This window comes from Amblyomma mixtum, chromosome 2 (assembly GCF_055824585.1).
Source record: "Amblyomma mixtum isolate Tamu chromosome 2, ASM5582458v1, whole genome shotgun sequence".
Lineage (NCBI taxonomy): Eukaryota > Metazoa > Arthropoda > Arachnida > Ixodida > Ixodidae > Amblyomma > Amblyomma mixtum.
The window spans coordinates 149274476-149562833 of record NC_143013.1 but is presented as its reverse complement, the minus strand read 5'-3'; the positions used below and the strand labels follow the sequence as shown (position 1 = coordinate 149562833).

The following is a 288358-nucleotide window of genomic DNA, read 5'->3' as shown; positions in this document are numbered from 1 at the left end:
TGGGGACTTCTCACTTGCTGAGTGGAAAATTAGGATTTCCGAATACGGTTTTGACGGCGCCTTCATGTGTTTTATAAAACATGCGTGCTTAGCCATCGCATTTAGCAGGACAGTACTCTCAAGAGTATTGCAATGATGGTAACTCTTTTAAACTGAAGTGGTTTTGCTTGCGGCACTGTGGAAGAAACCAAATTTATAGAGCTGCATGAGTGGCAATCAGAAGCTCTACAACATGGCTGTATTTCTCTTTTTCTGGGACTCGGGTCGCACTGTTACTACCAGAAAGTCTTCTCTCTAGCGTATATCAACATATCAGGGCTGTGTAAGCGCCCGCTAAATTCACTCCCTTTAACCGAAAAACTCGTTCTCTCTCTACTCCCTCTCCATCTCTCCCTGTAAGCTAACATGCGCAGCTTTGAGTGGGTTCGCAGCTAGTCTTGTTAGCACGGGTGTATGCTTCCACTATATTCTTGGATGCAGAGCTTAATTACGTTTTACAAGTCATCCAGTGCGCTAAAAGATGACTGAGGTGATGCATAAAATTCCTATCTGTTTTTGTGGCGCTTCGAATGGGACCTGATGCTTTCAGGTAATTTCTTTCGCCCTCTAAAGGCTGATTGAATTGGCCTCACAGCTTGTTTCTCTCGAACGTTTTGAACAGTTTTTCGTGTACAAAACGACCACCCACAACCTTGTAGTTGTTCATTTAACTAGCGATTATACGTTCATCCATAAAAAAATGTTACTAAATAAGAAAAGCGACGGCAAGCACTTAAAAACCTACATTCCAAAAACATACTGTCTGTGGTCTATAAGGTATTTACTAAGAACTGCTGTAGACATCATCAGTTAACCAAATGATCAGGCAGGCTTTCGCAAAGAGTACTCGACAATGGACAATATTCATACTATCAACCACGTTGCAGAGAAATGCGCAGATTATAACCAACTCCTATATATAGCCTTCTTAGATTAAAAGCATTTCACTTAGTCGGAACCCAAGTAGTTATGCAGGCATTGCGGGCACAGGGTGCAGAAGAGCCTTATGTAAAAATATTGGAAGATATCTATAGCGGGTGCACAGCTACTGTAGCCCGACATGAAGTCAGCAAAAAAAGTTCTAAGAAAGGGTGTTTCTTCAGAGACACGATATCACCAATGCTATTGAAATGCGGTATTCAAAGGCCTGGATTGCGAACATCTGGCGATAAGAGTTAATAGAGAATACCTTAATAATCTGCGATTTGTTGATGACATTGCTTTGATATTCCACTCAGGAGATAACGACAAATCATAATGAATGAGATAGGCAGAGCTGTACTGAGGCTGTAGATATTATTATTCCCAAAACCAAAGTAATCCTCAACAGTCTTGGAAGGAAACAGCAAATTATAATTGGCGGCGCGGTGCTGGATGTGAAAACGGAATACATCTACTTATTGCCCGTATTGACCGCAGTACCGAATCACGGGAGTAAAATAACTTGAAGAATAAGAATGGGATGGAGCGTGTTTGGCAGATTCTCTCAGGATATAAATCGCACTTTACCAATATTCTTTAAGAGAAAGGTAAACAGCTGTAACTTACCGGGGCTCAATTGTCGGACAGAAACGTGGGGGCTATCGGAAAGGGTTCACATTAAGTTAATGAAAGCGCCGCGAGCTATGTGAAGACAATTGATAGGCGAAACGTTAAGAGACAGCAAGAGGGCAGAGTGGACCAAATTTACACGCGGGTTATTCACACCTTAGTTGAAATCAAGAGAGAGAAATGGGCTTGGCTAAGGCATGCAATGTGAAAGCAGCATAACCAGTGGTTCTTAAGGGTAACGGGCGGGATTCCAAGGGAAGGAAGGTGTACCCAAGGACGGCAGAAAGTTAGGTGGGCGGAGGAGATTAACATTGCGGGGATAGCGTGGCCGCAGCTTGCATACGACAGGGTTAATGGGAGATATATGGAAAATTTTTAATCTGCTGGACGTAGTCAGTCTGATAATGATAATGATACTCTCATCTGCTGTTTTTGTTTGCACCGATGGTACATGGTGCAGAAATCTTTTGGGGGCTTATTCATAGAACTGTTAACGCACTAAATAAAGTTCTAGGTTGTGAATGCTCCCTGAGAATGGCGATGTGAACTCTTCAGAAGGTTCTAATCGAGTTTATGTAGTCACCAAGGACACGAGGAGATGTATGCATTTTCCTAGCGACAGAAAGATGTTTAGATGTTTTGGATGATGCCAGCGATATGTGCACAATCATCGCCATATTTCTCCCAACTGTCCCTTGTGGGCGAAATTGCTTAATTTTAATACTGCTGCGTTACAGCCCCAATTGTCTAATGCGACACTTTCCTTAACGTAATGGTCGTCTCCAAAAATTTAAGCAGCCAAGTAAGGCCGCTCTATTCTCGTGAATGTGTTAGAAAAACAGGTGGAATGACTTAGTGAGTCGTTTGACAATACTTGTTAAAATAAAGAGATGGAACGGTACCTGCGAATTCCATACTGGAAGAAGTATTGTATTGATGCTAACTTCTTACCGGATTCAGCACGTAGCTCGCCTCAAACAGTTTGGCGATGCAGTGCATGTACGACCGCCTGAACTCTTCCAGTGTCTGTAAAAAAATTTTAGTCTTTTCAATGGGAAGGACATTACCATGCTTTAATACTACTTCACGAAATGGCACTTGAGATTGCATTTTACAAAATGCGCAAATGAAGTGTTATACCACCTGACTGGACTCTCACTCACGTTGTTGGTGTAGCTGCCGTAGGCGAAGCAAGACTTGAATAGGATGCACAATCGCTTAGTTTCCTGAAACAAGGAACCTGGATTCAGAAAACTGCACAGACGAAACTAGCTGTTACTGCAAGATTTGCTATTGGCTGTGTTGAAGGGGCATTTTTTTTTGCATGGTGAGAGTGGTAAAGAGAAAGGAGTCGAATATAGCTTGCGCAGTAGAACGCGTCGAGTAATGGTACGAATTATGAGCACGCTGAAACCCGTTATGGTTCGCCTCATTTTTTATGCGTGTGCCCATAGGAGAGAAACCAACATTTTTTCGCGCTCGGTTCGGGTTCAAGTTTTTTTTTCGGGTTCGGCTGCACAGAGACATTCTGTTGCAGATCGGGCCGGTTCCACTGCGTTCAAACGCGATCACACTAAGAAAAAAATATTTTTTGAACTTTGATGGGCTTTAATCAACCTTATTATGCAATTTCCTTTTTTGTGTGGCATCCGATTGTAAAATTTTAATTTCCTGAATTCCAGATGTTTTACCCGCTTTAATTTACAGTCCGCAGCGAATGGATAGAAATTTACGGCAACAGCCGCAAAATCAAATCATCTGAAAATTACTGTAAATCGGCTTTGTATGGGGTAGAATTCATAGATGAGGCACATAAGGAGAAAGATGGACGGACGGACGGACGGACGGATGGACGGATGGACGGATGGATGGATGGATGGATGGATGGATGGATGGATGGATGGATGGATGGATGGATGGATGGATGGATGGATGGGTGGGTGGGTGGGTGGGTGGGTGGGTGGGTGGGTGGATGGGTGGATGGGTGGATGGGTGGATGGATGGATGGCTGGATGGATGGATGGGTGGATGGATGGCTGGATGGATGGATGGATGGATGGATGGATGGATGGATGGATGGATGGATGGATGGATGGATGGATGGATGGATGGATGGATGGATGGATGGATGGGTGGGTGGGTGGGTGGATGGGTGGATGGATGGGTGGATGGATGGATGGATGGATGGATGGATGGATGGATGGATGGATGGATGGATGGATGGATGGATGGGTGGGTGGGTGGGTGGGTGGGTGGGTGGATGGATGGATGATGGATGGATGGATGGATGGATGGACGGACGGACGGACGGACGGACGGACGGACGGACGGATGGGTGGGTGGGTGGGTGGGTGGGTGGGTGGGTGGGTGGGTGTGTGGTTGGGTGGATGGATGGATGGATGGATGGGAGCGCCCCCTTTGAAACGGGGTGGCGGCAATTGCCACCATGCTCAGCTTTTCTTTATTTATTTTTGTTCAACTGTGTTGTCAATTCTCATTAAGATTCGCCATCTTCTTTAGCTACGGTTTCCTACACTTCTAACCTTATGCCACATCTCTGCTTTTCAGCCACCAATCCTCCAGTCGCTTTTTCTAACTTCTACTGCAGATTTATTTACATGACCATTGTTATCTTTAAACCCTAGGGCCTCCGGAAGAGTGACTGTGCCTGCATCGACATCCGGATGGATACCATCACATTTGAGCTTGAGGTGTACAATTGTTTCCACAGATCGACTGTACATGTGGCATGTTCGTCGTTAGATTTTTTTGTAACGGCGCGTTCTAAGGCACCCTGACCTAGCTTCAAAAAGTAGGGCACTGGCTCTTCAGTTATCATACAAAAATTTTTTCCTGATCGGCCTTTTCCAGTATCGATATAGTCCTGCACTATGTTTATTTTCTATTGCATTAATTCAATTTTTAACTTGCCCGTTTTTAACCTGTCGTTTAATGCTCTTTCTTTCTCCGTCCTCATGACCGGCATACTTACTGGTTAGTTTTCTAGTTCTCTTCCGCCACTGTGAGTCAACGCTCTTCCTGTATAAATATTTAAATACCTTAGCTGCCCACCTTTTGTCATCCAATTTCCTCAGGCGTTCTTCATATAGTATTTGACTGTTCGATCATGACTGCCGCGTGCGTCCTCTACGTTACCACACACTATTCAGAAAGGAAGCTGTCCTGTGTCGGGAGCTGTATGTAGGCAATACACCTTTCTGTCACCTCAAAACTTACTTGCCAGTCAACACCTTCCACCCCGCACGCCCCGAACATGTATGTATATATTTATTTATTTATATATTTATTTATTTATATATTTATGTATTTATTTATTTCGAAATACTGCAGGCCTATGGGGCCCAAGCAGGAGGGGCAAACAACCTAACAACACACAAAAGAAACGAAAAAACAACACACAGCATCATTCGGCGATAACAAATGGAAGATAAAAAGAACAGCATTAAAAAATACACACTGAGACACCTTAACTAAGGAAATGTTCTTCCAGTGCGTTGCTAAACTTGCTATTTTGAAAAAGGGATTCTGGGAGCTGGTTCCAATCGGAGATGGTCCAGGGGGGAAGAAGCTATACTTAAATGAATTTGTTCGCGCAAAGATAGGCTGCAGTGTGTGTTCCTTAGTGTGTCGTGTACATCTGGTGGTAGAAGGTTGAACATAGTTAGGTATCGGAATGTTTACCTCGCGTGAAAGAATCTTACGAAGGAACAAAATTCGGTTTATTTTGCGGCGGTCTGAAAGAAATGGGAGATTATTTTCTGCCATTAGCTTTGTGGGAGAATCAAATCTGCTGTATTTGTTTAATATAAACCTGACTACTTTCCTCTGAATGATTTCAAGGGAGTTAATGTTCTTTTTCGTATGCGGATCCCAAATAATAGATGCGTATTCGAGTTTCGCCCGAAGAAAAGTGTTATATGCCAAAAGCCTAATATTAGAGGGTACAGAACTGAAATTTCGTTTTAGGAAACACAATGTTGAGAATGCTGAAGAGCAAATTTGGGATATGTGCGCTGACCAGTTTAACTAATTGGTAAGTATCAGTCCTAAACACCTATTGCTGGCAGCTTCTTGAATGTTGGAGCCTTGAAGAGAATAAGTGAAAGTGCTAATATGTTTTTTCTTATTACACGTAGCAGTGCAGTTTTCTTGATGTTAAGACCCATGCTACAATCCACACACCATCGATCGATAGCTGCCAGGGAATCTTGGAGAACACCATGATCTGAGGATTCCCTTATCTCTTTGAACAATACGCAATCATCAGCAAATGATCGTATGGATACAGAATTTGGAACAACACCAGGCAAATCATTCATGTACAGCAGAAACAATAAAGGACCCAATACAATTCCCTGCGGTATACCTGAAGAGACGCCCAGGGAACCAGAAACTGCACCATTTACCTCAACAAACTGACTCCTGTTTTCCAAATATGCATCAATCCATTGAATCACGTAAAGAGGAAGACCGATGAGCTCTAATTTATAAATAAGCTTATTGTGTGGGACCGTATCGAAGGCCTTGGCAAAGTCTAGGAACAGTATGTCAACCTGTCCCAAATTTTTAAGAACGCAAGACAAGTCATGAACGGTAGTCACAAGTTGCGTAACTGTTGACATTCCCTTTCGGAATCCGTGTTGAAAAGGTGAAAGTATATCTTTGGTACTGAGAAAATCCCTTATAACACCAGCCAGTATATGTTATAAAAGTTTGCAGCAACTGTTAATTTTGATATAGGACGATAATTGGATAAATTTGATCGATCTTCCGATTTATGAATTGGTACTACCCGTGCGACTTTCCAGTCAGAAGGTAAATCACTTGAACGCAAGGAAGCTACGAGCATGTTGGCTAAGTATTCCGCTTTTTGTGAAGCATAGCGTTTCAAGAATGTGTTTGGAATACCGTCAGCTACGCAACCTTTCTTAATATCAAGTCTACGTAGAAATGATAAGACACCGTCTGCTGAGATAAAAGGAATATCAGAAGGAGTTGCGCAGTCTTTTGGCTTCCTAAGGCCGGGGTATCCAGTGAAAACGCATTAAAAGTAATGATTAAAAGATTCCGCGATTTTCTGGCCCTAAGTTAACGTAGTTTCATTAACTTTTATTTTATCTATCGCTTCCTTTCTCTGACTGAGGTGACGTCTGCAAGGAGTAGTAACTAAAAATGACGGCTAAAATTCTCAAGAGCTTTCGAAAAATAATTACCAAAGTTTATTCAAATCACCTACAACTGGCCATATATATCTCGGCCCCCTACGGCTCAGTATCTTCAAAAACACAGCTGATCGTGGCTTCTCGCTAGTTGAGTGTAAAATTGTAAAAAAAAAGTGTAAAAGTTTAAAAAGATTTCGGGGTATGCAGATGACATCGCCATTTTTGTTCTGACGAAAAGAGTAAGAGAAAAAAAGCACGCTTGGATGGGTCGGGAAGACTCCGTGTCTGTAGGGAAATAAATTTACAATATCTTCATTGCGACGATGCGTTGTAAAACTGTAAGAAGTACTGCATTGTGCGAAGAAGAACGTAAATGCACCACGTAGAATCTTTGTAACTTTTCTGGGGTGATATTTAAGGGAGCCTACGAGTGATACAATTTTTTGCTACCTTGGTAGAGTCACGTGAATCAGTTGTGCATTTTTGCTCCACCAACTTGTTTCAAGGATTTTATTTTTCAAATTTTTAAAACCTCAAACCACCCCTCTATAGCTGCTGTGTTTATTAGAGACTATGTGCTTATCTGTCTTTTCTGGACATGGTCATGGGAGAAATTTATTCTGATACATAGGATTCTTCGCTCTTACTTTTTCTTAGAACAACTTTTGGGTCTCTCCAGAATGCAGAAAAAAAGGTTCTGATCGGTCATTACTTCATCTGCCCATATATGTGCAGCCTTATTTAAACTTTCTTGATACTTGTGTATTAAATGGAGTTCAGTGGATGGCATTCAATAGGCCACGAAAGCCTTTTTTTAGACTTCAAACGCGGGCATTACTCGTTAGGGCGCGCCTTCGCGCCAAGGGGGCGTTTGTCGCGGGCTCATTGAACTCCCACCTGTGCGAGCAATGAGAAAGTTTTCAAAAGTGAAATTTTTGTGTTGGTTTGTGATGCTATGGTCCTTGGGTACATACTTCAGAATAATCTTGAAAAGTGCACTATTATTACGCCTTAAACTATTAGAGATCGCCAGAGACTCTGGGATTCCGTGTGGACGTTTCATGTTAATAGGACTGCCAGCCGTGGGAAAAAGCCGCATGATGGATAAACACGCCGAGCCGCACGTTCTACGAGGAACAGTGCATATTGGTTCAGGAGGCATATGCTGTGCAAGTTCAACCTCCTTACCGGTTGCCCTTTGTTGACTTGTGCGCCTTCCGGACTCTTTATGTGCGGGCGGAGTAAGGCAGTGGAGTGAAGCCGTATGTCCCGATCGCTGAATTCAACTCGGTCAAGTAAAGCACGTGGAGGGTCAGGGGTTCCGGATATTACGCGTGACGACAGTAAAAAGAAGCTTCGGAGATGGCCGAGTATCCGAAGACCTCACGACGAACTGCAGCAGCGACGTTCGGAGAAGCGCCATTGCCCGGACGGCGCTACACGATGATAGCCACCTGCACCTGCTGCACCTGATGGCGGCAAGTGGACGGCGGCGGGGCGTCGCCCGAGACTAAAGGAGTTAGTGCTGGTGTCGCGCAGTTCCGTAACACCCCCTCCCCCCCCCACCCCTCCCCCCGTGTGCCGGACGGGGGTGCGGATTGGAGCCTCACGCGGGAAGGCCACTGGCTTGGTAGATGCGCCTCTCCCGGATGGCGCCGGGCAGCGAGTTCAGCGAAGTCAACAGCACTATTGTCCTTCGCGGGGCCCACGGCGCTGGTGAGAGCAGCGACGACAAAAGGAATTCTTCCAATAATCGGATGACGCGCAGATGGGCCCCAGGTGTGCGACGGTGTAACCAAGCCAGCGAGTGTGTGTGTTCTATGGTGATACGGGGCTGTCTCTGGGGGAGAGAAGGAACATTACGAAAGGGGCGGACGGGGCCGCCCCGGGGCTGAACCTCGGACCCGATTTGTGCTCTTTGTTTCGCAACGATATTTAAAAGTGTATTTTGGGGGATTTGATGATCGCAGCTTTGAATGGGATCACGTCAATGATTAAATTTTTAACCTGTAACTTCTATGCTTGTCCGGGAAGCTTCTTCCACGTGCCGAGGGGCAGAGAGAACCTATGGAGAATTATAACTCTGATCCTTCTGTATTGCATGCGCAGTATGCACGCAATGGTGCACTGAAAATGTCAGCTGCGTCATCTTAACACCTCTATGCGTCTATACAGATTCTCTGTATTTTGCAGAATGCTTTTACGTAAACATATAGTGAATATTGAGAAATTTCTCTTATATACTGAAAGAGACAGAAAAGGCATTTGTTCCAATAAAACCATGGAAAATATGATCTCTGTTCTCCGTACATTGGCTCTGCGCTGCAATCACTATTGTTGACCATCAGCGTAAGCGATTTGAACATCCCACAACAGAAAAGAAAGGGAGCACGAAAACCCAACTAAACCGCTGCTAGCGGTCGCGCGCAGAGTAGGCGGACAACAACAAATCCACCTGCCTCCGTTAGCGGGCCCTATTTTGGACCATGCGGGCGTGAAGCAGATGCCATGCGAACGCACCAGCGTGTTTCAGTCGTTCGTTGTCGTGTAGATAATTCACCGTAACTGCGCCGCCAACCGTTAGGAACGTTACTCAAGGCAGAATTGGCGCGACCGTCTGTAATTCATGGCCGCTAGACGGTATACCAAGTTCCAACCCCCTAGCTAGAGTGCGGTAGTTGTCCGTTAGCAGTATAGACCATTTACAGCACACAGTTCTTCATCTCAGACCAGATGGCGCCAAAGGCGCGCGTGCAACGCAGCACAATTACGGGTCACGGGTCCGGCGTGAACGCAGCGATCGAGCAAGAACCATAGCGGGTTGCTACTGATTGCGCTCTTCCTACGAAGATGTGGAAAGGCAGAGGATATATGTGCTGTGTTGTGGATTGCAAGAACTGCGACACAGAGTTAAAGATGTGATATCAGATCGTTTGCGAGATTCACGACCACTACCTTACAAAAATATTTTAGACAGTCTATAGGCTGTTCATAGACGTCCGTCTATAAAGTCTATAGACCCTCTATAGACTAATCATAGAGAACAGTCTGTAGGAAATACAAATGCTATAAAAAGTCTGAAGACAAACTATAGATTTATGGCCATACACTTTCAATTGACTTTTGTCTATAATAGTCTATAGACTATGAATAGACGAAACGAAATATGTATAGGAAGGCAGTATAGTCTCCAAGAAGTCTATAGACTGTCTCTAGAACATTTTTATAAGGGCTAACTAAACAACGACGTACAGCCGGCCAAATCTTTAGCTGGCGTGCGCGACGGCCGCTTTTTCAGCGCTCGTGCGCTTTGTGACGAAGCAAACTTCGAGAAAGCTCAATATTAAGCAGGGGTTTAGTGAGCCTCTGCTTAAATTTAATATCTTAGCAAGTTTGCGCCGTCATAAGCTGCAGGAGCACGAAAAACGCGGCCGTCGCGCACGCCAGCTAAACATTTGGCCGGCTGTACTGCCCCTGTTCGAGCTCGTTCGTCATGCACCCTTTCCGAACGGCCAAACGCAACGAACACAACCACCAGCGCTAGATACTTCATGTGGAAAGAGAGGTTTCGATCTTCGAAAATTTGGGAGTATAAGTGCACAACATAGCCCCATGAACAGATGTTGAGCCGCTGAAACCGTGACGGCGTGCAGTGAGGTGGCGGCGGGTGTGTCTCCGTCTCCAGCGAGGCCGCATTGCTCATAAGTTAAGGTATGTGGCGATAAGTAGCTGACGCGCCCGAGGCCGAATCAGGAATGGAAAAGAAGAACCACTCTTGCCTGCCGTTACAATAAGTTATGTAGTGCACAGCCGTACGAGCTGACAATTACGCTTACCGTCGGTCCTTGTACTACATGTCGTCTGGCGGTATTGTTGAAGCGCGGTTTTTATGGGCCATATTCGGAAAACGTTGGAGATGACTGCATCTACCAGCATCGGAGAAAAGCGAAAGCACTGACGCCTCCTCGGCACTCGTCGCCCCTCTTTGCCTCTCTTCGATTCTCATTGCCCCTCTTTCCCTCAGTTTTATTGCTCGATTAACCGATTATTGATTCAATGATCAATCAAGTATGACCGAATTGGTCACCGATCGACTCTTTAATTACTGATTCGTATTTGTTTTTATGGACCAATAGTTAACTAATTGATTAATTTCCAATTAATCATTGATTTATTGTGATTACAGCCTCGTTTCATCTAACCCTTCTTGAGTTTTGAGATTTGGCGCCACAGCGTGTTCAGGCCCACTTACTATTGTAGTGCCGGAGCTCCCATTTCGCTGGCTGGCCCCCCTGGAAACAAGCGCTGCGCGCTCGCCGACGCTCAAAGCAGGCCCAGACTTTCTCGGACAAGTCGCGACATGCAGCGTGACTCACCCCGCCGCCGCGGCGCCGACACGGACCCTTCCTCCTCTCCTCCTCTCCGTCGGTGCGAACTCCTCAGACGCTCGCCGGCTCTCGACCATTGGTCTAATTTGAACGGTGGCCAGTGATTGGAGGATTTGAACGGCTGGCTGCCGTAACCGTTTCCAGCGGCTTTAAAAGCGGAGCCGCGCTGAACCCGAGCAGCAGACGGGCAGCAGAAGAGCCATCACGCCGGAGCTACGCTCGCCGCCGGGGCCGCCCTTCTTCTGTGTGTCTGTCCGTGGTGCTCATGACCCTTGTATCATGTAAAAGCCCTTGTACATACTGTACATAAACGTCCTTTTACTCACCGTCGCCTCGACCGTTTCCTGGCTCGGACTCCCAGTCCCAACAGTGGTGACAACGGTGGGATGCCTCAGTCCCAACAGTGGTGGCAGCGGTGGGATGTCTCAGTCCCAACAGTGGATGGCAGCTGCGGGATCGACCGGCGTCAGCTTCCTCGGCGCGGTGAGGGCCTGATGTTTTCCCCTCAATTCGCCAGACTGCTCTAGCACACGTGATTGTAGTTTAGAGTAGGGCTGTGTGTTGCACTGGAGAGAGCTTTGCTGTTTCGAGCCAAGTCGGAGCGCTTTGAAACGAAAGCTGGTGCAGAGGGCGTAAACGAGGCGTTGTTGGAAAGAATTACTTGCGCGTGTCGTACTAGTAGCGCTATAGTAGTGAACGGCAAGGGAATTCTAAGAAAAGGGCAAACTACAAGAGGTTATTGTGCGCGATGGAGAACTTCAAAGTGAAGGAACTCATCGAAATTTGTGAAGAGTTGGGAATTGATTTGGGCCCCGCAAAACGAAAGCATGCGATTCTTGAGATCATGCGGAAAGAGGAGGTAACGGCTGAGGAAGCCAATGAGGCCTGGGAAGAGATCACAGAACGCCGTGAGCACGAAGAGGCTGAAAAACAGAAGCAGCTTGAGCGCGAAGAGGCAGAAAAACGGAGGCAGCTTGAAATAAAACGGCATGCTCGCGCTAAGAAACTGATGGACCTGGAGCTTGAAGCACACGAGATCTTTTATGAGAGAGATAGAACATTGTTCGCTCTGCGTAAGACCAACGGTCATCAGCTGAGAGACAGGCCGCAGCCCTTCGTGATCGCCGAAGATATGGCGAAATATCTAGCGGAGTTCGAGCGCGTCTGCGAGAGAAAGCGCGTTGAGCGGAATGGTTGGGCACAGAAGTTGGTAGCCCTGCTTTCCAGCGAAGCGTATGACGTTGTCAAGCGCCTGTTGGACGACGGCTTGGCGGACTACGATGAGCTGAAAAGCTTCTTACTGGCGAGATATAACGTGTCACCGCTGGACCTTCGCCAAAGGTACCTGCGAGAGAATAGCACCCCATCGTTTAACGATTTTCCGTACCAGTTTAAAGCCGACATTTTAGAGTGGCTCGAAAATGCTGAAGGGTCGGATGATCGTGACACAGAGGTAGAGTGCGTAGCTGTAGAGCAGAGCTGCCAGTGCGGCACAGAGGAACGTAGTCCGTACGTGGCAGATGTAACTGCTGCTGTAACAGTGGGAATTGCCTCGCATTCGCCAACTGAGAAAACCTCTCTACCTTCGGATAAGGTAGTCACAGCATCGGACGATGCACTAACAGAGGTCTCGCCCATTGAGATTGTGGCGGAGTTACCGGAAAGCGAATCTCCTAGCGTGTCGAAAGCAGGAGAAGTTGCCGAACGGGGCAGAGAGGACGTCCGTCTGGATATTAGTGAAAACGCCTGCGCCGACGCAAGCGAAGTAAACGAGGACGGCACACCGGGTTGTGCAGCGCGTTCGGCAGAAATGCAGAAACCCGACACTTACGATCAACGGAAGCGGGCGCATGGAGAGTTTGCGGACGCTGAGTTGTGCGTTAGTGTCTCTGGTGAGGAATGCAAAACTAGTCCCGTGCTTTCGCACTGCTCTGAGCTTTACGACATTCCAGAAAGCAGCTGCAGTAGCGGGAACATCGCGACTGAGTGCACAGCCGACCCTCATCCGAAATTGGCTGAAACGCGTCAGGAGCATGACGAGAGCTGCGTCTCAGCAGTAAAGTCAGGAGAAAACACTGGTTCGTCAGTGCCTGAAGAAGCTAAGGCGCTGGACGACAGTGGAGAACAGAACGTTCCAGACAACATAGCGGCGGTAGACGTCAACCCGTCCGAGAAAGATGAGGACGAATGCGCACTCAGAGACGCTGAGCAGGAAGAGCGCAGCTTTGAGAAACTTAGTGAAGGCGCCAAAGACAGGTCTGATCTAGGTAGCGCACGTGAATCGGCTGAGAATCATAGTGACATTGTCAGAGAACAGGAACCTAGACGACGGAAGCAGCATGTGCTTCCTCAGGAGAAAATGATAGGAAAGCACGAGAAAGAAAGCTGCAACCAGAAGGAAAGTAACAGCCAGTTCCGAAAAGTGAGCTATCACCACAAGGTGACCGACAAACAGTGCTGCCGCCGAATGGACAGTAAAGGCAAGCTCAAGAGAGAGAGCTGCCACCGTAAGACGATGAAAGGTAGGCAAAAGAAAGAGTGGTGCCGCCGAAAGATGAAAGGCAGGCAGAAGAAAGACGGGCGCCGCCGAAAAGAGAGAAAGGGCAAACGCGCGAAAACGGGTTTCCACCATCGGAAGCGCCAGCGTCGCCGGCAAATTGACTTCAGTAAAGTCAGTCACGTTGTCAGCCCTGAAACTAGCGTCAGAACCAGAGCTAAAGAAATGTGCGAGGCATTACTATCGCGCAATGCGAAGCGCATAAGTGTGTCGGGGCACATAGGTCTGGGCAGTAGAATAAACTGCAAAAAGAAATCGTGCAAACATTCGCGCGGAAAAGTGCACCGAGGCACCAAACCGAGATTCAAGAGAGCGCTGCCCGGGAGGCGAAAAATTCAGCACAGAGAGAGCGAGACGCGCAAAGGCACGTGCTCTCATGCGGGCTCTCGCTTTCCGCTGCATTCACGGGAGAAACCGCGCTCCCACAGAGAGCGGCACGCGCGCGGAAGGAAAGCGCGTGTACGGCTCAAAGAACGAAAGATTGTACGAGGCCGCAGTGACAGGGGCAAGAAAATTGCCAAGAAGAAACCGTCTAAGCGCTCAGCCAAGCACAGTTATCGCGATAGAAAGCAGTGATTCGAAATGACGCCACTTAGTAGGCGTAAAATCAAAAGGCCGTGTAGAGGCGAACTACACACCGAGCGGAAAGGCAAACGGATGCGCGAGAAAGTCAAGACTCGTGCAAGGTCTGACTTGCCCCCACGAACAGAGAGAAAGAAAGAACGGTCCCATCGGAAGCGTTGCGCACTCGCTATGGGACGTCGCGACTGGCGCGCGAAGCGCAAAGAAAGGGACAAGTTGCCAGTCTATGAAAGCGAATCGCTCTTGTACTGTAGCTCCCGTAGAAACTGGAAAGACAAGTACAGAGAGAAAGAAAAACGCGTATACCGCGAAAGAGGCAGAGACATTAGCTACCGCTGTAGTAGAGAGAGAAAGAAAAGCGCGTCTACCGTAAAAGAGGCAGAGACGTTAGCTACCACGGTAGTAGAGAGAGAGAGAGAAAAGCGCATCACAGCGAAAGAGGCAGAGTCACTAGTTTCCGCTGTAGCGGGTGTCGTTTACCGTCCGTTAGAAGCGAGGAAAACGCGAACGTAGACGCACTAAGCCGTGTGTTCTAAGCAAGGCTGGCTTCGCCTCCTCGTGACCTACATTTTGTCTCTTCGCGAACAGCTGTTTTAAGTTCGCTCGTAGATCGGGAAAAAAATTGATATCCTCATTTGTGGCCTCAGCTGAGTGTCTTCAGGCCGAGTGATCTCAAGAGAGCGAATTTATTTTGCATTCATTTTATTCCGAGTGTTTCATGTGTTTGACACTTTGTTTGAGTTAATTACTTTCAAGTTCTCGTATCCCACATGCGTCTCTTGTTGGAGAGGGAACAAAAAGGGGACAGAAATGTAGCCAACAGATTTGAGACTTTAAGTCTGGTGTATTGACGGGTGACAGAAGGCACTTGCTCGTGTTGGGTGTTGCCTGTTGTCGGTCGGTTCTTTGCAACCTGCAGAACGATCAACGACCGATGCTGTGAAGCAAGCTCTTCCGAAGGACCGAGCGAAGCTGATCCAGTCACCTGGGCGACAAAGCTGCGGAGCAGTGATCCTGTCCTGACGAGCGGGACCTGTTCATGGAAAGGAGCCTGGAGCTACCTGCGGCTGAACACCGGACGAGAACTTGGAGGAGCCTGGCGTACGAGCGCGCCCCGCATCCGAGCCACGCGGAAGTAGCTCGTCTTCGTGGCGCATTGTCTGGCGGCGGTGGTGCTGTAGTGCCGGAGCTCCCATTTCGCTGGCTGGCCCCCCTGGAAACAAGCGCTGCGCGCTCGCCGACGCTCAAAGCAGGCCCAGACTTTCTCGGACAAGTCGCGACATGCAGCGTGACTCACCCGGCCGCCGCGGCGCCGACACGGACCCTTCCTCCTCTCCTCCTCTCCGTCGGTGCGAACTCCTCAGACGCTCGCCGGCTCTCGACCATTGGTCTAATTTGAACGGTGGCCAGTGATTGGAGGATTTGAACGGCTGGCTGCCATAACCGTTTCCAGCGGCTTTGAAAGCGGAGCCGCGCTGAACCCGAGCAGCAGACGGGCAGCAGAAGAGCCATCACGCCGGAGCTACGCTCGCCGCCGGGGCCGCCCTTCTTCTGTGTGCCTGCCCGTGGTGCTCATGACCCTTGTATCATGTAAAAGCCCTTGTACATACTGTACATAAACGTCCTTTTACTCACCGTCGCCTCGACCGTTTCCTGGCTCGGACTCCCAGTCCCAACAGTGGTGACGACGGTGGGATGCCTCAGTCCCAACACTATATACCGGTCCAGCCAATTGAACCATCCGTTGACTTTTGCTTATAATTGATTCGCTGATTAATCCACGTGAGTCAAACTTCTTTAATTTAAAACTTTTCATTCATCAAACACTTTTCACTTCATTTCAAACTTTTATTTCGCTGTTCTGCACAGTTTTCTACTGTTTTACCGTCCACTGCTATTTTTCCGTCCAGCGTCTCCATAGCCTTAGTCGCTTTGGGACGTTAAACCCCACAAAACTAAACTAAACTATTTTTCCGTCCACTCACTATATCGACGACGGCGCTATTTCAAAGGTTTTTTTTACATTTTTGGCTCTACTTAACTAATCACCCTATTTACATAATTTTTTCTTCGGAGTCATCCTCACGTCTTCCTCTTTCGATTGCGCGCCGCCGCGGTGGCTCAGTGGTTATGGTGCACGGCTACTGACCCGAAAGATCCCGGCAGCGGTGGTTGAATTTCTTTAGAGGGGAAATTCTAGAGACCCGTGTGCTCTGCGATGTCAGTGCACGTTAAAGAACCCCAGGTGGTCGAAATTTCCGGAGCCGTCCACAACGGCGTCTCTCATAGCATTAGTAGCTTTGGGACGTTAAACTCCATAAACCAACCAAACCTCTTTCGATTACAGCCACTCGTCTGAGGCTACCTCCTCTGAGGACGTCATAACTGCTGCGGACACGTTTCGGTGACACGACCCCGCCGACATAGCCTAGGAATGTTTTCGCATGAACAAAGCATGTGCGTTACGGCTGCTGTGCTGGCTGCTCTGCTGGGTGCACCACTGCGCCAGGAGCGGTATGAGCACTTCTTAGAGATAAACCTTAATGCGATGTTGTGATTACTTAGTAGGCGGTATGAAGTCATATCTGATTTCCAGCTGAAACATTTTGCTCAGCTTGAAGGCTGACTTCCGCATGAACAACATAGTTCTCGAAGTATGCACAGGCCAGGCGAGGTAATCAGTGCATTGCAACCAAGTGGCCAGCGAGCCAGGGTCAGGACGGAGTACCAAAACGGAGGCTCTGGCGTAGAACGCTGGCATAGAGTAGAGCCGGCTAGTGGGAGTGTGGAAATATGCAATATATAAATACTGCTTGAGGATAAACGCGTGGAACTTATCTTGGATGAACAAGACAAAACTTTGCCTCCTGGTTTTCGCGGGATGCAGCCTTAAGGCCCGTTCACACTTGCCCAAAAATTCGGCGAGCGAAGCGGATTCGCTCGCCGCAAAAACAAGGACCTGTTCTCACTTGTTCACGCGCGGGCGAGGCGGATCTGCCGCGCAGCTGCTGTTTCTCGCTTTTCCACACCACGTCGCTGCAAGCGGCATACACAGATATAGTGAGAAAAGAGCATAAATTTACGCTGTCTACGTACCATAAGCGTATGCATGCTTACGCACGTTAAATGCAGGCACATTCTCACTTTTAGTTCAGCGTATGCTAGCACATACTGATCAATTCGCGCAAAAAGGCACACACACACGAAAACACAAACGGACGACGCGCTTCGTCCGTTTGTGTTTTCGTGTGTGTGTGCCTTGTAGCGCGAATTGATCAGTATGAAGCACCAACTAGCCCCCCCCGCTCTTGCACTGTTAGCACAGAGGCAAAAATAATCTCAGCGTGTAGTGGCGACATTTGGTTGTCAGGGCGGGAACCATTACTGTCAACAAACCGACTCTGCTGTTACGCCTAGAAGCGGCGGAATCGTCACTCTGAATAAAAAAAGAAGGCAAATTTAACACTTTTACGTTTTCTTGGAGGCGAGATGGGAGGAAGCGAAAGACCTGTGCCGCATTTCTGGCCAGTGAGCGCGCTGAAAAAGGCCGCAACAACGAGGATTCAATCCGAAGCGGGGGGTCCGGCTCCGAAGGGCGCTGCCGTGTTTGTCGCCGCGCGGTGGAAATGGGTCCAGCCCGATCGCCCTCGCCGCGCCGCTTTCCGCGTCGCTCGGCGTCAAAAGCGGCCGAATCCGCTTCGCTCGCCGGATTTTTGGGCAAGTGTGAACCGGCCTTTAGCGAAGAGAACAAATTAATTAAAAGCAGCTAGGTAAAATTGGCTACAAAAAAATTACACTATACCCATACCCCATAGCTTTTCATAATGTAGATATCGTACATCAAATGCACCAGTGTTTTTCAGAATCCACCATTCTTCAATGGGCCTTTAATTAAGCAGTTGTGTTATTCGTTTCGCTTTGCTGCTACTTTTGGTATAAAACATTGTAGAGTGCTTCAGAAAGCAGCATTAATACGTAGTTGTTCTTGCCACAGTTATAATTATTTGATTATACGTCATTTAATAGAATAATCGGCATACCTGCGTAATATTAGCATTTGGTTTATTAATATAACTTTACCATTTTGCGAAGAAATGGGAAGTACTCAATTTTATTGTGCTGAGTTCTGCATACGAATTTAAATATTACGCATTATGTGCACTCGTTCGTATATTATCCCCTCTTCATACGTGGGAAAAAAAATCCACGCATGAAGTTTGAAATATAAAGTGGCTCACTAAGTCTGATGCTGGGTTAGTCGGTGCCTGTCAATGTTGCGAGATAAGCAAAACCATTAGAAGATATTCTTCTTTCATTTGGAACGGTTTTACTCAGGAAAATAGTATGTCTAAAAAAGAATAGGAACCAGACCTAATTGCGAACCATGGCATATTCATTCATTAACTTGACACATGCGAAGCTGAAATCAGCGGTGTGGAAGCAACCTTCAAGAGAAGGCATACAACATGTCGGGCCACGTGTAACTTCTCTTTGTATGTGGTTTGATGAATAAACATTTCAGTGCTGACATTATCATGCCTTAGGCTACAGAATCAGTCTGGAAGTTGATAAGCGTAGATGTTTTGAGCATGGTAGAATTTTCTGTATCTGTTAAATACTCACACACCATCAGTATGAACGGACTGATATTAAGGCGTATCATGTCATCCTTGCAGGATCGCATCGAGTCAGTCGCCAGTCTCATTGCCTTTGCCTGCTCCAGTGGGTCTGGAATTCAAAAGGTCAAGCCTGTTCAAAGTGGCCTCCAGTTTTGCTTAGAGATTTATTGCGTTTATTGTGCGGTATTCTTAATGAGCGCAAGGAACTAGAATAAAATTTGCTATCTGACTTCTGTTTTGATTTAAACCGTTCCGTCAGTGTTTTGCGATTTCTTACAAAATTAATAATGACACAAGAAAAAGCCCTTTCTTTTTCGTATCCGCTGTGGTTACTGTTTGGCTTCAGCCTTTAATAACCTTAGTGTGCTTATGCAAAACAACAAAAAGGCCTAATAGTTTCATAATTGCTTGGTGCGGTTACCTTTTGAAATATAGCTGCCCTTACATGGACATGCGCCTTGCTAACTCAATAAATGACATTCAACCCAACTGGCTACTGAAAGCATTAAACCGCCGAGACCCCACTGCATCTGTTTTCTGTCAAATAACGACAGCTGAAAAGGACGTGAATGTTCATATATGGTGGCGCCCATCAAGTACAGTGCCGTCTTCTTAAGTTTGTATGTACTCTTATAAGAGCTATTCTAAATCCTGGAGCGCTTGAACGAAGCTCTGAAATTTCTGCTTACATTAAGAATCCCCAGGCAGAGCAAAAATTTGCGCACCGTCTTTAACTTGCTGCACGTTCGCGACCTCCTTTCGGAGATCCCGTCATTCGAGACGTGCTGCGGGTGCCCGGCGTGAGCGAGATACTGCAACTAATTGTATGGCGTTTATTTTCCACCGGTTAGAGAGCACCCGTTACATAATGCCTTTGTTTCCTTGAGTGTCGCCCTTTCTTAGCGTGCGTCCTTTTCGTGTTGACATGTGTTGCATCGGCGCATGGTGATTGTGCACGCGTTCTGCACCACGCTGATGATCGTGCCATGCAACGCCGTTAACTTTCACTGCAATGCTACGTTTGATGTCTTGTTGTTGGCGGCTTTGGCTGACGCGCTTTTCCTCCTCCGGTGCGTATATAAAGGCCCTGCACAACGCCTTCCTAGGTGGTTCCCTGATTGTACGCCTTCATGGCACGTAATTAAAGCCACCGGCGGGTCGCACGAGTTTCGTTCCGAGCAGCCGCTGAGCGGCTAATATTGTACATTCGGCGATATATTCGGAATGCATTTTAGCAGATTCTTTTTTTTCGCGAAGGGGGAACAAATCCACTATAGTGTCTTCCTCCAAATGACACGTTAGCGTAAAGACCCCAGTCAAACAATTTCTAGCGGATATGTAGCACAAAACTACAGTTTCATTCCGAAACTGTAGTTTTGTGCTACATATCCGCTATGTACTTCTGCGACTGGAGGGTAAGGGGATGTAGGAAACAAAGGCCTACTAAGTGTCTGACCCTACCTGTACTTCCCAGGCAGGGATGCGAGATGTGATAACAGAGCGGGAGGAATGAGTGCACGAGTATGGTTGGTCCAGCAATTGCTGGTAAATGATCGTGTCTTTGTCTAGCCAACTTGTGCTAGTGCCACAGAGTGGCAACTCACTATGACTCTCTCAACAAACACAAATACGCAAAACGCTCGTGCCGGTGCATTTCCACAGACGCGATTCAAATCACAGCTTTCGCCCATAACTGTATTCAGCGAACATATTCTATGAATTAAAGAAATAGTTCCTGAGCATCGTCCATGACGCGTCGGGGTTAATGCCAGCATTAAACTAACTCGAACCTCGCTTTCAGGTTACGGCTCACTTACAACAGGACAACCACATGCGTCTCCTACATGCCTAGTTCCAGCGTAAACATGCTAGCGCATAGTTCCCAGCTCTACCCACCGCCTAGTTCCAACGCATGCTTCCTTCTCGCTACAAACAAAACCAACAAACACTGGCCGTTATTACGCAATAAGCCGCCGTTGTTGCTCCAGACGTAAAGTGCAGAAGATGGTGTTCCATGAACGCGGTTTCATGATTAGTTCAATAGAGCCCTCAGGGTAGTTTCCATCCAAAATTAGCCCAGCCATTAAAAAAAAAAACGCCGAAAAAAATGCGCATACGAAGGCGACGAATGATCGGTCATTCCTAATATAAGGGCAGGCATCTGGGAAATACAAAACCCGTATCATATAACCGTGCAGGCACTTAGCTTGCGCTTAGTGTAAGTGAAGTGCTTCTTAAAATGCCTCCAAAATGTGCCTTGTGCTGCGCTCAAGAGCTACTCAAGACTCTTCGTAACCAACTGATCACACGTGACATATTGCTTACTACAGGTGAGCTTCGCAGAACGATTTGGGAAGTGATATGGTTTAACCGTAATCATGTCTACGAAGCAGCACCCCCCTGATACGGCAGCGCTGCACGAATGGAACGTGTGAAACAGAGGATGTCTTAAAAGTCCTTGTGGACACGCACAAAAAACGCACCACAATATCCAATCCAGAAACGTTAGTGTAGTGTTTCTACGATATTCAAAGAGCGGAACTTTGTCATCCTGCTTTTACTGGAATTGCTTTGCTTCGAGAACCCGCCGAAAGTTCTGAAAAGAAATGAAGGCAAGTTGTACGCTATTGACGCCCCGTCGTGACGTCCTTTATTCCGCATATCTGATCTTGTTCGCCTCTGTGAGCTAGAAACCCGTGCCTATTTATAAAGTTCTCTCTTTATATGAGACTTTGCCCAGGGGCAGCTTTATTATTTCATCGTAAACAGCATCAGAACAGATTTCTGGCAACCTCTCAGCTCTAGTGTGCTGGTAGCCCAGGTTTCAGAACATAAAGGCTGGCCTCGAGCTCTTCACAGCAGTGCTGAACACTATCAGCCTGGTGAAGCCTATAAACGCATAAGTGGTGAAACGCATAAGTACATAGCGAGAGTTTGTAACGGCTTACTACAATACCAGCTCATTGCCTCCGCGATGAATCTGTTTATGAAGAAGCTCGCCGAACGTAAAATCTCTGACTTACTGCGGGGTCTATCAAGGGTGGAGGCATGAAGAGAACCTGACGTAAAGCTATATAAGTTCCCTCCTCTCCACCTACTAACTTACATCACCTCCTAGTAAATGTTTTAAGAGGTTGGCGTTCCCAACTGGACAACAGTAAATAACCACCCTCTACAGCTACACTCTCGGACGTGTGCCGTTAGGCACTTCAGCGTAGCAAGCGCATGCTGACCTCACCAGTGACCACACCCATAAGCCTCATACAACAGCGCACACTGACTCATCCTTAGGTTCTCAACAAGCTCTGGTGTGAACCTTTTCGACCTAAAACACACACACAGTACAGGCGCATGCTGACCTGTAATTTCGCGACATGCATCAGGCAAGCAAATATTTCTCGCACTTAGCTTTTATCCGCACCAACGAAAATACTCCTCCTCGTGACGCCCTCCTTCAGACAGCACAAAAAATCCAAGAACAATGCAGGCAAGATACATTCCTACAACCAATAGGTTCATCTTTCAGGCACCTTTAATGCCTGACCTCACAACGCGTTATTTTCTCGCCACACATAGTCGTTCCGAACTCGAAGCAGCGCAGAGATCAAGGCAGGAGCCATGAGCGCAAATATTAGCACCTACATAGCGGCAACCGAGCGGACCCTTCCTCCGCATGTCCGTGCCGGATTGATGGATGGCAACAGCGTGAGGTCGGGCACAGCTATTGAAGTCGTTTGGTTTGTCCAGCTCCGTACACAGCTGACCTACCGCGTTATTCAGCTTGACCCAAATAATAATATTGCGCGCCAGGGAGCTGCAGTGTGTGAAATAAACTTTGAAATTACAGGCATAAAGAAAACGTTAGCATGCATGCGCAACGGTAATGCGTTCTTTCAATCTTAGCCAATATTTTTTCATACGAAGTGGTTCGAATTGAACCGCTGCTTTATTCCAGAGGTGCGTGGTGAACGAATACAAAGAAAGATGAAATAACCGATAGATTACTTAAATCCGAGAGGTTTCGTTTACGTAAGAAATGGTACAGATAAATTAAGAAATCTTGCTGTGCGGCTATGTAATGCGCATCTCACTAACCATTCCTAGTAAGCGAAGCGAAAAATTTCACTTGCTCAACTTTTTTATTTTTCGATCATATGCACTACTATTGTCAGCAGAACAACCGCGGAAATCACTTATTTACTTTAGCCAGTTCAAAAATAAATAAAAGCGACTACGATTACGATGTTAAATAACAGGAAAGGACACAGCAGCTTCTCTGAGATATTGCTCGCATAAAGTGCAACTGGTTGAATCGCCCGGCAGCTACGTTTGGCGCTAGCGTTCTCAATAGCGGTTGCTGTCGATGGATAAAGCCATTTATCGTGACGCCAAAGCTACTGCCTTGCCGCCATCATTACTGTTACAACAAGCACGTGAGTTGCGCGCTAGAAGCAAGCTTCACTCTCACTTACTCTCTGCCGTGCAATCTTCGCGCTGTGATGTGCGAAGAAATAAGCTTCCCCAAGCTTACAGGTGTCAAACGGCAGCTCCTGGGACGCACTGAAAAGTTTAAGCGAAAGTTAAAATTCTGTTAAAACATAAAATATCAAACGTCTTGGTACGGCGCCCTGTATAGGGTGATTTATTATACTGCAGATTTTAATTTCAAAAGTGTAAGTGAAACGTCGACGCAGTCTGTTGAGCTGGATTGTACATCAAGGCGGACATTATGTGCCTCATATGAAGCATAAATGAAACATTAAGCGACTAAAATCAACTAATAAACTTGTCTGTTTTTTCGTTAGGGGGAAGGTTACATTGCAAATTTTAGGGCCCTCAACATCGAAGTTGACCTTGGTTTTTAAATTTTCTTATTCGCCCAAAAGGTTTGATATACCCAATTTCAAAAATACGAATTTTAAAACTAACTGACTTGGCTTTCGCATATTGCATATATATATATATATATATATATATATATATATATATATATATATATATATATATATATATATATATATATATATATATATAATGGAGGCTCTTATGCTTGTTATGCGCAAATGGTCGGTCCTCTTGAGCAAACCTCTCGCGACAAATCATTAGTTTAACTGCTACCTGTTTTGCCTGCAATGCCATGGGCAGGTCGAGACGACACAGGCCGCACACGGTCGCTTTACCTAAATGGCAGGCGGGCCACCTGATATTTGGTTCACAACACTGACTACGCCGACGATGGGTTTTCTACACAACCAGAGGCATAACGCTATAGCGTTGTGCTTTCTTCGGTATTAAGACACATAGGTTAACAAAGGCCTCCAGTTTGCCAAGCCTACGTTATAGAGAAATATATGTGCAGTTTTATAGAAATGTGAAAAATCATCGGTGCTGCATACAGCCTAAAACGTTAGTACTACCTAGTGGTGACAAAAGAAAACAGTTTTAGAAATGGCTACTAATAAAAATAGTAAAGAGCTTCGGGTAACCTCAGCTGCCATATGTGGCTGGGAAAGGCACTCGAGGCTTTCAACCAACTAAATAATGGCCACAGTCGTTGTCGCAATTATGACAGGGTCCAAGCCTCATCGCAAGTATCCACATGCATCTTGACTTGCGGTGGTCTGTGTACCACTCACCGCCCTCGATTGGGAATTTCGCAGGGCGATGCCCTCATCGGCCTCAGTCTGTCTTCTCCATGTTTCTTTTGCTGTCTCTCGAACGTCTGCTTCTGCCTTTTGGGCTTCTGCTACTGCCAGTTCGGCTGGTACCTCCATTTATCTAATCTTCACCTCGTACTCGAGCGCACCAATTTTCACCAGTTTCCTTTATCCTTACCCCACCCATGGCTGCTGTTGTGCTACTCGTCTAAACCACGCACCTCCTGCTTCTAATGCCTGAGGCACGCACGCCAACGGACGCAAGAAATCCCGCTCACCTGAGCAACCGTTGCTCTTTTCTCGCCGAGTCTTTCCTCAGTGTGGGGCCACCACATGACGTTGCTGCCTCGGGCCGTCTCCACTTGCGGTCCCTGGGTCCCTTACGCGCGTCCAAGGTTATGTTCCCGCCTTGAATGACCGGGAGTCCCGATTAGCCCAGCAATACGTTGCACCGGCATGCCTAATGGACTGGCTCTTGCGGAGTGTCAATGGTCACCAAATCCTGTCGTGTCTGCGCCAGTAAAGACGTCAGGTTCTCCTTCCTCACACGTCGCTTTCTTCGAGGTGCTTGTTTATTTGGCGATGGGCTCGTAGCAGACAGGCAGACGATGGACGAACGATGACGCACAGACGAACAGAGGAACTGGACTTTTATAACACTAAAAGAAAAAATGTACGCAAGCAAACACAAACAGAGACTAACACAGAAGCTACGCACTCAGCTACCAAAGCTGACAAAAAAGTACGCTCGATCTCCAAGCTCGCTCTGCACGCTTTGCCGAAAGCCAGGGCGTGTCTAAATCGCTGCGCGAAGTTCGACGAAAAACTGCATAACATGATGCAACACGCCCTTAGATAACCTAGTTAGAAATTTGCAGAAAAGGGGGAGGGCTTTGGGAGAGAAAGGAGGCGTCACAGAACGCGTTAGGCTACGTCTCCATCTCCCTTTCTTCTCCAGGGCGCTAGAATTCTCTCGAACGTCTGACCGCGCGCGCCCCGCTCTCCATCTCCATGGACACATCCGAGGAGCACGAGCGCAGCGCCTACGCGCCCAGCGCCGCGTCGCGCCGCGACAAGGGTCGGGAAACACGCTCAACTCGATGGCTTGTAGTCGTTTTCGCTGCTGCTCGCGCTCAGCTCGCGTTGCTGCATTGTTGCGGGACTCCTTAGACTGAAACTAAAACAATTCGACTGCTATTTGATGTCTCAATCTTTAGAAAGAAAAAATACAAGTCACTGAATCAGTGAACTGAATGTTAGTTCGCGTATTAGTTTTTGATGCAAGCAAAAACATCCTCCGTCAGGTATTTTCAAGTATTCGTCATAATCTGCAGCGCCATCGACATTACACTATGCGGAAAAGCTTCCCCACGAATGTCGCGCTCGTCTGTGTTTCTGCTAGATCTTCTCTGTCCATCACTATCAATCATGCCGGCAGTGTCCCCAGAGAGACAAGTTTTGCTGCTCATGATAAGACCAGCAGTTCTTCTGATTATGGGGAAGAGGCAGAAGCGGCTCCAGCGAAGGCGACCACGCTGGTGGGTGCGGCCGGTGTTTGCGGGGCACAACCAAGAAGGCCTCTATCACACATCGGTAAGTATACCTTCATTCCTTTGAAAGGAAACCCTAAATGCAGAATATTAGAAAAACTCGGATTGAGGGCTGCGGCTAAAGTGATTCCGCCTGGTGGGAACAAGAACTACTGCATTTCCGACCAGACTTAATAAAAATGGCTTTAGTTGCGCCAGCATAGAACACTTTAACCAGCTGGAAAAAGAATACCACGAAGCAGTAAATATCGGCATGTTTAGGGATGGTGTGTATCTTTACGTGTGGACTGAATTTTATCAGCAGTTACATTGTTACCTCTTGGCACAGTGCTCAAAGGTAAAGAAAAAATCACAGGCGATGAATACAGTTTATGAGATGAGACAAAGTTGTGATTGTGTAAGTCTCTATGAGTGTGATTCCTCTCTCCTCATTCTGTCACCTGTCAGCCATTGCAGGTAGGGGTTCCATGTAGCAACTATGGTAGGTTGCAGGCAGCTCTTGTGATTTGGAGACATGTGGCGCGCAGGGGCTTCAGAGACAAGGCACTTTTTTTTCGTGGGAGCGTGCCTCTTATTGGTGTGAATGAAATCCACCGCACAAAGAAGCCTAAAAAAATTAGCAGCATTTGGGCCCTATTATTAATTAGCATTTCTTTCCTCTGTATGGAACCGTGCTGATACAGTAGACTCCAAAGTTCTCTATTGCCGAAATAGGTTTTCTAAATGCAACTAGAATTTTGTATCACAGCCAATCATTGGTAAGAGGCAAGGTGGTCGAAATTTCGGGAGCCCTTCACTACGGCGTCTCTGATAGTCTGAGTCGCTCTAGGATGTTAAACCCCCATAAACCTAAAACAAACCAAGCAAATAGTATTACATAAAAGTGCCAGAGAATGAAAGGCTGTGCAAAACCAAGTGTTTCTGCGCTACTCACAGAGAACCACAGAACCATTGCTGTCGAGATCAAACTACTAAGTAATAAAGCTGGCACCACAGCAACAACGTCCACACGATCCAGCTGTGAAAGGCACTGGGACACATCCACTGACATATGTAATATACAAAAACAAATGCTTCCTTCAGAATTCGTAGCCACCTACAACAGCTAATTTAATAACATATCACTAGGTGTTCTAATCGCGCTCTCAGTTGTTTGCTTGTTGGCCTAACAGAGAACATATTTTTTCCCAAACAGATGCGTCGCATGCGTGACGACGACCGCGATCTTTATGTCAAGTTCTTTAGAATGACGCCACAGCTGTTCGATGGGGTGCTCAGCTTTGTTTCTCCGGACCTGACACGGCAGCACGTTGTAAGAGAGGCACTGGAGCCAGCGGAGCGACGGGCAATAGCATTAAGGTTTGTACAGCTTCAATTCTGCTTTCCAAGAAGCGGTGTCTTCCAGTGTAGCGGCAGGTTGGTATGGATAGCATAGCCATATAACCCTTCTGACGGTTGCAGGCCACAATGAGTCCCTCATTTTTCCTTATTTCATTTGCTGGTTTTTAGTAGCCCCTAGAAAGAATAAAAAAAAGAGAAAGGCCAGGGAGATTGGACAAGTAGAGTTGTGTCACATAAAAACCAATAAGACAAAAGAAGTGCATGCCTCCCTAAAAAATAGTTCGAGTGCAGCTCCGAGTGCCCATTCCTGGCTTAAGTGGCGTTGCCATCGCCATAAACTGTGGGTTATCGATTTGCCCACTCACAATCCCTCCGGGTTACCCACCAGCATTCAGTGGGTAACCGGTAAACCTGGTGTGAAAGATTCAGCTCAGCCTCCCACAATGCACCGTGGTCATCGGGAACACAGGCGTCATCGGTGATCTGGTGAATGGTAGCATTGGGTTCTCCATTAACCCTTAAAGTGTAGCACGCAAATGCGTCCTGCACTCAGAGCCATATGAAGGATGGATATATGTGTAGGAAAATATAGACTAGGCTCTAAGTGCATGTATACAGACACATTTCTGCCTCAAATACTTTATGTAATACTATCACAAAACTAAGATACCTGAAGAGCAGCGCTCAAACCTTCCATTACCGAGCATCGTGATCGTCGGTCAGTTTTCTTTTTTGCAAAAAAATGTGTCGCCACCAAGCATAAGCACCAACCTGCAATTTGAGTGAACAGAATAAAAACAAAATGACTAAGACAGAGTAGTAAGGGTAAAGAACCCTTAGCACTGTCCTGTCATGGTGGTCACACAGGAAAGATGCGCGTGCGTGAGTATGCTAACCATGCCATCTAGCATTTCACACCATGAAATTACTTGGTCTCCCATATATACAAAAGCTGCATAAAATCTAGGACACCATGGTTCAACGATCAAACTCGAGTGAAACAAGGGTTGCTGGTTCAAGTTTCCGTACTGATTGATTCTCCTGCTTCATCTTGTATCTGCCTGGTTTCGGGGCAAGACATCTGCAATGTAGTACTGGCGCACCGTGTCGGTACTGAGACTGCAAGGCGCTGCATTCACGCAACCTGTCGGGCCATCTGGGAGCGGCTTAAAGATCTATTCATGCCGGTGAGTTGATCCAATGCAAAAAAATTTGCCACTCATTGCGTCTCCTTTAATGCGCTCTATTTTGAAAGAAATGCTTCACTGTTTCATTAATGCGTTCCCTCTTTAGTGCGATAGTCATGGTTGGCGATCTCAGAGATCTTGTAGGACAGTTTCCCATGCTGTTAGCTTCATAGCGCCTTTTCAGCTGTACCTAGTACTGAAGCACTGTTTGGTACAATTATCAGTGGTTATGTTGCACTCTACCATTTCAGAGGCAGCAAAAAGGCGTCCTTAAACTTATATGCCACTATCTCCTACTGATAGCATTTCCACCATTTCGTACACATATCATAGGAATAGGTGTTTGCATGTTTGCCAGGCCGACGACACAAGAGCATAAACAAATCGACAGGGAGAAATGTGGAAACAAAATTGCGTACCCCTTATCTGTCACTTCACGGGGTCTTTTTGTCATGTGGTAGTTAGCAATCGCCACAGTCCATCCTAAAAAGAGCGTTGCTGACTCCTTCCAGACGCCTACACGGTCACAGTGGATACAAATCGCCAAGCATTTCAGCTCGCGGTGGCAGTTCCCAAACTGCTTGGGAGCAGTCGACGGCAAGCATGTGGCCATCCCTTGCCCTCCGAATTCTGGTAGCAGATACTACAACTGTAAGGTAAGGTTACACATGTTCAATACGTTATTCAAGTTGAAATGAACATATGTAAATTTATTAACAGCGACTAGATGACGCTTAAATACATCTTTGGAGTGACACTGTAAAGGATCGCAAGAGGCATGGGGAGGCGTTTAGGACGATTAAGCCATGAAGCATGAAGTCAGGCCTTGGTCATTGCTGCATTTAGCATTTCAGATTGAGTGTACTGACCTCTGTGCTGATTCTCTGTGTTTTGCTTTTTATTTCAGGGCACGCACTCTCCAGCGCTGACGGCCGTCGTGGACAGTCAGTGAAAATACATCCTCGTAGGTGTGGGTGCCGAAGGCCGGCTGAGCGACGTGGGAACATTCGGAAAGTGTGACTTCGGCCGTGACCTAAGTGAGGGAAACCTTGATATTCCAAGGCTGGGAAGACTACCTGGGATGGCCACACTTGCACCCTACACACTTGTTGGTGATGAGGCATTCCAGCTCAGAACACACTTTATGCGCCCTTACCGACCGAGGCAGCTGGATGACCAGAAGAGAGTGTTCAATTGCAGACTGAGTAGAACAGGGTATAGTCTCACATTATTTAATTAGGCTTGATAAGCTAGCAGTGAAAAAGCTGGCAAAATAAGACCTCTTTCGAAAAACGTGAATTGAAAATACCCGTACTCTTCCTTGATTTATCGATGGGTGGGATTATCCAAAGCATTTTCAGTAAACTTCTTACTGACTGGAGGGAAGTGTTGGTTGCGAATGCACATAATTTCAGAGCCAACTAGTTTGAACAGGTGCATTTCCACTTAATATTTTTAGCCTCTTGTTACTGTATTGGTGTCCCCCTGAATGTGTTTGTTAAAAAAAATAAATTCACTTAATGCGGCACATTTATTTGCCTCTTGTTATTACTTTAAATGCTGAGCATTCTTTTTAAGTTTTCTTTCCAGCCGGTGGGCTGAAAATGCCTTTGGTATCACCGCTGCAAGGTGGCGCATCCTACTGCGCACATTGCCCCTCCGCCCTGAGAATGTTGACTTCGTTGTAAAGGCTGCCTGTGCCGTCCACAACTTTCTCACTGAGCGAAATCCACGGTCACAGACCTTCATGTTCAGAGAAGGCATGCTTGGGAATGTTTGGGAAGGACGCTGGCGGCAAGGAATCCAAGGGGTGTTGGGGACAACTCTGAGCCCAGGTACTTTTCCCTCGTTCCAACCCATGCAAGGAACCACCGCGCTGATGCTGCATCGAGGGACCAGTTCGCTGCATACTTCTGAAGCACGGTTGGAGAAGTTCTCTGGCAGTGGCAGCAGCCAGGAATTCCAAAGGAGGCAGCAATGAGGGCGATGCAGCAACAGCAGCATCATTCTTGCCACTTAAAGTACGTTGCTGTAGTGCTCAATAGTAATGCATAAGAACTTTTTTACTGCATTACCTGTGGCTGCTAAGAGTGCTTGAAGCTGCCTGCCGCCCTAACCTATACCTTACACCTTCAGGCAAAAAGGGGCGAGCACGTGGTAGCACTGCACTGAAATAAAATGAAGTATCCAAAACATACCAGCATTGCAGTGGTCCAGTTTTTATGAATGCATAGTTGAAAGAAAAGCAAAGCAATGTTTGATACAAACAAGATCGGAGACTGTGTGGACTAGCACCAAATAAGGTTTATGCAATTTAAAGTGACCTCCTTGCTTTTGTGCTTAATCTCGGCAAAAAAAAATGGCTGAGGCTTAGCTAAGGTTAAGCCTAGTCAGATGCGAAGCATATTGGTGGCTAGGCTTGGTAATACATGGCTTTCCTTGGTTGAATACTTGGTCATTTTAAAACAACCACTAGAAGCCTTCGTCGTGGGGGAAGACAACGGCATGGCTACAGCAGAACGCCGACTAACCCCGAGACGGAGACGCGCGTTGGGTGAGCGCCTGGATTGCCACGGAAGCCGCGTCTGCCTGCCCGGTGGAGCGAGCGTTTCGCCTACACCGAGTGTGAACGCGCGTTCGAAATGCGCGGGAATGCCTCTCGAGGACATTCCTGCGTCTGTGCGATGGCATCGTTCTCCCTCTCTCAGCGCGTAACGGCGATCTGTCGTGACATCATGTGTCACGTGGCATGTCACGTGGTGTGACGTCACTGTACCACGTGGTCTGCACGGCGTGCAACCACAGCGACGGCGCGAGGTGGACCCCCGTCTTCCTCTGTTGTGACGACATGTGTCACGTGGTATGTCACGTGTGTGACGTCACTGTAACACGTGGTCTGCACGGCGTGCAACCACAGCGACGGCGCGAGGTGGACCCCCATCTTCCTCTGTCGTGACGTCATGTGTCACGTGGTATGTCACGTGGTGTGACGTCACTGTACCACGTGGTGTGCACGGCGTGTAACCACGGCGAAGGGTTGTAGTGTACCTCTAGTAATATGCTTCGCATAAAAAAGATCAAAGCAGCAAGGACTGAACATTGAGTCTGCATGAGTTCTTACGGGTGTAGTGTGCCAACTGTGACGGGTTCCGCTACCGCCATGCGCCGACACTGCGCTGCGCCTGACGACGACGATCTTATGCGCCGACACTACGCTGCGTCTGACGACGACGAAGTTGCCCCGCTCTCTTGGTGCTGGCTACGCCCGTCTACGCTGCCAGATCCTGCACGGCGGTTCGGTCTCTTGAGGACGCCTAATAAACGCACCCCTACAATTGGTGGAGGTGCTGGGTGCGTCCCCTACCAACCTGGAACTCCGGAGCCGTACGCTGCCGCCTGTGTCAACCATGCCAGATGAGACTGCCCCAACACCGGCGGCCAGTTCAACCACCGTCATTTGTTCTGGCGTCATCCGGCAGCGTGACCCTGCCCTCTTCAGTGGCACTGCCGACCAAGATGTTGACGACTGGTTGTCATCGTATGAGCGAGTGAGCAGCTATAACAAGTGGGATGACACTATCAAGCTGAGTAACGTCATCTTTTATCTCACGGACGTGGCGAACCTCTGGTTTCGAAATCATGAGGCGGACCTACCCACTTGGCCCGTATTTAAGAAGAGCTTTGCGGAAGTGTTCGGCCGCCCTGCGGTGCGCAAGCTCCGTGCCGAACAGCGCTTACGGGACCGCGCTCAACACACCGACGAGACCTTCACAAGTTACATTGAGGACATCGTTGACCTGTGCAAACGTGTCAACGCCGCCATGCCAGAAGCGGACAAGATCCACCATATCCTCAAAGGCATCGCTGACGACGCATTTCAGATGCTCCTCGCGAAAAATACCACCACCGTCAGTGAGGTTATTAAGCTTTGCCAGAGCTACGACGAGCTCCGCAAGCAGCGCGCTTCTACACGGCGCGCCGGTGTCTGCGACGAAGCCCTCTCCACACTGGCCCTGGGCGGTACTACTCCTGAGGACTCCCCTCTTCTCAACCAAATCAAAGCCTTCGTTCATGGAGAGGTCGCTCGCCAGCTGTCCCTCATATCCCATTTTCAAGACCCCGCCCGCCAAGTTCCTGACTCGACCCCGTCTTTGGCTCCTACCATTCGCCGTGTCGTGCAAGACCAAGTCGCTGATCTGCTACCGTCCAGCCCTGTGCTTCCGCCTGTGACAGCAACCCTGACGTACGCCCAAGCGGTGGCCAGGCCACGACATACGCCGGCAACCGATTCCTACCAGGCCGCCCCTTCTTTCCGTCCTCCGCCGCCGTCTGAGCCCCCGTCTGAAGCTCCGTTCTCAAGGGTTCGTCCACATCCTACGAATCCCTGGCGTACTGCGGACAACCGACCCATCTGTTACGCCTGTGGTCTGCCCGGCCATGTCGCGCGGCTTTGCCGCCAGCGCCTTCCGCCTTCTCGACCTGATCTGCGCTCCTACCCGTACGATGCCGAACTATCCTCGCCGAGAAGGCCACCTGGCCCCCCTTTGTTTCCCCTGATCGCTAAATTTACACCACTCGCCGATCGCCTTCCCCTCGACGCCGTTCCCCTCCTCCGATGCTGCGACGTTCTAGCTCCGCGCTTGAGGGAAACTAACAGCCGCAGTTCCGGGGGCAAGAACTGCGCTTCTTCGAACTCCTCAAGTCCTCCGTGTCGTCCCGCTAATGTAATCGTAGTGTTCGTGGAAGGTGCCAAGGTTCTCGCCCTCGTCGACACGGGCGCTGCAGTATCTATCATAAGTGAAGCCCTCTGCCGCCGACTCCGCAAAGTGGCTACCCCACTTTCTGATTTTTCGCTTCGCACCGCCTCATCACAGCGCATTCATCCCTCAGCCGCATGTACGGCCCGTGTCCTCATTCAAGATGTTTTGTACACCATCGAGTTTGTTGTGCTGTCTCACTGCTCACACGACATCATCCTGGGATGTGATTTCCTTTCGACTCATCGTGCCGTTATTGACTGCGCCCGAGCTGAAATCGCCTTTTCTCCGCTGTGTGACGCTCCCTTTTGCGACGTACCTACGCAGTCTGCCAAACTTGTGGTCGCGACTGATACCGACATTCCTCCGTTTTCTCCTGCCCTCGTGCCGCTCTCCTGTGTCGGCGTCCCTCATTCAACTGTTTTCTTCACGCCTTCCGAAACCGCTTCCCGCCATCCCTGCCTCCTGCTTCCCTTTGCTGTTCATACGATCGACCATGGACAAAGTGCAATTTACGTCTCGAACCCATCTTCATGCCCGTCAGCAGTGCTCCGAGGTGAATGCCTCGGGCGTATTGAAGAACTTGATTCCTGCCTTCCCTACCCTATTCTTGATACCACCGCTTCCTTCGATGTCGATGTGCTCAGCTCTTGTGATGTTAAGAATGATCCACCGCCCTCCGACGTCTTCCACCGTGCCATTGACACCGACCTTCCACCCGCGCTACGTGATCAACTCGTCGCCCTCCTCCAGCGCTTCAGTTCTTCTTTCCATCTTCCTCAGACTGCCTTGGGCCGTACGTCTGTCGTTGCGCACACCATCGACACCAATACACACGCCCCTCTTCGCCAGCGCCCCTATCGTGTCTCGGCTTCTGAGCGCCGCGTCATTTCTGATCACGTGGACGACATGCTCCGTCGGGGTGTCATACAGCCCTCCCACAGTCCCTGGGCGTCTCCTGTTGTGTTGGTAAAAAAGATGGTTCCATCAGGTTCTGTGTTGATTACCGCCGGCTCAACAACATCACACGCAAGGACGTCTATCCCCTGCCACGAATCGATGACGCCCTGGACTGCTTGCAGGGAGCTGAGTATTTCTCCTCGCTGGATTTGAGGTCAGGCTACTGGCAGGTGCCCATGGCTGACGCTGATCGCTCAAAAACTGCCTTCATAACACCTGACGGCTTATATGAGTTCGTCATGCCGTTTGGCCATTGCAACGCCCCGGCAACTTTCGAACGCCTGATGGACACTATCCTTAGTGGACTCAAGTGGGAGAGTTGTCTTTGCTATCTCGATGACATCGTCGTCTTTTCTGCGGACTTTTCTTCTCATCTCATCCGCGTCGAGCGCGTTCTGACTTGTCTTACTGACGCTGGGCTCCAGATGAATTTGAAAAAAGTGCCGCTTTGCTCCCCGACAACTCACCATTTTAGGACATGCAGTCTCTAAAGACGGCATTCTTCCGGACCCCGCCAAACTTCGTGCAGTTGCCGAATTTCCGAAGCCCACCTCAATGAAGCAGCTCCGTAGCTTCGTTGGCCTTTGCTCTTACTTCCGTCGCTTCATCTTGAATTTCGCCACGATCATCGCTCCTCTGACCCAGCTACTCGCAGGACGCTCCAACCTCTCCGCTTGGACGCCTGCTTGCGATGACGCCTTCGACACCTTGCGCCGCCTTTTGGTTTCGCCTCCCATCCTGCGCCACTTTGACCCGACTGCGCCTACTGAGATCCACACTGACGCCAGCGGTATTGGACTGGGTGCCGTTCTCACTCACCGCAAACCTGTCTTCCGTGAATATGTGGTCGCCTACGCCAGTCGGACCTTGAGCAAAGCGGAGGCCAACTATTCTGTTACCGAACGAGAATGTTTGGCCATCATTTGGGCCATTGGAAAATTTCGTCCCTATGTCTACGGTCGCCCGTTCTGTATAGTAACCGACCACCATGCCCTGTGCTGGCTGGCCTCTCTCAAAGACCCGTCAGGCCGCCTAGCTCGCTGGGCTCGGCGATTGCAGGAGTATGACATTCATGTCATTTACCGCTCTGACCTCAAGCATAATGACGCGGACGCTCTTTCCCGCTCGCCGCTACCTAGTGCTTCATCGCCTGCTCCTGTGTCTGCTTACGACTTGTCCTCGCTTGCCACTGCCGACATGTCCACCGAGCAGCGGAAAGACTCTTGGATCGCCACTCTTATTAACTTCCTTTCGAGTCCTACGACTGGTAATTCGTCCCGTTCCCTCTTACGTCAAGCCCGTCACTTTTCTATTCGGGACGGTCTCCTCTATCGTCGCAATTACCTGTTCGACGGACGCAAATGGCTCCTAGTGATCCCCCGCCATCTACGCACCGACATTTGCGCCGCTTTCCATGCGGACCCTCAGTGTGCCCACGGCGGCGTGTTGAAAACCTATACGCGTCTGCGTCTCCGATTCTACTGGCGTGGCATGCACCGCTTTGTTCGCCAATTTGTGCGATCTTGCCCATCCTGTCAACGGCGTAAATGTCCGCCTCACACCTCGCCTGCTCCACTGCAGCCGTTACCCTGCCCTGGCCGCCCGTTTGACCGCGTTGGCATAGACCTCTACGGCCCCCTCCCTCCCACTCCCGCTGGTCACCGCTGGATTATCGTGGCCGTGGATCATCTAACACGTTATGCTGAAACGTCTCCATTACCATCTGCCTCCGCCCGCGACGTGGCTTCCTTTCTTCTAAAGAACCTGATTCTTCGCCATGGTGCTCCTCAAGAACTGCTCAGCGACCGTGGACGCGTATTCCTGTCTGACGCTCTTGAGGCCCTCCCCAAGGAATGCCGCATTATCCATCGAACCGCTTCGTCTTACCACCCTCAGACCAACGGCCTGACCAAGCATTTCAACCGAACCCTCAGTGACATGCTGTCCATGTACGTCGACGCCAACCACTCCAACTGGGACCAAGTTCTTCCCTTCGTCACCTACGCATATAACACTGCGACACAAACCACCACTGGATTCTCTCCCTTCTTTCTTCTGTACGGCCGCGAGCCCCCCTGCACGATGGATACTCTTCTTCGCTACCGATCCGACATTTCCGAGTCCACGCCACTGTCCGACGCTGCCAGGTACGCCGAAGAATGCCGCCAGCTTGCTCGATCGTTTACCACGCAGACCCAGTGGCAGCAAAAACATGACCGCGACACTTCCGCGGCCTCTACCTCCTACCCTGCCGACTCCCTTGTGTGGCTCTGGGTGCCTCCCACAACTCCCGGCCTTTCGCGGAAACTGCTGCATCGGTATCATGGTCCCTACCGGGTTCTCAAGCAAACATCTCCGGTCAATTATATTGTTGAGCCTGTTGCACCCGCTGCGGACTTGCGTCGCCGTGGCCGCGAAACCGTCCACGTCGACCGACTGAAGCCGTACTACGACCCCTCTGTTCTTCCTTCCCCTTAAGACGCCAGGATGGCTCCTTTTCACCCTGGGGAAACTGTAGTGTGCCAGCTGTGACGGGTTCCTCTACCGCCATGCGCCGACACTGTGCTGCGCCTGACGACGACGATGTTATGCGCCGACACTACGCTGCGCCTGACGATGACGAAATTGCCCCGCTCTCTTGGTGCTGGCTACGCCCGTCTACGCTGGCAGATCCTGCACGGCGGTTCGGTCTCTTGAGGACGCCTAATAAACGCACCCCTACACGGGTAACAAATTGATGCCAATATGTTCAGCAGTCCCGCATGTACGCAGTATATTCACATACCTCCTCCGCATGAATTCACCTGGAGTCCTCATAGAGATTGTGGGAGATCTTGCGGGAATTGTGCAACATACAAGCTGCTTTATCAAGAATGTGCTCGGGCCATTGACAACACTACCTTTGTGGTGCATGTGACAAATTGTGTTTCATGGAGGCAAAGGAATCATCTTTACTTTTGTATGTCGATTTGGTGTCAGGCACATCGCCAAGCTAATGTACCCAGGAAGAATCTTGTCAGTCACATCATTTAATTTATAATTAATGTGACACCAATGAGGTGGCACATTTTAAGCATATTTTAGAATAAAAAATGGCGCAGAACAATGCAGCTATAAGCAATATTTATTTACTACATTTCCATTTGACATAACTGAGGAGGTGAGACAAAAACTGTGGACACAGCATGACTAAAGCCTTATTTATTTATTTATTTATTTTGGAATGAAGAAGATGATCCAGCACCGCCACCAACGACGACGAAGCGCTAGCGCCGCCCGTGAAAGGCTCGTGCTGGAGAACTGCCGCTTGTGTGCCGGTCTCTCGCCTCGCTGGTTCCTAGACGACTTGCGCCCGGGTCTTCGTTGCCGGCGCTTCAACGTGCCAATAAACCACTCTTCATTTGGTGGAGGTTGCTGCCTTCGTCGTTCCCCATCACCGTGGACCTTCGCAGCCGCACCATCCCGATGTCCAAGACCAGTCAACAGCCCGCACCCCCGCCGCAGCCCGTCATCTGCTCCGGTGCCGTCCGGTAGCGCGACCCCGCTGTTTTCAGCGGCCACAGCGACCAGGATGTAGAAGATTGGCTGGAATCATACGAACGGGTGAGCCGCCATAACAATTGGGATGACAGCGTCAAACTGAACAACGTTATATTCTACCTGAGCGACGTAGCGAACCTGTGGTTCCGAAACCACGAGGCCGACATCCCCACCTGGGCCGTTTTCAAGAGCACACTTGCGGAGGTTTTCGGCCGTCCCGCTTTCCGGAAACTGCGCGCTGAGCATAGCCTGCGTGTCCGAGCTCAGCACAAGGACGAGACTTTCACGAGCTACACTGAAGATGTAGTTGACCTATGCAAGCGTGTTGATCCGGCTATGTCCGAAGCTGACAAGATTAAGCACGTCCTGAAAGGCATCGACGACGACGCTTTTCAGATGTTGCTGGCGAAGAGCCCCACCACCGTCGCCTCGGTTTATACACTGTGCCAAAGTTTTCACGAGTTGCGCAAGCAACGTCTTTGCGCTCGTCGCCCTTCCCCGCCTGCCGACTCCATCTGCGGCCTGGGCATCAACCACGACTTGCTAGCCACAATCAAAGACTTCGTGCGGGAAGAGGTCGCCCGGCAGCTATCGCTCATATCTAACCCACACCCGTCACCGCCCCTCCTCAGTCCTGAGATCCGGAATGCCATCACTCAGGAGGTCGCCGATGCACTTCCTAGTGTTCGGCAACCGGCACCTTTGGCTCCCCAGGCCGGTCTACTCCCGATCCAGCCCACCCCAGTTGCCGCCCCGTTAAGCTACGACCCTCCAGTAAGCGTGCCGCCTGCGCCCGCACCCGTGCCTCTCACGTATGCCGAGGCTGTCAGAAGACCACCGCGGCCGCAGGCCTATGCCTATGCTCCTCCTGCGGTGCCTGCGCCTGTTGTTTCCCGACAGCGTTTCGCGCCCGCTGCCTACAATCCTTGGCGCACGGCTGACAACCGACCGATCTGCTACGCCTGCGGTTTTCCAGGCCACGTCGCCCGCCTATGTCGACGTACTCTGCCTGCGCCTCTCCAACCCCTGCCGGACTACCGCGATACAGATCGCACCTTTCCCGCACATTTCGAACCACCGCATCAGGGGACCTCACCTGACCGCGCGCTTGGTCGCCAGCCCTCCGTTTCCCACCGCTCGCCCTTCCCTCGCCGCCGCTCCTTGTCGCCCATGAGGCGTCGCCCCGTCCCCGCCGATTCGGAAAACTACCAGCCGCAGTTCCTGGGGCACGAACTGCGCTATCATCGCCCTGCTTAAGTCCTCGCCTTTCACCGCCGAATCTTCTTGACGTGTTTGTAGACGGCGTCAAAACACTTGCGCTTGTGGACACTGGGGCCTCCGTTTCTGTCATTAACGAAAACTTCTGCCGTTCGCTTCGAAAAGTTACCACCCCATCTTCTGGACTCTCCCTCCGTACAGCTAGCGCCGAGCCCGTTCATCCGTCTGCCGCTTGCACAGCACGCGTAGTCATCGCCGATGTTTTATATGTTGTCGAGTTTTTAGTTCTCCGTGCAAGCTCCCATGACGTCATCCTTGGCTGGGATTTTCTATCCCGCCACAGCGCCGTCATTGGCTGCGCCCGTGCGCATGTCATCTTTTCTCCGCTCTGTGATGCACTCTTCGACGAACCTCCGATTCGCTGTGATGATAAGCTTGTTGTTGCCGAGGACACCGATATTCCCCCTGAGAGTGCTGTGCTCGTCCCTGTGTGCACCTCCTCTGTTTCTGACGCCACTGTTCTCTTCAAGCCCCTCCTTGCCTCTCGCCGACGTCTCTCTCTTCCCTTCGCCGTCATCGACATTCACCACGGTGCTGCCGCAATCCTCGTCTCCAACACCTCATTCTCTGCGTTTCCCCTGCTTCGTGGCGAGTGCCTTGGTCATTTTGAAACCGCTGACTTCATCTCTTCCTTGGATACCGATGCGCCCTCCTCCAGTCGCGACCTCGCTGCCCTCACCCCACGTGGCGCTCCTCCCGATCACCCACTGCCTTCGGACATTTTCGACCGCTCTATTGATCCCGCCCTCGACACAGCTCAACACGCGCAGCTTCTTGTCCTGCTCAATCAGTTTCGCTCATAGTTTGACCACCAGGCCTCTTCTTTGGGCCGTGCGACCACTGTCGAGTACCACATTGAAACCGGTACACATACTCCTCTCCGCCAGCGCCCCTACCGTGTGTCACTTCCCGAGCGCCGCCTCATCGCTGAGCAAGTGGACGACATGCTACAACGCGGCATTATTCAGCCATCTGCCAGTCCTTGGTCATCCCCAGTGGTGCTGTTGAAGAAGAAGGATGGCTCGATACGATTTTGCGTGGACTATCGCCGGCTCAACAAAATTACGCGCAAAGACGTCTACCCGCTACCCCGTATTGACGACGCCCTAGACTGCTTGCAAGGCGCCGAATTCTTCTCCTCTCTGGATTTCCGTTCCGGCTATTGGCAAGTGCCGATGTCTGCGTCCGACCGTCCTAAAACGGCATTCGTTACCCCTGACGGCCTATATTAATTCACCGTAATGCCATTCGGTCTGTGTAACGCTCCCGCCACGTTCGAACGAATGATGGACAATGTATTGCGCGGGCTCAAGTGGAACATTTGTCTCTGCTACTTGGATAATGTTGTTGTGTTTTCGCCCGATTTTCCGACGCATCTCCAGCGCTTGCGCCAGATATTGAGCTGCCTCACCCGTGCTGGCCTTCAGCTTAACCTCAAGAAATGTCACTTTGGCGCCCGGCAACTGACAATACTCGGCCACCTCGTATCCAAAGATGGCGTCCTACCTGATCCTGACAAACTCCGGGCTGTGGCTGTATTCCCTAAACCGACCTCTACGAAACAGGTGCGCCGATTTGTGGGCCTCTGCTCCTATTTTCGGCGCTTTGTCCCTAATTTCGCCTCTATCGTCGCGCCCCTTACGAAACTCCTCAATGGTCCCGCCGACCTGTCTACGTGGGACTCTGCCTGCGATGAAGCTTTTGCTGCGCTCCGTCGTCGTCTTACGTCACCCCCTATTCTTCGGCACTATGACCCCAGTGCTCCTACTGAGGTGCACACCGACGCAAGCGGAATTGGCCTCGGTGCTGTCCTGGCCCAGCGCAAGCCCGAATTTTCTGAATACGTTGTTGCGTATGCCAGCCGTGCTCTCACCAAAGCAGAGTCGAACTACAGCGTGAATGAAAAGGAGTGTCTGGCCGTAGTGTGGGCTCTCACAAAATTCCGCCCTGACTTATATGGGCGCCCGTTCACCGTCGTTACTGATCACCACGCTTTGTGTTGGTTGGCCTCCCTCAAAGATCCCTCAGGACGCCTTGGCCGCTGGGCACTCCGTCTTCAGGAATTCGATGTTACCGTTGTCTACCGGTCGGGCCGCAAGCACTCTGACGCCGACGCCTTGTAACGCTCGCCACTGCCCTCTCCTGCGCCCTCTTCCCTCGTATCTGATTCCCCACTCACAGCGCTCACTGCTATCGACATGCCCAATCAACAACGCCAGGATCCATGGATTTCTTCCTTGCTGGATGCCCTTCGTGAGCACTCTACGTCCTCCTTCCCTCGGGCCCTTCGTCGCCAAGCTTCCCATTTCGCCATCCGCGACGATCTCCTATACCGCCGCAACTATCGTCCGGACGGCCGCAAGTGGCTCCTCGTGATTCCCCGCCATCTTCGGTCTGAGATCTGTGCGCCCTACCACGCCGACCCTCAAAGCGCTCACGCTGGATCGCTAAAAACCTACGAGCGGCTACGCCAGAGGTACTACTGGCGGGGCATGTACAACTTTGTTCGTCGATACGTTCGCTCCTGCACAGCCTGTCAGCAGCGGAAGTCGTCACCTCGACCCTCGACTGCCCCGTTACAGCCATTACCGTGCCCGGCTCGCCCTTTCGATCGTGTGGGCATCGACCTATATGGGCCGCTCCCCTTCACGACCGCCGGGAATCGATGGATTATAGTCGCCGTGGACCACCTCACTCGGTATAGGCTAGTAGCGAACGTCGTTCCCGCGCCGACTAGGGCGCCCCTCACGGCGGCGAGCGCACACTCGGAAGGATACGATCGGCCCGCTGGCGTTCGGAAAAGCCTGTTTGGGCTCTGTTTCGTGCGTAGCTGTTGCCTTTTCGGAACAATGCCGAAATGCAACACGAATTGCTGCGTCGTAGGCTGCAACAGCACGTACACCAACTCACCAGGAACGAAGTTTTATAGGTTTCCGAGCCAACCATATGAAAGTGAACGGCGTCACCGCTGGATCGCGCTCGTCCGACGGCAGAAGTAAGGCTCTCTTAGAGAAGAAAAATACGAATACATAAGTACTGTACACGGATACAAACCTCTCTAGGAAGTTAACTCGTTTAAGAAGTATTTTGTTTCCATACTGCATGACAGTAAAGCTGTGGAACTCTTTCTCGATCCTCTCCCATTCAGAAAGCACCAGGGCTTGGGGAAAGCTATGAGGAGGGGTTGCAGCGGGCTCAGCTGGCATACACTCTTCTGCGCTCAACATATCTATTAAGGGGCAGTTGAGATCACCGAAATATTGTGTGACATGCTTCAGTGGAACCTCCTTTGCACGCACTGAAAAATCGCAACATAAAGAGACTCGAACTTTCAGCAACTTGTGCGAAAATATTTTTCCGGAGTAAACACAGCTGGTAAGTTCCTCACCTTTATCTTTTTTTGGGGACAGCAACGTTAGAGTGCCTCGGGTATGCCTTACGAGACGCCGGTACGCCCCACGATCGTGGATGAGAGGTTTTCGAGTCGCACTTGCGTATTGCATGTACAGGGCAACTGCCGCGGCGTGCTTGCACTTCTCTGCGATGCCAGCACGGCAATCGCATCTCCCCGCGAAGATTCGTCTTCTGCCGTCGATCTTCAAGCATTATGTCACCTATAATTCCATACGTCCATACGGTACACGCTGAGCTTCACGCATCTCGCCGGTGCGTTGATTTTCGTCTGCGGAATACACCTAGCTGTCACCTCCGATCCGTGCGAGTCGAGCAGTTCCCTCACCTCGTAGACGTGCCCCGCTTCAAATAGAAAACTTCCTTTCTCCAAATTTTTTCCACGAAAAAAGCTGTCAAGGTCGAGTAGCTCCCGAAACCCGGCTAAAATTAATATCGGCGCGTTGTTTGCCGCCATCACTGGGTGTCAAACACGCAGCGCGAGCCGCTGACTGCGGGAGTAATCCTGCCGCATTTGAGCAGCTACTCCCCAGATGGCGCTAGAGGTCCGAAAGACGGGGCGCCTCCTAGCACTTGCAACTTGCCTATGCTGAGACCGCTGCCCTACCTGCGGCTACTGCTCGCGACGTCGCCTTCTTCCTTCTTCATCACTTCGTCCTGTGTCACGGCGCTCCGCGAGAACTTCTCAGTGACCGCGGCCGTGTTTTCTTCTCTGAAGTTGTTCGCGAGCTTCTCGATACGTGCCACTCAGTCCACCGTACCACAACCGCTTACCACCCCCAAACCAACGGCCTCACCGAACGATTCAACCGTACTCTTGGGGACATGATCGCCATGTACATTAGCTCCGACAGCTCTAATTGGGATCAAGTCCTTCCGTTCGTGACCTATGCATATAACACCGCATACCAGGCAACCACCGGCTTTTCCCCATTCTTTCTTTTATTTGGGCGCGAGCCTTCCTGTCTGCTGGACACAATCCTTCCCTACAACCCCGACAGCTCAGAATATACTTCCATTTCTGACATTACTCGAAAAGCTGAGCAGTGCCGCCAGTTGGCTCGCTCCTTCACCGCCGAACGTCAAGGGCTCCGGACACATGAGTCGGGCCAAGACACGCCCGCTACACACTTCTCCACTGGATCATTGGTCTGGCTCTCTGTTCCAGCTGCGTCCAAATTTTCGGCCAAGCAGATTGGTCCTTACCGCATCTTAGAGCGTACGTCATCAGTGAACTATATCATCGAACCGGTGACACCTTCTTTGGGCCATCGCCGCCGTGGTCGCGACGTCGTTCATGTCAGCCGCTTGAAGCGTTATTACAGCCCTCTCGTCGTCTCCTCGCCTTGAGTCGCCAGGATGGCTCCCTCTTTCCGCCGGGGCAGTTGGAATGAAGAAGATGATCCAGCACCGCCACCAACGACGACGAAGCGCTAGCGCCGCCCGTGAAAGGCTCGTGCTGGAGAACTGCCGCTTGTGTGCCGGTCTCTCGCCTCGCTGGTTCCTAGACGACTTGCGCCCGGGTCTTCGTTGCCGGCGCTTCAACGTGCCAATAAACCACTCTTCAATTTATTTATTTACAAGTACTGCGGTCTCAAGGAGACCAAGCAGGTGGGCATGTGTACAACATTTTCATTTCATTAACATCAAGTGATAAGTTATTCTCTTGTTTTTGACATGGGGGGGAGCAGCAAAAAGTGAACAAAAATTAACAAGTTCGCATTTCAATTTTGCACAATAACGACCTTCGCATAATCAGAAAAAAAAAATGCACTTGCATGCGTCACTGCGCAGAAAAACGCATAAAGAACACAACTGAATGAAAAGACGGGAAAATGGCGCAGAAAGAATATTACGTTACAAAATACATCAGTAGCGCGTGGTCAAAATTGTCAGTGGAAAAAGTTTCAGCCGGCAGATCGTTCCACTGACTAACTGTACGAGGAAAAAAGGAATTTTTAAATAAATTAGAGCGTGCGTGGACAGGCAGCAAATTGTGAGCGTGACGGTGTCTTGTTGCGCGTGGCAGGTATGGTTGAATGTACGGCCGTCCGTTGAATTTCAGTGACTTATGATACATCGTGAAAAGAAATTTAAGTCGTGCTATAGATCTTCGTGACTCTAAGGTAGGTATGTGGTTGACAGCCATGAGTTGTGACGGGGAATCTGTGGACCTGAACTTGTTGAAGATGAACCTGACTGCTCGTCTCTGAACCATTTCAAGTTTACGTTTATCCTTTAAGTGAAAGGGATCCCATACTATTGCTGCCTATTCTAATTTTGGCAATATGTAAGTTCTGTAGGCTAGGAGTTTTAAATCAGGAGGTGCTGTTTTCAGTTTGTGACGCAGAAAGCCGAGTTTTCGAGAGGCGGCTGCGCAAATGTTCTCAAAGTGTTTTGACCATGATAGAGTGTTTGTAAACGTTACGCCTAGGTATTTGTATTCTGTGACTTCCCTTATTTGGGTATTATTGATGCAATACGAAAATGAAAGTGGTTGTTTTTTGTTCGTAACGCGAAGTAAGACCGTTTTTTCTGTGTTTAGGGTCATGGACCAAGCCGAACACCATTCATTAAGTGCGGTTAAACTATTGTTTAATTGAAGTTGATCACAGGGCATGTAACCTGTTTAAAGAGCAGACAATCGTCCGCAAACAGTGTGATGTTCACATGAGGATGGATATCACTAGTTATATCATTAACATAGATTAGGAAAAGAATCGGTCTAGTACACTTCCCTGAGGCACTCCGGATGAAACCGGTAATGCCTTGGAGACATGGCCATTAACATCCACGAACTGAGTGCGGTTTGAAAGGTACGCTCTTATCCAGTTTATAATAAATGCAGGAAAAGCGAGATTAGTAAGTTTTTCAAGAAGTTTGCCATGAGGAACGCGATCGAACGCTTTGCTGAGATCGAGGAAGATAAGATCAGCCTGCCCAGAAGAATCAAGTGTTCGAGCGATTTCGTGAACAGTTGTTAAAAGCTGCGTACATGTTGACAAGCTCTTCCGAAATCCATGCTGGAATGGAGAGAGTAAGTTGTTATCTTCAAGAAAATTCGTAATGTAGTGAGCAATAATGTGCTCGAGTATTTTGCAGCTCGTAGATGTGAGCGAAATGGGGCGGTAGTTTTCCACAAGCTGACGGTCACCCTTTTTGTGGACTGCTATGACACGGGCCCCTTAAACGCAAACCGCATGAACACAGATTTTCTCAACCAACAGCAAACAGCTAAAAACAATAGCTTACAAATGTACTACGTTCAAGCACAAATGAAAAAGGCAGAAAAATAAAAAAATAATAATTTCGCTGACAAGAAAAGACAAAAATGGACAGAAAAACATTGGATTTGCCAGTGTATACAAAGAACATAACGTGTATACAAAAAGCAACATGAATAGCATAGTATACAAGGACCGGCAGCAGTAAAGGTACGTACAGAGGGTAAAACGCATGTCTAGAACACGCTCTGAGCGTGTTTCGGGCGTAACACGCAATAACTAGCCATAAGATTTGGTCAAAAATGGTCTGGACGTAAACATGTGCTACTAAACTCATATAATTTCATCGTCATTTTTTGCTTTCTTGGTCGCAGCGGCTTTGGGAGCCCCGGAACACACAGTTTGGCTGTTCTAGGCATGCGTTTTGCCCTCTGTACAAATGACATGCACGTCATTTTATCAAAAGAAAACTGATTGAAATTTCCTGACAATTTCAAATAATGATAAAAAAGGCCAATATAAGTAAGCTGCGCATTCACCGAAGCATAAAACTAATGCAGGGCATTGCAAAAAAAATTCTGTAACACAAAACAAAAACGCTTCTTTCGTATGTCTAGGACAAATATTAAATATCTCAAACATATTCTTGAAACAAATTAAGGAACTTTATCCTGAGCTGAATTTGTTGGTGCGAGTGAACCCTTCTCATCATTTTGCCCAATGAAGGGGCAAAGAGGTCAAATTCTTCATTTCCCTCGCATGTGTGTAGTGCCTCAGTAAGCTTCCATAGGTGGTCAGCTATAGCAATATCATAGGCACTTACCTCCTGTTTTCTCTTTGTTTTGCCCTGCAGAGGAGGTGTCACTGAAACAGCCGCTGGAGACAGAGTCCAGGGATGCCTGGGCAGACGGTAGTGATTCGCTTGTGGCAGGTGACTATCGCCGTGTTGCCAACGGCTAAATCCACCACTGGTGCTACATGCAGGAGTGAGACCTGCGATGATTCACAGTTGAGGTCCCACTCCTGCAGTTCAATGGCATCTTGCTCCAATTCTTCAGGGGCAGGGCTTTCTTGGAAGCCTGGCTGGCTGGTCTCCGGCTGAATGGCCTGTGGCCGGATGGCCTGTGGTCTGTAGTTGCCCGAGGTCCTGTATAAAAGAGTGTGCTGACTGGCCTGTGGTGTGTAGTTGCCCGAGGTCCTGTATAAAGGAGTGTACATGTATATGCAGCATAAAGTCGTGTTTATATACATCAATTAAAGTTCATTATTAGTCACCATGCATAGTGATAATTCTAAGGACTGTGTGGGGGGGCGGGCTAGGTTTATGTTGTGATGGCACATGGCTGTCTCACACACTAAGCATATTGTGCAGTTGATCGCCTTGTCGATACAGTAGCTGTAGAGCTGCACCAAACCTGTTTTATCACATAGCATTCCAGTCGCCACTTAATGATCAATATGTTGTATTTCATAATGAGTTGGATGGTAGCATTGCTTCCATCACTTCGCAGGTGATAGCTATCGCTGCGCAGGTGATACAAGAACACATACTAAGAACACTAAGAACACATACAAGAACACATACTAAGCTTGGTTTGCTTTATGAGGTTTAAAGTGCCAAATAACTCGTGCTCCGAGGAACACCATGGTGAAGGGCTGCACATAATTTCGGCCGCCTGGAGTTAATGTGCACTAATATCACACAGTATGTCAGCGGCTTGCCTCCATCAAAAACATTGCCACTATGGCCAGGATCTAACCCTGTTTTCCCGGCTCACTGGTCAACTGTTCTCACCTCACAATCACCGTGACGCGACATACATGCATACCAAAGAACAAACCTTACCTAGGCAATGTGTGAAAGCTTGAGACCCTCAATGCGCTTTTCTAGCAAACAAGTTGCAGAGAGCAGGGCCTGTTATATTTCCGTCACATGCAATGTTTTTCTATCAAGAAGAGCTAGACCAGAAAGTGAAACTGAATCCTGCATGGTCATTCAGAATGCATTGTCAAGGGTTTTAAGCCCAGCAAGTGAGATTTAAGTTTTTCAAGTATGTTGTACAGTTGCACACATATAGAGAAAAACCTCAGTGATAGGTTTTTTTTCTATTGCGGGGAAAACTTATTAACCGAGAAAACGTATGATCCAAATTACCTAATTTTGAGAAATGTAACTGTTTAATAAGGTAAAGAAATATTTATTGACTACTTCGCTGTATAATAATGTTGATTGGCATTTCTTGGCCCAAGAGCAGCACAGATCTTATTCCCGTGCTCGCTGAGTTCAGTCCGCGTTCGTGCTGTCTTTAGCGCGGAAGGAAATTCGTAACGCATCCGCTTCGTCGTCGGCAATGACGAAAGTAACCGAAATCTCATCCGTGTCAATTTCAGACGCTTCGTCCCTTTGCACCTTCGTGTCGTGGGGAAGCCACCGCGGCGGCTGATTGTCCCAGTGTTTATGCTTTTTTAAGCTGCGTTTTCCAGACCAAGAAAAACTTTCTCCCCCTTGCCCTTATGCACCGCGAAGAAACTTCAGCGTTTTTCCTTTTCACATCGCGTCCTCGCAGAAACAGCTGTCGCGAATGCTAGCGCACCGTAATTTCCTTGCTCTTGGTGGTAATTATAATTCTTCGCTTCGTTGCATTTAGGCACTGCAGAGAAGCCACCACAACGAGTGATTGCCAAAAAAACCATGTCCCGTGTTCTCTCATTCGGCCCACTTGAAACACACATGGCGGTTGGTCAGTAAGCGTATTATACGAACACAAACTGTCGAAATTTCAAACGCTGTAGCCATTGAATACAAGCAATGTTCAGTTTCGTATTTGTCGCATTTATTTATTGCTAATCGAGCTCATACGCCCTTCACAACACATATTTTGAATATGTCTCTCTGTCCAAATATACGTGCAAGGCCTGGCTCATGCACGTCATAGGAAGGATGTGGTTTCAGTGCAGTGCTAGCATTCCGCTGGTTGCCTGATCATTCCGAAGCCTTGAAGGAGGCCTTCATGTGCAGGTCTGCAAGCCTGTCGAACACATTGCCTGACTATTGCCAATGTCTTTCTATAGTCTGTCATTTCTTGCTTGCCTTAATCCCGAAAGGTAATCATGTAGCGCATTGAATTGAATTGAATTTTATTTCGGATTATCGAAAATCCTGGAGCCCGGAGCTAAAGGCAGATAAATTCTGCCTGTCGGGGCCCCGGGCCCCAAGCAAAAAAAAAGAACATAAATACAGATATAAGCTTGTCGCAGCAACACTGTGGAGCAATGTTTAAAAAGAAACATAAACACCAAATAGGAAACGAATGCATCCACTGAAGCATGAGGCGCGCATTGCATGAAACACTACACAGCGGACATGGCCTTAAACATAACGTATCGAACAAATAGGGAATAAGAAAACCGTATTTAATACAAACAGTTGAAAGAAGGCAAAGTTTAACAACACTTTTAAATGAACGAGCAGTTTTCAAATCCTCAGGCAAGGTATAAATGAATGGGAGTTTATTAATTAAGACTTAAACAGCGTACGAGGTCATCTGCATGCCTTAATTAGTTATAATGGGAGGAGTGACGTATCGTGTATATCTAAGGGAGTGTGGGTCATGTTTAATGAATGTTGTATTGAAAGAATTCAGATTCAGTTTTATTTCTTTGTTAACATACAAAGCAGTTTGAAGTAAAATAATGTCTTCTAAACGAAGTATTTTGGATTTCAGAAAATAAGGCAATGTGTGGTCTTGTGCTCCTGAACAATAAATGGCTCGAATCGCCTTTTTTGTACATTGAACAATGAGGTAAGATTTTGTTTTGAGGTGGTACACCAGACTAGCAAACAATACTTTAGTCGAGATTCAATTAGGGAATAATACAGTAATGTTTTAAGCCCGACGGGTAAAAGATTTCTGTTATTGCGAAAGCAATACTCCTAGCACTTTTCTGCCGTCGGTGGAGGTCGTTCCTTCGCTCCGGCGCAGCTGCGGCGCACGACCACGTGACAGCGTGACGTCACGAACAGAGGAGAGAAGGGGCCCCAACTCGTCTGTTCGGCCGTAGTCGTTCCTTCGCTCGGCGCGGCGGCTACCACGTGACGGCCTCCTCGGCCCGCCGCGTGAGGGCGCTCGCTAGGAGAGGATAAACGGGGCGCCGCAGGCGCGCTCTGCTTAGTCATGTCTGAGGAGTTGTACAAGGCGTCGCTGGAGCGAGGTGCTGCGTGCAAACGCCGGCGCCGTGCCGAGGAGACAGATGAAGAAAGGCAAGAGTGGTTAGCTAAGCAACGCGCCTATGCCGTAGAATGGCGAGCCCGGCGGCGTTCTACAAGTTCAGTGAGCGAGAGTAGTTTCATGGACTCTCTGAATGCCGAAGAATCATCTATGAGTAGTGCAGAGCGATATAATGATGACTATGTAATTACCAGTTTTCAGACCAAGAGTCACTACTTTACGGACCACCAAAGCGTGTTCATTGGAATAAACAAACAGTATAAACCATGTTATGTCCAGAGTAAATCATTTAGTTGCACAAAAGGCCAAGCCATGCCAAACCACCAGCAGAGCCAAGCGTAGCCAGGAAGCTATTGCTTTCGCAATCACTTAGGCTTAACCAGAGCTAAGCCACGGCTAATTTTATTTGTTGATGATGCCTAAGAACCTTGAAAGACTTGCTTTTAAGTTTGCTATGCGGGAATTCCAGCATAATTGCTCATGAAAAATGACACCCAGAAATTTTTGCGATTCTTCTCTTTCTAAGGAATACCCTGCAAAGCTAAGGTTGAAACTATGCTGAATTGGTTTGATTCGCGTGCGAAACAATACGTACAGTCGGGGACAAAAGTCTCCGGACCACGTGCTACTCAAACGAAGCTTATAGCTCTACTATCAGACAGCGGCTGGAGACCGCACTTGTGGAGATGAAAGAACAAAAATTTAACTTTTACGTCCACAAGTGTGGTCTCCAGCCGCAGACTAATAGTAGAGCTATCGGCTTCGTTAGAGGAACACGTTGTCCGGAGACTTTTGTCCCCGACTGCACTTACTTCTTAACACATTTAGCTGTAGCTGATTAGTGTTTAACCATTGTCCCAGTTTTACTAGCCAGTTATTGCATTTTGTGTCTAGATGTCCAGAATTTTCGTCAGAAAAGAATACATTAGTATCGTCCGCATATAATGCAACCTCTTGTGTCAGTGGGATGTTAACGAAATCATTAATATATAACAAAAAAAGGAGCGGACCTAGTATAGAGCCTTGTGGAACTCCGTACTTCTTCATTCCCGAAGATGAGCGCACACCATTATTTCTATAAATTGAGGGTGGTTGTGCAGGTATGCACTAATAAGTTGTAGTGGAGTGCCTATAATACCATAAATTTCCATTTTTTTCAGCAGGATATGGTGCTTAACTGAATTGAAAGCCTTTCTAAAGTCCAAAAAAATGCCTACGGTTAATTTCTGTTCCTCTAAGGTCTTCTCAGTGGTATCTCTGATCGACAAAAGCGCGTCTTCAGTTGATTTGTGTTTTTGAAAACCATACTGCTTGTCAGTAATTATGTTATGTTTGAAAAAAAAATTTTATGGCATGGTGAGAATACCTTGCTCAGCCACCTTACAGAAAACGGAGAAAAGTGAGATTGGGTGGTAATTATTGAAATCATTTCTTGGCCCACCTTTATGAAGGACGATGACTCGTGCTTTTGTCATATATTCTTGAAAAGCACCAGTTACAAGCATGCGAATGCATATATGTGCTAATGGGCCACAAAGAGCTCTTGAAACAGCCTTAATTAACCTAACATCTATTTTGTCGTAGCCAAATGAATGATAAGATTTAAGGGACGCGATTACCTTCAGTACCTCGTCAGCATCACAAGGTTCCAGATATATTGACGAACTTGTTGCATATAGCATAGAAATCCAGCGTTGCTGCTCCCCCGGAAAGGGAAGTCCCCGAGGAAAGGAAGTTAGAGTTAAACTTATCTGCCAAGTCAGTGCCGCTATATTCGAAACCATTAACGTTCACGGAAACTATGGTACGTTGCGCATTTGGAGAGTTAAGTGTTCTGAAAGCCTCCCATATCTTCGCTGTGTCATGCATATGCGCAGCATCAGAAAATTTCGGTCTAAAATACTGTAACGTGGCCTTTCGTGGGTCAGAATTTAGTTTGTTTCTCGTTTTTTTGTACTATTCGAAATCCTCTTTTATTCGTGTTTGCAGAAAGCATACAAACATTTTATCCTTTTGTTTTATTCTTTATACAAATCTTTTGACACCCATGGTTTCCTGGATTTTTTGTGAGGGGTGCAATTAGTTTCCGGAAAAGCTGCATAGCAGCAGTCTTGAACTGTGGCATAAGCCACAGAAGATAGCATAAGCTTTTTTGGGATCGTTCTCCTCATAAACATTTAAAAACTTCGAGTTATGATTAAATCGCAGAACTTGGTAATATTGACACCATTCACCCTCCGGCATGGCTGCTTTACTACATTGCCTCGTTTACGCTTTACGGTAGCGTTCAGCACAAAACAGAACGTAGGTAGATGATCACTAAGATCGCAGGAAAAAACACCACTGGTTACGTTATCTGCCTCATAATTTGTTACACAAAGGTCTGGAAGTGTATGGGAACTGTCAAAGTATCTAGTAGGCAATGTTATAACGTTTTGGAAGCAATGCACATGAAACAAGTCACATAGATTCCTACTATATGTACTAGAAGAGAGAAGATCGACATTGAAATCACCTTGGAGTACACAATGGTGACCTGTAATGGTTGCGAAGTCTAATAAAGCATCTATAAAAAGCGAAAAATCAAACAGCTGCCGATGTAGGGCGATACACAACTGCGAAAAGCACATTCATTGTTTTGGCTACTAAACACTCAACATGAGGCAAGCTAACAGTGAATTCATCAAGTACTGAATAGGCCATATGCTGCGCAAAATAGACTACCACACCACCACCTCGGGCCTTGTCACGATGAATGGAGACGTACTGATAACCAGGTGTACAATTTATGTCGCTATCAGCGTTGAACCACGTTTCCGAAAAGGCAACGACGTTGAAACTGATATTCAGACTATTTAAGAACTCTGCCACTGCCTCATGCTTGTTTCCCAAACTTCTGACATTTAGGCGAAAAAAGGATAATTTGTTGCGGAAAGCCGAAATATTTCGTTCTAGGAGCAAGCGAAAAGAGTAAGGACTGTAGTAGTTTTGTTCAGCGATCGGAGCAGCCATGCTTTGTGTGCTTTAGGCTACGTAGGTATCAGACGATTTGTGCTAGGGCATCCTCGCATGCTATTTTGATTACGGCAAAACCAGGTCCTTTGCGAACAAAAAGTTTTCCGGTCTTGAACCACGTGAAGCGATAGTCATGCTGCTTAGCCGCACACTTTGCCTGCCAGTAGAGCTGCCGGTATGACGCCGTGATGTTCTCGAGAAAGAACAGCTCCGACTTTTCTCACGCATTTCACTTTTCTTAGCCATCCACTGGTCAGTGATTCAATTCAATTTCAATTCGTTTATTTCACCATATGCATGGTAGGAACTCTTGGGCAAAAAGCTGCTCGAGGCAGCTTGACAGGGCCCAAGAGACCACAACAAGGCAGGCCAGCGTGTAAATACAATCACCAAAGGAGAAAAAACAAATATAAAATCGAAGCTGGCATGTTCATACATGAGGACACGCAATACAAATCAAGTAGGTAGACAAGCAGTTAGTATTGCAATAGTGCAGTCAGTCATCAATGAGTGTATTACATTAGATGTTCAGTGTACATTCTAGATGCAGGACAGACAATATTTCAAAGTTCATTATTATACTAATTTTAATATGAAGTAAGACATTTTCTAATGGGGCATATAAAGGAAAACATACTGCATGTATAAGTGGAAACAACAAAAAAGAAAAACAAGCTTACACATCTTTAATTTCAAAAGCAACAACTACATTAGACATAACAAAACCAACATTTTTGAAGTGAAAAAAATTCAAGGCAGTGTTTAACACTTTCTCATAATGTGTTAAGAAATTGCTGCCTCAACTGGTTTATCGTAGGCTTAGTAGGAAATAGGTACGTGTTTAGAACCGAAGGTGACTGATGTTTATAATTAGTTCGAAAGCGCGGAATCTACCAGTTATCAATGCTTCTAGTAGAAAGAATATGTTCGTGGCGCTGTAATTATGCGGCTGCAATTACAAAGTCATGAAATGGGCCGTTTGAAGAATAAAACGTGCGCAAAATTCTGAAGTCGTACAAAGAAGTCACGGGGTTTATTTTATAGGTTGCGAACAAGCGACCAGTTGCGAGAGGTATGGGTGATTTCCGATGTATCGCATGATCCTTTTTTGTAGTGTAAGAATTTTATGCTTATTTGAACCTGTAGTGGTGCCCCAGACAAAATTACACTAGTGGTTCTGGGATGCAAATAATGCGTGATAGAGCTGGATCTCTATCTGCGTACGCAGGAATGTTCGACAGCGTGAGATCGCCCCGGCTGCTGTGGATATTTTTTGCACATGTTCTCAACATGCAAGTCCCAGTTCAAGTTACTACTAAACGTGACTCCAAGTATTTTGTGGGATTCTACAATTTCATTATTTTGGGCTTCATAATTTATTGGGTGATTAACCTGAAATCTTTTATTTTTCGCTCTGAAAACAATAATTTTGGTTTTGGATGGACTTAGTTTCAGTCTATTGGATTGTGTCCAGAAGGATAATTTTAAAAGAAAGTCATCGCATTGCTTTACCAACATACCTACATCTGGCCCCGGCATAAGTATTGAACAGTCATCGGCGTATATGATAAGCTTCACTGATCTGTCAATGAGGACAATGTCGTTAATAAAGACATAAAACAGGAGAGGCCCTAAGAGGCTTCCTAGTGGGACGCCTTTATTAATGGGTAGAAAACTTTATCGGTGATTTCCCAGGCATACCATCTGTGTTCTACTGCTTAAGTACGATTTTATCAATTCTAGAGGAATACCACGAACTCCATACCGGGACAGTTTATCTATGAGGATTTTATGACTCAATCGAAAGCCTTTGTGAAATCCACAAAAAGACCTAAAGTAAAATAGTTCTGATCGATGTTATGTAGTACATACTCTTTCAGTGTTACGAGAGCAGTTTCGGTTGATCTCCCGGCTCTGAAGCCATGCAAGTCTTCACTGAAGACATTTTGTACCGAAAAAAATTTCATTAGACGAGAAAACATGATTTCTTCCAGTCCTTTGGAGAAGATTGGAATAATGCTTATTGGTCTATAACTTGACACCGGGTTTTTATCACCACCTTTGTAGATGACGGAAACTCTGGAACGCTTCAGTTCACTTGGAAATACGCCAGTTTCAAAGATCAGGTTGTATACGTGCACCAGCACGGGACGAAGAAAGTCTAACGGATGTTTTATCGGCTTAATCTGTAAGTTATCGCAGTCCAATGCAGCACTATTCTTTAGGTTATTGAAAGTTCTGTGCACTTCTATTTCGTATATTGGTTCCATAAAAAACTATTTGTGGGGCTAAACTCTACATCTTGTCCTGGTTCTTGGTCTAGCGGCACCATCTTATTGTTGCAGCAATGGTGGCGAAATGCCTGTTGAAATATTCAGCAAGGGACTTGCCGGTGAATTCGTGGCCGTCCACAGTGATCTTATCAGGGTGAAAGTCTGAGCGGTTGCGGCCCAAGACTTCGTTTAATATTTTCCAGGCTACGTCTGGCTGTTTGCCTGAAGCATTAGCAAATAACTGGTGATAATATGCAAGCTTAGCCCGTTTTAGTTCGGCATTCAGTTTATTCCGGGTCTTTTCAAATTCTTCAAGTGATGCTGGTGTACACGTACGCAGAAATAAATGGTACAGATGGTTTTTAAGCCTTATCATTTTAGCATGCCACGGCGTTAGCCACTGCTTTCTGATATTCTTCGATGACTTAGCTGTTTTGAAGGTAAAGTGCTTTGTGTAGACACATGTAAAAGTTTTGATAAACGCGCTATATGCTTCATCCGCACTGGTCTTTTCAAATACAGAAGACAAGTTTACTGCACTTAGTTCATTTCTGAATGATTCTAAGGCATCTGTTGTTACGCACTGAAAGGAAAACGGATCGCGGGATATGCTCTTTGTCTTGTCTGGGTCTCTTGAATAAAACATATGATGAAGTGCTGATGATGAAGTGCTGGCCAAAATGCAGCTTGAGTCGACTGAGATTGTCACTTTATCAAAAAGGGTTGAAAAGATTGAGGCACAGATTCAGTCAGAGAACACTAACCCGGAAATCTGCGAACTACGACAGCAAATAAACAGTCTCGAACAGTACAGCAGGCGGAATAACTTGGAAGTACATGGACTTGCGCAAACCAAAAATTAAAACTTGTTCCAAGAAATCAATGCTATAGCCCAGGACCTAGAGCTTCCTCAGTTGACTGAGCACGACGTTGAAGGCCTTCATAGACTGCCCGCTAAACGTGGCAAAACCCCGGCAGTTCTGGTTCGCTTTTCCTCACGTGTAACGAAGGACCAATGGATGGCAAAGGAGCAAAGTATGCGGGAAGCTGAATCCACAGAGTACTTTCTTGACAATTTAACAGCGCAGAACACAAAAGCTCATGTGGATGATGAGGACAAGGGCCACAGAAAAGCAGTACGAATATGCTTGGCACAGTAATGGAAAGTGTTTTGTGCGCAAGTGCCAGGGTGAAACGGCAATACGGATCGCGTGTGTTGCTGACCTGGAAAATATCATCTGAGCAGCCACCGCCTCTACTTCGCCTTACTGATTAGTTTTTTTTTCATCATTTTTCTTTTATGGCATCACAAACAAAGCCTCTTTACTACGATGCTTTATCTTTTAACTCTGCGATGCGCAGTTGTCTTGTTCACGAAAATTACAGGATGTCAGCCTTTCATGTGAATATTAGAAGTCTAAAAAATAAGCACTTTGAAATGCAATCAGCTTTGGATTCCCTGAATCACAGATTTGATATACTAGCGTACACTGAAACATGGTTCACAAATCAAAATGATCTTATCTTCTTTCGTGGCTACAAGTTTGAAGGCGTGTTCAGAGAAAACCGTAGAGGAGGTGGCGTCGCATTGTATGTTAAAGAAAACCTTGACTATGAAGTTTTATCAGATTTTTCTCTTGTCGGTACCCACTACGAATCGGTTGCTATAAAATGTCATGGAACACTGATCGCTTGCATTTATCGACCCCCATCTAGTGAAAGTGGCGAATTTATCAAGTTTGTGCGTGATCTTCTTGAATATGCTTGTATCATAAATATCCCTGTTGTTTCGGTTGGAGACTTTATCATTGATCTTTTGACAAACAGCTCCCCGCGACGTCTTTTTTGTGAAGCCATTGATGCATTTCTCTGCACCAATGTTATTCAGTCACCAAAAAGAATAACCTTAGAGAGGGACTCATTATTAGATTTATGTGTTACAAATCATGAGTTAACGAGAGTGCTATCAGGTGTGCTTACATTTGGTTTGTGCGACCATCTGCCTATATTCTGTTTCTTTCCTCGGGTGATAGAAAAAAGGAAGCAAGTACCAACTCCCCAGATAGTATATCGCAGTTTCAATCAAGAAAACATAGCTAGGTTTAGATCCATGATGGAAAGCACTGCCTGGAGCGAAGTTTACAATGAGTTAAATCCTAGTATAGCATACAATATCTTTCTTCAGTTAGTAAAAAGCAAATATAATACCGCATTTCCTTTGACAGTGGGATAAACTCACAAAAAGTCTCGAAAGCCGTGGGTTACGAGAGAGTTATATCGACGAATTCAAACCCGTGACAGGCTTTTTGACAAATTCATCCAATCAAAAGATCCAGTCATACTTAAGGAATACAAAAAACTTGGAAATAAGTTAGGCTCTGATATTAAAAAAGCTAAGAAACAGTATTATCAGAATAAATTTTCAGCAGTCTCCAATTGCCCTAAGAAAATATGGGATTGTTTGAGCGACCTCATGGGAAGGGCGACAACCCATATTACCAGCACATTAACTTTCAATGGTGTTGAATACAGTGGCGCTGCTTTGGCAGACAAGTTTAATGCTCATTTCCTATCCTCTGGCGAATCATCTCAGAAGCAGGATAGAAGTCATGAAATTGCTCAGTATATTGCTTCTCCAATTGGTAGTTCCATATTCTTGAATCCTTGCAGTGAACATGAAGTATTCACATTCCTTAGAAGCCTAGACAAATCCACGGCGGCAGGCGCAGATGAAATTAAGGCCGAGCCTATTATTGCTGTTGCCGATTTAATTAGCTTGCCCTTGCAGCATATATGTAACAACGCGTTAGTTCAAGGTATTTCTCCAGATGATATGAAAGTTGCCAGAGTGGTTGTTTTACACAAAGGTGGCCCTTATGACAATATAAACAACTACAGACCTATATCTGTACTCCCTTTGTTTTCTAAACTGCTGGAATATTTGATCAAAATCAGACTGTGTAAGTTCTTTGACGACAGGCAAATTTTTGTTAACGAACAGTTCGGATTTCGTGAGAAGAAGTCAACAGAAATGGCATTGCTTAGTAAAAAGGAAAAAATATTTTCTAATATGGATGACAAACAATTTACAGTTGGACTTTTTTTAGATTTCAGGAAGGCATTTGATTCAGTTAAACATGATATTTTATTTTATAAGCTACCGTTTTATGGCATTTGAGGAGTTGCCTTAAATCTGATCCGTACTTATCTTTCCTGTCGCGTGCAGTATACATGTTTGAATGGCCATCAATCACAACCTGGCCAATTAATATACGGTGTTCCACAAGGGTTTATTTTGGGTCCAATATTTTTCATTCTTTATATCAATGATATAATAGCCATCCCTCGAACTCCCACAATAATTTTATAAGCAGATGATACCAGTGTATTTTTTTCTGGCATGCATCTTAGTAATATTCAGGCTGAGGCAAATGCATGGTTACAAGAATTGTCTTTATGGTTGAATATAAATATAAGAGTTAAATGTTAATGAAACAAAGCTTATTGTATTTAAGGCACGTAACAAGCCTGATAACAGTGAAATAAAGCTTACATTTAAAAATAGCGTAATTGAGCGTGTTTCTTCCTACAAATTTTTAGGCATAATCTTTGAAGAACACTTGAGTTGGACCCTGCATATTAATAAGATTCATGCCAGCATATCAAGGACATTATGTGTATTATATAAACTTCGAGACCTTGTTCCGAAATGGCTGAAGTGGCAATTGTATTATACCCTAATTCAATAACATCTTCATTCATATTTGTTTACTTGTTTGGGGATCTACAACGAAAACTAACCTCAAGAGGCTGATAACATTACAGAAAAAAGCAATACGATATGTCCAACAGCTTGCATACAATGATCATACACGTTTGTACTTCTCTAAGCATTCTATTCTAAAAGTCAATGAATTATTTGAGTTGAAACTGCTTTCTTAAGTGTTTAACGATTTCAAACATCATCCCACTAAATATGTCCAATTAAACTCTAGTAGTGACACGCCGTACAAATTAAGACACGTCAGTTGCAGAGTACCATTCGTAAGGACTAACTATGGAACCGAAATGCTTTCATATTTAATTCGCAGTCTTCTAAATAAACATACACAGGCCATAAAAATTATTCAGAAATCTGTTTCCCAAAAGTCTTTCAATAGAAATGCTAAAGCTTACCTCCTTTCTCACCCGAATGATTAAAGGGTTGTTCGCGCAGAAATTCTTGGTGTCCCTGTTTTTCCCTCAACTGTGTGAATTCTCGTGTTTTTCTTGTTGTGATGTGCCTTGTAAATATTTACTTTAATTATTTCATTGCAAAAGTATGCACCTTCCTCCTACTTTTACCTTGTATAATTATGTGTTGTTTTTTGTTAATGAGAATGTATGAAGTTCTTGCTTCTTTTGCCGCTTGTCCTGAGCATTGTGTCGGGTGCTTGGGCCCCGTCAGGTAGAGTGCATCTGCCTTTTTCCCCTGTATCCGAGACCTTGTTGTCTGAAACAAAGACCTATCCATCTATCTATCTATAATACAGGACAACGGTCACTGACATCGGACGTGATTCTACCAGCATGGTGAACAGTCGTTTCAATGTTTGTAATAATTAGATCCAATGCTGATGAGCTCGATAGCGTGATACGAGAGGGTGTGGTTGGGTGTGTGGGTGATACCTAGTGCAGGTGTAGACGGGAGGTAAAGCGACCAGAACTGCGGGAACCTTATCTTTTGCAGCTGGCAATCTATTTATAGCTTGGACGTCGGTTTCACTTAGCTCCGGAAACGCAACCCAGGTTGTCATTTCTGAAATGCTCTTATGCATGTCAGTACCCTGGAAAAGCAGTGTGTACCTGGGGCGGCTGGCAAACCCAGCTCCTCCTGAAGGCTAGGTAGATGCTCTACCAGAAGGTCAGAGCTCGTTGTGATATTTGGTTAATGAGTGCGCACTCGCTTCATACTTCCTGAAAGCCATTCAATGGCGACAAATCACAAATGAAAGGTCTGGCTTAATTTCAGCCACCTCGCTATCTAGGTGTAAGGGTATTCTAGCAAAGAGATTGGCATTGGTAGCAGTCACTTCAAGCACTTCCTTTCTCAAGGCCAGCTATAGCACTAGGTATTCTTCACACAATACAAACTGGGACACAGTGCAGTGAAATTCACATAAATTGTAACAGATTAGCACAGATTCCTGTGTGTCACATTTAGAACTCCTCACACTGTTGATCTTGCAAAGCAAAAGAAACTTCTCTGCTCAATAATACATCGACAACAAGGGTGCATATACAAACCGACTGCACTGAACAATTTTTTGATCAATTATCACATGGAGTCAGACAGAGTCAGACAGCACATTGAAATGTAGAAAGGGACCAATTGACAAAAACGTAACCAAATTCTTGACATACCTTAACAATCGATAATATGACATCAGTACCAAAAACTTATTATGAAAGAGACTTATGAAACTTATGAAAAAACTTATGAAAGAAACCATCAAACAACGTAATATATGGCAGATAATTTCGCCGCCTGTTTGGTTTATAATTAGGACAAAGTAGCCAGCAATTAACGAGGCACCTGAACTTTACATGCATTTACAGTTCTTGATTTTCATAGACATCTCATTGCCTCATAGCCGTGGCTCAGCGCCTTACAATCAACCCCTGTCCTAATTCTTTAAATTGGCTTTAACGCATTAGGTACTGCCCTAATCATCGTGCAACACAAGACCTACGTCGAATTTATAACAAGGAGTAATCGATAACAGCAAGCCCAACTGTTACTTGGTCAAGAGAGAAGAGCAGGCTTTTAGTGCGCACCGTTAAATTCGAAATACCATCACGTTCACTTTTTGTACATAACTTGAAAGCGCCTCGCGTCAAACAGCGCTTCCGACACATGCACATGGATCGTTGCCACGGCGAAACCGCGGCATTGTACACGTTCACCTTCTAGAAAAGTTCATTACGGCAAGAAGTATTATATCAATGAACTTACGCCCTGGTGTTCATGGCATCCCTCAAAAAGCGCAGCTGCTCATAGTGTGGCCACACTACCTCGGAGGCCTCTACTTTTTCTGTGCCGGCGCCGCTTTTTTTCGCGTTCTTCTCGGCGGTAAATAGGAGGCGGAATTTGTCCCGAAAAGATTTCCGGATATGTGACTCTAAATCTGCAATAATCAACGATGTCAGCGCCTACATATCCCGCACCGCTGCTCGCTTACTCCCCTTCTCGCAGACCCTGCTCCACATAGCCCTTACTTGGCCGATAGCACATGCTAGCCTCCCTGGCAACGAGGAAGCTCATTTTCTTGCCCGAGGTCTCCCATTTCCTGGCGGAAGGAGTAGAGTCACTTCCACGGGCAGGGGAATGTCTGTTCTCTCTCCGTGATATTTCTCGTACTACCGGGATAACGAAGGGAGTACGCACCCTTAGCCCCATTTCTCACCATAGCGCTGGCCGCACCCCAACAAACACAAAACCTCCTCAAAATCTCCCAAAAATAACCCATCGGGACATTTGGAATCTCCCCAGGAGGTGCTCTTTTTTCCCGAACACATCCAAAAAACGTCCCCACAACTAGCGATGTCCAAAAAGTTGTGCGTCCCATGGAAAGCCCCAAAAGGTTAATGCTCGATTTCTCGGCTCTGGTTCAATAAAATTATTCCTCCTTTTTCATGCAGCCTGCAGGCATCCAAGCGCACATATCTGCCAAATTTCAGGTGCATACTTACTTTACAGGTGATGTAATTCACCTGTCCACTTGTGTGAATGCGTGCTGGCTCGGCCGTTTCGCACTGTGAAATGTCCTAGCATTTTACACACAAAGGAAATATGAATTCAAAAAGTCACCCCATCTTGCCCATATATAAGAACAAATAGCAGCACTACACAGAAGTCATTTCAGTTTACTAGCCGTACTCTTAGCACGGACTTGTAGCCTATTGTCCATACCGGCGACAGCACTATACACCACCGCAATCAAAATGCAAGTCAAAGAAAAACAATACAGACGAATTGAAAGTCCGTGCTGAACAAAACTTCCGGTCAACGGCGCAAATTTGAATTAATACAAACAGCAGACGCAAACGTAGGCACCTTTTAATACACAATTTGTACATAGCACTACGGCGCCATGCCGTAGTGCTATGATGGCCGCTTTTTCTCTAGCTCTGAGAAATCTGCAAACTGAAGAAAGTAAAACAGAACATGGGCTGGAAGTTGATGCACCTTAAACAAGTATTTTAAGGGCTACAAAAGCAGGTATGCACACGCAAAAGCAAACGTACGTAAAGAGCAACTTGGATGACAAAACAAAAGGCGAGATGAGCGTACGCTGCAGACACGCAGTTTCAGGTCATGGATTTTCTTCAAGTTGAAACCCCCCTCTCTCGGAACAAGCTTCAGCGACATGTTATCAAAACAGAAAAAAAATAGTTCTACCAGGCGAAAATAAAAAAGTGCGAAAAGACCCTGCAGTATGTTTAAATAAATAAATAAAATAAACCAACATACCTTGACAACTTTGTCTACGGAAACCCAGGGATGAAATAGGAGGCTGCAACAGCTGAAACCATGAATTAAACGCAGCCTTCTGTCCTGCGCCTTCTCATAGCACAGCGAACGCTCAAACATACGCGTTACACCCTCGTAACGATCCTGGGAGTTTTATTTTCTTGTGACTAAGTGTGGGGATAAGACTGCTTGAAGCTAGGCGGGAGGGGCGACGTCTCGAGGCTGGTGCAGTGGCGCGCTGCATCCATGGTGCGGCAGACCGCGCATGCGGCACAGTCCGGCGTGAGAGTCGAGATCAAGGCACGATTAATCCGGAACGGGAGAGTCAGTATAGCCACGCGAACACTGCACAAACTACACCGCTGCGACAGGATGGCTGGGCGGTGGCGAAGTAGGTAGAGCAGGCTAATTCATGGGCACTCGCAGAAAGAGAGTGGTGGGTCTCCGAAGGTCCTTCCCGCCTATGACCGTAGTTGAGAGCCACGCTTCCACCACCAACGCGCTGCAGTCGTCGGAGGCGCTGAGGAATGCAGGTGCGTATGAGGAGTCGCCTATTGCCACGAACTCCGCCGCCTCGAACAGCGGCATCAGTAGGGCCGTGAAGCTGCGCAAAGGACTTGCGATGCGCTGCCGCTGCATCAGTTCCAAAAGGAATGGTATGGGCACGCCGAGATGCGCGGGAAAACTGCCGTGAATCCGTAGCTACGAAGTCCACGACAGCCCAGTTGCCGTAGTGATAAGAGCAAGAACTGCCGCGCGCTGGGGCTTGTGCTCGAACGGCTGAGGCAGCGCGAATAACAGCGCGCAAAATGGCTTCCGTCCAGCGAGGAAGCCGGGCGAGCGACGGGAGGCCATTACTGCACTTCTGCTAGACAGCGGCGCAGGCGCCGATAGCCGGAGATGCCTGGAGGGGCCACCACACAATGTTGCAGTTGGACGGCAGCAGGGGAAACGCTAGAAGACGGGAAAGTTGGTGACCGCCGCTTACGGCGGCGCGATGAAAATGGAGACCGCCGCCACCTGCCTGCAGCATGGAGCCGACGGCCCACGTGCAAGAAACGCATGCACCGAGAGAGACGCGGGGCTAACTGCTTCCTTCGGCTGTTCGAATGAAACTGCCTTTTCATCTCTCAAAACGACGCGTGCAAGAGCAAAACCTCCTCTCGCCGCAGCTTGTGGCGCGAGGGAAAGAGAAAAGAACGCGAGCAGTCGATTTTTGTTTCTTGTTGAAAATCATTGGTCCCAAAACGTTATGCCCAGTTACCCTTCTGGGACCAAAATCCATTAACTCGCTCTTGTTGCTGCTTAAAACTGCAGAAAAAACGTTTCTAGACCTTTAGTGGGAGCACTGCCTTTTTGCTTGTGTTTCTATGTCTTGCCTCTATGGTCTGGAAACGTTTGAGAAACATCGTACTGGGACTGGGACATTCCATCCTTTCTAGGCGCGCATGGGGAGGTCTTGTGCTTGTTGGGACCCTGGCGATGACTACATACCTGGACTATTTCATACCCAATATTACTACATGTCCTATACTCAGACCAATTTCCCTCCTCATGCAAATATTGCAGCAAACCAGGAGACTCCATTCACAACCTCCTAAGGTGCCACATCTTCTCTCATCTTCCATCACTATCCGTGGCGGAGTCGTACTGAGAGACTCTTCTGACCAGCACTTCCACTCAAAATCAGCACCGAATCATCTCTAAAGCTATGAGAAGGATTGCGCTCCAAGGGCTACCATTCGCTTTGTAAAAGGGCCTCCTCACATTCAGGGACCGTGAAAGTGCCATGAAGGGGGCTTCGCCAGTACTAATTATGTCGTTCGCAATAAGAGTTTGTACTAATGTGACTTTAGTTTGTACCACAGGCGACACACGGTCCCTCGCTTGGCGCGCATTCTTTTACTTTCTTCCTCCCACTCATATCTCCTCTTTCTCCACTCCAGTTCTCCGACGAGCACCCTCACGTCGGCTGATTCCCAAGAGCTCACACCACCTCTCCGCCCCCTTCATGGTTTTCCTCTTGGCTTCTTCTGTCGTTCTCGCGCTTTTATCCTTCCGTGCATCACACTTGCACCACGTTTTCTCGCCACATTTTCTTCACAAAAATTAAGCGAGGTGGCACAACAGCGATCGATTATAGCACCATTTAGCAAGGACCATGTGGGTTCATAGATTTGCTTCTTTCACTGTTCACGAAATTTTATCTCCATTCATTGACCTTCTTGCAAATTACACCCTGAACGTGATGGCTCGGTGGTAAGAGCACTCGGCTGCTGAGCTCGAGCGCTTGAGGTTTTCTCACCCGAAGCGGCCGCTTTTCTACTGAGGCAAAACGTAAGCCGCCCTTTGAATTGGCGGCGTCAGCCCATGTTAACGAATCTCGGGTGATAGAAATCAATCCGGAGGTTTCCACTAGCCGTCCCTCACAGCCAAGGTTGCATTGGGACGTTACACCCCATAAATCAAAACAACCAAACAAAGAAATTACACAGTTTTTCCGCAACTTAGGCTCAGTTTTGCTGTCAAGTGCTAGTCACTGCTCTTTCTTGTGTGGGCCGTGCGCCACTTCTTTTATTGCACTTCCTTGTGCACATTATGTGTGTTTCGCCGCAAACGTTCAGTCATGGTGCTCACGTGATGGCAATTTTAAAGCAGAAAATCCTTAGGGGCTATGTATGCAAAGCGCACCCACGGATCAGGAGCGGTGAATGATGCTCTAGCCTGTGCCACGGTGGTTTCATCTCAGGGCCTTTGAAATCAAGCGCGGTGGCCCAATTCCTCTCTGAATTCTTGTGCGCTGTAGTTCTATCGAGAAGAAGTATATTTATTTTTGCGTTTAAGACAACCACAACATGAATTTTGGGCGCTGTTGTGAACAACCAACAATACAGTTATTGCACTGCATCTGAATTAATTTATTCCTCTAGAACATAAGGATTTTGAGCGTTACCCTGCAGAAATGCCTAAGTGAAGTGAAGTTTATTTTTGACATCGATTTGCCAGAGGTGACGGGACAAAAGGCAATTCATTTTTTGCCTGACGTAGCCCCGTCACTCGTTACATTGCTCAGGGGGGTGACAAATTACACAGCAAAGTACACAAAGCAAAACAAGAAAAGTAACAACATCGCATACGTACTACATGAATTATATGTAACGATCAATGAGTTACACATAATTAACACAGATGCACTGAAAAATGAAGGAAACAACAACGCATAGCTAAAATGTCGATAGGACAAAACAAAAAAATTGAAATAGCAAACAATGAGATACACACAATTAACATACAGGCAAGGGGAGAAATAGCACGCTAACCAAAAACAATGAAAACCGCATCGCATACCTCCTACGTCTCTAGGACAACAAGACCAAAAATAGACCAAAAATAGCGAACCTGGACATACACCCAGCGAGTAAAAGAAAATAAGCATAATAATAATAAAAAACTAGAAACTGGACACTTTATGGGGGAGACAGGGAGAGAAGGTACATTTTAACATTGTTTTTGAAGTTACGGGGGGAACGAGGCTGCTGCAAAAGTTCCATAATACGTGGGTTATGGTTAAATAAATCAGGAATTAAGTAATCAATGTGCTGCATACCATAATTCGTTCTCATCAGAGGCATTTGAAAATGGCTATACCTGAAATCATAAGGTTTCTTGTTAGGAAAGTATAAAGCATAAAAGGAAACTGGGTCACGGGTGACTTCATGATAAATATGATATGCAAGCTTTAGCTGAAACAGTCCGTTTATCTTCAGTAAATTATGTTTTAAGAATTATGGGTATGTATGTTCTAGCGGACCTACATCTTCTATGCAACGCAGAGCTCGTTTTTGCAATATCTCAAGCCTGCGCAAGTTTGCCTTGGTAGTGGTGCCCCAGATTAACAGACGGTAATGTAAATGATACTGTACTAAAGCAAAATACGACTGACGTTTAATAGAGCTGGGAACCAAAATTCTCACTTTATACAAAATGCCTAGAGATCTAGATATAGTATTTGTGTGAACCTTATTTATATGAGAAGTCCAGCTTAACTTTTCCTCAAATAGGACACCTTATAAATGGAAACGCGTTCAAGGGCTGAGTCTTGGTACTTGACCTGGATATTAAAATTTTCAGGTTTATTTCGCGGCTTAAACATTACGTACTTTGTTTTCCGAACGTTCAATTGCATTTCGTTTATACGGAGCCAACATGAAAGCTCATGTAGCCATGTGTTCGCCAAGGTTTCTAGTGTAGATAACTGTTTTCCTGAAAAAAACACGGGTGTCATCTGCATAAAGTATAATATCGGGTGTATTTGGTATGAGGACAATATCATTAATATAAATTATAAACAACAAGGGTCCCAGGATTGAACCTTGTGGAACACCCTATGTAATCTGTTCTAGAATAGAAGAATGTCCATTAAGGCTTGTAAATTGGTATCTGTCCGTCAGGTAGCTACGAATCAGTTTGAGAGCAACGCCACGGATTCCATAAAAAGGAAGTTTATAAAATAATATTTGATGTTTAATAGAATCAAACGCTTTTCTGAAATGAAGGAACAGACCTAGCGTGAATCGGTTATTTTCAAAATTATTGATAGCCTTGTTTTTAATATTCAGAAGGGCTATTTCAGTATTTGGACGGAAACCATACTGCTGCCTCACAAGAAACTCTCTTTCAATACAAAACTTACTTAGGCGTGATTTTATCACTTTCTCAAGCACTTTAGAAAATAATAGCAGTACTGAAATAGGTCTGTAATTGTTAATATCATCATGCGCACCACCTTTATGCAAAACCACCACCTTTGCAATTTTCATGCTGTTTGGAAAGATTCCTGTAGCTAACGAGCTATTGCATATATGCTCCAGAGGAAGAGATATGAGGTCAACAACAGATGCTATAGGCAGAGCCTTGATATCATCGTTCCCTGGGGCAGCATTTTTGCTTAAAGAGCTAAGACAGCAAATAATTTCAAGCTCACTGCATGGAGTCAGGAACAATGGATCAACCCCACTAGGAGATATGTATTTGTCAAGTGCATCAATATCTACCACCTGTTGTGTCGTAGCCCCGGAGTTTACAAAATGAATGTTAAATTTATTGGCCAAACAAGTCTCCTTATACTCAACGCCATCAATTTTAAGAACGTTAGGTATCTTGTTGCTAGTTTTTCCAATAATGTTTTTGAGGCAGTTCCATACCTTTTTAGTATTACTGGAGATGGCTTCAAACTTTTGCGTGTAGTATTGTAACCGGGCCTTCTTAAGATCTGAACTGAGCTTGTTCCTGGTTTGTTTATATTCAGCTAAGAGATCAAGGTTCTTTGACCGAACAAACTTGTCGCACAGTTTATCGCGTGCCTTTATTCTTTTATATAACTGTTTGGTTACCAGGGTTTTCTGGATTTCTTGCAAACTTTGACCGGCTGCAAATGAAATGCTATATTATAAGTTTCCTTTACCTTAAGTAGGAAAATATCATAGGATAAACTTGGGTTTTCTTCCGAGTAAACGTCATCCCAGTTTGTCGCTTCTAACCCAGTACGGAACGCAGCTAGCGCCTCAGCACTATAATTACGATGAAAGATTGGAGCGAACCGGTTATGACCTCCCCTTCTTTTTGCCCATGGAAAACAACAGAATATGGGTAGATGATCGCTTAGTGGCAGTGTTAAAATTCCTGAAATAGTTTCCTCCTTACTATGGCTAGTTAAGCACAGGTCAAGCAGTGTTTCTGTGTTAGGTGTTATCCTGGTTGGTGCATTTATAACGTTACAACAGCCAAACGGCTCGATGGTATCCCGGAAACGTAGGAAAAGAGGGCTTTCATATGACAGATCAATGTTGAAGTCACCAACGCAAACAATAGGTACATTGAGAAGTAAAGCATGTTCGAAAATACTAGAAGCAAAATTCAAGAAGTCATTCATATCACCAGAAGGTGGATGATAAACTGAAGCAATTAGGGTCCCATGAACTATTACGGCGACAGACTCATAGTGGTCGCAAACAACAAAAAACTCAGGCAAGACTTCATACAAATGTTTATATCTTTAATGTAGAGGGAAGTTCCACCCCCTTTTCGAGTTCTTCTGTACACGCCTACTTCTTTATAGCCTGGGACCCCGACAACCTCAGTTTCGTCTAAAAACCGCGTTTCAGTGAAGGCCAAAATATCAAACTCGTGGTTAAGAGAACTCAAAGATAACTCAGTATCGTTCCATTTGTTTTTTAAACTTCTGATATTAACAAGAAACAATGAAATCTTTCCACTTTCAGTCTGTGCAATGCGTGTAAAAGACGAGTAGTCATGGTAAGTATTTACTCGGGGCTGTGACATCAGAATTTTGAATGAACAACACAGCAGGAAAGAGAAAACATTTAAATACATGCCTCCTGTATGTGACAACCACGAATACGAGGACGACGACGAAGATGACCTTAGAAGAGGAAGGAGACCTGTTCCTGGCTTACAGCCTGCCTCACGGTTTAGATGCCAGAGGACCTATTAGTACTTGCCTTCTTCACTACTTTGGCCGCCGTTCGCGCTGCACTGTGTAGTTTCCACTCCCCTGGCCTTCTCCCATGTGCCGTCAAGAGCGACCTCAAGGACGGCGAGGCTTGGGTGAGGAGCGCTTGCCGTGGCTGGTCAGCGCTTCCCACGCCGAGCTTCACTACCGCCTCTGTCGGAGCATCGACAGCTTGAAGGCGTAATAATACATCCGTACGGGCACAGAATCGCACCACCAGCTGTCGCTGGTCGAAGGCACTGGCATACGCTCCCTGGAATTGGGCTTTTTGGACAACTGAATGGCATACCCTTTGTTCCAGCTTACAAAGAGCCGGTGGGAAGTTAGACAGGCGCGAACGTGCCTGCAACCAGTGGTATGCGCGCTGCTCGCGACTCACTGACGCTGGACAAGTTGTATTTTTACGACTTTGCTATTGCCCGCTGGGACTTCAGGAACGAAGAGCTGTGGCAGCAGCAGCGGAAGTTCCACATTAAGCCTGCTCCGTGTCCTGTTAACGTGCCACTCATGAACCTGCCCGCTCTTGCGGACGCCTTCCTTTGCGTGTGTCACAAAATTCGGCGCACATTCGCAAAAAGGCGCGGCTGGGAAACAATTCCGCCAATGCGAGACCGCTACCCCCCCCCCCCCCCCCCCCCCCCCCGCTGTGGGTCTTTGCGATTGCAGGCGTAATTGCGCGACAAGTGACAGCGTGCAACCTGGCTCCCGTATGAGCCCGGCTAAACGGTGCAACGAGTGGAAGTAACAGAACCGCCGTCTCGTTTGACGTTCACTGTACTAGTGCAGGCGCGTCGTTTACGTAAAATAAAATTATAGGACTGACTGAGATGTTCCGCATACGGCGTGGACAGGCGATAACTTTGGCTACCTGCTGCTGTCTCGTGGTACACGAAATCCATTAGAAACAAGAGGTGCATGGCAAGAATGATTCTTTGACCACACGCGGAGCCACGCTACTAATTTCTCTGCGGAATCCATAAGCAATTTGATTTTGCACCTTGCATCATGCGAATGTTCGGAATAAATAGAAATTTTTCTCGCGAAGATATTAAAAAAAAACTGTCCCCTTAAGCGTGCACTAAATATGAATATGAACTCGTCGTTTTACCGCGGGAACTCGATCTACACGTTCCGAGCATTCGCAGAAACTTGGAATAATTGTTCTGTGCAGCCGATGTCAATAAATTAAATCGGATTAAAGGTCCCAGCTTCCGCCTTTTTTTGAACTCACCTCTAACGGTAAGAGGAACCACCGAACTTTCAGCCAGTCCCCTGGCGGCTTGCCGCTCTGTCATCGGCGGAGTGATATGTAGCGATTGGCGAAAGCAAAGAGTCCACTTATATATTTATTTGCGGGGGCCTAATTTGCAGGAGTGTAGTCTCTGACTGGATTTATTTATTCACGGAAGACTAAAAGACAAAATAAAATCAAAAGCGAAGCCGCCGCGCGACTGCCTGAGAGGCAGTCCACACGTTAGTTGACTCCTAACTTCAGCGGTGAGTTCAGAAAAAGGCGGGAGCCAGGGAGGTTTAATTCGATTTAAATTTTGTTAATCAGCTGCACAGGACAATAATTCGAAGTTTCTAAGAATGTTTGAAACGTGTAGATTGAATTCCCGCGGTAATAAGACGAGTTCAGATTCCTCTGAAGTGTACGTTTAATATTCAACTTTCTTGCTTGTTTTGCGATTGCCTGGGCTCGCGGTTTCCACGTTATGCTATTCAATCCTCAGCGGTCAATATTTAGCCCGATATGGCAGGTTTTTTTGGGAGCCGGACAGTAATTGTTAGCAACAGGTTTATTCTTTTCACGTAAAAAAGACGCTTCTCTAGGATGAGTAATATCAAGGCTGGCGCACGTCAAAAAACAGCCCTATCATATCAACTAGTAAAGTGATTAATTAACTACATAAAATTAGTAAATGTTTCAACTATTACAGGTAGGCGCCTAACTGCAATTAGAGATTTGCAGTCGGCTGTTACTAATAGCCATAACAGTGTTTACAAGTTCGAAAGTCTGTGAAACAGGCAAGCGCGCACGCAAGACCGGCGCCGGCGGCGCGTTCGCCTTTTCAAGGGAACGGAGTCATGTGGCTAGTCACCGGACCACATCTGGCAAGACCACGGTCCGCGCAGTGGGCACGCGGCTAGTGCTGCGGTGAACCACGTGGTTAGTCACGTGACAGACCTCCCTCCCCTCCTCATCGGCTTGAAGATCAAATGTAGCCTCCCGGTTACCTTGGCTCCTGCTGGACAGTAAAGCTGTCGCTTTAAAGATATAGCACAGTATGTGGCAATAAACCGGAAACTAAAGTGTACAAAACAAGCGGCAAAACTGGAGAGGAAGAAAAATAGGTGATGACGTTATACTACAAGAAAATCAGATTACTAGGAGGGGAGCGTAAGGAAAAGCGGCTATTTGAGGTTCAAGTTGTCAGTCAGTAGCTGCCTCAATTTGCAGGGATTAGACTCTGTAACAGTGGTTCCGGGGAGATTGTTCTATTCTTTGCTCCAAAGGCGTTGGCGAAGTGAACAAAAAAAGCGTTAATTTCTTGTTTGTTATTAACTGCAACAAAAAAATCATGGCAAGTATTTATCAGTTGTGAAACGGCAGATAAACCATGCCGAAATCCATGCGGCTCGTTACATAAAAAAATGGGTGGATTTAAAAAATTCTGTCAAAGCTCGGAATATCACAGGCTCAAACATTTTGCAACTGGTCGAGATAAAATATAATCGGTGATAATTGATACGCAAGAAGGGTCATTGCCTTTAAAAACAGGTACAACATGCGGTTTTCCATTCTGATGGGACTGCGCACTGAGGCAGACGGGCGTTGAAAATGACATCCAGGTAATGTGATAACCATTCTGCGTAAAGGCGGACAAAAGCTGGAGGGATCTTATCAGCCCACTAGATTTTTTGGCATCAAGATTCAAAATACCTTCGCGGGAGATAGTAACAGCTCGCATTAAGGAAGTGTAGCCGTCTGGCCTAGAAAGAAGACTCGAGGTTTTATCGGTATACACTGATTAGAAATACTCGTTACACACTCTCGCAATACCTTTTAACCATGTGACAGGTGAACCATTAACTATTAATGACACATTGCGTTGTTTATTGCCATTAATGTATCGCCAGAACTTCTCAGGTGCTTCACTGAGAAAGCGCCCAACCGTAACATTCAAAAAGAAATCTTTAGCTTGCTTGATCTTGCTTCTGAATAGACTGCCTAGCATGGTCTCATTAGACTTATTCCGATAACTTGAACGCTGCATTCGCTTCAGCTTACGTTTGGTGTGGATAATGTCCCGCGTAATCCATGCGTAATGTCTTTTTTCTTAATAACACTAGGAACATACATCGTCAAGCAATCGAGGCATATCTTTTTAAACATACGCCATAACACAATTCCATTCTCATAGCCCTAAAGCTGTCTAGGTGGGTCTCTAGAAAACCCAAAATTCCTACATCATCACCTCTTAAAAATTTTTCGGACGCTGTTTGCTGTCAGCATAAGCTGATAGAGAAAAAAAACATAGGAAACACGATTATGATCAGATACACCTTTCAAAACATCAACAGATATACACTTAAAGGCAGAGCTTATGAACACTGAGTCAAGAATGTGGGATGCAGAGGCACAGAACCTGGTTGGTCTGTCAATAATCTGGGTAAGATTACGCGCGAAGGCAGAGTCCAGAAAAATATCAGAATGACCAGAATTGGCATCCAAAGTAATCATGTGGATCCAATCTATATCAGGCAAGTTCAAATCTCCACCTAAAATCACCTTCACTAGGTCGCCCCGGAAACGTTGAACATAATTACTCAGCTCTTCAAGAAAGGTGACATCCATAAGGTTTCCGCAGAAGACTTGTTTACCGCAGATATCCCCGGCAGACCTATCGTTTCAAACAATAACACGCCCACAGAGAACTTATCAATTTTCCTGAACAACTATCTTGCAGATATTCCCACCCACCTCCCTTCCTTTGTCGAGGATACACCGCACTTTCTCCGCATAATAGAGTCTCTGAATGACGCTTCCATTATCCCAGCAGATAGCATACTTGTCACACTTGACGTCGCCGCTTTGTACACAAATATTCCCATTAATGAAGGTATCGACGCACTCTTAAAAATTCTAACTCAAAGTCCTCACCCGCACGAAACTGAAGTGTACCTCACGCTACTTGAATTGGTACTAACACTCAACTACTTTGAATTCAATTCTTCTTACTACCTTCAAGTATTTGGAACAAGCATGGGCACTCCCTTCGCACCCACCTACGCGAACATTTTTATGGGGCTACTAGAATCTAAACTTCTAAATTCATTTCTAAAAAAACCACTCATATACCTGCGGTACATACACGATATTTTCATGATATGGGAGCATGGGGCTGAGACCCTGAAGGCATTCGTCACACATTTCAATTCATTCCACCCCAGCATTAAATTCACCTTCAACTCCTCGAAAACGCAAGTCAATTTCCTTGACACCACTGTCCATTTAGAAAATAGCAAGCTCAAAACCACACTTTACAGGAAGCCTACTGACCGACAACAATACTTAGATTTCACTAGCCATCATCCAAGACACTGCAAACAAGGTATATTCGTAGGACAGGCAACGAGACTAAGAAGAATATGTAGCGACGACGATGACTACCTGAAACACCTCCACTCGCTAAAAAACACACTAATCACCAGAAACCATCCACAGACAACCCTTAATAATGCGTTCCAACGAGCAACCACTTTGAAACGAGATGTAGTTCTTAAAAAACGAACAAAAGCTAACAGTCAACGACCTCCTGCACTTATAACGAAATACTCAAACGCGCTTCCAAACATAAACAATATCCTGCGGAAATACCACCCCATTTTAACTGGTAACGACCGTCTCAAGAAAATATTTCCCGACGCACCAAGGGTAACATACAGACGCAACACAAACCTGAGGGACATCCTGGTGCATGCTAGGCTCGGTAAGAAACCACCACCGACAGTAACTTCATGCTCTCGACCCAGATGCAAGACATGCAAACATTTACAAAGGGACACTACGGTTAAAAGTACGGCAAGCGATTTCATTTTCGATATAAAGACCAGTTTTGACTGCACATCGTCCAATATTATCTACATGCTCCAGTGCTCCTACTGCCAGAAACAATATATCGGAGAAACCGGACAAACAATGAGTGCCAGATTAAACGGGCACCGGGCTGACACAACACGGAATGAACAGAAGGCAGTGTCGACCCATTTTAATCAACGCCATCACAAATTCGACGAACTCGAATTGTTCATTCTTCAGTCAGGCTTCAAATCGACTAGGGACAGAAAATACAGAGAAGCATTCCTAATCCACAAATTTAAAACACTGCAACCAACAGGGATCAACATGTCCAGAGGAAACCTGGAATCTCTCAGGTACATTCCAGGGTCAGCATAATTTTAAATTAACAAATGTCTTGCACGTGGTCAGACTATTTCCTAGAACCTCACATAAGTATATTGTCGCTCCTTGCACCCTTCCCAAGTCATATCTTCCACCCCATTTCCGGCCTTGTCACCCTCTTCCTTTGTTCACCTTTTTTTTTCCTTTTTTTTTCTCCTAATCCCCTGCTACCAGTTCTCGGAAACCATGACACTCCTGTTACCCCCTCTGCCCCCACTTTTTGGCTTTCTCTGAACACGAGCCATTTCCCCCCCCCCTGCCTAGTCCTTCCTTGGAAATGCCCCCCTTCCTTTCTCCTTCCAGTGCCAGCCCCCCCCCCCCTTTTTTTTTCTCCCTTGTTATCATTTCCCCCTACCACGCTGACTAATCCTTTTATCTGAGTTTTGCAGGTTCACCCAGCACCTCTCCCCCCCCGTCGCAGCCCCTTCAAAGCCTTTTGTTCATTGCATACCCCCCGGATATAGGTTGTTGCACTATTGCAGCCTAGCGAATGATGATTCACCTCCCTCCCCTTCCTGACACGCATCCCCTCCCACACCACTTTCCTTCCCCACCCCCGGGGCCTTCCTCCTCGGAGCGAAGACCCTATATAATCCCTGCCGATGATGAACGCTTTGCCCAGACGAAGACAAGTCCCCTTGTCGAAACGTTGGCTCTAGCAAACTGAGGTTTTCCCCTCCCTTGTTCATTTTGTGATCGCCAAGGACCATCTACCGCACCCTCTCTCTACCATGATCCGCGTTAGGAGGTCGATATACTACACCTAATACAATATTGTTGCCACAGAAATCGATGTTACAAAAAAGACTTTCATGGTTTTGAATACCCGGCCAAATCACAATGGATGTACTTTTCTTAAGTACCATCCCGACTACTCTGCCACGTGTCGGTCTGTCGCAACGCAATATTTTGTAGGCGGGGGAAACAATTAAGCTATCAGGGATTTCATAATGAAGCCATGTTTCTGCCAGAAACGTAATGTGCTGGCCCAAATCGTGAAGAAGTGCTGCGAATTCAGCTGTGTTATTTGCGATGCTTTGAGCGTTGAAGGAAACGAGTCGTAATGGTCTGGTATTATCAGCTCGTAATTTATTAGCCTTTCGTTTCTGATTCCGTGTGGAAATACGTGTCGGTGATGTGGAAACATTGGCGCTGCCAGAATTTTCGGCTTCGGAATTATCTTTGCGTTCATTTAAAACTGTAAAATTCCGTCTTTAATTCATTTCTTCATTCCAGTCGTATGTGTCACCGTTGAAACTTAGCTTTTAAAATTTTAGGTATGCCTTATCCTCAGGTTTCCAATTATCATTAACGGTAGACCACAGCTGTTTCCGTACTTTTGTATTCTAAGCGGGTAGTCCTCAGATAATGACATTCCTGAACCCTTCAGCTTCTTCACCTTCCTGAGAAGGTTCATTTTTTTTTTAAATCGAAAAACCCCATTATCACTGGTCGATCATTTTCTGCTAATTGCCTGCCAAAGCGGTGTATGCGTTTAACGCTCCCGACCGTATTACTTAGTTTTTTTTCAGACTTTTGTTACCACAGCATCCGTCAGGCTCCTCGGAGTTTCTGTGCTATCTTCCCTGACCCCAGAGATAATCAAGTTATTACTCCGACAGCGATACTATAAGTCATCCGCCTTGCTACTCAGTGATGCTATCTGTTTCGTAGCTCCAGAACAGAACTCTCACATCCTCTACCTTCTTTAATGTCTGTGTGAAAAAATTTTCAATAGAAGCCATCCCTCGATTTGGTTCCGATATATGACCGTCCAACTTCTCCCTGATAGATTTCAGCTAAGTTGGAGATACTTTCTGATTTTCAATAATAGTTTCCAACTTATCAGACACTGACAAGGTGGGGCCTGGATTGGTTTCGACATCCCCACTCAACAAGAGCACTAGTTGGCAAAATGAGTCAAAGCAAATCGCAACATACTCACACAGCACCTCTGAGCAAGGGAGCTCAAACAAATAAAAACAATCGCTTTTAAATTCAAGGCGTTGCTTGTTACTGACATACACAAAAAAGACGGGCCAGTTTAGATGCGTCTGCATCCTGCAACTGTTTCCTTGCTGACTGACGGATAACGCCTGAGGGGCGTTTCCCGACGCATCTAACGATGTCGATGTCGCTCTGCCGTGTCCCAGAAGCGCACGGAAATGTTCCGATAAGTTCGCATCACTCGAATTCAACGCTAAACTGTGACGTGTGATGATGGTCAAGACAGGTACACGCAAACCGCGGGGGCAGGTACACGGTGATTCCGGTGAGGCAGCATCTTCGTAGGAAGGACTGCCGCATGCAGCAAATGCATGCACAACAAAGCCGAGCCAGTTTAGATGAGTCTGCATCGTGCAGCTCCTTCCTTGCTCACTAGGAGCTGGGGCTGTTCTTTTTCAGCATTAGCAAATTCCAAAATTTATTGGGGTTAACACGCAACATGCCTTGAAGATCGTGACACTAGATTTTTTTTTATTTCGAATGAGTGCAATAATCTAGTGCATTCACAAAAGAAGTATTTTTCTCATTTTACCGATGATCCGGAGTCCTTGGCACTCCGGAAAAGGCGTTTCTATTTTGCTGATAGTTTTCGCAATGAATTAGGATACCATGGCTTTGTTGCATCTTCGCGGAGGCAGATTAGTGGCACGTAGGCGTCAATGAGGGATAAGACTTTATGCTTAAAAAGGCCCCAATTTTCCTTCAGGGTTCTGGTAGCCTCAGACGCATGAAAAGAGGTGAATAAGTGTTCGAGGTCGGCGTTTATGGTCACTAAGGCAGCCTTACTGTAATCACGCATGTATTTAACGAACCATTGGCGAGCGGAGACCTCAATGGCAAGGTTAAAGAACATGAGACTGTGATCCCTCAGCCCACTGGAACACGAAAGGGATTGAATTAACTCAGGAGTGGAAACAAAATGAGGTGAAGAATATTTGAGACTCGTGAGAAGCGTGACATTTTCTGTCGACAACTGCTGCTTACAACGATCAGACATTAAAGGCTCCCGCCTTAAAACGTGCGCCAACTCATGCGCGGCGTGAAAGAGCAACTGTTCGCTGGCCCGTATCGACAGCTTGGGCTACAGGGGTTCCCTGTCGACATGCCTCGCCCACCAATAGGTCAACGACCCCGGGAGATCGAGGACTACGCGGTTCAGCAGCGCATGGCGACAATTCCCCAGCGGCAGTCTCGGTCTCCAACATCATGCCGACCTTCGCCACAGCCCCAAAGCTCCTCTTGGATGTCGCAGAGACGGTCGCCAAACACCCGCCGGTAAAACTAGAGAGAGCGACCTCCAGGGGCGAGGCCGCTGGCAATCAATGCGAACAAGACCCCCCGACAAAGCGAACAGCGGCCGACCGCGATTTAAAAGCACCGACAGCAGTTCGTGAGCTCGGAGATCGAGTCTCGTTGGATATACCCGTGCTTCTCGACGGCTACAAGGTTAGCGCGTTGGTGGACACTGGCGCTGATTTCTCGTATTCAAGCGGCAAGCTAGCGGCGCTTCTTAAAGGGCAATAACGCCATAGTCCGGCACGCAGATTCGCACGGCTGGCGGACATGTAACTCCGCTTGGCCTGTGCCCGGCAAGAGTCCAAATTCGCAGCTCCACTTTTGTTGTCAGCTGCCTAGTTCTACCTGACTGCTCCCGTGACGGTATACTTGGCGTTGATTTTCTCCGGGAGTATGGAGCTATTATTGACCTCCGAAAGCGCACTGTCACATTTTCTACCGAGAAAGCTAATCTTTACTCAGAGGACTGTCAACGCCGCGCCGCCCTTTGAATTTCCACCGAGAGCGTTTGGATTCCGCCACGCGCCAGTGTTATTGTGAGTGTTCACTGCGACGGACTACGTGATAGGACTGCGGTCGTAAAAGGCAACTTGCCCCCTTTGCCACCCACGGCATCTGCTCATCGCGAAGTCTCATCCATCTCCGCGACGGCTGGTCTGAGCTCGTGGTTACAAACTTTCACTAACGAGCCCCGGCACTTTTTTCGGGCTACTGCCATCGCATTTGCCGAGCTGTTAGCGGAGATTTCTGAATGCTTCGCGTTCGAAGCTGTTAGACCTGTGCGCCCATTCCTTGAAGCTCTTGACATCAGTCCGGGCTTTTCGGTGACTCAACAGCGGGAACTAAGTGCCCTCCTACTCGAATACGCTACCTGTTTCGCTTCTTCGTCGAAAGTCCGGCAAACGGATCTTCTGAAGCACCGTGTCACTACGCCCGACGATGACCGCCCTAACCGTCAGCAGCCGTACCGTATCTCACCGAAGGAGCGTGAGGCGATCCAAACGCAGGTGATGGAGATGCTTTCAGATGGAATCATTGAGCCTTCCAGCAGCCCCTGGTTGTCACCTGTCGAACTGGTGAAGAAAAATTACCGACGATTACGTTACTTCCTAATGCGAAATTTGAGCGCAGCAAATAAGCTGTTTCACCTTTTCGATAGATTGAGGCAAAGAAATCGAGCAACACATGTATGCGCTATCACAGAATTTTATTTTTATTTTTCACACGTATTCCTTTAACAAAGACTCCACTAACAGTTCTTGACAGTCATGAAGGAAGCTTTGTGGTCGGAGAAATAGAGTGATATATGTTCGAATTGGTACACCAATGCTTGATTCTCAAAGACGAGATCTATACAAGTGCCTCGCGAGGTTGTCACAGCCGTGGGACGCGTTACGAGCGAGAGGAACGGGATGTTCTCCCGCATAAGTGTTAGGAAATTGCTGTTTGTCTTTATGTCAACATTAAAGTCCCCCACTACTAACATCGGTGTCGATCGATGGACGGTTAATACGAGTTGCAGGAAGTGCACGACGTCTTTCGTGAGTGCGGTAGGGGCGAAGTAGGCAGCTACTACCAGCAAGCCGTTGGGCAACTTTGCGGCGCACAGTTCGCCAACTTCATGTGACGTGCCAAACATTTCGACTGGTATTGCAGAGAGACCTGTGCGCAAGTAGATAGCGACTCCCGCCGCTCTGTTGTGGTCTCTGCGAGCACCACAGCAGTATAGGAAATCTATGATTTCGAGAGGCTCTTCGGGATCCATCCAGGTTTCAGCAAAGCAAAGTACAGAGGAATGGCGCAGAATGTGATCGTGGTGTACGTCCTTGGCATGTGCGGCAAGGGAGCGTACGTTAAGAATGTGGTTGTGAATGATGAATCAAGTGCTGCCAGCGAATGACGCGTCCATTGGCTGTCTGCGTGTGTTACTGATGTGTGGTTAACATGTTAAGCTTCGCCTGTAAGAGTGGAACGCGACAGCGTCTTGCAACGCTGCCAGGGAGTCCACAGAACGCCATCGCCAATTCGGCTGTACGCCTTGCTGGACGGTAAATTTATTTTTTGAGGAAAGGAAATGTATCTCTCTCGCATATCTGGGTGGACACCTGCACCTCGCCGTAAGGGAAAGGGGGAAGATGGGAGTGAACGAAGACGCCGTATTAGCTAGACGCGCTTTTGTTCATTCCAAACCATTCAGCTGGCATTACGGAGTGGCTAGCGTGCTCGTATCGCACTCCGGAGACCCTGGTTCGATTCCCCAACTCGACCAATCTCGTTCTCGGTTTTATTGATTTATGCGGTCTAACTAGAAAGGTTAATTAGGGCCTTTGTCAAGCTGCCGTTTACGAGCAGCTTTTACCCACAACCTCCTCCATCATACCGATGGAAATAAAGATTATTATTATTATTATTATTATTTCATATTTATATTATTGTATTTCTATCCATCGTGTTCTGTCATTAACCTGTCAATTGTTGGAACTGTCTAGGATGTTCGACACAACGTATATGAAACGAGCAACGTCTTACTGAGTGGGGAAGTGCGTGGTGGTGGAGGGAACGCGGCTTCGTACTTATCTGTTTTTTTTTTCAGCAGCGTCTGCTTCCGCGGACGCTGTTGTCGCTGCGGCGGGCGTCTTTATTTTCTTTTCTTCTGACCTCTTCATTCTCATCTATATTAATTAGGCTAATTGATTAATTAAGCAATTAACTAAACTCAGTCCAACTTAGTTGCCGCATCACTATACGATCCCTTTGATTGGTTGCATGGTTACTAGCCAAAGTACAATTGGCCCCATTTGAAATTCGCGCACTGTGACGTCACGAGCATTTCGACCAATTGAAAAGCGTGACATTGGGGGCGGAGCTGGTTACGAGGCCGACGCCGACGACGACGCGAAACCCAGGAACGGACGCCAAAGAGCTGCGCTCTAAAAACGTGGAGAGTACAAGTAAGGTGGACGTTGAGCAAGTGCAAACAAGCAATGCACAGCATCCTTTTGAAAGAGTCGATGGCGTCTTTGGGCCACAACATCGCTACCTAGAATGGTTTACTGGAACGACAGCACGCGGCACAGGGTAGATAACTAAACTGTATCAGATGAAAAAAGGGCTTCTGCATGACGAGTTGTGACGCAGCTGCTTGCCCCAAATGGCGCCAGTAGTCCAGCGGCTTATGTAGGTGCTGGATTCCTGCAATGGTTCCTGGTTGCCAACCGGCAGACTGGATCACCGCTGGAAGCAACTAGTGCAGGCCGATGCGGTCGTTGTCGATGTAGTCGTCGTCGGAGGCAGCCAAAAGACCTCGTTGACGTCGTGTGGCGTAAATAAGCCTGAAGTTTCAGCGTTGGAGCACGGAATGGCGGATCTCATATCAAGATTGCCTGCAGCAGGTGAAAAAAAAAGGCTTCTACATGTCGAGTTGTGGTGGGGTGGCATACCGCATCGCACAAGAAAGCAGTTCTTTATTAGCATTCATTAAAGCGCAGCCATATATTCATGCGCAAATCAAAATGTCGTAGCGTTCGCAGAAATTTCGAAATCAAGAATCAGTGGTCTTTTTGCATTGATCGTGAAACCTGAAAAGTCATTACAGCCTGTGCCAGAGACGATGGCTTGAAACGTTCTGGAATCGTGAATGCAAAGTGTAAGAGTGAAACTCATAATTTATGCCTACAGCAATAATGACATGGTTGTACCCAGGCATACATTTGAACGCGGCGTATGGCACAAAGTGGTTCACAGCTATAGTAAAAATCTACTCCAGCCTACGTTTCACGAGTTTATGACTAAAAGTGTGGTGGAACTAAGAGAAATAATTTAAATAAAGTGCCCCGGCCCGTGCCACTAAGTATAACGGGCTTATGGGTTTATTACTGTCTGCGTGATCTCGCGACCAGAAAGTGAAACTGAGCAGTGACCGCCAGTGGCACTAGAACATTGTTTACGCCTTTAGTTGGGACTCTTCTCTTATGTTTTGCACGCGCCATGGCCAAACCGCGATTACGGCTCCACCTTCCGTACGGCGGAAAGAACGCGACCGCTGCTGCGGCCAGTTATAAGTAGCTGAGATGGCACCTGTGAAGACCCGGTGGTGCCATGGCTCATAAAAACAACCCGCGCCAAGCTGCCCTTTGACCCCGGGTGGTCCTCCAGACCTTCTCCCACGGCTATATGCCGGGACGATGTCATATAAGGACAATGTGGGGGGAGGTGGAGAACCATTGCTCTACTTATACAGGGCACAGCCAACATATATCAGCACTCTCGTGCCCATAACCTGAAAACTGTAAGCTTCAGAATGTAAAGCTCTTCCGTTCATTCGAAGCTTCGCATCTTCGTTTTATCAGGCCTTACACAAAGTCAGAAAGGCCAATGTCGCCACGCATTCCTTGCAACATGCACAAGTTGGCAAGCTAAACTTTGAATGCAAATTAAAAGCATTTAAATGCCAACTTAGGGAGCTATTGTTATGTTGTCAAATTAAATATAGTCATAATTGAAGTGTTTTTCATGTTTTACTGTCGTCTCATAAAAGAAACACAAAACTCTGTATAACTTAAAATGACTTTCAGTTGCTTGTGTCTTGCTTTTGTGTCTCTTCAAACAGTATTATGAAGTTTTCACTGAAAATTTAAAAAGTGCATTATGTATTTATGTATTATTTTGTACAGCAGTTATTTGTGCTAATTTGTTCAAGTTATTTGTGTAACGTCCGATTATGTGTGATTTGTTGTTTGTGTGTGCACCTGTATATGCAATACGTTTATGTACAGGTGTCAAATGTTGCTTTTTTTATCTTTTGTGACTACCGTTGGGAGGCACGATTTATTATTTTGGTTCTAAGATGCTTGTTGTATCTGTACCGCTGTGAGCTGTGTAGGGTCAGAGGCCTCGTCAGGCACCATTAGCCTTTAGCTTCTGTCCCTGCATCAGACTGTGTTTCGTCTGATGCTGAAATAAAGTCTGAAAAAAAAATAATCACGAAGTAGTATAAGGTAGCAATGCGAACAATATCGCTTGAAAAGCCAGCGTGTGGCAGCCTAAGGAGCGAGCAGGCTGATTAAGGAAAAAAGATTGCAAGCGCAAAATAAACGCACAAATTATTAGAAAGTGGTGGGGTAGGACCAGAAAGGTCCGATGAGAAAATAATGTGCTCTCTGTGCTGCGTGGAGCGTGAGTCTACACTCCGTCGTATATTTTATTTATTTATTCGGTTATTCATTACCTGGCGCTAGCCACCGATTCCGGATTAACTGTTTCAGGTTAGCGAGGGACACTTAATCTCAAGACAACAATGACACGAACAAAAATTTCTTCTGATTATTCGAAGTGGTCACTGGCATAATTATGCTTCGTCTCACAAGATGTTTGCAGCAGTACGGAAGGCAGAGCCCTCTCGTCCAATCAGGGCTGCAGGAACACAAAAAATAGTCCCTCGATTATTTGAGCACTGCAGGACTATTAATCAAGCAATAAGCACAGAAATTGAAAACATAGTTTGGAATGGTAGATTCAGATGGTATAGAGGGCTTCAATCACTGGTGAAATTAACAGACAAAGCCCGTACGATCACAGCTCTGCGGAGGAAAGGTAGTGATGTGTCGCCATTTTCCAACATGGCGCCGGCCGAGTCGGTTGTGTCGCCAGTGTGCCCTACACCGACAGTGCGCTGTTTTTCCAAGCAGACCATTGCAGTTGGCTTCTTGAAGTGCTCCCCGTCGAGAACGGGGGCAGTTCAAGTACGAATGCGCTCATCAAGAGGACGGGAAAACTCACTGAGGTGAGCGAAAGAACGCTTTACCAGTGGACAACACAAACGTTGAAGGCGGGCTGAATGTTGTCCCCGAAGAAGCCGGCAGCGTTACAGTGATGGACAACGCGCCATATCCTGTGAAGCAGGATAAAGTGCGGTGGATGACTAGCCTCAAAAAAAGACATACAGATTTGGCTGCTCGGAAAACGTGTCGCGTAGAGTAGCGACATGGCGAAGGCCGAGCTCATGAACCTTGTCAACAACGTGAACACAGGTGGGGACCGATACCGTGTGGATTGAATCGCCGAAGCTGCTGGCCGTTTCGTTGTGCGCTTGCCGCCCTACCAGTGCCAACTGAACCCGATGAAGCTTGTTTGGAGCGATGTCCAGGGCTTCGTCGCCAGTCAAAACAAGACGTTTAAGCTCTAAGACGTGGAGCCTCCGGTTTGGCAAGGCATCATGCAAGTGACTGCTGGAAATGGAAGAATTCCGTGTAGCATGTTACTAGTGAGGAAGATGGGATGAGGAAACTGGACCATGTCATCGACGATGTTGTCGGCCAAGGACCGCCTATTGTCAATCTGGAGGACGACACAACAAGCAGAGCTGAATGGAGTTGTGATAAGGATGATGAGATGAGCACCGTTAACGTGCTAACGTACGCGCGAAAGTCGGGGGTACTGTCGCAGCGTCTCACATGAGATATGGCAGACGCCGTAGCGGACGGCTCCGGATTAATTTTGACCGCTTGTGCGTTGCCTTTCACGCAGCGCATGGGGTTGTTTTGCATCTCGCCAACACCGACATTCGGCTGCCCCGGCCTGCATTCGACCCAGCTTAATATTGTAGTGACCATGCTGGAATAAATCAAGTCATATACACATGACAGGAACATTGAAAATAACTGTGACGTGACAACAGAGGAACTGAAACAAACAGGTGGCGACAAACAAAAGAAAAAGGCCAGTGCGTCTGAAATGGGCGTCTGCCTGTACGAAGACAAACAGATAAAAGAATAAAAAGACACCAAGCGTAACCTGCTAGAGGTAGAAAGAAGCTTACTAGTAGTACGCCTTCTCTCATATGGATCGAGCCACCTGGACATCAGGTGGACGATTGGACGAGAGAGCTCTACCTTTCGTAGTGCTGCAAACATCTTCTGAGACGGAGTATAGTGGCAGCAAGAGAGAAGACGAAGAAAACGTTCCTGATTGCTTAATGGCGGCGACGTACATGGACGCGACTACTGCCAAAGAAGACCACGTCAGGAAGACCCCGAGCAGTTCTTTGTTTGTGGCGGACATCGCACCGATTGAGAGCAGCGTCGCACCAGGGACGCGGTTCACTCATGGAGAAGAGGAAGGCGTCGCTGCTTCCCCGCCATCGACTGTGGTATGTACATACATAGGAACCGTTGCCTGGACAACACATTCGCCGCGCTGACCTCTTGCCATTAGCGCTATTTGCGGTATGTACTATCGGCGTCAAATGAAACGCGAATAGCAGAATTGAAACGCAAACGGCAAAACAGGAAGATATTACACAAGGGAGGCAGAATACTACAGGGGTTGACTTTCGCATCCAAGAAGTAAAGACCGCTTTTTCGAAGTCTCACTAGGCCACGTGTGTATTTCCTCTCGATCCGCTGATATTTTCGGTTCTTTGTGCTCGCGTTTCTGGTTTTTTTTTCGCGTTTCATTTGACGCTGATAGTACTTGCATGGCGTTCATGATAGAGTTAGAAGCACATACAGGCGCCTGTAGCTTTGTTGTCGACCACTTGGAATGTGCTGCCACATGATAGTTCTTTTCTACAATGCTTATGAGGATCAATGAATCCAGCCGAATATTGTTCGCTCCGGCATGCTGTATTTAGTATACGTGACCGGCCTGCCCGTGCCGGCAAGCTTTGAATCAGATTGGAAGAGGTAGGAGCAAACGGTTTCTCCTGTAGACTAGCTGCATCTCGCGATTATAGCGTCAAATAAAATTCAAAATGTGTCCGCTTCGGTTAAACCCCCGAGAAACTAAAGGCCTTCAGCTTCTCTCTCTTCATCGGACGGTCGTCCAGCTTCGATATATCCCGCTCGATGGTTCTGACTCCTATGTCCAAGGATGACTGTCCAGGCATGTCCAGGGATGAACAAATGTTCCTATTGTTTGTGATTTCGTTTTTTTTTGCTCCCCCGTTAGGTAATGCTCTGCCCATGGGTCTTTAATTGAAAATAAATGATGATGATGACTTGTCGCCAAGCTGTACGCGTGCGACTGGACCTTCTTTTCGGAACCAGCGCACTTTTCCTTACAAGGGGACTGCTAGATTTATGTGTGGAAAGACCCACAGCCAATACCTAACGTTGCTGTGCTTTATTTGATGGTGCCTCTCCTTTGCTAACCGTCAGTTCTGCCAACGCCTTCACTTTCGGGCTTTTTACATCTAATTTTTTGTGCCTGAATCATCGGGCAATATTGTAACGGAAGATAATACGGCATCCAGCGCGAGACACTTCAATGTCTTCCTTTTCAAGTGTCATCTGAGAAAACCAGGCGGCATTACTCCCCCTCCCCCCAAAAAAAAGAAAATATAAAAGCGGGGCTCTAGCACGAGCAATGGAAGGAGAAAAACAACAGCATAAGCTATGAAAAATGTACAAGGGAGGTGGGCGAATGTGTTCCACGCGACATCTGGCGGAACACTGCGCATACTGCCCATCACCGCGAGAAGTACGGTTTCATGCGGACTACGTGCACAACCTCAGAGCGGGGTGGGCGATGCTCAGGCTGCACAGCCTCGTGAGGAAGAACTTCGTAGGTCACTTCTGTGACGCGGCGCAAAACTCTCTAAGGTCCATTGTAACGGCACATCAGTTTTTCAGACAAGCCTGGGCGGCGTACCGGGGTCCACACTCAAACTTGGTCCCCGGGATGGTATTCGACGTGCCGATGACGGAGGTTGTAGCGGCGCGCATCCGTGCTCTGATGCCGCTGAATCTGAATATGGGCAAGTTGACGTCCTTCCTCGGCGCGCCGAGCGAACTGCTCGGCATTCGGCGTGAGTGGGTGGTCATCAGTGCAGCATGGAAGCATTGCATCCGGCATCGTCTGAACGTCACGTCCCTAAACCAGACGAAATGGTTTAAAGCGGGTCGTCTCCTGGGTGGTCGTGTTGTAGGCGTATATGACGTACGGGAAAATCTCGTCCGAGATTTTGTGCTGCGAGTCTATGTACATTGCGATCATCTCGATGGTCGTTCTGTTGAGTGTGTCTGTGAGCCCGTTCGTCTGTGGGTGATAGGCACTGGTTTTGCGATGGCTCGTGTGACTGTGCTCGAACACGTCACGCATGAGCTGTGCCGTAACGCCATGACGGAGCACCATTTGTTGCATATGAAACTGGGCGATCTCAGATGACGTGCCGCGCTGCATCGCCTTAGTTTCCGCATACCTTGTTAAATAGTCGGTCGCGACTATGATCCATGTATGACCGGCCGATGACACAGGAAATGGGCCCAAAATATCGATGCCGACTTGATCAAACGGCGTCCGAGGCGGTTAAACAGGTTGGAGCAAACCCCTTGGCTTGAGAGGAGGCGCCTTACGACGTTGGCAATCGCGGCAGCCTCTGACGTAACGTTGGACGGCCTGAGAAAGTTTGGGCCAATAATACGCCTGGCGCATGCGCGCAAGTGTGCCAGCAAAGCCCAAGTGGCCGGAGGTGGGCACATCGTGACAAGCAAGAAAGATAACGGCGCGGAGGTCTGCCGGAACGACGAGGAGGTGTGCTCGGTCAACAGTGCTGAAATATTTCTTCAAGAAAATTCCGTACCGGAGGCAGAAGGCCAGCAAGTTCCTAGAAAATTGTCAAGGTACGTCAGAAGCTCAGCCCCCAAGATAATCAATGATATGTCGCAGGTCTGTGTCAGCTCGCTGTCGGGTCATTAAGTCTAAGTCGCTGACAACTCCAAGAAAACCACTCTCGTCCTCTATACTATCATCGGCTAACCCGACGGGTGCGCGACAGAGTGCGTCAGCGTCTTCGTACGTCTGGCCAGATTTGTGCACAATACTTTAGTGGAATTCTTGAAGGTGGACGCTCCATCGGATGGCCGTAGAGGTAAGGAGGTGATTTCATGGTTGCCCACGCAACCGCGAAGCATTCCTTTTCCGTGGTCGAATAGTTTGTTTCAGCGCGAGAAAGCGTGCGGCTTGCATACGCGATGACACTTTCCACGTCGCCTTGGTGTTGGACGAGTACGGCGCCGAGGCCGACGTTGCTGGCGTCGGTGTGGACTTCGGTTTCAAAGTGCGCAAGAACGTCTGCGCAGCTCGGCAAAAGCCTCCTGTTGCTCGGCGGCCCACACCAACTGTGTATCATCGCGCTTGAGGTGGTACAGGGGTGCGGCAATCTTTGAAAAGTGGGCGATGAAGCGGCGACAAGATGCGCACAGACCCAAAAAGCGTTGCGCACTTTTCTTTGTTGTAGGAACAGGAAAGTCGGCGACAGCAGCAGTTTTCTCGGGGTCGGGCTTAACGCCATCGGCACTCACAAGGTGACCGAGAAACTTCAACTCTTTGTACTCAAAATGGCACTTCTCGGGCTTGAGCGTTAAAGGGTCAGTCTACTTAATTTTATCGGTCAGATTTTCTTTGCGGCAACCGATAGCTCTTTATTCAAATTACCGTTTAGCCAGGTGTGGTGCCAAGAAGTGCAGTAGAACATTTTAAAATAGAATTTATTGATGTGGGAACACATCTGTATGAGATGGTAGTCTCATCTGGCAACCATCTGGATTTCCGCCGCGCGGCGACAAACATGGCGGCGCCCGTCGCAGCGCGTTCACTGGCCATAAATGGGGCGCCGGTCTTTCGCTTCGTCTCATCTCACCTATAATAAAACGTATAAGTGATAAATTTGCTTTATTTTAATAATTAGAGTGACGATTCTGCCGCTTCCAGGCTTAAGTGGAGAGTCTGTTTGTTTACAGCAATGGTTCCCGTCCTGACAACCAGATGGCGCCACTATCGGCTGAGTTTATTTTTACGTCTCTGCTAGCATACGCTGAACTAAATGTGGGAATGTGCGCATGCACTCATTCAGTGAGCTGACCCAGGCATACAGAGCCTCTCGCCAGCTCTACCCCCCGCCCCACCCCTCCCTAGATAACAGACACGCAACACTCTGGCGCAGATTACAAACACATACTCTCCCCTCGCCCCTTACCCTAACCCACTATCATCCCTCCTTCCCCACTCCTGCATGCGCCCTATGCCCAGAACCCTTCGCTTCTTCCCTCCACATCCTTTCCCTCTGCCCGGCGGACCCTCCCCCGCGGGACCTAGAGAACCTCAAGGCCTGGGAGGACTGGGAGACCCTGCTGCACTCGGAGGACCCGGCCGTGCAGACCATCGCCACCGGCCGTGCTGCCAGTGTTATGGACCTCAGGAACATAAACACTTGAGTGCAGTGGGGTCGTGCGGGGACCCTGGGGCGTGCCCCGAATTCCTTTGTAAATAAAGTTTTCTCTCTCTCTCTCTGCGTTTAGCGTATGTATGACTATAAATAATCATGTGATTTGCAGAAAAAGCGAGCGGTACGCCTTCTACAGTTTACTAGAACAAAACATACGTTTCTCTGACATTGGGGCATACAATCGGTACGTAGTATATTCACTTATGCTTCTACAAAAAAAGACTACCACCTGCACCAACAAAATGAACGTTTGGGGTCGCCACCATGCATTTTTACGCGACTTTTAACGCCGAAATAAAATACAAATTCCTGCCTAAACGTGGAGCAGTTCCCTAGTTATTGATGTTATAGGATGCCGACTACCAGAATATATGTCATTATTTATACACTCATCTCGGTGAGTAGACTGGCCCTTTAAGTCGGTCGATCGGAGGGCATCTAATACTGTCCTCAGGCGTTCAAGGCGTTCGGCGGCTGCTTTCCGAAAATACGACCACATCATCCCGATAAACCAGACAAGTTTGGCATTTGAGTCCAGCGAGAACGGTATCCATCATCCGCTGGAAAGTTGCCGGCGCTGAACATAGCCCAAAAGATAGCACTTTATATTCGTACAGTACGTCGGGGATCACGAAAGCCGTTTTTTCGCGGTCCCGATGGTCAACCTCTATCTGCCAGTACCCACTCTTTAAATCAATTGAGGACAAGTACTGGGCGCGATGAAGTCTGTAGAGCGAGTCGTCGATACGAGGCTGCGGGTAGACATCTTTTTTAGTGATGTTGTCCAGTTTTCGATAATCAACGCAGAAGCGGAGTGTCCCATCCTTTTAGAGCGCAGCTCTTTGGCGTCCGTTCCTGGGTTTCGCGTCGTCGTCGGCGTCGGCTTCGTAACCAGCTCCGCCCCCAATGTCACGCTTTTCAATTGGTCGAAATGCTCGTGACGTCACAGTGCGCGAATTTCAAATGGGGCCAATTGTACTTTGGCTAGTAACCATGCAACCAATCAAAGGGATCGTATAGTGATGCTGCAACTAAGTTGGACTGAGTTTAGTTAATTGCTTAATTAATCAATTAGCCTAATTAATATAGATGAGAATGAAGAGGTCAGAAGAAAAGAAAATAAAGACGCGCGCCGCAGCGACAACAGCGTCCGCGGAAGCAGACGCTGCTGAAAAAAAAAAACAGATAAGTACGAAGCCGCGTTCCCTCCACCACCGCGCACTTCCACACTCAGTAAGACGTTGCTCGTTTCATATACGTTGTGTCGAACATCCTAGACAGTTCCAACAATTGACAGGTTAATGACAGAACACGATGGATAGAAATACAATAATACAAATTTGAAATAGCCTAATTAACCTTTCTAGTTAGACCGCATAAATCAATAAAACCGAGAACGAAATTGGTCGAGTTGGGGAATCGAACCAGGGTCTCCGGAGTGCGATACGAGCAGGCTAGCCACTCCGTAATGCCAGCTGAATGGTTTGGAATGAACAAAGGCGCGTCTAGCTAATACGGCGTCTTCGTTCACTCCCATCTTCCCCCTTTCCCTTACGGCGAGGTGCAGGTGTCCACCCAGATATGCGAGAGAGATACATTTCCTTTCCTCAAAAAATAAATTTACCGTCCAGCAAGGCGTACAGCCGAATTGGCGATGGCGTTCTGTGGACTCCCTGGCAGCGTTGCAAGACGCTGTCGCGTTCCACTCTTACAGGCGAAGCTTAACATGTTAACCACACATCAGTAACACACGCAGACAGCCAATGGACGCGTCATTCGCTGGCAGCACTTGATTCATCATTCACAACCACATTCTTAACGTACGCTCCCTTGCCGCACATGCCAAGGACGTACACCACGATCACATTCTGCGCCATTCCTCTGTACTTTGCTTTGCTGAAACCTGGATGGATCCCGAAGAGCCTCTCGAAATCATAGATTTCCTATACTGCTGTGGTGCTCGCAGAGACCACAACAGAGCGGCGGGAGTCGCTATCTACTTGCGCACAGGTCTCTCTGCAATACCGGTCGAAATGTTTGGCACGTCACATGAAGTTGGCGAACTGTGCGCCGCAAAGTTGGCCAACGGCTTGCTGGTAGTAGCTGCCTACTTCGCCCCTACCGCACTCACGAAAGACGTCGTGCACTTCCTGCAACTCGTATTAACCGTCCATCGATCCACACCGATGTTAGTAGTGGGGGACTTTAATGTTGACATAAAGACAAACAGCAATTTCCTAACACTTATGCGGGAGAACATCCCGTTCCTCTCGCTCGTAACGCGTCCCACGGCTGTGACAACCTCGCCAGGCACTTGTATAGATCTCCTCTTTGAGAATCAAGCATTGGTGTACCAATTCGAACATATATCACTCTATTTCTCCGACCACAAAGCTTCCTTCATGACTGTCAAGAACTGTTAGTGGAGTCTTTGTTAAAGGAATACGTGTGAAAAATAAAAATAAAATTCTGTGATAGCGCATACATGTGTTGCTCGATTTCTTTGCCTCAATCTATCGAAAAGGTGAAACAGCTTATTTGCTGCGCTCAAATTTCGCATTAGGAAGTAACGTAATCGTCGGTAATTTTTCTTCACCAGCTCGACAGGTGACAACTAGGGGCTGCTGGAAGGCTGAATGATTCCATCTGAAAGCATCTCCATCACCTGCGTTTGGATCGCCTCACGCTCCTTCGGTGAGATACGGTACGGCTGCTGACGGTTAGGGCGGTCATCGTCGGGCGTAGTGACACGGTGCTTCAGAAGATCCGTTTGCCGGACTTTCGACGAAGAAGCGAAACAGGTAGCGTATTCGAGTAGGAGGGCACTTAGTTCCCGCTGTTGAGTCACCGAAAAGCCCGGACTGATGTCAAGAGCTTCAAGGAATGGGCGCACAGGTCTAACAGCTTCGAACGCGAAGCATTCAGAAATCTCCGCTAACAGCTCGGCAAATGCGATGGCAGTAGCCCGAAAAAAGTGCCGGGGCTCGTTAGTGAAAGTTTGTAACCACGAGCTCAGACCAGCCGTCGCGGAGATGGATGAGACTTCGCGATGAGCAGATGCCGTGGGTGGCAAAGGGGGCAAGTTGCCTTTTACGACCGCAGTCCTATCACGTAGTCCGTCGCAGTGAACACTCACAATAACACTGGCGCGTGGCGGAATCCAAACGCTCTCGGTGGAAATTCAAAGGGCGGCGCGGCGTTGACAGTCCTCTGAGTAAACATTAGCTTTCTCGGTAGAAAATGTGACAGTGCGCTTTCGGAGGTCAATAATAGCTCCATACTCCCGGAGAAAATGAACGCCAAGTATACCGTCACGGGAGCAGTCAGGTAGAACTAGGCGGCTGACAACAAAAGTGGAGCTGCGAATTTGGACGCTTGCCGGGCACAGGCCAAGCGGAGTTACATGTCCGCCAGCCGTGCGAATCTGCGTGCCGGACTATGGCGTTATTGCCCTTTAAGAAGCGCTGCTAGCTTGCCGCTTGAATACGAGAAATCAGCGCCAGTGTCCACCAACGCGCTAACCTTGTAGCCGTCGAGAAGCACGGGTATATCCAACGAGACTCGATCTCCGAGCTCACGAACTGCTGTCGGTGCTTTTAAATCGCGGTCGGCCGCTGTTCGCTTTGTCGGGGGGTCTTGTTCGCATTGATTGCCAGCGGCCTCGCCCCTGGAGGTCGCTCTCTCTAGTTTTACCGGCGGGTGTTTGGCGACCGTCTCTGCGACATCCAAGAGGAGCTTTGGGGCTGTGGCGAAGGTCGGCATGATGTTGGAGACCGAGACTGCCGCTGGGGAATTGTCGCCATGCGCGGCTGAACCGCGTAGTCCTCGATCTCCCGGGGTCGTTGACCTATTGGTGGGCGAGGCATGTCGACAGGGAACCCCTGTAGCCCAAGCTGTCGATACGGGCCAGCGAACAGTTGCTCTTTCACGCCGCGCATGAGTTGGCGCACGTTTTAAGGCGGGAGCCTTTAATGTCTCATCGTTGTAAGCAGCAGTTGTCGACAGAAAATGTCACGCTTTTCAATTGGTGGAAACGGTCGTGACTTCACAGTGCGCGAATTTCAAACGGGGCCAATTGTACTTTCGCTAGTATCGTATAGTGCTGCTCCAAGTAAGTGGGACTGAGCTTAGTTAATTGCTTAATTACCCAATAAGCCTAATTAGCTTTACTAGTCAGGCCATATAAATAAATAAAACCGATTAAGAAATTGGTCGAGGTCAGGAATCGAACACCGGTCTTCGGCGTGAGAGACGAGCATGCTATCCACTCCGCCATGCCAGCTCGATGGTTTGGAATGAACAAAGTCGCGTCTAGTGAATACGGTGTCTTCACTCACTCTCATCCTCCTCCATTCCCTTCCGGCGAGGTTTAGGTGTCCACCGACAAATGAGAGACAGATACATTTCCTTTCCTCAAAAACCAATTTACCGACGAGCGAGGCGTAGAAAGAATGGGCGATGGAGTTCTATGGACTCCTTGGCAGCGTTGCAAGACGCTGTCGCGTTCCACTCTTAGGGGCGAAGCTTAACATCTTAAACACACATCAGTGACCACACCTTAGGTCAAAAAAGTGCCCCCCTGAATTTTGTGAGACAGTTACTGCGTAATTTCCTTTCCTCAAATACAGTTTTCATTTTCTTCATTACGGCTCCTCTTTATCTATCTTCTTTCACTCCCACTTCCTCCCTTCCTCTACGGTGCGGTTCAGGTGTCCACCGAGATGACGGAGAATTACTGCGCCATTTCCTTTCCACAAAAAGCGTTCCGTTCAAAGGGCAAGGCATCGCGCCGAACGGGTGGTGGCGTTCCGTGGATTCCATGGCAGCGCTACAACGCGCTGTCGCGTTCCACTCCTAAAGGCGAAGCTTAAGCGTCATTAATTAGCAGTTACTTAGTATTCAGGAAGTAATCAGTAATTAACCATTGAATAGTGATTTGTCATCACTTAGTAGTTAGTACTATTATATGTGACGCCACCAGTGCCACAGCAAAAGCGAAGGTGGTGAGGAAAACGCTTCCGCCTCTACCCACTTTAGACAGTCAAAGTGCCCCCTGAATTTTTTTCTCTTCGGGCACGGCCGAGTCAGCTCGCCGGAAAAACCGGGTCATGTCCTCGACGTACATGGTTACAGTCTCATTCGGCATCTGAATGCGAGACTGCAAAGTCCGTTCAGCCCGTTCTCGACGATCCGTGCTGATGTAGATCTCCAGCAGGCGTCGGCGAAATTCGTGCCATGATCTTAAGGCCTCTTCTCGGTTCTCGTACCAGGTGCGTGCACCATCCTCCAGACTAAAGAAGACGTTTCGAAGCTTCGCGGCTTCGTCCCACTGGTTGAACGAGGCGACGCGTTCAAACTCGACAAGCCAGTCTTCGACGTCTTCGAGCTGACTGCCGTGGAATGCTTTGTGCAGTCGCGGATTCTGCAAGGTGTAGTAGGCTGCAGCTGGCATGACAGGTCGATGGGAGGCTGCTCTGGCAGACTCCAAAGGCCCGTGTTCGGGATGTTGGCCTTGGTTTCTCCGGTTAGCACGGTGCACAGGGGTGTCCACTAGCGAAGGAGTAGAGCCCATGGTATCCAGAGGAGTATGAGACATACAGGGTCTGTTCTGAAAGTAGTAGGACTGGTTTTTTCCTGGGCGAACGGGCGGACTAGAGGTGGTCTGCGCGTGCAGGATCGTTGAAGGGGGAAATTGGGAATGCTGGGGAAAATCGGCAGTCGGCTCTCGGCCGTTGAAGAGAGGAGGTCGATTGTACTGTGAACCCCTGTCGAAACGTCTCGTCACGCAAAATCGTCGACCCTTTACTGGATCAGCGATACGCGATCAAATCTTGAGTAAATATTGGTAAAACGGGCAAAGAGACTCACAACATGATTAAGGAGGCCTACGGTGACGCTTACATGAGTAGATCAGGTGTTTTTTGAGTGACACAAGCTTTTCCGAGAAGGTAAGGAAAGAGTGGAGGAAGACGACCGCTCCAGACGCCCTTCGACCAGCATGACCAACAGTGAAACATTTACTTAATAGTGATCGTAGAATGAGTATCAGAATGATTGCTGATGACTTGAACATTGCTCAAACCCAAGTTTTTGAGGAGGAGGAGGAGGAGGAAAACTTTTATTTCTATTTACAGTGAGAGGTCGATGGGGCGAGCCGGAAGGGCCCGCCCCTTACAAACACTAGGAGGGATCCCTAGTCCGGGATCCCTGTAGCTTCCGCAGCGGCCCGGGCTCTAGCTACCAATGCCTGTTGGGCATGGAGTTCGGAGCAGCCGCGCAGGGCAGCTTCCCAGTCCTCTCGAGTGGGGTGGAGGTGGGGTGGGTAGGCAGGATTGGAAGGGCATGCCCACACCATGTGGTAGGTGTCCGAAAACTCCTCCTCACAGTGTGGGCACGCGCCCGAGAAAGAAGAATTGAAGTGCTTAAGTACTGCCGGGCACAGTACAGTATTGGTATAGAGGCGGAGAAGCCAGCGCTCCTCCACCCTGGTGAGGCCTTTACAGGGAGGGGGATAGAGACCATGAAAATTTTGATAAAGAGAGGTGATCTCTTTAAAGGTGATGGCCGGATTGAAATTGAATTCCGGATCAGGCTGCGGATGAGGCGACGCCCGGTGAGTAAGCGCGCGGGCGGCAGCGTCTGCTGCCTCGTTCCCCTCAAGACCCGCATGAGCCGGAGCCCACACGATGGTACGATGGGTCGGAAACCCTGTGTATTCGCATGCGTGGAGAATTTTGAAAGCACAGTCTGGAATATACCCTTGCTCAATATTGCGGCAGGCGCCCCTGGAGTCCGTAATAATGACTCGGGACTCTGGATCTGCGGCGGCCAGTGCAATGGCGATCTCTTCCGCAAATGTAATGTTTGGGGCACGGAAAGTAAGGCCCTGAACTGTAGTGTTTTGGTGGATGACGGCCGCCGTGTACCAACCCCCATGGTGTGGGCCGGCCGCATCCACATAGAAGACACCTGGCTTATGGCCATATTGTTGAGAAACAGCCTCCGCCCGCGCGAGACGGCGACCATCATGGGTGTCTGCAGTCATGTTCTTCGGAAGGGGTCGCACCTGGAGTGCAAAGCGCCAGGTTTCAGGGATGCGGACCCGTTCTTCTGTATGTGTTGCGTAGGATATGTGTAAGCGGGTCAGAAGGCGGCTCCCCGCAGGTGTTTTGCTTAGGCGCAAGTATTGATTGTTAAGATGAGCTTCTCGTAACTCCCCAAAGGTGTTGGTCATCCCCAGACCGAGGAGACGCTTGTTGGACATCGTTATGGGGAGGTCGAGCGCTCTCTTATAAATCTTGCGGAGAACTACTTCTAAGGCATTCTCATCGCATTTGCGTAGGTGGAGGTAGGGAGCCGAATATAAAATCCGGCTGGTCACGAATGCATTGGCCAGCCGCAGGGCATCTTTGCATCGTAGTCCCCCCCTTTTAGAGGAGGAAAAGGCCAAGCGGTAGGATCTTCTTCATTATGTGAATGAGGACCCCAATATTTTGCCCAGCACAAGGCGGCAACGCTGCCTCAGCCCCCCTAGAGCGTCGACTTGGCCCCGCAAGACTTTTTTCTATTCCCGAGAATAAAATCGACGCTTGAGGGGAAACTTCACGGATCGGTAGAGGTGGTTCAACAGGCCGTGACGAGGGAGCTAAACAGCATTCCGGTTCAGGCGTTCCTGGAGGCGTACGAAAACTGTAAAACTCATTGGCAGCAGCGTGTAGGTGCGGAAGGGTGCTACCTTGAAAAATTGTAATCCTTTGTACTATTCTCTTGAATAAATTTGGTTTAAAAAAATTAGTCCTACTACTTTCAGAACAGACCATGTATACGGGGTTCTTTACCCAGCGCCTACACCAAAATATGTAACGAAATATAGGGTGACAGGTCGCTAACCAGTGGAATACGGCAGCCAGCCAGCGCGAGACACTTCAACGTCTTCCTTTTCAAGCGCCACCTGAGAACACCAGATGGCAATATACATAGCGTATTCAGAAACTGTCGCAATACCCACACAGGCAAACAAAACCGAAGATAGCAGACACACGAAAGCACGGGTTGAGAGAAATTTTCACTGCATGGCTGCAGAGTTTATATTGCGAGGAGTTATTCTCCGGTAAACAACGTCGCTGCGTACTTTTTTGTGTGCGGTTGTGTCTAACGGTGTCGCTTTTCTCCGCACGCTTGCAGGCGAGCGCCTTCAGATTATCGCTAGCACCGGACAAAAAGCCGGGCCAGAATGAGCCGATTTCTGCCACGGAGGCGCCATTGATCGAACGAGAAGGTCCAGTGCTGACCCACCGACAACTGGCGGCCCAGGTTCCGGCTCAGTGCCCTACGCCGGGGATGCCAGTCGACTATCGGGTACGCGTGTTTTGTACACGCTGAACTTCCTTCTTAAACTAAACTAACCAATAACTAGGGCGACGGCACTTCGAAGAACAAAAAGGTGCGACTATTGTCGTCGTAATTACCTTTGCAAGTTATTATTTTTCTTAATATTATTTGAATGAAAGAGCATTGTGAAGCCCTATGCCAAGTGCTCCTACTTAATCAAAATTTTATTGTGATATAAGGGCGTGTACATTAGCGAGTTATCCAAGAAAGCGGTCTAGTCGGGCTGTGGGTATGTGAATAACAGATTGGTGCACTGCACTGAAATGCCAAGCAGTCCACTACACGGGGATCGTGTGATCCTTTCTATATGTTTGTTGTAGAGCTTGACTTTGATGATACATAACCTTTTTTTATGCGGCGTGTCAGTTCTACACAAGAAAAAAAGGACTGCGATAGGGAGGATTAAACTCCTCTCATTCATATCGTTGGCGTTATTAGGACTGATTAGCATATTCTGTCTTAATAAATCATTAAGTAATACGCTCCCTCAGCCGAGTACCACTAGGGGTGCTGCGCTCTCAGCTCATTCTGCCTTAAATTATCGCTCGGCACGACAAATGTACTGAATAAAACGGTCGACAAGACGTCTGGTCTGTTGTCATTTATTATACTCTAGATTTCATTATCGAGCTAAATGTCGTCGCTGGACGTTGCTCCGACACTCTCGATTACATTATCGAACAACATGTCGTCGCTCGACGGTGCTCCGACCTCCGCATCGTTAAAGAATAGCACACAGAAGTGTTGGTGCCTTGTTGTTGACATATCAGGGCCTTTAATTCTACCCTGTAATAACAAGTTCGAAGAAAAACGCTATTAAATAGCGATTACCACTTCCTTTTCAGCAAAACCTGATGGAAGCAAGCAGGAACGTATGTGAAGTGACACCTGTAACGAAAATCAGCATTTATTTCCGTGTGGCAGTTCTGGTAGTGACAGTGCTCTCGTCTCTGCAGTTAAAAGAGGAGGAATTCATTGTAGAGACCGACGAGCACCCTTTCCTTTCTGAAGTACTTTTAACAGCAGCCTTCATTGGTTTTATTACACAAAAGTGGGGTAAGGAGAAAATGTAGCGCTGAAATTTGCAGCATCTTGAAAATTTGCAGCATCTTAGAGTAAAATTAAACTCCTAACGACTGCTGTGTCCGCACCGCCGTTTGGACAAGAGAAGCAGCCATTTTCCTTCATAGAATAAACACCTCAAGAAACCACTGCTAGCCGGACAAAAACATCCGTATTTGCATAACACGCACATGTAAACATTGCAAACACATGCAAAGTCGAATTGAACGTTCCAGATATACTGGGAAGTGTATTCCTACAGTGCGCGCCCTCTCCGTTGTTCCTTGCAGGTGGAGGCCAGTGGCGGACGCCGTTCCGGCTGGAGCCTTTCGCAGGTGTGCCTCGGCGTCTGCGCCGTGTCGCTGTTCGTGTTGTCGGCGCTGACCGCTGGAACGCTGGCCGTGCACACCGTGCGACGCGTGGAGCTCGTCAGCCGGCTGCTGCAGGAGATCATCAACGAGACCAGGCTGCACAGCACGGAGGGGGCCACGCCTGCGTCCGCCACCACGATGTCCACCGCTCTGGGGCGCGCAGATGTGACCGATGAAGTGGTCACTGCTGGCAACCCAGTAGGAGACGACGGCGTCGAACAGAACGGCACCCGCTCGTTCCTGCGGTGACGCCGCCAGTGAAACAACGGCACAGCAGTACTCAATGCGTATTCAACAATCCAACTGCAGGTCATTTAGGTGATCGATGTGCCTTAATAAATAAAGGCAGCAGATATTTTGATAGCAGCTGTAGCTTCATACCACTCATTTTCATTGTGGTGGGTGTGCATTGTTGAAGTTACTAAAATCAATAAAATGCATAATTCATAATTTCTGACTCCCGAAACGCCATGCTGCTGCTCGTAGTTACTGGAAACAGCACCAGTAGTGTCCGCGGACGTGCGGGAGTTGTCCATTTTGTCAACGTATAGAGCCTAGTTTTTAGAGTTTTATCACCTTCCTAGGGCTCCTAAGCTACCATTCAGCAGCTTTTCCGGTGGTCATGTCAGTATAGCACGGTTGGTGGCATAACCCAGTTCTTAAATTCGAAGCGCGACACAGCGCTAAAATACGATAGCGGAGATTATCATAACATCGCTTCTGATCCTATTTCGCAGGCTTTTCTTTTAAAGCCGGAAATAAAGGACTGCGCACAAAGCACAGCGCGGCAACGACCTTGAGCCGTTGGGTAGCTGCACCGCGCCTAACCATGTATAACTGCACCGTGGTAGTTCCACTAAGTTCCACTGCCGCCGCGAGCCTTACCGACACTGTTGACCGTGTTCTCTCCGCCGAAGCTGGAGCCGCCGCTGCCAGATGGCGTGCGCTTTCTTAGAAGGTTACTCGTGTCGGCAGCGCCCGCTTCGCCATGAATCGGCGCGATGCTGGGTGCAGAGGACAACGTTACGCAGAGTACTTTTGAACTTCGTCGCCAAGCGGCATCAGAACACCCCGTGGATATCGCCTGGCGAGGCGCCCGCTTGAAGAACAAGAGGAATGCCGATTGCGCCAGGCTAGCATTCGAGGCCGAAGAAGAGCGGACCGAACGGCTCGCAAAACGACAACGCAACCAAAGCTCTCGCTTTGTAAAACTAGGGTTAGAGGAGTTGCACCTTAGCAGTTTTTTGAACTCCTCAAGAACTGAATATAACACGCTTGGCGCTAAAACCAAATTAAAAAATTCTTCGTTGTTTATCTTTGCTATCTTATTAACGGTAATATAAATATCTCGTTATGAGCCAAACAACGCCAAACATCGTCTTTATCGCCTAGATATGATATGTCAGTTTTATGCCTTGGCCCCACTAATGTAATATGAGGTTTTTTATTTATTTATTTATTTCAAAATACTGCAGGCCAGCGTTGGCCCAAGCAGGAGGGGCATAAGATAGCACAAATTACAACACCACGTGAAAACATTTCATGTGACACACAGCAAAAATGGAACTTAAAAGATGAACATAGCAACGATAAAGAGAAATACATGCTTAAAATTGAATACAGGAGAGTCACTTCCTTTTTACTGAAGCAAAAATGTTTTTAGTGCCTGTTCTACGTCAGGAGAGTTAAACATCGATTCAGGGAGTGCGTTCCAATCTGCTATTGCTTGAGGGAAGAAACTGTGTTTAAATGAGTTCGTTTTAGCAAAAAGAGGCTGTAAGGAGTGCTCCCTTGAATGGCGGGTCCTTCGAGCAGTGGAATGCTTGATGAATGAAGGGGGAGAAATGTTAAGCTTGCCTGAGATAATTTTATGAAGGAAAGAAATACGGTTAAGTTTTCTGCGTGTACGAAGCAATGGAATGCTATTGTCTTTCATGAGCTGTGTTGGGGAGTCAAACCTTCTATATTTATTAAAAATGAAGCGTACTGCCTTCCTTTGGATGAGCTCTAGTTGATAAATATGTTTCTTGGTGTGCGGGTCCCAAATTTCAGAAGAGTACTCAAGTTTGGACCTGACAAAAGTTTTGTAAGCCAGAAGCTTAATACCTCTAGGAGTGTGTTTTAATTTGCGTCTCAAGAAACACAGCTGAGAAAAAGCGGCTGAACAGATCTCAGAAATATGAGTACCCCAGGTTAATCGGTTGTTAAGAGTAATTCCTAGATACTTGTACTGTGAGACCTCTCGGATGTGACTGTGGTGAAGGCAATATTGGTAATTACTAACATTTTTTTTTCTCGTAACTCGGAAAAGCGCACTCTTATCAATGTTTAAATCCATGTCCCATTCTTCACACCAGTGACATATTTTAATCAAAGAATCTTGAAGCAATTGATGATCTGCAATTGAGGTTATTTCTTTGTATACAGCGCAGTCATCCGCGAACAACCTTATTGACACAGACGGAGGAATGGTGTCTATTAAATCATTTATATATATTAAAAACAACAAAGGTCCTAACACACTGCCCTGAGGAACACCGGAAGTAACAGGAAGCGATTCAGAAAGAGTACCATTCACATCAACACACTGAGTTCTACCGCTTAAGTAAGCTCTGACCCATTCAATAAGATACAACGGAATACCAAGTAACTGCAGTTTATAAAGCAGCTTTGCATATGGTACCTTATCAAAAGCTTTCGCCATATCCAAAAAAAGAACATCGATCTGTCCCGAGTTGTCCAGCACTCTAAGAAAATCATCAATAGTAGTAACTAGTTGAGTGATGGTCGACATTCCCTTCCTGAATCCGTGCTGAAAAGGTGACAGAATGTTTCTTTCATTTAAAAAGTCAATTATAAAGTGGGCCACGATGTGCTCTAGAAGCTTACAGGATGTAGAGATAATTGAGACCGGTCGGTAATTAGTCACGAGTAACTTGTCACCTTTTTATGAATCGGCACAATGCGAGCCTTCTTCCAATCTTCTGGCAACTCACTGGTTTGTAAAGATAAAGTGAATAGTTTAGCCAAATGCTCCGAGATCTGGGGCGCGTAACGCTTTAAAAAGGCATTTGGAATGTCGTCTAGACCATGGCTCTTCCGAATATTTATTTTACGCAGCAAAGAGAGAACCCCTTCTGTAGAAATAACGGGAACTTCGTTAGGATCGAAGGATTGTTTGGGTGCATCAACAACCATATCTGAAGGTCTCCCGAAAACACTTTGAAAGTACCTGTTAAAGAGTTCCTTCATATCAGTGACGAGGTTCCCATCCTCAGTTCTAATTTCTTTGAAGGTTTCCTTTTGTTGACCAAGGTATCGTCAAAATTTGCGCGGATCTGTTCTTATGAAAGAAGGAAGGGTGACCTTAAAGTAATGAGATTTGGATGTAGACAGTGCCTGTGCTAATTCACGTTTTAATTTCTGCAAACACTGAGAAGATGAGGAGTGATGTCGCCTAAGACGTTTAAGTCGCCGCTTCATATGAATAATATCACGACTCACCCAGGGGTTTCGACGCTTGTTTCTAATTTTTCGCCGAGGTACAAAATTTGAGGTAGAAAATAAAATGCCCTTCTTGAGGCGTTCCCATAAGCTATCGGTGTCACATTCGTTGGTACACATCAACACATCATCCAAATAATCAATAATAGAAGTGTCGTCAGAGCGATCAAAATCATGGACAGGCAACAGACAAATTTCGGGTAATCTTAACGTGATCAGTAGGACAAGAAAAAAACAACATAGGTGTACAAAATTGCTCTAGCCTTTAATAGACAGACTTCAAATTTGCTGCCTTAGACGTTATTTCTACCCATTGTTGCGTAAATCAGAGAAAATCGCAAAAAAATTCTCTCGGCCTAACCGCACGTTTGTTGGGGTTAAAATTTCGCACAGAGGTTGCATTTGGTGGTCAGTTTTGTTTTATACTACATTCAGTAGGGGTACTTCCTTGATTCGGTCAAATTTATTGGGAAATCCCTATCGTCTGCGGCGACGAAGAACCAAAACCGAAAGGCTTCGCAGTACTGGTGGCCGTGGCGCCATCTCACAGCCACCGGAGAAACGAGCACTCTACCGGGGTGGGCGGCGGGTGGCGGCGGGGGAGAAATTGGCCTAGCACAGCCAAGTCACGGGCATGGCCTTCTCTTGATCGCTGTACGACCGCATTTTCGGTGATATCTTGCGCTGCTTCGCAGCAGAGAACACCAAGCAAAAATTTTTTGCTCACCAACTTAGCACATCTGGGTTTCTCCGGTGGGTGCGAGATGGCGCCACGGGTGCCACTGCTGCGAAGCGTTTCAGTTTTGGTTCTTCGTCGCCGCAGACAATGGGGTTTTTCAAATAATTCTGACCGATTCAGGCAAGTACTCCATCTAAATGTAGTATCAAACGAAACTGACCAGCAAATGCAACCTCTGGGCGAAATTTGAGCCCGAACAAAAGCGCGGTTAGGCCGAGAGAATTTTTTTTCGATTTTCTCTGATTTACGCACAACGCGATATAAAAACTAACATCGCAGGCCCAACACTACCGCATAACCAACCTCCCGGGATCTCCTTCACGCTAGTCAGTTCCGTTACATTCCCAAAAAATTCGTTCGCTAGTCAACATTTGAGTCTCCTGCCTTCCTTTACCTCGGGCAGGTAAAGTGCACAAGGTGTACGACAAAGAGGGAACACAAAATAAGACACAAGCTTTTCTTTCCCACTGTCCGAATAGCGAGAAAAACAAAAATATTAGCTCCTTTTTACGCCATCTGTGTAGCAAAAACAACAAGAGCAAACACGTCTGCACCCGCCTCCGAGGCTTCGTATAATGTTATCGCGCTTGTTTTCAAGAGTGCCAAGAGGGCAACTCCGACTCCTTTACTTCAGCTGCGCTGTATGCGAGAATGTGCGCATTGTGACATCGGGCTGACCTCCTATCTGCCCCCCCCCCCCCTCGAACAAAGCTAATGAGGTATGTCGCGCGCTAGTAAGCGCGTTAACGAACCAAGCCGCCTGGTTGAGCACATGCCGGTGTTTTATCTTTAGATCTTCAAAAAAAGAATGCTTTTGGAGTTAGAAGACAACTTTTTTCGTTATAGCATTGCCAGCTGTATAGCACATCAGAATACAAGCGGAAATGGCCGACAGCCGAAGGCTGGCAAATTCTTGGGCGGCAGTTGGTGGCCGACTACACTGGCCAGCTCCATGTGGGCATAAGCTGGACCTCAACTGGCGGCCCGATCAAGTCGGCTGAAAAGTGGCCAGAGACGTTGGGCCAAAGACAGAAAACGGCAATTTGCCAGCGTTCCAACACCTTGGTAGGAATGAGAGGTGGAAACGACGTGATGCCATAAACGTGTTGCCGACGGCATCTATCCGCGGCGTACGCCAATACGTGATATTTAAAATGAGAAAGACTATGTATCCTGAGGGGTTCTACTTAATCCGCGTGATAAATGTTCGTTCATAAGCAACAGTCATGACTTTCATACGTATATATATATATATATATATATATATATATATATATATATATATATATATATATATATATATATATATATATATATATATGTATGTCTTGTTGCTGTAAACGGAACTTTTAATTATCAGCTCACTCAATGAACGAAAGCAGAACTAACCATTTCTTGTTTATGCCATTGTTTCTGCTTCTAACATTGCTGCTCAACTAACATTAAACGATTAAACATTGAGCAGCGCGGCATCAGTGTTTTAAATTTCTCTCGTTTCTATGAAACTAAGCGTCTAAAATTGTTCATGCGAAACTGCGGCGTCTGTTTTCTGGCGCCACGGCTCATCGTGCTGTATTTTACGCGCCAAGTGAGTGTGGCAGCGCATGGCCGCTTGGTTGGGTTGTTCTGTGTTTCGCTCGGAGGAAATTTCAGGACTAAGATGAGCAACTCGTGATTGATCTTCTTAAATTAAGAGTCTTGTTTGTCAACCATGCTCCTGAGAAGAGTTGCGTGCGTTCGAATTACCTTTTGTCGAGTCTCGGCATTATTTTCTTTTTGGCAGATCGACTAGCCAACCGAATTCACAACAACGCTCGCACGCTCTATTGGCTATGCCTTCCATGTAAAAGCCGCGTACGTTCGTTATGCATCAACACTTGTTCAAAGATAATCGTATGCCTACTATTGCAGACTCGTTCGCGCCGCGACTGAAAGTGCAAGTCGGGGGCGTCAGGCTTGCGAGCCTCAGCAGCCGGAACCTGCAATGGCAGCCGACCGGTCGCGCGATCTGAATTGGCAGCACGCTTGCCTCTGAGAGCCTTGGTTTCCTTAACTTGCATGGAAGACTTTACTGCCTCAAATCTCAATTACGCAAACGTCATTTTTTAGGGATTTTCGTTGAATCAAAATTGGGGGCGTTCGTAGAGCATTAGGTTCCTGCCGGCTTCACGTGCTGCGGAGTATATTAGACAAATGAATTGACTATTCTAGTACGCATGGAGCCACGCACGGTGTATGTAGCTGACGAGTACAGGCTTTATTTTCACGCCTTGACGAAGCTCACCTTAGCGCGTACGTCTTAGCCGCCTGCAAAGTGTTTTGATTGCAATGAAATGGAAACGAAGTCCTCCCACGTGCACGTGCCTATGCGTTGTGGCTTCTTCTGCACAAGAAAATCTACAATGGCTCTGTGAGCTTTGCCAGCTTATGCAGTGCAATTTTGGCTTCGAATGTCTGTATCTCCTAAGCAACCACAGATATCCGTCGGACGTAAGAGCTAGATCCGAACGTCCTTTGCAGAGATCGGACGTCCGTCGGACGTACTAACACAATGCGATTTCGGATATCGATATTAGTAGATCCGCCGGATGTACGAACAGTATCCGCTTTTGCATGTCCACATGAGAGATGAGGTGTACGTCCGAGAGATGTACGGTTGAGTATATTCCCAGAATATGATTATAGAGTTTTTTCTATTTTCTTAACGCAGAAAATTCGCGCCCTTAGAGTATGTATACTGTAGAGTTCGCTTTTTTAACCGAAAAAGAATTTATCCCGAAAGCAATTTTGTCAGTTTTATCGGCTAGTGTGCTCGAAATACCGTTCATATCTGCTTTGGAGGAATTATTTCCATCAGCAACAGGGTTTGACTTGAGGACTTTTGTAAATTGGTGCGATTCCAGAGGTATATACTTGCAGTGCAAGGGCCACCGCTGAACTAAACATATTTAAGGGTAGGAGCGAGTGCTGCACAATTTTACTGTAAATCAATTACATATTTGCATCTAGAAAACTAAAAACCAGTAGTGACATAGTGTCCGCCGTGGTCGAGCACGATTGATACCACTCTTAAATTCAAAACTCCAGCCGAATTTCGCTATTACCATCATCATAAATGTAGCTTGTGGTCAGCCCAATCCAATCCATCAGAAACCCAGTGCAGTGCCATTGTCAATTCTGTGCGAAGCGTGGTTACCATTTTGAGCTCTGTTACTATATTTTGTGGGTTGTTTCAGTCTATGGATGAACGTAGAGTATAACTTGAACAGTTCAAACGGCCACTGCACGTAACAAGTGGGTTGTAGGGCGGATATCATCATGAGAAATGCTCAGTTTCCTAGCTTTTAGCCTATTGCAAGCATAGAATGCCTTTTCGAGTCAAGGATGATGACTATGTTGGTGTGACTCTAACCTCTGAGTTATTTTGGGCTTCATTAACGTGGATACCTATAACAAGGTTGCCAAGAATTTTTTAATTTATCATGGCTTCTCAGGTTTGGCGTACACTTGAGGACTATCCTTTTCTTTTTTTTGCAGAAAGCTGTTCGCTTCCGCCTAATCATAGAAGTGGAAAGATGGGTGTGCGCTTGAAGTTTTACGTCATATTGAGGAGTTAGACACTTCACAGCATCTCAGGCTTGGGCTGATGTACAACCACAATAAAATATGCTCGCTGTACTTTAAATTGCTTTACCATTTTATTGTCTCTCTGGCACAAAACTAGCATGCATGTTCTATATAGGCAAACATCCGAGAAAGATCCGGGAACGGGCGTCCGAAATCGACGTCCTTCGGCAAGACAAACGGGCCTCTTTGGACGCCTATAGGACGGCCTACGGACATCCACCAGCTGTTCGAGGACGTTCGTCGGCCTTCCGGAACATCCGAAACGGACCGCCAACGGCTGGCCGATGGACATCGGTGGTTTCTTGGGCTGCTTTTGATATTTATGTTTTGCGTCGTCTTATGTTTCCATCTTTTTCTCTCATGCTGTGCATGCTGTGCGATGGCTCATTGGCGCTGGCATCCAGCTACTGATCCCAATTAATTTCGCGCGAGATCAGCTCTCGACCATGGTGGCCGCAATTCGATGGAAGCTGAAACAGGGGCGAAAACGGCCGCGTTATGATTAACGGCAGCGTACGTAAAAGAAGTGTAGGTTGTCTAAATGAATCCTAAAGTCCTTCCACTTCAACATCTCTGATAGCCTGCGTTGCGCCTCTGGATCTTTTAAACGCCATCCCGGTAATAATACAGTTTTTGGTCATGGATCCAATGAAAGTACGGTAACTATATATTTCGTACGTTATCGCGGAAGAACATTTGAGATCAAAGCGAAGACGTGAGCTCAGATTAGTGAAGAGTGCTAGCAAGAATTGTTCCGAACAGGTCTCTGATGCTGTGAAATCAGCAGCCTTCTCTGTAAGGACAGTCCACGAGAAAACTGAAACTAGCTTATCAATAGAGAGATCATATGCTAATGACGCCTTGGAGACAAATTCTGTGTCTAAGATTCTATGTTCATATCTGGTTTTTCTGGCTGAATTTTTGAGCTTGAGTCCAAAGAACACAGAATTCTCTGAAGCTAACGTGTATTCCCTCCCATGCGTCAAGCAGGCTGTTGCAAGCACCGTCAGAAGTCTGTTAGAAATTTGGGCAGTCAAGCATCATGTGCCTAGGGCAGCAGTTGACTCACTGCTCAAAATCCTTAGGCCACATTTACCAGAACTACCCACATGTTGTAGTACACTGCTGTCCACTTCTCAGGATATGCCACTAATACAAATGGGAAATGGTCATTATGTACATTTTGGCCTTTTCGTTGGACTTGTACAGATATTAGGCATGTCGTACCCTCTTTGCAACGACACACAGCTCTTATAGCTATCACTAAACTTAGAAGGCCTGCCATTATTCAAGAGCAGCACTCAACAATTCTGGCCTATTCTCGTGCAAGTACATCACCCCGTAAATTAGCACAATGATGTTGTCTTCGCTGTCGGAATATTGTGTGGTGTGTCGGAACCTTTGTCTTTCGATGACTACCTGAAACCTTTCATTCAAAAATAGGAGCCTGCACTTTGCTCTGGGATATGCAACGGAGCCAAGAGCTACAAGATTGCTCTGAGGGTAGTACTGTGTGATGCGCCAGCAAAGGCCTATGTGAAGGCTACAAAATTGTTTTGTACTATGGGCGCGACAAGTTTGCATCAAAGGATGTCTACAGGGGCCGCATGACCTATCCAACCGTAAGCAGCCCACTTCGCTCTATTGAGTCATTTGCTATCCAGACGCAAAAAGAACACCACAAAGGCGTTTTTCACCTCTAACTGCTGCTGGGATTCCCATGACATCCTTTGTCTGGGATTATATGCATGTAGTTTGTCTCGGAGGTGTCAGAAAGTTAATTTTATATTGGCTAAAAGGCAGTCTCAATGTTCATATCGGCCATAGTTCTGTGTTGCAAGTGTCGGAACTGATGAAGATAGCTCGACTGCATGTTCTTAACGATTTTGCACGAAAGCCATGGCCCCTTGAGTTACATGAAAGGTGGAAAGCTACAGGATTCAGATTTTTTTTGTCTTCAGCGCCTGTTGCCTTAAAAAAAAATTTGCCACAACCTAAGTACAAGCACTTTCTACTCTGGCAAATAGGCATTGTCATCCTATTCTCTCCTTCAATGAAGTGCTTTTTTGGCTATGCTGAGAGTTTGTTCGGAGCTTTTGTTTCAAAGTGTTCCTTGATATATGGAAAAGAATCAGTAGTCAACAATATACATGCTCTAATTCACTTGACTAATGACTGTCGCAAATTCGGTTCGTTTGATTCATTCAGTTGTTTTTCCTTTCAAAACTATCTCAAAGATCTAAAATTTCTTGTGCGATCAGGAAACGAACCCTTGGAACATCTGTACAATCAAATCACTGAGCAGCGGGCTGTATATGTTGCTGGCAGCAGATCAAATGTTTATTCTTTAGAGTTCGGTGTGGTCCCATCCTCTCATCTTTAAAATGGTTCTGCTCTTTCGTGTTCAGCATTGGACCAGTATCACACAGTTGTGTGGAAGTACTGTGTAATAAGCTCAAGGACGCCTGACAGTTGTGTGTTGCTGACCAAAAACAGGGTTGTCCTTCTGTTCAACTTCTTGCAGTCAGACTCAAACATTGTAATAATTGGGGGCTTCCATAAAAATAAGGGTGACTTCTATGCGCATCCTCGTCGCTCGCCATTACTGGGGATATGTACAGTACCAACTGGAGCAAGGAATCTTGGAAAATTTTAGTTTTCTGGCATTGTTTGCAAAGGGCTACTTCTGCCGTGGAAAGAGAAATGTGTTTTCTTTCCTCTGTTTGATCTGTTTTAGGTTTTGGTCCTTTTTCGTCAGCAGTCTTTTGTGTTATGTTGGTATCCACTTTCTGCCACCCCACTCTCATAAGAACTATGCATACGCAGCATGTGCTCGTGATAGCGAATCACATCTTCCGCACAAAAAAAAATGTCCGCACAGCTCCTCCGCTGCCCCCCCCCCCCCCCCCCAGTATGACAGCAATATAATCCAAGCACTTCCTGTTCACAACGCTGTGCCCATGGTTGTTCGGAGTGAACCCTTTCTGGTGAGTAGGAGAGAAAATATATATGCATTTTGTAACTGCTGCTTGTTGTTGTGACATCTCTTAGCCATTTTGGGGCTTTGGGTATTTGGCTGTACTTCTTAAAGCATTTTTGAACGTATGAAAGCAAAAAGATCAAGCACTTATTTTCCACATGCCATCATTTTCATACATGTGCTACAGAACGCCGATGGACTGATGAATATTATAGTTACTTTGGTTCTAACTTCAATTTTGACGCAAGTTTCAAGCATGCCTATTGATCAATTTTATAACCTTATGTTTTTGTTGACAAATCCTTTCAGTGAAGATGCAAACTTGGAATGCTTTGTTCATTTGTTTTGCTGAAAGATTTCACATTGTGAAATTCTTTCATCAAGGCAGTACTTACATTGCGCCCAGCCGCGGGGTTGATGTTAATATAGAAAATGCAACATGCTCGTGGCCAACATCAAGGAGAAAAAGTGAAGTCGATCGAATCGCCAGAAATGCAGAGCCTGTTGAGCCCAGTTAGTCCTGTTACCCAGTCAGATTCGTTGCTACTAAAGGTTAGCACCACAAAATATCTCGTCCTTTAATGGCTTTCTGCTTAATTTATGTATGCTTTTTTACTGCAAATAACACCACCCAGTCACCCATTTCCTCGCACCACATTGACTATACGTCTCACTCAAAACGGACTAATTTAAGTTGATGTAGGCTTTTTTGTTTGGACCTTTGCCTATACAGATTCAGTGAGAGTGAATCAACATAAGGCAAAGATATTTGTAACCGATACTGTACTGTTTTCATACTGGCTCGAAAAGTCATAAAAGTAATGTTTGCTGGTTGGTTGGTTTATGGTGTTTAACGTCCCAAAGCGACTAAGGCTATGAGAGACGCCGTAGTGGAGGGCTTCGGAAATTTCGACCACCTGGGGTTCTTTAACGTGCACTGACGTCGCACAGTACACGGGCCTCTAGAATTTCTCCTCCAAAGAAATTCAACCGCCGCGGCCGGGATCGAACCCGCGTCTTTCGGGCCAGCAGCCGAGCACGAGTAAGAGTAATGTTTGCATTTATTTTAGGATGTGGTAACACTAAGTTCACCTAAATATATTTCGCAGAACACTTTTAATGACAATTATGCTTGAGTAGAATGGTACATGACGTGCAGTGCAACAAATTAACCTCGAATTCGTACTGGAGGAATGAGCTAGCTTTTTTCAGTGCTTTTTATTTACAGGAAATAAGTTGTACAAGACCTTTATGTGTGAAATTATTCTTCTATACAGCAACGTATGATCGAGCAAAAGAATGCCTACCAAACGCGCTTGCCGCTTCCCACCTTGAGTCTGAAGATTCAGCTAATGAAAAGACGTCAAGGCGCAAGCGGGAAAGAGTCATTCTATCCGACAGTGATGACAGCATTGAAGAAAGTTCCTCATCTTGCTCATTCATCAACTGTGAGTGCTTCACTACGGTACACCTAAATCCAATTGATATATTGTAAAAGAGCTTGGCTCACGGCACTTCTTTAGTACTAATCTGCAGTTTATTTTAATAGGTCACAAAGCAGCTATTAGTGACAGAAGCCGATTGGATTTGGTGCAACCTCCTCAGCGTCGCCTACCATGTAGGAAAACCACTCTGTGCACACATTATTGGAGTTTCAGCAAGGGTCATTCCATGCAAACTGAACAAGACTTTGCCCTCGGCCATTTTCCATTATCTATAAAAAGAGTTCGTAGTTCATTGCACTACTGTAGGCATATATAACTGACGAAAATATCGAAATATCCCCTCAAAGGGCCCCTCTGGAGCAAATCATGACAGTTGGTTTTTAGGATGCTGTCACCCAGACTTCGCGCACTTTTAGTGGGAAGCTCCCAGACACCCTTAGAGCGTGAGGGGGTAGCGGTCTCGGACTCGAAGGAGATGCCCTCGACTCAGCGTGGCAAACTCAGCGGAGGCCAGCTACCAAGTGACGAGAGGTTTTTGGGCGTTCGGTGCCCAGCTTTCGCTGGTCGCAAGCCAGAGAATGGGTCGGAGCCAAAGGTTCACAAAACAAAACAAAGTTTATATAGCAACGAGACGATACAGAGGATTACACAATCACTAGTACAAACACATACAAAGTGATTAATTGAACAATGCAACACGTGCAAAGTTAAACTCGAGAGAGAATGCAATACAAAGGCAATATTGCACCTAAAGTGCACTAACGCAAGAGAGGGAGGTAAACAAACAAAACACAATTTGTTCACCGGGCACTGCGGCAGTCCGACGACCAGAGTTCCATGACGATGCCGTCCCGCAGACTGGCGAACGTTGCCTCGTTGGTCCGATGCTGGCCGAGTGGTGTTTTCCCCGGTTGTCGAACGGGCGCGCTTCGACGAAGCTTAAACGGCGGTTCGGACTGACTTGACAGCGGTCAACGCCCTTCTTTTATAGGCGCGCTCTCCCGTCTGTTTGTTCTACGCGCCAAAGTAGGCGCGCACATACACGCAGCATCTCCAGTGCAGTTTCCCTTTCTTTCTCTCGCCGGCCGCGCGTCCCCATTGGCCAGAGTCAGGAGTCGTTTCGCGAAGGTTCCAGTGTGTTCTAGCGTGGCGCCGTTGTGGCGGCGTCGCCGACGTCGGAGTGCAGAGGAGGGGGATATGTCTTAGCGCACGCAAGGCTTCCCCCTCTTCCCCCGGTCAGCCGGAGAAGCGACTCGGATGTTCTAGAGCAATCGGCGTGGATGACTCATCCCCTCGGCACACGCCGTGGCGGTGGAGAGAGAGGCACGCGCTCGGCGGGGGCTTTCCCTCTCTCCCGTTGGGCTCGCGCTGGCGAGACGCCGTACGCGCGGCGGTTTTTCTTTCTTTGTTTCTAAAATGTGTCGAATTTTGTGACAGATGCCGTGGTTAACCCAATTAAGCTCTTGTTAACTGCCTTTCTTAAGCACTCCCTGCTATGTCCCTCTGTGAGAACCGGTTGATGCCATTGTCTGGAGGGCGGTTCTTTGAGAGAAAATGCCGCTTTTTTTTAGCTCTATCCGACTATGTGACAAACATTATCCAGTTTTGGCAAAAAAAGTTTTCTTCCCATGACTGTTATTTTATATTTGTGAGCAGTAGGAAAACCTGTCCTAACAAAAAATTGTTGAAAATAAAATATTTTACGAATTGCTATAAAATTTGTTTGCTATGAAAAAAACCCATTATGCTTGTATAGATATTAATTTCGAATTTGCTTTTACTGGAATGAACTAAACGATGTAATGTTCGCACTTTTATGAAATTTTATGTTTAGACAGCAGTCATTACATATATTTTCCCAAGTTTTCGAGGTTGTGCAGCACTACTTAAGTTTGCGTCTCCAGCGGGCTCTGGCGAGCACTGCAGTGAAGAGCTGGCATGGAGTAACACAGAAGTAAGACATTGATGCTCAGCTTTTAAAGTTACTTTCTTAAAAAAATTGTATTTAACGTCCTGAAATTAATGCCATTGATTTACTTCACTCTTTTGATATGTGCACTTGGACCACTTCACTATGCAATCTTGAGCTCTGTATGCTGTAGAAAACAACTGTTCTCACATTTAGAATATTTTTCCTGACATGGTGCCCATTTGCTCATCTCCGAAACATTTTTGTAGGCTTCTTTGACATGTGGGCATCTTGGGAAAATAGTGAGAATGAACACTTGCAAATATATAATTTGTTTGAAAATCAGTTTTTTTTTGCGAAGATAGGTTTTGGTACTGTTTACAAACTTAGGATGGCGCCCAGAGCACATATTTGCACATTGTGCGACAAGCTTTTGTGAGAGTGCTGAAAAATTGCGTGTATCTGTAGCATCATGCACTCTCCTTCAAAACATGATTTCCCTCTCAGCATATTCTTTCTCGAGTCCACTGACTGAAGTGTCAGAAGGACAATACTACTCTGGAAAGGTTTGGTGTGGTTTATGGGGTTTAACATCCCAAAGCGACTCAGGCTATGAGAGACGCCGTAGTGGAGGGCTCCGGAAATTTCGACCACCTGGGGTTCTTTAACATGCACTGACATCGCACAGTACACGGACCTCTAGAATTTCTCCTCCAAAGAAATTCAACCGCCGCGGCCACTCTGGAAAGGCATACAATATGTCGCACTCATTGCTTAGAGCTTTTTGAGGCAATCTGTACTGCAAAACACCATTTGGTTATGAAAGAGACAAAAATTTAAAGAAATTTAGTTGTTTTAAGTGGATTTTTGCTATTTCGTACCTAACATAAATCCATTATGATAACACACGGTTGAAAAAAAAGGCTGGAGGGGAGCCTCGCTCCACTAGCCACGAATGTAGTACGGTATCCGCTTACATGAAACACATCTGCAAACTGATAAAGCTCAATTTCTCCTGCTTGCAGCTTTTACTCATTCTTCAAATGGAGGAGGCAATTAAACTCCACCATAGGGGTTTGGCATGATATCCTTAGTGGGCTAATGCCCATGTATGCTGAACTCGTAATTACTACTTAAGATTCATAGATGGCGGCGAGTCCTCATATACAACTACCAGCGCAGTGAAGCAGCGGTTCAGCGATGCGCTACTGCACTAGCGGGTGGCGGTTTCTATCCCAGCCACCCGTCGCGATTTGGTGACCCATGTTGCTTTTCCCGAGAAACCTCTCACGCAGATGGCACGACGCTCGTCCGAACTTACCCAAGCTTAGCCGAGTTACTACCCGAGCTTGCCCGACTAACTCGTGTAAGGTCGGGTTGCTAGGCAACGGCACAAGATCGTACATGCCGTTTTTGCCAATACGCTTGTGTTGTTAGCTTGTGGTTAAGCGTTTGGTTTCGCTCGTGCTGGCTACCTGGCCAGCACGACGCCGTCGTGGGCTCTGAAACCCAGCGCCTGTGCGAGGGTGGTGCCATCTGGGTGTGTAGGCGACAAGCGGCAGCGGCGCGACGCCATCTGTTGGAGCGCAGCTGAAGTGGTTGCTAGGCAACGGCGACTCAAGGTCGTTTCGTAGCTGCAACGCCACGCTCATACGCGACAAGCCGAGCTGGGCTCCAGTAGTGTTGCTTTCGCAACAAAATGGTGGTCCGAGAACCAAATGCATATGATCAATGAGATAACAAAGCTCAAAACAGCAGTATGATCCAGCCATACAGGAGGGATTGCTAGGCTCCATGATGACTGTCTGAAACGACCTGCATCAAATGCTGAGGAAGTTCTTGCACTGAAAAATTGCCTTTTACTCGAAGAAAACATGGGAGAGCTCGTAAGACCTGTTTTTATTCTTACTGTTTTGCATTTTTGGTGCCATTACTGGGTATGCATGTTTTGCATTCAGGTTGCCTACTTTTCAAGGTATAGAGTACAAACCCGCAGGACACAGTGCACACTCTCCTTAGGTGCCTCCTGACAAAATCGGCTGCATTGCAGTTCAGTAGGAGGGGGTCAAAAGGGGCGAAGCGTGCCTTCTTGGAGCTGCAATGTATCATCGACTTGATTTATAGCAAGCAGATCTTTCTACTTCCAAATACATGTGTTAATTTTGTGTGCGAAAATTTAAGCAAAAGGTGAAATCAACTTAGGTGAAGGAACAAATTAGCGATAAGCAGTACAAAAACGAGCATAACCGTTCTGGTGTTCCTTAATTTTGCATTCTTTCTGCACATACACATCAACAGGCTGCCTCACATATCAAGAACATTGATGCACATTCATCTTGCAGATATTTCAGGCACTTAGGCATATGTTTGAGTTTAATATATACTACACAGTTACTAATTTGTTGTTGCTACCCTTGCGCCTGGACAAAGATAAAGCATCAGTTTGCTGCTTTTTGTTGTTTGTTTATTGCAGTATTGTCACCCCTATCCACACGCTTGGCTCGCTCTCTTTTGTTGTTCACTTTGCTTAGAGCGTGCATGAAAGCAAACCAAGGCGGGCAGGTGCTGCTGAAAACATCTAGTGCCGTCATCAAGCGGTGGCTGATCGGCGCACAAGACCGTGAAGGTGGACGCAACCTCAGGCGGCAAGGCCACATTCAGAGTGATTATTTCGGCCTGCTGTTTTGCTGTTTTTATTTTACAAGTTTTAGCCTGCACAACACGTGTATAAATATGCTCATTTTTCGTTGCGTGCTTCTTACATGCTGCACAGAGCAGCATGCACTGAGCAGCATGTAGATGCTGCACACAGCAGCGCTATTACCATTTCTGCACAGAGAGTTTTGAAGTATTGCTTGTTCTGACACTTGCGTAACAAACTGCACATACGATGGTTTTGCTGTTGTCAGTTTTTTTAGTGTTTGTCTCTACGAAACATATCTGAAAACAACCTCTCACTTTTTGTTGCTTGCTCCTTTCCTGTGGTAAAAAAAGCTCTGAAGTACTCTTCGTTACACATATGCAGTAGCAAACGCAGAAGCAGTAGCTTTCCTATTGATGTTCATTTGAACTGCCTTTTTCTAGTTTCAGTGCAGTGTATGTGCAGAGGTGGCCACTTTTTTTCTGGTACTTGTTCCAGGTACCACGCAACATTTTTAAGTTTATTTTGTGCGTAATGTAAATATCGCATGCAGTGCTTTGGTACACATAAACAGTAGAAAACACAGAGACAGTAGCTTTCCTATTGATGTTCACTTGTATTGCTTTTTTCTAGTCTTCAGTGCAGTGCATGTGCAGAGGTTGCCATTTTCTGGCACTTGTTCTAGGTAACACAAAACCTTTTTAAGTTTACTTTGTCTTTGTCTTCAACGTGAACGTCGTATGCTGTGCTTTGGCATGTGGTGCAGTTTCACACAGATACATGCATTGTGTGTATGTTGAAGCAGTAGTGGCATTTTCGTTTTACAACCTTACGTGTACTGTTTCCACAGTGCAAGGCTAATACTCAAGTAAACGAGCTTGTCTCATTCTAGTCTACATTATCTTGGCATAGCAGTATTATTTTCTACATTCTTGACATGTGACAAAGCAGGGTTCAAATTTCGCTTATATATTTACAACGCAAGCTCTGTGACTGCTGTTGTAAAGTGAACTATGCCGTGAGTGGGCAAAGTTGTATTGATCCTTAGTGATTAAATGGTTACAATTTGTGTGCTATACTATGTCACATTTCACTTCATTTCCTTAGTACAACATCTATCAACACAAAAATGCATCCTATTGAAAATAAGTGGCCCGGTATAGGCCATGCATCAGTTATTGACAGGGCTATGATTGCCTATGTAGTGGCTCAAAATTTCTTAGGCTGGCAATAATATTTGGTCCAGATGTGGCCATTCAGTAATTCTAGACTGGTCCATGCTTGGCTATATGGTGGCTTAGTGTTGGCCAAGTTGGCAGCGAAGGTTGGCCCAACTGTGGTGCCTGCCTAGTCGGCCAGCGTATGGCCGATGTCAATCCCCACCCACGGCCCTAACTCGTTTGCCAAGGTCGGCCCAGATTAGGCAAGGCTGGCCATGACACGCAAGGCCAAGACTGTGCCTAGCAAGTTTTTTTCTCATTGGGAATACAGCTCACACGTACTAAGTAGTAGGCTTGTTAGCCAATATTGAATAGCTACCTTTCGAACTATTACTGTTAGTCTCCTTATTTTTTGAGACGCGTGTAGCCCACTATAAGCAATATTCCTATCAGTTGTTCAGTTCTGAAAACCAGTTACAGTCGGCGCCGTCGCCCAATAAATTTTACGTGCACTGTCTCCCAACAACTTACGCGCTTTGGTGGAGGGGATCACTTTGCCTGCTGGCTTCCGATAAAGGATGCATTTCAGCGCGATGTCAGCAGAACTTGTTGGGCGAGAACACCGAGGTTAACAGCGCCTTAGAAATTCTAAAAACTATTATCGATACTACTCACGGTGGGCACCACGGCTCTAAATAAATAAGGAGACTTACATTAACAGTTTGAAAATTTATTCAGTACTGGTTAACCAGCCCACTAGTTACTACGCATTAGCTCTATTCTGATGCACTTCGTCGTTCAAAACGCTATGCCGAAATAAAAGCTCTTCTAAATCCAAACTCCTATTTTTTAAAAAATTGCAGAACAACTTAAGTGAAACGCCTGGCATAGTGCTCCAACTGAGGTTTATCTCACGCACCAAGTCACTTACTAATTCGGTGGCCGAGCATACGACGAGAAAAGTGGACTAACACCGGTGGTAACAGTAGCACTGGAACAATTCTAATTAAGGAATAGGAGAGCACGATAGCAATTGGCAAAGACAAACTACGATAGCGGTGGCGATGCCAGCAAGTTTCAGCTCGAATAATGTGCCTTATATGGGCAATGGTTTCGTAAATGAATGCAACACGGCCACGTTTCGTGGACGGAGATTGTTAGCTCTACATGCAGGGCTGCCACAGCTGCGATATCTCTGAGTGTGTTAACTCTACCGGGGTGAGGAGGACAGCATTATAGTCAAAGCAATGGCGTAGTCCAGAATAGGTGTTTCAGGTCACTTTTACAAAAGTTCATGCATCGACGACTATTGCATTGAAAACTTTAAGTGCAGAATGAGTACTGATATAAAACGTGTACCAGCGCGAAATCAGATGCGTTTTTTGGGAAAGTGGAGTGGTCGAACGCTTAGGGCGCGACAAAGATGTTTGCGCTAGGAGACTGCGCCTACTTCAGGCGAGATACGAGTGGAATGTCCATTGTCGTGCGTCTCCATCCTGAACCTTTCTATCTCGCGAGCATGGCTTATCGGTCGCTCATTAATCTATAAACAAGAGAGAAGTGCGCATACTTGAGTAGCTCAAATAGCAGAACTTGAACCAGAGAAAGCAAAGCCGCTGCCACTTCGCCCCACGAAGAAGGTAAGCCTTATAAAAATTTGTTAAAATTCAAAATAGCGCAGAGGGCCCAGCCCTTCGAATCGTGGCGCATGCTTCAAAGCCGTGCTGCAATCATAAGGCACAGAGAAAACCCGTGAAATTCAAGATTCCAAGAAAATGCACTTAACAGATTCCTCATCTCTGGCCTCCCATGGAGCCGTGGTGCTGATAAACGTTTGTTTTTAGGATGCGCTTGCGACCGGTCTTCGTGGGCGGGGTCCTATGTCGTGGATTGCTTCCGCTATACTGCGCACGCTGGCGGTCATCTGCCGCTGATTGCTCAGGCGGCGATGAACAGAGCGTCTTCCCATGAGGAGGTAATGGGGCCGAGTATAGGTGGTCGCTGAAAGGAGGGGGGAGGATGCAATCTCACGTGAGGTGGTATTGAGTGGGTACCACGCGTAGCGTCCACTCTTGATTGGCGGTGGGTGGGGTAGTGTAAGTGTTCGTCGTTGCAGTCTGTGACGCAAATGGCTCATATGGACTTTGTGGTGGGTCCTCGGAGTGAACTGCAATTTTGCAGCTTGCAGGAACGTTTTTTTGGCATTATGCAGTGTCGAACGCTCCACAAGAAGATTTTGTGTGTATCCCAAAAGGCTGGAGCTGCACTTCGTATGTACAGGAGTATATGTGGTTCCACTGACGTTTAGAATTTTCATGATGTCATGTGAGGTACTCTTTTACCTATGAAGTTTAAAATTTTTCGCCTGTTCTCTGATATCTTATAGCCCTGTTGCGAACAGCGCCAACTGCTGTAGCCAGGGAGGCACTATGGTATTTTTCCGACTATGGTTTATTTTGCAAAAATACATACAAACCAGATATTTCAATGCGCATTTTCGTGTCCTGGCGTTGCTTAAAGCATAGAGGCTGGAATCGATACAGCGTACTCAGAAATTAACTTATCTGCGTCCGTGCATGTGCAGCCTCTTGTGATTCCCAGGGTTATCAGCAAAGTGCAGTAAAGAGTGCTCAAATTGCCTTGGCTTCAAGCCATATGTGTCCGTAGTCGCATTGTGCAAGCTAGTGACGCCGTCCCTGAGCATAATAGGTGCCCTGGTGCATGACTGCGTGCCCCATCGGAGAGCATATTTCAATTAAAATACTATCCAGAGGTGCATTTGTCTTTTGTCTACGTAACAAGTTAAACATTGAAGCAGAATTCACTCAGCACCAAAATTCAATGGCCCTTCATAAATGGCCCTTCATAAGCGTGGTAGCGGCAAGTCCCTAAAAATTACACTTTCTCGGTGTTGCTAATTACGAAGCTGCTGCTGTTTTGAAGCGCGAAACCTGAGGAGGTCAACAAACGGCTTCACGTCAACTTCAGAAGTTGACCAGCCAGGCAGAAATTAGCGACTGACATGAAGCTGATGATACCTAAGGGGGATAAATTTTAACATTAAGAGGAGAAATTTTTTTCGACACCCGTAATGTTGTCATCCTTGATTTTTTTTAACTGTATCTGAGAAGCATGAACTCGTTACACTCTCAGTTTTGTTCTGCAGCATTACTTAACTCGGCTTGATCGTGCACAACTGCTAAACACTGGTCCATTTCTTTCAGCCCCTTGCGGCACACTGCTAAAGCCCCTACAGCTCCCAAGACGCCAAGCAATGGATAAGAGCAGAAGTGCAAGAAAAAGGCCTTTCTGCAATGTTATTGATGGCGTGCCGCGGTGTCCCTTCGCCGTACCTGAGCGAATACGGCGAGCCATCAACTTCGTCCCTGAGAAGGGAGATCTTCTGGAGGTGACATATCCGAAGAGTGGTACTCACTGGGTGCAGTACGTCATGCAACTTATCCTCAGGGAGGGAGGATCCATCGACAACTACGAAGAGTTCATCGGAGCTTCGGTGTTCATAGAATACTACGACGTCCGCTGGGAGCGCTCCCTTCTATCAGTGACTTTTAGAACTTTCATAACTCACATCCCCTTGTGCCGGGACAAGTTCAATCCAGATGCCAAGTACATTTACGTGGCTCGAAATCCTTGGGACGTGTGTGTCTCTTTTTACTACCATGTTAAGACCCTGAGTTATTATCACTTCGAAGACGGCTCTTTTGACGACTTTGTGGATGCGTTCCTTGAAGGTAGTTTTGGATACGGCGACTACTTTGACCACGTGGCATCCGCCTATTCTCTGAGAAACGAGCCAAACGTTTTGTTTCTCACGTACGAGGAACTGAAACGAGATACGCAGGGAACTGTAATCCGCATGGCCAGGTTTCTCGGTGAACGATATAGCCGTATGTTGGAACAAGGCGGCGAAAAAGGAAGAAAGGCGTTGAAGCTGATTTTGGAGAGGGCTAAAGCGGAGAATATGAGAAAAGCGATGGAGCTCGATCTTGTTAACAGTGAAAGGGCAGAGCTGAAGTCACGGATGAACGAGCTCAAAGCGACATCGAACTCGGCCCTGGTCCAAGAGGCCACGCGCTTCAACTTCGTTAGGGAAGGCAAGGTAGGAGGCTGGAGGGAGCACTTCAACCACGATCAACTGCAGCGCATGGAGGCGGCTATTGTGGAGAGAACACGAGGTTCTGATTTCATGGACCTATGGGCCGATATACGTGTTGAAGCCCTCAACGTAGCCACGCAGTTGTGCCGCTGAGGCAGCTACTGCTTACCATAGACTTTCCATTCCAAAGAGTATGGTGTTGCAACATTTATCTGCAATTTTATGCAGTGTAAGATAGAAAACCGAAGAAAAACTTTTACATACCTGTTCTCGTGGTTATTTTGTAAAAACAAAATGCATCTTTGCAAGCAAAATACAAAACCCATTTTCACGAAACCAGCCTTCTCGCTGATAAAGTCGAATTAGACATTTTGGCATATGTTTTGTTCCAGAGGTGCATAACAAATTGACATCAATCCCGTGGCATATTGGGCGCTAATTCAGCTAAAAATGGCAAGTCCATGTAGTTTTTCATTGTTGCTGAGCACTTTAACCTCTCCTTATTGATATTTTGTTCCTCACTTCGTGGCTGCGTTCTTATAGGCTACAGGGGGAATGTATTAGCGCGCCTTCGATAGCTTTGTCAGACAAAGAAGGACCGTATCTTGAATGTGGATGTTGACACCTGCCAGTTGCTTTTTGAAGGTCGATGTTTCGTATGCATAAACTGTATCTTCTGGTTTCCAATTCTGTCCACCAGTGGGTCTTTATACTGACAGGTTTGATAATAAAGGTTCCATTTGCGAGTCAGCGCTCTGTTCTGTCGTCCGCTCTTATACTTACTTCCGCGCAGCAACTATGGAATGTTGTTTATGGCTGTGTTTAATTCTATCTAGCCTTTAACATTTCATTTAACTTTATGCTATGTTTACAATGTCTTATGTTCACTGAAAACAATGGGCCACACTTCAAGCATCAGAATTGCGTTTCTTGCTCAGTGCACGTTTTCCTGCCTTTGTTCTCGTATCTCGAACGGGCGGGGGGACCCGAATACGGTGTCAGCAAGATGACGGCAGAAAAAGCACACATGGTTCGAATTCTTGGCCTTATTATTCTAAGTCCCTGCATCGCCGCCGACGTGCTAAAACAAAGCATTACTGTAATAAATACTATGTTCAAAAAATAAAATGTGATGATAGCGCAGTGCTCTCATGAAGTGGCTAGAGAAGCTGATCTGTTGGTGCCGGCGTGCGTTCGAAGCCCACTCCGGAAGAAATTTAATTTTTAAGGCGGAAACCTCTAATGCCTCATTGTTGTAAGCAGGAGCTGTCGACAGAAATGTCCCGCTTTTGAATTGGTCGGAACGGTCGTGACGTCACAGTGCGCGAATTTCAAACGGGGCCAATTGTACTCTGGCTAGTAACCATGCAACCAATTAAAGGGATCGTATAGTGATGCTCCAAGTAAGTTTGACTGAGTTTAGTTAATTGCTTACTTAACCGATTAGTCGAATTAGCCTTTCTAGTCACAGCAGATAAATAAATAAAACCGAGTAAGAAACGGCCGAGCTTGGGAATCGAACCCAGGTCTCCGGAGTGCGAGTCGAGCACGCTACCACTCCGCCATGCCAGCTTGATGGTTTGGAATGAACAAAGGTGCGTCTAGTGAATACGGTGTCTTCGTTCACTCCCATCTTCCTGTCTTCCCATTACGGCGAAGTTTAGGTGTCCACCGACATATGAGAGAGAGAGATACATTTCCTTTCCTCAAAAACCAACTTACCGACGAGCAAGGCGTATTTTCCGCGTTTGAGATTGGTCCAAATTGTCGTGACGTCACCGCGTGCGAATTTTGACGGGTGTCCACCGAAATATGTGAGACAGTTACTGCGCAACTTCCTTTCCTCAAATACAATTTTCGACTAGTGTCTACTGAGATATGTGAGGCAGTTAATGCGTAATTTCCTTTCCTCAGATACAATTTTCATTTTCTTCATTCTTTCTTCTTTCACTCACACTTCCTCCCTTCCTGTACGGTGCGGCTCAGGTGTCCACCGAGATGATAGAGAATTACAGCCCCATTTCCTTTCCTCAAAAAGCGTTGCGTTCAAAGGGCAACAGCATCGCGCCGAACGGGTGGTGGCGTTCCTTGGACTCCGCGGCAGCGCTACAACACGCAGTCGCGTTCCACTCCTAAAGGCGAAGCTTAAGCGTCATTATTGGCAGTTAATTAATGCACCAACAAAATGTGCAGTGAACAATCGCGTAGCAGAATGCAGCACTCAGGCTTTCGCCTTTCACCACTTTAGCCGCTAAAGTTCCTCGTAATTTTTTCTTTCTTCTTTGATGATGTAGGGCACTACCGATGGCGTCATTATGTCAGCTGAGTGTTCCGATTGTCTTGCATAGAAGAAAAAAACGGATTTTCAACCTCTTGAGCCATGTAATACTTTCGCTTAAAAATTCCGAAATGCGAGCGCAAGCCTCTCGACGCCCGTCTTGCGAAAAAATTTGCAGGAAAATGTGTAGGTGAACACGGTATTGATCGCTCAGAAACAGCGTTGTTGCTAAATGCATGCATAAAATAAAGAAAAATGGTTGCAGTTTAGCTCAGCTATGCATAGTTTTGCAAAATCGTCCCGCTCCTCCACTTGAAGGTCAAACTGCGGCGCCGATGACCTTGGCTCGACTAGGACAGTAAAGCTTTCACTTTGAAAGAAAACTATTAGCCACATGTTGCGCCTGTACTTTGCGGTAGTCGCTGCTGACATCTGTGCCTAAGGAAACTTGCAATACAGACGCGGCACTGAATCAGTTGAGCATGGCCGACTAAAAACTGCGACCCTGAGCTGCTTGGGCCGCTACAATCGCTGCAGCGCTAAAAGGGCTGACGGACGTCGAATGTGCCTTCCAGCAAGCGCTGATGCTGATGCCGATCAGCATAGGCAGGTCGCGTCGAAAAGCGCTACCGGTGCGACAAATACTGCTTTCTCCGGTCGCTAGGCTGCGTGTAACGTCACTGTGATCAAAACGGCAAAATTTGAGCACATGTTACCTCTAAGTTGAAAAATTTGTTTTGGTCTTCTTTAACTGGTAGCAATAGGTTTCAAGACATGCCAGAGTATTTTTTTCTGCTGGCGCGTCATCTTACCGCTGCCTCCTTGCCTGTCTCAAAAGGGTCTTTGTACATTTTTGTCAGCTTTGAGTGGTGGAACTGTCGAATAGCCATCTTTAGCGGATAGAACCCTCTACAATGTGAACGAGCAAAAGCTTAAAGATAGCACGATCTCTTACAGAGCGTCTAAAAAAATAGCAGGACACGCTTCTTCGTCCTTTCAATTATGGGGGCTCCTTACAAGGGCAAGTTGGTTCATATTTGAAACATTAGAAGTCAGCGCAAAAAGACGGCACAGAACAGCACAAACACAGCGACCGTTCTTTGTTTTGTGTTTGTGCTGTGTTTTGTGCCGTCATTTTGCGCTGACCCCTAATGCTCCTTAGAAGACCGGACTCTTTATTTCCAGCAAATGCTGCATGCTCGGCAAGGTGCGTCCCCTTGTTCCGATGGCAAAATCAGCTTAATCCCAAGCTTATTTCTCTCTTGGTTTGACCTATCCAAATAGTTATTTGACCAATTATATGACCTATACATGACCTATTCAAAGAAGTCAAATATTTCCTCCTGCAAAAAGAAGATAAAATCACGGGGACACGAAAATCCTATAGACAGGTGATTATCGCGCATTGCCTTGGAGCGAATCGTCGTTATCACAATCTCAGAAACTGCTTGCACACATACCACATGGAGGAAAAATCTGCATTATCAGGGTTATGTGGTCCCTATTCTTTCTCCTCCGGGCCACAGCTTCCATAACTGATGTAAGCGAACTCCGCAGAGATGCTTCAGGGGCAATGTCTGATCCCCAACCTTCATGGTAAGAGATGGCCTGATTGACGCGAAACCAAGAGCATCCACATGCACTGCTGCAAGCCCACAGAAACGCATTTAATACGAGACGATGCTGCCTGGTGTGTGTTAAGAGACTTTGAGGAGCGGAAAATGCGCTATAGTAATCAGCGATAAGATTGTAACAGAGGCCAATGGCAGATGGCGAAACTGATTGGAAATAAGCAGATACCTTCCTTAAGTGCCGAGCAAAGAAGTTCATGAGGGCTAAACTACCCTGGCTATTGTTCTTTTCAGCACTGACAAGCGCTTTTCTTAATGCGTAACATTGTCGTTACAGTGATTTCTCAGAATGTCATGGGAACTAGTTTTCTTCGCACCAGACAGTTGCCCGGAGCTGTGTTCTTTCATTCTTCGGTGGCCGCTAGTCAGATAACAATGCACTCCTTTAACCCTAAATTTAATAAATCTGTACTTTTTGTGGCATGTGCATACAGCTATATGATACTCGTTATTCTGACGTGGATGCTTCTGGACACTTATTCCCTTCGACTTCTGTTCCTACTGAATAGAGATATTGACTAAAAACATGTTCGCAAACGCTGTTAGAGCTCCAGAAGTTGTAAGGTCAGGTCCGAAGAAGCAGAGGCCACGTGAACCATATTTCCTAGTTATCTTCAGACACAATATTTCAAGTTGCTTGTGACAGCCCGCTATATTCTTTGTCTCCAGACTAAGCTGTGTCAGGGTTGTAATATTACGTGTCCCTAAAATAGGCTCTTGGTATTCGGCAACATATTCATTGTAAACGGACGGCTGATTGGGTGATTTGGTGTTACATGGTGACTAGAAAGTTCAAACAGCGCTAGGCAACTGGACGATAAAGAGGAGGAGACAAACACGGCGCCGAACTTACAACTGATTAGTTTGAAGAAAGATGTCAGTACATACCTACAAAAATGTGCACACGTGCGCACAGTCATAAATCGAAGTTCAGATGAAAACTACAAAATGCCACAATAATCGCACGTGTTGCACTTACCTTCCAAGCTACCCTTGGTGCCGCAATGTCATATCTTTCGCTGAAAAAACTAAAGAAGTTTTGCTAACGCAACCATTAGATTTCCTGATGATCTGGAATGCTTTGGCAACTTCTCTGGTAGTCTCGTCACTGTGAAAATTTAACAATTTTGCGTCGCCAAAGAATGGTACGCATTTACACACACTGCAAGGACTTGCTAGGTTGCTGTCTTTTTATCCAATGAACTGGCATGCTGCCTAAGTCTAATATTAATGCAACGGCCTGTCCGGCCTATTGAAGTTCTACCACACGACAGTGGAATTTGGTACACAACGTCCATCTTTAATTAACGAACTTATTCACATGATTCACCTTGCAGACAGTCTTCCGTTTCACGCCTTCCTGCTTTCTCATAACTGCTGGCCCTAACTTACCCAGCTTATTAGGTTTGGTTGATGGGGTTTAACGTCCCAAAAAGACACAGGCTATGAGAGACGCCGTAGTGAAGGGCTGTGGAAATTTCGACCACCTGGGGTTCCTTAACGTGCACTCACATTGCACAGTACATGGGCCTCTAGAATTTCGCCTCCATCAAAATTCGACCGCCGCGGCCGGGATCGAACTCGCGTCTTTCGAGTCAGCAGTTGAGCACCATAACCACTGAAGCACCGCGGCGGCGGCTTATTAGCTTATTAGGAGCAGAAAAAATAACCTTCACGCCATACTTGGTCTACCCTCTTATAACGATGCGACAACGCATGCGCACCGGCCATGACAACAATTTTTTTTTCTTGAAGCATTTTTTTTTTGGGCTGTCCCGAATATTTCAGTGCTCTAAGAATCTTCTTTGCACCAGCCGCAAGTACGGAATCTGGATAACCGGCCTCCATGCATCTCTGGGCTTGGACTGCAAGGCTACTAAACATCCGATGAATACAAGATTTTTTTAACGGGCCATACCACTACATCCTGTTACAATTCCGAATTTCACAAGCTTGGAATGGGAAGAGGCGTAGTTTACAGGAGGTTTTTCACTCCTGGGAGCGTATCGCCAGCATACAACGTTTGCCAAGAAGGATAAATTCAGGTCTAAAAACTGCGAGATGTTCCTCGGAGAGATCTCATGAGTAAACCGCAAGTCCAGACTCATGCCGTGAAAAAAACATCAAGTAACGCAGGCACATGTTCAGTACTCCTAGACCTAACTAGAACCAGGAAGTGGTTCATAAACCGAAAAATTCAAATATACCTTCCATTCAAGTCACTCTCGACTTTCCTGTCAACTTAACTTACAAAAATGTTGCTAGCAACTGGGGAACTTTTGGCACCAATACACACTCCAGATTGTCGCTTAAAAACTTTGCCTTTCCACTTAACATAGGTGTTCTATAAATAAAAGGATAAAAGTTCGAGGAAGGACCCAATGGACAAGCCACAATCATTTTGGAATACGTACTCATCATTTTTCTTTGAGATGCAATTCTGAACACATTGCAGGAGTTGATTATGGGGAAGAGAATAAAATAACTCGACCACGTCTATGCTAAACCCAGATCACGAAGCCGGGTTCTCTTTCGAAAGAAATTTTACAACTGCTTCCTAATTTGGCACACCAAACGGGTCGGAAGCAGAGAGCGATGACAAATACTAATTAAGGTATGGCGATACCGCTACTTGCCAAGTTTGACGCTCTGAGACAATTGCTCGAAACTGAACGCGAGGCTTATGTGTTTTCGCCGAAAACAAGATTTCAAGCACAGAACGCTCTGCATCCTTAACTTTATTTGCCATACTTAGAAGCCCAAAGCCTTTCAATAAAGAAATGGCATTTTTTTTATCCGTGCGAAGTATTACTGGCCAAAGCTGGTCTCATCAGTCCAGCGATAATTGAGGACCTGCCGTGACTGCCAACGACGAAAGACACCACCAGTTAAAACTGCAGGTCTTCTCCAGCCCATCCCACCACCTACGACTCCTATCCAACAAGTAGGCATGGACTTGCTGGGCCCATTCCCATTGTCTTCCTCTGGGAACAAATGGATTGTTGTGGTGACGGACTACTTAACGCGGTACGCCAAGACACAGGCACTTCCCCACGCTAGTGCAGCAGAAGTGGCTCAGTTTTTTATGACATCCATTTTCTTGCGTCACGGTGCTCCATCAGTCGTCATCACGGACCGTTGAGCCGCCTTTACGGCGGCATTAAAGCGATCTCTCTTCAAACTCGCCCACACCAATCACAGGAGGACAACAGCCTATCATCCACAAACCAACGGCTTGACTGAACGCCTGAACCAGACGCTTGCAGATATGCTTGCTATGTATGTCGACGTTGAGCATCGCACGTGGGACGACGTTCTTCCTTATGCAACCTTCGCCTACAATACGGCAGAACAGGAGACTACCCGTCTTACACCTTTCCAGCTGGTCTACGGACGGCGTGTCACTACCATGCTGGATGCTATGCTACCCGCTGGTCATAACGACGCAGACGTCGGCACCTATGCTGACGTTGACCAATTCGTCCAGCGGGCTGAAGAAGCCCGCCAACTCGCAAGGTGCCGGATTCGACATCAACAACAACTCAACGCCGGTCGCTACAACCTCCAACACCGATACGTTCGGTACGAGCCCGGCGATTCTGTGTGGATCCGAACCGAGGCCCTCGCTAAGCAATTAAGCGAGGGCCTCGGTTCTGGTAGCCTTGACGCCATAGGAAGCATAACAGAGTTCTCAGACAGCTTCCACCCTCGCCGTTCGATGACGTTCTACGTCACATCAGTGGTAACTCAGGACGTGCTACGTCCGCCGCTTAAGAACGTGGGTGGCGCTGATGAACACTCTCAAGGTTATTTGTAAACACAAATACCCCCCAAAAGCAGAATATTTGACCGCCTTCGCCGTAGCTCAGCGGTAGAGCACCGGACGCGTAATTCGGAGGTCGTGGGTCCGGATCCCACCGGTGGCATGTGGTTGTTTTTTCTTCTGCTTTTGTAACAAATTAGCTTTAAGCGATAACATATTCAGTAATATTCTACATCAAACAACAGCAAAAATTAATTAATTAATTAATTAATAATCCCCTGTGTCCCTTGGTTTCCGTGGCTGTTGGATTCATATATATATATATATATATATATATATATATATATGAGAGAAGCCAACAGCCACAGAAACCAAAGAGCACAGGGGATTTTTTTTTATTAATTTTTTTGTGGTGTTGATCAAGCAAGGATATTACTGAATATGTTGTCGCTTGAAGCTAATTGATTAGAAAAGCAGAAGAAAAAAGAACCACATGCCGCCGGTGGGATCCGAACCCACGACCTCCGAATAACGCGTCCGGTGCTCTACCTCTGAGCTACGATCTTACGCTATACCGGGTAAGCATGGCTAGTATATGGTAAGCAATGGCTAGTATATAGGGTTCCATAATACAACATTTTGGGCGAGTTGGTTACATACATTCATTATTACAGCGCAAAGACGGCACAGAACAAGAAGGGGACACAACAGCGCTATATAGGGTGCAATGAAAGTATATAGGGTGCCTAGGACAAATTTAGCCGGGGGATCCCACCGGCGGCATGTGGTAGTTTTTTCTTCTGCTTTTCTAATCAATTAGCTTCAAGCGACAACATATTCAGTAATATCCTTGCTTGATCAACACCACAAAAAAAATAATAAAAAAAAATCCCCTGTGCTCTTTGGTTTCTGTGGCTGTTGGCTTCTCTCATATTTATAACGAGCCCCTCATTCCCCTTCCCTTGTTTGCTTAATGTATATATATATATATATATATATATATATATATATATATACCCCAGTAGCACACGGTGGTGGGCCCATGCGGTTCCGACATGGGTAATGAGGGCTGCTGGGTGCCGGCAATAAACCTAAATGGGTCCCCCGTGGGTGCAGTGCTGGCACAAACAGCTTCGGCTGCCCACTTCGTGCCTGAATGGGACCCTGGATGGCTAGGCATGGGCTTAAAAAGACTAGGTAGCCCATGTTTGTCCCACCGCAGATACATGTGGGCTAAGATGTGGGCTCTTTATGGTGCAGTGCGGGTACGCCCAAAAGGGGCTGTCCGCACATCACCGTGAGGGAGCCGCAGTAGATTTGAGTGGGCAAAGAGCTAGTATTCCCTCCTTCAGCCTACATGTGCCCCGCGTACGCTATACCGGGGCTGAACTTTGGGCTTCACAGCGGCGAAGCTTTTCAGGCATGCAGCTCAGACACACCGGCGACGGTCCCTCACGGACTGGGCATGGGCACGTTTGCCATTTCGACGTCTTCGCCGCCTGTATTCTAAATCGAGTATGAAAGGGGTAAGCAATGGCTAGTATATGGTAAGCAATGGCTAGTATATAGGGTGCCTAGGACAAATTTAGCCGGGGGTTAAAAAATAAGATATTTGAGGTAGGCCACGAAACCACTTACATACACCTACCGATCGGTTTGGGCATCATAGGCAAATTTTTTTGCAATTAATTAATTAGCAATTGAGATAATTTTTCTAAATGCGTACTTATTGACTTCATACAGCAAACGTGAATAGCAAAGTTGGAGAGCACCTTCAGAAACCCTCGTTTTAGTTATTTGCGATAAAGAAAGCCCGCGAAATACAAAAAAATGACGTGACTAGCGCATTCGCGCGCCACGATTGTGCTGCTCTCAATCCTGGCTTGAGCGAATGAAATCAGCTGCTGGTATGGCACGACGACCCCACTGCTCCGGCAGGCCGATAAGTTGACGGTGATTGCGATGCCCGCGCGAGGCAGTCTGCAACCGTGACGGCTCAATTTGCGCCGCCACTGAGGACATATCAGCCAGCCGGAGCAATGAGGTCGTCGCGCCGTGCCAGGAGCTGATTTCTTTCACTCAAGCCATTATTGAGAGAAGCACAATCGCGGCTCGCGAATGAGCTAGTCACATTATTTTTTTTGTATTTCGCAGACTTTCTTTGGAGCTCGGAAAAACGATACACGTGAGGCTTTCTTGATCGCAAATAAATAGATTGGGGGTTTTGTGAAGGTGCTGTCCAAATTTGCTATTCACATTTGTTGTCTAAAGTCAATATTGAGGCGTTTAGGAAAATTATCTTAATTAGTAATTAATTGCAAAACAAAAGCTTGCCTATGATGCGCACGCCGGTTGGTAGGTGTATGTAAGTTATTTCCCTAGCCAACCTCAAAGATTGCATCTTTTAACCCTTTCTTAAAGTTAGCCTAGACACCCTACATATGCGCAAGCAGCCTTCATAAGTCCTGCGCAGATTACTCTGCGCTTCACAGTGCAGAAACGTCATGCGCCATTAGTGAGTACGGGCAGCACCTATCGACAGTCCCATGTACATTAGTAGTACACGGGAAGAGTTCACATTCTCACATTTAGCCTGCCTGCATATCCTACTTAAGATGTAAAAGGGCTAATCGTGCCCAAATAGCAAGACCTTGCATGTTTCACTCTTGTGAAGAGCTGCTCTTTGAACGTCATAATAACAAAAGAACACACTTCTGAGATTTTTTCGTGCTTCTTTTGCGTTTATCCAATTACATTTTTTCTGGTGTGGTACGGTCGCCACTGAGAAAGCTGCGCCAGCATAATGTTTCTTACCTTGTATCAATGCACTTCATTTACGCCAGCATTACAAGCGCTTTCATCGTCTCTATGCAACATGTGGCGCATGGACTTCATGACTGGTTGATGAACATCTTTCCGCTTCTTCGTGAAGTGATCGCCCATCGATAACGCAACTTGTCTAAGCGCCATCGCGAGCGGCCCCAGCCTTCACCCTATCAGGAAGAGATACTAATCTAAATCGCCGAGAACATTTCTATCGACGAACAAGAAAATGTTAACTCAACGCAGCCGAGAGCTTGGGGTGTTTCCTAAAGGGCGACGCTTCGGGTTAGCGAACAGATAGAGTGCTCGAGAGAACAAAATAAAGACTGTAGCAACGGGGTGATCCGTTCGGCGTTTTAATCACTCGCCACCACACACATTCTTTTTCTACAACACAACAACCACCATTTATTTACATGGATGAGAAAAGGCGGCACACTCCATCATCGACCACGGCAAGTCCACAACACAGCACACACTCCTAACCCACACTGCCGACTCACTCACTCACACTCACTCCTCGCCTGACCCACACTGACTGACAACCCGTCTCCGTCCCCACCGCGACCGTCCCTACTCTTTCCCAGAAAGGGCATATAATCCCCTCCGTGGTCGTCGTGCGGGGAGGTTCGGTGCGTTCGGCGCCCGCTGGTCTCAAGGTAAGGGGGTAAGGCCCTGTACGGCTACCACCGTCCGTTCTAACAAAGACAAAGAACACCTCTAGAAACGTCACACGAGTAGCCCGTCTTGGCGCAAATTATTTTCAAGTTTTTTTTTCTTTCCTCTCACCATCGCCTTCCGTGCTTTTCCTGGGTCCGGTTGCAAGAAAAATTCTGCTCATGCCTGGTTTCTCTATCGGCCTTTGTTCCTTCCCCGAGGGCTCATCTGTGTCTGTCCTGTTCCTCCCAGCCCTCTTCTCCGAAACTGCACGGAGGTGCTCAATCTACAACTCACTACCGGACATTTTAAGCCACCCTCCCGGCCACACTCTCCCTCGACGCTTCCATGAAGTGGCGAGGAGGCTCCTTCTACTTGTTCACTGGGCCCGGTCATGGCGGTGACGTCATGCAGAAGTGCTCCCGGCTGTTTCTGCGTTGCTTTGAGACAGGTTTTTGTTCTCTCCTGCGGTTCGCTTGAGTGTGAAGCGATTAAGGGAGCTCGAAAACACGCTGTCACTCGCTCGTCCTCGTTGAATTTCTGTTATAAAGTTTTTTCCCGCCTTTCCTCTCGTAGCTATGATCAATCCACGATCGAAGATGACATCGCCTTCCATGCGCACGTCGAGTGCAAGTGTGGTGGAATCCTGTCGCCCTTGTCTCAGTGATGAATGACTTCGCCCCGAAAGACGTGAGTGGTGAACAGTAACATATACAGACATTTGAGCGGTGGAGGCCACGGCGGGGAAGGAGGCCTTTTTGACGGCGACGTCGTGCTGCTAGGACGTAAGTACTCATTTGAAATCACTCTGTTGTCTGAGTACTGCCTCCGTCTCGGTTGTATGCTCGGCCTCTACATGAACTTTCCAACTGTTCAGTGTCTTTTTAACCAGCCATTTGTAGATTGCACAGCGTGGAGGGACGGAATACCGCAAAATATCTTTCACTTGCATACCCAAATGGCTTGTCCTTCACTGCGATATAACTAAAATTAGTTTTATGGTTTGTATTCTTTCTTTGCAGAGGCATATGGTGCATACGTGCGAGAGCAATCAGCGATAAGCTTGCTGAATGGGAGCGGCTCAAGGCCCTGAACAAACCCCACGCGTCGTATCGATGCTGAGGAATGGGCCGTAAATAATGGAGGATGGCCACGCAAGCATTGAAATCGTCCGAGCAACCTCTTTACACACCAACAATGAATTGTCCGAGCAACCTGTTTACACACCAACAATGTTAAGACACAAATTTGCAAAACATTATTGATTCAAATACGAAAAAGGTGAGGTGCACTCACGATAATCAGCATTGCCAATGCTGAGGGCCAGGCGTCATGAGACGCCTGGCTTGTCCGTGCCTTCTCTTTTGTCCTGTATTCTTCTGTGCGCATTGTCTCTTTTTAAGAAATGTGACGCACAACTTACGCTGCCTGAGATTGTCAGTAGCTCCTTCTCCTTTTCCTCTTCTTTTCTTTCCTTATTTCTCAGCTGCCAGAGATTCCACAGATCGTCATCGCCCGTACAGCTCTACGCCTTGGTCGTCGGTAAATTGGTTTTTGAGGCAAGGAAATGTATCTGTCTCGCATATCTCGGTGGGCACCTGAACCTCGCCGTAAGAAAAGGGAGGAAGATTGGAGTGAACGAAGGCACCGCGGTGTACGCGCGTAAAATATTATTTGATCGTATTTTGTGCTGTAGTGCAAGAATTTCTGCAGAAACTAATCTAATCATTGTGTGTAATTTTTTGTGTGATTTTAAACCCCTGTACGCTGCCATCAAAGGGGGCAAGGGCCTTAGTCAAGCTGCTTAACTAGCAGCTTTTAGTCCTTGCCCTCACATTTTTTCTGTACCAGGATAAATGTGGAATAAATGAATGTATTCGCTAGACTCGCCTTTGTTCATTCCAAGCTATCGAGCTGGCGTGGCGGAGTGGCTAGCGTGCTCGTCTCGCACTCCGGAGACCCTGGTTTGATTCCCCAACATAACAAGTTTCCCACTCGGTTTTATTTATCTGGTCTGACTAGGAAGGTTAATTAGCCTAATTGATTAACTACCTCATAAACTAAACTCAGTCCCACTTACTTGGAGCTTTACTATACCATCCCTTTAATTGGTGGCATGGTTACTAGCCAAAGTGCAATTGGTCCCGTTTAATTTCGCGCACTGTGACGTCATGACCCTTTCGACCAATTGAAAAGCGTGACATTTCTGCCGACAACTCCTGATTACAACGATGAGGCATTAAAGGCTTCCGCCTTAAAATGTGAGAAAAAACCCGAACCAAACCAAAGGTTATCATAGGCGAACCATTTCAATATAAAACAAATGGGGACAACACCCAATATAAAGTTTAAGAAAAACCAATTAGAAAAAAGAAAACGGAAGGAATGAAGCCTGGCAAAGGTGATTTTTAGGGCAAATAATCAGAAGAATTAAGAATTAAGAAGGACGAAAAGTAGCGTCTTTGGGTCCGGGGAGCGCATTTGCTTCAAACATGCTCCCAGGCCGCCAGGAGAAGGGAAGGCGCGGGGATCTGTAGGAAGCAAAAAAGACGAGAAAAGAAAACAAGAAATAAAACAGGTGTTAAGTGTTTTCAGAAAGTAGGAGGAGTGCATAAAAAATGAAGAAAGAAAAAAGGCAAAGACCGGAAGAAACATAAGTTACGAGCGAAATTAAAAATAAGTAAGGATTTAAAAATGGAAAAATATAACCACTGCGAAGAAAATAAGGGAATGCAAAATGACAACAAACAAAAATAATAAAAAGTCCTCCTTACCCTCCTTACCACTGGGGAGACTTGGGAGACCCTACTGCGTTCCGAGGACCCGGACAACCAAGCATTCGGCGCAGGCCGTGCTGCTGGCGTTAAGAACCTCCGGGGCATAAAAGTTGAGCGTGGTGGGGCCCCTCGGGGACCCAAATACTTACGTGTCCCAAACTCCTCTGTTCACCACCACCACCACCTCCAGACGTGACGGGATCTATACCGTTTAAAATGTTGTACGGCAGTTCAGTCCCGAGGGAAGAGGGGATACCCGGAGGAGTACATGAAGCGCAGCTGTGAGCGTTGTGCGCAATGCCCCTGTGGTACCGACAAGAGGGACGCGCTGCATAGAAACGATTTGGCTTAGGAAGGAAGACGATCCCCCTCTCCCCCTGCGCCACGCGCAGGTGAAGCGGCTGAGACGAAGGGCACTGTTGAAAAGGAAGAGCAAGAAGGATGGGCAGGCGCACCAGTGGCCGGTAACCAAAGGCGCTGCCAGCCCATCGAGACCGGGAGCCGTGCCCGTAGCGAGGGCGGACTCGTGCAACTGAAGGTTGTTACGTGAGAACGGGAAGTCCAGCGGTACAGAAGGGGGGTAAGGCAACTCCGCCGATGTGCGGATAATCGCGTCTAATGGTGAATCCATCAAGGAATTGTCAAAGGTGACCTCTGTCTGGAGCAGAACTGCCGCTGACTCGAGGACAGAAGTCGTCAGAACGCCGCCTCCGATATTCAGAGGTGGTAGGAATACAGGGCCCGCAGTTGGGTGGATTCCTTGTGCGCCGAAAAGGATTCTGCGTGTCGCATCGTGACAGGCTTGCCGCAACATCGAGTTCTTCCCCTCCCTGATGCTGCGACGGTAGTAGGCAAGTCCGCCATGAAACGCGGTGCGATGGACGGGGCGCATCGACGTGTCTCAACAACGCTGGAAATGCCACCGCAAGGCTAGAACGCGGCGACGCTCGGCAGCCGGCGAGCTAAGGGGACCACCATGGCTTCGGGGCCGGCGCACTAACAACCGTGCGCTTCTGTCGGTCAGTCAGCGTGGTAACTCGGTCCCGGTACCTGTCAACCACGGTCTCCAGTGCGTCGGAGGAGCACAGATCTGCGTCAGCAACCCGGGGAAGCCATGTGTCTCTTGCTCCCCTGCAAAGCACCGTAGTAGACGACCCCGTGGTGCAACCGTTAATCAGTACTGCTTCGGAGCAGGACCACATGACACCTCAATATAAGAGGGCTCGGATAAATATTCGGCACCTGAGAAGGTCCAGTTCTACGCGCAGCTGAGCAGGGATGGTGAAGTGACGTGACACCATGCAAAATTCAGCGCAATAGTTATCATAAGTGGGGGCGGAAGCAGCAAGGTTTAATTCGGTCATCTGGTGAGCCAGGGCGAAGTGGACGAGTTTGGAGCCACGCGACTCGGAGAGCGCAGAGACCCACAACTGATGCTTGGCGTTGAAGGCACGGGCCAAGATGATGGGGCGGCCGGCCGCCAAAGCGACGACTTCGTCCAGTTCCTCTAACGAAGAGTTAAATAAAGCGCGCGAGAGGAAGTATCCCGCGGCACAGGAAGCAAATAGAGCGGGAAGTACGGAGCACGGCCACAACGAATGTGGAGGCGCAAATAGCGAACACCTCAAAACGAGTATCGCGCGCAAGAGCCAGCGAGCGCGAATGGGATTGAGCACAGAAGACGGCAACCCCAACAGCAGACTGGAGACCACGCCACCGACCAGGTAAGGGTCCGCCACTTCTGGCGGAGCAAACGAAGAAGAGAGGAAATGACTGTAAAGGGCAGCCGTCACACGCCGGGTGTGGTCTAGGTTGATCTGGAGAAATGTAAACCTAACCATGGCGATATAAGGAAGCATAGCAATGGGGATAAATGAAGAAGGAGAAGATCACATATGGGCGAAAGGTGCTGGTTAGGAGAGAGTAAGAGAAGCGAATGGGTTGGTTTATTGGTTTGGTTTATTGGAGTTTAACGTCCCAAAGCGACTCAGGCTATGAGGGACGCCGTAGTGAAGGGCTCTGGAAATTGCTACCGCCTGGGGTTCTTTAACGTGCACTGACATCGCACAGTACACGGGCCTCTAGAATTTCGCCTCCATCGCCGCCGCATCTCCGCCGCCGCGAGCTCGCGGGGGCGGAATTTCGATGGAGGCGAAATTCTAGGGGCCCGGGTATTGTGCGATGTCAGTGCACGTTAAGGGAACCGGATCCGGTGGCGGTGTAGTGCACCAGTGGCAAATATCCCGAAAGGGCCGAGAGCAAGACGACCGACAGAGCCCAAGGGTAGATGTGAAAAGATAAAGTTAAACGTGGCACTATAAGCTTGAAAAAGCAAACAGCCAGACCATCATGCGGACCCGGCGAAAAAAGAGGGGTATAGAACAGCAGAGAGGATCAAAGGACCGTATCCACCAAAATCGCTAAAGTTGCAAGGGCCCGAAAAGGACCCAAGCCTGCGACGGGCACAAGAAGAAGCTTTCGTGTATTGAGTTGCTGGTCGGGACTGAAAAGAGGAGAAAAAATTAGAAGTAATCTTTCCACAGAGTTGACAGAGAGTAGAGAAGCAGTGGGAAAGCGACTGAAACGTGTCACGACCCACGAAAAGACGAGAAAAAACGGTAGAATCATTAATAGAGTGGGCTATGGTGTAGGCAGGAGAGTCGAGGACGGGAAACCGAAGCAAGCGATAAAGTGCAGTTGGAAAACAAAAAATTCCAGCGGGGCACTTTGTTGACCTAAAGTGTTGAGGCGAAAGCCTTAAGCGCAGTGTTGCTGTTTGTGTCACTGATGTGTAGGTAAGATGTTAAACTTCGCCTCTAAGAGTGAGACGCGACAGCGTCTTGAAACGCTGCCAAGGAGTCCACAGAACTCTTTCGCCCGTTCGGCTCTACGCCTTGCTCGACGGTAAATTGGTTTTTGAAGATAGGAAATGTATCTGTCTCGCATATCTCGGTGGACACCTGAACCTCGCCGTAAGGAAAGGGGGGAAGGTGGGAGTGAACGAAGACGGTGTATTAGCTAGACACGCCTTTGTTCATTAAAAACCATCGGGTTGGCGTGGCGGAGTGGTTATTGTGCTCGTCTCGCACTCCTGAGACCCTGGTTCAATTCCCTTAAAATACCGAGGAGAATTTATTGGAGAAGACCGTAGGTGTAACCAGAGTCTCGGCCGTGCGGTTCGTGGGAGAGAGGCGCAGGGTGACTGCGAGCCTAAGGGCCATAAGCGGTCCTAGCGCGAACGCGAGCAGCGCTCTCCTGCAATATAGAGCAGGAGGCGTGTCCGGCTGGATGGTGAGATGGGCGGCCAGCCGCGTCGCACGGGGCGCACTTGGCGTTGGGGTCCTGTATAGGGCACTGTGCGAGAAGGTGCGACCCCGCGCATCGCGTGCAGAAGGCCTTAAGGGTGTCTGCTGCATGCGGGCACACCTTAAGGGCTCGGCCGTATTGAACACAGAACGAGCACAGCCGGACGTGAAGCTGCTGCACCTCAAAGGATATCGAGCGCACGGTGACGCGACAGGCTTCGCGACGCCGGTAAAAGGCACAAGGGTCGACCTTTAGGACATGAACGCGCTGGCCAGAGCGCTGTGGACAGTCTGACCTTGCATTTCTTCCGATCAAGATAGAGTTCTGGGTTCAGCCGGTTGGGGGTGGTCTCGAGGTCCTCAGGAAAGATATCAGGATCTGTTGGTCACTGGTCCCATAGCCGACGCGAATGTCATATGTCCGGAGACGCTAGCAAGGCGGCGAGATGTGTCTACGCGCGCGAAGTTAGCAAGGCCGACGGTTGTTCGTCAGAACGTTAAAAGGGCGGCCAGTGAGATATGGGCGTCTTTGGGCGAGTACCCAGAGGTTCGCCAACCTTTGCTCACGTAGTTATCCGATTCTGTCTTTGTGTGTGGCTAGCATATAGGCAAGGACGTAGTCTCCGAAGCCAGTTTTGCACCGGCTGACCGCGGCTCCGAGACCAATGCCAGCGCTCTCCATGTGGGCATCGGCAGGGACAGCTGGCTTGAAATAGCGCAGTAGGGGCGGTGTCAAGTGGAGGCAGTTCAAGGTGTTACATATGTCTCTTCGCACACTGGACACCAAAGCGGAAAACTTAACTGCCACCTAAAAGGTGTGACAAAGGCCCTGCAAATATAAGTTACGATTGAACAAGTGAACGCAGTAACCGAGGCCTAGGAAGCTTCGCAGGCTTTTGTTGGAGGTAGGCTTGGGAAAGGCAGCCAAAGCACGAAGTGTGGACGGGTCTTGACAGGCGCCAAACTTGAACATTTTGCGACTAGGAATTCTCAAGTGACGTTACAAGTTTAGGTGCAGGGCGGCGTAAGAGAGGCAGCTGGCGTTCTTCAGGAAAAGCAGATGAGTGTCAAAGGCCAGATAAAACACCGCTACCGTGTTTGCTCGCATAATGGACATACGTTTTCTCTCATACAAAACACGCAATTAGGGGTACGCGTTTATTAAGCGGAGCTGTAAGTAAAGTTCAGGTTCTTCTTATTCCTTGCACCAGAGGTGCCCCGCCAGAGACGGTTTGTAGGCTAGAAGACTGAATCGTTATCTTCGCACCAGGGGTGCCCCGTCTGAGACGGTCTTACGATGAGTTGGAACGCAGAGATAAAAAAGGGAATACTTGAAGATTTATATACAGATATTTACATCACATACAAATTTAGGCACTGGAGACAAATTTAGCGGCAAAAAGAGAAATTAAGCAACAAAGATACCAAACAACCAAAAAGTGGATCTGGCTAACACTAGGGGAGGCCCCTACTCGGCATAGCCGAAGAAGCATAGCATCTCACCTTAGCGCAGAAACCTTATTCCGGCTCCGGGACCCGGTTTTAAAGACCTTAAGGCCCGGCCCACATTTGGTAGCACCCAATCATGTTACAGTGCTCACATGATTGGTTTATCGAGAGCATGGCCAGCCCTCCAGCTTCCGTAGGGCAAAACACCCTCTCCATTGAAAAAAAAAACACAAACGCACGGTCGTGCCAGCACGTGCGGGGTAGAACATTCTCTTCCTCGCAAAATAATAAAAGAAAAGCAAGTGCAAAAAGAGAAGCAAGTGCAAACACCCAGTCGTGCCAGCACGTGCGCGAACCGGTATCGCGGGGGACAGCCGTACTTCCCGGCGCATTCGCGAGCGGCCGCGTTCCGAGAAATGAGACGCTTCGCTTTGAGCGCCCCGGCCGCCCCCCTCACGCCGGTGGCTCCCATTGAAGACGGCAGCAGCGGGGTTCTGAGCAAGAATTAGCGTTAGTAATGACCGCGCACGCACTACCGATCCCTTACACTCTACATTGTTAAACAATTTCAAGAGGCAAAATTGGGGCATAATGTTCAATGATTGAGTAAATACATACTTGAGTCGGTAAACCTCAACTCAAAAGACTGAAATTAATCTTAAAACCATGTTCGTGCTAGATTATACAGTCTAAAAGGTCTACAATAAACAAATGTAGAACTAGCGCAGCCATAATTCTGTCCACGCCGTGAACAACAAGAGTTCACTGCAACGCAAATGACAGCTTTCAGCAGGGAACCTAGATACGTAATTGAGTACAACTATTAATCAGATATTTTGGTACAAATATTAATCAGATCAGACGGATACACTTGTAACTAGGCATGGTTTCTGTTGGTTCTCGAATTTCGTGTGGAAAGCTCTCGTTGGCTATTCGTTTCGTAGGGTAAAGCATAAAAATCTTGGTTTTCAATAGATTTAGACTGTTGTTCACATTACTGCTATTGGGCTGGGCTTTCAGAAAATAGGATTTGCTGATTCAATATCAACATGACGATAAAGCGAGAAAAAATGGTGTGTGTTTATTACGTGAGGGTACAAATTTGCACATTTCACACCCAAATGCGGGTGCGTTCATTATGCGATCGTGTTAATTACGCGCGCAAAATTGTCGAGCTGGCAGGGACATGTGTTTCACTTCAGCCAACAATTGGCCGCTTCCATTGGAATTTTCAAGGACCCAGAGCGCGAATTTCTGGAAGAAACGAGTATCGGCACCTTCTAGCAGTGCAGAGTGCCGCCTGTGCGCGGGAGTGAAGAAGCGCCCTTGCGCGTGGTCTTATTAATACGGGGGGAATACATGCAAAAACGTAACGACTTTTTTTTCTAACAAGCACGGCAAGAGAGACCCACATGCTCTTCTATGGCTTAATAATGCGGTTCTGAAGAATTCGGTGGACTTGCTGGTCGATATCTTGGCGCTCGGGCTCGCCAAAGATGCGACGGGCGAGAGTTAAGGTGCAACTCCAAAAACTGATTTCAGCTGACTGGACGTGCGAAGGTGGTGGCGTAGAGCGTGATATTTGGTACACTTTGGCACAGTTAGATCATTTTAAAAGTGCGCGAAGAAGACAAGACGGCTAGACGAGACACAAACAGGAGCACACAAAGAGCTTTTTTTTTTCTTCACTTTGGATTTCGAAGAAGTGCGGTGACTTACGTTCCGTAGACGGCAGTCCACAATACCGTCCATTACACGCTCTTAGCCTGTCCAGAGGCAAGGGTGCCGACACGTCGCACAGTGGCGAAAAGCTTATAACGGCCAGTTGGAGGTTCGAGGCAGAACTTCGGTACCTTTTGCACCGTTCCTTTATTATCTCCAGGGAGGTTGGCATTTAGCAGTACCGTGACAGCCCTGTGCCGTGCATGTTTGCCGTTTCCACGGAAGACTAAGGCGCGCTCTTTGCCAAAGAAATTCCGTCGTTTGCGCAGAGAGATGTAGATAATGCTGAAGCCGTCTCGCCGAGAGCCAGCCGTTGGAACCCTCAGAGACGACAAATTTTAGCCAGTCCAGTTCGTGTAAAGCCTCACCCTCCAACAGGCTTCTGATTTCATAATCTTGCATATTCTGCGGAAGTGGCCCCAGGAAGGACCCGCAACACCGAGGAGCCTCTGGACTTCAGGAGGTACAAGTTGTTGCTTTCAGTCAGTACGCCAAGGCTCTGCAAATTGACAGGGCAGTCAGGTTAACATTCTTGATTGCAGCTTGTTCCTTGTTATTAAGGGGGGATTTGAGCGCAGAGTAGCAGAAATTTACTGCTGGTGTGCAGCTGGTCTAGATGTTGTTGTGTTCACTCATTTTAAAACTGCATGAAGAAGGTAGGACGACAAGAAGAGGCATAAACTGAACCACACAAAACACATACTACACTTTGTGTTGTCCTGTTTGTGCCTCGTCTTTTCGTCTTGCCTTCTTGGCGCAGTTTTAAAATGACTGAGCTCAAGAACCAACTAGCTCAACTTCACGCCTTACTTCAGAGTTCGTCTGCCATCGATGGAATGAAATCTCTGTTCGTTTTGTAGCTGACATGACTTTGCTGCTTTGGGAACGTGGTCGCTTCATTCAGGCAGTGCCGCATAGTCATGTAAAGGAAGAAAAAAAACATCAGTCTTCATCTTAATGTTCCCTATCCCAAGCAATAGTAGGCATCGCGCTTTAACTATGAATTCGCCAATAAATTTCCGTGCCACCTTAGTGCAAAGCCTGTCCTCCTCGATGAAGCACAAATTATTCTTCATAAGGAAAGGTGAAAAGTGGTATTTGAGGAAAGGAAATGTCGCACTAACTGTCTCATATCCCGGTGGGCACTAGAACCGCGCCATAAAGGAAGGGGGGAAGGTGAGAGTGAAATAAGAAAGAAAGAAAGAAAGAAAGAAAGAAAGAAAGAAAGAAAGAAAGAAAGAAAGAAAGAAAGAAAGAAAGAAAGAAAGAAAGAAAGAAAGAAAGAAAGAAAGAAAGAAAGAAAGAAAGAAAGAAAGAAAGAAAGGGCTGCCGTAGTGTAAGGCTGTGGAGTAATTTCGACGAACTGGGTACCTTTACTGTGCGCTGTCATCGCAAAGCACACGCGAGCCTTTTGCATTTCGCCTTCATCGAAACGCGGCCGTGTTTAAGCCCGGGAACTCCGGCTGACCATACAAATTCAGACTCCAGAGTAATAATATAGAGGCCTAATCGGCGAAAAATCTCCCATGACGCCTAACCCAGAGAAAATTAGCATACGCTTAATACCTGTGCAGGCCTGTGCCGCTGGGTTGCTCGCACGTATAACCAAGAAACTTCTATTTTTTATACAGAACACATGAGAAAAGTTCAAGCCGTAAAGCGTACTGAGTATTATTGCACCCGTACCTGTATATGTGTTCGACAGATGATTTAATCAGTATTCGCCAGAAGGTGATTCGTCCACCTGCATTTAGTATGTATAAGCGAAAGGAGAAATAGCAAAAATGCAAAACATGTTGCGAACAAGTGGAGCGTAGATTAAACGTTGCAATGAAAAATTTCGCAGGCAGATTTAACTAGTCATATAGGTTTAAATATGTATAAATACGTATAAATATGTAAAAGCCGTGAAAATTAAACAGTCTAGATAGCCGTACATAAAAAAACAGCTCTAAAAATTATGACAACTAAACGAAAGCGAACCGCGCACTTTAGCCGCCGACGGGGAAGACGAGACCCCAATCAAACAACCAGGTTGACTCCTACATGTTAGTAGTGTGGTGTTTTAAAACCATTAAGCTTCCGTATGACACTTAATACTTTCCTATTGTGTTGTAGGGTGTACTGGCCTTTTTTCACTAGAAGCCGAGGTGGTAAGTTTGTTGTAAAAATAGAAATGTATTTTGAAAACTTTATACGTGATACTGTTATCTCTCTCGTTCAGCGAAGAACCATGCGTCGTAGTTGGCGTTGCCGTTGGCGTGTCGAGAAAATAAAGGTTATTTCAAAAGGTCGGGACACCACAAGCACATGACTTCCTGCGGATAATTTAATCTCCTGACAACGATCGCATAGTACAACAGCGATAACATCATCAACAGCAGCGTGACTACGCCCACTACAGACCTCTTCTATATCTCTCCAAATAACTCTGTCTTGTGCCAACTGCGGCCATCGCAGCTCCATCCACCATTCATCGACCCACTAACTTCCTTCCGCGCCCTGCGCCGCCGCGGTGGCTCAGCGGTTATGGTGCTCGGCTGCTGACCCGAAAGACGCGGGTTCGATCCCGGCCGCGGCGGTTGAATTTATTTGTAGGAGAAATTCCGGAGGCCCGTGTACTGTGCGATGTCAGTGCACGTTAAAGAACCCCAGGTGGTCGAAATTTCCGGAGCCCTCCACTACGGCGTCTCTCATAGCCTTAGTCGCTTTGGGACGTTAAACCCCATAAACCAACCAACCTTGGAATACACTCCGCTAGCCTTAACGGCAATCGGCTATCTTTCCTTCGCTTTACATGCCCTGCCAATCCCACTTCTTGGTTTTTGCCTGGATTTCAACAACCCGCGTTCGTTCCCAGCCCCAGTCTGCCCTCCTCCTGTCTTTTAACTTTAAACCTGTTTTCCTTTCGATAGCTCGCAGCGTTGTCCTGCGTTCATGTTGAGACCTTTTCGTTCGCCCCTGCGTTTCCGCCCCATAGGTGAGTGCACGTAAGATACAGCTGCAATATACTTTTCGCATAAAAAGTGGGAAAGTGCCATTCATATCCTGAGAGTACCTTTCAAATGCACTCCACCCCTTCTAGTTACCTCACTCTGGTGCTTTGTATAAGCCGTCACTACCGGCCCCAAAAGATGTATTGTCTTTCCAAGTCTAGCGCCTCGCTACCAACTGAAAACTGTTGTTCAGTTCCGGGACTTTTGAAAAGTTCTTTGGCTTTCTGCGCATTAAATTTTTAGACACACAATTCTTCTCTGCCTCTCTAAGTAATTGATCATACTTTACAAATCACCCCATGAATGAGTTAGCTAGGCATTCTCACCTACGAATCGCAGACTATTAAAGTATTCTCGATTAACTTAACTTTTATCCACAACTGCTCTACATCCAGGCCTCTCAATCTCTCCTGTAAACAGGCGGTGAATAGCCATGGAGAGAGTATGTCTCTGTGCATGACGCCATTTCTTATTGGATGTTTTATAGGGGTTTAACGTTCCAAAGCGACTTAGGCTATGATGGACACTGTAGTGAAGGGCTCTGGAAATTTCGACCACCTGAGGTTCTTTAACGTGCACTGACATCGCTCAGTACACGGGCCTCTAAAATTTCGCCTCCGTCGAAATTCGGCCGCCGCGGCCGGGACCTAACCCTTCTCTTTCGGGACAGCAGCCAAGCGCCGTAACCACTGAGCCACCGCGGCGGGGTCCTTACTGGAATCTATGGCTGACCTTACGGAGGACAACGATGGCAGTGCAGCCGTTATACCAAGTGTCTCAAGGAAGGTATTTTTTAGTGAGAAGGTTTTTGAGGAAAAAGAAGCTTTTGAAGCATATTTACACTAGTGCTGGCGGATATCAAAGCTTCGGAATCATTTTAACAAGAAATCTGATGAAGTTGTAACACTTAATTTTTAACTGTTGCCGCTCGGCACCTGATTGCGAATAGATATTTGTACCTGGCCATTAGTAATCTCTGTGTCAGGTTTTTAGAATTTTGAAAATGCGGTTACCCTCGCTACTACACCTCAACTGATTTGGTCTTTAACCATGTCATTCTAAAACCGCGCGCTTGTGGCTTTAATAGTTAACTTTCCGCCTACTACCGAGAGGAACCTTAGTGTAATTAGAGATTATAGCCGGCTGTTGGTAATCGCCATATCAGTCTTTACAATTTCAGAAATGCGATTGCTCACGCTCCTGTGGTAAACGCATTGGACCATTAATCGCGCTATTCTAAAACCGCAGGCTAGCGGGAGGGTACAAAAAGGCCCCAATCAAATCAATGCACCCAGTGATGCACATTAAGATGACATCTCTGCCCGCCGGCCCTGGAGCAGCGAAGTGGTGAGGAGTGCGGAGAACTGCAGCACGGGCGAAGTTGAGGTTATCGCGTGGTACGTGAGTTACGGTATTCTCAGCAGTTACCTTTGTAAATGTCTTGTATGTAACGAACAGTAAACTGAACGCGCTGTAGTTTTGGAGCGAAAAGCTACACTACGCGGGTCAGAGCCGAGTTTCGCGTGTGCGGTAGCTGCCACTTCTGTGCATGTGACGTCATGAGCGGCGCAGGTGCGTTGCCTCCTTGCCGCGGCTGTCGCTGACTCAGCCGGCTGACCCACAGATGCGCCGCGCGCTACTGCGCATGTGCGTCGTCTCCTCGCCACGGCCGCCGCCTGGCCTTAGCCGGTCCGCGCATTTATGACAGATGCGCCGCGCGCCACTGCGCATGCGCCAGGATGGTGCGCCGCGTGTATATAATGCGCTTGGCGGAGAACTGGCGGCCGCGTTCGACATGGAAGCCAAGGAGAGTCCGGCTGCTGCTAAACGACGCAGAAGAGCGGAGAAATTGAGTTCTTCCGATCCAGAGGTAGTCGCCTGGGAGCTGGCCGCCAAACAACGGAGGAAAGATCGAGACAAGGCGAAACGTGCATCTGAAACACCGGAACAACGCGAGGAACGCCTCGCGAAAAGACGTCTCCAAGAAGCCGAACGACGCGCTATGGCCACCGCTGTGGCCACTGGTAGTCAGCAAAGTGAGGAGGAGGAGCAGCAGAAGGAGGAAAACATTGAAGAAGATTCAAAGACTCCCCGCTACACTGAACACGTGTTAAGGCTAAGGGAAAGCGCGAGTGCGTCAAGAGTGTTTATGTCAGACTTTGTGAACAGCCCGTTTGGCAATTTTTGTGATGTGTGTGAGAGACTATGGAACTTTTCGCTACGTATGTCCAGGCTTAACCTCAGCTAAGCCACAGCATATTTTTTCAAGTCCTTAGTGTCCCCCTCCTCCGGGATTAAGACGTTGTTAGTGTTCTTCCATGCTGCCGGGACGCTCGAAGTCATAAACTATAGCGTGCACAGTGTGGCTACTTTTTCCAGCGCTATTTCCCCACCGACCTTCAACATATCTACTCTTACCTAATCCTCGCTAGTAGCATCTCCTCCCGGTCTTGCCACCCAGTCTTTTCTTGCTTCCTTTTTCGTTGCTGGCGGGATGTCTCACTGCTATGCGCTGCTGTCTCTCTCAATAATGTCCTCATTGCATTGGCTACTGCCTATAATTGAGTAAAGCTGTCCGGCTACTTTAACATTCTTATCCGTACTGATAATGACATTGGCCTCTTTGTCTTGAACCAGGAAGTGGAATCTGCCCGTGGTGGCATTATCCGGGCGCGTAACCCGTCCATCACTGAAGAACATTCGTTCAACTTGGTTACCGGAAGGCCTTGTGTGTCTTGCGGGGAATAAAAAGAAATAAAAATAAATATAATTAATAAAAATAAAGAAACAACAGCGCCTGTTAAGTACTCTAAAATGAGGACGCCAAGGCGCTGATTGAACCCATAACGCTATCGCTTCAACCCTTGAGCCAGAGCCTATTCCCCCAAATTTACTCTGCTTCTATTTCACAGGGCGCAACCATCGTTTCACCGCGAAAGCGTTCCGACTCCTCTGAAGAAAATATGGCGTCGGCGTCGTCGGCTTTGCGAGAAAAAATTAATGCGGATAGAGTGGCCCTGATGGCTACCCTAACCGTCTGAATTACCCACACTAATGCCAACCTGAAACACAAGATTCTCCTCGGCCTCACGCAACCCGTCATGCTCAGAATATATGCCGGCCACGTGATCTTGTCACGTCATTATCGCTCATGTGACCTTTCGGCGTCATCACAACCTGTCCACCGTATTGTGAGTAAACTTCCCACCGTGGCTGGTGCGAGTTAAATTAATGATTGGTCGCGACAAGTTGCTCCGGAAGAGCAACCGCGGACTCAAGCACCACCGATGGTAGCAGCGGCCATCTCAGGGCAGTGCTGCATCGCTTAACCTCCAGTGGTGGTGGTGGTAAAGCTTTATTTCCCTTAGTAGGGGTCCTGAACGACACTGGGCTAGGCGCCAGGTGTAGAGGGTAGCTCCCACGTAGGCACAGAGAGCCCGAAGCTCTCCGCCGCCGCGCGGGCCTCCTGGAGAGCCCGAAGCTGGTCATGTAGTGAAGCACTTTTTAGTTGTCCCAGTGTTCCTTGTTCTTGGCGTAGGGGTCACTTGATACACAACCACACAGCATATGGGTCAAGTCTACACGTTCACTGCACTGTCCACACACATGTTATCCGTCGTAGTCAGGGTCGATGTGCTTCATGCGCCAGGGGTTGGGGTATGAGTTCGTTTGGAGCAAGCGTAACGTGACCGACTGGCTGCGTTTTAATTTCTTATTCGGGAGGGAAAACGCTCGTCTCCCTAGACAAAAGTGCTCAGTGAGCTCGTTGTACGTGAACAATTGATCCCTGTACTCGATATGTGGAGTAGCGGGGGATACCGGAGGGACGCGGCCGATGAGCTCTCGCGCCGCCTCGTGTGCGATCTCGTTGAGATTCCACAGGCCGCCCCTTAAGCTGCCCATGTGTGCCGGGAACCATACGATGGAGTGAACGGTGATGTTACTTCCTCCTAAGATTCGTAGCGTCGTCTTGTATATTCCGCCCTTGGTGAAAGCTCGAGTGGCTGCTCTAGAGTCACTGTATACAGTTGTGAAGCTCCAGTCTTTGAGAGCAAGTGCTATAGCTGCTTGTTCAGCTACCTCTGGCTTCTTGGGGCAAAGTGTGAGTGAGTTACGCGTTTGCCCGTGTCCGTCGACTACTGCTACCAAGTAGGCATGCTTTCCCGGTACGTACGCCGCATCCACGAAAGCTGTCTGGTCTGGAAACCTTGCCGCGTCCGCAGCGAAGGCTTTGGCGCGGGCGAGTCTTCTTCCTTGATTGTGGATCGGATGTACGTTTCTAGGGAAGGAGGACACTTCAATTGCTTCTCGCACGACTTTAGGTAACTGCAGGAGGTTGTCCCTTTCTGATATGGTGTTCAGGCCGAGCTAGACGAGAATCTCTCTGCTCGCTTTAGTGCTTGATAGGCGTGCGATCTGTGCCGTGTTCGGTACCTCGATGATTTCGGCAGGGGTATTAATTTCTAGTTCATCAAATAATTTCAAATACTGCAATTGTCAATTACGCATGTATGGGCATTAACCCATCAGCGCTACCCCGTAGTACCCTCGAGGAGGAGCTCAAGTGTCCACTCTAATTTTTATGCCCTCTCGGCCCAGTCGGCGACAGCAGCTCCATCACATTTTGGTCGCCCACAGGTGTACATTGGTCTATAACGATGAGGTGCATTGAGCAATGTGCTTCAAGCTTAACACATGCAACAGCTCTGTGCCAGACAGCGGCCCCGTTTACAGGAATAGCGAGGACGACTTCATAGTTCGCTGCGGCTGTTTGCTCCTGTTTCACATGGAGAGAAGTAAAAGAGATGAGCAACCCAGTCGCCAGGATGGAGAGGCGCTAGTCTCTGGCTTAAGTGGTAGCTTTTAGTGCATTAGCACTTAAGCACAAGCTCAGCAACTTCGCCTTTGCCAGAATCTCGCTTGACCTTGAAGCAGCCTAGGTGTGGCGCGTAAATGGCAGATGGGTTAGCAGAGTCATGTAACCTTGTGAAACCGTCAGAACCGGCCCACTGGATTCTGAGCAAACTGCCCACCCCCAGTTTCAGCCCAAACTCTACTGCAGTAAAAATCAAAAATGATGCAACGTGACACAAACTTATACCATATGAGTAGAGAAACGAACGCTAAAAGACGGAAGGCCAATACAGCAGCTAGCAGCTGATATGACTTTTCAACTAAGGTAAGCTTTTAAAATCAAGAAAAAGCATAGAATGTCAAGATAACATATGCAAAACCAGGGCTAGCCGTTCTAATGCACAGTAATTCGTTATGAGCGTCAAGCTAACCGCCCAGATTTTTTTTTTCATGGAAGGCCTGCCTAACTTCTGTGTAGAGGAGTGCAAATTGAGGGCTCTGAGTCGTACGGAATTCTCGAGAGGATGGTTCGCAGTGCACTGGGGTAGCCAAAAAACGCTTCAAGAAGTGCGGTTGCAAGGCGTCCCTTCTGCAAAGAAGAATGAAAAATGGCGGGTCCTTCTTTGCACATTCGTAATATCAGCGTAGCTAACTGAAACATGGAGTCCCAGTTAGTCGGGTGGAGGGCTTGCTGCTGCAGGCATCCCTCTCCGTCGTCGCCCGAATGCCGCTTAAATGGGGTGGTCTAGCAGAAGGCAAACCACCGTCGAGGGCTGGTGGAAGGCATCATGGGAAGGTACCAGCCACAAGAAAAGGCGGTACAGTAAGTTGCATTGGTGCTGGTGCGCCCGTGAGTAGGCCACCGGAACAGAGCTCTAAGGCTCTAGGTTGATGAGGGCTCTCGAAGCGAAAGAGTATCGGCTTGTTTCTGCGCCAGCGGAGCGGAAGGTTTGGCGAACTCATTAGTGGGATGTTCTCATTAGAGGGATGGAGACACCAAAATTTTGGTTGAAGTATTGTTTGTTGCAAACGTTGTGTACTGCCCCAGGACGCGTGATATGTGCGCGCCGATTCATATATGCGCGGTAAATAATTTATTATCGCATTCTTATACTGAGTGATTGCGCTTTTGGATTGTGAGCGCCGGGGTGTGTAATGACGTAACTCCCAAGGAACAGCAGCAACCCTAGTCACGTGGGCCCCAAAAATTACACTGTAAACAAAAATATACCCAAAAGGGAGTAAAAATGGTGGCGGCCTCTCTTTTTACTCCATTTGTGAAAACATTTACTCCATGAGTGGGGAGTAAAAAGGTGAACTTTCCTCCATTTTACTCCCATGAGGGAATAAGGGAGTAAAAATGAGGATTTACCAGCATTTACTCAAGTCTAGAAAGGGAGTTAATTGTGGCAAATACTCCACCAGTGCCAAAATGGAGTGAAAAAAACACCATTTTGCGCAATCCGCCCCGCCGCCTAGCGTCTCGTCTGCTTCTGGTCAGTTGTCGGATAATGGCGGTAAATGACGACCGCTTGGTTACCATCGTCGCCGGATCTCTGCTGACTTCTTCTCCTTCACGGGCGCCTGCCGCGGTACAAGATATTGACTTGTCGCCGTTTTCCGCTACAGTACGTTACATAATTGAATTGCTCCTGTGAAGCCTCCAGTGCTCTAACAATACCTGACTTTCCTTTGTTTGTGTGGCCACCCCGTTACAGCCCCCGCTTAGGCCTAATTCTCACAGGCTTTTTTCAGTGTCGTTCTCGCAATGTGTTGCAGCAGATTATGTGTTGTATGAACATGGAACTTTGATAGAACAAAGTGTCAACGCTGAGTTTTTGATTGAGCTCATGAGGCCACATTTTTCCTCAGCCATGTTTAAAATCCAAGCCTTAATGAAGTGAATATGAAAGCAAACACTGCCATTCCAAACTACCATCACATGTTTTTTCATCTTTTCTGCTCTGGTTTTAGGTCAAATATAGCGTGGTGCATGACCGCAAAAACTACCCAGCGTCTCCTTTTCAGTTTTGAGATACTGATTATAATGTTACATCCCTTTATCTACGAACATGGCCAACGAAACGAGCTCGTACATCAAAAGGAGAAGACAAGCAGACGACTCCTGTCGCGTACGCTGCCGCTGGGCTAGCAGACGGCGGAAAGAATGCGTGACGCGGAGTCACATTAGGGAAGCGCAGTTTCCCAAGTTGCGTTGCCGGCGGCCCGCAGAGTACAGCCCGTTTCCGCCGCTGTCACTGCTGTAAGAATGAGCCTGAATGAGGATAAATAAACATGACGCCATTTTTGGGCTCCATTTCTGCGGGTAGTAAAAATTTACACCCTTTTCGCTCCAAAATAGCTTCCTTTATACTCCGAAATAACTCCCTTATATAAGGGAGTAAATAAAAAACACCATACATATGGAGTAAAAAAACCTCCTTTTGGGTGTCCGTTAGAGGACAAGCCATTTACTCCCTTTTGGATGTTTTTTTGCTACCAGTGCAGTGGCACACGGACAGCTGCTTCCTGCGCTCTCATGCGAATGCTATGCGTACAAGGACCTTTCGAAATGACGGCCGGCACTGCGATATGCTTGCCAAAACGAAGCTGGCGAAGGCCCACATAGTCTGAAACCAGGCGGCTCGCTTCGGCCGATCCCAGTCGGCATACCGCGTAGGCCAACGCGGCTTCTGCGTTGTATTTAGCTTTGCCACACTACGCCGATTCCGGCTCGGCGGACATTTATGACGGTGGCCCGTAGCCGACAGTGCGCCAGTCGGCCGACCCCTGGTCACATTACACCGACACGATGTCTCACAGTTCGCGCCGACCAGTACCCGTCGCTGTCTTCACATGGCTCCGCCCGCGCAGCCGAGCTGCGAGATTGCTGCGGTTCCCGTGACTGCTGATGACGATATCTGCTGCTCGCTTTTTCTTCCGCTGTTCCTACAGCAAATAGTTTGTGCATTCGCTAAATGAATGCTTCAAGATGAAACAATAAATTTCCTGGCTCTACCCAACAAATCTCTTTTGGCCTTGCCCTCCTGGAAGCTTTTAGGCCCCTTTTCACTCCCCCACCCCTCTTGTCACTATTTGCCTGCTCTACAGGATTCCCACAGGAATGCTCCCATAATGTTCCCTGCACCTCACCGCTGCTTTTGTTTACATTGATGAAACTGCGTGTTCATTCGGCATTAAATGTAAAGCAACGTTCTGCTTAGGATAAACCGTCTCTTCTTTTATGCGCTGATTGTACGTTAACCTGTTTACCCAATCCGATAAATCAGCAAAAATCGCCTATGGAAGTGAGCGCCAGCCTGCGCAGCACTTCATAGCCAGATTGTTGACACCGCGTATGTCCGGCGTTTCTCGCTGTTTGTAACTTTTTCCGGTGTGTTCAATACTTGACACTAAATTGCTTTTTCTAGCAGTATGTCCGGCACCCATCTGCAATAATTACCATGGCTTAATTTGTTTCATATACGCGAAGCCGACGACTGCTGCCAGGCGCTGCAGCAGTCAGCCGACTCGGTCACATCGGTTGCCGCGGCGCTTTCCACTCTATGTATTTGTGTCCTGAAATGTTCACAATCCTCGATTTCAGGTCACTGTTGTCGAAACAATGCCGGATGGCCATTTGTATCAGCCAAGACTTCTCAACTTGCTCTGCACAATCGCCGACATCGCACGTACGAACCCCGCGGATTCGCCACTACTATTCCTACCGCTGGTGTGTCAAAGGGCGACCATCTGAAATGTAGTCACTCGTTTCGCTTATTCGTAGTACGGATAAGGTGCAGGCAAAAGCAACTATAGTCATGGTCTCAACAAAGTGAAGGCTTCGCTCAGCCGTCGATGCTGATGCCAGCTGGTGTATCAGCAGCGGCATATTTGCCGATGAGCACAACGTCGGCTTGGTCGCCAACTCAGCGCCTGGCTGATGTCGCGCGTCGCCGTCCATAGGAAGTCACGTTAATGGGCTGTGATGCCCCTACTTTTCAGTGATATTGTTCCTACAGCGCTACACACCCACTATATCACTAGTGACGTGTCTCCATTGTGAGGAAGAAAATTGAGGGTCTCTTTTGAACAGAATTAAAATACATTTTAAGCGTTTTTTCCATGATATACTTCACCTCGGTTGGCCTTACATAGAGAGGAGCCCGTAATAAGCTATTTATATCCCCAAAATTTGACGTTACAACCCCTTTTAAAACGATTATGCAAAGTGATGGTCATTGTCCACAGTGGAAGATTGAGCTCACATACGATGGTTATAGAAGTACATACATTGCGAATGATTCTCAGTTTTAGTACCCAACAATATCTTGAAAAGGCATTAGTGAAACTTAACTTGTTGTACATTGCGAAGCAAGCAAAAGAAAAAAGCAGAGGTCTGGAGCATAGAGCAAGGGAGACGAAAACAAATTTCATGCAATTTTATTTATTGTTTCAAAGCACCATTCATGGAGGGTAAATGAAGGCGTTAGCTTTCACCCTGTTATCAAGTTCCTGCCGTACTCGATTGTTTTCATCAGGAAGCGGGGATCCGTTGGCATGTCACGCATGCCACACTTCTGCGGCGGAAAAAGAAGCAAAGACAAAGGGGTCCTGCGTCAGGCCTCACCCAACCCGCATAACTTCTCAAGTGTGTTAATTGGGCACAGGCACAGCAGGCTTATCCCCCTCCTTATCAACAAACGTGGCCTGACGCATAACGGGATGAAAGAAGAGGGTGGAATGAAGGTAACAAGTAGAATAAATACACGTCCTGATATTAATCCCGCATGCATAACAGGGTTACAAGGCACTCAAAGTCATTGCAACAAGTTGGTGCTATTTGCAAAAGTAGATTCAATAGCTATTTCTAGGTATTCTGAGGCTTGTACGGTTGCAAAAGACGTATTTATTCCTCAGAAATGTGCACTTCCACTGGAACGTCTCCCTTTTCACCCTTCGATTCAAGCTCGTCCCTTCAAGACCAGTAATGTGATCCTATTTTGAAGTGAATGGCGGAGTAGTGTGGAGTCAGGGATCAGCGCGAATAACCACGCTGACATTATCGCGAATTGGCAGCGAAAATGGCCAGGGGCGGCAATGCTTGTTTCAAATGCTTCGACAGCTTCTAGCCTACAAAATCTCAATCTTCAGTAAAATTGGCCTCTTTGTTATAGCAATGTTATAATCCATCATATTGTCCCGTCTTTTTTTTAATCAAAGCTCTTAATTTGAGTGTATGAAATCTGCAGCAATGTTTATAGAGCTCAGTTATTCTTTCAAAGTGAACACTATTTTACAGCTACTTTTGTACTGAGGAGATTCTGCGGTCCAATAAACCGATATTGTCGGATCGAACCCCGACCGCTACGGCGTACCGGAGATATAACGCTGCCACTAATGTTACTTCCGCCGCAACGTCGGTTGCATATCACCATTTTAAGAAAAAACATGGCTATGAAATTCCGAAAATTGCCAAAATGTTGATTTTTTTTAGTGTTCTTGTATTAATTTGTATGCCTTGTTGTTTATGCTGTCCTGACGTTAAATATCTGATATTGAGAGAGAAGCATTGTAAAAAATGTTGTTCCGCGAACAATGACGGCTATGCCTTCGGGGAAATGCTCTTAGAATGGGCATTCATCTACGTTACTGTCTTCTGTCTAAACACTTACCTTGTGGAGGTGTTTCGTTACTGTTTATCTGGTTAGGTACCATTTAGTTTGTTGCTCTTTGAGGATAATCAAGCATGTAAACAGACTGTTTTTCAAACATACAAATTTTCTCACTTAAATTTTCACTTTACTCCAGGTATATCAACGAACTCAATATCGTACAAATGAATAATGAAGACATGGTTGAGAGAAAACTGCTTAAAAATTTCTTGACCTGCTGCACGCCACTAGGAACACGAAAAATGTTGAACTGCTTCTGCCTAGGGGTGTGCGAATATTCGAAACTTTCGAATATATTTCGAATATTATATTTTTAGTATTCGTATTCGATTCGAATTCCACGTATTCGTGTTCTTTCGAATATTCGACCCGACGCGATTATTCGTATCTAGACGAATATTCATTGTGAGCACCGGCGTTCATTTCAGTCCGCAAGCCCTATCGACCGAGGCATAAAAACATGGCGGCGCCCAGAGCAATGCGCATGGATAAAGGAAAATTTTTTCTTCCTTCAAGGGCCATGTCATAGCTGACTACGTTGCTGAGCTTTTTTGTGGCTATACCTGCGAAGCTGCTATAGTCAGAGCTGTGCACGAAGTACCTCGCAATACGTGCCAGGTCAGTGCCAAGTGAGAGGGCATTTTCTGTGGCTGGAGGAGTCGTTTCAGCTAGAAGGGAACAACTTCTGCCTGACAATGTGGAGCAGCTGGTTTTCCTTCACGACAGCCTTTTATGTTCATCTCAGCAACGCGCTTTTGTGCTGATGGCAAGCTAGCCTTAATCAATGCTGTGTACTAGGCATCCTCTCTGATATTTCCACTCCTCTAAGAATAATGTTCGAGACATTGATACTTTTTGTGCAGCCACACACACCTTTTGTGTTCATTTAGTCATCGGTAGTTGAACTGTTATGTTCTTCGGTGCTCAAATAAATGTTTTGTAGTGGTTAAATGCGTCTGTCCTTGATTATTCGATATTCGATTCGATATTCGGAATCAAGCATTCGTGTTCGATTCGTATTCGAAAAATTTGGTATTCGCACACACCCCGCACACCCGATATTCGCAAATGGGGCAGAAGTCTGCCCCATTTGCTCAACTGAGCAAGCAGCCTTTTCACAAGGTGACGGGAACTATTATCTATAGAAAAAATGTTCCGGTATAGATAACCGTAAAAAATTTTGAGAATGGTCATAACAGTTTTTCTAATATGCGAAAAAACGTTTGTTGTGAATATGTTAATTTTTTTTTCTGAAACCCGCTTAATGCTCGGCGTAGGTCTGGTCCTAGCATTCGCTGAAGAAATGGACTGAAAGCTGCGCTTGACAGTTATGAGTTCGGCAGCGTCCACTATCAGGGCAGGTTGACGAGGAAACAGTGCCCCGCAAGCACGCAAGTTTCCGCAGAGTTGAAATTTGACGGAGATGCCGTATTTGCTTTCCACCTTTTCAGTGCTGTGAGAAACATTGCATAATAAGAAATTATTTGTGTCTACTTCTTGGTCTAGATGCCATCGTATTTTGAAAAAAAAAAGATGCGCACTGTTTTGAACACTTGGCGCTCAAAAAATTAAAAGCCCTTAATTCAGTACTGAGCAAGGTTGCCCAAAACATAAAATATGCGCCATGCAATTGCGGCATTCTTGCCGACATTAAGCGTAGTTTAAATTTCGATGCTTTGCGTAACATTTCTGCCCAAGATAGGAAACGCGTTTTTGTGAGACGGCATGAAAGACCCTTTCATATGGTCAGTGAACGCAGTGTTTCAGAAGGTACATATGACGGACGGCCAGGTGAGTTATTGATCAAGCTTGCGAGCACAACCAGACGACAAAAATAGCAAGTTTCCGTGCACATTCTCTTGAACAATAAAGATTCCGGCCGTAATTGCAAGCCATCATTCCAAGACATGAAGATCAGGCTCAAGAAAAGACACCATTGCGCGTAAGGCTTTAGGACTAAGAGGGCTTGGAAGTCAACCGGGGATTTAAGAGTATATCTGCACTTTAGCACTATAAAGAGTTGGAATTTCTTAAGGAAAGCGCTTTATGAAGCGTGCCTTCAGAATGCTTAATTTGATTCTATTTTGTGAATGTCAATCTGCGCCACCATTTCTACTTAGGGTCACGCTTCTTTTAGAACGCAGCACTTAGGCGCCCGTTTTGCTTTTCGCGGCTTCGCCGTCGCCGTTGTCCGTTGTAACCAGCAGTGGAAGCAATGGAGCGGGAGCTTGGAAAGGAGGAAGTAAAAGCGCAACCTCCTCCCATCCTTAGCAGCCGGCACGCCGGTAGCTGTGCATAGCAACCATGACGTCACACAGTAGCGAAAGAACAAGTACGCGCGCTTCGACGGTGGCAGCTGCACCGCCGCTCCTTCGCCAGACGCGTCGTTGCAGTCGAGTGAGTGAGACGCATGGCTCCGAAGCGGCCCAGTGATTCCGCGCCAAGCGGTTTGGGGAAGAGTAAGTGGGTTGGCTACTAGGCTTTCGCCAAGCGCACTTTAGAATTTCAGAAGTGTCTTTGGTATTTTTTTTTAGGAAAGGAAATGCGCAGTATCTGTCTCCGAAAGCTGCGAAATAGAGCGGAGGTTTAGAAATCAGAGGGTAAAATTTCTATATTGGTTTTTGAGGGAAGGAAATGCGCACTATCTGTCTCATATATCTCGGTGGACACCTGAACCAGAAGCAAGGCGCGTAACTGCCCTCTTGGAACAGTGGACACCTCAATCGTGCTTTAAGCTACGTGGCGGTAGTGACAGATGTGCGCTCCATGCTTTGGAACTGACAACGTTGTGCCAGAAACGCTGCCACCTGCCGGGGTGGCAGGGTGGGCGGGGACTTTAGTGTAGATATAAAGATAAGCGGGATTTTGTTCCCACTTATGCGGCAGAACTAACCGTTCCTCACGCTCGGAACGGCTCCAACAGCTGTGACATCCTCGCGAAATACTTGCGCAGACCTCGTCTTTGAGAACCAGGGACAGGTGCAGCAAGTCGACCATATATCCATCTATTCCACCGTCCAAAAAGCTTCCTTGAGGACAATCAAAAACTGTTAGTGGAGTGTTTCTTGAAGAAGGAATGTGTCGGAAAAATAACAAGTTCTCTGTAATTGTACATACATATCTTGCTCAAATTCTTTGATCAATCTATCGAAAAGCTGAAAGACCTGATGAGCTGCTCTCAATTTTCACATTAGGATGTGATGTAATCGTCGCCAATTTTTTAGGGACCATTTTAGGGGCACAAGGTATCTGAGCTTGTAGGGGAATGAAAAAAAATTGCCGATTACTGACGGAGGAAGCAAAATCTAAAACGGCGGACTTACACAGAATAGCGTAAGCGTAGTACAAGATTATAAGCAAAGCAGTCTAAATAACGCTGGTGGATAACATTTGGCGATACAAAAAAAAGAAAGAAATTAGCTTTGAAAATATGACATGCAAAGAGAACTTTCGGACATGGAGTGTTAGTACAAGCTATCGTGTTACATACCAAGTACGTAATAACATAAAACTATGTCGAAAAAAGAATTTGAGGTTAAATAGATTATTTCAGTTCAGTGTTTTTTAAACATACCAGCAAAATTGTGTGACATTCGCAGAGAAATGGGTATCGCGTTCCAGATTTTTACCGCAGCAGACTGCACTAAACGCTCACCATATACATTGCGTACGGGAGGGAGGATGAAATTGCCGAAGGAGATGTTTCTAGTGGACCGAAGCGGGCGATGAAGTATTGATGCATGAAAAGGGCGGTTGTGTCTTACTATGTTGTGAACACATACGCATATTTTCCTCCCAGCAATGGTTCTCAGAGATATTTGAAATTTATCACTGTGCGACCGAAGCTGTAAGAAAAACAACGACAAGTAAAAGGGCTAAAATTTTTTTATCAGTCAGGACATATCTTTATAATATCTGTTGTTCAGATGTTACTTTTAGAGAATGGTATTAAGTGAGAGCAATTGCTCTAACCACCGGTGTAAAAGAGCCCTGCGATGTGTCCATTGAATGAAAGTGGCCTCTACAGGAGCAGACGCTGTGCTGTATTTTGACGTTATGCCACTAGTGCTCCCGTTCTGCAAACAACCCGGCATCGGCGTTGTCTGCGAAAAAGCAAGTGTTTCACCTACCAATTAGGTGCTATTAACTCGCGACGTCATCACAACTTGCCCATCGTGGCAGGTGGCAGCCTGACGAGCAGACTGCGAGCAAACTGCCTACCGTTATAACGAGCCCCTCATTCGCCTTCCCTTGTTTGCTTCATTGCTTAGCGAGGGTCTCGGTTCTGGCAGACTTGACGCCATAGGAAGCATAAGAGGGTTCTCGCACAGCTTCCAACCTCGCCGTTCGATGGCGTTCTACGTCACACCTGCGGTAACTCAGGACGTTCCACGTCCGCCGCTTACGAACGTGGTTGGCGCTGATGAACACTCTCAAGGTTAGGTTATTTGTAAACATAAATACCCCCGAAAGCAGAAGGATTGACAGCCGTCGCCGTAGCTCAGAGGTAGAGCACCGGACGCGTAATTCGGAGGTCGTGGGTTCGGATCCCACCGGCGGCATGTGGTTGTTTTTTCTTCTGCTTTTCTAATCAATTAGCTTTAAGCGGCAACATATTCAGTAATATTATTACTTGATCAACACCACAAAAGATAAATTAAATAAAAAAAATCCCCTGTGCTCCTTGGTTTCTGTGGCTGTTGGCTTCTCCCATACCTTAGTATGGGGCAGTTAAGAAGCTATTGGTCCCCAGAGGTTCCCCACTAAAAGAAACCTGCCTCTCACAAGCCTCACCGGAAACTGCGTTTGAAAGAGCCAGCTGCTGGGGCAGTGACGCAATGCTTAACCGCTGCGCCGTTGCGTTCGGAGTGGTATGGTGACCCTCCGCAATCTATGAATGCAAAGTAGAGAATGGCAGTGTCTGCGAAATGATACGGAAAGGGAACCACTGAAGGGACATATTAATGCTGTCGCGTCATGTGTCAGCCTCAAGTTTCTATGAAGGTGGCGTTTATCAACGGATAAAAGAGAAGCATATATCACATTGACTCGAGGACCCTAGTGGTATAGGTAAAAACTATGTTTTCCCAAACGCTTCTTGAAAACTATGCTTGTTTTAGCACCCTCTTATACGGAAGAAATGAATACTTGAGATCATGCATTTGACGCTGTCGGTGCTGAAGCCCCACTAAACTGCGGGTAAAACAGACCGTATGTGCTATCGGGAAGATTAAGAACACAACAAATGTTCTCTGAGCACCTGAATACAACGGCCAAAATCTTGTACAGTTAAAACTCGATTCAGCATTGTTAAGACTGACCACGAATTAGTTCTTTAAATCAGGATATTCGTGAAATCGAGGAAGGCATTTTTCCGCCGTTCGAAATATAATATTATAAACTACCGGCATACGAAAGCGGCATGGCATTTGCCGGCAACACGCGTCGGCCCGAATGAAAAGTCCAAGAAAGCAGGCCTAATCGCTCGAGCGTGAAAGGGCGGTAAGATAAAATAGATTCGATACCGACGTGGTAAGCGCCACCGACTGTCAAGTCCTTTGATCCGTATAGTGGCGCATCACGCTCTCCCGTCAAATCAAAGCCAGAGTCGCAACTTCACCGCCCAGATTTTACTGCTGGCACACTGCAAACAAGCTGCGATTCATCTAGGGCAAAGTAGGTGAGGAATGACCCTTTTTTACTCATTTACTCGTGCTAAAATTTCATTAAATTGGGTTTAGTTGTCGTTCGTATATGTATATTAGGTTATACAGCACATCGCAACCTATGGCTACTTGTCAGGGAATTGATATTTCTGCCTTAGATAAATAACTTCATCAAATCGGGATTGGTTAGGTCAAATTTCAACTGTATTTCTGTTTTCAACCACCACACTACAAAGAGGACCGAATGGGTGTTTTTTCTACCATAACATTCAGAATGTCTCCTCGTCCGTTCTGTAACCGAGTGCGAAGGAGCGCAAAGTTGCGTTGTTTATTTGCCAAACAATGAACGTAGGAAGGATGAATACCGACCGCCCTAACCGTGCTAGCATTGTCTCTGATTGCACATCATCCCCCTTTCTTCAGTGTGCTCCCGACTGAGCGAGCACCATCGGCTAGAAGTCTAACTCACAACATCCTCTAAATCTTCGGCACAATTTTTAGTATGCAGTAACGTTGATTAAAGTTAATTAGACAGTCTAGTTCACAGAACAGCCTTACTGGTGGTGGTTGTGAAAGGCCTCTATTGTGTGGAAAAATGTAAGGCTCTTTCAAGAGCCCCGCCATAGGTGGTGTCCTTATTCCGGAAACCGAATCGTCGACGTCGCCAGCTTAGCCTCATTGACGAAGGCCCTTTGAGCCTTGAGGTCCGAGCAACCATGCAGGGCCACCTCCCATTTCTCTTTGATAAAGTTGCGGCAGAGAAGACAGCTGAGTTGGACTGGTAAGCCCACACAATGTGGTAGGTGTCAGCCACCTCCCCCCCCCACACACACACACTCTGTTATTTGGCCATTCTCCACCTCACGGACCAGTTGAAGGGTATCATAGGGATACGGCATGCGCTGTATGCCGATGATATCACCATGTGGGTCACAGAGTGAAGCCTAGGGCGCATGAAGTAATGCCTGCAAGCAGCCGCTTACGTATTGAATTACCACGCACAGCACCGTGGTCTCCAGTGCACAACCAACTAGTCAGAATTTGTGCGCCTTAGGACATCCCCTAAGGACACTACCAAAATACTTCGGTTTTTGACAAGTGTCCCCATACACAAGGCTAAAAGCATTAGAATACTCTAACTCTTCATCCATCACAAAGAAGGGTCTCACACAACGTTGGACAAGCTCCGCAGTACTGGAGACAAGGTGGGCCGTATGGTACGCCGCGTCCCCGCGTTCACTGGCAGGTGCAAACACTGTGGCGAGGTGGCTGACACCTACCACATGGTTTGGGCTTGCCAGCGCAACTCAGCTCTCTCGCCCCACCCCAACCCTGCCAGAGAGGAATGGGAGGCGGCCCTGCTTGGCTGCTCGGACCTTCAGGCCCAAAAGGCTTTGGTCAAGAGGGCTAAGCTGGCGGCTTCGACCAATGGGGTCCCGGAATAGGGACTCCACCCATTGCGGGGCTCTTTAAGAGAGCCTCACCTCTTTTATTAAATAAAGGCTTTTCATCATCATCATCATCATCATCCATTAAACCAGGAGGATTGCGAACCACGGATGCCGAGCGACTAGCCCATGGTCTCGTAATCTATCTCCGCTTGGCGGAAGCACCACGAATGCAAAGTTGAGGTAAAAATCCGCCAAATAATGAAAAGGGCACTCGGCCTTCCTGCCTCCACCTCCAACGCGGGTCTTCTTCCATTGGAAGAAGAGTTCAAGGAAGCCCACCTCACAAATCAACACAGGAGCCTAGCCCAAACGAAATCGGGTCGGCAAATTCTAGCCCGGCTACACATCAAACACGATTTTGGCACGGTGAAGCGGGCACGAGTGCCCGAGCTCTGGAGGTGAGCCGTCAGAGTTGGGCCCCTCCCCCCTAATATGCATAAGGACTATAGCGGTCATCGCCAGGCCACGGCCGCTTGATGCAAAGCGCAAAGCTTTGCGCTTTGTATCTAGCGGCCGTGGCCAGGCTATGGCGGAAGCCTTGTCGTGCAACCATAGCAACAAACATGGCGTTTATTACGAAGACGTAGCAGGGCCAAAGCACAGAGGGTGGGGTGGCGCCGTACGTAAGTAGGTTGTGTTTGGATTTGGATATGTTTGTACTTTTCCGCAAGTGGAGTTATGAAGCCAGCCTCATAATTCCGATGCGCCCTATACGCAAGTCTGTTCTGGTGTGTTTGGATTTTGAATGAGAGGCAGCTATGGCCATGACACCCCCTTCAGCTTATGTCACGCTTAGGTCCTGAAAGGAGAGCCCGTCTACCTGTATTCCTTGATCTATTACTTCGGCCATGTACCACCCCTCCCCCACCCCAACCCTAACAGAGGAGAATGTGAATCGGCCCTGCTTGGTTGCTTGCGCCTTCGGACCGAAGAGTCCTTTGCCCGGAGGGCTAAGCTGGGACTTTGACCAATGGGGCCCCGGAATAAGGACTCCACCCATTGCGGGTCTCGTTAAACAGCCTAACCTCTTTATTTTGATTCAATTAAGGCGTTTCACCATCACCACTACACCACAGTGTTGGAACTTGCCAATGAACGCAGAACCGAAGTGTTTGAGCACTGCAAAGCACATCATTGTATTGGTGAATAGTCGTGTCAGAACGCGTTCTAGTTCGGATCACGCTGCTAGAAATGGTCTAGGCGCTCAACAGGAAAAGAGGAGGGGAAAGCAACATGATTGGTTCACCGTGAGGGTGAACACCTTAACTGGCACATTAGAGAAAAACACGATCGCTAGCTGGAAACAAGCTTTCAGTCGGCGTCCGTCTTTCTCACGGTGCGCGTTAGGTGTCCACCGGCAAAAGGAGCCTGCTATGCTTCTTTCCTTCCCCTTCGCTAAATCCAGTGTTCAGTAAAGCAGAAATTTGGGCTAGTTGGTAACGATCCATTTAAAAACGCGGTCCGGTCCTCTCTGTTCTTCCTGTGATTCCCGTGTTTTTCTGGCGCCGTTTTGAGATAAATCCAGCGATGCGTCTGGTTGGTTTATGGGGTTTAACGTACCAAAGCGACTAAGGCTATGAGAGACGCCGTAGTGAAGGGCTCCGGAAATTTCGACCACCTGGGGTTCTTTAACGTGCACTGACACCGCACACTACACGGGCCTCTAGAATTTCTCCTCCAAAAAAATTCTAGCCACCGTGGCCGGGATCGAACCCGCGTCTTTTGGGTCAGCAGCCGAGCACCATAGCCACTGAGCCACCGCGGCGGCTCCAGCGATGCGTATAGACTGAGAATACTGCTAGACTGGGAACCTTATTCACGGTCTAAACACTCTCTTGGTTCTAATGAGAGGAAAGGTGTATTCCTGACAAACTTTGTAGGTGGGCACTCGGCGAGAAATTGCATAATCAGCCCAGGTAACATTACGAGTGATGCGTTACTGCGGCCGTTGTCCCGCCCACCGCGGTGGCTCAGTGTTAAGGCGCTGGTCTACTGAGCTAGGGTACCCGGGTTCCAACCCGACCACCGCAGCCGCTTTTCGGTGGAGGCGAAATGTAAAAAGGTGCCCATGTGATATGTGATGTCAGTGCACATTAATGATCCCCAGGCCGTCGAAATTATTCCAGGGACCTCCAATAAGCATTCCTTTCTTTCTTTCTTTCTTTCTTTCCTTCTTTCTTTCTTTCTTTCTTTCTTCCTTTCTTTCTTTCTTTCTTTCTTTCTTTCTTTCTTTCTTTCTTTCTTCCTTTCTTTCTTTCTTTCTTTCTTTCCTTCTTCCTTGCTTTCCTTCTTTCTTCCTTTCTTCTTTCTTTCTTTCTTCCTTTCTTCTTTTCTTCCTTTCTTTCTTTCCTTCTCTCTTTCTTCCGGTCTCTCTTTCTTTCTTTTTCTCTCTCTCTTTCATTCTTTTCTCTTTCTTTATTCCTTTCTTTCTCTCTTTCCTTTCTTTCTTTCTTTATACTTGCTCTCTTAATTTTTCTTTCGTTCTTTCCTTCTTTATTCCTTTTTCCTTCTTCCTTTCTTTATTTCTTTCTTTCTTCCTTCCTTTCATTCTTTCGTTTATTTCTTTCATTCAGTCCTTCCTTTATTCCTTCCCTCATGGCGTGGTGAGCGTGTCCACCGAGATCTGTCAGACAGTTACTGCGTTCACTTCCTCAAAAACCTATTTTCATTTCATTTCTTCAGCTATTACAGTTCCTGGTATAAAAGCCGTTTTCAGTACCGATAGTCCGATACTTCTGTATTTTGGAAAGCGATACATAGTAAAGATACCCCAAATGTACCGAGAGATAATCATGAAGATACAGGTATCTACGATTCTGAACATGCCTGGCAAAAACATGCACAGAACAAGAGGGATACTAATGGAAAAGCTAGAAAATATTAACAAATGTTTGTCGAGATAACAGATAGCTATAAGAGTGTACTCACGGTAGCAAAGTCGACGACCTTGTCCCAGTCAACTTTCAGTCGCACCAAGTAGTCCTAAGCACAGTACCAAAATGCTGTTTATGGGAGCACTCAAATGGCTTGCATTCTTGAAGTGACAATTAAATTTGGCAATTGCATGTACTGGATTGGATTCGCAGAGGGGTGGACGGAAATAACAGGAGAGACCTGTATGAATTATAACTTTGTTATACAAACATAATGCGATCCATAGAGATTCCATTGAATAAGCGACCTGCCTATAACAATGAATCAAGAATTATTGATGAAATGAGTCCGTATATAAGTTTAAGATGCGAATCTACACCAACTCACCCAATCTCCAGTTCTACAGTTTACAAACCACCTCAGTCCTGACGATACCTAGCAATATGTTCTCCGAGTTCCACAGCTGGAGAAAATTAGCTAGAGCAAAAGCTTTCCAAAAATGCTAGGCTCTCAAAAAGTCCACGTAGACGCAGCCGCAGCCATCCATGGGGTCATGACTTGTATGGACCGAGATGCGTAGCGCAGCCACCATGAAATTCGCGCATTCACACAAGCGGAAAAGGAAGTGGTGGCACCCGCCATCTCCAGGAGACGCCCCTAAGCTAAATAAAATCTACAATCGCAGACTCCCACTCAACGTAGAGAAGCTGCATTAGACGACGCCTAGAAAACATGGGTCTTCATCCTCTGTCCGGGCTAGAAAACTTCATGTTCATTTTCTCTTCTTTAATTCACCGTAGCTGTATGAATCCTCACTTCTTCTCGTACCTCTTTGCGTTTTTACTGCGAATATTACCCAAATCATTGCCTTTCCGAAAGTCTCACCATTACCGTGAATTTATTTCCTAGTCTTTTTGTTGACTTCTAAATTTGCACTGTCTGCTCAAGTAAGCGCAATTTGAAAGGGAAGCACTGTAGTAGGCAGTCGTTATGAAACTCTGCGATATCTAACAATGCGATATCTAAGTAAACCTATTCATCCCCCCAAAGGTAAGAGATTATGCTCTCTGGTATCAAGGCAGGAGAAAAATGCTCACCACGGGTCTTAATTTTCTCAAATAAAACACAAAATGGTGCTTGTGTGCTGTCAATGTGTTGTCGTTTACAAATATTCCATTTTGTGCGAACTCAAGTACTGAGTGGTCTGTGAACGCTCGCCTCAAAGAGCATAAAACTGAGCCCCTAGACTCACCGGATACATTGTGAAAATTCCGTGCCCCATCTTTCTTATACAGGAGAACAGATCTTGCTTGAAGGAACCCTGAGTGATAGTGGCAACAAATATAATGAGCTTGAAAAAAGCACGGTAAATAGTTGAGCAATTAGGGACTAGTAGAAATTGGTAATTGAACGCATTAGAGACTAGACCATGGATGGGAATCAAAAGTAGTGTATTTGTTGTTTTCCTCAGTCATCAGTTCTGATGGAAACATTAAACTTCAAGCAATCGAGTACTTTGTCGAAACAAGGAACGGGTGGTAGAGGAGAGATAAAAGCCCGTTGCGCTATTCTGATTTTTGCAAACTTGCGAGGATTGACATCATTTTTTTAATAATGTAAGGGTGTGTAGACGTTTGTCCCACAGATAATATGGGATTGAAAGAAAACATAAAATGACGCAAAATCACGCATTCTGCTAAGAAATGAAACAACGTCATTTGAAAAGAAAGCGAAAATCTGCTAGTATCTTGTTCCTGGAAGACGTTCTTGTGACCCATGTATAAGGGAGGGCCTTGTTAAGTATAGTAAAAGAAAAACCTTTTAAGGAAGCGGTGTTCTCTAGCCTAGATTATGCTTACATTACACGTTTTCTCGATTGTTCCATGCTGCAACTTCTTCCCTTTTTTTACCTCTAATGACACTCGCATTCAGTAACGAGCATGTCCGTCCCAATAGAAGCGGTGCCAAGAGAGCCTGCAAGTAACTATTGCGGACAACTTCTTTCACTCTGCGATTCTTATTGTGGGCGTAGGTTGAACAATGTTATTTCCACTTATTCTGTTTTCTATCTGGCTGTTTTGTCGTTTCCTGTGCCTTTCCTGAACAGTTTTTCTCCAAAAACCTCCGAACTCTTAGACTGGAGGCGCACTGTATTGAAAGCTTACGGCTAGCAACGAAATTATTGTGGAGTACTTGTAGTATGAGTGAAACACATCAACGAATCATTTTTCGAGTCAGTGCCCACAAGAAACCAGCTTTCGTGTAATTTTCTGCACTAGTATAACTGTGCCGACATATATATATTCATGAGATGGGTGTGTGAAGAGTATCAAGGCTTTCATAGTGCGTATTACATACAGGTTGTTTCGCGTAAACATGAACAAAGGATTTAAAAAAAGTTGCTCTCCTGAGCTGTATGAAACCGAAACAAAATTGTTTCCCGTCATGTGGTGCTCCAAAGAACGTTTTTTTTTTTTAAATTCAACCTAATCAGGTAACTAGGTAAGATTAGCTATACATATTTTCGGTTATTCACTTAAGGTTCACGTGCGTTTCCTTATTAATTTGTAAGCGTGGTTAAGGAAGGACTGATCCATTTTTCTGTAGTAACGCACTTCCTAGGTGGTCCTTTTCTCCGAAATTTAAACAAAGCCCGAGATATTTGGAAAACCACGTTACTGCGCGTAGGCGCTGCCATGTTCCAGTGCTGCTAACCGCGTTTTGAACGAACGAAACGTGCGTGCTGACCGTGCCCAAGTGAGCGGCCTCCGCTCAGTTCGGAAGACTTGAATATGATAAAATTAAAAAAAAATACTGAGCATACCTTCGAATACGCGACTTCACTGCTTTTCCTTCCTCTTTTAAGGCGAAAGCCTTTGATGCCTCGTGCTGTCGTGACCAAGGAATGCTGGAAAATGTGTCTGCGTATTGGCGCTACTACTTAAAAAAACAAGCTGTGTTGAGGCTGGGAATCGAAGCAGGGCTTTTGGCATTCGGAGCGAAGACGCTACCACTCCACCACAAAGGCTCAGGGTTTGAGCATGAATAAAGGCGCATCTAGTGAATGCATGGGTTTCATAAATGAAATAAAAGGAATAAAAATAAAAATAAGAAAAGGGGAAAAAAAATAAGAACTTAATAGGAGAAATAAAAAAAACAGTGCGCCAGGAAACGCGTTCGCCTTGCAGCACTTTAGAGAGCCAACGTGCCACCTAAATTTTTTGTCTCTGCGATGGCTCTCTTAAGAGAACAGCCATCTGAATTCCCTGTCGATGGTATGCTTATCTCTTATCGCAGATCACGGCATGCACTTTGAGCGTTCATGGAAGAATCTGCAGACGCATTTTGAAGACTCTACTCAGAACAACGTCGGCGGTTGAGTTCGAGCCGGTGAGCGCGCATGCTTCGTTGACGCACGGCGCGCTTGACAGCGGTACAATACGGTAGAGGAAGAGCGCAATGACGTTTTTTTTTTACATTGCGCGGGCTTTCGTTGATGCTAGAAAAGAAATATACCACGCAGAAGATACGTTGTTGCAAAAAGTGGATCTGTTTCTTTCATAGCCCCCCCCCCCCCCCCCCCTACAACTTAAAGGAACGCACGTGAGCATAAAGTGATTATTAAAATTTTGCGCAATTAATCTCAACTAATGAACGAATTAGGCGGAATTCAAATACAATTGAAGGAGCACCCCACGACGGGAAACAGTATGTCTATCAATTCATGGGAGCATGGGTGCAGCGCATGCAGAATGACGGCTGACGGATGGAGAAACACGGCAACAAACAAGCGCATGAAAAATAAGGTGGTCTGTGCGCCGTCCTCGTGTGGTGCGTGATGCAACATCGACTTGCCCCAGAGCTTGGCTTATTCAAGATAGCTTTTGTTCGTCCCGCCGGGAACGCTGACATTGGCGCTGAGCTGGTGTATACCTTCAGCTTGCGAAGAAATCAAGACCCTTCCTGGTGACGGCACCATCAAAGTATTTCCCTGGCAATCCCATGGACATTTTCTCATACTTCCGGCCATCCTAGACCTGCTCTCTTCGCGCATCAGACAGTATCGTGGGTGGGGAGAGCATCACTGGCCTAAGCTATAAACAATCCCACGACAACATACGTCGTTAGTTAACATGGGAGCAACGCTCGCATGAACATGGCTTACAGACATCTTTTATTCGGCCTGCAGATTTGTAGACGCTTTATGCGAAAAGGGGCATCAAGCACTGTCTAATTCTGCTCCCATGCTGGCAAGCTTCCCGCCCACTATGCTGGAATGTGGTGAATGATCGTGCCATTTTATTCTTCGTGTCTCTTCGTTGAAATCATGAGCACTTGTACCGGAAGTCCGTCGCTATTGCGAATATGCTCGCAAAAATGAATACACCTCTTTTTGACCTTCTTGAAAGATCAGGCTGTCGTAAGTAAAGATTTTAAACTACCCGCCAACATTTTAAGATGAAACTCGATTCCATTTCAATTACTGGTATTCTTCACTTTGGAGATAACAACGCCGGAATATGGACGTTCGCTCCTTTACATCAATCACTTTTAACAATTTGGTGTGCAGGTTCGACCTTCACGATGGCACTTTATAGACAATCGCACCATAAACATTGCTGTCATTGTAAGGAAGCAGCGGCATAATGTATCGGGTAGCACTGGCAGCAACGAAGCTGACGACGCCAGCATGGGGCGTGGGCCCAAGAACGGCGCGCGGCGCGTGCTTGGGACAGTGGAGCAGGGTAATGGATGAAACACCGCATTTTTCATGCTCTGGCTCGCTCCGTCCTGCCAGACTTCATGCCGGCCCAGCCCCCCAGTTATCAGACCTGGACTGCTGCTGTGCCGGGTGAGCAGATCTGGGTTCCCGCCATTCCAAACCCGCAGTCCTGGGACTGGTTATCTGAGCACGCTCATTCGGCGCAGTGGTGAGTTCCCTCGCCGCGGCAATTCTGGGCCACATTGCGTCCAATTGGCGATAGCTGTTGGCACACGGAGCCCCGACGCTTCTTGCCCTGATGAGGCGTCTGAGGCATCACCGGAGCGTCACCTTACCTGACCGGGTTTTATGCTTGTCTGGTGCAGGGGAGATCGGCCGCACTGAGTCAGCTTCGTTCCCTACCTGTGTCACCTTCATCCCGTACCTCCCAGGGCGCCCCCACGATTGGTTCTTCATGTCTGTGCCATTACACTCACCTGGTGACATCACCTCGTCCCTTTCTATCATCCATCGTCCTAGATACGCAACAAAAAGTCTAAAGTCTATGTTTCAAGAGGGCCGGTCTGGACTCTTTTTTTTCTGGTCCCACCGTAGCGCCCCTACGGTGGTGACGCTGTTTGCTTCCAAACGTCACAATTTCGGCGTCAGCACGACAGGACCACACTGGACATTAATTAGACAAGAGATAGCAAACGTTTTCTCTCCTTCATGAATACGTTAAAGCTGGTCGCGTTGGGCGAGTGCATAGGACCGGGGGATGCCGAGTTGCCAGCGTGGGTGAAAGGGCTTTCCAAGGCACGGGAGGAGAGGGTGGCTGAACGGGAAGCCACAAAGCAGCGGTTTCAGATCGATGCTCAGAATTTACAGTTGCGAGCACGATTGATGGCGGGCGTAGAAAATCCCAATCTTGCCCACGGAGAGCGCACCATCGCACATGCTGTCTCTATCAACCCTCATAGGCTGATTTCAATGTGTGACGGAGGGCGTGATGTTTGGGTGCTCATTTAAAGCGGTTAGCACGTTCGGCCCCTCGGCATGGTTGGCCAATGGGGATGTGGGCAACGGCTTTGCTTCTGGGGCTTCATAAAGAAGACCTTACGGTCTGCGGTCGGCTCTCGCCTGGCGAGTTGATAAACTACGATAAAGCAAAAAAGGCGTTTCTTCAAAGGTTTAGATTTACAGTTGAGGGATACAGAGAAAAGTTTGACCAAAGTAGGGTTGAGGATGGTGAGTCAGCCTCCCAGTAGGCTACAAGGCTGTTCAGCCTCTTTGACTGCTGGGCCAAAATGAGGACACAGGGCGGCACACTTTTGAAACGGTTCGCTACCTGAAAGTTGCCGAGCAGTTTCTGAATAACTGCCACTCACGTCTAGCACCGCGTTTGAAAGAGCGAAATTGTAAGATGGTTGATAAGCTGGCGGAAGCTGTAGGCCATTTCCTGGAGGCACAGCGGCAGAATAACTTTTTCTTTTTTAAAGACAAGTCAGAGCAGTGTGATGGCACTGAATTACGGGGATCCTAGTTCAAGGCCTCATTAGGTGTTTCAATTGATGGAGAGCGAGGCACAGGCCTTCAGATTGTCGGATAAAGCCTAAAAACTTAGTGCACATTCTACCGTAGGTCAAAACATCATGGACACTCACGCCAGCGTAAGGGTTCTGCTGACCTTGAGACCTCCTTGAGTTTCATCCCGGCTCGGTGTTTCTACCTCGATGCATCTTTAGAGATGAGTCGCCTAGAAAGTCAATCAAAGGGGTCCACCGATCAGCCTTGGCGGTGGCCGCCATGCCAGTGAAGCACGGTAAGGTAGTTCGGGGAACCGTTTCTGTCTTGCGAGGTACAGACAGTAACTGTATCGTTGTGCGTCGACCTCTTGTACCGTAATCTTCGTTTGCCGGCAAATAGGCAGCGCTCTTCTCGGCGAATGGCACTAACATCGAGGAGAAGTTCCTGAGCAGAAGAGGGCGACATCAGGCGCATACTTCTCGGGAAAGGCCATCCCTCGGTGCTTACGAACGCCTTTGTATGTCATAATTTTTGTTGTCCCTGGCACACAATCTCCGTTTTCAGCGGATTTGACACTTCGTCTGACAAGGCAATTTCCCCTGCTGTGACAGGACTGGTCAGTGATTCCCATTCTGTGGGGACGATTGTGTCAGAGCGCGGCAAAGGCCCCAATCACAGTGTGTTCATCTGTCGCGGTCAGTGTTTCGTGATAAGGAGGTAGAGGACGCTACATTGGGCGTATCTAGAAGGAAGCTGGCCAAACGCGCCCTGGCAAGGGGCGGACGTCCACACTTTTCATATGAGTGATCGCAGTGTCTTCCAGTCATACCAGGCGTGCCCTTTCCGGATCCTTGAGCAAACAGTGGTACCGAAGTTCTTCCGTCCTGATGTCCTCATGTTGCGTGAAAATGCGATCGGTAGCCAACGGGGGATAAGGAAGACAGTTGCTACATCGCTCAGAGAATATTGTTGGCCCGGGAAACCGGCTGACGTGAACGACACGTGAGGCCGTGCCACGCCTGTCGACGTATAATTCCTGAAAGGAAGATGGCCTGGGATAGAATACAGCAATAGGCTTTCCGCGTTGAGCACTTCGAAGGGGCGTCTATTGTTAGCGCTGACGACATCGGCCATGAAATCTGCCCATTTTCTGTCATTTTATGCCTTGTCATATGCATCACCTCAGAACTTCATGTCCAGTTTGTGTGCTCTCAGAGTGAAACTGTAAACACTGACTGTGAAACTGTGTGCACTCTATAACATTTGAAACTGTCACGCAGTGAGTAGTATGCGCGCGGTCTTGTTTTGTGGCCTGGTGTTGTCCTTCAACCTGCAGGGACACGCTGTGTTCTGCGTGAGTTCTTTCCTTTGTAAAAAACCTTTCGAAGGGGCCTTTTGCAAGAAAATAACGGCACACACCGTCGGCCAGTGTTGCCAGCTGCAAAGGACACGAAGCCGGAAGGGGGCGTGGGCCGAAAAACGGCTCGCGATGCGTGAAGAGGACAGCGCAGCAGGCACGTGGAAGCCGACGTCGTTTTTTGTGCTCTGGCTCGCCCCGTCCTGCCAGACTTCGATCCGACCGATCCTCCAGCCACCGGATTACCAGATCTATGCGTGCCCGGTGACTAGACCTCGGTTGCTACCGTTCCAGACCCTGAGGTCTGGTCCTGGGGCTTTGAGAACACCCATTCCGTGCAGTCGTGAGTCCCCTCTCCGGGGAACGTCTTGACCGCATTGCGTGCCATGGGCGCTAGCAGTTGGCTCACGGAGCACCGGCACTTCTTCCTATGTCTGGGTGTCTCCAACATCATCGGGGCGTCATCTTACTGGACCGAGGCATCTGCTTGCCAAGAGTAAGAGAGCCCGGCCACACTCAGTAAACTTCTTTCCCTACCTCTGTCACCAGAGTCATCGGGACCTCCCAGAGTGCCACCGTGAGTTGTTCCCCGTGTTTGCATAATTACACTCGTCCGGCGACATCCCATCGCCGCTTTCTCTCGTATGTCGTCCTAGATATGTAAAGCAAGTCTAGGTGCGAAGATGGCCGGTATGGGCTATTTTCTACTCCAACCGTCCCAACCGTACGGTGGAGATAGTTATTTCCGAACCTCATATGCATCGGAACTGCAGTCCTTTGTGCCCAATCACCTGCAAAAACTTGTCCTATCTTCTTACTGGTGGTCATCCTTGTGTCTCCCGTTCCTACGGGAGACTCCAAGCTGTTGATTTTATCAGCCTTATTCCTTGTGCGATGCAATCCAAAAGCAAAAGCTGGTGACCACTTCCACGTGTGAGCCCACGTAGGCACGCTTGACAGCTTGAAACCTACTATTTTTTTATTGACATGGAAATAAAAAGAAATGTTCGCACTTGGTTGCGGCACCGTCTACTCTTTTTCGCATATTCGAAGACAAACACTTGAACTGGCGACTAATGACACTTAACGAAAGTCGTTATCAAAAGTGACATCTCGTTTGAAGCAATGGGATGACATCAAATAGATTCAAAGAATCTGAAAACACGGTAAGCCGCCTTGACAGCGCACAAGAAACGGGGGGTCATCAAAGAAACATAGACCATACGACAGCGCTTCTTTGGCGTGTTTCTTCACTGTCGTGCCAGGCTACTTTGCGCTGTTATTATCCATGACGAATGGCCGAATAGCCCCCACAAAGGTACTAATCGATTGTAAGAGAGCACGTTGTTGGGCGAGTCTGTCATACATACTTAAACAAGGGAGTTGCGCTCAAAAAGACACAGACGAGAAGAGGAGAACGACGGGCCCGTCCTTGTGTTTTAAACTGCCTGTCTTTCGTGCTATGGAAGTTAGTTACTCAGCTGTGCATAAGGGTGCTGAAAATCCCTGCCGGATGCGTTAATTTACATGACTGCGAAAACAGCGCGCCAGGAGTCACTGCCCTCAAAAACTCGAACCAGGATGCTAACGCATTCCTCTCCACATCAATCGTATTTAATGGCTGTGGGTCATTTAGAAATGGAGGTGGCTGCTTTCCAGCTGGAGAGAGGCACAGGCGGCTAATCTCGGCGTCGTAATCACGTATAATAATTTTGATACATTGACACAGTTCGGCCGGACATCTTCATGGTGCAAACCACGCTAACATCTATTCTGAGAAGCTTAACCGGTTTGTGGGGTAGTAATGATGCTGAGAGTCTTCTTACCATGACTGCACACAGATTGTAACTCGCAAATCGTTCCGAGGCATGATGTTCATGGAAATAAGTGCGTGTGGTTGACTAAGCTAAATACAGTAGTCTAATTCATTATATCAATTTGCGCGCTTTGCACACTTCTAAGTAAGAATCATTTCTTGCCGCACTAAGAACTGTTCCAATGGTTTTTATCCATGTAATTCTTGGCGCTGGATCCGTCTTTTGGACCGATCACCACCACTGGACGCCATGAATGCTTTAAAAATGCGTTAGCTAACATTCTGCAAGCAGGAGCCGAACCACTTAAGATTCGTTTTTCTCCTGCGCAAATTGTTCTTGTTCAGCATGTTATACATTTTATAACTCCTCGCTGTAATAACACTTAGTATAAACTTCGCTAATAAAATTAGTGAAAGAAAAGCGTAATTATTGAACTTTCGCTTTGGCAATCTCATGACTCACGGTTTTGTTTGCTGCCGCCACCGCGTAGCACATCCTACAAGCAGCACACATCATGTCTGCATGCTGCATGAAATAGAAACAAAAAATAGATTACTTCACACAACTGTGGTGGATTGATGCATCTGTATCACACCAGATGTGGCACTGGCGTTCCGCTGCAGGGCTCATTACGCCTAGCTATACTGTTCAAAAGCTCGGTCGGTACGTATGGCCGCATTACCGCACTTCTAGAGTAGGTGTCAATCTAGAACCGCTGCGCACAGGCGGCCAAAGATTACGTAATGACCGTAATTGTTTGTGTTTCTTTAACTGAACAGCTCGAGGCCAACGGGTTGAATTATGTGGCTTTCGAAATTCATCGCGAAATCATATACGACGAAATTTCGGACACGTGAACCATCAAACTATAATTTCCTTGCTTCTGCTAATAGCGCGGAGTGATCGACTAAGTGATAAAAAAGCTCTACGGCAGTAAAGAGCGGTTATTCCGCCTTACATTTGGATCCAATGATATAAATGCAATTCGACCATGTCAGTTCCTCGCTAATAATCACGTGAATAAAGAATTTTCACTACTACAACCTGGACACATTCATCTTCTGAAAAAAAAAATTGTGGCGTGTGGTAGGCAAATGTAGAGATCCTGAAAGCAAGGCCAACTTTACTAGGCACTCCACTGCACAGCTTCCTTACGGAAGCCAGGTTTGCACTTGTTTACAGCTCGCCGCTAACGTCAATATTGATCTAAAGTGACGATGCGACCACCGAAAGTGACCACTAGGTATCCACGCACTGCATTGTGTTGGAAAACTGCACATAGCTTTGCACACCTTCCTCCAGCTCTAGATCGCGCCCAGAAACCCGTTGCATCACCTATATTTATGGCACTTTTTAAATCGTCGGTTCACCTGTAGTTACACTTTTAAATCAGCATTGATATTATTCAAGAGAAAAATATCAACTGGACATACTGGATCAATCTGGCCTAAAAACATCCTGCAGCTTGCACTTTCAAACTTGTGACGTGTTCTGGTAAAAAGGTTAAGATTATAAATGTAACCATAGATAAACTATCTCAGATTACTCGTGTCAGGAGGGATGGTACAGGTGATTTAAAAACTGCGAAAATGCTTTCTTGATGTAAATGACAGCAAAAGGGTCCTATTTTGAAACTGCGCATTACCTCTCTTCCAACTCTTGAACCATTTATGCAGCGTTTGGTATATATGACCATCTACATTCTGCATGTTTTTAATGACTTGTTTTCTCTTTAGTTGTATACATTCGAGCTTCGATCTAGATGTTTAACGTGGAAGGTCTTCTATAAGAACGCAAAATTGTTGTTGCGACGTGGCCCTTAGAGAAAAGTGGAACACACTGCTGCTGGCTCCGTATACCATAAATCGGCCATAGCCAAAACTTTTCCAATTAAATCTTCCCTATACACTCGAAAGACGGCAAGCACTACGCCTCTGGCAATGGCCTCTAAGTGCTTGACCCCACCAGCGCGAGTAGTTACTTACCACGTGACCACAACTTCAGTAAACGTTTTTTCCTCTCGATCAGCGATTGCAGGTAACCTTATTTTTCAAAACATATAGGGCACCTATCGAATTTCTTCATCGATTATCTACTACGCAACCATTGACACGTGTTTATTTAGCGGCACTCCCAGGATTTCAGCGATCTATGTCTGGGTGTGTGAAGCCTCTGATTAGAACGTGTAACTGGTTCACAGGGTCAGTGGACATATTAATCGCGGTGTGAGGAGACGGTCACGTGCGCCAAACGTTATAGGCAGTTATGCACCTTCCTTTTCTCAAACTTAGCGGAAGGTTTACGCCGTTAATTATAAGGTAAGGAAAGGCACATAACTGCCGCCCTTGGCCCAGTGGACACGTCAACCGCGCTTTGAGGTACTTGGCGGTGGTGTCCATCTGCAAAAAAAACATGCTTTCGCACAATATTTCGTGGGTTGCATTGATAAATCGCCAGCTATTTTTAACCACCGCAATCGCTCCAGCTAACATGCAGACAGTACTCTGCGGGATTATTAAATTACCGGGCAGAGGACAGGGACCTAATTAGTGCGCTAATTGCTCCTCTTGAATGCGATAGGTTTAGTTGTGCGGGACTAAAACGTCTACTTATGTTTCACCTGTATGATGAATCCTACTGGCACGTCCAGAAGAAGGAAGTCATCTTTGCAAGCTAGTACCAAGTTTGTGGCAGCCTTCAGAGCTCTTCCATTCTTCCATACATCTAGAAGAAACAGTAGAAAGTTGTCGCAGAATAAACGAGTCATAGTAAGAGTACAAATGTGGCAAAAACACATTGCCCTAAACATACGTTTTAACATAAAACTTAAGCACTGCCTCAGGGGTATGAAGCACTAGCCTTAGTAGGTCTCTTCAGCACTCTGGAATTCACTTCCCGCGTCACTTCGCAGACGCAGACATTGTTCTTCCGTTCACCTTCACATAACGCTGAAGCTTCCCTTAAGAGTGCAATGCGATGACATTTGAGACTGCTCCCGTGAAAGTACTTATCTTTCGCTTAGTCTCTGCTTTCATGGACATTTCGTATAATTGGTCCTTATCTACAATAAGTTCATGAATTCTGGGGATTCGTTATACCATGACTGTAGCAGTGGTGCAGCGGTCAAGAGGTGCGCCACTGTACCTGCAGCTGACTGTTTGAAACACAGCCTTTGTTGATGCTTGTGAGACCCAGGCTGCCTTCCAGTCCTCCCTTAAGCCCTTGCCTAGCGGTATGGCTGGCAGGCGGCAGTTGGATTGAACTTAATTCAAATAATTTCATTTCCAAGCGAAATGTAGCTCGTTACCTCGTGGACGAGTTTCCACCTCACTCGGTGGCCAGGTTGTGGTGACTTCGGAAGGTCATGTCAGATATCTCGACCGGTCAATAATTTATTCGTCACCAGTCGCGTGGGCAGTTTGCTCACAATCTGCTGGGAGGTGCCATCCGGCACGGTGGATGGGCTGTGATAGCGTCACAAGGTCATAAGACTTCGGTGGCAGGTGGCCCATGAGCTTTTCTCGATACGTCTACGCCGATGTCGAATTTTTCACTAAACGCTGTCGCGTTAGCAAAGGCGCATTGCATCTCGCCAAACTGAGCAGAAGCTTCACTTTAAACTATACACAACCCTAAGTGCAGAGCGTGAAGAGCTATGTTTTCAGAGAACAAATTCAAAGTGATCAACACAGAACGCTGTTATAGGGTACAATCGCTGGATTGCATAAAGAAACGAAGCTCCTCTAGAGGAGGCTAGTAACTCGATCAATTCCACACGAATAACACTTCCTGCTATAAATAACGGAGATCGGAAAGCAGCATTAATTTAAGGTTCATGGTTTACGGGGGTTTAGCCTCCCAAAGCGACCGAGGTTGTGAAGGACGCCATAGTGAACGGCTCCGCAAATTTTGACCACCTGGGATTCTTTAACGCGCACTGACATCGCACAGTACACGGGCCTCCAGAATCTCGCCTCCATCTAAATTCGACCCATGGAGGTGTGGCCCGTGTATTGTGCGAGTTTGAAAAATGCTGCAGAAAAAAAAAAGGAGTTGAAAGGACACGATGAGATAGCGCGTTGACTAGCAGCTTGTTTCGACTCCGCCGTAAGCGAAATATACGGATGGAAAATATTCAAACAAAAGAACTTCGAAAACTACCAGAGCAGTAAGTTTTGTTTTTTGGTTTTGCCCGAACCATTTTGATGCCAACGTATCCAGCATAAGAAGACAAATCTTTCGACATAACTTCTATTGTCTTACGTCAAGTAGTTTGGTCATAATTAACGTCTCAAGACACAAGAAATTATGATTTTGGAGACCAGAGATTGTCGGTACGAATCTCTCTAATACGCTAGGCTTTGATTGGACTAGTAATTTTATGCTTCATAACACTCTCGTCTGAATCGTCTGTTACGACTACGAATATTCTGCGCCGGTTAGGTGGTTCACAATTTTTAGATGTACCAATAGTGCCACTCATTGGTACAATTCGGCTATTTGCACGCGGGTATTTCTACGGATACTAAGGTATAGCAGTATAGATCGTTTACTGCTCGCAGTTCTTCGTTTGAGACCTGATGGCGCCACAGGTGCGCTCAGAACACGGCGCCATTACGGGCCCCGTAAGTCGCCGACGTGTATGCCTCAACAAAGCAGTGTAAATATCGCGGGTGGATCCGAATGTGTTCTTCCTACGAAGACGTTAAGAGGCAGAGAAAATACGTGCTTTTCTGTGGACTGCAACAAATGCGACAGAGAGTTAAGGGTGCGGGATGCGATCGTTTGCGAGCTTGACGGAACCAAACTGCACAAGGATGTACTGCCCTTGTTCGTGGGGGTGGTGAAAAACTTTAATGCTCAAAGAGAGTTTGAGGGTCAGAAAACCTGCTGTATGGTCGATATCCTTAGTCCGGGACACCGCACGACGAGGCCCCGTCTCGCGCCCGCTTTACTAGAGCGCTTTGGGACTCCAGTGTGGAGCAGTTGAGGAGGGCAGTCTCCCAAACCTCTCGGGTGGGGGTGGGGGAAGGGGGAAGGTGAGAATTCTGAGTACATGCCCACACCATGTGAAAGATATCGCAGATCTCTCCACAGTGCGGGCAGCGCCCATCTGTGTTCGGATCGAAGTGTTTTGCTATGGCAGGACAGAGAACAGTTCCTGTCTGCAGGCGCCTGATAGTTCGCTCCTCCGCCTTACTCAGCCCCTTGGCAGGTGCCGGGTAGAGACGGCGGCTGTCGCAATAACGAATTAGGATTTCGCGGAACCGCAGAAGCGGTTTATGAGCTTCTGAGCCATGAGAGCTAGGAGGAGGAGCCCGGTGTGTGAGCGCTCGGGCGGCCGCATCAGCGGCCTCATTGCCTTGTAGACCCTGGTGGCGTGGAGCCCAGATCACTTTTGTGCGAGTTAGATCGGCGGGAGCGCGTCTTAGAATTAGGGAGACAAGAGAGGATATTTCGCCTCCAAGATAATATTCACAGGCCCGGCGAGAGTCTGTGATTTCCGTTCTAGATTTTGGATCGGCGGCAGCGAGAGCTATTGCGACTTCCTCCGCTCGTGTTGAATATGGGGCCGGAAAAGATAGCCCATCCAGCCAGCCATGTCCATGTTGCGCGGGAGCGGAGCGACCCAGAGCATGTGGCGCCACAGCACCGGGATGTTCTCCGTCCCCTCTGGTATGCATGTGTGTTGGATGTGTAAGCGGTTTAGCAGGCGGCGCCCAGGAACCGTCTGCGATAGCCGCGTATATTGATTCACAAGGTGGGCCTCCCGCAACTCCTGGTAGGAGTTTACCACTCCCAACGCCTTCAGTTTGGCGTTGGAGCTAGCCACCGGGACGTCCAGTGATCGCTTTGTTGCCTTCCTGATGATGGCGTCAATGCGCTCGTCTTGTTGTTTGGTGGTGCGTAGGTACGGCACGACGTAGAGAATCCGGCTGGTCACGAAGGCACGGGCGAGCCGTAGCGCGTCCCTGCCCCGCAGACCACCCCGCTTGTTGGAAACACGGTGGATCATGCGCCCTACCTGTTCACCTATGCTCTTGAGTTTCGCTATTGTAGTGTCCGGCCTAAGTTTGTTATTGATGAACATACCTAGGATCCGGAGCTCTGTCACTTCTCTAATGGGACCGCCCGACAGAGATATGTGTAGAGATGTGTTGTCCTTGTAGTTTGTCCTAACGTGCAGAAGCTCTGATTTGGCGGGAGACCATTGGAGACCCCAGGCGGCAGCATATGCATCGACTATGTAGGCGGCCCGCCGAAGGCGGTCCTTCATTTCCCATCGGTGGTTCAGATTGTAATATCGTCTGCGTAGAGTGCGTGTTTTATGCCCTTCACCTGAGCCAGTCGGCCGGGCAGGTGCATCATGGCGATGTTGAAAAGGAGCGGTGATAACACCACCCCCTGTGGTGTACCTCGTGTACCCATAGAGTACGGGCCGTATTCCTCGTCCTCGATCCGGAGGAGTGTCTGACATAGGCGAAGACCTTCGCCCCGCCGTCAGTGGTGTTCAAGTTAGACAGCATGGTACCATGTTTAACATTGTCAAACGCCCCCTTAAGATCGAGGGTGAGAATGGCCTCGTCGTTTTGTTGCATGGCTGTGGGTCGTATTATTTATTTATTTATTTATTTATTACAATACCTTCAGGGCCCCAGTGGGGCGTTACAGAAGGGATGGTTAAAAAAAGTATAGACAATGCAGCAAAATGAAAACAAAAAGAAAATGCAAAATGTAGTGTAATACAGCAAAGCAAGAAAAAACGTAAGCTTGAACAAAATACATATCAGATTAGGCAACAAAACAGCCTAGTCAAACACATAGTTTTCCGCGGCATTTTTAAATAAACATGTGTCAGAAATATCGGCAACCAAGGTGGGCAGGTGGTTCCAATCGCTCGCCGTCTTGGGTATAAATGAGTTGAAGTATGGATTGCTTCGGCAGTATGGAATGCGTACCTTGTGGCGATGATCCGTGCGAGGTGATATGAATGATGGTTCAGATAAAAGATCCCGCTTTAGCTGATGATTGTGGTAGTAAATCTTGTGAAAAGTTAGCATTCGCGCGAGTTTTCTACGAAGGGAAAGGCTAGGAAGGTTCAAAGTATTTTTCATTGCAGTTACACTAGCAGTGCGGGAAAAGTTAGACAAAATAAATCTGGCGCTACGATTCTGTACTGACTCTAACTGATTAGTATGAGTTTCATGTCCCGGGTCCCACACAGAGCACGCGTATTCTAATTTTGATCTAACTAAGGTTTTATAGAGTAGTAGCTTTAAAGAAGATGGAGCCATGGAAAAATTACGACGCAAGTAGCCAAGCATGCGGTTAGCATTGTTAACAACGTAATCAACATGTGCCTGCCATGAAAGGTTAGAAGTTATATGAACCCCTAAATATATATATGCGGTAACTTGCTCAAGGAGAGTACCTGAAATTTTGTAGGGAATAAGACTTTCGTTAGCAGATCGGTGTGAAATACGCATGACCTTACACTTGTTAGTATTCAGTCTCATGAGCCAACTATTACACCAATTAGATACCTTATTTAGGTCACTTTGAAGTATGGATGAGTCTGAAGCGGATTTGATTACTCGATAAATAACGCAATCATCTGCGAAAAGCCTAATTGTGGAGTTAATAGAAATTGGCAGGTCGTTAATGTATATTAGAAACAATAGCGGCCCGAGTACGGAACCTTGAGGCACGCCGGAGGTAACAGAGCATGGTGAGGAATCAGCGTTATTTGCAGTGACGAATTGAGTTCTGTTACGCAAAAAACTTTCGATCCATGAAAGAATGTTAGGGTCGATGTTCAGTTTACCGAGCTTAAAACAAAGTAGTTGGTGATTAACAAGATCAAATGCTTTCTGGAGTTGGAGTAGTACATCCTGTGCAGACATGTGCGGGCGAAACTCGAATATAGTGTCTGCAAAGAGGCCCTTACCCTCCATGTATGGAGAGAGGCGATCCCGAGCCATCGTCTCCATGAGCTTTCCCACACATGATGTCAATGAGATGGGTCTCAAGTTGTCCGTAGTCACGGCTTTACCTGCTTTGGGGATGAACGTTACAAGCGATGTTTTACATTCGAGTGAGTGGACAGCCATCCCAGATCTTATTTATGTACTATTGTAGCCAATGGAGGTATGCAGAGTCGGAGAGGTTCGCCAACAGTTTCACTGTTATGCGATCCCGACCCGGTGCCCCACCTCGGCGCATTTTAGCCAGGGCCGCCTTAAGGTCATGCAACCCAAACGGGGCGTCTAAATCCTGATCTGGCTTGCCGGAGTACGTGTACTCGGGCCCAACCGCGACATTTGTGCGGTTGAGATACCTGTCGCACAAAGTGTCCGCAAGTTGCGCCGTCGTACCTTGGTACCCCTGCAGAGCCCGCCGGAGCTGTTTTTGCGTCTCCCCTTTCGTTTGAGAAGGGTCGATGAGGCTGCGTAAGGTACGGCCAAGCCCCTTCGAGCTCATCTGACGCGCTGCCGAGTTGCAGCGTTCTATCCAATTGGTCTCTGTGAGCTGGGCGGCATATGCCGCAGCCTGCTACGTAAGTTGTGCAATGCGAGCTCTAAGCTTGCGATTCGTCTTGTGTTTCTTCCATCGTTTTGTTAAGCTCCGGCGCGCCTCCCACAGATGCAGGAGGTGATTGTCCACTGCGGGGATCTCGTCAGTGGTGTGAAGTGTTTGCGTGTGTTGTTTCCCGTTCGCTATTCACCCTTTCCGAATGTGCGAACACCACAAACACGTTCGCTAGCGCTAGATAGCCAGTATAGAAAGAAAGGCTTCAATCTTTGAAAATATTCGGGGGTAATTTCACAATATAGCCGCATGAAGAAGCGGTTCCGCTACCGAAACCGTCACTTCGTGCTTTCATTTGCTGTGCAGTTGCTGAGACCCCACTGCTCGTAAGTTAGTGTGTGCGGCCATTGATAAAAAGAGCACCCCAGGCCGAACTTGAAAAGGAGGTGGTGATGCACCACCTCGTAACTGGTAGGCACCACCCATTCTTACGTATTATGACGGCCATGTTGGTCACGTGACATGGTAATTTTTGATGCAAATGCTAACCACTGAGGTCGCCATTTTTAGATAATGACCTTGAGTTGCCTACTCACTTGACCTTGAGAAACACGAGCAGTAGAGCTAAGGTTCCGAAACACGAAATCAGAGGTAGCCCCTCCACGGAACGTGCAATCATTGCAGGCGCTTTCTGCTAGTCAAAGGAAGAGAACCTAATTTCTTCGTCAAGCAGTATAACAGACGGCTTGCTAATACAGCTCCAGCATCTACGCTGAATGATTAGCACTTTCAAGGTTTGGTTTGTTTTTTTATTTTCTATTTCTTCCGGGAACAGGTGCTCCGCAGGAAGGGTGCGCAATTTTCCAAAGGAAAATCATACAATGTGCGGCTTGCTTGCTCACCTTTCCTGAACAAGTATGTCCAAAAGAATCCAAAACGAAAAATCTTCTAAGCACTAATGATTCAGCGGAATGGCCAGAGCTACGTCAGAAAGCCATTCGTCAGACTCCTCGACAAAGAGATTTGTTTGCACCACTTGTGTGTTTAGTGTTTTTATTATTTAGGTGTTTTCCGGCTATATATATTTGCGTCTGGAGGAGCAGAAACGAGTTACTAGTCAGCGCGCAGTGCCATCATGTTCGTCTGCGTCCCTTGCTTCTCGGCTATTTTTCCTAATTACGCGCGGTGTTGTACTATCGGCGTCAAATGAAACGCGAACAGCGGAACGCGTGGCCAAAGGTCCAGCTTACAACGCCTTTCTGTCAGCACCAGAGGTAGACCCCTTCATCCCGTTTGAGATAATTTTGCGTCTGTTTTCTTTGACATTCGTTTTCTTCCTTTGCCACTGGTGTGCCACAATTACGGTTTCCACCGATCGCAACTTGCGCAGCCCGACTCATCTGGTGGCAGCGGCTGTAGGCGGCGTGTATGAAGCGAGTGGTCTTAGCTCCGTGGCCTGCAGCGCTTTGATTCGAGTTGAGCGTCCGGTTGCCACGCGAACAATAAACAAGCCAGATCGGGTTGCCGTCGGTATCCAACGTGGCCGTTGCTGTATCCTCGTTTCTGGCAGTGAGCAGAATTTTATCGCCGCACCGCCACCAAAACTGTGGCGCCCCATTGGAAAGGCGAGAAAACGACCTTCGAAGAAAACAGAAGCAAAACAATCGCGAACATTAAGAGCCGCCTGTCTTTGATGATGGCAGGCAAACGTCGTAAAATGGAACTTTGGCCGCGCGCTCCGCAGTTCGCATTTCGGTTGACGCCGATAGTACTGTACACCGCGCCCAGTATTAGCTGCACAGCGCTAACGCCAGCCCGGGCGCTGGCGCGTTGCAGCTAATACTGATCGCGATAGTATCAAATTGCCCACGTAACCACCGTTTAATGGTCCTTGTGAAGTAAGTGAAATGGACGAAGTAACAAGGCTGAGCAGAGAAGCGGGAGCCTCGCGCTTCTCTCCTAGCTACAATCATCGCGACGGCGAAGTTGCCCGATGCAAGGGCTCTGATATGCTATTTTGCTTGGAAAATATTGATGAACCATCTAGGTAGACTTCTCTTGCATCACTGCCATCTCCAAATCACGTAACCCTGCAACCTTGCACTTATAGAAAGGGAATAGACGATATACATATACAATGCAAAGTTACAAGACTGGTTGGGTTAAAAATGAGTCTTATCACGAAAGATCGTCCGCAGCAGCAGCCCACGCCTACCACGGAATCACGACAGCCAAGACATTCAATAGTGCCTAGGAGGATTCAGAGAGGACGATCCCTTTCATCACTGTCTGACGACTTCTCCTTCACCTGCCAGCGAAGATGAAGGCTGTCCAGTGCACAGAACAGCGAGTGTCTGTCAGCTCTAATGCTACTCTTTCGGTACGTCAAAGCTGCAGCTAATGCACGCAAGGCTGTCATTCTTACCACCATAAGGTTGAAAAATGAGTTGGTCTGCTAACACCCTGTGAAGGCACAGGCGACACAAAAAACTGCTTTACTTCGCGGTAGGAGGGTAGCGTGCAGAACTTCATGTCAAAGCCCAAACATTGCAGTGGTCACTTTTAAAACTGGCCCTAATTTCCTGCGGCAAGAGTGATCCCATGCTCAAGGTTTCGACGACTGTCCGCCCTCCGCTCCCGAAAGCTGGGAATTATGCACAAACTTTGTATTCCTAAGCACATCAAGCGGCCTGGTCCGTGCAGCGGTCGCCTGTGACCCCACAATTTCCTGAAATCGCTAGTAAATTCCATCGTCACCATTCTATAGGGCACATGATTTAGCCATGCGTTTTCCGTGAATAAATGTGCAAGGGCTTGTCGGTGAAAAGCAGCTCGTGGGCATTGGAGGTTGACTTTTGAGTTGGGGAAAGCGGACCGGCCTTGAAATAAGGATGTCCAGCCGAGAAAGGGTTGTTTCACTAAAGGACGTGGCTCTAGCTCGAGCGCAACCTAGCAGAGCGTTTTGTGCCGTCTTCCTTTCACACGTAACGTAGCGTCATAGCTTGCGGCTTTCGAGTTTAGTACACTCAATGGAGGCAAAAAGAGCCGAGAATTGCACACCATGTCCTAGATACAGCTTTACCTTGGCAACTGTTATTTCTGAGGACATGATCGCGAATCCCTATGACCTTGTCGATTTTGCTCAGCATTCCTAGTAGACCTCAACTCCCTGTTTGTTGATATTAGCGAGATTGAGGGATGACAAACAGGGATGACAAAAAGGCGCTACGAGAGATAAGGGTTTTGCCAAGCGCTGTAGGTGGTCTGGCTGCAAGAAACCTAGCCAGTTGATGACCAGGCATACGAGTGAGGAACTGAAAGTGGGCTGTTTAGCCTGAACCGATATATTGGGAGTGAATGGATGCTCCCAGGAGATGGCCGCGGTTTTCGTCGCGTTGGCGCATTTCATTGATCAAAGGACCGTGACAGAGCTTGTGCCTAAAACGCACCAAAGGTCAAAAGCTTCTTTGTAACATTTAGTTTTACATTAGGAGTGTACCGCAGGTACCTCAAAGATGCGGACTTAGACTGGAGAGAATGGAAGTGATCGTGCGTTTTGTTTTAACGTACGATATATGAGAATTCCAGCACAGGTTTCGGTGGATGATTAATGGCCAATATTCTTGCAAAACAATTTGTAAAATCGGAAAAAAGTAACACTCCGCAATTGAAGTGTTGAAGGTGATGGCCCATTCTTCTGATGCATTGCAAAGTCTTCCTTTTAAAGTGTTTCCATTGATCGCGCCGAACAGTTCAGACTGCTTACAAAACCAAAGCGAACGCTTTGGTCGATAGAAAAAATATTAACAGAGAGATAAAAAATGCATGGGTGCCGTCGGGTGATCTGCGGATATATTGATTGTTATAGTGAAATCTTGAATTACATGAAAAAATGTCATCGTAAACGGTTTGCTGCTCAAAAATGCTGTTGTCCAGAATTGTTGGGCATGAACAAAGAAAGGGCGAACAATGCTCTCATGGCATTTGCACTAACATTTTCAAGCAGAGCATAATGTGTCATTTACTTGCCTGTAAGAGCAACACGGGAAGATGTAACTATTTGAAAAAATTTAGCGATACTTAAGCTCCACGTCAATTGTGTGACGCGATAGTATAAATGGGTTCCTTAAGCAGCCTGGGGTCCTCTTTTCATATCACTTCGCACAGAGTGACACTATTCTTTATTGCGTTGTATTTTTTTCATTTCATTTCCTTGAACTTATGTAACTCAGGACACACAATGACTCCCTTTAGCCTAGCAGAACGAACGTTCCTTAGTATTCGAAGAGAAGCGCACCCCGCTCCAAACCCAACGGGCAGTGCTTGACTCCCCGCTCGGCCATTTTGTTTTTAGCGCTGTCTTCTTTCTTAAGAGGGAGGCACTTCATAATTAGGGTAGAGTGCTGTCACTACCCTGTTGACTAATAGTGAATTGTGTTCTGACGCCATAACAGTGCTTGAATAGGTCGTGACGTCACGACCACCTCGACGAATCCCAATTTTCGACCCTTATCGCTATTGCGCTAGTATTATGCCTTCCAAACACGGAATAGTTTCTTTGTCCGGGGCGTGTGGAGATATCGCAAAAGTTCTTAGCACACCCATATGCCTGGGTCCATCTTCCGCGTAAACGATCTGTTGGAAGGATTGCGGATGTATGCAGAGGATGCTTTATAATGAACGGAGGAATGTCATTGGGCTCGGCAACCATCCAGCAAGCAAACAACGGGAACCATTACGATCAGTGTAGATCGGCCACAGATTTCACAGTTCAGCATTAGGATGGCGAATATTTTGTTAAAAATAAAATTTAACCGTTAAAAACTGTCTTACCAAGCGACGTCCGACAAAAATCGAACTTCTGAAATCCCAAGGGAACGAGAGGCAGAGTAAGAATAATGAACAGAGGAGAAAAAAGCCTTAGTCCTAACTGCTTCATCGTCCACTGTCGCTAAGCAACCAAGCTGCGCGCTTGACAGACTTGCGTGTACCTTGCCGTCAGCGGCAGGCTGCACATGTGGACATGTGTGGAGAGCAGTCAAAGCTTCAGAGCTTTATACAAGCGAGGACTGCTCTTGCAGTTGAGTAAACTTTTTTTTTGCTCGCTTTTTTTCGCAATACACCACGCTTCCCAGTAATTTCGCCAGGTGATTGGAAGTTGAAAGCAGGAGTGTAAAGTAAACCAGGAAACGTGGAGCTGGAATTGCAGCAATGGCTCTGCATTACCCTATTTCCTTTTTTTTTGTGCCTCCCGGTGACAGCGCTCGTTGATGCAGCCTTATATTCATGTGCCCAGAATGCGAATCCGTGTCTTCTGACGAGGAATACTTCGGAAGCATAGAGGACTACCCTATTAAAAGGCCACAATTTTTTTCGGCTACATCTCACCAGGCAGAACCTGTTTTTGAAACGCATACTGAAAAAATTTGCGCAGAAAAAACGAGTGTAACTGTTTTTGAAAATTCGCAGTTTATATATGCAGTATAGCCATGGCATCGCTGCCCCAAAAAAAGTGCCGTGTCGGTATTATGTTACACGTAAGAATGCCAAAGAGTAGGCAACAGACACATAGGAACACTGAACAGCAGTACAGCGCAACAATACAATACGTGCTTACAACGCTCGTTACTGTCCGTTCCCTTCTGTCCCGTTCCTTTTGCACGGAGTTCCTTCATAATGTTCAGCCAGGAACCCACATAGCAACTTACTACCTACCTTAATTCAGGCCGTACTATGACCCCTGAGCTCAGCACTGACTTTTTCGAGGCGTCCATTTGACTCGGGAAACGATTAAGGGTGCTGCGAGCTTCGGGATCAGTGCAGCAAACTCTTCGTTGTCCGCAATTTGCGGCACTACCAAACGCGTGTATTTTTACACAGGCCATGTTTCCCTGCCCTGTTTCCAAAGGTCACGTCGTCCGTAACCTTTTGTCTGCATAGCGAAGAAGCGAGACATAGCCAGCAATTCTGGGCAAAAGCTTTCTCATACGGGTAACAGTATAAGAACCCTGCCGTGGCACCGCGGTGGCTCAGTGGTTATGGTGCTCGGCTGCTCACCCGAAAGACGCGACTTCGATGCCGGCCGCGGCGGTGGAACTTCGGTGGAGGCATAAATCTTGCGGCCCATATACAATGCGATGTGAGTGCATGTTAAATAACCCCAAATGGTAGAAATTTCCGGAACCCTTCAATACGGCGTCCCTCATAGCCTCAGTCGCTTTGTGACGTTAAACACCCATAAACCAAACCAAGTTTCCCCTGCCGATCTTACTCGTATGTGCGCGCTTACGTTAATGCGAACTAGGAGATGCGGCATGCCATGAAAAGCGATTAGCACGGGCAGAGAGCCCGCGCTATAGTTTGATTGCTTTGAAGAAGCGTCACAGCACGTCTGCTGTCGTCAGCCACGGACCTGCGAGGGGTGCGCCCAAATCTTAGGGACGGCAGTTTACGACATCCTCCGGTCTGCTACTGCCGTTTCGCCTGGTGAACAATTTTTTTCTCTCTTTGCCTCTGTTCAGTTTTAGTGCGGTGTTCTCGAAAGATTTCATAGCCTGTGTGAAGTATTGTTTCGCAAGCTTTGCTAAGTTTTATAAAACGCTCTGCTTGTGTTCTAATGAGTGTTTTGTATGTCTTCTGTGTGGACTCGCTCCTGTACACAGCTGTTTGTTGCACGAACTCTTGACGTCAACCCATTCTCTGCTTTGTGGTCGGCGAATACTAGGCGCAGAACGAAGAGAGGTTCTAGGCGAAATCGGTTGACTGCGACGTTTGTAACAAAGCAGTTAAGCAGTCTTAAGCAGTGTGTGCATGGTGACACCGCCTTGAACGGCCAGTATGTCACTTGGAAGTTGGATACCAGCAGGCTACCTATCGAAATTGAGCGCATTTCCCACTAAATACGAACGGCTGCTCCAAACATGCTCTAAGTGTGTCAAGGCACGAATACCACCAATGTGCATGGTGTCAGCCTACACATTGGTAGGATGTTGCTTGTTTGTTCATAGAATTGGAACGCGACGCAGACTTAATTCACGTATGGAACTCACCTGGGATTTCTCCGGCACGTTTTCCCCCGGAATCTATAGTCAAATACTGACATCGCCATGATCATCGAAGGCGCGTCTTTAAGCCAAAGCAGTGGGGCCTGCGTTAGCGCCCGAAGCGCTTGGTATGTCTTTATGCCGACCAGAGCATCGCTACGCTTTGAAGCGTGTTGTGTAAATCTTATGTGCTATCCGCGTTGTCTTGGAATTGACTCGACGTCCTGGTCATCACAACGGTAGACCGCCAGTTTTTCATAGGCTCTCTCTACGATGTGAACTGGTACCTGAGGCGAAGCAGAGAATCGGAGCTGGACTGCTCGAGTTCGAAAGTGTAGAGTCCTGGTTCTTTCGATAGCAGTTTCGATTCGCAAAAGAACATTTCGACAACCTTTTTCATGCACTGCTCATCCCGGACTACGTGAAAAAAGCTCAAAGCTTGATTGTGCCTGGTCGGGAGGCGCTGTGCATCACGCTCCGACGCCTTGCCTACTCAAAGAGAGACCCTTCTAATGGCAAGCACCATTTCATAGTCGCGTGGTTCCAGACACGTGAAGCCACAAACTATAAAACACTGTTTACACAATTGACAACATATTTATTAATGATGAAGCATCGTGTATGCCTGCAATAAATAAGTTCAATTCCTGTGTGAGCGAAGACTGAACTCGTTTGTCAGATGCTTTCAATTGACAATGTTTCTATCAATTTCTAAATACATGGCCTCCTGTTAAGGTATTCATTGTTTCTACTTTTGTACACGACAAGACAATTGTTTGTTTCGAGGTATACCAAAGGGTTTTAAAAGGGTTGGTAACCATCCCTTTTGCTCTGCTGAAGCATGTGTATTGTACGAAAAGTTGCGCGACAGCCTTAAAAAAAACGGCTTCTAATGTTCGCACCTTGCTTAAGGTCCCAAATCGTTCCTGCTCTGTTTTTGTTTTATTTTACGGTAGATACTGCGCGCTGAAGTTGGGAACCGTGTGCACTTTTGATAAAGTTTATAGTGCCTATTTTTCTCCCTTAGGTGCCTAAAATGCAATTTTAGCCGCCTATTTATGGCGCCTAAAACGTGCTTTTTAGTGCCTAACAATTCGCCCTCTAGTGATGATGCTCCTATTTTGCAGCTATAGAAAACCACTGTTTTGGTTGAGTTTCATGTGAGTTTCAGCAAGCTGTTCACACCCGTGGTGCAGCACTTAGAAAGTTCTGGGCATTCATTAACGGGACGGTACACCCCATATGCCGGCCCAAGATAAATCAGCGCGACTTCTTTTCCGACCATAAGCTGGTGCGCTGAAAAGCGTTTATACACAATAGGTCTATTTATGGATCTAAGGGAAGCTTTTGACTGCGTTTAAAATGAAGTCCTTCCCTCAAAGCTTTACGGCTATGGAATACGCGGAAACGCCCAAACACTCTAAAATAATTACCTTACAGGGATCAATACTGGGATCTTTATTATTCAACTTATATATTAATGACCTTCCATTTATACCTTCCACACCACAAATCATTGTGTATACAGACATTACAAACATATTATTCTCAAATACATCATTATCAGCCTTAGAAGAGGACATTACCGATTACCTAAGGTATCTCTCTGATTGGCTGCACATAAATACGCTGCAACTGAACGTCCGTACAACAAAGTATGTTATATTTAGGCCAAAAAAACAAGCGGCTCTGTGCTGATATCACAATCACGTTCCGCTGCAAAATTTTACAAGAGCTGAAAGAGGAAAAATTCTTCGGGTTTCTTTTTCGAAAGGATATGTCATGGAACACACGTGCCCATAAACTAGCTGTAGAATTAGTTAAAGCTTTTGAATGCATATATAATTACTGAACTTATTCCTCTATGGTTGAAAAAAACACACTCCTCCTTTATAAACTATCGCACTTTGCACTAGTATGGGGAACAACTACTACTAATAATTATAAACTGTTGTTAGTATTACAAAGAGTTATTGAGAATATTTGACAACTATCACGGTAAGCTACGCGATCTTCCTACTGAAAATCTGTCTATCAAACATACAATACTTCCAGCCAAACAGATATAGCACTACAAATTATTGCAACACATAAACAACAGTAAGCTATACCTCACTAGTTCAAGTCAGACGATGTCAAAGTACTCCCTGCGTAAAGAGGAAAGAAGAATACCAGTAACTAGAACCAGCTACGGCTGACAGATCTTAAATTTTCAAATACTGCATTTATTAAATAGTATTTCAGGAAAAGCCGACTTTCAACATCTCAGATTTAAACAGTATGGCAAATTACATTTCATAAACCACCAGATCTTTTTCTTCTTAATAGTGCCACACACAATGACTTCCATAAACAATGTATATACGTGTAATTAATATTTTCTTTGGTATATGAGATGCCATGTTTGTATTCTTTATATGCGTGTACGAATACATGCACATAGTGACAGCTGATCCGGATCATGAGAGGGAAATAACGAGAAGAATAAGAATGGGGTGGGGCGCATATGGCAGGTTCTCTCAGATCATTAACGGCAGGTTACCAATATCCCTCAAGAAAATAGCATACAACACCTGTATCTAACCGGTACTCACCTAAGCGTAAGGTTAGCTTAAGCTCAACTTAAGCTTCACCATAGAGAGAGATAAAGAGAGGGCGGAAGGCAGGGATGCTAACCAGAAAGGTTTCTGGTTGGCCACCCTGCACTGGGGAAGGGACAGAGGATGGGGTATTAGTAGGAGAGCACACTGCGACCGGCATGGCATAATACTTAAATTATTTTACCAGACAATTTGGCGAGCGAAGATAAGCTTAAGCACAAGTTAAACTTAAGCTTAAGTTTACGTTAAGGACAACGCAGCGAGCTACGGAAAACAGAATGATAGGTGTAACGTTTAGAGATCGGAAGCGGGCGGAGTGGGTGGGAGAACAAACGCGGGTTAATGACATCCTAGTTGAAATCAACAGGAAGAAATGGGCTTGCACAGGGCATGTAATGCGAAGGCACGTTAACCGTTGTTCCTTAAGTGTAATGGAGTGGATTCCAAGAGAAGGCAAGCGTAGCAGGGGGCGGCAGAAAGTTAGATGGGCGGAGGAGATTAAGACATTTGCAGGGATACGGAGGCCGCAACTGGCGATGGACAGAGTTAATTGGAGAGACATGCGAGAGGCTTTAACAACATTGAAATTCGGGCTTGCTGGTTCATACTTCTGAGCAATAGCGGCAACAGGACAAGGGACCAAGAACGAGTAGACACACACAGCGCTAACTTCCAGCAACTTTATTAGAAACAAAAGCAACAGAATTTATACATCCATTTCTGCCGTGTCATCCGAAAGTATGCGCACATTCCCTGCGAGCGTACGTAAGCTATTTATTTTCTTGAGAGTCTGAGAGAAGGAATGCTTACACAGGCACTTCCTAATCTGGCTATCTTTTCTGCTCGATAATTTCACGAGTGCGCTTGTCCTGACTTTTCCCAACAAAAAAACACTTGTCTAGTAACGGCTTGCACTTTACACATGCGTTGCAATGTTTCACGAGTTCTCTATCATTTTCGTTCTTATCACTTACATTACGATTATGCTCTCGGAGGCGGTCATTCAGGCAGCCACCAGTTTTACCGACATACTCTCGTCCACATGAGAGCGGTATCTAGTACACCACGCCTACCTTGAATTCTACAAAACGGAATGTGATGTTTGTTTGTGCATTTTTTGTCCAAAGGACGAACAACTTTGTTTACCTTGCATAGGCGGTTTAACTTTTCAGGGGCAGAAAAAACAAATGACACATCTATCCAATTTGCAATGCGCTTAATATTGTGAGAGAAGGTATGCAAGTATGGGATAATTGCCACTTTTTTTCTTCTGTCTTTCTGAGGGCATATGCGCACAAGGATGCAGCTCAGTGCTCAGTTTACTGAGTAAACTTTCCGCTACTGAAATCTGAAGGTGACCAGAATAGCCAGCGTGCGATAGCCTACTGCACTGTTGTTGCAAACTTGCATACATCAAATGCGGAGAGGATTTTCGGAGGGTATTTTCAAAGCACAGATTCGCTATCGCTCTTTTGACCAGTTTGGAGTGGGAGATTTGAAGAGCAGGAGAGGTTTGCTATTTGCGAGGTTCATAAGCCCAGCAGGTATGACCTGGGTGAAAGCTGATGCTAATGTCAAGAAATCTAAGCTTGTCATTAGAAGGCATTTCGAAAGTTAGAATAAGCGGTTTAAAACTTTGTCTGAGCATAGTTAGTATGTTAAAAGCCTTGGATTCAAAGGAATCATGGTCACAGTCAATAAAAATCAGGAAATCGTCAACGTATCTAAAAAGTTCGCCAACCTGCATATTGTCTAATCTCTCCATAACGGCTTTGTCAAGTTTTGCTAAAACGAGGAAAAGCAGCGATTCCAAGCTGATCAATACACTCTTCAACACATTTTACTTACATATCATGCGGCAGTGAATAGTACAGGTCCTTAATATCTACAGAAAAAGCGCGAAAGTTATCACATTTACCCGACTGCATAAAATCAAGAAGTTCGCTAGAATTTTTTACTTAAATGGTTCTTCTGTTTTAAGCAGGCTTTCTTCGTGTATTTTTCAGTGCAAAAGCGCATAAAGCGGAGGTGCCTTTCACGCCTATTATGTGTGAACAAGGGACGTGGCAAAGACAGGTGACTCGTTTTTTGCAATGTAAGCTCAGCCTGCTCCAATCAGAAGACCCGTTTTTAGTAACATATTCTAGCGAAGTTCTTGATTTTATGCAGTCGGGTAAATGTGATAACCTTCGCGCTTTTTCTGTAGATATTGAGGACCTGTACTATTCACTGCCGCATGATATGTTAGTAAAATGTGTTGAAGAGTGTATTCATCAGTTTGGAATCGTTGCTTTTCAAAACTCAGCAGGTGCAGGCGCTAGCAGTTTTTTAGAACTTTTATCCTTTTATCTGAGATCTACGTTTATCTTGTGGAATGATAAACTTGACCTTCAAAAAGAAGGGATTTTATCGGCTCTTGCATTGCCCCGATCTTAAGTGACCTAGTTTTAGCAAAACTTGACAAAGCCGTTATGTACAGATTAGACAATGTGCAGGTTGCCAAAGTTTTTAGATACGTTGATGATTTCCTGATTTTTATTGACAGTGACCATGATTCCCTTGAATCCAAGGCTTTTAACATACTAACTATGCTCAGACAAAGTTTTATAATAATATTAATAATAATGGTTCATTTCCATCACCATACAGTGTTGGAGGGAATGGGAATCAAAGCGGTTATCGCTTGACAAGGTTCCCACCCCCTGTACAGCAAGTAGGCAGTGGCATGCGACGGCACTTCTGAGAAAATAAAAGAGAGAGAGAGAGGGAAAAAAAAGACAACAGACAAATACACAATCACCAGCGTGTGCAGAAAATCAATGCGGCTTTAAGAAATAACAAAAGCAACAACAACAAAAAAACCTGTTATAAAGATTATAACAGCAACCAATACATGAAATACATGAAATACAGAAAAATGTGGCTTCAGAAATAAAGTAGTTGAGGAGGTCAGAGCAGCTAATGTTTCCTATATCAATGTTTGCAGCAATTAATCTATTTAGGAGTGAGGGAAGTTGGAATGTTACCATTTGGCGTCAATAGTTTGTTCTGACTAAAGGAACTACACAGTGTGGTTTGCGACGGCGTGGGTATGCGCACTGAAATAACTGAATTGGGGCTAAGTCAGATATGTTTGTAATGCATTTTCTTTGTTCTATTTTATAGGTGCGCAATAGTTTATATGCATAAAGGTTGAAAACGTTAATAATCTTGTGCTTGGAAAATAAGTTTTTAGTTGAATATCTATATGGCAGGTTATGAACAATTCTGATGGCCCTATGTTCAAGAACGGCAAGTTTTTTCAGACTGGTTTGTGTAGCAGTACCCCATACTAATGAACAGTAGTTTAGATGTGAGCGAAATAATGCACGATATAACAGAAGCTTTACCTTTTGTGGAGACAACATTTGAAACGTGTCATAAATCCTATGGCTCGAGATGTCTTTAAAGCTATATGACTTGTGTGGTCGTCGCATTGCATGTCTTCAGTGAATATTACGCAAAGCGATTTGAATGATTTTACTAACTCAATCTGGTCTCAGTTGTAATGCACCTCACCAAATTCACTGCAATTTTTGTTTTTTGGATGAAAAAGTATTGCCTTAGATTTTGTTGCATTAACTGAAAGAAGATTGTTATCGGACCATGTCTTTATTTTTTTCCAGGAGTATGTTTGCATTTTCCAGTAACTTACTACCAGTAGCCTTAAACCTCTTATTCTAACTTTCGAACTGCCTTCTAATGAAAAGCTTAGATTTCTTGACATTAGCATCAGCTTTAACCCAGGTAATACCTGCTGGGCTTATGAACCTCGAAATAGCAAGCCTCTCCTGCCCTTCAAATCTGCCCACTCTAAACGGGTAAGAAGAGCGATAGCGAATCTGTGCTTTGAAAATGCCCCCGGAAAATCCTGTCCGCATTTGATGTATGCATGTTTGCAACAACAGCGCAGTAGGCTATCACACGCTGGCTATCCTGGTGACCTTCAGATTTCAGTAGCGGAAAGTTTACTCAGTAAACTGAACACTGAGCTGCATCCTTGTGCGCATGCGCCCTCAGAAATACAGAAGAAAAAAATGGCAGTTATCCCATACTTGCATACGATCTCTCACAATCTTAAGCACATTGCAAATGGGATAGATGTGTCATTTGTTTTTTCTGCCCCTGAAAAGTTAAACAGCCTGTGCAAGGTAAACAAAATTGTTCGTCCTTTGGCCAAAGAATGCACAAAGAAACGTCACATTCCGTTGTATTATGAAAGGTAGGCGTGGTGTACCAGATAACGCTCTCATGTGGACGAGAGTATGTCGGTCAAACTGGTCGCTTCCTGAATGACCGCCTCCGTGAGCACAATCGCAATGTAAGTAATAAGAACGAAAATGATGGAGAACTCGTGAAACATTGCAGCGCATGTGTAAAGTGCAAGCCGTTACTAGACAAGTGTTTTTTAGTTGGGAAAAGTCAGGACAAGCGCACTCGTGAAATTATCGAAGCAGAAAAGATAGCCAGATTAGGAAGTGCCTGTGTAAGCATTCCTTCTGTCAGATTCTCAAAAAAAGAAATAGCTAACGTACGCTCGCAGGGAATGTGGGCATGCTTTGGGATGACACCGCAAAAATGCACGTGTAAATTCTTGTGTTTTGTTCCTAATAAATTTGTTGGAAGTTAGCGCTGTGTGTGTCTACTCGTTCCTGGTGTCTTGTCTTGTTTCCGCGATTGCTCCGAAAAATGGGAGAGGCCTCTGCCCTGCAGTGGGCGTGATCAGGCTGATGATAATGATGATGATAATGATGTGTTTTGCTAATAATTTGATCACTTTTCATGCAACTTGCGTATGAAATGAACGATTTTTGCCTATTTGTACACATTTGTAGTGCGCCGCCGCGGTGGCTCAGTGGTTATGGTGCTCGGCTGCTGACCCAACAGACGCGGGTTCGATCCCGGTCGCGGCGGCTAGGATTTCTTTGGAGGAGAAATTCTCAGAGGTTCGTGTACTGTGCGATGACAGTGCACGTTAAAGAGCCCCAGGTGGTCGAAAGTTCCGGAGCCCTTCACAACGGCGTCTCTCATAGCCTAAGTCGCTTTGGGACGTTGAACCCCATAAACTAACATTTGTACTGCATATATATGCAATATACAGGACAGAGTTTTCTAACCGACAATGTCACTCCAGCACCCTTTCCATCACTCGTAGAGCTGAAAGAGGTGTCGCCTGTAGACAGATCTTGCTTTCTCTGGACTGTTGATCAGCATTCGCTACTGTATCTGCATCATCAAATTCCGGATTGTCAGCTATGCCGCGGTTAAATAACTGGAGGCCACATTTCCGATCCTCGGCAGTGATGTTGGCAATTCCTGCCACCCTTTTCAATACTTTGTTTACCAACTCCACGATGTTTTCCATTGTAATCCGCAGTCGTAGGTCACTAACCATCCACTCAAGCCAAGCGTTGCTGTATGCGGCTTTGAACGGACCGAAAAAACTCAAATCCAAGGGCTTCAGCTTGTGCGTTGTTCACGTGTGGAAATACAGCAGAATTATTCCATTATTTCTCGCGTATTCAATTAGATGAAAGTTTTTTGTATGACTGCAATGTCCATCGAAAACTAACATCACTTTGTATTCACGGCTGCAGCGGACGTGTTCCACAAAGTGCTCTTGAAAGCGGACGTAATTTTTTTGGTTAATCCAGCTGTTGTCATAGACGCACTGCAGTGTCTCAAAAGGATCTCTTCTCGTCAGAGAGGGCGGAACCTGCTTTCGCGCGAACACCATTAAAGGTGGAAGGACAAACTCGGTTGCACCTGCGCAACACAGTACAGTCACCGTTCTTCCCTTTTCACCGCTTGTTAATCTCGAAACAACCCTTTTTTCTCTCGATACTATAACTTTCCAAGGCTTGTGAACAGCCTTCACGCCCAACTCGTCCTCGTTGAAGATCCTGGAAGGCGTGAGATGCTGACGACAGATTATTCCTTCAAGGTTATCCAAGTATTGGTTCACGTGATGCTTCGAAAGCACCTGCGCTCTCGACAGCGAGAGCGCTTCCTGTTTCCTGAGAGAAATTAACGTTTTGCTCCTCTTCATGGACGCACTTACCCGGTCTGAGCCACCCAATTTCTTTTCTCTCTTGAATGTATAGGCGATGTTACTGGACGAGCTTCTGGACGTCTTTGTAAGTTAAAGCAAAAAGTTATTTAATGGATATAATATGCTGCACAGGGAACTGTGCTTGCACGACAAGAACCAAGAGATCAAGGCCACCAAGTGACAGTAGTCCACCTGCGCCAGAAGGGAGCCTTCTTCTTCAAAGACTCAAAAAAAGTTTATTTTGGCTTTCTCTCTTGCGCGACATGAAGGGTTCTCCACTTTGAGCCAAAAAAAATGTTTGTGCAGCTCTAGACCTTCACATTTCTTCAGTTTTGTCACTGTTCTGTGGAATGGGTTTTTCAGAACGCCGAATTCCTTTGCGGCACCACGGATTGGATATCTCTGCTCCTTGACGCCCTCCAGCACTTTTTTCGTGTTTCTTCGCACCAATTTTTAATACTAGCTCTTCTCTTGTATATTTGTACCATCATAAAGAGCAAGAACACACACCCTAAGCTTAAGCGCCTGCAACAAAGGCATTATTGCTACTTTAAGCCATGGAGCGTACACAATGTCGTGTTTTGCCCCATGCGTAGCCTGCTACTAAAATACTTTTATTGTTACAACAGGCGGAAGAAACACACCGAAACTTGGCAGAAGTAAAGAACGATAACAAATTGCAATAAATAAATGCTTGCGTGAATCCAGAACGTTCAGAAAGATGGCTTGCACAGTGGCAAGAATTGAAGCGCGGAAATATCCGTGCCTTATTGAGCGCTTTCTTGGTCACCATTGCTCACTTTTTTTGTTCTCTTTTTTTTTTTGTTCTCTTCAAGAAGAACCAATGACGTCAATCTTCAAAAAATTTGCAGTGCACATGCGGCGGCTCATGCAGGCTAAGTGACAAACCATTATGACTTTATGTGTAAAAGTAATGGCGCGCTAAGTGATAAAGTGCCACGTTTTGCACCGTGTCGCGTTTTTTCCCGCTCTCCCCTGCACGTCGCATTTCTTCTTTATCATTGCGCCTGTGGAATCGAGATAATGTAAATTTTTGTGAACGACAGTGACAGAGCTCTGATATCAAGGCACGTCTTGCACATCTGGAGTACAGCACTCAAAGGAGAGCAAATGACGGCCTCGTTATGCAAGCAAAAGAAACCAACACTCAGCGAAACCAAGGAGCTTAGATTACGAAGTTTAGCTTACAAAGCAGGACAAAAAACAACCCCACGACGCCGCTGGGATTCAAACCCATAACCAAGCTGCTCTACCAAGACAGGTACGGCAGCAGCTGTTAAACCTGGTGTTTGCAGAGGCATTTATGATGCTTGTAACCTAGTTTTGAGAGTGTTCACCAGTGCCACCCTCATCCATGCTGGCGGAGGTAGTGCGTCCTGCATTACCAGCAGTGTCACGTGGGACGTCACCCTCGGTTTTGGTCACTGTTGCTCCTTTTCTTATTATCTCATAAAAAAACCTCAGTTCCATTGCTTTTACTGCTTAATAGCTTCAAGGGGGTCTTGGTTCTGCCAGTCTTCATTCCACAGGTAGCATAAGAAGCTTCTCGTACAGCTTCCGCCCTCCGCGTTCTTTTACGATACAAAACTTTTTTTGTATTCTTGTTAAACGGCTTGTAGGCGTTTCGCAACTTTCGATCACCTTTCTCGTTTTCTGAACTTGCTTATCTGCCTGAATACAGGAAAGGAAAGTGAAATGTCTGTGTAGGCGGGGCTCTGCTGCTTTCTCAAGTGTTAATTGGCCCTTTTTTACTATTTTGCCAATGCCAGAACAGGATGTCAATAAAAAAGGCCATGCCTGGAGAAAGAAAAATTGTAGACTTCGCAATATCTTCCATCGCGTCATCGTACATTCTGAACAGGATTTAGGGTATGTAAAATGTAAAGGTCACTTTGTGTTGATGAAGACAACCAACCTAAATTAATGAAGAGAACGGACTAAAGAAGCCAGGAACTGTCATATAATTGCCCGAACGAAAAGGGAAGAAATACAGGAGATCAGAATCTCACTACATCGCACATATCCCACTTTATCCAACCAAGATACCCTTAGCGTACTAGGGATGAATAAGAAGCACTTGCTGATGGAGAATGGAATAAGCAAGAAAAGTAGGAGGTAAAATATTCAGGCATGATGTTTGTAAGGTTTCCCCGGGAAAGGTACAAAAGATTTGAAACTTAAAGATTTCATGAAAATAGAGAGACTGTTAATTTCCAACGGCAGTATATCTAGTTGAATGGTACGGCAAAACAGCGCTGACGGACGGGACGGAAGAAGATGAGACAAACACATGCTCATCTTCTTCCGTCCCGTCCGTCAGCGCTGTTTTGCCGTACCATTCAACATGAATCAACCAGCCCGACTCAGCCCTCTCCTAGTATATCTAGTGTATACTTAATTAGTTAGCACAAGCAGGTAAAATTTTATTACAGTGGGCGGCTTGCAAATCGCGTCAGCGACATATTGAAGCGATTCAAACTTCGCCATGCTGTGGTCAGTTTAATCAGCGTCCACAACGAAACAAGCAGGAAGCAATGGCGAAAACGAGAATAGCAGACATGAGACGCACTTTATGTGCTTTTGCGCCTTGCAGAATACAAAGTGATATGGATAATATGTACGATGGCCTAGATGCCTCTCATTAATTAAAAAGCCTAATAGTGGTAGTTATAAAGTTAACTATCAATATTGCTACAGGTTCCATTTACAAATACTATTTACAAGAGAGGACGAGCAGAGCTTGGTGCGTCGGCGGCAGGACACTGCACTTCCTCTTTTTCTTCCAGCTTGCGCACATCTTCGTTCCTCAGGGCCCATGCGCAGCACGTGACATATCCCCGTTCGCAGACGAAGCCCTCTGGGCCAGTCAATCAATCGGGGTCCCGAGAGTGGAAGGGCATTAGCCGTGCGACATGCACGACCTGGGTTGTCCTTGAGTGGCGTCCTTGCGTTGACTGGGGAGAGATGACATAGTTCAGGTCATTGAGGCGAGCAACAACGATGAACGGGCCTGTGTAGTGGGATAGCACCTTTTCTGATAAACCACGCTTGCGTAGAGGCGTCCACAACCATGCAACGTCACCGGGCAGGTAGGAGACATCCGTGCGCCAGCGGTCATAACGCTGCTTTGAGCGATCCTGCGATGCCAAAGTGCGTATCCGGGCAATCCGACGGGCTTCTTCAGCGCTACATAGTGTGTTGGCAATAGAAGGCTCGGTGTCGAGACAGAAAGGTAAGATGCTGTCGAGGGAGCTTCTAGGCGGACGTGCATAAAGAAGGAAGAATTGGCTGTAACCAGTTATTTCATGCCTCGACGTGTTATAGGCGTATTTAATGAAGGGAAGCACGTCGTCCCAGTTCTTATGGCGGGAATCGACATACATGGCCAGCATGGTCGTAAGTGTCCGATTGGTGCGTTCAACCGGTCCGTTCGTCTGGGGGTGGTACGGCGTCGAGTGGCGAAAATGGCATGAACTAAGACGCAGAAGCTCTTCCACAACGTCTGCCGTAAACTGGCGACCGCGGTCACTGATAACAACTCGAGGAGGTCCATGCCGGAGGATGACAGCACGAAGAAGAAAAAGCGAGACCTCAGCAGCGGTGGCGCAAGGTAGGGCGGCGGTCTCACAGTAACGGGTGAGGTGATCAACGCACACTATAACCCAGCGGTTACTGTTGGACGAGCGGGGAAACGGACCGAGCAGATCGAGACCAACTTGTTCATATCGTGTGCTTGGAGGTGGCACAGGATGCAGGCGTCCAGGCGTAGAAGTTGTAGGAAGCTTGAATCGCTGACACCGCACGCAGGTGGCCACGTAGCGCTGAACCATGTGACGCATTTTTGGCCAGTAAAAACGTTCTTTGATGCGGTTAAGGGCCCTGGCAAACCCCAAGTGACCAGCCGTGACGTCATAGTGCATTGTCTGCAGAACAGAGGAGTACAGAGTAGCCGGAACGACGGGGAGAAAGCGCGCACCTCCAGGCGACTAATTCATTCTATAGAGTAAACCGTCGCGAATGCAGAAAGGACTTGCGGATGCCGGGTCACCGGCTTCGGCAAAAAGCGGCGCCAAGTGCTGATCCTTGCGTTGTTCCATCTGGAAAGTGCCAAGATCTGGAAACTCTTGGGAAACGGCAGCGAGATAGTCGTCGGAGTTTTCATCATCGGAAGTAATAACCGTGAGCGGCAGCCGCGAGAGGCAATCTGCGTCGGCGTGTTGGCGGCCACTTTTGTAAGACACTTTGAAGTTAAACTCTTGGAGGCGTAACGCCCAGCGGGCCAACCGACCGCAGGGGTCGCGTAGATTGACCAGCCAGCACAGAGAATGGTGGTCTGTGACGACTGTAAAAGCACGTCCTTAAAGGTACGAACGAAACCGTTGTGCGCCGAAAACAACGACGAGACACTCTTGCTCTGTTACAGTGTAATTGCGTTCCGACTTGCTGAGGGTGCGACTTGCATAAGCGACAACGCGTTGATTGCCCTCATGGCGTTGGATAAGCACAGCACCCACGCTGATGCCACTGGCGTCAGTGTGGAGTTCAGTCGGTGCTGTCGGACAGAAATGACGCAATATTGGCCGCGAGGTAAGGAGAAACTTGAGCTGCCGAAACGTGGAGTCGCATTCGGGAGTCCAGTGGAAAGGGGTGTCTTTCTGCAGGAGACTTGTAAGCGGGTAGGCTAAATCAGAAAACTTGGGAACGAAACGCCGAAAATATGAGCAAAGTCCTAGGAAACTCCTGAGCTCTTTCACTGATTTGGGTTCTTTGACACTGCTTACAGCTTCAACCTTCTGCGGGTCGGGTCTGACGCCATCCTTGTCAACGAGATGACCAAGCACAGTAATTTGGCGTTCACCCAAGCGACACTTCTTGGAGTTGAGCACGAGGCCCGCTCTCTCTATGCAGTCTAGGACAATGGCTAAGCGGCTGTTATGTTCGGCGAAGGTCCTTCCAAAAATAACAACATCGTCCAGATAACACATGCAAAACTTGCCACTTCAGGCCACGTAAAAGCGTATCCATAAATCGTTCAAAAGTGGCAGGAGCGTTGCAAAGGCCGAAAGGCATAACATTAAATGCATACAACCCGTCAGGTGTCTGTTACAGGTTCTATTTACAAATACTATTTACAAGACATAACGAGCAGAGCTTGGTGCGCCGGCGGCAGGACACTGGACTTCCTCGTTTTCTTCCAACTTGCGCACATCTTCTTCGTTCCTCAGTGCCCATGCGCAGCACGTGACAATATTAATTAACCAGCTTGCTCGTCAGCACGTCTTAGCTTTCTTGTGATGTAGTACACAGCTGAAAATGCTGTGCAGAAAAAACTGCTCTTCTAACTGAAAAAGCCAATTTTTTAAAAATTATCTAAATTCCAAGGTGAAACATCCTGTATAGTCTTCACAGATTGTGAGAAAGCATTTGACTCAGGGGGCACGCCAGTAGTAATGCAGGCTTTTGCGGAATCAGTGTGTATAAGAGCCTTAATTAAGGGTACTGGAAGTTATCTATAACGGCTGCACAGCTATCGTAGCCTTCTATAAATCTGCAACCAAATTCTAATAAGGGAGGATGTCAAGCAGGGAGACACAATCTCGCAAATGTTAGCCACCGCCAGTTTGCAGGAGGTATTATGAGGCCTGGATTGGGAACAGTTTAGGACAAGAGTTAATGGAGAATAGATTAGTAATCCGCGATCTGTTGGTGATATTTCCTTCCTAACTGACTCACGAAATGAACTCCAAAGCATGTTCAATGAGCTAAACAAGCGTAGCAGAACGGTAGCACTAGAAATTAGTATGCTGAAAACCAAAATAATTTTCCAAAATTACCGGAAAGAAAGGTTTACATTTGATAGCAAGGTTTACTTAGGTCAAGGCAGCGATGGAAGATCGGAATCACGAGGGCGAAATAAATAAAAGAATATGAACGGTTTGGACAGGATTTTATCGATTCTTTGAAATTATGAATGGCAGTTTGCCAGTATTCTTGAAGAGAAGAGAATATAACGGCTTTATATTACCGGTACAACCCTATGGGAGAGAAATGTGTATGCTAACGGAGAGAGTTCAGCTTAAATTAAGGGCAACGGAGGGAGCAATGGAAAAGATAATGAAAGGCGCAACTTCAAGAGACAGGAAGAGGACTGGGTGGGCGAGGGAACAAACGCGGTTTAATGAAATTCTCGCTGGAATCAAGAAATGGGCTTCTGTAGGGCAGTAATGTGAAGGAAAGATAACAGGTGCTCAGTAATGGTAACGGAGCGGGTTCCAAGAGAACGCAAGCGTGCCATGGTCAGGCAAAACGTTAGGTCGGTGGATGAGATAAAGAAGTTTACTGGAATAGTATAGCTGCACTGGCAGAGGACAGGGTAATAGGAGAGACATAAGAGACGGGTTTGCTTTCCAGCGTACGCAGTGAGGCTGATGTGGAGAATGTATGTTAATGAAGCCGGATATCATCTATATACAGCTATATACAGAGTGGTTGGCTTTCGATACATCGCCGAGAATTCAGTTTCTTGCTGTGTCGCATACGCGTTTTTTTGTGTTTTCGTTTCATTTCCGTTATAGTATAATCTTTCGTTTGGTTATGTTCTATCTATTCCAAATTTATAGGTCCCTCTAACAGACTTCAGGCACGCTTGCGGTAAGTACGTAATGCTGAGATGGAAATTGCAAGCAGAAAGAAGATAATGCTTCCTACTCTATTAGGTACTTGGCATATCTATAAACATGCTGACGAATATGGTTGCAACATACTTCAGTTTATTCTCTAGCAAGCTTGGTTACATCACCAGTGACTATGCTCAAAGTAGGGGCTGTCTTCGTTACCTGAATCATTCATTTATGCTTTCTTATAGCAAAAATATTCTGAAACGCCCCTATTCATCTAATTATGCAACGAATCATACACATTTGTTAGCAAAAGGCTGATGGACTATATTTATTTTCTTAGTCTTTCCCCTTCACGTTGCTCAGTTTGTCTACTGGGGCCGCTGTTGTAAGGCTTTTGTGGTTTACGTGTACTGCCACTATCCCTAAAGATCGTCGGCTACAAAGATCACAAAGGTAGTCTGAATTATTACTGTGACGACGTTAGTAAATGGCGTCTGAAATATTCGGAGCTTAAAAGCAGTGCATCATGCAACAAAACATGTTCAGGATTCAAAATAGGTTTGCTCAATATTTCGTCCAATTTGTGTTTTAAAAGAGAAAGAATTTCTATACGGTACCTAGAGGTATGACAAATTAGTTACAAAAACATATAAAAAAGAAGTAGCAAGCATGATGGCTCTTCCCACCTACTCGTATTATAAACAAGGCTCTTAACTTCGTATTCATTCATCGATTCCTGTTTCAATTCTTCCTGCAAAAGACTTTTTCCACTGACAGCCTTCCCTCCCAAAGCCTCCCTCTACTCCGAATTCCCTTACTCCGGATCCCTTACGTGTCGATCCGTAAAAGTCGTCTTTTGACAAATTATTCAAGACCACCCATTTGATGGCCATGAAAATGTAGCCTTCACTCTTGTAGCTTCGCCCTGTATATTTCCTATTAACAGTGCGTCTTTAACGGTCGTTCCTTACTGAAGCAATTGTAGTGACACTATACATTACTCTATGTATTCTCCCCGCCGTCGCATTCCTTTTCTTTGACATCTTTTTGGCCATATCTGGGGTACCTATGGTTCAAGAATAGTCGGTCTCGTCACTGTCCTGCCAGAGTATCCCATTACGCACTGCTGTACGCTATTGTCATACAGTACTCCAGTTATCTATATCCAAATATCTTGTCCTAATTACATATTCTGAATTCAATTCTTCTTCAGTTTTTCCGTTCTGTTCTACTGTGACCCCAAGGTACTAAATTTGCTGATTTCTGAGATACCACTGTCGCATAGTTAAATAAAATCCATATTTATTTATTCCGATATAACCACAAGACCGCTATACAATTGTTCCACATATTTGTGCCCTGAAGGTATGCAGTTCTGGTGTGCATAGTGAAGGTCATTCCGGTGCTGTCATAATATGGCTCCTGAAGTCCTTAAGCTGCTGACTTCCGAGACTTTGCTGTCGCTTACTTAAAGGGGACAATCTTAATTTATTTTTCTTTATAACGAAGAACCCTGCTATACAGTTGTGGAAGGTCATATTTTGATTCCGGTAGGTGTAAAGCTGCGAGTACCCTAGTGAAGGTCACCCCTTCTTCTGCTGCTAACAAGAGCGAGTGAGCGATCAGGTGTCGACAGAATATTGTATGCGCAATCTGGGCTCATACTACGGTTTAAACAACGTTCTGAATATCGGTTGCGAAGCTAAAACAGCCTTGGACTCTCAGGTAGTTAAAAGTACAGACTTTCCGGGAGGCAACTACAAGACAGGAAACATCGCCTTTTATTTGCTCACATGTTTCAGTCCTAGCGACGCCCTTATCAAGAGGATATTTCTACTTTGCTGTCTTTGAGTATACAGCTGCGTTATCAAGCGCAACGGGCGGTTCCCGGGAAAAGTAAATGCGAGATGACTGTCGGTCTGTATGCAGCTAAACTAGTACCCCGCTGGAGAAGGTGGCGGGCCCAAACTGGTCCGACATGGGCAATGAGGGCTTGTGGCTGCCTGCAATAAACCTACATGGGTCCCACGTTGTTTCAGAGGTGAAAAAAAAAAGCTTGCGCTGTCCGTTTTATGCCTGAGTAGGCCCTTCGTCGAAAATGAATGGGCTTAAACAGAGCAGACAGCCCACCTACGTCCCACCACAGATGCGTGGGGCAAAGATGGAGGCTTTATATTGGAGTGAATTGCAGGCAACAACAAAAGGGGCTGTGCGTAAAGCACCATCAAGTAGCCGTGGCTGTTTTGTGCGGGAAAGGAGCTAGTGTTCCACGCCTTCAACCTACATCGTTCCTGCGTAGAAAATACAAGGGCTAAAGTTTGGGCTTCCCATTGGCGAAGCTTTGGAGGCATGCAGCTTAGGCTGTCTGAACAACACCTGCGACGGTCCAGCGTTGGCCGGGCATGGCCACATTTGCCATTTACACGCCATTTCCCTCCTGTACCCTAAATAGGGTATGAAAATTCTAAGCATTTGCTGTATGCAGTTTGTGTGCATAAACGATGGGGCTACATGATAATGAATTGCAGGCATCGCCATTAGAGGCTGCTCCCGCCCCAGCCTGTAGGAGCCAAGAAGGTTGTGTGTGGACCGGCACCTAGAATTCCCGCCTTCAGCCTGTATTAATCCCGCCCGGAAAATACAAGGGGTCGCCATGTGCACATTTCCCCTTCAAACATTTCTCGCCTATGTCGTACGTATCGGCTATAAAAAAAGCTAAGCGTGAGCCGCGCAGTGGCAAAACAAATGACAGTGGCAAATGAAAGACGCGGGCTACATGACGGTGAATTGAGGGCAACAGCAATAGCGGCTCCCCGTGCAGCACCCTGGCAAAGCCAAGGAGGCTGTGTGTAGGCAAAGAGCTAGTATATTTCTGTCTGCAGCCTTCATTAATGCTGCGTAGATTACTCTGGGCTTTACGGTGCACAAGCGTCACAGGCCATAAGCGAATTGGCTGACACGGATCACAGTCCCAGAGTTGACATTGTCACAGATAGCCGGCCTGCATATTGTTGTCCCCGGAGAGCGATCTCAACCTGACTTATGTCCCAAAGTGCTTCGCCCAAGGCTGCAATAAACAGCACTCGCGTAGCGGATCCCCTCCTGCCTACGTTTCGTGGCTTAATGGCTTCTGCGCGATCCCGACCGGGACGAGAGACTGAGCAGTGAGCGACGGTCGCACAAGAACATTGCTTACAACGTGCATTCCGGCTGCTCTGCTCCATTTTGTTCGCGCCACGACCGAGGCGTGACTCCGGGGCCATCTTCCCAGCGGCGGAAATAACGCGACCGACTCCACGGTCTGTTCCCAGAAGCTCGGATTCAACCTCCGACCAGCCGCGCCGACGAGCCGCGGCTCATAAACAAACCCACGTCAAGCTGCCCTTCGACCCCATGAGCGGTCCTCCGAACACATGGGCGGTCCTCCGAACCCTCACCCACGACTACGTAACGTGACGTGAACACATAGGGACAATGTGTGGGGACCTGCGGAACTTTTACTCTACTTATAGAGAGCACCACCATGTATCAGCTCTCTTGTTGACAGCCCGCAATATGTAATTTCATGTATAAAGCTCTTCGTTCTCCCGCAACTTCGCATCTCTGTTGACTCGGGCCCGACGCCACGCCGGAAGCGTCGATGTCGCTGACCAAGTCCCAGCAATATCCTGCACCGGATGCAAAAAAGCTAGGGTTGTCCAAATAGCAGGACATTGCAAATTTCAATCCTATCAAAAGCTACTGTTTACATGACGTGATAACGAAGAAAAACTCGCTTCTTTATCTGGGATATTTCGTGCTTCTTTTGCATGTAGGTGTCACATTGCATTTTTTCTGATGTGCTGTGGTCGTTACGGAGAAAGCTGCCAGTGCCTGGTTTTCTGCTTGTTGAAATTCAGTTGACTTACGCAAGCAGAGCACTACAAGCGCTTTCATCGTCGCCATACAACAAGTGGCACACGGCCTTCAAGACTGCTCGGTGAACATATCGAGCCTCCGGTGACTGCGCCAGAGATTCCAGGAGGTGTGTTAATGTCATCGTCTATTGCACCACCTTTCTTAACTTCTGCTAGTGTCACCTTCGCGCACTTACGGCGTGCACTCTAAGACACCCTTCGAATGTGGGGAAGTAGCGGTCTCAGCCTCAAGGGAAAGTCCCTCGATTTAACGGGGCAAGCTCAGCCAAAACCAGCTACCACCTGAAAAGGGGATTGACTGGTCATTTTGCGCCAAGCTTTAGCCGGTCGAAAGACAAAATATGGGTTGGAATTAAAAGTTCATGAACAAAACAAAGCTTAAAGAGAACATGGACAATACAGAGGGGATTTCCGGTCACTCGTAAAAACGCATATAAAGGTATGCAACACATGCAAAGGGAACACGTACCCAGGTATGCAACGCACGCAAAGGAACAGAAGAGAGGCTGCAACGCAGAAGAGATCTTACACCGTGAAGTACACTAATACACCAGAGAAACAAACAAAACACAATTTTTTTACCGGTCATTGCGGCAGTCCGACGACCGGAGAACACTACAGCGTCGTCCCGAAGCGCTGCCTGGCTGGTCCGTAACTGGGTGTGCGGTGTCGACCTGGGAGTCATGCAAGCGTTGCTCTCAGAAGCTGAAAATGCGTCCCAGGCTGGCTGACAGCACTCAGCGTCCTTCATATATGGGCGCGCGGCGTGTCTTCGTTTCTTCATGCCATGGCAGGCCCGCACATACACAGTGTTAACTGCACTTTGCCCTCTCAACCTCGCGCCGGGCGCGCGTCCCAATTAATCAGGCGAGGAGACCGGATTCTATAACATTCATGTTCTTTCTTCCGTCCAGGCGCCGCCGGCGCGCCAGCGAGGTGCTAGTGGTGGTGAAAACTTTTATTTGGTAGAATAGGCCCGCTACATGGTCGGCGTCCCTAGTCCGGGACACCGCATGACGAGGCCCCGTCTCGCGCACGTTTTACCAGAGCCCTTTGGAACTCAAACGAGGAGCAGTTCAGGAGGGCAGTCTCCCATACCTCTCGGGAAGGGGTAGCGGAAGGGGGGAGCTGGGGGTATTGAGTACATGCCCACACCATGTGGAAGATATATCACAGGTCACCCCACAGTGCGGGAACAACACATCCGTGTTAGGACCGTAGTGTTTGATGATTGCAGGAGAGAGTAGAGTCCCTGTCTGCAGGCGCCTGAAAGTTTGCTCCTCCGTCTTACTCAGCCCTTTTGCAGGGGCCGGGAAAAGGCGGTGGTTGTCGCTATAATTCGTTATTATTTCTCTGAACCGCAGCAGTCTCCGAGCCAGAACAGCTGGGAGGAGGAGCCAGGTGAGTAAGCGCTCGGGCAGCCACGTCAGCGGCCACATTACCTCGTAAGCCCTGGTGGCCAGGAGCCCAAATGATTCTTTTCGGTGTTGCATCAGTGGCAGTCCGTCTTAGAATACAAGCGGCTAAGGGGGAGATCTCCCCTGCCAAGTAATGATTACATGCTTTTCGGGAGCCCGTGATGACAATTCTCGTTGGCGTGAGCGGCAGCAAGCGCTATCGCTACTTCCTCGGCTGGCATTGAATTCGGGGCTCGAAAGGAGAATCAATCAACGAGGTAGAGAAGGCAGCACTCTGCATGCTCAAAGCTATTCCCGCTCTGTAGGCGATGAATAGCATTTACTCAAAACTTCTCGGATATTCGACGGCGCGCGCAGACATGCGAAATGGAGAGGGGAGCAACGCCTACGAAGTTAGACGCTCTACTGCGTTGTTTTATTTAATGCTCTACAATTCTCTACGATGCACACTGGCGAGATTGATTCCGCACCGCGCGAATCTTCTGAATGGGCGAAGATTTTTGTGATACTGCCCTTCCTTTAAGAATATTCTACAACTACCTTCTCAGCACAAAAATTCGCGCATAAATGCATGTGCTCACAAGCTCACATGGCAAATTCCGAAATAGACACATAAATGCCATGATGTTTCTATGTACATAACGCTTGGCAATTCTCACGATGTACTCTAGAACACGCCAACTAGGCATTAGGTTAGCATAGCATTCGAAAGAGGGCGCAGTACAGGTTCACACATATTTCTCCATGCGGTACGCTTCAGCTTCGATAATATGCGCGTGAAACGCTCCACGCGGGGTTCCTTTAACACAATTGAGGTCTCTTTGACTCGCGAATATTTCTGCTCCTTCCATTCGGGCTTCTCCACTTTTCCCTTTTGGAAAATTCCTGAATATTTTATACACAAATCAATGATTCGAATCGGCATGCACATACTAAAACGGCAAACGACAGATTCCAGGGTACATGCACTTTTGGCCACATTCCAGAGTTTGCCGGTACCGCCTCAAGACAACTGAAGCAATGTGCACAACAGCCCGATGAACAAGTCTGCAATCGGCCCTAAGCTGAGCTTAGCATAAATTCCGAAAACCTTGTACTTTTGTGCTGTTTTCTTTCACTTTTTTGCACTTTATTCTGCGCTTCCGATTCATTGCGACCACTCTCTGGTCTTTCCTTCGACTTTGCACGGCTTTCTACTGGACTGCCGCACATTTCTTGCAAAAAGGTCTTCATTTCCATGGAGCGTTCAAATATTGTACGTTTCTGTCTTTGCTCTCTTTTCCTTTGGCGATCACTGCAACGTTCTGACGTGCAGTATTAGGTTTTCTCTGCCACCTCGCTACTTCGTCCTGGGTGTTAAATTGAATTCAGCGCAAAAATACAGACAAGGGACAAAGAGAGACACACTGAGACGTTCACGAGCGCTTGCTCTCCTGAACTGCATTTCGTCCTGGGTGCTGTAGAACTTTCCCCCTTTATGTTGCCCAAGATCAGGTCGTAAATCAAGCGCTCCACGTGCATCGCAGTCAGTTTTCTATTGTAGTACGGAGTCTGCACGTGCACTCTAGCTCCCAGCAAGCTCTAACGTGAGCCGTCCACAAGCCCCACAAGGCTTTTTGTTTTAGTGAGATCCTTATCTCGTACCAAGCTAGGTCTTATAAATACTGCGGTCCTACCAGTATCCCGCAATACTGATATTGTTCTTAAGCGCCCGTTTCTGCGTTTCGCGGCGGCGCCGTCGCCGTTGTGGGGGGGGGGGGGGAGCAGCTGTGCATAGCAACCATGACGTCACACAGTGGTGGTATAACGAGCGCGCGCGCGTCGGTGTTGGAAGCTACACCGCCGCTCCTTCGCCAGACGTCTCGTTGCAGTGAAGTGAGTGAGACGCATGGCTCCGAAGCGGCCCAGTGATTCCGCGCCAAGCGGTTCAGGGAAGCGATAGTGGGTTGACCACAAGGCTTTCGCCAGCACACTTTATAATTTAAAAAGTGTCTTCGGTATATTTCTGAGGAAAGGAAATGCGCAATATCTGTCTCGCACGGCCGCTAAACTAATAGAGCGGGGGATTGGAAAGCGGAGGGAAGGATTTGGAAATTGGTTTTTGAGGAAACGAAATGCGCAGTATCTGTCTCACACATCTCGGTGGACACCTGAATCAGTTCCAAAAAGCCCTTCTTATCTTCTTCCTCCAGGTTGTCACCTAAGGAGGCCCGCATGCACGATACCTGGGGAAAAGACTTGCCTCGGTTCGAAGAAGCTTCTACTTTGTGCCCCTTCTCGCCGCTTTTAAAGCGCACTGTTGGCGTACTGTTCATAGCACAGTTGCGGCAATGCCTTGTTACAAGTTGTTACAATGCCTTTTTACAAAAGTAGCATTTCCTTGGAATCTTTCCGCCAGATCGGACATCGCAACAGTCGGATTTTCTGGCGTTCTCTGTATTTCCAGTCTTAATTTTGCTCAGATTTACTACTCCCTGGGCCTCACGAAATTGTTTTGTTAGTTACAGCATTTCAGAAAGAGCCTTGGCCGTTCTCTCTTTTAGTTACACCGACATGCTCGAGTGACAGCTACGCAGAAATTGCTCCTTGATCAGCAGCTCGTAATATGGATTGCACTGCTGTGCCATTTCGGAGAGTTCCGTCCACCGATCGAAGTGAGGACTCAATAGTGCCACAAACTGGCTTGCCCTTTCGCCACGTGTGAGCTTCCGTGTCCTGAATTTATATTGAATACCCCAGGTGGTGAGTTGGAATCGTTAAAGCAACTCGAGTTTTACCTTACTGTAACTTGCTGCATCTTCAGGAGACAGTCGCCCGAGTACAGTCAGCGCTTAACCGCTAAGACACGTGCTAAGACCGGTAGAGCATTCACCTTCTGACCAATTCTGGCTTCCCGCGATCCCTTCGAATCGCCTGAGGAATGCGCCGAGATCTTCCTTTTTATCACGAAATCTGGGGAGCAACCTGCTGGCATCTATCCGCAAGCTGCCATCTTCTTCTCTTGTGCTATGAACTTCCATTGAGTTGTGAGTACAACGTTGGACTTCAATCTACATGTTGCTTTTCGCGTTGTAATTCTCTCTCATTCTCTGCTTCTTCTCGAGCCTTCTCCCTTTCTCAGTCCTCTTTCTCTTTTTCAGCTCTCTCGCCCTCTTTCGGCTTCTTCTGGAGCCTCTTTCTCTCTCGGGTTCACCCATTTGTTTAGTTCGGCTCCGGACATCTCCATCTGGATGCGAACCTCAACTAGTTCCTTTAAGTTACTTTTGGAGACCGAAACCGATAATGCAGCGAAAGCTATATTCGCCACGAACTTGCGATTTCGCTGTGGCGGGGCTCCGAGGAGGCACAGAGACCGACCTTGAGTCGTTGCCTAGCAACCACCACAGCTGGCGGACGCCGCGCGCCCGCCGCGCCATCTCGCATGACGTCAGAGCACGCGCCTCATTGCGAAGCCGCTGCCGCCGTTTGGTATGACGTCCCACTCCTTCCCTCGTCGTTGCGCTCGCTTCTTCTACGTATGTCCTGGCATAGCCGAGCTAAGCCACTGCCATTTTATAGCCAAGGAATTCGTCCCCTCGGTGAACCTCACTAACCGCGTCAGCGCGGCACCTCACAATCTCGCTCTGCTGCTAAAGAGCCGTTTACGACCTCCTCGTAAATTTCTTCTAATTCTTGCTCCGTTCCGTACGCTTACAAAGAGCAAACATCCTGTCGCGGACGCCAGGATATGTCAGCATTGCGCACTAATTGAGTGCACTCCCAGACACCCTTAGAGCGTAGGGGGAAGGGGGGCGGGTGTAGCGCTCTCGATCTCAAAGCAGATGCCCTCGATTCAACTTTGTAAACTCACCCAGAAATCAGCTACTAAGCTACAAGGGGGGTGGTCGTTTTTTTGCCCTGCTTTCGCCGGTCGCAAGCCAAAAAATTGGTCGGAGCCAATGATTCGCGAACAATACCCTTATACAGCACAGAGACGATGCAGGGCGATATTAATTCACTTGTAATGGCACATAAAATGTAATTCGACAATAGAACGCAACACATGCAAAGCAACGTAATAGAGGCTACAGTACAAGACAGATATTGGACCTCAATTCCACTGATACGGTAGAGAGACAAACACGCAATGCGCAGTTTGTTCACCGCGCACTGCGGCAGTGTGATGACCGGAGGACAACGACGGGACCTTTTAAGAGGCTGACGCACGTCGCCTTACTTGTGCGTAGCTGGGCGAGTGGTGTTAACCTAGGAGTCGTGCGGGCATTCTTTTCCGAATCTTTAACGGCGGCAGACACTGACTGACAGCTTTCAACGCCCTTCATATATAAGTGCACACCCTGTCCGTTTCTTCGCGCCTCGGCAGGCGCACACATGCACGCAGTATTCATTCTCGCACCGGGCGGGCGTCCCCATTGGTCAGGATAGGGGATCGGATTCCCCGTGCCTGAGGCTAGGCGCTCTACGGGGGTCTTTTATGTAATCTTCCACAATTATCTACACCGCGAACTGGTGAGACTCCTTCCACACCAACGGGATCTTCCGAATGTGCGCCGAATTTCGTGGAAGCTAGCCGCTGCCTGTAGCGACGCGTGGACCAAGACAGCAAATTTTTTACTTTCGTACAGGCATTCTTTCTGCTTATATTTCGCGAAGTAGCCGTCCATTGATAACGCAACTTGTATCAAGTGCAGATAACGCGCAACGTCGGATGGCCACAACTTTCACTCTTCGAGGAAGAGATACTAATCAGAAATCGCCATGAACCTTTTTATCTGCGAACGTGACCAGGCGAACACAACGCAGCAGTCAGCTTGAAGTGTTTTTTAAGGGGAGACGCTTTGAGCTAACGAAGAGATACAGGGCGCGAGAAAACGAAACAAAAAGCACCCATAGGAATGTCATAAGAGTTGCGCGTCTTGATGCAATTGTGTTTTTGGAGCTTTTTCCTTTTGCCCCGGCACACCCTTCCCTGTTTTCTCTGAGGTGGATCGCAACCAAAAACCAGCTCACCCTCTGTTTTTCTGCCAGCCTTTGTTCTTACGCAGGGTCCACTGTTTGCCCCTAAACGGCGAGGAGGTGCTCACCTTGCAACCTATTTCCGAACATTTTATGTTGCCCCGCCCCGCCCGCCCTTTCACGAGATGCTTCCATGATGTGGCGAGGAGGCTCTGACTCTACTACTTGTGAACTGTGTCCGGTCACTGCGCGTAGACGTAAAAAAAATGTGCTCCCTAGTCTTTTCCGCTTTCCTTTGGGACAGGTATTTCTTCTCTACGGTGGTTTGGATAGCGTCAATTGACAGAGAGAGCCGCGAAAACATTCCCTAAACTCGCTCGTCCTCGTAGAGTTTTTGTCACAGTGTTTTGTTAATTTCGACGTGTTTCTTTGATCAGTCTACGATCGAAGATGACAACACCATCCCACGCGCACTTCGAATGCAAGGATGATAGACCGCTGTCGTCCCTGTCTAAGTTATGAAGGACTTCGCTCCAAAAGACTTGAGTGGTGAACAATAACATTTACTGATGGTTGGGTGGAGAAGGCCACGACGGTTGACAATGATTTTATGAAGGTGGCATCGTGGTGCTAGGACGTGAGTGCGCATTAGAAATCCCTATGTTGTCTAACTGCTGACTCCACTTCGGTGCTCGGCGTCAACGGAAACTTTCGAAGAGTCCAAGGTGTTTAGTTAATCTGTCATTCGTAGTTTGAACAGTGCACACAATGTTTCAGCGTCTCAGAAGGACGAAATGTCTCATAATTTTCTTTCAGTTCCGTACCGAAATTTCTTCTTCATCAAGGTTACGTGACTGGAATAGGTTTTATGGTTCGTATTCTTTCTTTAGGGAGAGGGAGAGGTGGGTGCGTGCTGGTAACCAATTTGCGGGCACTCGGTGGCTGCAGCTGGCACAGGACAAGAATAATTGGAGAGACATGGGAGACGTATTTGCCGTGCAGTGGGAGTGAAAATGATCAATCCCACATATATGGTGATGCAGGCAAAACCTAAGCGAAACAGAGTACTTACGCCAAGAGTGCACCTATAAGGTTAACGCATTGTACTTTCACTGGGTTTATTACGCATTATGTGATGTTACAGCAGTGTCTGTGTCTGCGCATTCGTACGCGAAATGGACCCCAGACCGCTGAAGGGATTCATTAACCCTTTCATGAGATACCCGTGAGGCAGGTTTTTAACGCAATAGTGACAATTGTCCCATTGAGAGGAAAACCCGGCGTGGTCGTCGTCATCGGTAGTGTGAGTGAAAATTCCACGGCCCACCTAGGTGACAGGTCGGCGACGTAAGTCATACAACCCAGTGCTACCATAATAACCTGCCTACGGGATTCAGATAAAAGGGCTAACCGTGGAAGATCGCAGTTAATTAATGATTCTTGATGCAGGTTGCTAAGCAAGAGCACACAAGCCGCACAGGTGGAAGCACCTGCCCCGAAATTGGCGTATCACCTAACCGCTGTACCACAGTGAGACGAGTGGAATCAGGACACCTTGTGATCTATGAATGCAAAATTTTAGAAAGACCAATTGCGATATACGGACATTGAAGCCCCCCTCCCACCTCTCTCCACCTCAGTATTTTTCTGTGCTCTTTTCCTATGGTTTCGGTAATAAACAGGAAGCGCACGTCTTTCTCAATGCAGATATAGACTTCTTTGAGTGCGACCTAGGCTCTTGCGACTGGGTGTGCACAACACGATAGATGAGCTGATAGAGGCACACCTTACGGCGCAGGTGGTACGCTTCTCCACAACTCGGACTAGCCGACAAGTACTGACTGATTTAAAAATCAATTGTCCACGACAGCTAGACACTAAAACAGACATCCCAGCCTCTTGGAGAGGATAACTCAAGGCAGCTCCACTACCCAGGAATATGCACCCCGATTTTCACCAGTCAAGACGACAAGCACAAGCCGAAGCAATGAAAAGGTACTACGGCAGGCGCGAGGGTTTGCTCTATGTCGATGCTGCGGGTGCCGAGCAGGGAATGACGGCCGTCACGGTAGTCTTACAAAGTCTGTGTCAATTCATACTGTGCTGCCTTACGTGACGCGAAGAATAAATTCTTTTCTTATTGATCTCCCCGCATTGTTAAAATCCGCACCTAAAAAGTTTTGGCAGTTGATTGCGCCGCAGCAAAATACTTATCACATCTCTCTGTGTAGAGACGCACATGTTCCTGTTCCTGATAATGATATCCCCTCTGAGTTAACAAAATCTTTTCATCCGTCTTCACTAAGGAAGATCATTCCAGTGTACCATTTGTCCCCGAATTTGACTGGCCGTATATGGAACCCATTACTGTTACTCCTGAAGGCATATCACTTCTAATCGACAACATCAAGCTTTCCACTTCGTGTGGCGTTGATAATATTAATTCCAAGGTACTCAAAAATACTAAGCCGATTTCTAGCGAAATATTATGTCGTATATTCCAGCAATCACTAGAGACAGGACAACTCCCTGCAGAGTGGAAAATGGCAAAAGTCATTCCAGTTTTTAAAAACGGTGATGGAAATTCTCCAGACAGCTACAGACCAATATCGCTCACATGTATATGTTGTAAACTACTTGAGCATGTTGTTTCTTCTAATGTTCGTCGCCACCTTGAGTCCAATAACTTTTTCTTTCACAACCAGCACGGCTTCAGAAAAGGTTATTCGTATGACACTCAACTGCTCGAGCAAACAACTGATCTAAATTTTAACATGGATAAAAATGAACAAACAGACTGCATCTTTCTAGATTTTTCGAAGGCGTTTGACCGTGTAGCCCACTGCCGTCTAATCTCCAAGTTGTCAGCGCTTCGTCTTGATTCTCTAACTTTATCATGGCTCCGTAACTTCCTTTCCTTTCGCGAACAGTTTACCTTTGTTAATAGTTATTCTTCGCCGTCTTCTTCTGTTACTTCTGGTGTTCCTCAGGGCAGTGTTCTTGGTCCTTTGTTGTTCCTTATCTATATTAATGATCTACCAACTAACATATCATCTGTTGTGCGCTTGTTTGCTGATGATTGTATAATTTACCGTGAAATAAAATCGACTGATGACCATCACCTTCTTCAGCACGACCTTAATATTATTTCTAAGTGGTGTGAAAAGTGGCTCATGACGCTTAATTCCTCCAAATGTAAAACAATGACTTTCAGCCGCAAACGTTCCAATTCCGAGTTCTGCTACTCCCTGAACAACGTGCCTGTGGCTCAGACTACCTCGTATAAATACCTAGGCATTCTTTTATCACCGCACCTCTCATGGACCGAGCATATCACTTCCATCTGTGCTAAAGCATCTCGCTCCCTTGGTTATCTCCGCCGCAACCTAAAAAATGCGCCTGCGCATGTTCGCAAGTTAGCTTACGTGACTTACGTTCGCCCCCATCTTGAATATGCATCTCCGATATGGTCACCACATCAAAACTATCTGAACTTAAAATTAGAATTGATACAAAACAGAGCTGCCAGATTTATTTCTAGCAATTATATCCGCCAGTCAAGTGTGTCTGAAATGAAAAAAGAACACGATCTCCCGCCCTTAGAAAAACGCCGCCAAGTCGCGCTTCTAAGCTTGATACACAAGTACGTGTACACAGATAGACCATCAGTGCACCAAAATAAAACAGTGGACGGACTCGATAGCCAGGACATACTGGCTGTGGAAGAAGTGGCGATTGCTCTAGCTGCAACACACACTAGCTCAGAATATATTCTCACAGATTCACAGACAGCGTATCGCAACTACCTCAGGGGCAGGGTCGCACCGCTAGCGGCTAAAATCCTGCATAATAGCTACACCCGTGGCTACCAACCCACACTAAAACACTTAATATGGGTACCAGGTCATCAGGGCATCCCAGGGAACAAGAGCGCACATGCCTCAGCCCGAGCATTTCTCCCCCGGGCACCCAGTACAGATGCCGTGGAACCTCCTACCCCACTACTAAATGACAATGACATACTTCGGCACTTAAAATTACCCCGTCGGGTCTGCCCTCGGCCGGCTAAGACACTAGATAAATGGGAGGAACAACACCTCCGAAAGCTACAGACCAACACTTACAACAATCCACGAAGGCTACACGCCATAGACCCGGAGTCATTTGACTCACACTGCAAATTCTGCGGGGAGAAGGCGGACCTGTACCATTAGGTATGAGCCTGCCAACAAAATCAGGCGATCACTGTTAATAACCAGCCAACTCAGGAGGGGTGGGAGGCTGCTCTGACCAGCTTGGACGAAGCGAGTCAAAAGCAACTCATTGAAAGAGCTCGGACAGCAGCCTACGCCAATGGGGTTCCGGACTGAGAGCTCCAACCGCCGCTACAACCTCCTAAACTATTTCATTCAAATATTTTCACCACCACCTAGCATCTCACTGATGTAGAAATTTAGGTATCATCGCCCTGGTGTCATAAGGTCGACACCAGGAGTGTTTTGTGAGGTGGCTCCCACGTGCAAAGCGGCAAGGTTGGGATCACACGAGGGGGGTCTCCTTCTTTTCCTCAGGATAGCACTGTTTGTCCAATCGCCTAAGCTTCTCCCTACCTCTCACTTTAGCCTTGCGGTAGAGAGTATGGCCTTGATGTTGTTAGTACCTGACTCGAAGAGCAGGCAAAGTGCTGGCACAAAAAAAAAACAATCTGGACATATGACTGCCATCGGTAAAAGTAAATGCTAGTGACTCTTGCAATAGGTTTTAGGCGCAAAAAACAGACGAAACACATAGGAATGGTAACAGGACGAAACGCCAATATGAACCAAAACCAACTAGCCAAGCAGCAAGTACTCTTTGACTCTTGCAGACGCATTCTGCGCAGAAGTTTAGGCCAATGTCGGTTGTATGATGTTGGTTTCCTAAGTATTCCATTTTGCTTTGGGGCAGCTAGAAACCGGGTATCGAACCGGATTTTTTGCGGCTTCGTTTCGGGTTCGGGATCAAGCCTTTTGAGTTCACTTCTGGGTTCGGCTCCGGAACGACGTTTCTTCCGTGTCGAAGCGGTTCCGTCTGAATCAAACCAGTTGAAGTGGGTTCGAACGGGTTCAGGACTAAAAAAGTTGCAAACGTATATGGGTTTTGATCATCCTTGTTATGGTGCTTACTTTGTTCTATAACAATGGGAAGCAAATGTGAAATAATGCAAAGTTTGTACATTGTCAGACGATTCCACTTTATCCACTTCAATTTACTGCCCGCGGCAAAAAAAGGAATTGAGCAGCAAAATTACATGAACTAAAAATCATTGCACAGCGGCTGTGTATGCTAGAGTGCATCTGATGAGGCGCGAAAAGCTGGCGGATTTTGCGTCTACAAGCCCTCCAGCTATTCGTAGAGCCTATCACGCGTGTAATAGGTCTCTCTTGAAGCTAATGCGCCCTCTACACTAGCGCATACTATCGAGAAAGGAAGCGGTCCTGTATCGACACAGCTGTATACAGACCGACACCTTTCCGCATTCCCATAACCAACTTTCCAGTCACTCCCCCTTCATGTTCTTCCCGCTCCATCACCTGATATCAGAAAATGCGATCCCCTGAGATGGATTTCCACATTGCTTCTTTGTGTAATCGCTACGTAATTTTTCTGTTAAGTATACCCCTATTATTTCGGTTGCGTGGAACAAATAATGTGAATTCGTATACTACAAAACTGGACCGATATATATATATATATATATATATATATATATATATATATATATATATATCCTTTATTTTGTTATAAATCGCAGAGACAATTAAAGTGCTGAGTGATGTATTTAACACAATGACTGAGTCATGACTATATATATTTTGTACAAACATTGTATATCTTACATTACGTTACTTCTAATGTTCTCAGTCATGCCGCGTAGCAGAATATCTATTCTCACTCTATTCTCAGCGAATCTCACTCGGTGCTTTATGACCTAGAGCAGTGCTAACAATTTGATTAAAGTCATACAAAAACATCTAAAAAGCGAGGCCGTAAAAAAGTAAGATTTCATTAAAATCTGGCCTACAGTGTTTTAAAATCAGCGAAACCACAATACGCACGCACCCATTAAGTTTCTTCCAAGACACCAGCCTTCCCTCAATTTTGTTGTCGCACAGACTGGAGCAGTTTTGGCACTGCCTAGAGCAGAGAGGTTTCGATGGGTAAATCTACGTGCTAGCATATATCATTTTTTTTGAAAAAAAAAGAAATATATGCCGGGTTGCGAAAATGTGGGACTGAACCGAGTCTCTAACCTGTTGGGAACAATTCCTTCGAATTGTTCTCAACAGGAACAATTCGAAGCGGAACCGGAACAATTCCTTCGAATTGTTCCGGTTCGGGCTTAGTTCCAAGATGGCGGAAAAATTTGAGTTCGCCTCGGTTCCAGTTCCTGGCAAAAATACCTGTTCGGTTCCGGTTTCGAGTTGAGGTTCGGTTCCGGTTGGACACCTTGGCTAGAACTGAGTAATGCAAAAACTGTTTTGTTACAGTACGTGGTCCTGTGTTATGGCGCATTTCGCCAACAACCTGAGTACAAGTTTTGTTTGCCTGGTGTCTCTGTACTACTACCTTTTATTTCGGCTAACGAAATGTTAAAGGACTCCACGTGGTCCAATTTTCAGGAGCCCTTCACAAGGGCATGCCTCATAGCCTGAGTCGCTTTGGGACGTCAAGCCCCTACAAATGATTAATGGAACAATCTTTAGTCTCCTAGAGATAAAAAGAAGCCAGAATCTTCCCTTTTATCCCGTCGTAAGTATGTGAAAACCGAATGATTCTATTGCAGTGGTGCTCGCTAACAAAGCGCCGCGCAATGCCCGCCATCCTGAGTGGAGTGACGGATTCCGTGTATCTCAACCACCATTGATTTCTATGACTTTGCCAGGTAATTACAAGCGCTATGAGAATTTTACTGCAACAGATGTGACTTGCATGTCTAGGTTCGCAGTCACTTGCTTTCAAAACATCTCCGAGTTAATGGTTAGGAAGACTTCATCTAATTGAACGCTGCAACAGGAAAATCCTCCGAATTTACTAGAAATATGCGACGGAACAGAAATATGTGTCTCTGAATAAGCGCAAAGCTTGCCGCACGGACAATAAATGTCGAAAAACCGCGGCCATATTTTATCGCTGTTGTGGTGCTGACGGTCAGAAATTGAAGAGCTGCGCCTGATCAGCCGCAAACCATAGCGGTCACTGTCCTGAAAGTAACTCTGCAGCCCTCTTCGAAATGTTTTACAGAATTAAGCATGTAACAATTGACAAATGGCATTAGGATCAGTAATATTAAAACAATAAAATTTGGGCGTTATTGAGAGAAACAAAAATCATACAATATTACTCATTGAGGGACGCGCATAAAAACCACGTTCTCAAAAGCATACACTACTTCTCCCTGTGTGAAAAAAACGAAGGGGATGGCAATTAGTTTTTTTCCTAACCGCTTCATTTGAAGAATTCACGCTCACCGGTCACATATAGGCCGTTTTTCCCCACCTCTCTTTGCTCCGTGACCACTAAATTTGAGGAGCGGCTTTCATTGCGAGTCCACTATGAAAAAAGGTGCGGAGGCCATTACCTAAGCTGCATACAGACCCACAGTCATGTCCCATTTTGTTTTTCTAGGAGCCGCCCCTTGTGTTTGATCGCGCAGCTGTGTACTCACACACAGAGCAAGGGGAAAATATCCTCTAGATAAGGGCGTCACTATGACTGAAACGTGTGAGCAAATAAAAGGCGATGTTTCCTGTCTTGTAGTTGCGCCCCGGACAGTCTGTCCTCTTAACTACCGAAGAATTCATAACCGTTTTAGCTTTCCAAGCGATATGCAGAACGTTGTTGAAACCGTAATATGGGCGCTATATGCGCATGAAATATTCGCTCACTCTTGTTAGCGCCAGAAGACAGAGTGACCTTTACTAGGGACATTGGAGCTGTATAACTGAAGGAAAAAACAATATGACCTTCCACAATTGTATAGCTGTGTTCTTGGTTATAAAAGAGGTGGGGTTATTGGCACGGTTTCGACCCTGAACTCAGGGCCAACGCCACTCCACTAGCTCGACCACACCTGTGGCCGGCGTTATGTTTTTATTTTTCTGATTTTTATTTTGTGGCCGGCGCTCAGTGCTTTCTTTGACTGTTACGGTGACAATGACTTTGCAGTGACTTGGGTCTTCTCTTTTTTTATTACTATTATTTATTTCGCGGACTGCACGCTGTGCTTTGGCTATCTGCCTGCGTCTAACTTATTATGACGAGACTTTTCTTTTCTTATGAGTTTTTTTAATGCTCTGTTTTTCGCTTAATTTTTTTTTCTTCTTTGGAACATTTAGTTATTTTTCATTTATTTTGAATTGGCGTTAAGCCTGGCAAAGCATTGCTGATCCAGGCATCCTCTCTCTTTCTTTTATGTTTTTTTACCTCTTTTTTGAGAGGACCAATAAAAGGGTAAAAGGGATCTCCCAATGGCTTCCCTCGGTTGCGCGCAGGCAGCAGGCAGCAGGCACGGGAAACGGGCACAGGAAGCAGGCACAGAACACAATTCGGGTCACCTGGGCCCGCCGCTGGTGTCGCGTCCGCTCTCTCTGACGTCTCGCTGTCAACTCTCCATCAAACTGTCCCGTGCGCGCGGCCTGCGCGGCCGCCGAACACCCAGAGGGGCGGGTAAGGAGGGCTGCCCACGTGACGACGCATAGTCGCGGGCGCCTCCCCTCCGCTGCTGCGCCTAGTGGGGGCCCGCCAGAGGAAGAGCCGCGGTAGGCCACGAGAGAGAGAAGGGTGCATCCGGCGGGCGAAGGGCAACATGAATCTCCACAAAGAATAAACCAATTTTGGCATCTTTAGGAAAGTAAACTTGGATTTCAATGCCAGGAGTATTAAGCGGCAATAGTGGGCACCAGCGGGTTATGAAAAATACTTGTAAGGCAGTAATGAGACCGACTATTTATGAATCGATAGGGACAGCAGATCTGGCTACAAAGATTTTAAAGAAACTGAAAATGACGGCGGAGAAGGTACCTAGAGCAATGTGTAGTGCAACCACAATTTGTCGAGTAAGCAACGGCCGAGTAAGGCGCACTGTTAACAGGACAAATACAGGAGCGAAGCTACAAGAGTGAAGGATACATTTTTATGGTCATAAAATGAGAAGGCTTTAAGAATTCATCAAGAGAAGACAGTTACGAATGGCCATCAAAGGAAATTTGGTACGGGGGCAGGACGACTCAATGGAAAGAAGTGGAGGCAGGTCTTTGGGAGGAGAGACATTGGGCAGACCTATTCTGAATCTTGAACGTGTATCGTTGCGTCGTGCCCTCCTTTTAAATTCCGAACATTCCAAACGCCCTTTACTTCCAAACGCCCTTTAAACATATCTATCTATCTAATGTCTGCCAAGTAATATTCAAGTTGCCTTTCTTATTTCTGAACCACTAGGGCTTCAGGGATAGTTGCTGTACATTGAAACCAGAAACTGCTTACAAACAGTGGCCCCAGTCAGGAAAGCTAAAGAGGCTGAAGGGGAAAGATGAAGGAAATAAATATACGCCATAATCTTTCCCTCAACAAAAATGTATCACTCGTTGCATAATGACGTAAATGGGGACGGGCCACAATTTCTTACGCTAAAAACATAAATGTACGATTCAGGTAACGAATACAGCATACACTTTGCGCAAAAGCATTTATCATGTCGATGAGGTTGCTAGCGAATAAGCTGATTTCAAGCACAATGGTCACCATGTGCATAGAACTACCTGATCGTACGAGAGCCGGAGACATCGTATTTATGGTTGCTATTTTCATCTCAAGTATGCGCACTCACAGCAAGCGTGAGTGAAGCCTATTTAGGCGGCCTTATAAATCTGGAACCAATGGAACATAACCAAGCGAAAGATTATGCTAAAACGTCAAAGAATTGAAGCACAAATAGTATCTGTGTCACAAAAAGAAATTTAAGTTCAGGAGATGTATCGAAAGTCAACCACTCTGGATAAAGCATCTGCTACTGATATACTGCTATCCGCCTTCATTCACATACATTCATCACAATCTTCAGCCTCACTACGTCCGCTGAAGTGCAAAACACTCTACAATATCTCTTTAATTATCTATCTACTCTGCCAGTGCGACTAACATAAATTTTTGCCGACCAAAGCTGCGCTTGCGTTCTCTTGAAATCCAGTCTCTTACCCTTAAGAACTATCCGTTATCTTGCCTGCGCAGTACATGCTCTTCCCATACCCGATTCGTGTTGATTTCGACAAGCATGCCATTAACCCGCGTTTGTTCCCCGAGTCACTCTGCCCTCTTCCTGTTTCTTGAAGTTGCACCTGTCCCTTGCTTTTTCATAGCTTTCCTTTTCGTCGCAATAACGGGACGGAATTCCTCCTGGCACAGCATTCACTCCTTCCGTCGCAATGGTTGGCCTGACCTCGGCGCTCCACGTATGCTGAAGTCGCCTTCTGCCTTTCTCTTGGCTTCTGAACCTTTTCCCGGCCGCATGTTCTTGCACCGCGTTCAGATTCTCTTCGTATTCAGCATGGCTCGATGGCAGATAAACTGCGTCTCATGTCTCCCTTTCTGGCTTCCACCTTTATTTGCCGCTTCTTTTCTTGTGGACACACATTAAACCCACCAAAGAGTGGCGAGGATTTACCCGCTTTTCATTTGTCGCTGATGAGTTTCCAAGCTGCCAAGCGTTATAAAGTTATACCCTCCTGTACTGACAAATTGAGTATGCACGTGTATTTACTCTGTTTGGAAATAAACAGTCTCTCTGCTTTGATGTCATCTCTTAGTTTCGACTTTTTCATGCACTGACATTTAGCAAAAACAAATATTTCCCGGGCAACCTTACTGGCCTCTTGTCTGGATACTTGACCTACTACTTCTCTAGCTTACTCCATTCTCCGTCAACAGGTGCCTGTCATTCATCCCCAGTGGGCTATCTTGCTTGGATAAAGTGGGATATGTGCTCTCCAGTCAGCTTCTGATCTCCAGTATTTCCTCCGTTTCATTCGGTCGATTATATGGCTCTTTTTGGCTTCTTTACTTCGTTGTCTTCTTAAATATAGGTTGATTTTCTTTCTCTGCGTAATGTAACCTTTATATTTTACCTACCTCAAATCCTGTACTGTATGTATGATGACGAGATGGCAGCCATTGCTTAGCCTTTACGATTTTTTGTCCCAACTTTTGGCTTTTTTTCATCGTCGCATGTTCTTCCAGCACTTGAAAAATAAGTAAAGAGAGTAAATTACCATTTCAAATGCTGCAGAGGGGCCCCACCTTCACAGATATTTCACTACCTTTCCTGCATTGGACGTCTCTTGAAACACTGCTAGGCTTCCGAAAACCCGCGCTTCAAGGAAGTTCATAAAGACGAGAGGGGTATTGCAAAGTTCCGAAGCGCCTTCATGATCATAAGCCGCTTAGCTAGAATACAATAAGTTTTGCTTTGTAAACCAATGCGAAGGACACAAGCTGTACAAGAACCTTCTTACGCTACGTATGGCATCCGGACTGATACACCCGAAACCCTCGTTAAGCTATTGGGCAGTCGAGGGAAGCGAACTTTGGTGCTTTTTGTGAGATACATACAAAGGAAGCTAAGCACCGCTGAAACCAAGCATGACGTCTCATTTGACATTAGCGGTAATGCAGGACCTATGACGACCACCGCTATAGACGAGCGAGGCGCTGGTAAACGCTCTCAAGGATAGGTTACAACAAACATAATTACCTCTGCAAGCAGAAGATTTAACATCTGTCGCTGTAGCAGGCTTGGTAAAGCCCCGACCGTGAAATTCGGAGTTCGTGGGTTTGGATGCCACCTCTGTAGTATGGCTGTTTTTCCTTCTGCTTTGTAATCAGTCATATTTGAGCGATAAATTAGCTTCACATAAGTGGCTTTTGGGCTTGTAGTATCCATCAATTCAAGAAATTAAAACCACCATGGAATCATTTCTTTGCGCTTCTTGATTCTGGTGACTGCTGGCTTCCTTTGCGTGTTGCTTCCCTTTCCTCTACTTGAGATTTTCACAGAGGGCCTTGATATCGTAGCTATGCCACAGTCATTCACAAGAAGTCACATTTCGTTAACTCCCAAAAACAACCCTAAAGAAACAACGCGATGTGCGATACGCGATATGCGAAGAAACACCGCGATGACTATGGGCCCGATGCGCCACAGTTACTGATTATGAATTTTTCAAAAGTCCTCTCCAGTCGGCCACTCTATGCGATGTCCACTTTCATTGGACCTCAGCAAACGTGTGGCTTGAGGGGCAGCTCCATATAAGCCAACGTAGACATTGCCCGAACAGTTTTGCAGTTCTCCAGCAGCTGGCAATGCTTCAAATTGACCTTGCGAAGACCATCGATCGCATAAGTCAAAGTTTTCTCTTCTCGTTTTTAGAACGTGTGAATTTTGGTTGAACAGTATGCAATGGGGTACGCGTTTAGTAAAACAATTGCTCTATCCGCTTGATCTTAAACGGTTGTCTTTCAGCGTATGTCCGTCCTTTCCCCTGTCAAGCACCGGCTTCCATTATCCTAGCTTCTGTTCGCACTTAGAGCCGCTGTGTATAAGCGGTCTGCTGATAACTGCCATGCGAAACCCTCGATAACGAGCTTAGGGTAATGGCTTATGCATATGATGTAAAGTTTTTCTGCGCGAGCAAACCAAGCGTGGACAAAGTTCCTCAAAGCAATGAACAGTTTAGATAAGTCTCTAGTCGGCAGTTCAACCGTTCCAAGCAGCAGTGATCTACATTTGGGAGTAGACACCATCTAAACAAGCTGGTGTTGCATTCAGCTTTGGTGCAGCCACCTGCAAAAATTGGGCCACCCCCGAAATTTCAACTTCAGCAATTTGCACCAAATCTAGTGTGCAACCTAATTTGAGTGAAGTTAATGACTTGCGGCCCTCAAATTTGCTATTGATTATTTGCAGATTGCCGCATCCCCAATTTGACCTTCATTTAATTCCACTAAAGTAGGCGGGAAACGTGCCTGCTTTATTTATTTCAAAATGCAATATTAGCTTGGGGCAAGATACAATGGACTATGTAGAAACGATATAATTTGACTTCATACAGTGTCGGCACCTTACTCTCCGACCATATTTCGAACAACTCCTAGACACGTTCTTTCTGATTGCGCTTCAGAGCCTGTAAAAAAGTCGCAAGATGCAACGGCGTTGGGAACAAGTTATTTTGTGTAAAATTGCATTTCATCAAATGCTTCATCATCATCAAGAACTGTATTGCCAGACGGACTTCGAATAAGAATAGCATTCCCTCTTCGTGGCGTCTTTACCCCTTTAACACGCCATATTTTTGTTTCCATCAGAATAAAATATTTTTATTCTAAACTGTATATTGAGAACTTAATAAAGGTAATTTGCCTGTTTTCAAGCACGGCATATAGGTGTTGATTTTTGGTAGGATATGCGAACTTGCAGGTGAAACGCCCGAAGATCGGAAAGAACGGTTCGCTATACGACCACGAGAAGAAGCGGAGAAGCGGCGACAACAAGCCGCGAACGAAGCCGCCGGCTCGACGTCAGCTCAACAACAGCCGATGGAAACCAAGTCAGAGTCACGGACTAACCACGTGATGCGTTTCAGTGAATTTGGAACTGGGCATGGGAGCAGCGACACGATGTGGTTCACCAATGTCTTTCGTTTTTTCATCCTTCAGTTTCCTGTCCTCTGCACTGGCAGCGTCGCTTCAGATCCAGTTCTGTGCCACGATGGAATCCCATCAGCGCTTTTTGACTGGAGTGCGCCGGCGTCAAGCGACAAATGCTCTAGCGGCCCATGGAATGCTTTCATGACGCAGCTGATCACCGCTTCGCAAGATTTTTACCCCGGATCGACATCGACGTCAACCATCGCAGAAGATAAAAATGGGATGCACCGTCGCCACCCCTTCAGTGGGCATGGGAGCAGCGACACGATGTGGTTCACCAATGTCTTTCGTTTTTTCATCCTTCAGTTTCCTGTCCTCTGCACTGGCAGCGTCGCTTCAGATCCAGTTCTGTGCCACGATGGAATCCCATCAGCGCTTTTTGACTGGAGTGCGCCGGCGTCAAGCGACAAATGCTCTAGCGGCCCATGGAATGCTTTCATGACGCAGCTGATCACCGCTTCGCAAGATTTTTACCCCGGATCGACATCGACGTCAACCATCGCAGAAGATAAAAATGGGATGCACCGTCGCCACCCCTTCAGTGGGCATGGGAGCAGCGACACGATGTGGTTCACCAATGTCTTTCGTTTTTTCATCCTTCAGGTTAGTCCAGTTTCATCCAAGCGTTCAAATGATGTCTGCCTCGTTATGCTCCCTTGCCCACAAGTGCTGTTGGAAAATGTATGCCAGTGTTATTGTGTGCTCAAATTGCTCTTGTCCGGAGACGTTGAATTAAACCCTGGCCCTGGCCATAGCACTCGTAGCAACACTCAGAACCCGACGCCCGACTCTGACAGCGGTGCCATACTCACCCTTCTGGAGGATCTAAGAATGCGCTCAACAAACATTGAACAGGGGCAGGTCGAAATATTGAACTCAATTAAAACTATTACATGCAATCAAGAGGAACTAGATGTGAAGGTTACTGATATTTCAAACAGGCTTACCAATGTTGAGACCAAACTTGCGGGTTTTGAATCTTTCCGTCAGGACCTGAATGCTCTCAAAGCAACTGCTGAATGCCTCGCCAAAGAAAATTACTCATTAAGGGCCCGAATGAATGACCTCGAAGATAGATCGCGTAGAGATAACCTCTTATTTTTTGGTATATCTGAAGACGCTGGAGCCACCGAAACATGGTTGCAATCAGAAGAAAAAATTATGAATGCAATACAGCAAGAAATGTCAATTACCATTTCTAATACTGATATCGCCCGGGCCCACCGAATCGGCATTGCAGACCCTACCAAAACGCGACCAATAATGGTAAAATTTTCCAACTACGAAACAAAGCAAATGCTTTTGAACGCTCAGTCTAAACTGAAAGATTCAGATGTTTCTATGTCTGAAGATTTTAGTCCATCTACAAGGCATGCTAGAAAAAAACTGGCAGAATTTGCTAAGGAAACTGCGCCTAACACGCGCTTTAAACTGAGGCACGCACGGTTATTCTTAAACAAGAAATGCTACACCTATTGTGCTGAAAGTGATAGAGTTTGTGAACAAACTAGCCTGTATGCTACTACATCACGTGTTGATTCTAGTGCCGCGGGCGGTTCTGATGATTCGAGATAGCTGGCTGGGCGCTTTCGTCCGCGTGCGCAGCCGATCTCTGGAATTTCAGTGCTTTTCACCAATATACGCAGTGTTGTGCGAAATCGTGATGACCTTTCCTTTGCCGCCGATACCACATCGACCGACATTATTGTCTTAACGGAAACATGGCTGAATGATTGTGTTAAAAACACGGAAATCCTCGCTACTGAAAAGCGGTACTCCATATTTCGCCGTGATCGCGCAGTCGCACGGGGTGGCGGTGTTCTGCTCGCCGTCTCGGATCATCTTGATAGCCTTCACATTGATATTCCTACGACACTGGAGTTTTTATGTGTTCTGATAACGACTGAATATCAAAAACTTGTATTTTGTGCATGCTACCGTTCGCCTTCCACTGGGATTGGTTTTTCCAGTGAACTTCATGACACGCTAAGCGCTGTGTGTGCCAAATTTCCGAATTTTCCTGTTTTTTTATTTGGTGATTTTAATTTCCCTAATATTGCCTGGTCTAGCTTTCCGTATTCCACTACCAACTCTACGTCAGAATTGTCTAATTTTTTAAACGTTTGTTCAGACTTTTGCTTAACTCAGGTAATAACGCAGCCTACTAGGGTCACATCTTCAACATCCAATGTATTAGACTTGTTGCTAACAACAGCCCCTGATGCTGTATCTACCATTACCTACTTATCAGGTATAAGCGATCATTCTTTATTACATGTCATGTTAACTTCCCTGCTCGAACGTCGTATAACAATATAAAACTAATATATGATTATGCTAAGGTAAATTACACTGCGATCAATAAAGCACTTGAAGACTTCCTTGACGAATTTCTGGCAAACTTCAACGATAGATCTGTAAATACAAATTGGCACCTTTTCAGAAACAAGCTTTGCGAGCTGGTCGACCTGTATATTCCTCGAAAAAAGCTTTTAACCAACCGGCAGTGTCCATGGTACAACCGCTCATTAAAACGTCTGGCAAACAAAAAAAGGAGGCTTTTCCGCAAAGCGAAGTCTTCTGGAAAGCGTGAGCACTGGTCAGCACTCCAAAAAACTGTTAACATTTACAAGAAGTCTTTGAAGGAATCGAAGCACTACTACTTTAATGTGACGTTGCCGACGCTTCTAACGAGCAACCCCAAAAAATTTTGGAGTAGTGTCAATCAACGAGACCAGTCACTTGTATCTCTCGTTGACTCTCTATCACACCCTATTCCAAGCACTGACGTCGCTGGCATCTTTAATGAGACCTTTAGTGCAGCGTTTTCAAGTAGCGCAACTGACATTACTGATATTAGAGACTATGCATGTAATATAAGCTTTCCAATGGACCCTGTCAGGTTTAGTTATGACGGAATTATTAACATAATTAACAATTTGAAAATTTCCTCTTCTTGCGGCCCTGATAACATTAACACCAAAGTGCTGAAAAATACTAAAGTGTACTCCGCAATTTTTTTACTGAAGATATGTGAACAATCGCTTCAAACAGGAGATATACCACACGAATGGAAACTGGCTAAAGTGATTCCACTCCATAAATCTGGCGACAGACATTCACCCCTTAATTATCGTCCAATATCATTAACTTCCATTTCCTGTAAAATCATGGAGCATATAATTTTTTCTCAGTTAGCTAGTTTTCTTGAATCATATTCGTTTTTCACACCTACACAACATGGTTTCAGAAAGCAGTTTTCCTGTGAAACACAGTTATTATCCTTCAGCAACGAAATTCATTCGATTCTTGATGAAGGTTCAGAGGTCGACGTCATTTTTTTAGATTTTTGCAGGGCTTTCGATAAAGTGTCCCATAGTCTTCTGTTGTATAAGCTTGCTCATCTTAATATCGACCCAAATGTTCTAGCATGGATTCGTTGTTTTTTAACTAATCGCTCGCAGTTTGTCTACGTTAACGGTCTTCAATCCTCTTCTATGCCGGTTACGTCTGGGGTACCACAAGGATCGGTACTCGGACCCTTGTTATTCCTTGTGTACATTAATGATCTGCCTAACAATATAAAATCCTCGATCAAACTTTTTGCAGATGATTGCATACTGTACCGTGAAATTAAAAACACTAATGATGTCAACTTATTGCAAGCTGATCTTAACTGTATTACAGACTGGTGCATTAAATGGAAAATGATTTTAAACACATCAAAATGCAAAACCATGCGCTTTTCACGTCAAGGCGTCTCGCCACCAGCCTCTTACAGTATCAACAGTGCTTCGTTAGCCCCGGTTACCTCGTATAAATACCTCGGTGTACATCTGACATCAAACTTATCCTGGAACCAGCATATCACCTACATTACTGGAAACGCTAACCGCATGCTTGGTTACATAAAAAGAAACTTTTCTAATGCACCCACTTCAGTCAAACTCCTTCTGTATAAAACACTGGTTCGTTCGAAGCTTGAATACGCCGCGTCGATATGGGATCCTCATACTAAGTCACTTATATCTGTTTTGGAAGCTGTTCAGAACCGTGCCGCTCGTTTTATTCTTCACGACTATGGCCGTACATCAAGTGTCACACAAATGAAAAGCACATTGTCACTACCATTACTTTCACTGCGCCGAAAAATTTCACGACTCTGTCTTTTTTTTAAGATCTACAATTTCAATCATGTTTTGAAAAACGCTTTGCTCATTCCACCCACGTATGTTTCATCGCGCATTGACCATCCACGCAAAGTGGGCGTTCCACCTTGTCACACTACTGCTCGCCAAAATTCTTTCATTCCAACTACATCATCCGAGTGGAATCACTTGCCAGCAGATGTGGCACTCACCGACGATCTCGAGCATTTTAAGAAAAAGTTGAGTGCCTGCTTTTCTTGCTCATGACATGTGTGCCCTTAGGTTAGTAGTGCGACATGAACTCTGTGTTCTTGATTTGTAGTTTTGTTTTTGTTGGGTTTTGTTCTCTTTTCTCGTTTTTTTTCCTTCTTCGTCTAGGCTTCCATGAATTGTTGAAATTTGTAATAACTCAGTGCCGTGAACAATATGTAGTCCTGTAACCCGTGATCGTATTCATTTTTGTTATCTGTGCTTGTTCCACTCCCCTCAATAATGCCCTCAGGGCCATGAGGGTATTTGAAATAAATAAATAAATAAATAAAACGAGGCAGCTTCACCAGAAATTCATGGACAACCGTTTCGGCAGCAGGCGAGAAGGTTTCGCGTATACGTTAGGTTTCACCACGCTAAATCACCAGCAATTTTTATTATTCCAAAGTTTCTACAGCCCCGTATGAACCATCGCGCTTGTGTCAGCCAGACAGCAAGTCTTTTGCGTACTCCAGTGTTCTCAGCAGGTAGCGGACATCCTTGGGAAGCTGAGATGCGGCACACCGCTGCGTAGAGAGCAAGCAGAAATCAATTGGGCTTGAGCGAGGCACCCTAATCGGGGCTCGCAGCTTAAAATGCTACTATCATGGATCGCTTCGAAAAGATCGAGACGCGCTACATCGTTCTGCGGGCAAAAAGTTGTGTATATTTCGTCTCCGCTCTTATTCTTTAGACAAAAGAATGCATTGTTATTCAAATCCTTGCTGTGAAGCAGTTCCCTCCATCACAGCAGACGGCGGCAGCAGGTGAAAAACATGGGCGTTATAATTTATAGTATTCTTATTGTGATATTTTAATTACTTGCTGGTGACTGTGCGAGTGGTCTAGGACGTGGTTTACTAGTACCTTTGTTTCCTTCTGTTGCATGATGTCCAAGAGCCGTTTTTTCTCTGCAGTGTCACGCATGGTGAGGCTCTAGAAGGCTCGCTAATTACATGCTCACCTATTAATGTAATTAAGCTGCCATTCTGCCACCAGCAGTACAAAACACAACTTAGCGACAGCTAATTCATATTTATTACTAAAGACGCATATTTCGCTTTTCTTTGGCTATCACACCAGCCTGTCTGGTTACTGGTAATCTCATTTGTCTGGCGACCTGATTTGTGTGTTTTTGCCAAGTGCTTTCATAAACACTTCTTAATGAAAATCTTTTTTCTTTGTGTACGTTACGAGTTTTCCATAAATACATTCGACTAACACCTACTCGCGGACCCACATTCTTCGGTCTGTTTTTTTTAATTTTATTATGAAAGTATGAGTAAGAATTCCTTTTATTCACCCACTTTCAATAATTTTCACTGGCACCTTTCTAGATACTGCACGCTGATATTAAGACCTCTTTTGTGCGTATGAAAGAGCATGATTTCGCTGCCTGCCATCCAAACCATCCAGGTGCCACTGTCACCTGCCAGTTGGTAAAACTACCAGGTGGTGAAACCATAAATGGCTTTAGCAAGCCTGAATTCATTTTCTGTTTTCTGTTGTGACAGTAACAGCTTTATTACTACTTTGACTTCTCGCCTTAAACTGTTTACTTACATTAACCAAATCCATGAGCTCATTCCAATCCGTATTGTACCGCTCCCTCATCTCCTGCAAAAAGGGCCAAGGAAACTAAAACATGTAACAAAGTCCGCGGAAAAACACACGTAAATTATCCAAAGGCAGGAGCAAGAATTTGAAAAAAATCGAAACAGCAGCGTTGCAAATATGACACAGTGTTTTTTCTTAACACAAAAACTGACCCACTACATCCACAGAAATTTTGCATATTATAATCGCGTAGATATATTGGTTGCATGCAAATGCAGATTCCATGCGCAGTGCGCACAAGAACTGAAATGTACATTTAGCTGGCTGCTAACAAGGTTCCACTTTAAGAATGACAGATAACGCTTGAAGGGCTGCTGACCTGATTAAGAACATGTTAAATCAAAAAGATCAGTGGTTGAATCACTCATCGAAGTCCAGTATAATTACTACCTATTTACGCCCACTACAGAGCAAATGCCTTTCCGATACCTTTCAAATTAATCCTTTCTAGTGCCAGCTGCGGCCACCTTAAATCTAATCTCATCCCCACACCTGACTTTCTAATGCCCCCTGCTGCGCTTACCTTCTTGCGGAATCCAGTGCGTTAGCCTAAAAGGTAATCGGTTTTCAAACCTTCCGATTAAATTTCCCCCCAAAACCATTTCTTAATTTTCCTTATTTCTTAACCGACTCTCTCTGCTTTCATAGTGTCTCTTCATGATGAACCTGTCAATTTCTTCTCAACAGCTCACTAAGACATCTTTAATTTGAGTTCTACCCTGTTGGTTAGATTCCACGCTTCTCTCCCGTAAATGAGTAACCGTGACAAACGTCTGTAGTATACTTTCCTCTTAAGAGCCCCGGTAAAGTGTTATTCATTCTTTGAGAGTACTTCGCAAATGCAATCGAGTAGATTCTTATTCTGCAGTCCCTACCTGCCTGCATAAAAAAAACTCTAAAAAATATAGTGCAGCCATGCACACCCCGTAAGGTGCTGAAAGTTCAAATTAAATTCCTTTATCGCTTTCTCCTCCTCCTCCTCTGCGCTGGCATCCTAGCTCTTCGCCGAGCATTCGCGCGGTGCCCATTCATCCTACTCGCTCACATTGCACGGAATGACGAACTTCCTATGACGCTGCGTCGACAGTTCGTCGCGCGCCTGCGCATTTACGTCCTGCTTTTTCTCTTCGCACGTATATTCACACACAAAAGATTCGAACTTTTTTGCGAGTACCAACATGCTTCAGCCTGTTTCATTCCTGTCATACAGCCTTCTCCGCGTTCTTATTTGTTCATTTTAGAGCCCACGGTGATGAACTGTTTTAGTGTTAATATGAGGTATAAATCTATTGCTTTACTACTGAAGCTTTGACAAGCGCTTTGACCGAAAAGCGCGATGAACCATGATGCGCTGCCGACACGCACCTGAAGCTTAACAGGAGCTGCAACTTCTCAGTGCCAAAACTAAAGGCTTGTGGTGTGCGGATTCCAGAAGAAAAATTATTTCCGCGCCGCCACTCCAATCGCCCAGCTGCTAAAATAGCAGTGGACGCGGACCGCATATCACCTCGTGTCTGGATTGCTTTCTTCGGTATCATTTTCTCGACTTCACAGAAACATTTTTTTTTTCTAGAACACGCATTCGTGATTTTTTTTTTTTTTTGGAAGAGTGTACGAGGTACGAGAAGAGTGTACGGGACTTCGAGGTAGCTACGCGCAGTAGCAAGCTAAGCGACGCTCACGTGGATAGCTCACTCAGTTTTCGTGCTAGATTAACGGGCGATAATAAACTCATTGCGTCTATCAAACGTTCAGTGGCCTGCGAGAATGCCTCAACACTATTTCACCGGTGGATCCACACGCAGCGATTCAAAACGAGGATTCAAAGTCAACTGCCAAAAAATGACGCCTTCATCGCAACGGCCTTCCAGACGCAATACACAAGCGCGCGTGCTAATTTGCGGCACACATTCCACTCCTTAAGGTTACTTTTGTGACCCGGGGCTACTTCAAGAAAAGAACAGCCTTAATCCGCCGCAGCGCAACTCAGTCATGCTACCGACGTTTTGTGTCCCAAAGAGGGACACGTCCCAAAGAGGGACAGTTGATGTTCAGCCAGTTTCTCCCCTTGCTTATTATACAGTGACTTTAAATAAGGCTTTTCTGGGCACGGCACGATGCTACATCAATGTCCATAGTCACATGGAAAGCACTCGGGTAGTGGCAGCAGGTTTATAAGGCTCATTGCAAGTTGAAGATCCGAAGCGTCACCTTTGATGGTTGTCTATGTTCGAACTAGGATATTTTGCTTCAAATCGAGCAAAACCGTCCTCGATGGACACGCGGATGCGCACGGGGTGCTCACGGGCCGGAAGCACAGCCAAAACCTGCCCAGCCATTTTTTTTTAAATATTATTACGTGATGGCAAAGATATTTCGCGACGCCAAGGGCCGAAGGCAATCATGACCCAAGGGTGTCATGTGCAAACCACCTGTTAGCTACCGGCGATGCGACTAGTTTTTAAGGCGGAAGCCTTTAATGCCTCATCGTTGTTAGCAGCAGTTGTCGACAGAAATGTCACGCTTTTCAATTGGTCGAAACGGTCGTGACGTCAAAGTGCGCGAATTTCAAACGGGGCCAATTGTACTCTGGCTACTAACCATGCAACCAATTAAAGGGACCGCATAGTTATGCTCCAAGTAAGTGGGACTGAGTTTAGCTAATTGCTTCCTTAAGCAATTAGCCTAATTAACCTTTCTAGTTAGACCTGATAAATAAATAAAACCGAGTAAGAAATTGGCCGAGCTTGGGAATCGAACCCCGTTCTCCGGAGTGCGAGTCGAGCACGCTACCACTCCGCCATGCAAGCTTTTTTTTTATTCAACATGGTATTTATTACAGTGATGTAATGTTCTATGTACATGAACTATATACAAGCCATTATGAAAACAGTGTTAAACCAAACATATTGAAAAGACCATGCACTAGAAAGGGGCAATGCAGAGCACATCACTAATAGTGAGTGCCACTCCGGTTCGTACTCAGTCTGGGCATACACGTCTCTTAGATGAACAACCATTCGACTGAAGTGATCCTTTGTAGACACAACAGGTTCACAGTGTCTGTCCATCATGCGGATTTTCCAGAGGCTGTGCAGTCCAGTCAGAAAGAACATGTCCAGGGGTTCATCAACAAATGGCAGCGCAGTGAGATAGCGAACAGAATGTGGAGTCAGATGAATTCTTTTTTTAAATGTCCGTTGCAGGATATCCCAGAAGAGTACTGCATCTCTGCAACTGATGAAACAATGCTCAATTGTTTCTGGTTCATCACAAAGGCGGCAATTAACGGTAGACACAAAAATGCCCTTTTTCTCTAACCATGTTCTAACGGGCAACGTACCGGTGTGTAACTTAAAGAAAAAGGTCTTCGTACACGGCGAGACTGGCATCTTACGTACTCTTTTGAGTACGTCATGCCCCGGTAAACCAAAATACAGAGAGCGGTACATGGGCGGAGGGAAGAGCATACTAATCAAATCCTTATACAACTTTTTTCTCGACACTAAAAAAAGGAACTCTGGAGAAAAACGAACAAGTAGGAAACGGACAGCCAAATACTCCTCTTGCATTATGCCCCACAAACACGGACGGTCACAAACATTGGAAGACACAATGAGGTTGGGTAAAACATGAACTAAATTTGTTTGCAGGAATGAGCGTACTATTGGGTGTGTAGTGTCACGGAAAAACATGAAACGTGACACTATCTGTCGGACATAGAGGTGAACTAGACCAAGGCCGCCAGCGCTTACAGGCCGAAAAAGGTTATCACGCCTCATGGATTCAAAAGACGAATCCCACACAAAAGTAGCGAAAACCCTATGAAAATGTTGGATAGGAACTCTTGCGCAATGAATAATTTGCAGTACATAATATATTTTAGTTGCCAGAAACAGATTACAGGCAGTCGCCCTGCCAAAAATTGAGAGGCCATGGGGGACAAACGTTTGAGCATAACGCTGAAGAGTTGACACGCGGGCTTTCCAATAATGTGCGCTATGCTTATAGGCACTCAAAGGGACGCCAAGGTACTTTGGTGGCCTGCATGTCCATGTTATACCAGCATATTCAGCAGGTGTCGAACCCCAGCTACCAAACCAAAGACCGCAACTCTTAGAGCGATTAATCCGACTTCCTGACACCGAACCAAAGTCCTTCGTTAAACGTATAACCTCATCGATGCTTGGCTTATCAGTACAAAAAAACGCAAGGTCATCTGCATAAGCCAATACCTTCAGTTCGTGGCCCATTATTCGGAAACCATTGACAGCTCTACTGTTTATAACACTTATGCAAAGTGGCTCCAAGTATAATGCGAACAGGAGCGGAGACAGTGGGCACCCTTGTTTCACCGAAGACTGAATTGGGACTGGTTGCGAGAGACAGCCATTAACAATCAAGCGCGTGGTGCAGGATTTGTAACAAAGGCGTATGCCAGTAGAAAGTATTGAACCGAGATTGACGTGATTTAAAAGTGCAAAAAGAAATGAATGGCACACTCGATCAAATGCCTTTGCCAAGTCAATTTGCAGCATTGCTAATTGTTCTTGAGCGTCACTGCAATACTGCAACACCGTACGCGCTACATGTAGGTTAGATTGTATTGACCGTCCCCGCAAGGCACATGTTTGATGAGGCCCAATCAAAGTAGACATTGCAAGCTGCAGCCGATTTGACAGTACTTTAGCAAAAATCTTATAATCTACATTACAAAGCGTGATTGGTCTGTAGCCATCTACAAATCGAAGTTTTTCCTTATCCTCGGTTTTTGGTATAAAGACAATATGACTTTTTGTAAATGACTGAGGCAGAAATTCAACATCAATACTTGTCTCAAAAATTTGGAGCAGGACAGGGGCGAGAACGGATATAAATGCCTTGTAAAATTCTCCTCAGAGGCCGTCAGGCCCCGGGGTATTCGAAAGCGGCAATTGATCAATTGCATCTTGCAATTCACCCAAGCTTAAAGAGCCACTTATTGCCTTGCACTCATCCTCATTGAGTGGGTTAATCATGGACACCAATCGCGCTATATGATCATCATCAGCAGTGCTAGACGTGACAGCAAACAGAGAGCTATAGTGGTTTTCAAAGTCGATAACTATGACATCTGTACTTGTGACCAGGGCACCACCACAGTAGAGCTCAGAAATTCGCTTGGCAGCCACGTGACGACGCTCATCTAGCAAGGCCTGTCTAGTAGGCTCCTCAGAGTGCAGAGCACGGTTGCTGCGGGATCGTACACGGGCCGCACGATAGCGTTCTGCATCAAACTTCTGAAGGTTGCACTTAACAGCACCAATTTCCTCTGTGTACAAGCCAGGAGCCTCACATTCAAGCACATGTAGATTATAAAGACTCTGAAGTAACCGTTTCTCCTCACCATGCTTAAGATAAGACTTCACGGAGCCGATCTCAATAGCTATGCTACGAACTTCTAGCTTAAACATCTCCCAAGCTGCAAATAATGGGACATCCATGACCAAGCAAGATTCCAAAGCTGTCATCACTCGCTGCTGAAAATGCTCATCATTTAGAAGCTCGGAATTAAGCTTAGACAGTTCCCACTGCGGCTGAAATTTGAGACGGGCGCATTCTCCAATCCGCGCAATGACCATAGCATGATCTGAGAAAGAAACAGGCTTGACATCACATGAAATGTGCCGTTTAAGGAGATCGACAGAAACGTAAATGCGATCAAGGCGTGAATGTCAGGCTCCTCTCATGTATGTGAGGGTGGATGACAAACCGGTATCAATTAAACCTGCGTTTTCGGTAATAGACAATATTATCCAGAGCTCTTATCGGCGTTTCGGTTAGGACCTGTGCGATCGCGTAGGTCGCACACACAGTTGAAGTCACCCATGAAAACGACATAACGATCACATCCTAGGAGAGTTGCAATTGCATGAAAAAAAACTGCTCGTTGCACCGGATTATTTGAAGCACACACATTGATAACCCTCCACGACTCGCCATGCAGTCGAAAGTCACAACATATCAGACGCCCTTCTATGTCAACCTGGTACTTAAAGTCAAAAATAGGTAGACTCTTCTTTAGGAAAAGAAAGCAACCTGCCGAAAGACCCACTGAGTGCGACACACAGATGTTGTAATCTGTTAGGAAAGGTCGCAGGGCTATCTCTGTATCCACTTCGATTTCTATCTTAGTTCTCGAGGGTTTGTAATGAACAAAGGTGCGTCTAGTGAATACGGTGTCTTCGTTCACTCCCATCTTCCTTCCTTCTCGTTACGGCGAGGTTTAGATGTCCACCGAGATATGAGAGACAGATACATTTCCTTTCCTCAAAAACCAATTTACCGACGAGCAAGGCGCATTTGTCCGCGTTTGAGATTGCTCCGAATTGTCGTGACGTCACCGCGCACGAATTTTGACGGGTGTGCACCGAAATATGTGAGACAGTTACTGCGCAACTTCCTTTCCTCAAATACAATTTTCGACTTGTGTTTACTGAGATATGTGAGACAGTTAATGCGTAATTTCCTTTCCTCAAATACAATTTTAATTTTCTTCATTACGGCCCCTCTTTCTTCTTTCACTCACACTTCCTCCCTCCCTGTACGGCGCGGCTCAGGTGTCCACCGAGATGACAAAGAATTAACCCCCATTTCCTTTCCTCAAAAAGCGTTGCGTTCAAAGGGCAAGGCATCGCGTCGAACGGGTGGGGGCGTTCCGTGGACTCCCTGGCAGCGCTACAACACGCTGTCGCGTTCCACTCATAAAGGTGAACACCACCCGCGTCAGAGCGGTGCAGACGTGCGTCGCATGCGCTCCCGCCAAGCAGCTGTTTTTCGGCGTTCAACTTGGGCCTGCGGGCCGGAAACTACCGCGAACAGATCCGGATTCTCCCTCCGTGCAAGGGGACACTGGATTTCGGGCAAACGGTGGACTATTTCACATTTCATGGGACTTGTCCCCTCTCGGACGCGTGAGAGATAGCTAGGCCTAACGCCCAGACCTAGCGTAGCTACCCGTGCATCGACGGGAGCTGGCACCTGGGGCGGCTCCGTGACCACCACGATGATCAACGCCGTCGACGGAGATGAACTGGCACCCTCGGAATTTGAGAACGGTGAGTGGGAGACCGTTCTCAGCATGCACGACCGCATGATGAAAAAAGGCAGGAAGCCTGGAAACGCTGGCACGAACGCCGCCGCGAATTTCGGCGGGAACGCTGGCGATCACGGCGCCGGGGAGAAGAAATCGACTGCCACTCAGAAAAAGAGGCAAGACCCGAACATCCGAAAAAGGGCACCAATGCCGAAGCTCCCGGAGAGCGACTATAAAATAATCTTCAGGCCCAGAGGCTGGAACTTGAACGATTACGTGCCACGTCACCTACTGCAGGCCACCTGCGCGGCCGCGCAACTACCATACGGAGATGTCCTGGGCGAAGACACTTCAAGAATCAACTCCGTGAACAACACGCACACGATCAGCACACCGAATCGTCAACACGCGAGCACCTACGCGAGGATAAAGACGATAGTTATCGGGGAGAAGACCCTCGCCATGGCACCCTACGTAGCGGCTTCCGACGACGCAATTAAGGGCGTGGTATACAACGCCTATGATATCGGAACACCGGAAGAAGTCCGTCAAGGATTCATCAAACGCAACCCGGACATCGTAGTACTCAACGCCAGAAGAATTGGCAAGTCGAGATCTATTCTCATCACCTTTGGAGAGAAAAAGCTTCCCAGACAAGTCTTCTACTGGGGATCAGTGTTCATCGTCTACCCGTACCGAGAGCGGGTAGAGACCTGCTACAACTGCAGGAAGACGGGACACAGGACGGATGTGTGCTATAAGCCATGGGTAAAGCGTTGCCGCAGATGCGGCGAAGACCATCCAGACCCACCGGAGGGAGAACTGCCGACATGCAAGCCCGAATGCATCGTATGCGGGGGGCCACACAACACCGGCAGCCGGAATTGCAAGTATCGGCTGGCAAAGAAAGAACCTTATAAAGCCAAGAATGACCTGGGGCAACTTAACTCCGGACACCAACCAAGACCGAAGACCTGGGACCACAGCGGCACCCGCCAAGGCCACCGGGGGAGAAGCAGATCGAGCTCCTTCCCACCATTACCGGGGACCGGAGGCGCCAGCTCGGGTCCTGACAGAGAGAGCAGCTCGAGCAGAAGAAGAGGCTCAAGCAAGGACAGAGACGCGGGCAAAAAGGTGAGCTGGCCAGATAAGGCCTCTTCTTGGGAAACCGCTCGGGAGAAGGAACTGGTAGAGCAGCTCGCTAAGAGAGACAGAGAGCTAGACACCATAAAGAAGGAGATGGCGGAGCTGAGGAAACTCATTAACGCTAACACAAAACAGCCGAAGGTGGTCGAAAAACCACCTTTGCAACAATCACAAAACGCGAGTCAGGCGCCCCCGCGTAACACATATGAAGGGGAAGACATTCAAAACACAATGGACACAGACACCAGAGTCCCCTTGAAAAGACCTCTACCCAGAGAGGGAAACACAAACGACAGTACTCCCAAAAAGGCGGCAGAAAGTCCTAACGAGGACGCATCGGCTAAAACCCACATCAAGGTTAGGTCAGACATGTACACACTATTGAAGCGGGTTGACGCTCAAGACGCTAGAATTGATGCCCTGACCGCTAGGGTAGACAAAAAGCCGAACGTGCTGACAATCTGACGGCGGAATTCGTCATGTTCAGGGAACGAACCATGGGTTGCTTCCAGCAAATTCTGGAACAACTAGCAAACATAGAAGCCAGGCTTCCCCCTGTTGCCGGCAACACCCTCCCCTCGCTGCAACCGCAGCAGCAGCCTCTATAGGACATCATGGCCCCTCGCCAACAAATTAGAATCTGGCAGTGGAACTGCAGAGGCTTCCAGTCCAAAAGATGGAACCTGCAGGCATACATTCAAAAAAACATAACCACACCGGACGTAATCACGGTTCAGGAGGCAAGCGGCATGGTCAAATTAAATGGCTACGCCGCATACACCCCGCTAGAAGTGCAAAAAGAGCACAAACCCAAGTCGTTCACGGCCACGCTAGTGCAAAGAAATCTAACGGCAACGCAACACGCACTCGAAAGCACAAGCGAGGACTACGTGATGTTAGAAATAATCCCAAACAGAAAAGGGGACAACAGTCTCTTTATTCTGAATATATACAACTCACCGAAAAACCGGGGCACAGGGCTGGCGGACCTATTACGTAAAGCCATTAGACTATCTTATAAGAAGGGATTAGTAATCACGGGGGACTTCAACGCCCCGCATCCGGCATGGGGATATCGGACGGCCTCCCCTAAGGGAAACAAACTATGGACAGAAATCCAAAACTTAAGGCTCACGCTACTAAACAACCCGCAAGACCCCACGAGGAGAGGCAATAGCGTCAGCGTAGACACGTCCCCAGACTTGACGCTAGGCAAAGACCTCGAGGGTGAAAGATGGTCAAACACAGGACACACATTGGGTAGCGATCACTACATCATAGAGATTGAAACACAAACCAGGCCGATGAAGGGGAAGCTGCGCGAAACGAAGCTGACAGACTGGGACACCCTCCGAAAAGTCCGGGACAGAACCGCTGCGAGGGAGATATCGGATCTAAATCAATGGGTTGAGACACTCAAAAGAGACGTAAACAGTCACACTAGACAGACCCCAACCACCGAACATGACATCACAGACTCGAGGCTGGCCCACATGTGGGAAGCCCACGAGAGCCTCTTGAAGAGGTGGAAAAAACAGAAACACAACAGAAGGCTAAAGAAGAGAATATCGACACTCGAAAAACAAATAGAAGACTACACAAACGAGCTTCAGCGTCAACACTGTGGACAAATTTGCGATGAAATGAATGGAAAGCTAGGGTGCAAGAACACGTGGCATCTTCTTCGCCACTTACTAGACCCAGGACAAACAAAGTCGGCGGCGCAAGGGCAGCTTAAACGATTGATTCACAAATACCAGGGAACAGCCGCGGACCTAATAGAGACAAAGGGGGTTCACCTCCAGCTTACCAAGGAGCAGACAACACACAGCTAGATGAGGACATCTCGATAGCGGAGGTATGGAGAGCAATGAGTCAACTAAGAACCACGTCGGCAGCGGGGGCAGATGGGGTAACCAACAAAATGCTAAGGAACCTAGATCTAGTCTCGGTCACGGCAGTCACAGATTACCTAACTGAGATCTGGAAACGAGGTAGTCTACCTTCACAATGGAAACATGCCAAAGTAATCTTTATTCCAAAACCCGGGAAGAAACTTGAAGTGGGCAACCTCAGGCCAATATCGCTAACGTCCTGCCTGGGGAAGCTGATGGAACATGTCATATTAAACAGACTCCAGGAATACGCAGAGGAAAGGGAGGTATTTCCTGAAACGATGCTAGGCTTCAGGAGCAAGTTGTCCACGCAGGACGTCATGCTCCAGCTCAAAGCAGACATCATAGACCCGCCGAACAAAGTGGGCGCCAAAACTATACTGGGCCTAGACCTACATAAAGCCTTTGATAACGTCAAACACGAGGTCATACTAACTAATCTGGCGGAGATTGCCCCTGGAAAGCGGACCTACGATTACGTAAGAGACTTTCTAACCGGCAGAACCGCAGAAATAAATCTAGGAGACATCCAGTCAGAAACTATTAAGCTGGGAGACAAGGGAACTCCGCAGGGCTCAGTGCTCTCTCCTTTCTTATTCAACCTGGCGTTGAAGAACCTACCGCCGCTATTGAAGACTGTCGAAGGTATAAACCATACGCTATATGCGGATGACATAACAATATGGACGCATACAGGAAACGATGGGGAAATAGAACAAAATCTCCAACACGCGATCGATATTGTCCAGGATTACGCGGAATGGGCAGGACTAAAATGCTCGCCAAGCAAATCCGAACTTTTGGTGATCCGGGGGGCTAGGAAACGTGATACCAACGCAGGAGACATTCACGTACTGGTAAATGAGACTCCGGTAGCCAGAGTTGACAAAATCAGGGTCCTAGGACTTATAATACAGGACAATAGAAAGAACACAGAGACAATAAACAGGCTTAAGTCCACACTTAATATGACAACCAGGCTCATAAGGCGAATAGCTAACAAAAGACGGGGAGTCAAAGAGAAAGATCTCTGCCGAATGGTTCAGGCTTTCGTGATAAGCAGAATAGTTTACGCCGTTCCCTACCTCAAGCTAGGGCTGGCGGAACAGAACAAAATAGATGGGATCATAAGGCAGGCATATAAAGCAGCATTGGGGCTGCCCCACTGAACTCCTACGGAAAGACTTCTTAAACTGGGGATCTACAACACCACCACGGAACTATGCGAGGCACATATATTTGCGCAATTAAGGAGGCTTGCGACCTCACCCCCGGGGAGAAAGATCCTGAGCAACCTAGGATTACATGATAGAATTCCGGAAAGAAACGCGCAGGCAAAATTACAGACCAAAGTTAAAAAATTACTCACTATTAAATCACTTCCAAAAAACATGCACCCTGCTTTTCACGAAGGCAGGAGGAGAGCCAGAGCAAAGGCCCTTGAAGCCAAGCTCGAAGGCTCGGAATACACAACCTATGTAGACGCGGCGGAATACGAAGGAGGAGACTCCTTTGTGGTCGTGGCCGTGAACGACTCGGGTGAAACATTAACGGCCGGTTCGGTCAAAACAAAAAACTCAGGGACAGCGGAGGAGGCGGCTATCGCCATGGCAATGGCCAGCACCAAAGCAGTCACCATAATTAGCGACTCCAAGGTGGCTATCAATAATTTTGCGCGGGGTATGATCTCCCAGGAGGCAGAACGAATCCTAAGAGATAAAGACTGGGACCAAAGAGAGGTGGAACTAATATGGGTGCCGGCACACTCGGGGAACAGGGGAAACGAGTTGGCTCACAGTATAGCTCGAGGTTATGTCAGCCGAGCAGTGAGCCGGGTTGAGTCCCCAAATTTCACGAGAGATGCATTCATATCATTTCACGAATACACCAATCAGTTTAAACTGGAAATGAGGATCTATCCGCCACCAGACAAAAAGCTCGACAAAAGCCAGGAGGTAACGTGGCGTCGGCTCCAGACGCGAGCCTTCTTTAGCCCGTCGAGACTAGCACACATGTATCCAACACAATACAACGCTACTTGCAAACAATGCGGCGAGATAGCCGGATATGACCACATTTTATGGAGCTGCAAAAAGCCGCCGCCACCGGCGGACCTACTACCAGTCCCTTCACTAGAGCGGTGGGAGGCTATACTGGCCAGCTCAGACCCGTTGACGCAAGTCCGGGCCACTGAGTGGGCTCACAAGGTCGCCAAGAGCCATGGGCTCGAAGCCACCTAGTATAATGCCCACTAGGGCTCAGTGCTGACAATAAACGTTTTCCAATCCAATCCAATCCACTCATAAAGGTGAATCTTAAGCGTAATTAATTAGCAGTTAATTAATGCACCATCAAAGTGTGCAGTCAATAATCACGTAGAAGAATGCAGCACCCAGGCTTTCGCCTTTCACCTCTTTAGCCACTAAAGTTCCTCGTAATTTTGTCCTGCCAGAAATCAGTTTCGAATCTATGAAACTTTTAACCTGCTTTTTTTCGCTAGCGGGATTCGCTCTTTCAAAAAAAAAACTGCTAACCGCAAGCTGGCTCTATGTTCCGCAGCTCTATGTTACCCATTTGCCAAAAAAAGCTGTCGCGAGGTATACAGGGTCTGTTCTGAAAGTAGTGGGACTCGTTTTTTCCTGAGCGAACGGGCGGACGAGAGGTGGTTTGCGCGTGCAGGATCGTTGAAGGGGGATATTGGGAATGCTGGGGAAAATGGGCAGTCGGCTCTCGGCCGTTGAATGGAGGAGGTCGATTGTACTCTGAACCCCTGTCGAAACGTCTCGTCACGCAGATTCATCGTGCGTTTACTGGATCAGCGATACGCGATCGAATTTTGAGTAAATCTTGGTAAAACGGTTAAAGAGACTCACAACATAATTAAGGAGGCCTACAGTGACGCTTCCATGGGTAGATCAGGTGTTTTTTGAGTGGCACAAGCTGTTCCGAGAGGGTAAGTAAAGAGTGGAGGAAGACGACTGCTCCAGACGGCCTTGGACCACCAAGACCAACGAAAATGTGTAGCGAGTGAAACATTTACTTAACAGTGATCGTAGAATGAGTATCAGAATGATTGCTGATGACTTCAGCATTCCTCAAACCCACGTTTTTGAGATCGTGACAGAAAATTTATCCATGAGGATAGCGTGCGCGAAGTTGGTGCCGGGAGTGTTGTCAGAGGAGGGAAAGGCCAACCGGTAGGATATTCTTCATCATGTGAATGAGGACCCTGATTTTTAGCCCAGCACAAGGCGGCAACGATGCCTCAGCCCCCCTACAGCCTCGACTTGGCCCCGCCGAACTTTTTTCTATTCCCGAGAATAAAATTGACGCTTAAGGGGGAACATTACGGTTCGGTAGAGGTGGTTCAACAGGCTGTGACAAGGGAGCTAAACGGCATTCCGGTCAAGGCGTTCCTGGATTCGTACGAAAACTGTAAAACTCATTGACAGCAGCGTGTAGGTGCGGAAGGGTGCTACCTTGAAAAATTGTAATAGATTGTACTATTCCCTTGAATAAATTTTGTTTGAAAAAATCAGTCCTACTACTTTCAGAACAGACCATGTAGAAGTGTCAAGATTTTCTTCTCGTGCCGGCCCCGGCCCTCCGAAGCGCGCTCTACGCGCTCTCTACGGCGTGTGGTGGCGGCGAATTCTTGTAGACATCGGGCCATCTTCTTGAATGTGCGCTGGGGGTTTTACAACCGAGTATTTTTACAACTTTTAGCAGAGGATGGCAAGAGGTCCTTTGAAACTTTCCGCAGGCAACAAAACCAATCGCTCACTTGAAATGCGCATAAGCTAATAAAACCAACAACGGCTAGCCTATGCTGAGCACCTCCCGCCAAAAAACTGCTGGTCTTTTTGCGATAACTTGAACGGCCAACTGCACACAGAATACGTATGACTGATTAGCTCAGATTGAACGTCTTAGACATATTAATGAACGAAGTACAGGGCGCTCTTTATCCAGCCCTCCAGCTCCCTCCTCCACCAACTGATTATCCGCCTGCTTCCCTTGAAGATATAGATCAGGGAACCAACTCACTATCCGACGAGAGTAGAGTTCCTGTTTCGGATCAAGTAACCTACATCAGGCTTCGTAGCCTTCCTGACTCCTGAATTCAGACTTCAATGTTATTCTTGTATTCAAAGCAGGTAGATCTATTAATTAACCGGCAAACCTCCTTTGTAAATTACTCTCGTCTTGTGTGGCAAAGATTATCAATTGGTCCGCAATCGCATGGAGTGGCACCTAGAACACGGTCACCATCTACCACCTCCACTCATTGGCTACCGTGAGAGCGTGTTTTGTCGATATTTTACTGCCGGAATATCCAAAGATATATTTGTACTCCGCACCACGGTCGAACTACACGCCCTTGTGCGTGTGAACATTGAGGGGTCTTTTGACAATGCCACCAAAACCGCAATCCTAGCCAAACTTTGGGAAACCGATCCAGAGGTCCACCTATTCACCTATATTCAAAACTTCCTGACCGCTCGCAGAGTAAGACCGATTGACCCAGATAATCAGCCCACGCCACCGGCGCTCATTAAAAAGGACGCACCCCAAGGCTCGATTCCACCGCCTACGTTGTTCAACTTTCGAATATTGCCTCCTAAGCAGAAATATTAGCCAAACATTGGGAAACGGATCCAGGAGTCCGCCTAGGCAACTATATTTAAAACTCCCTCAATGCATCTCGTGCGAATAACTTTTCGTCCCTTGCATACACTATTTTCTCTAGACGCAAACTCAAAGACCCACTAGTCTATTCAGCCGGCGTACCGCAGTTCGAAACAGACCATGGCGGTCGCGTTTCGATGGAGGAGAAACGCAAAAGGCATCGGTGTCCTTTGCGCAGTCAGCGCACGTTAAAGACCCCCGGTGGTCGAAATTATTCCAGAGACCTCTACTGCGACACCTGTTTCATCCTTCCATCACTCCCCTATAGCAAAAACCAACGTAGTTCAGCGTCTGCCAGCACGAAAGCAGTATGTTTTTCGCGCTGGTTTTGGCTGAGAACCGTGGCTGTCCGCGGATATCACTGAAGATGGGATGAGAAGACACCGGTTTCGCCGGTAGGAAGGAGATAAACACTGGAATCTGCATAGTCACGCTCGATTTGCCAGTGCTATATCATTCATGTCAATGGAACAAGCGCTTCACGCGTTAATATAGCGCTGATCCCAGTGTCAGTTTGAACATAGCCGGCAGTTAGAAAAGTGGGAGCCGATAGATCGGACAAATGAGCAATGCTCTGCCAACATGCGCTGTTTTTGGGTTCTCAGTTTGCGACTTAGTAGAAAATGAATGCAATTTCTCGCTGTTTCAAGTGTTTAGATGGGTGAGTCCGTCGTTCTTAAGCTAGCCAATTCGACGCAGCGGATACCCGCAGATCAGGCACTGGCGAACAAGTTGCAAGAAAAAACTGAAAGGAAAAATATAGGCTATCGTGAAAAACTTGGAACATATATAGTTGAAGACACTGAAATACAGCGGATACCGCCGAAATATGCCCAGGTAGCTTCATCGCAGGCTACTAACGAAGCCTACGAAGCAGCGAGCTTAGGCTCGCTCTTTCCGCTCCAGCCAACCTGAATCAGAAGTGCACAAAGAATAAAACAATACAAAAAACTGTCTGCAGAACGGTGAACCAGAGAGTACAAAGAAAAGAAAGAGCACACAGTGCGTGTGTGCGCTATTTCTTATGTGTTTCTTCACTGTTACACACTTTATTACAGTGAATACCAACTGCTGAGCCGTCGATCGCCTAACGCTTCCTGATTTGTTGACTTCTATACAGGCTTAGTTGGCAGCAAAATTTGGAGTGCGCTGCTCCGCAGGCCGCTTGTGAAGCGGCGTCCTGCAATATGCCAGGAAGTTTTGCGCCGGAGTTCCGTGTGTAGCGACAATTCCGTGCGCGGTAAGAGAGCATAGCTAAACATTCTAGAGCTGTGAAAATTGTCATTTTAAAGTGTTTTCTTGGAAACTACTCTGCGCGTAAAAATTCAGAACATCAGTGGCGAATCTCAAGAGCCAGCAAGCAGCTTCAGCGCTCCTTGAGCGGTCATCGTGAAGCCGCGGCCGCAGCTTCGCTTCATGATTTTAGCCGGCGGCGCTGAACTAATTAGTAAGACCTGACATTGAAAAGTACAAAAATATTAGCTCCCTGTGTATTGTTCGTGTGGCGTAGTGGTTACAGTGTCAGGTAAGTGGTCATAAAGTGCTTGGTTCGAGTTATGCTCCTGCAAACATTTTTGGTGCTCCTTTTTTACTTTGTAGTTTTTTATACTCCAGGCCACCTATTTTACTTTTTGTATTTTTTTATTCCAGGCTCGTTTTTTGCCCTGGCAACCAGTGCCGCGTAGCAGTATGGGTTCTAGTATACCGCGTCCCCGTGCACAGCACCATAGTGGGCGCATAATCAGGCATGACGCTGGGACGCAAGCCCTCAGCGGAAGTGTGTTTTTCAATTGGGTCCCTCCTTTACACCTTCCCTTACGGTGTGGGTGTCTTCCGAGATATTTGAGACAGTTGCAGCATACCGCATTATTTTCTTGTCTCAAAACCGATTTTCAATTTCCATTTGCAGAGACACATTGACATGCGGCCTCCCTATTTGTGAGCTACATGCAGACGGGTGCCCGACACCCCACCGCCGCACATAAACCATCGTTTCTCCCAAGGAACACTTGTAACTACACTTTCCCGACATTTTTTCCTGACAAAACCGGCTCAAGCCAGATTTTCCCGCCCATTTGACATCACACCACCTTTTCACGCGAAAACTGCACATAACCCCCTACGCCAGCGTAACCTAGGTCAGTTGAGATAAATGCCAGATGTTCGGAGTTGGACAAAGTGGCAATTTTGGGGGAAGAGCTTAACTAAAAAACTTTTGTGGTAAAATTGGTAAATTGTTAAACAGGTTTTTGAGGAAAGGTTCTCGGCCGACACCTTAACCGCGCCGTAAGGGAAGAGAGGAAGGTGGGAGTGAAAGAGGAAAGAAGCAGGTGTCTTAGTGGAGGTCTCCGGAATAATTTCGACCACCTGGGGATATTTAACGTGCACTGACACCGCACAGCACCCGGGCGCCTTTTGCGTTTCGCCTCCATCGAAACGCGGCCGCCGCGGTCGGGTTCGAGCCCGGGTACTCCGGCTCGGTAGACGAGCGCCTTAACCACTGAGCCACCGTGGCGGGTATTGGTGGTGGGCCAAGTGTGATTTTTTGGCATTGATTAAGTGTAATATTTTTGGCGTGGGCCAATTGCCAAGTTTTTTGAAGGTCTGCCTAGTGCGAATTTTTGAGGTGGGCCAAGTACCATGCTTTGGGGGCTAGTTAAATGTGAAAAGTTTTTGAGGTAGGCCAACTGCCAAATTTCTTCGCTCGGCCCAACTTTCATATCAACGCGATAGCGCAAAGGACCCGCTACCAAGAAAATCTGCCGTCGACGTCATCGGCGTCGGCGTTGTGAGCGAAAAATAAAGTGGCATATGGTGGCCTTGTGGCGTAATTCGAACCTGCCCACTGGATTGTAAGCAAAGAGACCACAGTTGCAGGTGGCTACTTAATAATGATCGATGCCATGAGGTTGCTTGGTTTGGTCTGGTTTATGGGGTTTAACGTCCCAAAGCGACTAAGGCTATGAGAGACGCCGTAGTGGAGGGCTCCGGAAATTTCGACCACCTGGGGTTTTTTAACGTGCACTGACATCGCACAGCACACGGGCCTCTACCATGAGGTTGCGTGGGAAAAGCAACTTTGGTCGCGCATGCCCCATCTGTGGCAGCGCCTCCCACCACCGCAAAGCAGTGGCACATTCCTTAACCACTGCACGATTGCAGAAAGACTGGACATATGTCCCTGTACTGGACTCGCAGGGACATAGGAGCGTAAAGTTGAGAATGCCTGAATCCGCATATATGAGCATTGACTCATGAACCCTTATTGCTAAAATTTGTGGCTAGGCCTACTCGCAACCTTTCTAAAGATGGGCCAACTGCAAAATTTTGGGAATCCTTTGTAATTTAAAGAATTTAAAGGCTTAACGTTAAGAGACCAGAAGAGGACAGAGTGGGTTAGGGAACAAACGCAGTTTAATGAATTCCTGGTCGAATAGAAGAGAAAGAAATGACCTTGGGCGGGACATGCAATGTGAACACGAGATAACCGCTGATCGTTAATGGTAACGGAGTGGATTGCAAGAGAAGGCAAGCGTGGCATGGGGTGGCAAAAAGTCCGGTGAGCGGATCAGATTAAGAAGTTTGCGGGGATGCGGTGACTGCAGCTGGAAAAGGACAGGGGTAATTGGAGAGACTTGGCTGAAGCCTGGGCACTGCAGTGGGCACAGGCAGGCTGATGATGATGATGCACAAGCGAACCACACACAGAAATTGCCTTTTCTGACAGTTCATAAGAAGTAAGAATGATGGTGCCTTTCACCAAACTGAAAAGTTAGAAATGCATAGGGTGCCAACCTAAAAAGACGCGAATGGAATACTGCCGAAAGAAATTTTAGACAGCAGGCAGCCCTCAAGAGACATGGGGCACATAAAACTATCTGCTTGGTCGGAACAAGTTAGTTACTGCGCCTTATAAAACAACTAATGCAACTGGTGAAATAGCTCAGTAAAAAAGAGATTAGTGATCGCTTTGTTGCCTCGCTCTATGAAAAAGATTATTTATAATTGAGCACCCGCTCTTTCGTTTTTTTTTTTTCGTCATCGTCTTACGTGGCAGCGTTTACTCGCACCTGCGTTCTATTGCTGCCGGGCAAGTTGCAATTTAGACGCTCGCCATAACATGGCTGACGCCCAGCAGACTACAGTGAAATCTCACAATGCGAACACAGGGACCATTTGGTTGATCATGTTTGCTTAGTACAGCAGACGTTTCCAAAGACCATGAGACCGTTGCATGTAATGCCTTAACCACGGCAAACTGGTTGCCCTCTTAAGGCCCATCCTAGGAGAAAAATTTTTATCATCGAAAGAGCACAGGTTCAGGTCTTGCAGTCAACGAGGGCCGGGCCATAAAACAAATTGCGCTGCCTCTGTTTGAAGAGAGCCTGTGTAGTTTTGCACACACACAGCGCATATTGTCACGTTGTAGTGACGGCAGTCCAGCGGTCAGGAAGACACCAGAAATACTTGCAAACGAAGCTCGTTATTTGGGCTGACTTGCGCCCACAAAAGAACTGACTCACTCGGTGGCGGCGTAAGCAACAAGCGTGCTCGGCGGTCGTCGAACTACGAATGCCCGCTGCTCGCGGCATCGTTCAATTTAAAGCCGGCAAGGAAACTTCCAGATAACAGGACAAGATGATCTACAGCAATCTGGAAAAACCTATATGCAGCCCTTCATGGCTGCGATCACTCGAGATTAGTCTGGTCGCTTCTCGCGTCACAAACAAAAGTGATAACAACCCTTTCCTGCAGCCTTGAGCGCGAACGAACAAACACAACAATGATACGTGGCATTACCCCCCCTTCCAAAGAAGCATCGTCTCGATGCTTTAAAATGAAATTAAACACGGAGAATGCTTCGAGAACTTAGAGTCCTTTAGCGTTCCTAATAAGGCGTAAGGGCAGCGGCAAAAGCTTCAAGTCTGGCCGTGTCGTCGTCGTCGTCGTCGTCGTCGGTGTTGTCGTAGTTTTTTGCCGTCGTATTTGTCGTCGTATTTGTCGTCGTATTTGTCGTCGTATTTGTCGTCGTATTTGTCGCCGTATTTGTCGCCGTATTTGTCGCCGTATTTGTCGCCGTATTTGTCGCCGTATTTGTCGCCGTATTTGTCGCCGTATTTGTCGCCGTATTTGTCGCCGTATTTGTCGTCGTATTTGTCGCCGTATTTGTCGCCGTATTTGTCGTCGTATTTGTCGTCGTATTTGTCGTCGTATTTGTCGTCGTATTTGTCGTCGTATTTGTCGTCGTATTTGTCGTCGTATTTGTCGTCGTATTTGTCGTTGTCGTAGGGATCGTCGTCATCGTAGGGATCGTCGTCATCGTAGGGATCGCCGTCGTCGTAGGGATCGTCGCCGTCGTAGGGATCGTCGCCGTCGTAGGGATCGTCGCCGTCGTAGGGATCGTCGCCGTCGTAGGGATCGTCGCCGCCGTAGGGATTGTCGCCGCCGTAGGGATCGTCGCCGCCGTAGGGATCGTCGCCGCCGTAGGGATCGTCGCCGCCGTAGGGATCGTCGCCGCCGTAGGGATCGTTGTCGTCGTAGGGATCGTTGTCGTCGTAGGGATCGTCGTCGTCGTAGGGATCGTCGTTGTCGTAGGGGTCGTCGTCGTCGTCGTAGGGGGCATGGCCTTCTGTTTTCGTCGATGAAGGATCTTAGTTCTTGCGCTCAGAAGCAACCCCACCTCCAGAGACTGCCCCATTCAGTTCAACCCTCGGGGGCTGGGGAAGCGTCTACGCACTGCGTAGCCTCGGCTAGGAGATACTTAGCGCTGTGACGATGGCAACGGAGAACGCGATAGGCGGCCCGGCGATGAGCATCCCTCCCGACGCAAAAAAATCCGATTTCGGCTGGTCGCTGGCCGGGTCGGGGTCGTGGGGCGTCGTAAGGGAACCCTCAGATGCCCATTCTCCTGTATGGGCAGTACCGGCGAATGTGACCGGCTTCTCCGCAGTGGAAGCATCGTGGGCGGCGCTGGCCGGGTGTTCTCTTTGTCGACGCATTTCCTCGGCCGTGTACGACGCTCGTAGGGCGGGCGAGTTGGGGCGAGAGGGCGGCGCTCCAGCGCAGCTGGCTAAGGGCGATAGGGGCTTAGGTCCCGTCGTCGAGGTACAGGACGGCGCACTGCTGCGGCGTAAGTCATGGCTGGAGGCTCCAGAGGCTGCGTGATAGACTGGAGTCAGGTCTTCCGGCGAATAACTCAAAGGGCTGGCGTCACGACTTGCAGGGGTTGTCCGGTACCAGGAAGGCTACCCAGCACCTCCACCAGATGTCACGTTGTAGTGACGGCAGTCCAGCGGTCAGGAAGACACCAGAAATACTTGCAAACGAAGCTCTTTATTTGGGCTGACTTGCGCCCACAAAAGAACTGACTCACTCGGTGGCGGCGTAAGCAACAAGCGTGCTCGGCGGTCGTCGAACTACGAATGCCCGCTGCTCGCGGCATCGTTCAATTTAAAGCCGGCAAGGAAACTTCCAGATAACAGGACAAGATGATCTACAGCAATCTGGAAAAACCTAGATGCAGCCCTTCATGGCTGCGATCACTCGAGATTAGTCTGGTCGCTTCTCGCGTCACAAACAAAAGTGATAACAACCCTTTCCTGCAGCCTTGAGCGCGAACGAACAAACACAACAATGATACGTGGCAATATTATGATTGGCACCACTTGAAATACACTCCAGTTATACAGACAATGGAAAGGAGCTTCAAACCCACCGGATACAGCGAAAACACACCATTTCCAATTTTTCTCATGCAGGCGACCAGTTTGTCTTGAGAAACTTTCGATCCCTGCGTGACAAAGTCAGCACACGCAATGCACCTTAGGAATACCGCTTTGGTATTTACGGTGATTCGAGCTCTGAACATGGCTAATGAGTAGGCACCCAATCGAGTTTTTCTGAATTGTAATATATTTCGAACTTTCATTTGTATTCATTCTGGTTTTCACTTAGCGGCCTGTCATGCTAACAAAGCACGGTGAGTACATGCTTGGAAGAATGCACTCGCCTTAGATTATCAAAATCTGTCATGTCAAAATATAAGACTTGTAGGGTGTAGCTGACGCCATGTTTGTTCAACAAACATGTGACTTTTCCAGTGAATATTCCGCTCCAACGCCTCAGCTTACTACAGTGGGCTCCGGTTGTTAGCCGCCCATAATACGTCGATCGCGAGCTCTCTCGCTCCTTCTAACCCGCAGGCCCAAGCTCATGCTGATCGAAACGAATAATCATTTAGTCGCCCGAGCTTCCGTCTGCATTTTACGCTGCGCAACAAACAGAGTGAGTGTACAGGTTAAGCAACAGTCTCGACTGATTTACAGCGCACCCGCGACGTGAACCGACCACGCACGCCGCTCAGAACAGAGGCTTCATGCACAACAGCAACAATTTTGTTGCTTATTATTAATTTGTGGCCTTTGTACTTTTTTTCTTAATATTTGTACTTACCTATTTTCTGTATGCTCACCCTGCGAAAATCCCTTCCTGGGATTGCAGTATTAATAAATAAATAAATAAATAAATAAACAGCGTCAACCACGGCTAATCGCCAACTCCTGAGTGTGACGTTCAACTTGGGAAAGCAAGGGCGTATTTAACGCATTCATTGCGGCAGCGATTTTCGGATCTTTATTCTCTGTTCTCCGTGGGCCATCGGTGGACCACCCAAAAATATTTTTGGGTGCGGCGTGATCTACGAGTCAGCGACTCGCGAAACTAGGTTCTTTGAATTCCAAATGAATGATAATATGAGCATGTGTGCTTTTGGCGCGCTATTTAATACCTGAGATGTGTCATGCAATCATTTCATGATTGAGTGCTCTTGGCCGCACCGCATAAATACACATCAGCCACTAGTCGCACACGACACAGTAAGCGCATAACGGAGCTGAAAGCCTACTTTGAACAAACTGGAGTTAAATCCGCGAATAGGACGTTTCTCATTGATGCGTTAAGCGCAAGCGTAATAGGAGTGAATTAAGGAGAGTTCACGCCAAAGTAGCCAAATACCCTGAAGTACAATGAGGGATTCAAGGTCCTCGACGCGTACTTTCACTGCCTGCACCGTGAAATAAAGGCAGGCTCCAGCTTCTTCAATTGGCGATAGTTGAAAGGTAAGCTTTTTTGAGATGTGTGTTGAAATTCTGTGAATAGCGAGCAGCTGCAACTTAAAACTAAGGTTTAAGAGAACGCATCGCAGAAAAAGTCTGTTGAACGCAGCGTTGAACACACAGCCAGCATAAAAGGGGAGAATACTGTTTTCCTTCATAAAAATAGCAGCGATGAATATTAGCGTCGCGACTGACCATGGACGTGCCGGTAATAGAAAGTGAGCACTAGGAAGCATAATCAAGAATTTGAACAGGTCTAGCTGGAGAAATAGCCTGCTGCTATTCGTGCAGTAAGCAGGGTCACACTGCTAATATATTTTCAGTGACGTACGAAACCAAACGCACCAAAGCCAGGGCACGATATAAACCTTCCCTAAAATTAAATCTGCCAGAGAAAACATGCACGTTCACTTTGGTACAACACGTTCTTCTGGTACAGAAGCAACGTCCTGGTGGTCATCGAAACCGGTTGGCCTGCCACCGAGGTGCCTTTTTGTGGTGCACAAAATATTGTAGACACCAGTTGCCCCTACTAGCAGTAGGGCAGTTGTATACGCCTGTTTCCTACAATGTCATGGTCTACTGCTCGGTGTTCTCAGCGTTTCTGGGCCAAGCACCCACGGTCGCTATTTTGTTTTTGGAAGTGTACAGCGCAGGTTCGCTAGTGTTCAAAATGTCATCAAATATGGGACAATCTCATGAACCAACAACACGACAACTGAGGATGATGTGATCAACTTTTTCAGGACGTTTCGAGACGAACACAGCTCAAGCATAGAGCCTCACCACGGTTCTTTAAAGTCCTTTATCTCCCACTGGCCTGGCACGACAATGTATCCAAAGCCATTAAAAGGTTAACAATTTTTTCATGTTTCTACCCCTATAACACACGCAGATTGTGCCTGCACGGACGGACAACGCTGCTCGAATATACGGCAATTTAAAGTAGCTACAAAATATTTTCATGGTGCAGAAAGGCACACCACAGCGCCCTGCATCAAGCACTTTTGCAACGAATTTCTCCTAATCTGGGCTCTTCTGTGTGTTAAAGTAAATCTAGGCCCTAAATTACAGCTGGAGCCGTGCCCGCTTCCTTTGATCGATAACAATTTTGGCGTCTTTCAATGGCGTAGCACTATTCAGCATGCTTGGCCTACGTGACATCTGTAATGAAATTCCTCTAGATTGCGATCCCAACAGCTGCCCATTATTACTTATCACAGCAGGTTGTTATACAAGAACATCTTAGTGTATGCTATAGCATCAGCGCCCCCTTTTCTAGCTGAAAATCCAAACTGTTTATGTAGGTAACCCAGATAGGCTTACCTCTTTCTTGACACATCAAGAATCATGCAATGGTGTTTCCTACAGCGCGAGATTATGCTCAGACTTCACGAATGTACATTTCGCAAGGCAACAGTCTCCTGCATAAGTGACCTGGTTCATCGTAAAGGCTAACATACTAGAGAGCAATATATAGAAGTAAGTAATGAACGCTACCAACCCGCATTATGTGCAGAAACTGAGCTTACTTTTTATCAACACTTCATTTACCGCAGAAATGCGTCCTAGCCCTAAAACTGAAGCTTTCCGCAGATGTGTCCAGACGCGCCGCTCGAGAAAGGGTAGCTTCCGTAATGCTACATGGGCCGCATTATTTCGTCCCTCCCGAGTCTTATGCCAGCTATCGGGCGCGGCCAGCACTGCACGGGAATCGGAACCTAGGTCTTCTAAGCGCCATCTGTAACCTCTGGCAAAGCAGCAATTGACAGGTTCAAATGCTACGCATTGCCAGCACATAATGTAATTACGGGTCTCTCTTTTTTTGTAGTCCTAAACGCTGGCCGGCACAAGCCAGCCTTTGAAAAGCAAGCTGGAGCCAGCGATGGAACTCGTGGAATGTTGCCTCCTACACGATTATATAAGCCAGCTAAGCAAGCACCATAGTCTTCTTTACATGGCTGAGCACACCTCTCTATCAGCCGCTGGAACACAGCAAGTGGGTTAGACAGATAAAAGCGCTACACTTCAAGTGGTGCAGGCCGCCCCAATGAAAAACGTGGCCTTGTTTTCTATTGAGGGTGCGCTGGCACGTGACAGTAGCCAGACAAAAAGCCCAGAGTTAGGATATACGGCCCAAGCGAACCATGCGTTCGACCTCGGTACCACAAATCGTGTACAAGAATGTCGATGAGATCAATTGGACGAATGTGTCCACCGGCAGGCCCTACGGTGACTGCAGTGCCAGCCGCTCGACACTTTCCGTCAGGTGCCTAAACAATCCTCCGGGTGTATGAGGGCGGGAGTGCAGGCACTGTGAATAGCAGTGGCGTAGGACGACAGCATGAGCTGAGAACCAGGCATTCCAAGCGTCTAGTCTCTGCGGTTTGCGCTCTAAGCCGTCATGTAGCTGCCGCATCAGCACATCAAGCTCGTCCCGTCAGGGGAGGCTACCGACACCACCGCTCAGGCTTCCACTCGCAGTCCGCCGACTGATCAACCCAGGGCTCCTGAAATTTATGGGTCCTGAAACCGGACTTGTAGCATTCCATCTCTGCGAAGAAAAGTTTTACGGCTATGGGAGGGGAACAAACGTGTTCAGATCCACACGCAAGGCACTAACAACCAACAGCGTTTTAGAAGGAAGTAAGCAGGACCAATTTCCTGTGTCATGACGATGATTTCCTCAGGCTTAATGGCACATACCCTCTGCCATCGTTCCCAGAGCTCGAACTCTACTTCCTCGTCGTCTCAACAATATAATGAGAGAGCAGCAGTGTTTCTTCAAACAGAACGTAGGAGCAGGCCCTCCATCGAGATTCCAGACATATCAACTCCTCATGTATTAGGACAGTGCTGACAAACTCATACTACATAGTGCCCCTTCGCAGCGTCCAAACTGGCTAGAAAGGTAACGCGGAACATTTTGTACTTTAGCAACCGTTAACCCTAATTTTCCAGACGCTGAACGAATAGTAAGATGAACAAGCAGATAAAGTGAAATTTCAAATCGGGGAACAAATTGCAGCCAGCTTGCTTTTTATGAAACTTTCAACTACCCAGCTTTGCACTTCAATGACTCAGCATCACATAGCTGTAGAGAACGCTTAAAGGGCAACTGCATAGGTTTTAGAAATCGACGAGCTTAAAGGGGTAGAATATGTGAATTTTGAAAGTAAAACATGTGAACTCCCTTAGGGCTAGCATTTGAATTGACGATGCAATCATCGATTAAAATCACGAAGGCCTTCAAGCTTCTCAGCAGAGCACGGCTCCAACCTGGGGATGCATCATAACATCATCGAAGCTACCGGTAGATTTTCAACACATAAACACTTGCGTTGAAGGGAAAAAAAACAAACGACACCGAAGGCAAAAGCCGCCGATCGTTGTTTAGCAGCATCCAATGAGGTGCGGCAGGGAATGGTTCACTGCAGCGGGAATTCGAAATCTTACCTTCCGTGACTTCCCACCAAGATTCTCCGCGCTCCTACGGTGCAGTGATACCTAAAATTTAATCGTAGTTGGCGTCACTGTTTTAAATCCCAGCACATAGTACTTGGAATCCTTTATCTGCAGCCTATGTGGATTTTAATCCTTAAGCGGCAAGCAGTTCTCATAAAGTAGTCCAGTTGCTCTTTTTAAGAATCACGCCCCCTACTTGGAACCATAAGCTATCTATGGGTGCGGTGTCACGCTGACAACGAGCGATACGAACCCATGAACCTGAGCTGCCAGTACCACTATCAACCTGACTACGCGAGATTCTATTCACCCTGCAATGCCCTTCCATTCATCACTTCTATTCGCCCTGCCCTGGACCAGCGGTGGCCATCGTGTAACCGCAAACTCATTTATCCCACCCACCTACTTGATTTTCTGCTGCCCCCTTGCTACGATTCCATTTTCTTGGAACCTGTAGTCCGTTACCCTTAAGGAACATCGGTCATGTTTTTGTCGCATTAGATGCCCCGCTCAAACCTATTCTCGGTTTCGACCAGAAAAAATCCAGGGGGGGGGGGGGCACTTTTTTGACCTAAAGTGCAGTGAGGCGAAAGCTTTCAGCGCAGTGTTGCTGCTTGTGTCACTGATGTGTGGTTAAGATGTTCCGCTTCGGCTCTAAGAGTGGAACGTGACAGCGCCTTGCAACGCTGCCAGGGAGTCCACAGAACACCATCGCCCATTCGGTTCTACGGCTCGCCTGTCGGTAAATTGGTTTTCGAGGAAAGGAATTGTATGTATCTCGCATATCTCGGTGGACACCAGAACCTCGCCGTAAGGGAAAGGAGGAAGATGGGAGTGAACGAAGACGCCGTATTAGCTAGAAGCGCCTTTGTTCATTCCAAAGCATCGGAGCAATAAAGAAAAAAGAGCTGGCATGGCGGAGTGCTTAGTGTGCTCGTCTCGCACTCCGGAGACCCTGGTTCGATTCCCCAACTCGACCAATTTCCTACTCGGTGTTATGTACGAGGGGGTACCCAAAAGAAACCGGACTAAATTTTTTGACGGGGAAAGCTTCTGTGGTACCGCGTATTGCCACTAGGAGCGCATAGAACGTACATTCCAGAGTCAGTAAGCCGAGTGCCGTCGTTGAAGTAGGTCGGACTAGTTTAGGCAGAGTTGGTGAAATTCTGATTTTTGCTCGGAAAAAGTTAAATGGAAACTCTTGAAATATTAAGAAAGACGTACAAGGACGATGCTATGGGGACAACTCAAGTGTTCCTGAATCGAATCCTGAATCAAAGCAACAATCATGCCAATGGAAAACTTCAAATTCACCTCGCCTCAAGAAAGCTCGTCAGGTGAAACCAAACCTCAAAACAATGCTGATTTGTTTTTTCGACGTGAAAGGAGTCGTACATTGAGAATTTGTTCCGCAGGGACAGACAGTTAGCCAGGCTTTCTACTTGGATGTTTTGAAAAGATTGGGTAACAGTGTGCGGTGGAAGCGGCCAGATTTGTGGCGGTCGGGTGACTGGTTTTTCCATCATGGCAATGCCCCTGCTCGCATAGCCTTGTTTCTACGACAATTTTGGACCATAAATGGCATGACCCCTATTCCTCAACCCTCATACTCTCCCGACCTTCCCCCGTGCACTTTCTTTGTTTCCTAGAATGAAAAAATAGGTGAATGGGAAGCGTTTCGCTGATGTTGCTGAGGTGAAGAAAAAAAACGACGGAGGCACTGTCAAGCATCACAAAAGATGAATTTAAACAATGTTTTGAAAAATAAAATGAAAGATTCGACAAGCGTATCATTGCAAGTGGGGAATACTTTGAAGGAGATTGAAGGTCTGAGCTTAATATATGAACAAATAAGTTCAAACAAAAATAAGTCCGGTTTCTTTTGGGTACCCCATCGTATGTGGTCTGACTAGAAAGGTTATTTAGGGTTATTGGCCTTCATCTTTCTTCTAATGTCATCCATCATGTCCTGTCACTCACCTGTTCCGTGATGGAACTCTCTAGAATGTTCGACAAAATGTCTATGAAACGTCTCGAAACGTCTATTAATCACGGTACTAATAGTTAAGCAGTACTTGCACACTTCGTCATACTAGTTAATGTATGGTTAGTGACAGTTAACGTAACCTTAGCTAGTGCACTATTTAGTGCTATTTAAGGTACAGGCGCAGTGCACAGCCCCCATGCTACTTCTTAACTACTACTAATTAGCAATTAGTCATTTAGTGATTAAGTACATTGATATAATTATGAAATCCCTTTCTATCATGTTCAGATGTTTTTCGATTGCATCCGATTAAGTATCAATTGGCTGCTGACTGGCATATGCCCATATAAGGCACGCATCCGAAACGCGGACACATTTCCTAACACGTCTTGGTCACGACGGTATGAAGCAATAAGGGCTTTCGCCTTAATATTCTCAACCCGCGTTTTTTCAATGACATACTAAACTGAAATCTCGCCCTTAGCGTTAGGCCCACCATTGTCCTTTCTATGGCTTGCTGTGTTGTCCTCAATTTAGACGTGGTAGCGTTTGTTTCACCTATTGGTGACTGCCAGTAAGTTACAATTCAAATACTTTTCTCTTAACAGCCAGCACAAAAGCGATTCGGAAAGAAACAAACAAGAGACGCTAAGAAATGGAGAATAGGCAGGAATACCCCAGCATGAGTCCTAATACACAAATAAAAACAAGCGCACACGGACGAAGGACAAAGGGGAGGGTTGACACTACAAGCGGTACAGGTGGAAAATTGACGGATTAGCAAGACCTATATTGAAAGGGTTTAAAGAGAATTTCATTGGCCTAAAGTCCACACTGAAAGCACGCGTGAGCAAAGCACTCCAATTTTTCGGTATCAGGTTATGGCTTAAGGAAGCACATGTTTGTTGGGTAAACAAATCAAGGTAAAAAAAAAGCCTATTTTGAATTTTACTTCTGGGCATACAGAACTGGTTAAGAAAAGTGACGGTGTCTCGTGTTGACGCCCGGCACTCGTGAAGTCTTGAGTGCATTGCAGCGGAGGCCTTTCCCTTCAATTAAAAAGGCTTTAAAGCCACTGGGTTTCCTGACGCGATAATTTGAACAGCCTGTGGGAAGTTCATTAAGTGGAAAGCCTTTATTGGCTCACCATTCCCTCCGTCTCTCCGTCACACTATAGCTGTCAATCATCCCAATGTCGTCACAGTGGTGTATTACATGATAACCAGAAATCACTGAATTATTTGTACCATAGTATGTTGTAAACGTTATTTAGTACTAGTAATCAGTAATTAGGAATTAGTAACTAATTTGTAATAAGTAATTATACACCAATCACCAGTCAATAATTAGGCATTCATTAGTAAATAGTAACCAGTAATTAATTAGTAATTTCTATTTAATTAGTATTTAGTCATTATTTGTAACTGGATCAGCACATGGTTGGTGGCGTTCGCGATGCTATAGGAGCACAGCGTTGCGCCACCGACGTGTGGCGCTCACATTCCAGCCGACCGAGTCAGACGTCTCCTTCGAGTCTCGCCAGACGGATGCCTCCCAACGTTTCTCCCGTTTCCCGACAACCAAGCGTGCTCCCGCTGCAGAGGGACCAAATCGAAATCGCGAGGGATCAAATCGAAAACCCGATCACCCATTGATTCCCCAAACACCAAGAAAATCAGAGAGAGGAGCATTCAAAGTGGCGCAGAAAGGCTTTCGCCTCGCGCAGTTTAGATGTTCATGTGCCCTCTGAATTTTGCCTAGCTAAGGGCTGGTTCTAGAAACCTGAGGGCGGTGATCAGGATAAGTACAGGAAGGAAAAAAAACTGTGGCAATTCATTGCGCGCAGCGCGTGATGGACAATCTAAAAAAAGTTGGGCGAAGGTTGGACAGAGACATCCCGTGCACAGCACCACAAAAATTGCAAGGTCTATGTGCAAGGGTTAAAAATACAGCAGAGCGTAGGCATAGAGATTAACTTCTATGATCATACTGCGTTACGGGTCACTGTTCGTGGAATATGTGCGTAGCGTCGTCTATGAGGTGCCTCTTTCATACAATAAAGTGTACATCGGTCAAAATAGGCTGTGCTTGAAAGTTCGGAACATGGAGCATAATAACTTGTCACCGCACACCGTTCGTTCAGCCACTGCTGAACATTGTGGAGGATGTAAAAGAGAAAATGAGATGTGCAGCGCACTCTTCAGAAAGACTAAGGTTATTGACGGGCATCGTGATCAGCGCATTAGTGAAATAATGGAAGGGCTTCTTATTGACAAGATTAAAGATCTTTTTTTAGCAAACCTTCGATATTTTTCATGACAAGGAGATAAGTTTTTTAGAAATTCATGATGTATTACTTTTGTGTTTTTTTTCTGTGTTTTCTGTTTTGGCCAGTTTATTCTTTCGTTTCGCAGGGTGTGTTGATTCATGCCCTGCATGCCTTTCGTGCCTTTCGCACATGCGTCATTGTTCCTTCTATGTGTATACATTTTCCCTTTCACAGTAAAACTATGTTGCGAGACAGCGAGAAAAAGCGAAAAAAAAACAGCGATTGTAGTGTCTGCCTTTTTTCTCCTTTGTCCTTCGTCTCTGTACGATAGTTTCTGTTTTCCAAGCTGAACTCCATCCAACAAGCCCAAATTGCCATTCCTTTAACACAAAAGTTGTGTTTTATTACAGTTTCCAGCGTCGGGCTGTCATGGCGCAGGCCACCGAATCTGCACGCGGGTCTACACTGAGCGAACAAGTACTGAATAAACATCCGACGAGAGCTGTTAAAAAAAAAAAAAGAAGGCTCGCAACGACAGCTCGGACCCCTTACCCCTGGTACTACAGGGCCGGCAGAGTCGAGCCGTAGCGCAATTCCATACTCACAATCGAAGAACGCCACCAAAGCAGCCCCGGCAGTATGAAATCAATGCTAGGTCAACGGCGAACAGCCTGCCGGCATCTGCGCATTCATAATCCTGGATACGAGACTACCCGGCCATGAAGAACATTTTAACCACCATAAGGAACTTACATCAAGGACAGCCGAAGGCGGCAGCGTCGAAGAGCGAAAACTCGAAAGGCCCCTACCCGATGAAGACGTCACCCTCCGATTTGAAGAACCCGCAAATAGGATGCGCGAAGATGAGAGCGCCGGCTCAAGAAAGAGCTCGATTTAATGTCAAGGATGACCTCAAGCAACAGCACTGACGAACAAAACCACCATCCCCGAGTCCTCAACATCCATCGTGACTCGTCCATAACCAACGCGAGTTCTTTGAACGAGTCCAATGCGAACGCAGACACGCTGGGACAGTGCGCTAACGTTGGACTAATTGCACAACTCTGCAACGAGAACGATGCTTTTAAAACAGCAGAAGAGGGACAGCACACAACAAGGAGACACGGCACAGAACGAGAAGACACGCTGTTGTGCCGAGGCCGTACAGATCCCGCCCTGCGAACATTCAAGCTGACCGAGTAGACGCCCCTACGGGTCTTCAACTACGGATGTTTTACATGCGAGATAGAGCTAGTGCCAATATACAGTTGTTATGAAGGAATAACCATCCCTGAAGCCGTCGTTGCGACGAATTCTCAGTACAAAGCGGCGCAATCCAACAAGTCCAGAACCTCGGAGCGATGACCGTTTTCGAACACTCAAGCCAACACCACGACAGAAACTCTGCCAAATTAACCGGAGTGATCCAATGAACCCGATGCCTCAAAGCGGGAAACGTTCAAAAGGAGCCAAGCTTTATGGTTTGCACAAACCGTAACAGCTTCCCAGATGGAAGCGACGGGTTATGCCGAAACGGGAACAGCTAAGTATAAGCCCGAGGCCTCGGAGCAAGCAACGTTTTCAGCGAGACACTCGCTCTATTTTGTCACATTGCATTTTAAGGAAGCTGCAACACGATGGAGCCAGCAGCAATACACAGTGTACGCGGTGAAATGAGAGAAGCGCTTCAAATAATTAATAATTAATATTGACAGTTACGTGCGCTTGAGGACAAACCCAGAGTTTGCAAGGGCCGTGTCAGCTTTCATTCTCAGCCAAGCAGCATACTAGGAAACTAAATACTCCTGCTCGCCATCATTCACCCCACTCCCCGTTGGGAACTTAAAACCTCTGAAAATGCCGCAGAACGCTGTCGACGATCGAGAGGAGCGAACACAGGAACCTGAGCCGTCGATATACGTGCTTCAAAAACGTTAATGTTGGAAAGGAATCATTTGGCAAGAGACCAGAGAGAAGGTGCCAAACTGAAATGAGGCAGGAGCATCGGTCTGGGCTGTGCACAACCTCAGAACAAGCATAAATATTGATAACAATGCATTTTATTTCATTTTTTAGCGTCGTGCTTTCATACTCATGCTTCTTCTGAGGAGGTTGAGTAAGCCGGGAACGTCTACTCTCCCTTGCCAAGCCTATCATAATGCATCAAGGCGTTAGGAGCAGTGAGCGAAACTGGCATAAATGTGTTTCATGTATAGCCTAAGAGTCCTTTCAAAGCAGGTCAAAGAATCTGGAGCAAAAATTTTGCAAGACTACATTTGTAGATATGTAAGCTTCAGACCGACGGTCTGCTGTCGTCTTTTACCGAAAGTTGGTTCAAAATGTGTAATCTTCTCATCTACCTTTGTACAGCCTGCTAGAGAAACACACACAATGGAACTCGGATCACGCGCAGAATGCAGCCTTTTCGCAAGTCAAACAGGGCCTTCGGAATGTCGGGATATTTGTTCATTTCAACCAGGCAGCAGTCGTTAACTTGGAGTGGAGTGTGACGCATTGCCGTAGAATATTAGCGCTGTACTATTCCATACGTACGGCAAGGCCATGGGTTTCTGTTCTTGAACCTTAATAAAACCCGAAATTAATTTACCCCAATTTATCCCTACTTGCCTCAGCAGAGTTCTGCAATTTCATTGTAGTTAAAGAAATCATGCTTGCTAATGATCGCCAGCTGTTCTTAAAATTGCAGAGAGGGGACCAATTGACGCCGTCACTGCCACACTTTGTCTCGGTTCTTTTTCGATGCTGTACCTAAAAGTGTCAATATATGGGGCTGCTACAAAAATGAAACGCATTTTAGACGAATATTAATGCACACCGGTCAGGATTGGATAAAAGGAAATGTTTGTGACTGCATTAATCGTTGCAAAGCAGAAACAAGCCGAGGCAGGTCGTACATTCTAGGAGAAAATTTTTGAATAATTGAATATTCTAATGAACTGCTGAGGAAATATTGAAGATAATGGTGATTTATTCTTCTGCGTATCAAAATATATTTTTAAAAGTTTCTTCATCACTCGCACTGAGTAGTTAAAACTCCCTTAAACCAAGAACGGCGAACGTTTTTGACCATGGCCAAAACGTTAATAGAAAAAATTCTAAGCCTTCCGAGGGAAGATAAGTGGATATATTATTTTCATAATGCTTTAATAGAATATAAGAAAAATTTGCACTCATAAACTGTTCCGCTTTGAAGGCTGCTTATATATAAAGAATTCCTGGGGATAGATAAAAATAAAGCACTGGCGCGAACATTGCGCGCACACGCCACAACCTCAAAGGCGGCTGACTCACTCTTTGTATATTAAGGCTCAGCAACGTTTGCCATCAAGCAATATTCATCCTTAATTGCTCATAGTAAAAAGAGTCGTGCTTTTCTAGTCGATGTTTGTTTCTCAAGCGGACAAAAATATTGGTCATAAACAAAAGTTGGTTTGAGGTTAACGCTGTTAAGCGCAGAAGGAAAAGTTTACATTGGGCTCCTTATTCATATCTAATATTTTGAAAGCGACAGAAAGCTGTAATTTCCATACATACAAGTGGATTTCAAAAAATACGAACACACACTTACATTTTTATTTTCTTCCGCTAAAGCGTAGCATATTCTTGAACCAGCACACATCTTCTCGGCCTGCTGTATGAATTGCAAAATAAATAACGCTATGCTTACGCCAATTATGTACACGCAAAAGTAGCTCTTTTTTCCGTACAGGAGGCAAGAACCAACACTTTAATAATATCCTACTATGCGATGTCAGTGAACGTTAAAGAACTCCAGGGGGTCGAAATTTCCGCAGCCCTTCACTACGCCATCTCTCATAGCCTGAGTTGCTTTGGGGCGTTAAATCCCATAAAAAAAACCACACTAATAATAATAATAATAATAATAATAATAATAATAATAATAATAATAATAATAATAATAATAATAATAATAATAGCCCGGTTTATCTTAAACAACTACCAAAGGACCGCTAGTGTTACTAATATGAAAACCAGCTTACCACTACCACTTTTATCGACTCGAAGAAAGCTATCTCGCCTGTCTCTTTTTCATAAAATATACCACCATAACACAACCTTGCACTATCTTTGGGTTCAACCACCGCCATACATTTCAATTCGCCGTGACCACAGCAAGAAGGTACATATTCCACACTCAAATGCGCTTGCATATTCATACTCATTTATTCCTCGGACAAGCAATGACTGGAATAACCAATCATCATCACTAACTAGCATATCTGAAATTGAGAACTTTAAATACGCATTACAATTTTTTTTTCATAGCTGGTGCTCATATTATCATCATGGCTTTCATAGATGGCGTTCATATTCCCATTATAGCTGTTTGTCTATTAGGAACTGTATGCCTTGTTTTATATTTGTTTTCTTTGTCCTATTTTTCTGTATCTATTAACCCCGTTCCTGGTTTCGAAATTTACCGTTCGTAACTTTGCTCTTTTTCACTCTTTTCTGTGCTTACTTTTGTTTTTGTACTGGTTTTACAGAGATTGTGTATAATTTTTACTAATAACTTTTTCTGCACAATATATATGCCTCTGCACCCGCCCCTCCCCTCTATAATGAACGTTTTCACCCTGAGGGCATAATAAATAAATAAATAAATAAACCATGCAAACGTGGCACCGAGTCTCGAGGCCATCAGCTCCAACTGGAGTACAATTTTAGAACTGCCCCGGTCAGGTGTGGAGGTCCCGTGAATTCTCCTGAAGAACAGCGCGAACTTGGACGAGGATTTGTCTTCCGTCAGTCCTCGTTCAAGTTCGCGCTGTTCTTCAGGAGAATGCCATACCAACTCGCCCAAGCAGCCGCTTTAAGGTCCCGTGAAGCTGCGTTCGGAGTGTCGTCCACTGCAAGTAAGCCGCGGACAGGAGGCGTTACGTATTGACTGTTTTCGATTAAGAGGGCTGCGATATGATCAATCGTTTAGCAAGGTTAAATCCCAGACCTTCGTTCCGACGGTACGCAACTGGAGGAAATCTGATCAACAGCACACTACCGCAGTAGTGGATATCCCCGCCTTGAGTGTTTTTTTTTTTTTTTTCAAACATAAGTTGGGAAATAAGCATGTACTTCTGCATTCGTAATTTCAGCCGTACTTTCCATATACTCTGCAAAGCATCCACGGTAAGTGCCGTTCTTCAGGAGCCATGCACTACCGAATGCCTTGTAGCTGAAGTAATAATTAGCAATCTAAATACTGCTTTATTATTCGTCTCTCTGCGACTTCCCTGCATGATCCTCACTACCGGAGTGTTAGGGAGTGTTTGTCGTGCGCCTGTGCCAGCGTTCATTGGTGAACAGACTCTTGGAATACGCAGACCAAATTGTGAAATGTCTGTCTCGGACGCAGGCTGTTGTTGAAAAAGTGCGCAAAGTCATGAACATCTGCCTGAAATCCGGTTGGACACATGAGGAGGCACATTACAGACGTCACACTACCAAGAGTACCATGGGCCCTGTCGACAGCACCTGCCCTAGAGCCAGAGTATTCGCCACTTTGAAGTGTCCTGTGCTCGAAAGTCCAAAAAATTCATTGGATGAACAACAACGTTTTTGCAAATGTAACTGCTGCTTAGCTGCGCAAGGGGACAAAATGGCGCACGACGCAAGACACAAGCGCCGGTAGGAGCTTGTGTCGGTACGCCTGCAGCGGTACGCGGATACTCAGCAGAAGCGCCGATGCGCAAAAATACTGAAGGTGGTAACGTGAATCTAGCTCTCGCCGAAATCCAAAACGTTGCTGTCGGCAATCTGCTGAGCGAAAAATCCGTGTGTTTTCCCAGCCACTTTTTGGGACAAGCAAACGATCGGAAATATTCATAATGGTGGTTCAACAGCGCAAATAGACACAGACCAAGCAGGAGACAAGGCATACAAACCAGCGCTGAACTTGCACCTGACTTTTTATTAGGAAGAACACGTCATAATGTACACACACGAAAAAACAGCGCACATGAGCAATGTCAACAATCTCCTAGAGCTGGTAAAAGCTAAAACCGCTATAGAAGCACGTGTGCATCCGCAGTACCGCTGCCCACTATGTAGCATATTCATTTCTCGACGAGATAATGTGACAGATGGCGTACTCACGCACCCTTTATCTTTCCAGATATTATGAAAGGCTTCAGCTACTTCTCTAGAGCGCTGGTCAGAGAAGTAGCTGACGCCATTCATATTACCCGGAAAGATAAAGGGTGCGTGAGTACGACATCTGTCACATTATCTCGCCGAGAAATGAATATGCTACATAGTGGGCAGCGGTACTGCGGATGCACACGTGCTCTTTAAAGCTGTTTTACCTTTTAACAGCACTAGGAATTTGATGACATTTTGCATTTGCGCTGTTTTTCCGTGTGTGTACATTATGACGTGCTTCTTCCTAATAAAAAATCGAGTGTAAGTTCAGCGCTGGTGTGTGTGTGTCTTGTCTCCTGCTTGGACTGTGTCTGTTTGCGCTCTTGAACCACCATTATGAAGCTACACCAACAAGCCCAATCTGCAGTTCTTCTATAGTTCCAAAATACTCTGCACAAAAAACAAGCGAATACCTTGCGCTTACTTTGAATGAACTTGTAAGTTCCTGAACCCGGCTGGAAAGCGTGAAGAACAATATGTGGCTTCTTAAAATGTGTCCAGCTGTGTGGAAAACATGTATGGGACAACCGCCATCACCAGGTCACATAAACGAAGTTCTACACGCCGTTATTTACAAGGACGACACGTAGCCTTGAGCCCTGATGATCTTCTTCCATATTCATTGTCATCCTGGAAATGTTTTGAGCTATTCAGTTAAAAGAAAATTTTTTTCATCTTGTTTCCTTCTATGCTATAGGTTAAGTTTCAAAAACGAAGATGGAGGTTTTGTTGGTAAATTACATTTGGAAAGTCATGTGACATCCCCGCATAAAGAGGCTTAATAGATCGCTTCGAGGTGGTTTCGTTGATACGTAAAGAGTAATCCAAAATAAAGTGTTCGCGTTATAATATCTAAAATACACTTTCTTCTATTTTCCAGGCGACCCTGAACACGAGAGTAACGGTGGAGATGGGAGGAAGACAAGAGAATAGCTTGTGTAAGGATCGTAAAATGGCGCGATAGTCAAGGAGTAAACATTCGAGCTCCTTCGGCAGGGTTCTGCCACTAGGAAAATGCTAGATTTACGGCAAGAAGCAAATGAAAACCCATGATGCGCCCATGCCATGGATTGTGGCCACATTAAACCCGTTTATAGGCGTCTTTCATTTACTTGATGGACTGATTGCTTATTAAAGGGCTTATCTGAAATTGAAGAAACGGTACCGGATATTTATTTTGCACATTGTAGACCTGGATTTCGCGATCGCCTGACTACAGAATCGATGAGACAGTGACGCTATTGGAGTACCGACAAACGCCCCACTTGGCCTTTCAGATCCGATCCTCTCAACACAAGCTGCTTTTGTTCCCGAAACAAGAACGCGGCAAGAAAAGTAGCCGACCATTGTATTAACTTCATGCAGAATTTGACAACAAGAAATTAAAGACGAACATCAGCGATGTCACTAAATATCTGTTTTCTTCAAGGCAGGGTAACAGCCTGGCCTACTGCAAGCAAGTAACGGTAGCGTTGCATGAAGTCACAACACTAAGGTCAGCCAGTGTTCATTTGTCGTAAGTGCAAGGCTAACATTTCGATTAGCCAGAATAACCGCTGCACAAGTCTACGCTCAAAGTGAGACGTCGCTTCGTTGATGTAAACGGAAACACTGAAGTAAGCAAAAGTTTCTCAGTAGTGTATTTTTTTATTTTTTGCAATAGACATCTGTTGCAACATTTTCAAGCCAAGTCATCAAAATGTACACAACGGCAGCAAGCGGTCTAAATATTTGTAGGCACGTTCCTCGAAAAAAAAACATACAGCGCTCGGTTCGATTCAAATTTTTTAGAGAAGGAAAAACAGCGTGCAAACAAAGCAAGAATTAAGAACACGGTGGCACAACTTGTTCTGCCGCCGTGATCTTCCTGTGTTCGTGCTCTGTCTTCGTCCAGTGTTTCTGCGCTGGTTTTCCTTCTTTAAGATTTAAGCACTCGCCTCGTCTTCGGGAGGTGATGGGTTCGACTCCCGCCGCCTGCCGGGTACCGACCGATTTTCTCAAAATGGGTACAAGCTATACCCCGGCCTGGTGCTTGGCTTCCTAGGGCTGCATTGCTTGGCAAAGGAGTCTGCGCCTTCAAATCCCGTCACTGTGGGAAAGGAGTCAGAGGGACAAAGCGAAAAGACATGCAGAAAAGGGCCACAAGTTGGGCTTCTACCGCACGAGGCGGACTTAGCGTTGCTTGCCGGCGGAACTTATCTCTGATCCGTCAGGGCAACTGTGGTATTCGACCCTTTCCCAAGCATCTCATCCTAGAATAGCCGAACACCAGGCCAAGGGAATTCTTGTAAGTTAACACTGTCAAATTTTTCTTCACATAAACATTCGAGGTCATAACTGTTTAACTTCAAACTCCTTCGATAGAATTTGGGCTACGGAACAGCACCGCTGGAGCACGAGAGGTGAGCAGAAATTTAAGCCTGTTGTTCCGGCAAGTATAACACCTGCCCCTTATCACCTCCCTTCGATCAATTTCAGTTCCTAATATATAATTTGCACCCCTCTGGGTAGTTAGCCTTAGGAAGCGCTTGCAGCGTTCATCTGCTTGTGGTTCAAATACCAGAAAGAAAACGAAACACTCACCTTCAGCACCCCTATTGGTCGCACGTTAAAGTGAAGGAATTCGTCCTTACAAGAAAAAACGAGGCTTGTCGCAAGCTTCAAAGCTTTCCCGTTGTCCCACGGATCTAAACGGACCATGCAATCAGAACTGCAAATATGTTTCGCATAGCATTTCACACTAATGTACTTGGTCAGCGATGTCATCAAATGCGTACGTGTTGGTTCAATGAGGACTTAAGCACGAACAGTAAGCCAGCAAATTATAACTGTCGTTCGAAAATATTTGATTAGAAACCACAGAGCGTGTCTAAAAATACATGCCAGATAAATATTTAAAATAAATGTGGCAAAAACATTGAAAACGCTCGTTTCTCATTACCATTCGAAGACCGCGCGGCAAGCACAGGCGCCTAACTAGCAATTTTTTCTCCTCGTTTGCAGCTCGTCGTACAGCAAACAACTCCGCTCACGCGAAAATACAACACCTAAATCTAATGTAGCCCTAAGTATTTGGAAGCAGAAAATATGACTACCCGAAATCGGTACTCTTGAAATTAAAAGCTGACGTATGGGCAAATATCGGCGAATAATGTTGCCTCTTGTTGGGCCACGTTAGCTTTCGTTATGCTCGGTTTTCCAGCGCCGTTTTACGGGGTTACGTCTTCCTGCGGGGATCGAAGCACAGAGTTAAACTAAAGTTCTCTACAGTGAACGAAACTGCGAGACGAACCTGGAGAAACACCAACAAAGCGATGCATACGTGCGCTACGAAGTGAAAATGTATTTCGAAAACGGCGTTTCAATACGCGGGGGCAAGGCGTGAAAAAGAAAGCATGCTGCGCTATCCACGGAAATGAGTGTAGTCACGTCCAAGAGAAGAAGATGAAAAAAATCCTCGAAAATGAAGATAACGGCGAGAAAAGCACAGTTTAAATGGCTGCAACGATACAACAGGTAAAAACGATTAAGGGCGCCACAAAGGGGGCGTAAAGCAGCAATAAAACCATAAAAGAGGCGGCAGACATAAAGGGTGATTGAATTAAAAAAAAAAACTAGGAACCAGTGGTTTACGCACTCATTATTTGACATAAGGAAAAATTGAGCGGACACTTCAGCTCCACGTAAGGTTTTCACACGACAGCAACAATGGTTATTTGCTACTTTCCTTCTTACGTAGGCCTCTTTAAAAGTACTCTCTGAATAGCGTACACTAGTATGCATAATACACTCTAAATACAAGTTAGCTTATATAGCAGTAAAATGTTGTAGCGTTTTGAAGCAGTTATGCCGAGTAGACGTGTGAAAGTGTATGTTTAGCCTGGTTGGATGATAGTTTTGCTTTGTTGGGTCGTCGGCTTGTCTGGGTAAGATACTAGACTCTACTTAAGCTCTGATCGAAGTTAAGCTGATGTGACATGTTCGCGCCGCAGATTGAAGTTGATTAAGAGCACGGTTTCCAATACACAATGCGAGAGTGTGTTGCGGTTGTGCAGAGGCGTTATCGGATGTGGTTATAGCATAGTGTTCTCGTGCAGTGGCCAGCAAAGCTGGCTTCTACTCGCCGCCACGTGTTCGAAACCCAGTCGCGGCAATGTTTATTTTACTTCTGCAGCGGCTCTTGGTATGCTAAGTATGGCGAAGGTCACCCTCGCATAGGCACTGCTGGCGTGGGAATCCTCCCAACTAACCCGAAATTACCCGAGTTATTCCGAGCCTTCACAAAAGATTCTGGGTTGGGGTCACGTTAAGTTGTGCTTTCGCAGTGAAAGGAAGTAAGCTGTTCGCTAGGGGGACTTCCTTTTAGGTACCGCTGTTGTTCCCCATCCTTGGGGTAAATTATCACTAAAATATAGAATACTTACGGCTTGCAGCGGAAACAAATCCCCTCTGCAAAACATGAAAAGTTCTAGCTGTTACGAATATTTTACGAAGGTTAACCTGTTTATCAGCTAAGCCCAAGACTTACCGAGCCGGATTTAAAAGCTTTCTGCAATCGCTAATTGCATCATGTCATTATGCTTTTGGGTTGGAAATATGCTTGCGGGACATGGCCAGCATACCGTGCCTTTAAGAAGCAGCGCTCTAAAAAACAGCTTACTCCCATATAGGCTAATCTGTGTCTAGAGTGTAGACTACGTAGTATAACCCAAAAAACTAGGTCTCCCTAGTCAAACGAACGTGTCTGAGTGGCGTAGGGGTAACGTGGGTAGTGACATTTCATACTTGCTACGACCCCACAGTTATAATCTGCGGCAGGGTTTTTTTATATATTTTCATTCCCCAGGTCAAGCTTGGAAGTCACGACGTTGGCGACCAATCTGAATTTTCTAAGCACGTCAACATTTACGGCCGTTTCTCCGCAGAACGATAGCTTAAAGCTGTCGCAAAAAAGACTAAGTGTTTGTCGTCGCACACGGGAATTCCATCACGTTCCTAGACAAACGGAGATATGGCACGTTGGACTTGAGTGCTTCTGTGATTTGTGGGTTGAATGTTGGCCCCAAGGGAAGGCAATCCTCCTTGCCAGCCCCAAGTCCAACTTCCAGCAATCGTCTTGTTCCTACGTCTTGTGTTCCTGAACACGCTCACAATGGTGGCGAATATTCACTGTAGCGGCCGGCGGGGAACATTTGGGCCATGAGCTGGGCATGGCATCACTTCACTTCAATTTATTCACCTTAAAGACCCCCTTCAGGGGGTATTACATAAGGGGTGGGTTAATATATTCAACAATAATAAATGCATGTCATTGCACTATGATACAAGTGGTTACAGCGGATAAGAATGAAGATGGGCACCCTGAGAGCCTCATCGGCACGTCATCAATGAGATAAGGACCGCCCCATCTGTTAACTTTCTAACCTGCATAGGGATAGCTTCTCCAACCTCGTTAAATTAAGTGGGAGGGATTAAGTCAACGGGGGAATTAGGGCACTTATACTTCTTCTTATAGAGAACGACATATTGGGTACAACGGATCGTACATCTAAGGGGAGGCTATCGTACGGGTGTAAGTTTTAGCAAGGCCGTAATGGTGCGCATTGTGTTCTTATTGTCTCTAGCGCAGCCTATTGTCGTCTTGGCATTAGATGGAACTGAGCATGGTGTAGTATCCTAGGTTGAAGCACTGCACGTACAACACGCGTCAGCATCTCGATCCATGCCACTCCACACTTCAATGAGATGCATGTGGTCAAGTGTAAAGCAGTTGCTGCTGCTTTCTTTGTTGGGTGGAGCCATTTTGCTGATTTGCCTCACTCATACACGCCTACTCCAATGGCTCTCAACTCATCAACATCTTGCAAGTAGTAGAAGTAATTATTGTCATTTCAAAATAAAGACGAAATCTGCTGGGGTGGTGCCCTTATTTCAGGACTCCTGTTTCTCTTTCCTTGGACACCAGGTTTCACTGGATCGTCAGGTCACAACCCTAGGCAGCGGTCTCCCATTGCTCCTTCGCATAGTTTGTTTACAGGTTGTCTGGTGTTCCCCCTGCATCTCCACGCAACGTGGTATGCTGTGGGTCTCTCGTTGCATCACGGGCATCCGTCTTTGTGGTGTTCAGGTACTGTTATGCTGTATTTATGTAAATTTGGGAAGGTGTTCGTTTTGAGTTGCCTCCAGGCCCTTGCCTCCTGTGCTTTCACTCCCTTGGTGGTGGGAGAAGTCTACGCATTGGTCGTAGTATTGTAATTTGGTGTTGTAGGCAGAATTTATTGGTGCGGTGCCCAGCTGGACGGCGTGAGTGCATGTTTAGTTTGCTTGGTTTGTATGTCCTCCAGCTATGTCATCCATGACCTCGTTGCCCTCGAGCCCTTTGTGCGCTAGTATAGAGATGATGGGGAGTTTGAGCTATGAGTTAGAGGAGCTGCTGCAGTTTGTTAGTTTGAGCAGCCTCTTGCGTATTCGTACTGCGAAGAGAAACAGACACGCGTGTGAGTAGGTAATTATTGGTAGTTCATGGTTTGTGACATCCTCGGGCTGAATGGCTAGTACTATCGGTGCGGCTGTTGCCTCGGTTACTGCATTCCTTGAGCGTCACACTCTTCATTTCTTGGAATCGTAGAGCTTGTAATTTCTTCTGTTATTGTTAGCCTCGTGAATGTAGCTAAACCTCTGGAGAACATTTGTAGGCCTGCTTAGATCACGTACTCCTCCAGCGTGTTTAAGTCTTCTTGCAAATGAACATTTTGCGTCTAAACAGTTTATCAGGGGATTATATTGTGACGTCATCTGCGTATCTGCGTAAATCTTAGAGTCTATATGTGATATTTCTGCTAATTACCAAGCCAATGGTGTGAAAGCTGCATTAAATAATAAACGCCATAAGACTGAGCCTTGAGGTGCTGCCGTATTTGAAACGTAATAACCGATCTGTTCTCCGTTAAGCTGAATAAACAATGTTTTGTTCTTATATTACACAAATGTGTACGCTACTTGTCTCGTGTCGGCTGCGGTTCCTGCTGGGTTATAACGAACCCCGAATGAAAGCGCTTCTATTCCGCATTCCAAAGCCGCATTCCAACATTTTTATAAGGTATGCGAAATTACGCAGAATTGCTTTTTTTTTATATGAACGCAGAGAGGTTTGTTATATGGACGCCTCCTCGTTTCTCGTAAGAACCGGCGTTACTCCGAAACTGATGTCCCTTTGTGCGCTTCTTTTGCAGGCATCAGCATTTTCAGAAGATTGAAAGGATAAAACTGCATTGTTTGCATAGTTCCTTTTTATTACAGAATGTATTCAGTGGAATTGCAGTTGACACCTCTAAAACCGTATTGGGTCATGGCCTGCGGATATAAGGACTCGATAAAATCGCATAATTAATAGCAAAGAAAAATGAATTTCTTGAGCGCTATCAGCAGATGTTCTTTACAAAAATCAATAATTTTGAGAGTTTTCCTTTCTGGGGATCTTAATTCGTGACTGAACGGCTTAAACAGGTTGTGCACAACTGTCGTAAGTTACAAGATAATGCCCAAACCTTCCATGTTCTTAACGATATGCGCATATGACACGTTGTAATATTCGTATGGCCGTGAGAACATGGAAGAATTGGGCATTTCCTTGTAGCTTACGAAAGTTGTAGACCATATGACGCGTTGTCATAAGCTTTCTCCACGGTTGCAGCCACCACCATGTGTACGAGGTTTCACTCAGGCGAAACATGTATAACGTTTCCTGCCAGTGTAGCCAATCCTGCTTGAGTTCCTAGAATGGACTAAACCCAGTGTGTCGAGGACGGCAGTTTTGCTCATTTTTAAGCCACCATAATAAGCGTGCGGACATCTTCTCATAAATGTTGCAATTTGTGGGCGTTATAGGTATACGGTGCAATGATTGTAGACTGGTAGGTCGTTTTTCAGTCTTTGGCACCGGTACGACGACTGTCTGTTGCTACTGTTGGTCAAACTGGAAAACGGCCGCGCGAGGAAACAAACACGAAAGAGAAACACGAGAAATGAGGACAACCGTTTCCTTTGTTCTCGTGTATCTCTTTCGTCCTCGTGGCTTCGTGCTGCCGCTTTCCACGATGGTTTACCAACTCTCCGGCACCAATATATTAATTTAGTGAGGAATTTCCCGTTTTTTTGCGACCTCATTTATCACGGCCAAAGGGCTTCGAATACTGAATATTATCTTGTCCGCCGCTCTCCTTTCCCTTACTTCTTCTAAGCAGCCAGGGGCTCGAAACCGTAAACGCAGATGTTGTTTCCGTCTTGTCCTCCGCGTCTCTTGTCGGCAGTAGGGAGTGAGAGTGCGCATGATTTGGTAAAAAAAAGTGTTCTACTTGATCTACAAACTAATGCGGCGTCAACTGTACGGCCGTCTAGATACTTTCAGTCATCTTTTTTTTTCGGTGCCCATTTGCATGCATCTGAAAGTCAGCCAGAGGGCTCTATCGTCCTTTCTTGTGCCAAACTACAACACCAGTATGTCCACCTCTCACGTTCCAGTCGCTACTTGGGACGTCGCGCATGAGCTGTCAGCCAGTTTGCCAGTTGATTCCTTTGAACGTCTTCAGGGCTTCGATTAGTATTTTTGCTTGCTTTTACGGGGGCTTGATGCTAAAATGCGGAGGTTGGAAGTTCTTAGATCCTCGTTTACTGTTGCATTGATTATCTGATCGTTGAGAAGCGCATGTTGCAATATTAGCACAAGTGTATCGGTGCTTACGGTTGGGGTACGAATATCCTGTCCAATACCACCCCAATGTTGTAAAGAGGCTCTTCGGATTTTCAACGTTTCTGTCGTATTGGAAACTATGTTTGTTGGGGTGCGGTCACCACCCCAGGCATGGAATTTTGCCGCCGAGTGCGGTGCACCGGAAATCTTCCAATGTCATATCTGGAGAGTGCAGTCGAGCTACAGGAAGCATTGGGATCTCTGGTGATTAAGGAGTGTGAACTCCATGTCTGCAAATACTGTGGCAATCTGATCCCCTCTTTTGAAGTCGTAGTCGTATCCCGAAGCCCTGTGCGGAGCGTTAAAGCCCTCCTCCCCTCCCCGCCTCTTTTAACGCTGGTGTTCCAAGGTTTATTAGACGAAGTAGTGTAACCCATCCGATACAGTTTACTGCGTTTCTTGGTTGGACGTACTGACAATAGTATTAGTGGCGTTTTATTTAGGCGCAGCGCGTGAGTGCAGCAACGACTTCATGATGATTGTAGCACCGCCTGCCCAGATCAATTTGTGGTTGAGGAATGTGGACCCTAATGTACACAGAAGCTTTTCCTGGGGTGTCCGAGGTTGCTCTTGTTGGTTTATCACGCATAGAAGGACACCTGTACCAAATATGTGTCGTGGCGGTACGCCACCACTGTTGTCCTTGTTCAGGAACACCCAAGAGTGAAGCTGGCCATATGATAAGTTTGTTGGGATTTTCCTAACTTTATTAGAGAACCCTCTACACTTCCATTGCATCATCTCGACATATTTCTCCAGTCGTGCCTAGCCATCCTGCACTCTGCCTTGAATAAGTTTTGCAGTTGGTTCTGTGATTTGACTGTCTAGGTTGGCACATTGTCTTCTGTCGAAAACGACCCCTTAAGGGATGGTTGCTGTGGAGTTAAAATGACCTGCAAGAATCCATGCGAGCCAACCCTTTTTTTCGCGCCAAGAAAACAGAGATAGTTCATTCGCTTGAAAAAAATCTCGGTAACTGACACAACGGACACTTCATAGATGACGTTTGCCGCTTAAGCAGTATGTCTAAACGTTCTGATCGCGTGTGGATTACTTTGAGTCAGCTGACTCTGGGCCAATGAGTCTCGCTAAGCTGAGTAGCTCTGGCGCTAGGTTCTTTAGTTGTAGAGCTAACTTTCATTTTAAGCTGATAATGCTGCGCACTTATCTTGCATGTGAACGTTGCCCACGGTGTGAACTGGATTCCTGGGTCTCACTTCGTTTAGTAGCCACGTCCGCAACGTCAGCAGAATTCACTAACACATTAATTGCGCCGTGCTATCGAGGACTCAAGACATTCATGCAAGCATGCACGTGTCACCTTTATATCCAAAACCCAAAACACACCTACGCTTTTAAATTATCTCAGCGATTTATCTCCGCGTGTTGAAAAACTGATTCAGCGATTCAATTTAAAAGCGATAAAAGAACCAAAAGGGGCGTTAAAAGCAGAAGACAGAAAACAGTCTTGTCCAAAAGGTAAAAAAGGCTAACGGACGTATTTCGGAATCCTACGCAATAAAGTAACTCTGTGCCTGTCTCAAATAGTCTAACTCACGTTTGGTTAGCGCTATCAAGGGTGTGCTACTACACTCTTCGTCTAGCATAAGAATGTGGGTGGCTTCTATAGTTTCGCGTGTGGTTTGATACGCATTTGTCGCGATTACAGAGCATTCATGAAGGAAATGCTCACAGGAACCGGAGGGGCACGTTAAGCAGTGAACACCCAGGGTTTTCTTGACGGTGTTAGAAACATTATTTGAGTGCTTCATAAGACTCGCTGAGGCAACGTCCGATTAGCCCCAAGTAGGCCTTGCCACAGCTCCAGGCAATCTTATAAACTACACCAACCTCGCAAGGAACGAAGGGTGCATGGTGCCTAACAGGGCAGGCTGGCTCTCTCAAAGTCGGGGCATTCACTCTGCGACAAAGCTTTGATAACTTGTCGGGCGCCGAGAACACAATTCGGACACCTGCCTTTTGTCCAATTCTTTTGAGCCTGTGAGAAAGAACATGCAGGTACGGCACCACAGCGACTTTGTGGTGGTGGTCTGGGGCAGCGCACACTTGGCTTGCTCTGAGTTTCCTCAAAAGGGATCCGGCTACTGAGATCAGCATGTGCTCGGGGTAGCCAGCTTGTATCAGCCGCCGATTATGCTCTTTCAGGCTATGGTTCATAGAGTGGACACAGGACTTCATTAAGGCATTTGTGAAATAGAGGTTCAAAATGCCCCTCTGAACGATTTTAGAGTGAGCTGAACTGTAAGGCAACAAGGACTCGCCGTCTCTTGGGTCATACAACCAACATAGGTGATTTTGTGCCGTCGATAGTCTCAAGACAAGAAAGCGTAAAGACCCATACTCGGGTACGTCATGGGTCAAAATGAGGGGCGACAGGTGCCGTGCAAACACGTGGAGCACTTCTGAAGCTGAGCTATCAAAAGTACATTCGTTACTGGCCAAATAGATTAGGCAATCGTCCACGAACCTGAAAACATTCACGGCAGCTGACGAATAGAGCTGCTCTTTTATCAGTCGGTCATGATGGGCGAGATAGATTGCGCTTGCAGGAGCCGATGCAGGAGCCGATGCAGGATTTGATGCATACTCCGCTCTTTAGAATATAATTACATTCACCCCAGGTAAGGAAAGTCAAGCTAAGAAGAACGGTCAACAAGCCGCCCACCGAGATGGTACAAGAATTCTGAAATGTGACGGATCAGAAAGAGTCGGCTTCTTAGAATTGTTGACCGTTTATCTTATCTCCACTTTCGTTACCTGGGGTGAATGTAATTTTGTTCAAAAGAGCGGAGTATGCATCGCCTGCTGCATTGCTTCAATCTTAAGCGATACCTATCTCGCTTATCATGACCGACTGATAAAAGAGCAGCTCTCTTCGTCAGCTGCCGTGAAGGTTTTCAGGTTCGTGGACGATTACCTAGTCCTTTTTGCCAGTAAGGAATGCACTATTCATAGCTCAGTTTCAGAAGTGCTCCACGTGTTTGAACGGTACCTCTCGCCCCTCGTTTTGACCCATGAGGTACCCGAGAATGGGTCTTTACGCTTTCTTGACTTGAGGCTATCGACGGCACAAAATCACCTGTGTTCGTTGTGTGAGCCAAGAGGGAGCAATCCTTGTTGCTTTACAGTTCAGCTCACTCTAAGATCGTTAGGAAGGGCATTGTGAACTTCTGTTTCACAAATGTCTTAATGAAGTCCTGTGTCCACTCTATGAACCATAGCCTGAAAGAGCATAATCGGCGGCTGATACAAGCTGGCTACCCCGAGCACCTGCTGATCTCAGTAGCCGGATCCCTTTTGAGGAAACTCAGAGCAAGCCAAGTGTGCGCTGCCCCAGACCACCACCACAAAGTCGCTGTGGTGTCGTACCTGCATGCTCTTTCTCACAGGCTCAAAAGAATGGGACAAAAGGCAGGTGTCCGAGTTGTGTTCTCGGCACCCGACAAGCTATCCATGCTTTGTCGCAGAGTGAATGCCCCGGCTGTGAGAGAGCCGGCCTGCCCTGTTAGGCACCATGCACCCTTCGTTCCATGCGAGGTTGATGCAGTTTATAAGATTGCCTTGAGCTGTGGCAAGGCCTACGTGGGGCAAATCGGCCGTTGCCTCAGCGAGTCTTATGAAGCACTCAAATAATGTTTCTAACACCGTCAAGAAAACCCTGTGTGTTCACTGCTTAACGTGCCCCTCCGGTTCCTGTGAGCATTTCCTTCATGAATGCTCTGTAATCGCGACAAATGCGTATCAAACCACGCGCGAAACTATAGAAGCCGCCCACATTCTAATGTTAGACGAAGAGTGTGGTAGCACACCCTTGATAGCGCTAGCGAAACGTTAGTTAAGCTATTTGAGCCAGGAACAGAGTAAATTTGATGTATAGGATTCCGAAATACGTCCGTTAGCCTTTTTTACTTTTTGGACAAGGTTGTTTTCTGTCTTCTGCTTTTAACGCCCCATTTGGTTTCTTTATCGGTTTTAAATTTCTTCCTATTTTTAATGGTGTTTTTGGCCTTTTAGTGCATCTTGTTGACTTGTTGTCATCTCTTAGTGCTTTTTGTTTCTCTTGTAGTGCCTGTTCGCGTCATCCTTTTAAGCGTCATCTTTATAATCGACCCTCCATTTGTCTTTTTTATCTTCTTTAGTTTTCATTTTTAGTTGCCTCCAAGGGTCACCCTTGCCCTCATGTGTCTTTTCAATTTTAGTATGTTATCTTTCGGTCGAGTGCAAACTGAGCAGCTGTTACCCATGCTTCCCGCCGACGTTTCGAACATATATATATATGTGTGTCGGTCCACAATGAAATAATGAGTTGTAGTCAGCGCTCTATCGTCTTGTCTTTCTTCGTCGTTGTCTTAGGAGTGCGCTGTGTTTTTCCCCAAGATGAAATACCAACTAACCCGCTCTTCCACCCTTCCCGCATCTCCATCGTTTCTTCTATATGGTTGACAACAACCAGCGATTAGCGACAGGATGTGACGCCTAGGTCTAGAACACCTGCAACGGGCAGCATACCCCGTCTAACCTACCTTTATGGTTCTCAGGTGGAACGCTGTGCGTAGAAACAAGAACACTTCACCAAAGTCGTCGATAAGCATCGTATTATAAAATTTATTGCGGAAGGGAGAGCAGTCAAACATGTTCAGACGATCAGGGTTCTGGCAAGCTTATTGAAAGCAATCACCGAAACACGGTGGCCCTGGCCAAGCTGAACTCTAGTGTTTCGCGAATCACACGCTAGCAGACAAGATTACCATTCGCGGACGTAGCCTGACAGCAGACTTTCGAGGGCTGACCCAAGTCCGATCCTCAATATAATCACATAGATTTGATCTTATCTTCATATCACAATCGCCGAACGCTCAAAAGCGGATCGTTTCATCTGGCAATCCTTCTGAGAAGCCCTCCACTTTCCACATAGCACCTCCATAGATAGGCTGGGGGCGCTAGGGGTACAAACACTTCAGGCAAACTCTTCAAAGCAAACTTCACCTCAAAATATAATAGACTAACATGACATCCAATGCGTAGATCCATCCTATCCAGCCTGTGCATCGGCTTCGAATCCTCGCATCGGAGTGACGTTCAACTCCCCACCTTCATCCACTCTACACTAGAAATCGCACCGCTGCCGAAGAACATGCACCCGCCACACCACGAGAGACAATGCAGTGCTTGAGCTAAGGGCCTACACACCAAATACGGTCAACAACCGACAACCGTTCACCTAGACACAGCCTAATGTGCTGATAAACGAACCTTCGCCATCACGATAGCCACTGGGGCTGGCATGCTCGTATCATAAACTGCAACCTTTACCTCTTCTCCTGAAATGGCAGAGGAAACAGCGATAAACCTAGCCACAGCATCCACTGACACCCACACCATCTTGAGTGATTCCAAAACAGACATACGCCATTTCACGAAGGGTGGCGTATTCCCCTACACCCTCCCCATTCTTTCAAACCATCAATCCCTCTTCCCTTCCACCAAACCGTCTTATCGGTGCCAGCCCAATCGTCCACTCCGGCAAAGGAGGCGGCGCGCCAACATGCCCGAGGTTGATAGCCTCAAGGTTGGCCGTTAGATGAGTACCGGCAAAGTACAGTAGTTCTATAATTCTCTCCCTAAGGCTACCGCTAAACTCTATCCATTATCTCACCGAACCTGCCAAATACATTCCGTCCCATACTTACCCTTCTAGTTCTTTCACTCTACTGGCTCGCATCTGCGGTCTTTATTCGCCATAAAAAGACGTCTTTCCTACCAGCTTCCAATACTTGCGGGATATCGTAAAAGGTAGTTTCCTCCGAAAACTGCTGAACACAAGCTTTGTGTAACAAAACTCTCTGACCAAAGTCTGGGAAGTTTTTTAATCATGATTGGCAATTCGCCTCTTTTGTTACTTAGCAAGACAATATAATAAAAGAGTCGGAGATTACTAATTTATCAAAGTATCATCCATCACCTTTTGTTTCTAATTTCATGAATGGAGTTTATCTGATTACCTCCTCAATCGCGCAGTGAATATTTTTTAATACGTTTTGCCTGCCTTGCTTTTTGTATTTTATGGCTTTTCGTGTGTGGACACTATACAGTAAGTGTGCAACCAAAATGGATATTCTCCAGTACTTCCACACACGCCTCTTCGACAATCTTGTTACGCAATGCAAGAAGGTCTCCTCAGGTTACGACTGCGGTAAGTGATTTGTCATATTTAATGAGGCCTGTATATCGTGGTTAAATGAAGTATGTGCATTTGATTAGCACCTGATTGAAGGTGAAACATAATCCACTCCTGACTAAAAATTTCGTAATCCAGCTGGCCGTTTGGTTGAATTAATTTGGTTGTTAGTTGTTTATCTTCGCTATTACCTTTCTAAGTGCCTTCTAGAACACGGACTGTAAGCTGATCTCTATGCAGTTTTTCAAGGTATTATGTGCCCGTTCTTTATAGCTTAAGAATATATTATCATTCTTCCAAGTTCCAGGTGTGCTCGGCGTTCTGAGGCATGGCGTGTACAGAGTGGCGAGTGCGTCGAACCCAGTATCCCCACGTCCTTCAATAAACCGTTATACCTTCATCAACACTTGTAACCTTAACCCAGTTGCATGGTTTGTAAGTATCTTCTTACTTCCAATTTTATTGCCTGTGGTATGTTCTACTCCGTCTCACTGCTGACTTCATCATTAGCAGCTTCATTCCTTCGACTACTGTACCGCCTTCCGCACGCTTAACACGAACGCTCAACAGCTTGGCTTATACTGATCCCATTGCCGAGCATGCTCTTCGTAGGTTTCCAGCAGCCACCGATAGCTCGAGCTCAGTACGATTTGACTTCTGCTATGCTTTACCTGACAGACGAGAAGAGTGCGCGCTCGCGACGAGCTCGTTTGGCTGCGCTTTGATGCGTTTTTCTCGTGGCTGCAGTTTCACGCACGCACAGTAACAGATGGCAGTTTGCTTATATCGGTAGTTAACTAAACATGGCATGCGACAGCTCGCGCGGCTTTCAAGTTAGACCTCAAAGTTCCCGCATGACACAAATAATGAATTGGAAAAGCAACGTAAACTCGGCTACGTTTGTTTGTAAGGCTGCATAACAAATAAGCCTGCTGGTTAGAGCTCTTGGGCTATTCTTTGTTTTTTTTTTCATTCTCTGACAGCGCTTACC

The 288358-nt window shown here is 46.7% G+C and overlaps 2 protein-coding genes and 1 long non-coding RNA gene across 3 annotated transcripts; 2 read left to right on the top strand and 1 right to left on the bottom strand.

The window, feature by feature from the left end:
* Positions 1-118816: 118816 nt before the first annotated feature.
* On the top strand, positions 118817-122343 carry LOC149361238 (sulfotransferase 2A6-like). The gene is made up of 2 exons (XM_089569474.1): positions 118817-118849; positions 120434-122343. Exon 2 carries the CDS (start codon positions 120484-120486, stop codon positions 121477-121479), a length of 996 nt encoding a protein of 331 aa, XP_089425600.1. The 5' UTR covers positions 118817-118849; positions 120434-120483; the 3' UTR covers positions 121480-122343.
* A 24386-nt stretch (positions 122344-146729) lies between these two features.
* Positions 146730-234033, top strand: LOC149361237 (uncharacterized). The gene is made up of 3 exons (XM_089568031.1): positions 146730-146859; positions 229356-230506; positions 234016-234033. Exons 1-3 carry the CDS (start codon positions 146730-146732, stop codon positions 234031-234033), a joined length of 1299 nt encoding a protein of 432 aa, XP_089424157.1.
* A 327-nt stretch (positions 234034-234360) lies between these two features.
* Positions 234361-275094, bottom strand: LOC149361236 (uncharacterized). Its single transcript, XR_016288384.1, has 5 exons — positions 275003-275094; positions 269829-269891; positions 257120-257194; positions 235546-235599; positions 234361-234509 (listed from the first exon to the last, which is right to left on the bottom strand). It is a non-coding gene; the product is annotated as an uncharacterized LOC149361236 (long non-coding RNA).
* Between the last annotated feature and the right edge of the window lie 13264 nt (positions 275095-288358).

Coding starts and splice junctions, on each gene's coding strand:
- LOC149361238 (XM_089569474.1), top strand. CDS start 120,484: ATGGATAAGAGCAGAAGTGCAAGAAAAAGGCCTTTCTGCAATGTTATT.
- LOC149361237 (XM_089568031.1), top strand. CDS start 146,730: ATGGCCACCGCTGTGGCCACTGGTAGTCAGCAAAGTGAGGAGGAGGAG. Junction 146,860..229,355: donor AAGGCTAAGGGAAAGCGCGA/GTGCGTCAAGAG, acceptor GCGAACTTGCAG/GTGAAACGCCCGAAGATCGG.